The sequence below is a fragment of the Melanotaenia boesemani genome, chromosome 4 (genome assembly GCF_017639745.1).
Source record: "Melanotaenia boesemani isolate fMelBoe1 chromosome 4, fMelBoe1.pri, whole genome shotgun sequence".
NCBI lineage: Eukaryota > Metazoa > Chordata > Actinopteri > Atheriniformes > Melanotaeniidae > Melanotaenia > Melanotaenia boesemani.
In genome coordinates this window covers 11,451,227-11,706,206 of record NC_055685.1, presented here as the reverse complement: position 1 = coordinate 11,706,206, position 254,980 = coordinate 11,451,227, and the positions used below count along the sequence as shown (strand labels likewise).

Sequence of the window (254,980 nt, the reverse complement as noted above, 5' to 3'; positions counted from 1 at the left end):
GAAAGTTGACTTACTGATACAAGAAGCTAATTTATGTTAAACTTTAAATGCAAAGACAGCTCCTATATTGGCAAAGTCGTTTTAAATGTCAGTGTGTCCTGTTCAACAAGAGAAGACAAGAAAATTTACAGTAACCACATTGTCATTGTGTACTCATCTATTTTTGCTTTGGGCCAGTCATGTTTCTGTATGGTTTCAGTTGGTATCATTGTGGCCTTTCCACCCAACCAACTGGACTCTGAAGCACGCCATGTCGTGGGAACCTAAGGGTCAGCCATTTGTCTGAGTTACTGTGTGTACATAAATATTAGTCTGTGTAAAACTGTGTGCCTAATTTATTCAGGAATTCCCAGCTGGACACATTCATTTCACAGCCTCTCTCATAATTCTTTTCCCTTTCTCATAAGCGTTTCCCAGACCAAAGTGGAAATCCAACTGGATAACAAAGAATAATCTGATACAAATACTTTCTATATTTTCTTTCTTATCCTCTTCCCTAATGAGGCAAACTGGGTGGCTTAACAGGCTCTATTAGAGGATAACAAAGTCCATCCCTTTAGAAATCTATGGCGTAGATACATCCATATACAATCCAGAGTATCGCTCCGTTTATCTAAATTATGTTTGACAGTGTATTTTGCAACAGCTGCAGTAGAAAACGAGTCAAACCTGCAGCAAATATAAAAAATTCACATTTAAGCCCACATTAAAATTTCATAATAGAAAATCATGAGTTGAATATTATTCTTTCAGCTTTACCAGAAAAAGGCTGACAGTTGTTTTTAACATCCAAGTCATAAAATATATTTCGCTATTCACTGTTAATGAAAATCCTATTTAGTTTGCTGCACACACATTTCATTCATTAGCTGCAGATCATCAAAGGCTTTGTCAAAGAATGATTAAAATGCTTTGATTACATGATACGCAGAGTTGTAGAACAAGAATGTACAATAATGCTGGATCCTCTACAACTGATTGTCCTCTCTAACAATGAGCATTAGAAGCTTTATATATCAGTAGAACTAAAAACAAATAGCACTGTCAAAGACAAAGACTTTGTAGTCAACATTATTATTAGTTTCTGCAGGTCTCATGCTGTATTCTATTGGCTGCTTGATTGTTGTTTCAACTGGTCTATTCTTTTACCATTTTTTTTAACCACAAAACAGTCATACATAATTTATTGTCCTCTCACAGCTACATTGATTAGATATTCTTGGTCAAATAGGAGCAGCAGAACAAGCTGTAAACACAATTGACATCATTACCTTTAAGTCGTTAAGCGCATCCTGGCAGCGTTAACATTCATTTAGAGACTTTTTTCATGTCTACCTGATAAATGTAAGTCCTATATTCACACCCCTTCATAGATGTTTCCACCAATTACTAAGAAAAATATACTTGGCCTCTCTTTAGCTTGCTAACTTTGCCATTTGTTGCAACACAAGTACAATAATTTTTATCAAAGCAGTCTGATAAAGGCATAAGCTCACAGCTTCCAAAAGCAAGGCTGATAAAGAGTTGTAGGCTGAAAACTTAAAAAATTAGATTAGAAAGGCTATAAAAAGAAGTGAGAAAATACCAAGAAGAGTGATAAGTATCTATGAGTTTGCTGGCATGAGTGGCAGCATTCATTTTCTGGATAGGGCTTTTCTTTTTGGCAAAAAAAGTAACAAAACTAAGCCCTGTTCCCAAGTCATTTATAAGCTGTAAGACTATCAATTTCAACATGAGCAAGAGCTGATGAAAGCCAAGAGTATTTAGATTATCTGGAGAATGGGGATTGGATCGGTGCATACTGTTGCATAATGAGACAATCATCATGAAGTTTGGTGTTCTTGGCCTCAGAAAGCAGAATGTGGAGGATCAGGCTCTCTTTCCATTTTGGGTGAGATTTAATAGTCATTATGGGGAGATGATTGCCTTGTCCAGCGTTCCTACCTCCTCCCACACTCCCCTTCATCCATCCTTATTGAAGCTGCAGCAGCAGCACTTCAAGCACATGCAGCCGCAGATCCTTCAGAAGATGCTGCAGCAACTACTCATATACCACTGCGGGTTACATGTGGTGTGTGTGTGTGTATATTTAATATATATATATATATATATATATATATATATATAGAGAGAGAGAGAGGAGAGAGAGAGAGTGCTAAAGCATGTGCATGAGACACTTCAAATGAAATGACAGATCAGTGCTATAGGAAAGACAGACATACACACAGTGCTGAAAAATATCACCTCGGCAACGTCCCTTGCAATCATCAGGCACTTTGGCGTCAATGGATGGGGGTACAGAGGCTGCATGAAAGTAATAAGGATGTGTGTGTAAATCTGTGTGTGAAAGAGTGGAAGACCAAAAATAAAGCTAAAAGAAAAGTTATGGGAACACTTGCTTGATCTTTCTTTTCTCAAGTATTTTTTGAAATAAGTGTATGAACAAGTCTGTGAGGCTAACTTTGATTCTTGAAACTATGAACTCATTTTACAATAATTTCAGAAACCTGATATTTTTTTAAACCCATACATAAGAGAATTAAACCTTGATATAAACTTTGAAAATGTAAGAAAATGTGAGTTTGGTAGATTATTTCTCCCTTTAACAATGCCTATTAGTGTTGTATTTAACACAGGTAGTAAACCTGATTAGTAACTTTTATAACTAGTAAGATCCTTACAAGTAATACCTCATTTTATCACGAATGTTCTCATTGGAACGTGGAATGAGCTGTGTTGCTTATTCCACAAAAGCAAAAACTTTTGAAATGTTACCTCATTGCAAAGAAATCAGGCTTTCCAATGATTTATAATAGAACACCAGTTTGTATTATTAAAGGGGATAAATAATCAACCGAACACAAAGTTTCTTACATGTAAAGAAAATAGAAATGTAGTTGTTATTAATTAACACTTAACTATTAACACTTAAGTATATCTACTTACAAAATGCAGCACAATATGTTTTAAACCTTTCATTAAATGTTTGCATACAATTCATCAATGCTAAATAGCTGGACTTTCACATCAGCTGGAGTAACAATATACTGTATTTTATTTATTATGCATATAATACTTGGTTTTACAGAAGCATATTTATTCACTTACAGTTAAAATCAACATAACAAAACAGACATAAAGTGAACAATCCAAAGCATTATCAAGGCTACTCAATTTCAGTCCTACCAGGGCTGCAGTCCTGAAGGTTTTCATTGTTTGCCTGCTTTATTACACCTAAGTCAAATTAAAGAGTCATTGTGCAGAATTTCATAGGTCATTGGATCCATTTGATTGGAGTCAGGTGTGTTGGAGCAGGGACACATTAAAAAAACCTGCAGGACTGTGGCCCTTGTAGGACTGATCTGAGTGTCCCTGCATTAGATGAATCACCTTTGGGTATTATACAAATTCATATAAAAAATAATTTCAAAGCTTAAGACTTTAGTTTAAATTACATACTTAAATGCAAATTTACAATCTATTTATTCAGTTACAACTAAGTACTGAGAAATCCTTTTACTATTTTACTGGCACAATTAAACCTTCATGGAAAGAAAAATAGCATGTTTAAGTTAGTTCTGAAAAGAAATCAGGCTTAGTCACCTGACACACTGATGTCAGCTTTAAATCCTGGCAGATGATGGGTCTGTTATTGAATTTATTACAAAATGTGGCAGCTGTCATCTGAGACTGATCAATGAATATCTGAAGTTACTTTTCCTTCACTGAGACTGAATAATGGCAAACTGTGTGAGGTATATGAACGTGTGTAAACTCACAGACATAGTTTATTCTTACAAGTGGGGGTCAAAGGAGCCTTTTACATGACATTTTGTATAAAGTAATATATGAATGCATTTGTGACTAATTATAATATAAAATAATTAAAGTTAAAAATTTGATTGAAATATTTTCAAGTGACTATTAATACAAGTTCAGAAAGGAATGTTTTATTCAATATCAAGTACATGCATATTGACTGTCAACTCTTCAATGACAGTTTTAGAATTACACTGTTTGTTTAATGTAAATAAGTGTTAAATGCTGTCATTTAAGCTACGGAACTTGGACAGATTTTTGCACTTTGGTGCCCCCTTCTGAAGGACAAGGAGAGTTGGCTCTGCTCTGTTCCTTTCTCTCTTTCTTTTCCTCGCTTCTTCTGATAATAACCTTGTACATTTCTGAAATGAGTCAGCCATGATTTACACATTTTAAAACGTAAAACATGTTGATATCCAGTTACTGGCATATGACAGTTGGGTAAAGCAAAATGCAGCAGTCACATGATGAAAAGAAAAAAAGTTGTGAAGTGTCGTTTCTTCAGTCACAGGAGGCTGTGGGACAATGACGGCTCTAAAAATGTGCCACATTGAATGTCAGTGTGTCATTAAAATGACACATAAGTATGAAATTTTAAGGTTAGGAACAGATGTACGGTTGCTGTTAAAATGCAACAAATATGTGTCAAGATATTTTTCCTGGAATAACAGGAAGTGGTGTCAAATTTATAATTAAAATAATAATAAATTCATGTGACAGATTTGAATAGTCAATTAAAAAACTAAATTGAGGGTGATTTGTATTTCATTAATGGCTGATAAAACTAAATGAGCTACTAATGAACTGATAATAAAATAACAGAATTTGCATGGGTATTTTGTGTGTTATTTGATACTTATTAGTTTGATTAAAAATGTTACTGTTACTTAGAAAAACAACATTGCAAACCAATTACCTACTGTGTGATCTAATATAGATAAAATTTTAATTTAATTTCGGTTACTACATGCATTGCTAGAGTAATGTCTGAACCCAAGTAAGCTAAATACAGCTTCGATATTGTAAAACATGTCAAATTCACAACTCTGCCCATCGAGTTCTCCAGTCTATCTCTCCTTTAACTCCTAGATTTTAATATCACTTTTGCTATCTTCACGCATCTCTTAACGGAACCATCTCCTCAGTCTCTGGCAGACAGACACTCTCACTGTCTCATTTCCTCACACACCCAGCAATCTTTTCCAAAATCACCTTCCCTTGATTCACATCTTTGCCCTCCCCATTTATGAGCACTTTATTGAGAAGCGGAGAGGTGGCAGAGAAACAGACCATAATTGCCTAGGGTGGTAGGTTATTGGAAAATGGATGAATTGCTTTTCTTCAGGAAAGGCTGTTGAGAGTGTCAGGAATAAGAGAAGGCTCCTTAATAACAATGAAGGTCAGGTGCAGGGGTGGATGGGAGTATGGAGGACGAATAGACGCATATAGAATCATCTTTCTCTATGCTGCATATGCAGTTAATCTGTGTGTGCTATTAAAGGGCATGGTGTTTTTGCGGGGCACATGGCTTCGGATGTGTTTTGAGGGAGGGGATGGGATGGTTGATAGTAACTGCTGACTAAGGTTGGGGGTTCTTTATGTAGGGTCAGTCAAGTCATCTTCATGGTTACAATCAGAGACCTTAACGGAAGCTTGCAGTAAGTTAATATTGACGAGAGACGAGAGAATCCTGCTGCAACAGGCACATTTACATTAGTCTGCTTCGATGTGAGCATCAGTCCATGAAGTTTTTTATTATGATGCATGTATATGGTTCTTTCTGTGTTATTTATTATATCTTAGGGCTTAACAGTGGTGTGGTGGTTCGCACCGCAGCCTCATGTGCACTGAGGGGGACAGGCTTCAGCTCCCAGCAACCCTGAATTGGAATATGCATTATAAAAAATATATAAATAATTTATTATATCTCTATTGTCATAAATTACATAGTTTGCAAGTACTGAGTAATCCGGTGACCAATTTGTGTGTTGCGACATCTTGCAGTGCCGCCATTACTGAGGTGGCCAGTCCTGATTACCTTGTATTCTGCTAACATGCAGCATGAATTTCTGGACTGAAAGCGATAGATAGGGGGTCTACATTTATTGATAAGGGTATCTTATCTGGCAATCTCAAAATGATTTGGTTTTTTCATATTAGTTATCAGCTCATCAAGGTAAAACTATGATTCATCTGACAGAGAGTGCTTTAAATAACACACAAACCACACTGAATATAGACACAAATCTCAAAATAGTTTCAAACTTTTCAAATGCCAAATTATTTTCTCTTTTTTTCAAATATTTGGCATAGTTTTGTTTAACTAGTTTAGGCTGCAAGACATTGTGTACGTGATCTGTTTTTGTTACTGACTGAATGATTTTATTTCTGGTCAAATGTTGCCCTGCTCTCCTCCCTGAGCCGCCACCTTATCGTGGTGGAGGAGTTTTGTGTGTCCTGACGATCAAAGCGGCTAGTTGTCGGGGGCTCATGCCCCTGGTAGGGTCACCCATGTCAAACAGGAGTCCTAGGGGAGGGACCAGACGAAGTGCAGCTCAAATCACCCTTATGATGATTGAGGAAAGCACAGGGACCGAGGTTTCCCTTGGCCAGGACATTCGGGTCACCGGGGCCCCTCTCTGGAGTCCAGGCCTCGGACGGTGGGGTACGGAGGCGGAGTGCCTTTGGTTGCGCCAGGCCTTTGCCAATGGGGCCCGGTCGGGCTCAGCCCTAAAAGGGTGACATGGGCCTCTCCTCCCGTGGGCTCACCACCTGAAGGAGGGGCCACAGGGGTCGGGTGCAGTGTGAGCTGGGCGGCTGCCAGAGGCGGGGACCCTGGCGGTCATAACCCTCGGCTGCAAAAGCTAGCTCTAGGGACGTGGAATGTCACCTCTCTGGCAGGGAAGGAGCCTGAGCTGGTGTGCGAGGTTGAGCGGTTCCGGCTAGATATAGTTGGATTCACCTCGACGCATGGCTTGGGCTCTGGAACCAATGTCTTTGAGAGGGACTGGAGTTGCTCCCGGTGAGAGGCGCCGAGCAGGTGTGGGCACGCTCATTGCCCCCCGACTTGGCGCCTGTACGTTGGGGTTTACCCAGGTGGACAAAAGGGTAGCCTTCCTCTGCCTTCGGGTGGGGGACGGGTCCTGACTGTTGTTTGTGCTTATGCACCAAATAGCAGTTCAGAGTACCCACCCTTTTTGGAGTCCTTGGAGGGGGTGTTAGAGAGCACTCCTTCCGGGGACTCCCTCGTTCTGCTGGGGGACTTCAATGTTCACGTGGGCAATGACAGCGAGACCTGGAGGGGCGTGATTGGGAGGAACGGCCCCCCTAATCTAAATCCGAGTGGTGTTTTGTTGTTGGACTTCTGTGCTCGTCATGGACTGTTCATAATGAACACCTTGTTCAGACATAAGAGTGTACACATGTGCACTTGGCACCAGGACACTCTAAGCCTCAGTTCAATAATCGACTTTGTAGTCGTGACGTCGAACTTGTGGCCGCATGTTCTGGACACTCAGGTGTAGAGAGGGGCGGAGCTGTTTACTGATCACCACCTGGTGGTGAGTTGGCTCAGATGGTAGGGGAGGATGCCGGTCAGGCCTGGCAGACCCAAGCGTGTTGTGAGGGTCTGCCGGGAACGTCTGGCAGAGTCCCCTGTCAAAAAGAGTTTCAACTCCCATCTACGGCAGAGCTTCTATCATGTCCCAGGTGAGGCGGGGGACATTGAGTCCGAATGGGCTGTGTTCCGCTTGCCTCTAATTTGTTTAGGCGGCCAGCCGCAGCTGTGGGCTGTAAGGTCGTCGGTGCCTGTCGTGGCAGTAAACCCCGAACTCGTTGGTGGTCCCTATCCAGTTTTTTTTTGGCCTGTTTTGGACTCCAGAGGCAGCTGAATGGGTATCGGCGGGCTAAGTGCGTAAGCGCAGCTTTGGCGGGTTGCTAAGGCAAAAACTAGGGCCATAGAAGGAGTTTGAAGAGGGCAATGGAGAATGACTTCCGGATCGGCTTTCGAAGGAAGATACTGGTACACCATCTAGCGGCTCAGTTGAGGGTTATAAAGCAGCTGCTCCGTCAACACTGTGATACAGTGGGAGATGGGGGTGGGCTGACCTCGACTCGGGACGTTGTCGAGGCGGTGGAAGGAATACTTCAAAGACCTTCTCAATCCCACCAACACGTCTTCCGATGAGGAAGCAGAGTCTGGGGTAACTGGTGCTTGGCTCTCCCATCTTTGGAGGCTGAGGTCGCTGAGGTGGTTAAAAGCTCCTCGTGGTAAGGCCCCGGGGGTGGACGATGTCCGTCCCAGAGTTCCTTAGGGCTCTAGATGCTGTAGGGCCTGGACATCGGGGACAGTTACCCTGGACTGGCAGACTGGTGGTGGTCCCCCCACTTTAAAAAGGGGGACCGGAGGGTGTGCTCTAACTACAGGGGGATCACACTCATCAGCTTCCCGGTAAAGTCTATTCAGGGGTGCTTGAGAGGAGGGTCTGTCGGATAGTCGAACCGCGGATTGAGGAGGAGCAGTGTGGTTTTCGTCCCGGTCGTTGGAACAGTGGACCAGTGGACCAGCTCTACACCCTCTTCAGGTTCTTTGAGGGGCATGAAGTTTGCCCAATGAATCTACATGTGCTTTGTGGACTTGGAGGAGGCATTCAACTGTGTCCCCCGGGGACTCCTGTGGGGGATACTCCGGGAGTATGGAGTGCCGGACTCGCTTGTACAAGCTGTCCGGTTCCCTGTACGACACGGTCCGCATTGCCGGCAGAAAATCAGAATTGTTTCCAGTGCAGGTTGGACTCCGCCAAGGCTGCCCTTTGTCACTAATTCTGTTCATAACTTTTATGCACAGAATTTCTAGGCACAGTCGAGGTGGTTGAAGGGGCTCTGGTTCAGTGGCCCTCAGGATTGGGTCTCTGCTCTTTGCGGATGGTGTGGTTCTGTTGGCGTCATCGGGCCACGATCTTCAGTTCTCACTGGAGCAATTCAACAGCCGAGTGTGAAGCGACTGGGATGAGAATCAGCACCTCCAAGTCCGAGGGACCATGGTCCTCAGCCGGAAAAGGGTGGAGTGCTCTCTCTCCGGTTCTGCAATAGGGTCCTGCCCCAAGTGGAGGAGTTCACGTTATCTTGGGGTCTTGGTGACGAGGGAAGGATGGAGCGGGAGATGACAGGTGGATCTGTGTGGCCGTCTGCAGTGATGCGGACTCTGCATCGCTCTGTCCATGGTGAAGAAGGAGCTGAGCCACACGGCAAAGCTCTTGATTTACAGGTCGATCTACGTTCCTACCCTCACCTATGGTCATGAGCTGTGGGTAGTGACCGAAAGAACCAAGATCGTGGGTTCAAGCGGCTGAAATGAGTTTTTCTCCGCAGGGTGGCCCGGGGCTCTCCCTTAGAGATAGGGTGAGAAGCTCGGTGATCCGGGAGGGGCTCAGAGTAGAGCCGCTGCTCCTCCACATCAAGAGGAGCCAGATGAGGTGGCTCGGGGATCTGGTTAGGATGCCTCCTGGGCGCCTCCCTGGTGAGGTGTTCCAGGCATGTCCCACCGGAAAGAGGCCCCGGGGAAGACCTAGGACGCGCTGGACGGACTACATCTCTCGGCTGGCCTGGGAACGCCTCGGGATCCCTCCGGATGAGCTGGTGAATGTGGCCGAGGAGAGGGAAGTCTGGGTTTCCCTGCTTAGGCAGCTGCCCTGGCGACCCGACTCCGGATAAGTGGCAGAAAATGGATGGATGAATGTTGTCCTGCTAAGAGCAAATAACGTTACAATTCACAATAATTTCCCAAATTAGACATTAACTCTCAGCAACACCAAAACCCTTGTATCTAAGTCAGTTAGCATAACAAACATTACCCTTTATGTCACATTAAGCTCGATGGTAACATGGATATGCACAATTTAATGTCAGATTGGACGAATGGTTCACCAGAATTTCCACAATTTTCACCATGCACGTGTGCACATACGTTCCAACTGTGCTGCGGCCTCCTCAGCTATTCATGGCCATTTTGGTCAATGGTTTGGTTCACCACCTGGTGCACCGCGGTGCATGTCAGAAGCGTCCCAGAAGAGCCTTGTTGTGGCTCTCTGTATAACATACATGCAAAGTCTCTTTTTGATCCAGAACACACTCAGCAGTTCAGATAGGGCCAGACAGGAAATCAGACATGGGAACAGTGTAAAAGTTTCCGCTAATTTTCAAAATAAAAGCACCCGTGCAGATTTTTGCTCACTGAACAATGCAAACATTAGGTCATTAATTCGTCAGGGAGTCTCAGAGTTTTTGTTTTGTTTTGTTTTTTTTTTTATCATGGACAACGAGATGTTTATCCTGGATGTGGGGAATCACAAAATTCTCCAATTCTCCTGTGATTTCCTGATCTTGCAGATCCAGCTATGCAGACTGCACTAGTGGTCGCTTCTCATCTGACACGCTCCTGGTGTGGATTGACCTGTCGCGAAAGTTAAAACAAAAACGGGCACACATGAACCTGGTGGAAAACTAGGGGGTCATGGTCACACAGACAGCGGCAATCTTCATGCATTAAAGCTCCGTGTTCTTCACACTTTTTTTTTAAAATCAATTTGTTTTAAACTACAATTAAAGTTTTTCCGCTGCTGTTCGAACAGCCAAGAAATGCACCAGTCCTTCCAGTTTTACTTGACATTGTTAAGAACATATTTTTATCTGCTCTGCTCTGACATACACAGAAACGCCACTGCAGCAATGGCGGAGGTTCTATTTCTGCTGTTTGCCCGGATAAGTCAACATACTGTAGTACAGAGGTGTCCAAAGTCGGTCCTCATGGGCTGCTGTCCTGCAGGTTTTCAATGTTTTTTGCTTCAACACACCTGACTCAAACTAAATAGATCCAACAGCCTGTTAAGTTTTGCACATTGACTCATTAATTTGAGTCAGGGGGCTTTGGAGCAGGGACACATCGAAAACCTGCAGGATTGTGGCCCTCAAGGATTGGAGCTGGACACCCCTGTTGTAGTATATTCTTATAAGTAAGCTATAATAATCTATGACATCCTCTAATGCTTACAACTAAATCTCATTCTAAGATTGTTCTCAGAAGGAACAAATTGACAGTGCTCATGTTATACAATCATCTCACTAACTTGCAAAGTCAAAGTGTCTTCCTAGTGTTTTCTAGGAAACTATCTTGGATCTTCTTTAAAAAATGTACTTGTGTTACATGATGGAGCTGCCATTCAACATAAGTGCAGCTGAGGCAATAAACCGGGGCTTTTCCTCAAGGACCGGTGTCCTGCAGGTTTTAGGTATTTCCCTGTCCTAACACACCTGACTCAAACAAATGGGTCATTCCATAGAACGTGACAACAAGCCGTTGGATCCATTTAATTTTAATCAGGTGTGTTGGAGCAGAGAAACAATTAAAACCTCCAAGACTATAGTCCTTGAGGACCAGAATTTAATAGCTCTGCAGTAAACAGTTGTCTTAGTGTCTGATTGCTCTCTTTAATTTTGAGAAATATATAAAAATTCTTAAACTGACAGTATGCTAAACACTAAATCTCATACGGAGGCAAAATACGTGGGTCTGCATTCACCCTTGGTCGCAGCTGTTCTGTTGGCAGAATCAGTTTGTGTTGCACAGTGTTTTGTTAACTTGTTAAAGCAATAGTTGTGGTTGGCAGCATCTGGCAAATGGACGCCAACATCACACTTCTGTAGAGGTTCAGTTTGATTCAAATCAATGAAATTCTATTTTGTGGCAGACGTTTCAGATTAAGGACATGATGTGTTAACTGCTAAAGGCTCTAGGCATCTATCGCTTGGGAGGGGCTCTGCCAGAAGATACTGTACCCCAAGACATAAAACAGACATAAAAGTTAATTAAAAAAAAAAAAGTAGTTAAATCTTTCAGACAGGCTGATAAAAAATAATTGTACCTAAATCAATTGATTCTGAAAACACTTTAAGAAAAATAGCCTTTAAACCCTGCCCTCCTTGTGACATTTTGTGTATGTTGCAGCAAGTGCTATTAATTTTTGCAATAACTTTTCTTTTTTGACTATTTTTTTTTTAAATCCAATGTCTTTCTGTCAGATGTCTTGTATAAATTTAGCGTGTGCAGTTTTAATGGAAGTCAATGGGACACGTTTGGTCATGAAGGTCATCAGAGAACATAGCTGATACTAAATAAATACTAATGACATCAAATCAGTTTTGTTCTTAATGTTTGACATATCCAAGACTCTATTACCAACCAAAGTTCCGTCCCTGTAATATTTACTTTATAGAAAATGTTACATGTTTTGTATGTTCTTCAAGAATTTCTCAGTGGGAAACTGGGACAAACTGTTCTGGCAAGGAAGACTGTCTATGCTCAAAAAGCAAATCTAACTGTTTGGCAGCCAGCAAAGCAAACGGGCTGACTTGTATGTGCATCAGAGTGGTTACACACACACACACCCACACACACACACACACACACACAAACAAACCTATATTATAGAGTAGCAGGCCACATATGCAGAGTAACGTGGATCTCATTGCAGCTTGGCTTTCCTTGTGTGTTCATGTTGCTTCTATTATTCAAAGAAAGGGAAGGCCAAATGGTTGATTTTGGCACATCCGGAATCTGCTCCTTTCACATAAATTGTAATCCAGTTCATGGAGGATGAGCAGGGGAAGAGATGGAAATTGTTTCCTTGAATAAAGAAGGCATAGTTTGAAACTTTTTTAAAATGAGATTTGATAGAGGAGAAAAGAAAAATCTGAGAAGATGACAGAAAAGTTACCATGGTCTTATTTTATCTCACTTTTATTTAATTTCAATTTCTATGTCTCTTCCCCCCTGCTGCTCTCATGGGAACAAAGTTTTGAGTTTCATGAGCTGTTCGGAAATGCATTGATGTTTTCCACTTTCTGTGTGCATGTGTAAGTGTGTGTGCATGTGTGTATGGGAAGTGGTAAACTGAGCAGGTGTATTAAGAGTGAAAGAACACTTAATCAGCTATGACCATTTATGTCATTTATAAGCATATTTGACTATGCGTATATGTGCATATAAGCTAAGTACACACAAACCTTTTTTTTTTAAATTTGTCAATATCTGCACCGGATTCTGTGACATTGATGAGTGATGTAGCTGTGTGCTCCATGAGACATTCTGTTCCTTCTGTTTCTTTATTATAGTCAGCCTATATCTGTCCATTTGATGAGGTGTAAACATGTAAAAAGGTCCAATTAACAAAGACACCAGCGCTTTTTTTTACTTTGATTTTAGCAGGGGAAATCAGTTTAAATTGTTAAATTGAGGAGATTTGACTTCCCAAGCCAAAAATTCCCAGTTTTCAATCCGGATATAAATGTTAGTCAGAGTCAGTGAAAGTCTTCAAAGGAATTTTCGGCATATAAAAATTCTGAATCTGGCATTATGTCGGTGAGAGAAGCTCATTTTGGGCATGTAGGTACCTTGTTACAGTGGTGAACTGAATCCACCAAAAATTACTTCATCCTCCTTATTCATGATGTTTTAAGAAATTGTTCAAGCCTTAAATCACTGATTTATTAACTTAGTCCACCAAAACCAATTTATTCTCCTTTTTTCATTAGGTTTCTGACAGTTTTTAAACTTTACTTTAGAGAAAAAATGCAGAATGACCCATTTCATATATCACACAATTAACCACCGAGCTATGTCATAAGGGTAGAGGGATTGCGAACACCATAATTTTTTATCTTGGTGGTCTTGGCTCAAAAAGTTTGGAACCACTGAGCTAGATCATACCAAAACACTTAATTTGGTCATTTCCTGGGGCTTATTATTAAACATAGAATTCATTATTCAGAACATTGTTTGCAATCAGCTTATTAGGGGTAGGTCAGCATTTGATGATGGTGGTCTTTAAAGGTACAATCTGTAAGAATTACTGACATATAGTGGTAATGACTGGCATAATAATTCCTTAAAATACATTGCACAGGATGATCAGGAATCACATTTTTTTGTGAAAGAAAAAACAGATTAATGTCAACTTAAATGTGCACGTTAACATGCACACACACCCCATGTACAAACAAAGTTATTAATTATGTAGATTTTTGTAATTCCAGCTTTCAGTGATGCAAATATCCCTCATTTTGTTGCTTGATTTGAGGGGAAGAAGTGGCTCTTGAACAGAAAAACCTTCATCTGATTTTTTCAAATGTTTTGAACTTAATTTTTTCAGATTCTCTTTGTTCTGTCCACCACACGTGTATTCATTGTGCCGATGAGTGTTCTTTTTTCACTAATAACAAAATCATGAACATAAGTGAGTCAGCAATATTATCCAGTACTGTAGACATGAAAGAGGCCTGAGCCAGAATAGACTTTCATCTACTTGCGTCGCAAACAACCAATTTCAACCAAATTTCTTCACTGTCAAAGATTAAGCATATGAATGCAAATAATTACACATTTTGTGAATGCCTGACCCCATTCCCACCCTTCCTCACCTTCATCAAAAGAACCACATTCTTGTTAAACTGCTTCTATCTTCTATATGGAGTCCACAACACAAACACACACACACACACATACACACACACACTCAGAGGCATAGTTGTAGTACCATCACTTTATAGCACTTTACACTGACTTATACTTTTTACTTCAAAGCTGTTGAGAACTGGTATTCATGCATTCTAGGTCATCCAAATCCATGCAGACGGCTACAAGTACACATGTTCACACCAGGCTTTAAAACGTGTCACCGAATTCATCTTGAGTGACAGCTTGTGATTTGGTCTCTTTTACCCATTCATGCCTTTATAAAGATGTAGCCTCTGCTTACTGAAGATACTCAAACCAAAGCTTTTTACTGCAGTTTTCTTTCAGAACCAAACCTTAAAGCAGGGCTAAAAAATGGCAGAACCGTGTAAAGATTCGTTAACATTAGAAGATTAGAACATTATAACATTTTAACCTAGATGATGCTAGAATAGGGTTTTCACTGCCTTTGTAAGACAGTAGGACAAAAAGAAGCAGTGTGTAGTAGGGATATGAATCCCCACCACTGAGGCCAATTGGATACGTTGCCAATGATATGATACAGTAACGATACAGTGAAGCCCCCTGATGATTCAATTCACTTCAATTCAGCTTTATTTGTATAGTGCCGATTCACAACAATGCCATCTCAGGTTACTTAACAGACAAATCAGTTAAAGCCAATTCATAATAAATAATAGCTTTGTTAAGGAAAACAAACAGATTGCATCAAATTTTGACTTTAATCCAATTAACAATCCTGAGCATGCAAGGGGCAGTAGTGGAAAGGAAAAATTCCCTTTTAACAGGAAGGAAAAACCTCCAGCAGAACCCAGCTCGGTGAGGGCGGCCATCTGCTTTGACCAGTTCGGGTGGAGGGAACAGGCATAAGAGACCAAGAGGTATCACAACTTTTAGCCAGCGAGACCTGCTGAGAGAAAAGAGGAGAAAAACGCTAATGATGACGATTAGTTTATAAATAGAAAATAAGAAGCAGAGAGATGAAAGTGAAGTGCTCAGTGCATCATGGAACCTAATCGTATGGCAGCATAACTAAGGGATGGCTAACCACCCCTACATATATAATCAATCAAAAAGGAAGGTTTTAATCCTGATCTTAAAGATAGAGAGGGTGTCTGCCTCCCGAACCCAAACTGGGAGTTGGTCCAATAAGAAAGGGGCCTGATAGCTGAAGGCTCTGCCTCAAATTGTACTCTTAAAGACTCTGGGAACCACTAGTAAACCTGCGGCCCGAGAACAAAGTGCTCTGTTGGGAATATATGGAACTTTGACATCTTTGATATAAAATGGAGCTTGGTCATGGAGAACTTTATATGCGAGAAGAAGAATTTTAAATTCTATCCTAGATTTAACAGGGAGCCAATGAAGAAAAGCTAAAACTGGAGAAATATGATCTCTCCTGCTAGTTCTAATCAGAATCCTTGCTGCAGCATTTGGATCAGCTGGAGACTTCAATATATTTGGGCAGCTCAGTAATAAGGAACTGCAGTTTTCCAATCTGGAAGTGACGAAAACATGGACTAGTTTTTCTGTATCACTCTGAGATAGGATATCCCTAATTTGTGCCAATTTTTTTTACGTAGGTGGAAGAAGGCATTTCTAGAAACTTGTTTTAAATGCGAGCCAAGGACAAAGCCTGGTAAAAAATATCTCCAAGGTTCCTCACTGTGGAAGCCAAATTAATGCCATCCAGATTAATTACTTAGCTAGACAATTTGTCCTAAGTTATCAGGTCCAAAGACACAACCTCAGTCTTGTCTGAATTTAAAAGGAGAAAATTCAGAGTCATCCAAGTCTTAATATCCTTAAGACATCTTTGTAAGGGTAAACGGACTGTACTTATATAGTACTTTTCCAGGCATGGTGACTACTCAAAGCACTTTACAGTACATGTCACATTCACCTATTCACACACACATTCATACCCCAATAGACACATCAGGATTGGAAAGTGGGGTTCAGTGTCTTGCCCAAGGACACTTTGGCATGAAGTCATGGAAAGCCTAGAATTGATCCACCGACTTTCTGGTTGGTGAACGACTGCTCTTCCTCTGCCTACAGCCACCTTGTAATCTCTTTAGTAATATAACAAACTGAGTATCATTAGGCTTCAGAGATAAGTAGATCTCAGTATCATCCACAAAGCAATGCAGGTTTATACCATGCTGTCTAATGACATTATCTAAGAGGAGCATGTAAAACATGAAAAGTATTGTTCCAACTACAGAACAGGAACTCCATGACTTACTCTTGTGTGTGAGAAAGACTCATCATTGACATTAACAACTAAGTCTGTAGAGGGGGGTTGGATATACACTACCGTTCAAAAGTTTGGGGTCACTTTGCATGGGATTCAATAGGGAAGTGACCCCAAAACTTTGAACGGTAGTGTAGGTCTATAATTAGCTAACACTCCTGGATCAAGAGTTGTTTTTTTAAGTAAAGGTTTGATGACAGCAGTCTTAAAAATTAGGTACATATCCTGTCAATAGGATATATGGTGATCAGATTCAGTACAAATGTAACTAAGGGGAAAAACTTCCTTAAATAGTCTGGTTGGGATGGGGTCTAAAATACAGTTGAAGGTTTAGATGAAGCTATTATTTTGGTTAACTCAGACAGCTGTACAGGACAGAAAACAGTCCAAACATAATCAGACTCTAAAGCTGCTGTTGATGAGACATAATCAGTATTGGGAATATTTCTAGAGTTTCTCTCTTTATAGAAACAATTTTGTTTCTGAAGAAACTTATAAAGTCATCACAGCTGAAGAGTTAAAGGAATACATGGCTCAACTGCACTATGACTCTTAGTCAGCATGGCTACAATGCTGAAGAGAAACCTAGGGTTGTTTTTGTTCTCCTCTATCAGTGATGAATCATAATCTGTTCTAGCTTCATGCAAGGCTTTCTTATATACTTTCCAGACTAAGTGAGACTCTTCTAGATGAACACCATTTCCTTTTACATAGCCTTGATGTCTGTTTTAAAGCTTGAAGCTGTAAATTAAACCAAGGAGCCTGGTTCTTCTCACTGGTTATCTTCTTTATTAGAGGAGTAACATTGTTTAGTGTTGTACGCATCAAAGCTGTTGTTCTGTCAACAAATTGATCAAGATGTGTCAGAGTACAGCTTGGATGGATGCTGTCTGTCTTATTGACAAATGGCATTGTAGGAAATACTAATGAAATTGATTTCTTAAATATGGTTATAACACTATCTGACAAACATCTACTATAATGAAATTTCTCCTCAGCCATTGTGTAGTCAAGTAAACTAAAGTATTATTAAAAATGATCAGGACAGAACAGGGTTATGAGGAAAAAACTGTTAGCTCTTTACTATTGATATATGTCAGAACAAGATCAAGAGCGTGATTTTGCAAATGTGTAGGTCTGTGGGCATTTTGTGAAAAGCCAATTGAATTTAACAGAGTTAAAAGCAATATTTAAGCTGTCAGTTTCATTGCCAACCTGAATGTTAAAGTCACCCAGTACAATGACTTCATCAGTGTTCAGCTCCAAGTCCAATAAGAGGTCTGAAAAATCAAATACTGTGAGTAAGGTTCTGGTGGACGATACACTACTGCTAGCAGAAGTGGGTTCTCTGATTTCAATTTTGGGTGAGACAAACTGAGAGTCAGGTATTCAAAGGAATTATAACAAGTCTTGGTCTAAGACTGATCAATAGCCCTGATTTGACGATAGCTGCCATACCTCCTCCTCAGCCTGAAGTTCTAGGAAGATGGACATTTAAACATTAGGTGGAGTAGATTCATTAACATGATCCTCCTGCTGCAGCCAGGTTTCTGTAAGACAAAATAAATCAGTATGATGATCACTGATCAGGTCATTGACTAACAGAGACTGGGACGAAAGAGATCTGATATTCAGCACACCACATTTAATGGTTTTTTTTATTTATTGTACTGTTAAATTTATTGTTTTGATTTTTAAGAGGTTTCATGATTCACTCCACATATGTTTTCAGGTTTATTCATTCTGGGTAGTGGTGGTGGGACAGACAGTCATGGGATTTTGGAAGGTGACGTTGGGTGTGATACTGCAGAAAAGTGTGTAATACTGCAACTCTGGGTCTACTTTCAACCCTAAGTCGGCATTGGCTTACGACCGATGCAATTTGATTCACCCCTGTTCACAATGCAATGGGATTCATTAGTGATTTGAAAACAATTTGACTTTTTATTTTGTTATTCGGTTTTGATATGATTCACAACTCACAAATTAATCATGAAAACATTCACTGTAAGTCCAATTTCAAAATAGTTTATAACAGAAATTCTTTGATTTGAGTTTATTTACTCAACAACGAAAAAGGTATGTGGCAATCATGGTTTTCATTTGTTAAGAAAACATGGATTATACAAATGAATGTCAAAACCAGCAGTTAATATGCCTAATATGCCGTCTACTCCACTTCTATGCCTCCTCCTTGTCCTGTTGTTCCCCTGGTTGGCAGGCTGTCGGTGATCAGCTTATCTGTCGGTAGGACAGCCTCTCTTGTTGCACTTGTTTATTGTTCCGGTGAGAAGGAGGAAACTAGCGGTTCATGCTTCATCTCATATCCCAAAGTATTGTCAAAGGGCAAAAAAGCAATAGTAAGCAAAAAATTTATCAGTGTTATGTCAATCAGACTCATGTCACTGTCACATGAAGCTGAAGAATGAAAAATGTTGATAACAACGGCCTATTTCAATTAAATATTATTTTCCTTTATTTCATATTACTTTTCAGTATTAATGAGGTTTGCTAGTGACACAGCTGTAAACCCTAGTCATCAGACATCCATGCACACTATGAAGATAGATCAGGTTCAGATATCTAGTGAGTAACAAAACAGTGGGTAAACAAGAGGTAAACAAAACAAGAGGTAAATATGTGCCGGTGTTAACCATGAACTGCTAGTTTCCTACTTCTAAGCTGAACGATGAACAACAAAAGAGACTGTACCTGCGACAATAAAAAAGCCGATTAGCTGATCACCAACAACTAGCGTCACGATTCATGGAACAACAGGAGAGAGCAGGGGAGAGGAGAAGGCAACGCAGACACAAAGCAGCGACATTCGTACAGAACTTTTTTTTTTCTTTTTTATGCAGGTGTGTTGATCCCTCTTACTGGGAAAAGTGTCCGGGATGAGGCTGCATTAATTACATAAAATTTTAACGCAATTAATTACATAAATAATTACTACCGTTAACACGTTATATTTTACTTTCTTACTCAAGCAGGCATCCAGGTGGATGCCTTCACAACAAACGAAACAGAACATAGTTTGTGAGACTGAAAGATATTGTGTCTGAAATGGTGGTCAGTAGCACTGGAGCACCACAAGGGACTGTACTCTCACCATTTCTCTTCACACTGTATACCTCAGACTTCCAATACAACTCCTGTCCTCTGCAGAAATACTCTGATTACTCTGCAGTTGTGGGGTGTATCAGTGATGGACAAGAAGCTGATTACAGAGATACCTCATCTTGAATACAAACAAAACAGATGATTGTTGACTTCAGGAGGAACAGTAGTAAACAAAGCACTGTCTGTATCCTCGGAGAAGAGGTGGAAGTGGTGGAAGAATGCAAGTACCTTGGAGTTCAACTAGACAACAAGCTGGACCGGTAATGAAACATAGAAGCATCTACATGAAGGGTCAGAACAGAATCTTCTTCTTAAGGAAGCTAAGATCATTCAATGTCTGCACCAAGGTGTTGCATATCTTATCGTATGCAACATGCAACACCCCCTACCTCAAGGTTTAAAGAAACTACTGCAAAATTGTAAATTTCTCCTCAAATAAAGTAATTTTCATTTAATTTGATTTTTCCATGTGATTTTACATCATTAATTGAATGCATTTTCTATTATATGAAGAAAACTTGTTTGTTCCTACTGCAACTAAAGGCTGCCATACACAGGTGAAGCAAGCATATGTCAAAGTTAAGGTGTCTACAGCAATGTAAAGTTTCAAAGGATGTCTAATGTGTAATCTTCTCCAGGTTCTGTGTATGAAGAGGCATAATCTTAGCTGTATTTGGGGTCCTCTTTTTAGAATAACCAATGCAATTCTTTTCAGTGGCTTCAGAGAGAAGCAGTAATTCACACCGTAGTTGATCTCTGGAGAGCACTGGGTGCTGCTGCAGTTCCAACACTTCTAGCATGTTCCTATATTTGGTCACCACATAAACAGGTAGCAGACAAATAAAAACTACAGAATAGTGAAATGATATTTTTTTATCATCTTTGTATCCTTGGTAATACCTCTAGGCTGTGGTAAAAATCATACAATGAGCTTTGCACAGTCTTTTTTAAATAATGACTTCTAAATGTTATTAAAATAGAAACAATTGCTCAAGCGATACTTAGATAAATTCTCAAAATTATTTAAAAAAGAAGTGATTTGACCTGTGTTTGTCTGGTCACAGATCAACAAAGGTTTACCTGTAAAGGATTATAAAAAGTGTGATATCAAGAGAAAACTGTGAAGGTTCTCTTGTGACAGATGGGATGTGGGTGTCAATATCTCAGCCTGTGCTGGTGCTTTTCTGTATGCTTCTTCTGTAGGCGTTGAGTTCTTCTTACCTGAATTTTATTTCACTGTCTGTCCACCCTCCTCCCCTCTTTAACTATGCAGTAAATTTATGTGGTGTAGTACAGACAACTCACAGTGGGGGTGAGTGTGTGGTACTATGTGGGTGTCTAAGAGGGATGAAGCTAGAGAAAAGGAGAAGTATGGATCAAATGAGAGACAGAGGCAGGGAGGACTGGATATCATGAGAGGGAGATAGATGTGCACATAGCCATCTGTGTAGGTTATACCAAATCTGTCTCCTCCATAATGGTACATTGTGCATGTTTCACTAGTCACAAATGTAGTTATTAATAGCACATCATGTCTTAAAACAGTGGACTGATATGTGGTTTGATATAATAACCCCTGTTATATTTTTATGCAAATCATTTACATTCTATATTCATTTCATGTCTTTATAAAAAATGTGATTTTGGTGGTTTAATGACCAAAAGCTGCTTCCATACATAGTAATTACAAAGGGATGCATTGAAGAGAATTTCAAAGAAATACCTCACTATCAGAATAATATCATTCATTAAGTTAAAGTCATTTGGATGGTTTAGAGCTGGATCATTAATTAATGTTAAGCCATAAAGATTTATGGGGAGGTGTGTTTATTTAAAAACTATATGAAAAATATAGAGATGTTATTATACATTCTGTCGGTCCACCCATTTTTAATGACTGCTACTGCTACTCCTGGGAAGGGTCATACAATTCTGTATTTTGGTCACAGACTATAATATCAGTGGTCTTATAACATGGCTAAAGAAAGAAGACATTTTAAAAACTTGTAGAAATATTTCTTATAAGATGAGGAAGTAGTTCATGTTATCCTACTTGGAGGAACAATACACTTTGTTTGATAAACATTTGCTTCAGACATAAAAACATGATCTTCAAAATCCTCTGTTTAGTCTCTAAATTTGGGAAAAACATTTTCATGAGTTTGCAGCCTTTGCTGTTTATATTGCAATGGATTCTGGGCAATGACATCAAACAGTTGCTGCAGTCACGGCCTCATCTAACATTGCATCGACTTAATAATTTCTATTTAGTATTTTTAATTTTAACCCTAGTGCACCAATGGAAAGAACAATAGTAAAAAAAAAACTATAAACAAAAGTAAAAAAAACTGAAAATACACTTAAAAATTGAGGATGGTGAGATAGATGAAGAGAACAGTGTGGACCAGAGGGGAGCTCCACTTCCTTTCAGCAGCTTTTCACAGTAAGCCTCATGATCAAACATATTCTAATACAGACTAGAGTAGTGCATTACACATAATAAATACTAAACATGGTAAATCTCACAAATGTATTATGTTAGATTGTGTTAACAGCTATCTTGTTTATAAAGGCACATGAAAACTTTGAGGGAGTTTGCCTCAGATTGTCTTCCTCTGGTTTTTTAAGCTGTTAGGCTGCATAAATATAATAGACATCTGAAGGCTACTGCACTGCTGCATCCAATGCGCCAGCATCTGTTTGACTTGCAGCATAGTTGAAGAAAACTGGATGCTTACACACACTTGCAGGACTAAATTTTGTCTTTATCCAGGTTTGTATCCGATGGCAAACTTCAGAGGTTGTAACGGGAGAATGGACTGTTTAAATCCCAAATAGTCACATTTAATTAATGAATCATGTAGGCAAATTTGGACTTGCTCTTGGTCCTTTCCTTTACACGTAACAGTCCATTAAATAAGTTTTTTTTTATTTATTTTTTACATTATTTATTTTGCTTTGACTGAGTTTCCAAGTTTACTAAGCATAGGCAGCAACATTTGTGGATGTAAACAACATCTCTGCAGCTGCACACAATGAGACATAGCCTTGATCTATAGAAACATCTAAAAGGCCAGCACACAGACTCGCCATCATTAACTCAGTTACAGTAAATAACTTAAATTGTGAGATAGTTTAAATAAGTGCATGTGATAAAATGAATCTAATGTGAGACAGTGAAGTTGTCCTGTCGCTGCAGCTTCACACATGCTGCTGCCATGAACTATTTATCGATGATCCCACTCATGTTGATGGGATTTTGTCTACAGTAGAACATGAAGCAGAGAAAATTTGTGCTCAGCTGAACTGTAATACTGTACAATATAAAAGAAAATGGCATTAAAATGCATGCATACTGTATAAAACCTTCACTTCTTCTGGTAACGAGAGGACACAACATGCAAAAGTCTGACATGATAAGAGCAAAACTTCTGCATGTTTGGTTAGTTCACAAGCAACTTGTGAAGATCTCTAGGGAGACCATCTTATACTAGAAGGGAAAAACATAATTCAGTTCTAAGGACTGTCGCAGGGAAAGGACTTCCCCTGCTGTGTCTTTAGGTGGGTCAACAGGCAGAGATATGCCCCATTACTGCTTTGTAAATGCAATCATTTCTTTTCAGCTAAATGTGGGAGTCTCCAATGCATTTTGCCTTCATTTATGGTCACATTGCCCCCCCCCCATCTCCTCTTTGTTGCAGCGTGTGAGTATAAATATCAAGTTGACAGTAATTTATTATGTAGCTGTAAGGGCAACGAAAACTTCTGAACAACCTATAAATCATTTTTAGATTAACAAATGGGTGAATGCTTTTTTTATTTTAGTCAGGTGGAAAAACCAAACAGAATTTATTCAAGTCAGAAAATATGTTCTTGGAAAACATAAAAAATGACCAAATCATTTAATTTTTTGTCCAATGTAAATGTATATGTGTGTTTTCTAAATAGTATTGTAATGTTGATGATCACAACTCTAAATAAGGTTAAGCTTTAGCTCTTAATAACATTTCTGATACTTTATAATTCAAATATTGTAATTTTTTAAACCTTACTGTCATTTTAAGTCACAATAGGGCCAGAGACTGCAGATAGGGATGTCTTCTGTGTGTCTTTCTCAAGGTTATAGACAGTACAGTATTTTGTAGTTTTGTCCGAGTTTGCTGCCAGTAAGTACATTGAACATTATCTGGAATTTCTTTATAAAGCAGCATTTAACAGCAATGAATTTAGGTTTCCTTTTCTTATTATGTAGATGTAAAATGTGTTTTTTGTATTGCACATGTGTCTGCTGGGATCTGTGGTGTCTGTAGGAGTGACTTTTCAGGCCTGAGGTGTTGTTTGGTATGTGATGGCAGACTCCCAACTTAAAGTATGACATAGAATGAATTTGTGGGAGGATAACACCATCTGAAGTTGGCGAAAGTTAAAGTGAAATACATTTTTTATTTTATTCAACAATACATTTATTTTTGTAATGGCCACCTGTACTGTTGTTTACAGAGAAACAGAAACTTACCATAGCAAAATATTAATTCAGAGGCTTACATGAGCTGCTGAGTTATAATATATTATACCATAAAAAAGAGACCTATAAGAAAAAAACAAAAAACAAAACAGCCAAGCCAAAGGTACTTTATTTATAAAGTACTTTAAAACAGTAATTGACCAAAGTGTCATGGGACTTTGGACTCTTCCCCTGTGTGTGTGTGTGTGTTTGTGGGTGTGGTTGTTTTCTAATGACAGATTCATGAGTGGCAGCTGCCATTCTTCCAATCAGCGCAGCTGCTGCTCATCTACTCATCACAGCAACGGTGTATCTATACCACATTCTTCCCTTCATTCTGCACCAGAGTGTTGGTCTTTCTACATGCGGTATTTGGCCTTTGTATTGAAAAGTGAATCTTGTCGTGCTCATGCTCCAGGTTAACTTATGCATTGTCCTTCCAGAGAATCCGGTTTTCCAGTCTCACTCAGTTTCAGGCCAGTTGGACAGACTACTACTACAGACTAAAAAACAAAAAAAAAAAAAACATAATTAAACAATAAGACCACAACTAAAATAATCAAAACAAGACAAAAATATAATAATAAAAAAAAAATAATCATACAATAATTATAAAATCAACTCTAATGCTGGGTGAAAGGCCAAAGAGAAGAAATGGGTTTTAAAAATTTAAAGATCGGATATTTAATATTTAATTAAAAATCTCTTCTTAAAAAAAGAAAATAAATCTGTGCTTGGGAGAGACACTGGGGGTTTAGTCACAACCAACTTAAAAAAAAGAAAGAAAAAAAAATCACAACATTCACTTTGTTTGCAAAGTTTCTGAATGTTTAATCTGCAATGATTAAAAGGCATCCAGCCTCCTTATCTTTATTCCCATCCAACCTAAACACACACTGAAAAAAATGATAAACTTAACAGTGTATGAAAGAGTAGGAGTGATTATGTCCTCAGAGAAATTACTGCTATGAAATGTGTTCATATCACACTTCCCCTTGTTTCAGTAGAATGTAACTTCAGATTTGTTTCTCTCTGTCTCTTTGTTTAAACACAATTCTGTACAGTTTTAGTCTCACATGTCTGTTCATCCAAAATATTGAATTTGACATTTTAATATCATGGTATGATGTCAGTGTAATCAAGATTATGAAATAACATCATGCCAGGACAATAAAATGCCAGTCTAGTCTTGTGATAAATTACCAACAATATCACAATCTATACTTGTAGGAGAACAAAACTTTAGCAAACAGTAGTTTAATATAACACTATGTACCATAACCATGCATTTTATCTATTTATTTATTTTTTATATAAACATTTTTTGGGGACTAGTAATCTTTTATTGATGGGAAAGGGGTCAGAGAGAGAGAGAGAGCAGGAAATTGTCATGATTCATGTTTTCATATTTCTGTTCTTGTTTCGTGTGTTTGGTTTTTGTCATGTTTTTGGTTGATCTTGGTTTCTTGTATTTAGGGTCATGTTTAGTTCAGTGTTTCTTGGTTTCTGCTCATTAGTTCACCTGGTCTGATTAGCTCATTCACCTCACCTGTGCCTCATTTATCCTTCAGTGTATGTAAGCCATTGGTTTTCAGTTCCTCCTTGCCAGTTCATTGCTTTCTCTTTGCTTCTGTATGTTTGCCTCTGTTATTTAATCCATGTCATGTCGCACATTTGTAAGTTTTAGTTATTAAAACCTTTTACCTGCACCGGTCTGTCTCCGGCCTCTTCAAGCCTGCACTTGGGTCATCACATCCATGGCTTATGACAGAATAAACTGGCCACACTCGGACCCAACGGACCATCCCGACATCACCTCGACAGAACTGTTAAGCTAGCTGGAGTGGCATGCCTCATTGCTGGAAGATGCTCCCAAGAGGTCACCGTTCTGGGGGTCCACATTGGCAATCTGGAACTACATCTCATTAATCTGCATGGACCGCGGAGGGGGCAAGAAGGAGACCAGGCTCCAGACGACCCTGCTTTGCACCGTCGCCTTCAGGTCCATATCTTAAGTTTCCAGTGTCGTCCACCAGCTCGAAGGTCCACATCTCCAGTGCCACCACCAGCTCCAAGGTCCATGTCTCCAGTGTTGCCACCAGCTCTGCAGCATCTGACGCTCCTCTTCTGGTTCCTGTTCCCGAGGGTCCCGGGAAGGGATGCTCCTCCATCTCTCGTGTTTCCTGCCTCTTAGGACATTGCACCTCTTCCGCCTTTAATGCCAGAACCTGTCTTTGGGTGGATTTTGGTGGACTCACCAGAGGTTCAGTTGCTGTTGTCGCGGCCTCCAGGCTGCCCTCCAGAGATCCATCTCTTGCTGCCATGGCCTCCAGAGATCCAGCCCCTTCCGGCGCAGTTTCCTGGCCATCCTCCTGAACTCTGTTACCTGGACTGTTTGCTTGGGCTTGGTTCCTCCTTGCCAGTTCATTGCTTTCTCTTTGCTTTGTCACGTCCCCAGGTCTCTGGCCTGAGAACGTGTTTCATGCAAAGCTGGCTAAACAGGAACACGTCTTCCATTGGCTGTCAAGCCAGTTAACACCCTCTACACCATCCTCCTTTGTGATTGGCCGCTTCTTCCTCTGTCTGCAGACCAACCCTCCTTCGTCAGGATTGGACGCTGCCACTCCCACACTTCTTGCCTCAAGACCTATCCAAGAACACCTGTATCTTTAAAAGACTGAATGAGGCTTCATTCGTGGCAGCTGTGATCCATTGTGGCCCACACTTTGCCTTGGGATTGCTGGAGAGATGCTGGTCTGTGTTAGTGAAAATTGTTGGTTGAAGCCTTTAGATTTCCCTTCGTTAGTTTGGATACACGATTGTGTTTTGTTGTAATGAATTGAGAAGAGACGCTCTCATAATTTTGAGTAGCTGATTTAAGTTTGTAGTGTTAAGTATAGTCTCAATAGGAGATCTTTTGTTTGTATTTTGGAGATAAGACCTTTTGTTTGTAAAGCTAATTGTTTTGGTTGTTTTATAAAAGCTCTAGATTTGTTGTGTTAGGTTGTAAATTGTTAACCTTGAAATAGGGACACCTTTTTGTTATTTGTTTGGATAACTGAAAACCGGACTGATAATACCTAGGACACTTTTGGTTATTTATTTTTATGTATATAGATATTTTTATTTGCCTGAACTTGGGATTTGTAAATAAATATTGGTACATCTTTTAGTTTGAGTCTGCTGGGTTTTTTGTTATTGACCCCGATTCCCCTAGTTTTAAAAAGGGGTCAAAACAGCTTCTATATGTTTGTTTCTGTTAGATTTGGTCCTATCGGGGCAGTGTGGCTCAGTGGGTAGAGCGGTCGTCTTGTAGCCTGGGGGTTGCCAGTTAGATCCTCAGCCTGTCGAGCTCATGTCGAGGTTTCGCTGAGCAAGACACCAAACCCTAAAATGCTCCTGATGGGTCGTCGTGCCTTGCATGGCAGCTTCCGCCATCAGTGTGTGAATGTGTGTGTGTGAATGTGATGTATGATGTAAAGCGCTTTGGGTATCATTCCAGGTACAGTAAAAGCGCTGTATAAATACAGACCATTTTACCATGTCATGTCACAGTTTTGCCACGGGAGTCTATTTGTTTTGTAAGTTTTAGTTAAAAACTTTCACCTGCACCAGTCTGCTGCATGTTATTCCTGTCAGGAGCCGTGGACGTGAGCACCCTAGTGCAACCTTGAAAGGCAAAGGGCCCCGGCCCAGAATTTGAACCTGGGCCGGCTTTGTGTCTATATATGGGCAGGTCACTCAACCAGTTGAAATTAAAGCAGACCCTAACAATGAACTTAAGCATCAGACAGTGCAGTGTAAGAAGAAACGTTTCCTTTAAAGTCAAAGTATTTTGGCATATTTATCCTGGTCAAGGGTGGCAAACATTGACGTCTGTGTCAAAATTGTGTCAATGCGGCCATGTTGTGATAGCAGTAAAAATGCCTTCAGTTCTATCTCAGGAGAGTACTTAAGAAGGCTACTTAAACATATCAGTCTGTCAGTTGAATTAGTAAACATTTACAGTTAAAACAAGCCTTTCACTGACAAAATATGTTCAGTGTTGTTGGATTGGTCAAGAAAAAAGCTGATTGGTAGACAGATTGACACTGAAGGACATAAATCTCAAAAGGATTTAACATTACTTTCAAATTGCATATGATTTCCAAGTAAAGAACCTTTTTTTTCTCATAAATGCTGTGTTAAAGCCAAAGGGAACAGAATGTTCTTGGGAATACCTAAACTCCATTTCTTTCTAAATTGTTTTTTTGTATAGAATCTCATGAACAAGGTGGAGATTAAACAAAAAGACAGAACTTGGAGGACTGTTCCAGATAATGGAATGAGGAGATTTACAAGAGTGAAAGGGGACAGGGAGATGGGATGAAAAGATGGAACGTGTCATGGTGTTATTGTGTAGAAGATAAAAGGTTTTCCTGCTCATCTCACCAGCAGTGAGCAGATGTTGGACCCACAGGCCTCCACCAGTATGGAGCACCTAAACCTCACACTGAGCAAACACAGAAACTGCTTCATGATTGGGCTTGGTGCATGCCATATACATGCACGCACAGACACACACCTGCACAGGGGGAGAATATGTGCACCTGACAGGAAGGCCATAACTGCAAATGCTAGAGGCAGACTTTACCATTCAGCAATCACAAACTACCAAGGGCCCCTGCAAAATGTGCAGCTTATGCAGTGATTGTATATTAGTTTTTTTTTTTTTTTATGTCTGTGTGTTTATCAAAAAAGTACATAATCACTAAACATAAAAACATCTTTACCTGATTGCTCAATAGTGCAAAAGAAATCAGTTCAAGTCAATGACGAAGCAAAAACATATTTTCAAGCAGTAACTATATTCATGCTAATAAAGAATGGAGAAAGAAATTAGCATTTTGAAACAGCTTATCATGAGCTTCTGTTACCAGCCATTTAAAAACCAAGAGAAAAAGGAGAACTCAGCTATGTGGGGATGTGTTCAATAAATGGAAAAACTTTTCAGTTGACTTGAGACAGCATAAAAAGTTAAAACACATCACCTGCTACAATCAGTCACAGAAACTACTAATATTCACAGCTATACATTAAATGGACCAAAGACTTTGAGGCAAACTACTGGAAGAAAATTTTGAGAAGATTAATCGTAATTATGAACCATCTGGCAGACCTTATTCTTGCAATTCAGGGCCAGAAAACAGGTTGTTTGAGTCTGGCTGAGTGAAGACTGAATGAACAGAATAAGCTACAAACAGTAATCAGATAAATAGTTGAAAACCGGTGAAAAATAATATATATACATATATTTTAAAATCTACAGATTTTATACACATAACAGCAGAATGAAATGAACACAGGATTGCTGTTATTAGTCTCTTCTTTTCCAGCATACAAATAATAGATACCTCTTCAAGCCTAGTTGTAAAAACTGATAGCTTTGCCCTGATGTCCAGTTTAGTCTATGATCACTGCACAGATTTACTCAGACACATATCCAAATAACTAATATAACAGAAAATAAGTTTGAGGTGACTACAATGACACAGGCACCAACATGACTTTGGGTAGCCTAAGCTCGTCTGGCTCTAGTTTAAGCAGCCTTGCTGAAAATAATTAACCTTGCTGAATCATTACTGACTTTTAAATAACATAAAAATCTTGAGACAGGCAGCAGTGGTCTGTTTCCTTCCCCTGCTTCAGCCAGACTGAAAAGAAAGGTTGGCAACAGCAAAGAGTTTCACTGTAGGGTCTAAATGGGACTCCTAATGTGAGTTTATATAAAATGAATTTGATAAAAATGCATACATCATAATAAAAATTACTTGCATAGTTATCCCCATCAATGAAAGTGGCCAATACTAAGTGACATAAAAATAAATAAAAAATTATATGAGGTTTTTAGTGTTGAAAAGCTAATCTTTCCAACTATTCATCAACAAACCTTGGCAGATAGATATTCAGTCATTTTCCTTGAGAGAGCAAAGACTTCTGTGCACCATGTCCTAGTTCCCTTTCCCACCGCTTTTAATGTTATTCAAGCACATATTTTAGCAGAAAGGTTAAGAACATCCATAATATTGATCTTGCACTTTTATCCTGGTTGATGGACCTTTTATCTGTGAGATCACAACATGTGAAAGCAAACAATGTTTTATCCAATGTTCTTTGTCCTCCACTGGGTCGCTTCAGGTGTGCATAATCTCACCCTTTTTATTTGTTTATACTAATGAGTGCCAGCCACCATATTTAAAGTCCTGTTTCTTTCACTGACTGAGCTTGAAAGTCCTTTTTAAATAGAAATATATCCTATAATTGTAGAAACAATCCCAGAGATGTCACCTTGATAAGGATTAATGATCAGGTTGCTGAAACAATTCAATAACTGAGGATGTTACCAGATGGCAGGCTAACTTCTGACCATTAGGTGGATGCTGTATGTAAAGAGCTCATCATGCATTTTTATAGTAAACTATTTAGTTTTTATTAAACATAGTTTTTAATAAAAATGTTTTGTCTAAAATGTTTCTATTTATCAGCTGCAGGATTTATTCAAAACATTTACCAACAGTGTCAACAGACTTGACTGATTTCAAAGCAGAACCATGAAGTAGACTTAATCGATCGTGTCCGATCCGTGCCATCTGCTATTCAATGAGTTCTGGTTGCTCCCATCAGGCCACAGATACAGTCTGTCTGTATTTAAGACCGACAGGCTCAGAAATTCTTTTCTTCTGGCTGCTGTGGATTCCCTAGATAATTTCCTGTATGGCTGTGTATATCCTCTTATATTCATTGGTTTTGAGAAGCCATTTATTCACTAGGTTGTATGTATTGTCCATATTTGATGGGGGATTTTTATTGCTAGCTTCACGGCAAATTGTCCCCTCTGGGATAATAAAGCTCTCCTTGAACCTTGACCTAAAACCACTGTTGACAGTGAAACCAAAGTTGCCTTTTAAGATACAGTACCCCAGAAATCGCCACTGATGACGACGACAAGTAAGACTGTGTTTATTCAAGAAAATGATTAAATATTCTCATTTTATTGTCCTTGTATGATACAGTATGAATAATTACCCACAGTTTGGCTACAATATGGTAAACAATCTCCTCACAGAAAGGATGTGAGGCCTTTTATGCCTTGGTTCCACCACATAGCAACTCAAAACCTATTTATGGGTTAATGTCAACAATACAGCCATCTATGTACATTTTTAAAAATGACAAATATTTGCTACAATATCTGAGTGATGTGGCCTGAGTAAGTCCAGCCATCAGCTAAAGATACAGGTCTACAGTTGAAAAGTGTAGTTCCTTTGTAGTTAAGGTGTGAAGATGGCGATTGTCATGCTAAATGCTAAATGACCAAATGAGCAGTCTACAGCAAGTTAATGTGGACATGGAATTTATATTGTTGGATTATTATGACAAAAAAGAAAAAAAAATGCTGCAAATCATTACAGTGAATTTTTAAAGGTTGTCAACAAGTCGACCATTTAACCAGTTTTGCCCAGTTGTATACAACCAAATGTGATATCATTAGCTATGTCTACATGGACAAGTATTTAATGTGTCCAATTAAAGTCAGTCAGATCACAGATCACAGATCACAGAATCCGATAAAGTGATCCGATCAGTTGCGTTTACATAATGGACAGATTCAATATGATTTTATAGACTTTGACGTGTGATGTGTACTAATTTGGAAGAAGAAGGTTTTTCTTTATTATGACAATTTTTTTTTTAACCTTTTTATTCAGATTGGATGTTTGATCGGATCAAAAGTGCCCAAAGTAATGTAACTATTCTTTCCTGTTGATGATGTCATTTGTTTATCCTAGACCCCAAATTAAAAAAAAAAAAAAAAAAAAAAAAAAAGGATAATGACATTTTAAAATAAGCTTGGCTAAATAATAAGAAAAATATTTTCCAAGTGACTCCAGATTCTCTCATAAAAACATGATGACAAAACAAACAAACACACACACACACACACACACACAGATGACAGCAGGGGCACTGGGTCGATGAACGTGTGGCAGTGGATGAGAGAACACAAGAGTCTGTGATAAATATTTGAAGCTTAGCGCAGCAGATCTGCAAGCCATCAATCATTCTGTAGATTCTGGGTTGATACTATGAGTTTGTGAGGCTGGAGGGTGTGTGTGAGTGTGTGTTACCACTATGTGTGCATGCAGGTTGTGTACGTATGAGATGCAGTGATGTTTACAAACCCATTTTTCTGTATTTTGTACAGTATACCTCTTTAAGTACAAACGGTGCTGGTGTGGCTCTCACTGATGGCACAAATTTACCTTACACTTAAAGTCCTACTGTATATACCTTTGTGGTTTAAATGGAATGACATGTTATGAGTAAGTGATTCTTATGTGACAAAGACCACTTTGTGGAACTGCAGGACTCCAAATTACAGTCAACAGCAGCATTGTTGTATGAGCCATCTTAATGAGATCCTCCCTTAAGGCTATTGTCCACCTGTGCTAGCTCATTATAGATACAGCCAGAGAAGTGATTCACATTAATGGATGGAACAGTGGTTACACTATGAACACTGCTTATTACAATGACCTATCGCTGTCTGAACATCCAGATATACTCACCTGTGTAGCAAATTCAGCAGTGCAATACTTCTGTGGTCTTTATACAACAAGGTTTCCCATTTTCCTTTCTAAAAAAAGGAAATTTCCTCACTCAAACATTGCACAGTTGGGGAAAAAAATGAATAAATAAGTGGACTAAATCTATGCTGAGGAGGAGGAATAACATACTATTTGCAATATTTGACTAAAAGACGTTTAAGGGTCAAATGAACTTGTTTGTACAACATTCTGCATCAATCCAAGCTGTTCTCAATGTGAAAAGCAGCTCAACATGAGCTGGTTAGTCCCGTGAAGTGAGCTGCTCCATGTTTTCTTTCAAGTTTCCTTTGTTCCAATTTGTTGTGAAATAGTAACCAACGTGTTTGTATTTCAACATTTACTCAGTAATACCTTTTAGGTATTTTGGCTGGATGATTTGGTTTTATTTAGAAAATATGAAAACCTTCCTGTGATGTATAAATATGCACTTATTTTCCAGAGTGCAAGTGTATGGTTAACACGGTGACTGCGACCTCCCTCTGACAAGCCAAAACATGGGAGCAAAAGTGCAGGCAATGGACCCAAAGCCATTTATAACCACTAGGTTTGTTACCGGAGTTTAGAGACTTCTTCACTGTGGGGAGTACCTCTTACTGACTTACAAGTAAAAGCTTTCTTCCTTAAAATGTCAAAAAGATCTTTAATAAGTGAAAACTCTTCAATTGGAAATGTCATGGAAACCCCATATTTTTAAGTAATCATCCAAATGTTGCTGAAACTCCTCCTCCTCTACTAAAACTTTTGGCAGGACAACTTTTGACCATTTATAATATTGGCATTGACTTTGATTTTATAGCAATGTGTCTGTGTCAGTTACAGTACTTTGAATAAAGATATGCCAATTACTTTTTCTAAGCTCATTTCTGGCTTTGTAGTTTTGACCTGCAAATTCCAATTTTGGCCCATTGTGTTTTGTTTTTGTCTGTAATTGGTAGCCTATGAAAAAGATTTTTCCATTTTTTTTATAACAGTATCTGAGTGTCTGAGTGTCTGGACTGTTGATCACTGGCCACTCCAGGAAGGTCAAAAATGGTTAAATCTGATCAGCCAACAATTGGCCCATTCTGACCATTTATTTCTCACATGGCTATGCACAAACATCATAAAACTGGACAAAACAAATAAAAAGCACATCTTAGTGCACCACTATGCTTGAAAACGGGCAGGAAGAAGAAAACCGTATAATACCTGCCCATTTTCGAAAACATAACACACCAATAGATAGTCTGTCAATTACTTGACTTGATTACTTGAATCGCCATCATTCATCAAGTTCATACCCTCTGAAAATTTTATATACATACATGTATAAACATACATATATATATATATATATATATATATATATATTTAATATTATTATTTAACGCGTTTATTTTGGAGATTAATATAAAAATTTAACGCGTCAAAACATTAATAATGACATTAACGCAGTTTTGTTTACTTTCCTGCCTTAACGGAACTGAGCCATTTCGAACCTGGTCTATTAAATCAGTTTGGGTGCCATGCACATGTTCGTTTACTCCTACAACACACAATGGGGTAGTCAAAACGATGGTTAATGAAGTAACTTACCGTTGGTTGGTGCGCCATAGCGATTGCCGCCAAGAGGTCTGACAAGAGAAACTCTGGAGACGTTGGTCTCACGACCATTCACTCTGATTGGTTAAGCCCCGAACCCCCCCTCTGCTCCCACATCTTCAGAAAGCCTTCACCATCTCCCTCACTAACGAGTTGAGTGTGAGACTGCCGGACAACATCAAAGCACTGCAGTACATGTCAGTTTTCAATGTAGAGGAAACTCTAAAGCACAATAAGAGCCTGGGACAAATAGAAAAAATAGCCAATCTCATTGGCTACTCTCCTGTAGAGATAGACAAGATTGTCCAGCATTGGCGTGCCATCCATCTCAGTAAGTGGAATGAAACAAAATACACACTGGGCTTCTGGAGTGAAATTTGGAAGTTCAGGGATGCAGCTGATATCAACCCGTTTCAGGAACTTGCCATGGCTGCTGTGTCTGTGTTGTCTTTGCCACACTCAAATGCTGAAGTTGAGAGATTATTCAGCCAGATGAGTGTGGTAAAAAGCAAACTTAGAAATCGAATGTCTTTGCAGACTCTTAATTCCGTCCTGTATGTCTGATATGGTCTCAAGTTGTCTGGTGAGGCTTGCTCTGAGTACAAGCTGATGTTTTACACCTTTTTTACACATCAGCTGCTTACTCATTCAAGATGGCTCCCTCAGTTGCTGAACCTGGCATAGAAAGCCTTGACCAAATTGAAGATGACCTACTCTTTCTGTGAGCCAGCACAGCAGGGGGTTCTGAAAACTGTCTATCCCAAAAATAGTTAAGAATGAAAAAATGTTCATGTTTTATTGTGACTCGTTGTAGGCTTCTAAAAGGAGCATAAGGTTAGAAACTAAACTAAAAGTAAGAAAACTAAAGAAAGAAAGAAAGAAAGAAAGAAAAAAAAAACCTAAGTAACTCTGCCGAAGTGTCTCATTTGTGTTACTTTGCCGGTCCCAAGCCCAGATAAAGGAGGAGGCTTAGACATAGAGCTAGCAATTCCACGCAACTTAACAGTCCTTTGGTTAAATTTGATATTCTAACATTTAACAATAAAGGACAAAATTGATTTATGTAATGTGGATCTCGACAAAGGTAATCAAAGCTTATTTTTTAAAGTGATTTTATAACTTAAATCCTGTAGTTGTGATACAATGATATTTTGTTTTCGTTCTTACCATAGATGTTTTTAGCATGTTTACTTTATTACTAACTGTATTATTTTAAAAATTGACTAGATCTCTGAATTTGAGTGCTTTCACATTGTTTTCAGTCTGAAGATTCATTTAGCAAACCACTGACCTTTTAAAACATGATGCAGTGTCTGAATCAGAGGCTAACCCATTGATCTGGTTTTTTAGCCTTACTGCTTGGATTTCTGTATGTCAAGGGGGGTGTAGACTAATTTTTCGTTTATTCTGTGAAGGCAAACATATAAGTTGTCATGGTGTTCCATGAGTTTTTAGAGAAGAATTAAACTGATTGTGGACATCAGTAAACTGCATGGAGCCTTTTGCAACCAGGGCAGATAAAGAGAGATTAAAAAAAAAAATCTGCTTAGTAGGTTTGAAAAGTAAAACAGCCAAAAGTTTACATTTGTCCCCAATATTTGTTTCAGGTTCAGTACTTTGCTATACAATTAAATATAAATAAGAAGATTCAAATTAGTCTTGGGCTGGACAGAAGACAGGTTTGAGTGTTCTTGTTCACAGCTTTATGTGCAAGTCCCAAACCAAACCCCCACTATATAAGACTTGTTTATGCCTTCAAGAGACAAAACATTAATTTTGGGATAGTTTAATGAGATTTGTGAGGCTGTGTTGCAACTGCTATGAGCAGGGAGGAGAGTAAGATCTTATCTGAAGAGAAAGCACAGTTTTTAACAATTTAAGCAACACCTGCTTATTATTTTTGGGGGGGAAACAAATGGAAAGGATCACCTAGCACATTGAAAGTTTTAAAAAGAAAAAAAATTCCTTGGGTGCCCTCAATTAACTTTCTAGAGGTAAAACTTTTCTCATAATTAGGGAAGAACTTCTGATGGAAATTTCAAATCGATATGTATATGATATATGAAAACTTTTTTCTGTAGCAAGCAACTGTTATGTGAAGAAGCAGCAGTTTAATGATCACACCAGAGGATATGACCCTATTTGTCTTTTAACCCCATATTTTCTTCTCACATTTTGGAGCCCTGGTGGCACAAATATGTGTCAGAGTGAGCACTAGCTTCTCTTTTCTATTAAACCAGTTCCACTCTTCAGTTAAAATTACCCCACAAATAGAGGGATACAATTAGTCTCAAATCTGATGTGGTTCGTCTCAGGTAGCCACTTGTGAGCAATATAAAAATCAAAAGTTTATTTTCATTCATCATTTTTTTGGCTTTGTTTGTAATTTGAGTTGCCGCTGCTCAGCACCATTTCTAGTAGCTTGTAAATTACTTCTTTGACATAATCCTTCTCAAACCTCATTTAAGCTATGCTTCATTTCATATCCCTTGTAAATGGTCACTCAGTTAGGTTTAGCAGAGTCCTCTTTTGTTGAATTTTGGGTGAATTTATCCCCTAAAAAAAAAATTACTCATTAACAGAGGAGTAAGTTAAGCTTCTGAAACAAGAGTCACTGTCCCGTATTCAAGCAACATGTGCCTCAATAAGCCCTTTCTATTAGAGTGAGAGTATGAGATATACTCAAAATATATGAAAAATACAGAAAATAATAAAACAAGATGGTGATCGTATAACGATGTGCAAACGAATGTTCCTTACTGTGCTGTAATTTTAATTGACTGCCGGCAGGGCCCTTCTAATCTTAGATATGTAAATTCAAAAGCAAAATTATTAGGGCAAAGTTGTCTGAACTCTTGGAATTTGAAATGATTATTATCTCATACTTTGAAGTCCTTATCAGACATGAGATACATAACAAATGTTTAATCAGTCTCTAAATCAGAGGCTTGTACTACGAAGCGGGATTAACGTACCCAGAATTTGTCTCTGTTACCTGGGTTGACTGGTTACAAAGCTGGTTAATAACTCGATAACTCAACCCAGGGTTAATCAGTGCACGCTCACATAAAAGGGATGGTGTTTGCAGCGTCTGACCGATTGCAAACATGGAGAAAGCCTGCAGAGCAGGGTTTACCATGGAGGACCAGACAATTATTCTTCAAAAATACAAGAATTGAAACACATCATCCAGACCAAAAGCAACAGTTGTTTCCTCAGTAATGTTATGTAGGGACTCCACATAGACATCGGTAGGTTAACTATATTTTATTATCAAGACTGAACACAAGGTAAAGGTCTTACTCGAACCGAACAGAAGGAGACGGTTGGAGGGACAGGAACTAGTAACGAAGAAAGGGTGAGTCCACGAAGAATGTAGGTTTAAGGTCCGACGAGGACTGAGGGCAGAACTGGGGATTATAAGGACTGGAGGACAGGTGTGACTATTTAGACTTGATGAAGATGAGCAGATCAGGACCAGGTGTGGAGAATCTGAGGAGAGCTGGCGGAGGACTACCAGCCCTGGCCAGATGAGGTTGTAATAGAAAATTGTTGACTGTTAATGCCTAAACTCATGAGATTATACATTATTAATTCATGGGACAGTATAAATGGACAGCGCTCTGATCACTCAATTTTACTTTTTTATACCTAAGACGTTTCGGGCAGAGCACTTCCTCAGTGTCCTTCCTTTTGAGGCTCAGCACCCACGTGTAAATGCTTTTTATGGTGGAATATTAATTCATCACAATGATAGCACGCGTAGATGTGGGTTCCATAAATTCATGGTTCTGCCATGTGTGGCCATTAATATTAACCTTATTATATTAGATGCAACCCTAGAGGAGCTAAACTGACTTGGGAACAAGTCAAGAACAAGTATAAAAACATACTAAAAGTGGTCAGGGACAAGGCTTTATTTCTTCACACTGTCTCTGTTGTAAAGATGAAAAGAGCAGAATTAATTTGATATTGTTTGCTATATTGTTTGATACTGGTTGACAAATGGAGTACAGTCCATCCAATAAAAATCTGTACCTTTTATAGTATTATAGTGTAGCATGTCATCAGGGATATAGATTGCATCTATCCCTAAAAATGATCCCAACCCAAACTTTTTTACAATATAACTTGATACATTTTGTGATTAAAAACATACAAACATCAGGGATGAATACAAACTGTATTCATCCTTGAATTTTCGGCCCGAATTTCCCTGAGGAATTCCAAAGGGATTAATAAAGTATTTCTGATTAATAAAGTATTTCTGAATGATGAAACTGTGCATGCAGTAGATCAGAGAAATGTCTATTTAACCAAATGGGATTAAGTTGTTCCTCATGGAAGAGATAATGGTGAAGCTTGGAGGACACTGTGATATCGTCGTTGCACCCTTAAACCAGACAGGACTACGTCTTTGCGTTGGCAACTTAATTTTCCCAGTCCCAGCGGTGCATATAATTTTTAGAAGTTTAACTTTAGTTTTCAGGTGATATCTTGGCCATGGGTGTAACCAGTAGTGGTGTGTGATACCACTTATTTTCTTTCTGATCCAATACCAAGTAAAATCGAAGCCAGTATAGCGATACCGATACTTACCGATACTTTATATAAAAACTTCACTTTCAAAGCAGCCTATGCTGAAGGTGAAGGAAATTCATAGTTATATTTTTATAGGATGCTTTATGACTTAAACTAAAATGACCAGTAAAATGTATAAATAAATACATAAATGCCACAATAATTGCATTTCTGTCAACACCTACATATTAAAATATTTATTTAACCAACAGTATAAACAGTTGAAAAGGATTGATATTATTATAATTCTATCCTATTAAATATTGTTCATCTGTATTTTTATTTTTAAAATGGCTATAATGGCTGTTTTACAGAATATCTAATGACATCAACCACTGCAACCATCTTTACTGACTAAATCAAGGCTGTTGAATTGATGTGAGCTGATCTCAGAGACACGTATCACTCCAAGCTGAACTCATAAAGATATTTATTGCAGTTGATTTTCTATTTTATGACCATATTTAATGCTGTACATAACAAAACAGGATGCAATAGTCTTAGCAATGAGGGGAATTCTTGTTGTTTGAACATCAACACAAAAACCTGAACCTAGCAGATAAAAATCACTTTCCCTAAATGTAGAATCAGTGGTACGCAGCATGCCTGCAGCATCAAAGGACTCCAAGAGTGAGGTGTCTCGCCCTTGCAGCACGTGTCCCGCAAATTTCCTCTTCTTCCTCATCATAATTTAATTATATACTGTGTTATGGTTGACTCTCAGATGTTTAAGGAGGTTTGTGGTGTTGATACAACACCTCTATGTCTTCCCACAGACATCTAACATTGCTCTGTTGCTGTTCAGCTCCACATGTGATGCTACGGCCTGAGTAAGTGAGATGCGCGCTGCTGCACCCCTATGCTGTACCATTTCACATAGGACTATGGCAGGCAGAATAAAAAGTAGTTCCTAATATAGATCCTGATAGTATAGTTACTTTTAACTGCATTCCAGTTTGTATAAACTGCATTTTTACCCCAAATCACTTAAACATAGATATTCTAACATGAAAATCTGCACATCTAGTAACCACTGGTACATGTTAACCAACAACAACTGTATGGGAATTCAGACACGTCACTGTGCATGTAACATATTGTGTTGCTAATAACTGTCCCCCATTCCTGTGTGTACAACAATAAATCAGAGAAGAACAATTAATCCTTGAAACTGAAATGTTTCTGCTTGAGAATAATCTGCACAGAATGTATTTTGCTCCAATATTTTTAGTTTGCATCAACATCTCCATATAGTACTTTGTGTTTCATGTTTTTACAATAAAAATGATCACATTATAACGTGATATGTTTCACTATTTTTAAACAATAAAACTTATCACATTATAACGTGATATACTTAAATGGTCCCAATTCTTTTTCAATTGGCTTGACAGTTGTACTGTTATATATATATATTAATGAGTGTTGGACGACGATTAAAATACCACATGAAATTTATATATATATATATATATATATATATATATATATATATATATATATATATGTATTATATTAGAAATGTCAGTTCTTTTACTTCTTTCTTAAGTGCCAGACAGAAAGCATCTCTTCATTTTAATAAACCCTATCTCTCCTGATTACATCAAACGCACCACTGCAACAGGACGAAACATGGAGGAACAAGCCTCTGCATGTGGCCAGTGAGCAAGAAGTTTGAAAAAAAAAATTATTAAATAAATAAAACTGTGTTAACGTGCAATAAAAATATTTATAGCATTCATCATTAATGCATTAATGTGATAATAATGCCCTAACATCCCCAGCCCTAATATTAATATATTCAAATATATGCATTTTAAAGTGACTCCGTCCTGGTTGGATTGCAAATGTAATTTTTGCAAAAAGTGACAAGGATGCTCTGTCAGACATGAAGCTCACGTCTGAGAGGCACTTGCATTAAAAATGAGCTTCTTTAAGAATGAATTTCCAAAGAAGACAACAAATTAGTCTTCTAATGAAAGTATCTAAAGAATGAGCTGCATCAATCATATTGACAGCTGTGCCATTATCATAGAAGAATATTACCTGCTTTCTAGATCAGTGATCGCCCCATAAATTGCATGCCACCAGTAAGGGGTCACAGAGCAATAAACAAAACATTTGAGGGCTGATTTAATCATTCTTTCATCTGTGTATGCAAACCACTGTGTTTAAAGCCCCAAAGTGGGAATGACAGATGAGTTTAAATAATTAGTTTAAAGGAAGGAGACAACATTACAACCCTGGGAGAGTTAAAAGGTGTGTGGACTTTTATTAAGGGTCAAAATTACGCTGGTTTGCACTGACTTAAATCCTCTGTTGGAGTTGGAAAACAAATGCTGCTTTTTTAATCAATATAAGGATAAAAGCTATTTTAAGACCTAACCTTGTTGCTTATGTTTTTGTGGGTCTCTTTCTTTCGGGCAAAAAATTAAGGGGATTACTGTCATCAGGGTTAAAAAGGGTCTGTTTATCACACTTTCATTTTCCAGTGTACGTGAGAGAGTATGGTGATGACTGGTTACTAAGTTCAAAATGGTTTTATAAGTCTTTATATCACAAGTTATGCTCTAATTGGCTTTAACTGTGGGTGGAAAAGGGAAATTTGAATATCATTAACATAGAGATAGTGCCTGAAGAGAGAGAGAGAGTAAAAAGAAGGAAAAGGGCTCTTATCAAGACATGTTGTGTTTGTTGTTTATCCTCCACCTGCTTGACTTTACCATTTAGTCCTCTATCTCCAGACCTTGGATTTTTTAAGAACCTCAGCTAACATCCAACTGCAAACTGACTTGTTGAAGGACATGCAGGAAAACAATTCAGGGAACATTTTTCATTACCTTATGGTATTGCTTTTATTGTAATTAGCTTTTTGCTAATATACCCTGCTTGGCAAATCTGTCAGTGTTCCCTTTGTTTTACATGCGCTTAAACTGGACAAATGTCCCATTTCTAAGGTAGTGCTCACAGCAAGAAGGTCACTGGTTTGAGCCTCGGCTTTGAACAGTGGCCTTTCTTTGTGGAGTTTACAAATTCTCCCCATGTGTGCATCTCTGGGTACTCAGGTTTCTTCCCACCCCAGACCTGCAAGTAATTTGTTACTCTAAATTCTCCCTAGGAATGAATGTGAGTGTGAATGGTTGTTTGTCTCTCTGTGTTGACCCTGCGATTGGTGACCTGTGCAGGGTGAATTCTGCTTCTCGCCTGCTAATTGCTGGGATAGGCTCAAGCTTCTCTGCGACCCTGAATTGAATTAAGCGGTACAGAAAATGGATGGATTTTTCATAATGCCTTGGGGTACTTTTTCCTGTATTTTCACCAATTTTTTGCTGTCTTCAATGTAAAGTTATTTTTAGTCAGATATGACAGACAATAGAGAACATTTAAACTAGGGAAGGGCATTTTAGATCATTTTTGAAGTAGACTAGTCAGGCCTTTCCAAAATGATTAGTCAATTAGTCATGACACCATCAATAATATAACAGAAAAAAAGAACCTTCATCTCCAAATATAAATTGCAAAATGTGTATGAGATGTTATTTGTATAATGTGTGTGTTCCATAAACAGGTGTTTTTTTTTTTACATTTTTATATTTTTAAAAATATGTGGTCTCTAATGTCTTTTATTGTTCAGCAGATGGATGAGAAGGTCAGGGAGACATAGGGATCAAACCTGCTATATGGTGGCTGCTATGCCACGTGAGCCAAAGACCACATCCACAGGAGCAATTATCTTTGTTATAAGCCAGTCGCTGCCAATTGAAGCCAACACCAAAGAAAATACTCAAGACCATTTTCAAATTTGCTTTGCCAAGGGGAGCTTCATAAAGAGTTTCTAAATAATAACCAAATCAACAACAAAAGATAAAGAAGAAAGAAACCAAACATGCATCACAACAACAACCAAAGTACCAGATACACACACAGCCAGACCATCATTCTCCTTGCTACGATGCTGGACAGGACAAGTTTTAAAAAAAAAGAGAGAGAGAGAGAGAGACCATTTTCAATACATCAATGCAGTTCTTGCAATGCTGGTTCCTCACAAGACAAGTCAAGGTTGTTTGTATAGCACTTTTCACGTACAAGACAATTCAAAGTGCTTTACATAAAACATTAAAAGCATTACAGTGGGGTGCAAGAAGCAATAACAAGTGCATTAAAACAAACTTTAAAAAGAAATAAAAGAAATTAAATTAGAAAAAAACGAAGAAAGCTAAAATAAAATAGACAAAATGCAAGAAATAAAAGTTCCACTGTGAGGAAATAACAGTTGTTTTGATAAAAGGCAGCAAATAGAAAAGTTTTTAACCCAGATTTAAAACAGCTGAGTTTCAGCACACCTGCAGTTTTTTGGGAGTTTAATGCACATGTAAGGAGCATAAAAGCTGAATGTTGCCTCTCCATGTTTAGTTCTGACTTTGGGAATGAAAGTAGGTTTGACCTTGATGACCTGAGGGACCTAGTTGGTTCATAATAAACCAGAAGATCCTGATTGCATTTTGGTCCTAAACCATTCAGTGCTTTGTAAACTAACAGCAGGATTTTGAAGTCAATTCTTTGACAGACAGGAAGCCAGTGTAAAGATCTGAGGACTGGAGGTATATGATCCACTTTCTTTGTCTTAGTGAGGACTTGAGCAGTATTCTGGACTAACTGCAGCTGTTGGACTTTTTAGGGAGACCTGTGAGGACAGAAGTAGTTTAGTCTACTGAAGATAAATGCATGGGCAAGTTTTTCTAATTCCTGCTGAGTCATCAGTCCTTTAATCCTCGATATGTTGTTTAAGGATCCTCCCTCCCTCCTGGTGTTTCACAAGATGCATGACAACGGGGTTAAAAACCCAACAACTTGGAGCTTATTTCCAAGTTGTAGTGGTACAGAGTTGTACAGTATTCTACTGTTGAATGTTCTCAAAAATGGTTGCTAAATGTCTAAATATGACTAAAGCTGGATTTATACTCATGTCTGCTTAAGGATAGTTACCAGTCACTACCACAGCGTAGGTCCACGGAGGCTCTAGACCTGATATGCACCCCTGCTTGCAGCACGGTAAGTTCTCCCTTGTGATTGGTCGGTTTATCATTATGTGTTTTCAGATTTCTGGAGCTTCTCTGGGAATATGTGCAGTAACCTCGAGTACGAGAGCACATTCCACCAACGCAGCAACGCCAGTCTTACTGTGCGAGTATAAATCTAGCTTAAGAGGTGAGAGTCTAATATTCAAAGAAAAAAGAAACTATACTGATTAAGTTTTATGCTACTGTGTGGAGCTACTGCAAGTTATTTGTCAAGTGCTAGAGTTCCAAAGATTTCTGAACCTTGATTTCTTAACATTTTCATATAAAATCCAAAAGGAAAGCATTGTTCTGCAGGATAATTTGGAATACGACACAAGTGTTCCGACACTTTATCCCAGTGGTTTTCAAATTGGGGGTCAGGACTCCCATGCGGGTCATGAGATAATTTCAGGGGGTCACCAGATAATTTAATATTTATCCTATATTTATCAAATAAATTTGGGATATTTTACCAGGGCTGTCAAAATTAAACCATTAATGTAGAAATAAATCTTTGAAATTAGCACATTCATTTTGTTAACACATTAACGCATAAACAATAAAGTTAGTATACATGCCGTATTAAAAATCTTAATTTGACATTATCTCAGCAGAAGAAGCTGATTTTGGGCATGTAGGTACCTTGTCACAGTGAACCACCAAAAACCACTGTACCCTCCTTACTGATGAAGATTCTGACAGTTTTCCAGCCTTACATCTAGAGCAGGGCTACTCAATTCGGTCCTACGAGGGCCGCAATCCAGCAGGTTTTCCATGTATTCCTGTACCAACACACCTGAGTCAAATTAATGAGTTATTGTGTAGAACCTGATTGGCTGTTAGAGCCACCTAATTTGACTCAGGTGTGTTGGTACAGGAATACATGGAAAACCTGCTGGATTGCGGCCCTCGTAGGACCGAATTGAGTAGCCCTGATCTAGAGGATGCTGCAAGATGACACATTTGATACATGACACAATTAATCACTAAGTCGTTGCATGGGGGTGGGGATCACAAACACCAATGCATCTTATCTTGGGACTCGTTGCTCAGAAGATTTGAAAACCACCGCTTTATACTGTTCAGAGTGGCAGGGAGTTGATCCCATGCCAGCTGAGGCGGGATACACCCCAGACAGGTGAACAGTCCATCACAGAGCCACCAAAGACAGACTCCAAAACTAAAATAACATGATGGAAATTCCAATCTTATCAATGTGATAAGGTCAATACTTGTTTTGAAATGCAAAGCACTTGTCCTTTCTAGAAAGAGTCTCTTTTTGTCTTACAACATTGCTTTCTAAAAAAAAAAAAAAAAAAAAAAAAAAAAAAAAAGAAAAGTATATAGTCGTTGCCATCCTTCCTGGAGAGTCTCTTTTCAGTCATTCAAGAGGTTAACTTAACTATAATGTCCCTCAACAAATGGGAGTACCAAGAAACGCAATTGTCGATCAAATATAGAGATCTGAGGGTTAAGAGTGCGTGATTGCATGCATAAGTCAGGTTGTGCATGAGAATGAAGGGTAATTGAGGTTCTCCATCCCTGAGTTTTGATAAGGGGACTTAATGTTGCATGTGGTTGCTGTGGAAACCTTTGTTTGAACAGCGCAAGGACCTTCATTCCTCTACACATATATACCCCCTTACACACCCACCCTCTCTGTCATATAAGTGTGCACTTCATGCATCAGTGATTTGAAAAGAGGCAGCAGATACATAATGGAGAGTCCTTGGAGGCTACATCAAACAGGCAGGTTTTAATCCTTTCCCTGCCTGTGAGGGCTGAATATCTACCACAACATACTCGGGTCAGGGCATTAGAATTTGCACAAATCTCAGGATGATGTTGAACAAGTGGAAAATAAAGCTGAAGTTAATCAAAACCTGCATAGATGCAGATGTGGGGTATGCAAACAAAGTACATACACACATATGCAAGCACACATCTTCCCAGGTGACTGACATCCATGCTGTGAGCGCGTTGGTAAATTGTTTATATCGCAGGGGTGCATCGCCCCTTGTACATTTGAATGGTTCTTAAATTACATTTTAAATTTAAATGAGCTGTTTCAGTTAACTGATAAATGTGTTGACCCGGTAGTTTACAATGCATTGTCCTGCTTGCTGAGCGGGATCCTCAGGGCATCTGCTTCCTACAGAGGCACTTCAGGAAGCCAATCAAAGTGCACCCCATTTTTTGCACACCACTTCCAAGCCAAGTTTTGAAAATCAGACACTCTTCTCAGAGCCGTGACGGATGTATGGTGCAAGTGTGTGCGTTGCTGCATGTGCCTGTGGTTTGTTGTAATTTTTTTTTTTTTTTTTGCCCATAGCCTCTGTTGAAACAAATTAACAGTCTTTCACTCATGCACATTCATCAGAGCAGATAATCATGCCAGCAGAAATTTAATCAGACCGAATATTTGATGATGATTCTGCAATTCCTTATGTAAACGCCAACATTTACAGAGCTCCTTCAACAAATATCTATTGGTTATTGTCAATAGTGTACTGTACCAACGCAGCTCTCAGCTCACACATTGACATCAAATATCTGCGATCTATGCAAATAATGACAGGCAGATACTTGCAGGATGAAACCTCTTGCCTGTAAATGTTTGCACCAAATAATCAACCCACGTATCTGACAAGCGCTGCGCCCAAACTACTGAGCCAGATACTGTTTTCAGGGGCTTGAAGCAGGTGATCAGTATTCATGCATTCACTGATTGATGTGAGCTAACTATAGCTGACATGAATCTCCTTAAACCTGCCGCAGTATGAAATCCAGTCACAGTGTTGCATGTACAAAAAAAAAAAACAGCATACTTTATGGATGATTTTTATAGATTTTTTCTTTTTAAAATGTTTTCTTTTTTAACCTTGTCCTCTCCAGCATCAGGACATGCAGGATGGTGGTTTGTATGCCGGACAGATTTGCTCTACCAAGGGAGACATCTTGTATATACTGTATGGCTGCCCTTGATACTTTAGTTCATTTCTATTTATTTACTTTATTTATTTATGTTTTTTTTTAATATGCTTAATAAAACTTGCTGTGTACCATTTTCAAATAAAAAAATAAAACCTTAAATCCTTAGAAACCAAAGAACCTTGCGCTTGACCCCTCGCCATCCTCAACTTAATAAAAGGGGTTTATACACAAGATGAGATGAGCCAACTGGAAAACATGAGTGAAAGACAGACAAGAAAAATAAGGCTTAGCGGTCAAAACTGTCTCAGAAGGTGCCTCTTTGAGCTGAGATGTTGTGTAGCCATAGCAACTGGCACCCAGCATCTCCTGAAGGGAATGAGCAGAGGATTCATGATTCATATCCAAACAGCAACAGCCTGAGACTCCAAATATACTGAGGTAGACTGCCACCCCCAGACAGTCAAGCTGACAGCTGTGAGGAGGAGGGGCCAAGCAGAAAACAAATAAACAAAAACAATCACATTAATTCCCCCGCTTGCTTCAACCTTAACACATGACGTGTTCATTGTTTTTATGTTTGTGATCTCAGCCATGTTGACTTGTACTGACAAACTGCATCAGGGTAAGCAATAAGTTTATCATGCCAGGAGGACAGAATGAAGTGAGACTGGCAGCTTTGCAAACAGGCCACCTCCATTTGTTTCTCTATTGTTCCTAACATGAAATTTCCCTTTCTGTCCAATTCACAGGCTTCCCTTAAAAAACTTTAATTATTTAAATAATAAGAGCATAAAGAGTGAATATCCACATTTCTAGCATTTACACCTAAACAAGACCACCACATTACCACTGAAAACACGACATAGAGGCCAACATTTGTTGGGAACTGTATTTATTGCAGCAGTGAGAACAGCTCTTAATCCTAAAAACCACAACTGGACTCTCCCTTATTTTGAACACTTCGCTGTTTCTGCTCTAGCATTACAATCCAGGAGTTCTTGCAACATTTTAACATCTTAAATAAGCAGCTACAATCAAGGCGCTACACTTTTATTCTTATTCTTTGTTCCCAAGTAGCCTTGTATCATCTGATCATTCATTGCTTTTGTTTCTGTCTTTCTTTCAATAGACTTTCTTGTTATTCATTTTCACTCTAACACCACCTGTTGTAGTTTTCCAACAGCATTGCCTCTGATGAGTAGTTTCAGGTGTGGAATTTACTTTCTTTTCATATCGGCTTTAAAAGCATATACACACTTACTATATTGCACTTATTACATTAAAAATGAATTTTAAATAAAGTGATGCTTCTTTGCCTTTGTTCACTGTGGCATAAATGATTGTAACAGAAGCCCGGGTTTACTTTTGGATGTTTTTAAATGTTAAAGAGATTGATCAGGTTTTAAACCATTTCCTAAAAATAAATACATTTCCTTTTTTAATCAAATAAATACAACATGCCTTTTATGGTTTTTGCCTTAATTATTTACCAACATATCATGTCAATCTTTTAAAAAAATCCTCTGAGAAGAGTTAATTAAGTTGGACAGAGATGTGTACGTGGCCTGGATCTCAAGTTGGCGTGCGCACTTGAGTGCAAATAACTCATTAAACTGAGAACATATTGGACAATGATTGCATGAGTGTGTGCTTTTCAAGAAGTGGAAAAATACACAATGCAAAGAATATAAACTTAGCACAAAATGTAAGGAAATTTGTGTTTAAATTACTTTTGCTGCAAGGGCATTGCTGTGGTTAGAATATCTGCTCCAGTGTGTCTATGTTTGAGAGCCTTGGCCATATACAGAGTATAGAATCACATCTTCACTCATTGAGGATGTTTACCTTGCATTTTCCTTTAGTTGAAATAAAAACAAATAACACATTTGATACAATTAATTAAAATTTTAGTAGTATGGGTTTTCATACATTCTTTTATTAAACTGTTATTGACATTTTGTTTTCAGATCCCATTGAGTAAAATATGGAATTACAGCATCGTGAGGAATAAAATAGTTGAATCGTGAAATAAAAAGAGAGAAAAAAAAATCACAATTAGTATTATGCTGCACCTCCCTTGGCTATCATGACAGCTTGAAATCCTTTAGGACTTCATTAATTAAAACAAAATGCATCAATCAGGTTCTGACTTTCTCATGTAGAAATAAATGCTAACGCTCTGCAGGACAGAATCTGTCATGGTCTTATTTTTCTGAAAACTTACGTTTCAGTGATTAAATGATAGAAGTGCACAAAATTTTAACATACTTTTGTGCATTTAATGTAGTGAGCATGGCTGCAATCTTCCCTCTTCCTTTACCTGAGATCAACCTTATATTACAAATGTAAATTATTTTTAATCATAATATATTATTAAAAAGAAGTTTATAAAGCATTTGAATATGAAACAATTATTTAGAGAGGCTTTGTTTCTGTGGCTGTAGTTTCAGTAAAAGTTTAGTGTGATCAATATTGAAGCAATTAGGCTGATCAATTAAACCAAGTTGTATCCTTACTGTCAAACTGGGAAAACAACAATTGAGTCTGAATATGAAAAAAAGTTCTCATAAATTTAACTGCTTGTGAGCTTCTTTGACCAGAGCTGACGAAAGACTAGAAGATGTTACACAGTGAAATACTATGTTTTTTCATGTTTTCAGTACCATGTATATAAGGTTAGATATGTGAGACTTCACTAATGTAGCCAATTGTAATGAAACCAATATAATGCGATTCATATAATAGAGAAACACTTTAGATCATGCTAACTGGGACTCTAAATGCTTTTTAGAAATATCAAAATGCAAACATTATCAGATGAGTAAAATAACTGTCTTCAGTATTTAGAAACAGGACGGTACGATGGTTGTGAGATGGTACACTGCACAGCACAGTAATTGTCTTTAGCTCTCCTAAAACATATGGCTGATACCTGTCTTGTACTGTAATTTAAGATATTTTACTTTACTTATCTATTTTCAGTTAAGCTTAAATATTGCCTTTTTTTTCTTAGAAGGGATAATGTTAAAGTAATCTTAATTTTGAATTTAGTTTAAAGTGTATTTGTGAGTCTTTTTTACTCCATTTAAACATCAGGGATTTTCACATACTGCACTGAAGACATCCAATGCCTCCATGCTTCTACCTCCTTCCACTCCTTTGCCACCTCATGTAAAATCTTCTAGATCCGCCACTGCATAAATGATTGTGGAAATTGGCTTATTTTCTTCAGGGGGTCATCTATATGTTTCACTGCACCAACCAATTATCCACAGTCCATGCTTTTCTTTAGCCCTCTGCAACTGCCTTTCTTCTTCTGTTAAAGAGACATTGTGTAACATTTTCTGTTGTTTACTGGCCAAAATCAATGTCTGCATGTATGTATGTGTTATCATTGGTGTATTATGATCTAACACATTCGCGTAAATGAAGAATTTTAGATTTGTTTATACATATGATGGGTAAGCTGGTAGAAAAGTGCCATAACAGTTTGCCATCTTAAAATTACAGCCGCCGGCAAGGGACAAATAGCACCAATCTGGAATCACTGCAAGCCAGCGTACAGTGATTGAGAAGCGAAGATACTAACTTCCCGGCAAGATGGAAAATCTGTTACAACTGTTATTCACAAAAATGCAGGACCCTGCATGTGCAGCAGCAGCACGGGAGTCGTTTTCACCATCGCCAAGAAAGCAAAAAAGGGGACTGAAAAGGCAGCATGACCACACCTTACAAAGAGGGAGGATCAACATCGTGCTAGGCTTCCCCAGGTGAAAGGAGCTGAAGAAGGAGAAAGATTTTTAAAGGGATGCTCAAGTTGCCAGCTTTCTCCTCGACACATAAGTCGGTACTGCCTAAATTCGAAAAAAAAACCCAAACTTTTTAAATTCAGTTTTGTTAGACAGTGTTGCTCGTTACCAAAGGCAGCATGACAGTAAATCTGGTTAAAATACATCAGTCTCATTGGTACAGAAGCTTATGTTTACGTGGTTTCAGTCGCTTTCATAGTCACAGTAAACAGCGGCTTTCAGTCGCAGTAAAGCTGGAAGGTTTATAAGCTGGCTTTTACTGTGACAAGAAGCCGGTGCTGTGATGAGGCCAGTTTTCCTGTTGAGATCCATTCTCCTTGTAAGAAGCATTTTACCTTCTAAACACAGAGGAACCATATCTGACAGTATTATGGGATGCAGTTTGCAATATTTAATCACAAACCTCTTCACCGTCGTGAACACTCCATGATCTATCGGATGACATTCTTTCATCAGTGTTGTAGCGACTTTTTGAGACGCTAGAATGCACTATATGTTAGAATGCTATTCTTACGTTAGATGAAAGTACTTCTTACACAATGTGCCTTTTGAGGTGTTGATGATGGTTCACATTTGGCTATTTTGTCCGTAAATCCCAGTTACTTAGCTAATGTCAAAAAGTTTGGTCGCAAAGATTGACTCCTGTTTCTGTTCATTATGTTTTCATTTTTTACCAGGCACATTGCTTTGACTGTTCTGTCCTGCCGCTTGGACACCTACTCTGGTCTCTTACAAACTTCCTGGTTTTGTTTGTTTTTGCTTCAGATTGTGGACACAGCTGACTGAGAACAAACCGCTTCTCTTGAGGAAATTTTTTTCAGATATTGAATAATTATTCCCATTGTTTCCACTGACAGTTCCCCACATAGGGAACAAGTTGGGGAACGTTTTTCTAGTCAATCAGGAAGTGCGACAGCTTGAACTCATCACCACTAATACCATCAATCGCAACCTTTTTTCTCAAAAGTTTTTTAAGGTGTGTTTTTTCTGTTTATTTGTGTCTTTTTCTTTAACAAAGTAAAACAGCTTTGTGAACATCCTTCAAGAGTGGAGTTTTACTTATGTATTGGTCATAGTGGGTTAGAGAACGAACAGGCAATTTCCATTTGTGGAACAAAACTTTTTTAATATGTATTTATTTGTTATGTTATTGTTCTGCCTTTCTGTTAACTGGAAAATTGCAATACAGTCAGCTTGTTTTATTTATCTATGTTTTTTATTGAGACAACTGATCCATCTTGTTCATTCTTTCTTATTGCTAGGGCTTTTCCTTTACGACCCTGCCTCTTCCTCTTTTCCCACACTGTCAAACTTTCCACATTTATTATAACAACTCTACTCTGGTCCAACAGTCTTCCTATTTTCTTTCTCATCCAGCCAATTGGTCTACTTCCTCCTCCTACCAGCATCTTGACTGGACCTTTCCCATCACCACATTCTGCCTTGATGCAGCATCAGAAAGTAATCATCAAACTCTTCTAATCATTTGTAAGTCAGACTTTATTTGAATTCTTTAAACACTAAAATTTGTTGTCATTATTAGTACATTAAAGTTTGTTCTAGTTATTGTACACCAATAAATTAGTGTCAGCCTTTCATTTGATCTTTACTCATTGAAATAAAATGAGGCCTGTCTTTTGTTTGAGCCTGCTAACCTCATGTAATGACGTAATGAGTATGGTCATTAAATCACAATTTTGTTAAAGTTACAACAGTTATACAAAGGCCTCCAAAACTTAAGCACAGAGACAGCATTTTAAAATTATTTACTTTTAAAATTACTATGCCTTGACAAAGTAAGTGCATGGGAATTTGTATCTCACACAGTCCTGTGAGAAGGCTGTGCATCTACTGTTGCACCTTCCATTTGTGTTTTAACTGAGAGAAAATGGGTGCATCAAGCCAGAGAACCAACAGCCTTGCATTCTCGTTAACAACCATTTTTTGGACTGTTTTGTTTCATCTTTAACTGCAGGGATAGAGGCAGACATATTTTCTCAATTAGACCTTGCTTTGGTGTGGAAGAATGCCATTACAAGAACATTGCAGTCTTTGTTTAGAATTCACTCAGTGCCTTGCTACAGGAAAATGTCATGAGAGTTCACAGTACATCTTTTCATTTGTACTACCTTTTCCTCCTGCGTGGACAAGATAAATTATTGAATGAAAGTGTTTTCTAACTTCTTTTTTCTCTATTGTGTAGCTAGAATTATGAGTGGCTTGAGCATTTGGGCCAATGTAATCAGTTCCTTTGCAAGTAAAATAGGATCACATTAAATAGAGGTGAATGAATCCTTTTGAGACAGTAATTTGACACGGGTCTGACCTACTGTACGAGCACTCCTAAAAAGAACACTGGCAGTAACCCAGTGTCTATCTGTCATATCCACTGATGAGTAGTCTTCTCCCTTTTCCAGCCATCCCAGAGATAGTCTAAATGTCAGTGTTTTCTGGGCTCCTAATGTGTTCCTAAAATAGTATCTCCATGACTGAGCCTCCATGAAAAGACACGCTCCAGAGAAGGCGTTGTGTGTCTGACTCACAGCACAGGCAGCAGAATCCACGGCATCCCAAAGCCAATTAAACATGCATGCGGGGTGTATGTGACCTCAAAAAAAAAAAAAAAAGGAAAGTGGATAGATGGCCACTGTCCTTCCCCATTCTCCCCACTCTGCAGCTCACCCTCTGTCATTCTTCAGCAAAGGATTGTCGCTCTTCTTTTTTGCCAATTATGGTGAATTATTCATCCTGCCCCATGTGCACCTGTTGGGTCTTTTAGCTCCCCCACAGAAGACTGACATAAGGAGATGATGATCAAAAGTGCTGCCTCCTGCGAGTTGGACAGCAGATATTGAGTTTCTGTAGGTATAGCTACGCTTACGCATACGAGCAGAGGCTGGTGAAGGAACCCTGAGCATTTTGATGCATTTCTAGTTATCTTGAAGCCAATATTAGCTTTCTCTTTTGCAGAACACCTCCAATCAACTGAGGAACTGCAGGATAGTAAATGATGGAATCTCTGGATAATCCGACTTAAATCAAATCATTTTAATTAAAGAAAAAAAAATGTTCCAGGAATTTTAGAATGAGTGGGTATGGATTACATACCATGGGAATACTGAGAGACTCTGGAATGATGGGGAAATATTCTTATTGGGTTTTACAGTGCTTAACTATGCAGACAAAGGAAATGGGATGGAAATATTTAAATGTCATGTTGTATATGGATGGGCTGAATTTCAGCATTTAATCAGATTCATATTTGGCTTTAAATGTCATAGTTGCCTTAATTAACAGACACCACTGCGTAATACCAGTTTCAGAATGGTGGCTGCTTGTTTCCAAGCTAATACTTCACTCTCAGCGCAAACACTGTATATCACTGCAATAATTGGTTACATTCATGACAAATATTTGGAGACTTGCTGGTAGACAAGGGCCTACTGATCAGTTGTAAGCTGGTAAAACAACTTTTGAGATGTTACAAAGAAGCCCCATTCACTTTTGAACACTGAGGTATCACTAAATCAGACTTGGGCCTTGGATGAAGTGGATGAAGATCTTAAACAGGCTTTAAGAAAAATTTCCTGACATGCCGAAGTTGAATTTTCATTTTGCTGAATCTCAACTTACTCTAAACAACTAACAAGACTATTTCGGAAGCCTTCGACTGTGCACTTCTTATTGCTGCCAGCTTTTTGTTGCCTGTGCTTCTCAGTTGCTACATTTGGATTCCCCCTTGAGTTTGGAAAAAATATCATTTATCCTAAACAAATACAATAAACAAGCAGATTCCTTCTAATTTATACTCCTGCACATCATTGCATGCTTGTGCCTTTGGTCTTTAAGCTGAAAGACATGTCACCTTGTAAGACATAACTGAATGCCTTCCCTTGAAGGAGGGAAGCAGAGAGAGCAGGAAGATAACACAGCCAGGCAGCACTAACCGATCAGAGCACTCCTGCAGAGATATGACCCACATAGCCCAATGCTCATTTAATCAGTCTGCTACTGGCAGAGGAAAGAGGGAGGAGGAGGAAGGTGGAGCGGGGTGGGGGGGGGGGGGGAGAGCTGGCTTTACAGAGTTTTAAAGAAAACTAAAATAAATTTATAGTAAGTTCATTTCATTTTCTTCCTATGCTTTTTACTTTTATTCTTTTTTGTCTCTGACTCATTATTTTTTAACTCCTGTTGCTCTATTATTTTCACATTATTTCCTTTCCATAAACTGAATCTATGATCAAAGCAGATTTAAAAAAAAATGGTGAAACTCCTCAATAATACAAAGACGCCATGCAGGGATTATATCCAACTGAGTGACAAGAACCATTTGCGATGGAAATGTTACGATAGGGGGCATATGGCTATTTCATTATGCTGTCAGTATTGATCCAAAGCCAACTGTACAGTTTTTCTTTCTCATTAATTGGCAGTCAGCTGATTTGAACTTTTTTTCTTTGTGTTATGACCACAAAGAATGACTACTAATTGTCTTTTTAAATTGCTTCTTTTTTTCTGAAACTAGTGTACAACTGCTCAAGTACATTTTAGTTTTTGTGGTACGGAACAGCCTCGTGTCAGTAGTGTCAAGGTAATCGTACCAATGGGATGCTTTGGCATTAAGAGTTATTAACATCGTAGGTGCTTTATAGATGTTATGTTGGCTCTGAGCGTATAGCCTACTTCTCCATTTTAGCCCATGTCTACTAATATCTACTCAGCTTGACTCAGTTTTTAGGGTTTTTTATTAGGTGCCTGTTGCCAGGTACTTTGTTGGGTTAAAAATGTGATGTCTACAAACTGCAGGCCACTGCATGGCCAGAGAGTGATGTCACTGGATGACTCATGAGCACAACTCCTTCAGTCCTTCATCGCCTTAATGTCCTCTTTTGTTGTGTCATGTTTGTGTTGCGTACAAATAACGTCACAGGACTTTCAACTTGTCTTGATATAGACAACGTGCACATGATGTCACTACAGCTCTCTCCGCCATTTTGGGCGTACCTGACTACTGTTTACACTTTTAAGTTTTTTCACAAGTAAACTGTGTCATAAACATGTCTAAAACACACTAATAGAAACACCTTTATTGTGATAAGTTCAAAAGAGAAGTGAAGAGTCATTACAATGCAGAAACACTAATTATTAATAATTTAGATCATTACAATCTGCTGAACTATGGAAACAGGTTTAAATGTGTTGCAGTGGTTTCAGTCTGTCTGCAGCCAGTAACTCTTTCTACATGGATTTTCAGATGTGCCACCTCACCTGCTCTCTCATCATCCAGTTCAAAGCTGACTTGTAAATACAGCCATCTTTAATTCTGCACATATGAAGCCTGTCATTCATATCCAAACCATGTTCAACCAAAATCACATGACCGGGAGAGGTTTCTGCAGAAGTCCACTGTTATCTGAGTTGTATTTATCCAACATACAGTATACACTGCACTGCACCAACTGATGCAAACAGAATGCAGGTATACCCAAAATGGCAAAATAATCCCACAATTCTGTGTGTTGATGATGTTGGTGCACATTATCTATAACAACCATGCAAAGCAGGTACTAGCGGAAAAATGTTTTTTGGTCAATGACTTATTGTGACATCTAGCTAACTTTTTTGCATTTCCACAGGCTAAAAATAAATAGAATATCTGACCCATCCTAAAATCTTACTTATCCAACCCAAAACGTGGGGGGTTGAGTAGCTAGCAGCAGCTAGAAGTAACTAACATAAGCAGCTCCATCAGCTTCTGGCTCCAAGATGCAATGCATGATGGTCCATGCTAACTGCTGTAGCACACAGCTTCTATACATTACTTATAATTTGCCATCTTGTCCTTAATTTTGGGCATCTTCCAAGAACTTCTAAAAAAAAGCTGTAATCAAGCCTCTGCTAAAATGGGACAATCTTGACAGGACACAAATGAACAACTACAGGCTGATCTCAAATATTCCGTTTCTGAGTAAGATCATCGAAAAAGCCGTTTTTCATCAGCTGAATTAAGTTTTAACACAGAGCAACTGCTACAATGTCTTCTAGTCAGGTTTTAGACAGCACCACAACACTGAGACTGCTCTGACCAAAGGGATTAATGGCATATGTTTTAATACAGACAGTGTGAGGAGCCGTTTGAGACATTCTTCAGAATTACCCTCTAAGAGACAAAAATTTACTATACTGAAATGTCCTCTCATATACTATACTGAAATGCTCTTATACACTAACATCTCCTCTTAAATATCATACTCAAATGCTCTTATACATAATATCCCAGAAAGCCTCAGATCAGCTGAAATACTCAATTATTTAAATCAAAGTTAAAGACCCAGCTGTTCTCTGCTGCTTGAGTTTTTAAACTGGATCATGTTTTAATGCTGTTTTTATCCATCGTTCTTTCTTTTTCCTTTTCTTTTTGCTTTTAATGTTAAATTATGCTTCTTGTATTTTGAGCACTTTAAATCACCCAGTTGTTGAATTGTGCTATACAAATAAACTTGTTATGTCCTTACCATATGATGAGATTTTAGTGCACTTCATACAACACAGCACTACAAAATGGCTAGCTCAGTGGAAGCCATTTTGAAGTGCCTTTAATTGAAAAGCCACTAATAGCTGCTAGGTTGTGGGTGTTAAACATCTCTGGCTCTCTTTGAAGTTAGCTTCTCTTGTGAGTCAGCATTTTTTCCTTTAAAGTTTTCATGGCTGTGATTAACTTCTTCTGACCAACGTAGTGCTCTGTCTGAAAATGATTAAATTTTTCCAAAAGATAAAAGTCCTTGAAGCAAATAATGCACTTTCGTCTAATCATCTTTTAAGGATAACTCTCCAGCTCCGTCCTCTTGACCAAATATAATCACTTCTGGTTCCATTAGCACTGCCACATGCAAGTTTGCTAGTTAAAGCTATGATGCTATACAGCAGGAGAAGACTACTTCCTTACTTTAGTTTTATTTGGGGTGCCAGTGGTTCAGGTGGTAGAGCAGGTCGTCCAATGATTGGTGGTTTGAATCCCACTTCTTTCAGGTAAGGCTCTTCATCCTCCTTACCTCCAATGTGGTCATTGCTTATGTATAAATGTTTCAGTGGTGGTTGGAAAGGCATTGGTAGCCAAGTTTCTGGGAGTCTGCCCCAGAATAACTGTGGCTACATGTAGCTTCTCATCACCAAGTAGGAATGGGGAGTGGATTAATAATCAATCCAATGTAAGCGCTTTGAGTGCTGTCAGCAATAAAGCGTAATATAAACCTAATCTATTATTCTTTCTTTTATTATTATTACTGGGTGGAGGAAGGGACAGGACAGCAGTGCAAAAAGAAGCAAGAAAGGACTTACCTCCGGCTGCTTCAACACCTCCACACCTTCACAGATGCAGACAGGGAAGCTAGTTAAAATAATGAAACCCATCACAACCTGAAGACTCTTGGACCTGTTACACATGGAGATTAGTATTTTGACACATTATATTTTTTCCTTCTTTATTCCTAAAATAAATCAAACACAAGACAAAAACAAACAAAACTGCTACAGCTACCATACACAGGGTACTAGTGTTACATAGATCTGCTTGCTTCACTGTTTTTTTCCAAAGCAAAACTGACAGATGATCTCACAGGTGATGAATCAGTGAAGCATCTCACTCGCAGACAACAGAGCAGTAACAACTGCTTTATTGCCAAGGTTGTCTCACAGCTAGAGGTCCAAATGGGTCTCATCCAAAACTGGGGATGTATTGACTGGTTCTGTGTTGGATCATTACTCTGGAGTGTATTCTGCTAGTTGGGAAGTACTTTTCTAAATGTATTTGTGTAACTTTATTTTCTCTGCAGCAAGAGAAATCTATTCAGTAAAAAAGTAAGCTATTTTTCTACACACACACACCCACACACACACACACACACTTTCATTGGGTGACAAAGCTCTTAAACTCTTATTTGTGAATATTAATTTACAGGTTCAAAATCTTATTGACTCTAATTTGAGACCATACGTTTGTTAGAGTAGTATTAATTAATCCCATTTGAACAATGGTTTTGTTGCATGCAGAAAAAACATTTTTGGTGAGCACGAGATGTTCACAATCTTGACCCAAATATCCTTTATACGCATTTGCTGGCTACACAGAAAGTCCCAAAAGGCTGGCTGTGACATGTGGAAGTTAAGAAGCTAAGCTCCAGATAAAAGCCAATGGATTATTACCAGACTGGGTTCCATGTTTTTTTTTTGTTTTTTTTCTTTTGCAAAATTGTTTTGGGGAACTTTGTTTGGAATTAAATCCAAAGCTGTAAAGAAGTCTTACTGTGCATTGTTTATTTAATTTAATTGGGAATAACGTGGGATCTTCACGAGCATTTACTGTAAATGTCACCTACCTGGCAGTTCTATTCTATTCTATTCTATTCTATTCTACAGTCATTTAGCAGACGCTTTTATCCAAAGTGACTTACATTTGAGAGTAAGAACAACACAAGCATGAATTCAAACAAGATGGGACATCATGATTAAGTGATAGTCAGACTGCTTTGAGTCCAGTTGGACCCAGGTGCTGTCCCCTGGCAGTGCACATGAAGGACATTTCTGTATCCCATGCAAGATGGAAGCATACAGTCAATCTTGAATCATGTACATATACTTTTGTCAAAACTTATTCTGATAAAATTTTAAAAAACTAATCAAACTAATTCACTGAACTAAAACTGAAAAAGGTATAAAGATATAAAGTTAAAAGGAACTCTTTGAAAGACAGTTTCACCAGTTGTTTCATGGTAAACTGATTCTCACATCTTTTGAAGAATACAGTTGTGACTTAATTTGTGAAGAATTGCACTGACAGTCAACTTAAAAAAAAGACCACAGATAAGGAAAAACGTCATTCATTCATTTTTTTTTTGATACCGCTTAGTATAGTTTGGGTCATGGGGAAGCTGGAGCCCGATCCCAGCAATTAGCAGGCGAGGGGCAGGGTACACCTTGGACAGTTCACCAGTCCATCGCAGGAAGAAAAACTAGTAGCTCTGAATCTGCTCTATCTGCAGTGTTGTGTGGTTCCCGCTCATCCATGTTGTTACATTCCTGTAAACCAGGCACATTTGCTTCCTCCGCTAACCTCTAGACTACTAAGTGTGTGGGTCAGCAAATTCAAATATGCATCAACTACTTTGCAGGTGAATCATCAAAATGTGAATTGCTTCAGTAAATATGGCATTGCTTAGTTGTTGTTGCAGCATGTATCTGAATATTAGTGATTATCTTCTTACAAATAATTTTATTTCACATGCACCAACTTCCTCTTAGAGGCCAAGTTGTAATATTTCCATAGCACCTCGCTTGGATTCTTGCTACACAATTCTTATAAATCAGTCAGTTGTCTGTTGGAAAATGTAAATAGATGCCAGATAGTTACAAAGTTCCAATTAAAAAAAACATTTTGTAAAATGTAAATGTAAAAATGTAAAAAGCAGAATGCATTGATCTACAAATTTCATCAACCTTTTCTCAACTGAAAAGTAAAAAACATACTGTTGAAAGAGAGAGATCTTAACTCATCTTGACTTTGAAAGCAGTGACACATCTATAAAATCTGGATCAGGGGCAACAAAATGCAGGAAAAATAAGGGTTGTAAAAACAAAAACAAAAAAAAAAATCACATAAAGGGTGAATTAACATTTACTTTCAACAATCAATACCTTTTTATATCTTAAACAAATGTTGCATTTCTTTACATTTTACAGAGTCCAACTTTTTTATAACTGTGGTTGTATAATGCAGAACTAATGCATGCATATAGGTTTTCCTGATGGTGGAAATGCTTCCAATATATTCTGTTTAGCCTCAGGCAGACTAAGCTGAGGCACTCACAAGCTTTTTACAGATATAAGCTGTTTTGACATTTACTGAAAGGAGCAGGATTAAATTTAAGAAGCAGAGATGTGTGTTGCAAAATGTTTTGCTAAGTTACATATATTAGCCATATAGTCCTTCATAATAGCCAGAAGTACATTTCTGAGTCAAAAACTGTTTTTAATGTTGTGTTTAAATTTAATTTGAAGGTGAAAAACTAATAGCACTCAAGAAGCAGGAAAACCACAAAGCTATGTCAGTAATTTATTTGTTGGCAAACAACTTTCACTGTTACAACAAATATTAGTTATGAGATCATTCAACTCGGAACCCATACAAAAAGAATAAATAATTATCAGTAATATTGTAATAATCATGATCATAATAATTTAAGAAAGGAACCAAAACAAACAAGAAAAAAACAAAACAAACAAACAAAAAAAAAACAAAAAAAAAAAACAACAAACCTAGTGCCACTTTTTGTACTCTTTCCGAGAGCCAGTTTTCTTTAGTCCAAGCTTGTTTTGCTATCTTTAAACCAATAAACAGATAAATAAATAATTTCTCTCTTGGGGACATGTGTTGGGGAGGGGGGGATACATGTGCAAGCTATACTTCATACACTTAAAAATGTTTCCCTGCTAAAATAGTAAACATTGGCTTTCCACACTGGACGGTGCTGATGTGGTGCAACTTATACACGTTCAGTTCACTTACTTGGTGGCATTTCTAAGATGAAAGCCTCCTTTTTTCAGATAGGTCCCAGCTCAGAGGATGACAAGAAGATCCCAACCAGCACAGCCAGGATATGCCAATCTGAATATTTGGCAATAGAGGCAACATAATCCATAAACTACCCTCGTGTTACACTCTAATTAGGTATCTCGTAGTGTGGCACCCTCGTAGCTACAACCTGAGGCGTCCTTTAACCACTTAAATTTCCCTTTTATTTTAAATCTATATGGTGGTAAAGTATATATTAACAACTGATTGCAAAATGTGACAGTGGTGTTGCTATAAAAAGACCAGAACATTGTGTGTAGGGTGTATGCATAATAATTAAGGAGTGCTTATCTGTATTTATGAAAACAAAATAAAATAAATAATATCCATATATATATATATATATATATATATATATATATATGTATAAATTGACATGAAAGATTGTTCCTTGTTCTTTCTGTGGTCAGTAAAAGCACCAAACATATTGTGACATTTCAGAACATCCCATGGACAAAAGGTTTGCAACTTAAAATTGAAAAAATAAAGACTTGGTCATATGCAACATTTTGTATCTGTATTCTGTACAATACATAGAAACAGTTTGTGATTTCCTCATAATCATTTGATAACTGAAAACTTTTACAGAAGAAAGGAGAATAAACTCAACTATTCTTTTTTTTTCTTTTTTAAATTTCAGTCAGATGTAATGTGATCTTCCTTTTTTGTTTTCAGTGAAATACACAGTAGCCGTAGTCACTACAACTCGCAGGAATGTTACACCAGCCCAGACACAACTCCAGTTTAGCAGATACGAACAGGAAAAGAGTTCAGAACATCATCTATATGGGTTTTGTTCAGTTGCCCAAATGATATAGTTTATTTTTTGTTTGATCGGTAGTGAGTTTCTATATCATACATCCTTCACTTGATTGGCAGGTATCAGGTGCCTCTCTGAAGCCAGTTTATTGTTGTGAACACCAGAGTTGAACATCCTGCTCCCACCTTTGGAGGTGAAAATATTATCCAAGTAGGCGTCTTTAAGAGTTAGACAGAGAGACGGACATACAGACAGACAGGCAGCTCCATTAACCAGGCCCAAGAACTTCACCTTTGTCTTGGTGGAAGTGGAGACTATATGTTAGGATCTGCTAGAAGTCCGTATTGGGGATCTTGCAGGGCTACGGTCGGTCCGAGATTCCAAATGAAAGTAACTGGAACTTCAGAATTACACAATCCCTCCCAGTACTGCTCCTGTTCCAAGTTGTATTCTCCATAACTGTTTGGTGCTTACAAAATGTCTTTAAGAGCCACCCTCTAAGTCTGCACCATTTATAACAACACATTCAGCCCCTCTTCAGTTTGACCAGTGGTATCCCGACCGTTGTTAATGTCACGCACAGTGTATCAATCCATGAACGGGTCAGCTCAGTCTGTCAGTCAACAACACAGAATGTTTTCATTGGAACTTTTAAAGTGTGGAATTGGGCTCAGGAGGGACAGAAGTCTAAATTTGGCTCTATAGGCTGGTAACCAGGTGAGAAGGGTCCACAGGCGGCTCCTCAGGAGATGAATCGGACTCCTCTTTGCTCCCGGACACCATGTATCCATCGCTGCCACCACGGCCCATGTGGTAGTAGCTCTGCAGCTCGTGAAGGTGGTTCCTGGAGCCCAAGTTTGGCATGCTCTTATAATAGACGTCATCCAGCTCTGGAGCAGTGGCACTCTTACAAGGCTGTAGCTCCCCGGAGCTGTCCTCTTCTCCGTCTGTTAAACCATTCATCTGCCCGTCTGGGAGGTCCGTCAGCACCGGCATGCTTGTGTAGAGCGAGTCTCTGTGGTTTGGCGAATGCGTGTGTTCGTCAGTGTGTTCGTTGTTCAGCAGGGGAAAGAAGCTCTCGCTGGGCTCCTGTGGAATGCGTCGCTGTCGGGCGAAGCTGTGGGGAGGAGGCGGTGGAGGGGGGTGGCTGTCAGGTGGAGGAGGCCGTGGCGGCAGAAGAGGTGCATTGGACTCCTCTCTGATAATCTCCAAACCAAGATTCTCCTCGTTGGGGAAAGCTGCAGGGTTGTCCAGCACCATTGGACTGTTGTCCTCTTTACTGCTGCCCACACACCCACCAACACCACTGCTACTGCTGCTGCTGCTCCCCCCAGCCATACTCCCTGAAACAAACAGGCAGGAATAAAATAATGCTTATTACACAGAATGTTATATTCCTTGTGATTCAATCTAAATGAGGAAAAATCTAGTGTGCAGATAATAATGATTTAATCAAGAATGTGTATTGCAATCCAAAAGAGATTACTTGAAGCAGAAATGAAGGATTATCACTTGAATCGGCTGGTCGGCACACACACCTGTGCTACAGGGGGCCAGATTAGGAACGGGCTTTCAAGGGTCCAACTAGACCTGATGCAAAATGTCAACGTTGTTGTGGTTGGAAGCAGGACAACAAAAATATAATTTGCGATCCAAAGCTGCTGAGCAACAGATGAGCATGCTCTGACCAGAGTTGGATTTAACTAATACATTTGAAGGGAAGATTAGAGCAGGACTTTCCTGTAAAAAATGCTAAGCTAGTTAAGTCTCTGAGAAAGAAGAAAAGTGGAACAAAAGTTGTTATACTTTGAGACTTGTACTACTATTAGTTTTGGGAGAACTGAGATGTCTCAGCCTACTTCAGGTATGTCCACTATTACTTTTTGTAATGCTTGTGTATTGGAAACTGTAATAAAAATGGCAGCTATTTGAAATCCCAGGGCACAATTTCTCTTCCAAAACGGAAACACAAAGCTCGATTTATGGATGAAAAGCAATGTTTTTGTTTGTAGATTTCTACAGATAACAGAAATACTGGACAGTGGAACAATCAGGGTGTCTTCAAAAACACCATGTCTTCTCTGTTGCCAGGAGAGATCAACATGATGAAGAGGAAGACTGTTAGAAATCAACATAAAACAAAAATCAACATTAGACAGACCTTCACTCCAAGGAGAGCTCCACGACTTGAGAGGGTTCAAAGTCATCATTCATTTGGGACTATTTCTATTAAATGAGTAAGTGATAAACTTGCAGACTAATCAAACCAGCCAATTACTTTATTCTGCTGTTATTGTAGCACTGAGATTGGGACTGAGTTAATATTCTTGGCTTTGGACAGTTAGAAGATTGTTAGCGGTAGGAAACGAGTGTTGCATGTTTCCTGTTCTGTGTTTTTGGAACTCTCTCAGCTCTGAGGATGGCAAAATTGTGACCAAAGATGTTTATAGTTACTGTACAGAGTAGTACACCCAGACAAAAAGCTTTTAAATTTAATTGTTACATAAAAGCACAGTCACCTCCATTGGCTACACTGTTGTTGACCAGCTTGTTCATCAGGTTGTGACTGCGCTCGGTGGTGGATCTCTCGTGGTTGTTGAGGTAAGGAGGGATGTAGTTGGAGGTAAGCTCCTTGAGGATCTTCTTCTCCAGGGTCGTCTCCTTGTGGTTGCTGTGGGTGCCGTAGCCACCGCTGCGATCTAGAATCTGAACGCAGTCACTTAAGTACTCGCTGCTGGCCATGCTGTAGTTGTTTGCATGGTTGCCATTTAGAGGGAGTGTATCCATTACACTGGAGTCTCTAGCGTTGTTCAGCATGCTCTCTGAATTATTAAAAAAAGGAAATAATTATTAGGATTCTTGGGGTTTCTCAGAAGAAAGATTTCAATTATTGTTCATATCATAGTGCGTGCTGTGAATTAAGGATTAAAAAAGCAAATGATAGTTTTTTTTTGTGAAAGAAAAAATGCTTAAAGCATACATAATTCATTAAAGAGAAGCTTCATGAGGACTTTTTTTTGTTTTTTCTCAGCAACAGTCAGCACTTCAGCTACCCAAAGAAAAGTTTGAGTTTCAATTAGAGATAATAAAAATTATTTCTGATGTGCAACTTTTGGTTATTATATGGCAGGTATGATTACTCTCAAATCATTTTGTGGACATGATTTGAGAAACAAAGAAATGCTTTATGTAGCTTGTACTAAAATATTTGCCAGAGTACTTTAAAAACAAGAAAGAAAAAAAAAAAAGAATTCAGAGATTTTAATGTTTTTATCTAATTAAATTAGCACCTACTTGTGTCTCGGTAGGGTGCTGACGAACAGCATGAGGGAAAAGAGAGGAAACAAAGAGAGTTCGTTAACAAAACAGAATTAATGTCAGCTTCTCAAGACGAGACTTCTATAGTCCATACAATGTATATACACACACCATTGAGCATTAATATCATGACCACCTGGCCAAATATTGAGTAGATCCTCCAGCCACGGCTAAAAGAACATCAGATTGGTGTCTGGAAAGTTTGGTGGTCTGAGGAACACCTCAGACTTCTTTTTGTGATCTTCAAACCCTTCCTAAGCAGTTTTTGTGGCGCCCTCTGCTGTCCTGCTGGCTGAGACAGCTGCTGCAGGTGAGTCCTGTTGCCATGTAGGGTGTGTGGCTGGTCTGCATTATTTATGTAGGTGGTAAGTATCAAAGTAACACATCCATGTGCATGTGAAAATGTTTCTTTTGCCCCATGCAGAACACTGCTTTCTAGCATAATGAGCAGTTTTATGGTGGCACTTTACCTGCCAGTGGTCACAATTATGGCTCATTGGTGTATATCTTTTAATATATGAAATGTATTATTGACTAATTGCACTTGTATGGCATATCTTTCTTTGAAACACAGATAAAAACATTAAAAACACAATACAACAAATTACATTTAAAACATACTGAGCTTACCGTACTGTACATGTTTATAAGCAACACAAGCCTTGAGTGTAACATGCAAAGCAACATTCCAAAGGAGAAGAATTAAATTAAATAAAAGAAACTCTACACTAAATAATTGTAGACACACTCAAACTGACACAAAATCTTCTAAACATGCATATTATAATGTGATCCACTTCACTTGGAAACCATAATAATGGTTCGCCAAAGTAGCAAACATTTTAAGAAATAAATAAATGAAATAACCATGCAACAAAACACATTTAAGAAATAACTCCGAGCTAACTTTTTATAATAGGAACATCAGGCACACCTTGGGTGTTGTACATGCCCACGGCTGGGTTGTTATAGACTGCAGAGTCCCCCAGGAGAGTGTTATAAGGATTGTTAGTACCATGGGGACGAAGGAGAGCATTAGTTATAAGATGATTAGCCATGGCCCCTGGTACAGGCAGATAGAGAAAAGAGAGAAGAGAAGCAACAGCCAGGGCAAGAAGGGAAAAGAGAGGAAAAGGAACAGCCAAGTCAAGAGAGAAAAAGAGAAAAGCACTCGAGAGTAAAAAGAAAAAGAGGCAAAGTGGAGATAGAGGTTAAAGGAGGGGGCATGAAGCCATTGCAGAGTGGAAGTTAGCAAGAAGAAAAAAAGAGAAAGGAAAAAGGAGATGGAGAGCGAGTGTGTGGAAGAAAGAGGGAGAGAAGAGGACAAGTGAATCAAACAAGCGATCACAGTTTAAGGAGAAAGCCGAAAAAATAAATAAATAAATAAAATAAAATAAAGCCTGACAAGTCATTCTGGCAGCCGCTGCGTACAGGCTGAGGGAGGGGACGGGAGACGGAGACAACGAGAGCGTAGCATAGCTCAGAGCGGGCTGTGCTGCAGTTCAACACGCTTGAGCAGAGAGGCATGACTACAGGATAGTTAATGGACAAAGGAGCCACAAAAATGGAGCATTTTCTTCTTCTGCTGGGAGACAGATCATGTACACATTAAGAAAAAAAAAGATAAAAAAAAAGAAAAGAAAAAAGATAAATAACCGTGACAGGTCCTATCCATTTCTCCTCATGCTATATTCTACCCTGTCAACCTCTACTCCTGAGTGTGTATAAGTGTTCTATTGTTTCAAAACATGGAGGTGAAACTCAAGACACTAAAACATCTCAGTGTGGTGTCTATATAAACAGGAAATATGATTAATATTTAATAATATACACATTTCCAATTAACTCAGTCTATGTGGACAAGTGCAGCAAAAGGAGAGCCCCACTAGGAAGATGTAGGGCCATCATTACACATAACCAACCACTATGTGAGTCATGACCCCACAGGCTGTTCGCATCACGCTAAGTTTTGCTATTGTGTTTTTCTAGTTGTGGTAATGGCTTTGATGTCCGCCAGAGGAATGATCCGGATGTTACTCTGTCATTGACAGTGTGGGTTCTGAAACATAATTGCTTCTAACATATTAGGAACCGATTATACTTTAAAGTGATTCCTACTTTGCCTTTTATTCCTTCTACGAATGGAATTGTCTTAACAGAGAATAAAATTAGAAGCATATTCAATTTCTTTGCTCTGTACGATCTTTAACAGTACAGAAGAGATATTCCAGTGAATTAAATATTTTAAAAAGACCAGTTACTTTTTCAATAACACTGAGATACATCAGTGTGTGTGTATCTCAGTGTATCGCAATACCTATTTGCTGATTTTCAGTCTAGTTTTGTGTCGTTTGACATACATCAGTCTTTTCACCCTGTTTCCCTTTCTCAAGAATGGCTCCTTGACAGCCATCATGGAGACCATTTGTGATGAGGCTTCTGTGGACAGACGATGGATGGAAAGGTTCAGATGCATCTCTCAGGTCTTTTATAAGGTCTATACTGGATATTTTTTTCCCCTTTTTTCTTAAGAACATCCCTTTCAGATGCGGCTCATGATGAATATTTTTCTTTAGGCCTGCCACTTTGTCTTTAGTCCTTCACTTATCCAGTTTCCTCAACTTTTTAAAGTACACGCTGCACAGCATGCTGGGATAAGTTTTCATTTTACAGTTTTATGCCTGTAAAACTGTGTCATGTCAGTTTTTTTTTTTAAATACATCTTAATAAAGAGGATAGACTGTTATATATTTGTCAGGTTGCTGGTTAAAATTGCCGTCAGATACCATGTAAAATGGGTTTTTTGATACGATGTTAGTTGTTTGTGAACCCATCACAGATTCATGCCTCAAGTTTAATGCTTTATTGTACTTCAGTGGTTCATAAATCAATGTTTAATGGCTTAACAAAAAGGTTAAAAAATTAATAAAAACATATTTCTAATAAAAATGGTCAGGTATAAGACACAATGGAATCCAAAGTGGACTTGTTTTACATTTCTATTAACTGTGCACTAGAACAAAAGATATCCAGTAAATTTTTCAATGCGTATTAGCAAGTAGCAGAATGGTTGAGTAATTCAGTGAGGTTTTCAGATATTTACTTACTGCACTAAAATAAATAAATAAATAAAAATAAAAAAAATAAAATAAAATGTATTGTTGTCACGGCACAGAAATGGAATTTTTTTTAACAGGCTAAGACAGAAAACTTATTCATCTCTGTATCTGTTTTTACAATCACTTCATGTAGGTGTATGATTATTAATGTATACATTAAATGTAAATACGAATTACACAAGTTTAACATTACTGACAGAAATGTGATAAGAAGCTTAAAATGGATCTGAGACAAGTCCGTCAGTACAGTGTGAATACTGCATCCAGAGGCGCCGCTTGCCAACAGGCAAACCAGGCGAATGCTTGGAATAAGAGTTTGAAGGGGGGCGTTTGAGAAACAGCTAACTTTGAATCAAGACGGAGCAGTGACAATGTGGAGAGTTTGCAATGACAGTGGTCGACCATTACAGAACTCCCTAAACGGGCCCCAACCCCACCTCTAGGTCTGCCGCTAGTAGCAGCGTCTTATGTAAACAAACAAGAGAGAAGAGGTTTATAAAAATGAGAAGTTTTCTGTCTGGCAGTGACAAAGGAAAAATCTCTCTCTCTCTCTCTGTCTCTCTCTCTCTCTCTCTCTCTCTCTCTCTCTCTATATATATATATATATATAAGTTAGAGTAAAGAAGAGACAGTGGTAAGCAGTGCAGATAATCCAGAAGCTAATTTAGCTCAGAGCTCAGTCTGTCCTCCTGATGACTGGTGTCAGGAGGCTGAAAACAGATGACTTGGATAATATCAAAGTAAAACTGTCCATCTCAGTTTAAATTTAAAATGAAAAATTGTTAAATTATACAATTCTTAGTCAAGAAATCTGATATGTACTACTAAAGTGCATGAAAGAAATTTATTGTGTTCAAGTGGTGTTTTTGTCCATGTTCAGTAGGCTTTATCTTTCTGAAAACTACCTATACATGTGCTGTATTAGTATGTTGTATGTAAGCCTAAATCCTAAAATCACAATGCAGTTTTCAGCACATAGTTTATTCTTCTGTATTTAGCTACATCAAATCATACTGCCCTGGTTAATTACATAAAAATATTATATAATTATGTAAAAGGCAGTTGAAGAAATGAAAGCCATCAAAGAACATTTCAGAATTGAAGAACTTGATGCTGTAACAACAACCTTTAAAGTTAGCATTATTGACATGTTCTTATCATTGTTATAAGTATACAACATCATAATAAAAGGGCAATGAATGCTGGTTGGAGGGGCTTTGGGCCCCCAGAGACCCAAGAATAACCTCTGACTGCAGTACACTAACAGACAAGCTGATTGGTCGTGTGACAAGTCTACTGCTCTTTTAGCACTGGTTTGCTGCATGACTTTTGATAGTTTGTTTCCACAGTTTCTGAAAATTTCTATAAATGTTAATTTGTTACTAAGGAATTTGTTTTCATCAGGATGCATGAAAACACGTTCACAGTAGCTCCTGATGTCTTTAACACAGAAAAGAGAAAGAGACAATCTGTCCCAGAATTACAGCTTTGACAGATGATGAGCTCAAAAAGACTCGGAAATGTTCACTGTTGCGAAAATGGTTCAATATCCTGATAGTGAGTGTGTGACTTCAACAACACTGAGACAAGGTAAACAAATGGTTTCTGACAGCGTGTCAAGTTTTTTTTTTCCCTCTGCTCATATATTTCTCTACAATATAATCAATATGCTGCACAGCTGTTCAATGTGTGTTTAACATCAACCCATTTCCATATCACCTAAGTAATATGACTACCTTCTTTTGGTCTTATTCTGTCATTGCCAGTGGCTGCTGCCATTACTCAAGTGTGTTTGACTGGTGAAATTTGTATATTTTTAAAGAAGCAGTGTCAACTTCTGTTACTGTCATTGATTGCAGAGAACTACTTCTCCGGTGTTGGTGTTATATGAGCAACAGCAGAGGAAGCCTGTATAACCATTTGGAAATGTAGGCATTTTTCACATCATTCAAAACACACACACACACACAAAAAAAAATCAATTAATTGAATTAATTGAACATAATTCTAGCTGTTAGTCTGTCACAGTATGTAGTCAATTGACAGTCTACTAGCTAAGAAGCTCTGTGCGCCACACTTTTAAAGCGTAGGGGAGGAAAGAGGTGTGCGTTTCTTAAGCCCTTCCTCACTAAGTGCGTGATAATTCAAGCGCTGACATACACCGTGCCTGCTTTAGTATCAATCTGTCATGCTAACAGCTTATTAGTGGCCTGAAGAAAGCGAGGGCCACCCCTCAGCTTAGAGACTAACAAATGGCAGCACACATTCCAGAGTGTGTGTGTATGTGTCAAACTGTCTGGCCATTTGGGTGTCTACACCCTCATTACAATAGCCCTTAGACAGCCATACTTATGGATCTGTTCCTGCAGTCCATTACATCGCCTTACTCTGCAGTGAAAGAAATAGATAGTTCTGAAAACAGAGGAACTACATTAAACTAAGTTCATTACTCATGTAAAAGCTAACTAACCATAGCACCCCTGATACAATAAAACTTGCTTCTGACACAGCATTAAAAGCGGTATGTGAAATTCACACCGTATCCTCCTACTCTATCACCCTTCAAGAATACACTACAATAATCAGAAGTTTGGGCTCCTTCTGCTTGCATAAAAGTGCAGCCCCTGCTATTAATAAAGTAGATGTGGTGACAGTGATGTGGATGCAAATGGTAGGTATCCCGTGGTTACCTCTGTTGAGTGTGGCGGAGCTGTTGATGTCTCCGGTGATGAAGGAGGACTCCTGTTTCCTCACAGTGTCATTCCACATCCTCCTGATGCGACTCTGTACATGGGGGGAAAGTAGAAGAAGCAGGAGAGAAAAGAGATAGGGAGAAGGGTAAAAAAAAAAAAAGAAGTAGCAGTAATGATGGGGAAGAGGCACAGAAGGGAGGGTTAAATACAAGTCGGGATGGAAGAGGGGGAACAAGACAACAAATAGGGGAAGAAATGTGGTAAGGAAATGGAGAATATGGTGTGCAAAAAAAGACAAATTAGTGCAGGAGAGGCAAAAGGGAAAAAAGCAAAGCAACAACCAATAAGAAAGAAATGGGCAGGGAGTAATAATAATAATGCATCAGTGTCATTTTCATTCTGAATACCTGGATGTCAGCAACAATATCCATGTTAGCCGGGGTTTGGGATATCAAAAAAATAAATAAATAAATAAAAAATCCAGATTTATGTTTGCAAATATAATTATTCAGAAATATAATCAATGCATTGCCAACAATAAATCACCAGTTGACAATGCATTGTGTTAATCCCAAACCCCGTATGGCGTGCTCTGGCCTCACCTGAGAGTCTGCTGTGCTGTAGCGTCCAGGTGTGCAGGCAGGTAAGCTCACCTGTGAGCCTGTGGAGTAGCGGCCTGGGGTCCGGGAGGTGGTGGTCTTACTGGAAGAGGAGATGGAGGTCTCCACACTCTTACCGCTGCAGCAGTGAGTGCGCAGACATTTCCCATACTCTTTGCGCACCTGGATAGTGAAGAAGAAAGCGAGGTGATGAAGAGGGGTGATGTGGAGAATCATTACATTGAAAAAGGAGGAAGACTTGACCGATGTTCTGCTTTAACCTCAGACACACTGGAGCATATTTTCAGCATGACGCTGCAGGATAAAACAAACTCTCCTTTAACTAAAATTCCCTGAATAAACACTGGACCCATGAAACATAGACGTTAAAAGATTAACTCCATAAACTTTTCCCAGTTAACATCCACCCTAAAAAGCCACATATCCGTCTGAAATAGGCATATTCCTGAGGGAGTCATATGATGCACTTGTACACACACAGCATCTGCACTTAGATCCCAATCAAGTTAGAACAAATAAGACGGTAATTGATTTTTAACAAGCTTGTTGTACTGGCAGACGTGTATTGCCACATGCTCTGTTTGAACAGCTGTGTGCTGAGTTGCTCCATGCATCTTGGGAGAAACTGTGTTGGGCTGTGGCCAAAGAAAACCACAGCACTGTTGTGAGGACTTCTCTCAGGATTGCGGATTCCAGACACCTAATTTGCACATATTCTTATTCACAAGTCATGTACTTAAATCTCACTGCTGGACTGCAACCAGATGAGGGCATTAAGAATTTGATGCATTTTCTTTCCATATTCTATACTTGCAGTACTTGACAGTGTGTGGGAGAGCTTATAAAAATATCTCATGAGTTGGCTCTTCTTAGAAGGCACTTCTACCTAAAAATATGAGAAGTAACACATCTGTGCTAACATATTTTACTAATCTTTTAAATAAATTATACCAGAAACATGGATAAAAGCAGTTGTCTTTCTGTTAAAGTGAGCAAGGTTGAAAGATTAAATCATACAACCCATCAGGAGAGTGTAACCACTCCTACTACAAAATCCAAACATCCCTTTCTGTGCCCAATATTTAAAATAATTAGAGCTGAACATCAGTAACATGTCTGATAAGTTCTTTCTGGTGTTGTGACCCTGTCTGATGATGAGACGTTTAATTTCCTGCTGAGGAAAAAATGTTTTAAGCCCAACATCACAGTTTGTTCCCTTCTGCTAAACAGAAGTTGAAAAGAAAAGTTAGTCTACCTTTTTTTGCAGGATGCAATGGAAGATGAAGATGAACATGCCCTGCAGAGAGTTGAAGATGGTGAAAAGGTAGGCCATGATTACGGTGCTCTCATTGATGTACATTAGGCCGAAAGCCCACGTCAGGCCCAGCAGACACAGCAGGGCGATGGCGCCGATCACCCAAGACCTTTTGAAAGAAGAGAAGTAAAAGAAAGTTTGTTACAAATTAGACTCAAAACGTACAACATTTGTCTTTTCTCTGGATTTAAAAAACTAGTCAGCCAAGGCAGAAGCGTGTGGGATTAAAGGGAGAGGGGTTACAGAAGGTTCATACGGAGCCCTGACACTGTGGGAGAGGGATGGAGTAACAGTGGGAGTTTTGCTTAAAGGAATTATACCCTTACAAGTCAGAGTGGATTTTCTCATTTAGATCGCATCTCAAGAGAGGGAAGGGAGGCTATAAACTAACTGATGTCAGCCACTGTTATCGCAAAGAAAAGCATTCCTCATTTCTTTTTTTTTTTCAAGTTACAGCCAAACTTCATCAGTCTAAATATATGATGGGAGGAAAACAAATCATAGTCAGAAGTGGGTCCAGAAGTCTCTTTTTTGGAATTATGACTTAACAATTGAATGTTATTTAATACAAAAAAGGTTATGAACCTTCTTTTCTAATAAATGCCATAAAGAAATGAGTCATAGGCCAGATGCCAAAGAAATGTGGTCATATTGAAGCATGTAGATGCATTTCTAAGTTATTTTGTGTGTGTGTGTGTGTGTATGCTTGTCTATGTGTGTGCATGTGTCCATGTGATTGGCTTCACGGGGCAGTAAGTAGAGGGACATTACAGCCATTACAAATGACATTTCCCACAAAAGGTCATGGTTTTGGGTCTGCCACAGCTGAGAGAATGACCGTTAATTTGATTGGCTGACTGGGCAGTGGTCACTTCTAATGCGACAGATAGAAACAAAGAAAGCGGGCAGTGATAGAAAGAGGATGGCTGGAGAGAAAACAACACAGAGGGTGGAACATTAGGAGAGTCATGAAGGAGGAAGCGAGACAGAGGAGGAGAGTAAGTGAGTGAGACTGAGGTGATTGATTCGATGTGGCCCTCTGTGGCACCATTCGGGCGAGACAGAACGTCCAATAAAGCTCGCCTGATGACCCTCTTCAATAAAGGGTACATGCGTCTCTTTTTTTTCTCCATCTCACCTTTTCACTTCTTCCTCCAAAGCTCCCTTGAGTCATGGGTTCTCTCAGGTGTTTCCCTGACATTGTAATATTTCAAAGCACATTGGTTTTTTTAGATTTTAGAACCTCAGAAATCACAAATGAGTGGGAAATACTTCTCATAAGGGAGATGAGTGTTGATGTATAGGCTCTAAGCAGGTTATACAAACAAATAAGACAGGTAAAAGAAACATAATATTTTCAGGGGGAAACAGCTGATTGGAGAGAGGCCTTACCAGAGCCAATCCACAACAATGATAACTTATGATGGCTTGAGGTTACAAAGAAAGAAAACAAACAGAAGAAAAATAAATATATGATTGAATAAGTGACAAAAATGAAAAAGACAAAAGAGCATGGTGGTGATTAATGAGTAAATGAACCACAAGAGGACATGACTAATGAAGTCAAATAGATTTAAATCCTGCCAGCCTCCAGGGTGCTCAGTGAATAAGACATTTTGGGAAATATACCTATTTGTTTCAGATTCAGAAAAGAAGGCTAAAGCCACTCTTGTAATTTTACAGAATAAGTTAAAGCCAGAAGCTAGTTAACTTATAACATTATAACTGGCTCTGTTCTAATAGGCAATAAAACTTGTACTCAGTACAACCCATTGCCCTTTTGTTGAATTCAAACAAAGAAAAAAAGAGTGACACTTGAGTTTGTGTGCAGGAATATCTCTCTGAGAAATAGTATAGCATGTATATCTACAGTGCACACCAGTTTAGCATATTTTCCCTCATAAAACCATGAAAATATTATTTTAGTAGCCAGAAGTGATTTCATGTAGTTCTTAGACCATATATTGTTTTAAATTTGTTTAACATGTTAAACTGTAACTGAGTTTTAGAGGAGACAGAATAAATCTTGTTACAATTCAACACAGTTAAGCTAGCTGTTCTTCCACACCCCCTCAGTATTCTTATGCTAAGCTAAGCTAAGCTAACTGTTGAGTTGCTCCAACTATATCCCATATTAACCTCTTGAACCCTAGGGTTTTTGGAGGTGTAGTTCGCCTGAACAGACCTACACAAATTAAATCAACAATAACTCTGTAATTTTCAGGTCAATATACATAACCTTGGTCTCAATGTTTTTTTTTTCAATTATGCTGTGTCTGTATTTCCTCCAGAGCTTCTAACACGGTGTATTTGGGTTTGTGTAATTTCTTGGACATGTTTATGAAGTCAAAATGAAGCAAAGAAATGAACGCTGTTCGATATTCGCTCTTTCCGGTGCGCCCACGTGCGTAACTGCAGCAAAATGGCAATGATGCTCCTTTGTTTACGCGCAAGCATTTATACCTGACAGGTAAAGTCTCTTTCAAGTGTAAGATATCGTTGGAAAGCTTGTAAGATGTAGAATTTAACCAAATTTAATTTACACTTCCAAGACCCACAACAAGACAACAAAATGGTTGTAAATGGGAACATATGGCATGTTAGCGCATGAAGCAGTTTCACGATTATGGATTACTACGCTGAGTTTTGGTCGAAGAACTGTGTGGATAGACTGAAAATGACCACAAAAAGGTAAGGAAATAAAATATATCGCTGTTTGTGAGAATAGCTTTGGGATTTGGTGCTGTATTTGGGGATAAACATGCTATCTGATAAGGCTAGCTGTGATATGCGAAGGTTAGCTTTGTGTTTGTTTTGAGACTGACGTAAGGTGCTTGGCGAATATCTTTTTATGTTTGGTATCAAATGAAAGTGCAGCTTTTCTAGTTTCATTTGATACCCAATATGTTGGGGTGGGATGAACTGATCACGCGTTGTGTTGCATTTTGTTTCGGGTGTTACTCGTTATGGTGGCGCTGTTGTTTGTGGCATACGTATTTTAAAGTTGTTATTAAACAAATACTTTGTTGACTAAATGCACTTAGAGAGTTTATTTAGTGGCATTAGGTATTCTTTAAGACACATAAATAAAATGTCCTTACATCACTAAAGTAACAGTTTGCCATGTGTAATGCTTTTAGCATTATATATATATATAAATATATACAAATATAAATTTGTAAGATGTCAAATTATATCGAAATGTAAAAAAAAAAAAAATTTTTTTTTTTACACAAGCAACAAATACACTGTACTTGGAATTAGTAGTTGCTTTAATACTAAAGAAATTTTTAGAAGCCAATATGCATTTTCATTCATTTTTTCCATTCATGTTTTAATACCAAACAAAATATAATTTTTTTATAACAAAATGTGACTAAATTACAAAAGTTATATGTGGTACTAAGTGAAAAGAACCAACACTTTCTCCTCATATGAGCTGAGGCAAGGATTTGGATCAGCAAAAGGAGCCAGAGGTCCTGTCAAGTGCACAATCACTGGTTAATGATTGCTTATACCTACAGTGATATAACAAGGTCATTCTTTAGCATAGAAAATACAGTGCCAAAGTAAATACTTGTCTAGGGCCAAAGTAAGGTGTAATAAAAATTCATGTTGTGTTCAGTTGAACTGCAAAAGTTCGAGGTTTGAGATGTTTTATATGGCAAGACTAGCTCGTCTGTATTCATTTTGAGCAGTCTCTAGCTTGACTCGTCCATCAGCTCCCTTGTCCTCCTCTCCAAACTGAAAGCATCAGTTTTCTTCTGACAGTAGTCCACAGCCAGTATGTACATATATATATATATATATATATATATATATATATATATATATATATATATATATATTATACCCCTTTGGTTGCAACAGGCAAGTGGTATACACACAGACCTATTGGTAATAGTTTATTGATGCGACTCATCATTAACTAATCCAGGTCTGACAATCCGTTACCAGGAGCTGAAGTTGTGTTTGTTTCTTGCAGCTGTTAATCAGACTCTTTCCTTTGACTTTAATTAGTACCTGCTGCTTCATGGGGTTTCTGACAGCAGGAGGATTTATATGAGCAGAATAAGAGAAAGAGTGGCGCCCATTTATGCATGTGGCAGCAGCTGTAACTTCAGTAATTAGTCCTCACCTTTATGGCGAAGACAGGATGGGTTAGGACCCGAGGGTGAATGACACTCTGTACTTTTCTTCACTTCAAACAGTTGAGCTGGCCCACACAGAGTCACAGCTTTACAGCTAAATCTTTGTTAATCTCTAATTGCCCGCAGAGTGACGTCTGAGCTTCATCAAGGCTGTTGGGATATTTTTATTTTATGGATAGTAACAGTTTTATTAATTTCCTACATCAAATATATTGTTCTTGTCAAATTCATTGATGTTTTTCATTAATTGAACAGTTTGCCTAAATCTTCTTAGTGTGCACATGGATGCTTTCTGTGACTGAAAATGTAACACTTTAAATCCCAACCCAAGAAAAAGTGGGGGAGAAAAGTCAAATTTTTAGAATCTGAAGTTTTTATTTGTCCCTTTAACAAAACTGTTTTTTTTTTTTAAAGCACATTTACCATTTATTACAGTGTGATATGTCAAAATTGTAGTGCATTATTGTATTATTTATAAAAAATGGATGGTAAAAACGCTTGATGGTAAGCTTTCTATCCATCCTGCATCCAATAACCCCTGCAAATCTATCACTCCATCCCAATCTTAGTCTAAGTGATAAGTGAAATTTCTCAACCCCACTGAAATTAGAGTAGTGTCAACTTTCATTTGATGGAAAAAAAAACAAAACAAAACAAAACAAAAAAACTCCAAAGTGTCGAACTTTTCCTTCAACTTAATTTAAAGAAGCGACACTTGATTCCAACGCTGAGCATGCTGGTGTGTTGGCAGAAAGCTACAAATGGCAGAACTTACTTAATGTTGTCCAGACACCCTGAGTCTGGTTTGAGGATGGCTGTGTGATGGAACATCTTGTAGAGGGCGATTCCAAGGAAGATTACATTCAGCTGAAACACACAGACATGCAAACACGCAAGTTACCTTTTCTGCAACAATGAGACTAATTAAAGACACAATGTCACTGCAAACTCACAACTCACAAACAGCTTGTAGTGTTTCATTTTTCTCCTCCCGGCTGTAATTGGCTTGGAGGCACAGTAATGGTCCCCAATGAACAACCCTTTATGTGCTCAAAATTCAGCAGCTCAACAGCAGTCATTACATCCTTTAATGATCATTGCTGCAATAAACCCAATTCTAAAGGAGCTTTAGTAATGAATGGCTGGAACCCCACTTCTCTTTCTCTGCAGCTCCAGGTAGATCTGCGATAACCTGTCTGACATTTTGAAGCTGACTACTGAGCAGAAGTGTACTGGCAACTGGGAACACGTTGCATTTTTCTCATTCTGTACCCATCGTGCTTTTGATGTTCTTTTTTTCCCCTTTTTTGTCTTTGCCAAGTTGTCTAACTATATTTCTGTCTCTATTTACTTTACTGAAGGTAGAGTGTCTGTTCTTCCTCCTCAGAATAGTTTGCTGACTGCAGAACTCACTTGGCGCTGCTCTATGAAAGGAGTAGGAAATTAGCCTGACGCTCTGGCAGCCCGTGTTTCCCCACTAACTGTCCTATTGGCATCAGAGTCAAACAGCTGGGCCAGGAAGAAAAACAGCACTTGGATTGTAAAATAAGCACCTAATAGCAACATTACTTTGCTGAGCTCTTATCATAATCTGTGTAACGCATTGCAGTTTGTGCTCCATGTCCCCTCCAAAGATTTCCAGCTTGTTGGAATATGTGCCTACTTCAGAGCTAATCCATGAGTGGGGATTATTAAGTTGACACATAAACTTCCTTCTGCTTATACTTATACTGCTGGGGAGCTCAGGCAAACCTTGTAGGAGATTAATGCACACCTTAATGTAACCTCTCGTTCCTGCACGAACATGTGGCATCAGTTCTTCCTGGATGCCTAGAGCTATGTGAGGGTTTGTGTGTGTGTGTGTGTGTGTGTAGCTCACCATAATGATGAGTGTAGCAGGTCCTATGAAGCTCCAGATGAAGTATGTATCCAGCCGCAGCCAGCACCTACAGACAAAAAGATGAAGAGTAAGATGGGGAGACAGAGACATCATGCATGAGAAACACTGAGAAGAAAAACAGGAGAGGAAAAAGATGCATGGGGATTAAAAACATACTCCGGTCTTAGATGGATGTAGGCTAGCAAGGACTTACCATCACAGGACAAGACATGCATCATGGTCACATTCTCACACAGGAGGTAGGGTAGGGTGGGGGAAAATAATAAAAAAAAAAGTACATTACAAGACAAACAGTATATCAACTTCCTCTCAACAGAGGGAGGACAAAAGGAATTGGGGTGGATGAAAAAGTGAAAGAGATAAAGAACAGTAAGAAAGGTGCTACAGGTTGGAGGAAAATAGACAATGTGCACACCTCAAACATATATCACACACAGAGGGGGGAGACGTCAAGGGATGAGCACCTGTGATAAATAAACCCTTACTTCCCCATAGGGCACAGATATACGACATGGCCTTATCCAACGGTCCCAAAAATATGACATGACAGTGTTCATTTGAATACCGAGTTATGGATGCAGGCCACAGTGGGCTATTTATGGAGTGTGGGAATGACTGTGAAGTTAAAGGACAGAGAAGGACAGAGAAGGTGCCTAATATATCCACACAAACATACTTTCAAGATGTGAATGAACACACAGACACACACCCAGGAATTTCTGACCCAGAGGTAACCTTTGGTTCTAAAAGATATACTGCTGTATGCTAAATTGTGTTACCCTGAAATGTCTTCACTCATCAGTGGCAGCAAGCAGGGGAAGGAAATAACAAAAAAAAAAGGAAAAAAATCCCACAGTGCCCTTTATTGAGGTCAGGCCTAACCGGTTGCAGAGAAAGGTGCCACAGAGAAACTATTGAAGTAAAATGGCCGACTGATTCATGACCAGCTGCTTTTGAATTATTAATCTTTCAATTTCCAACACATTAGTGAGCCCTCCATTATAGGTCCCTGACTGTGTCACCGTATCCTCCATTAGGGCTCCTTTGCTAAGTCATAGCCACCTTCATTATGGCTCGTGAATGAGACTCAGTGCCACTGGCTAACGTGGAGAAGAACGGGAGTGCAGTGCGTGACAAGGTGACACAGCAGGGATGGCAGATGATATTTTCAGAAGTTTGGTCCCAATGTGTTATGTCAAAAATGATAAGCAGTGTCATTTTAAAAGCTGGACTGATAAATGAGTCATAAAAGGGCTTGCTTCTAATGAAAAGCACTTGCAATGAAAATAGTCTGTCAATTACTTTTCAAATCAGTGAGGTTTATTGGGCTTTTAAAAAGCTATAGTTCCAAAAATACTAAAGAAAATCATTTTACAACATGTATTAAAGTCTGTAGTCTACTCTACTAAAACATACCATGCCTTTTAGCAGCATTTAGTAGCATTTTTTCAGGCTAAGCCCAGTGTCTCCAGTCTCTGTTGGCTAATGGCATGCAGTGTGATTATTCATCCAGAACTTGGCATTCAGACTCTCATGTTTAAATGATCGACCTGCAATGAAATATTGATCTAAGTGGCATGCCAATTGGTGTGGCGTTATAGTTAAACACAGCTATATCTCACCCCTCCCTTATCTTAAAAATTCCATGAGTTGATGTGCACCTAGAGAAAAGATGCAATATGTGAACTACAGAAGGTCTCAAGCTGCAAATGTAAGCATTTGAGCGTATTAATCATTTAATGATGCAATAGCTTCCTGTGTTTTTTTTATCTTTTTATATATTCTATGTGGAGGGGCTATTTCATCTGCAGCTGAGGGAAATGGTTTTTTAATACAAGATCCACATTGTTTATGTCCACTTTACAGGTCAGACAGGTCCAGAGAAGTGTATACAATATGTGTGCATTATGGATTTAATATCTGTGTGCAGTGTATGAATAAAATGTTAACCTCCTTTCAGAGGCAAAATATGAATATAGTGAATGGGTCACTCAAGTGAAAATGAGTATTGCGTTCGCTCTTGGTTATTTGTCGGTTGCTTATTTTGCATATACTTCATATGAATGAGATGCTGGCTGCCTTTTTTTCTTGGAGTCACGCAGTGTCTGGGTTTGGACAAGTCAAGCATGCATGAATACGTGACCTTGTGCTCATCCTTTGCTGCTATGCATTCCATCCACAGAGGCCAGCTTGATTTCAACACGCTCAAGTGCGAACTAGTATGGATGTCTGCACAGCCTAACAGACTTCCCCATCACTCCCTTCCATCCTGACACTCTTCTCTCCCTCAGCCTGCTCCGCCGTACACCCCCTCCTTCCATCCTGCCTGCTAAATCCTTCCATATTCACACATTAGAACCGCCATGCTCATGCAGGCACTCTGTGGCGCCTCCTCTCCTGCTTGTCCACATACTTCCCCTCCTCCTCTTCATCCTTCTCAGCTTCTCTCCCCTCTCAGCTCTGTATTGACTCTTGAGAAGTGCCAAAGCTTGTAGAGTCCATTGTGGCAAACACAGCCAAAATGACAGCAGGCACTCCAGGCTTTCCCCCACCTCCCTCCTCCTCCCTCTTCCTCCCTTGCCCCGTCAAACATCATCCCTTCCTGCTACGCATTTCTCGCTGCGTTCCTTACACTCTATCGGTGCCATAGCTCCTGTAGTCCACTGCGGCAGAGACGGCCACTATGACAGCAGGCACTCCATATCCTGCCAGGTAGAAGTACTTAGTCCTGGAGTGTTCGCTCTCAAACACCTCCACCAGCATGATGTAAAGCTGCACGCCTTCCAGGAACATCCAGGTAAAGGCTGCCAAGAAAAAGAAGTGGAGCAAGGCCGCAAAGACTGCACAGACAATCTGGTGAGAGAAGAAAAAAAAAAAAAAAAACATGGAGAGAAATTACACATGCACTTAAACTCCACCCAAAAATTCTGGGCAGGCCTTTAACACTTGCATTCATTAAATACTGCAAGCAATGATATATGCATCAGATTTAGAGAGTAATAATTGGTCCTATTTACATTATAGAGATAATATGAAACGTATATAAAAATGGTGGGAAATAATATTAATTTCAGGTGATGGAATCACCTGAAATCCCTTCAAGACAGCAACATTAGTTTTACCTTCTTCACACTTTACTCACTGTCAACAACCTTAGTGGATGAATGAGAATATGTAGGTGACACATCAGCGTTACAGCCTGTACTGACTGACCACATTTCAGACAAAAGTATTTTTAAAGACGTGAGACAGAAAGCCTTGGAGTTGGACCAGTGGGGCAGCAGAACTGCTTGGCAACACTGTCAGAAATACAATATGATTTCTGTCAAAGCCAAGAATGGGAAAAATAAAAAGAATTACAACGCAAATGACTCAGCAGCTTGAAATTAAAGAGACAAAACAGAAAGAAAATTAGACACATTTTAAAGTCTGGAAACAGCCTGAAGAAACTTCGAGTTCAATATGGAAGATTTGGGCTTTTAATGCTTTTACCAAAGCTGAGGTATATGTTTGAAAATATATACATAATAAAATATGACTGCATACGTTCATTTAGTTTTTGGTTAATAAGTTAATAATTATAACTTCTTAAATACAAAAGATGGTATTCATACCCACATGATTCAACTTCATGGCTGTAAACTCCCAATAAATTGGGTAACTGTATGTTAAATCATACTTTCAGTCACGGAGCAGTGGCAACTGAAAGAATAAAAGACTTGATCAAAGACATAGAAAATTAGAGATGTAAAAGAAGAGAATGGAGATGTTGAAAGAGTAGTATCAAACAAAAATAAATAAATAAAAACATGGTATAGTTGCTTAAGAAGAGAAAGCAAGAAAATAATAAAAGGTATCAGACTGATGTCAATGCTCTAACCCAGGGCTACTCAGTTCGGTCCTACGAGGGCCGCAATCCAGCAGGTTTTCCATGTATCCCTGCACCAACACACCTGAGTCAAATTAATGAGTCATTGTGTAGAACCTGATTGGCTGTTAGAGCCACCTAATTTGACTCAGGTGTGTTGGTGCAGGGATACATGGAAAACCTGCTGGATTGCGGCCCTCGTAGGACCGAATTGAGTAGCCCTGCTCTAACCAGTCGCTCCTGCATCATTAAATGCAGAAGTTAATACACTAACTCTTATAATGGAGGAGTTTGCAGTGAGAGACAATTATCTAATGTCTGAGAGACAATGAGTTTAGGGGGTGAGGGAGTCACTCATTTCCATTTCTAATGGTCACACAGAAATGCCTTCACACACATACATGCTTACATTCGCAGGTAAAAAAAAAAAAAAAAAAAAAAAAAAAAACCTCATGCAAAAGTCATTAATTTTTCCTTCTGGAACAGCGGGCTTAACCGGCTGTGAGTTAGGTGAGACTGAAGATGTTAATGGAGGTCAAAAATAGTCACCAGCAATTAACAGGAGAACAGATTGCACAAATACATACAAAGAAACATGATCCCTCTTTCAGAAACACACGCATTCAGACAAAGAGAAATGAGTCACTGTTAAGGCACACCCTCCATCAGATTGCCCTGTCTGCTGATTTGCAAGGAGAATATTTTCTTTTTTAAATGCACAACAGGAGGCAAAAGTCTGCGGCAGTTCTTGTATGCTGCGGGGAAGATAAGGAGGACAAGCCTTCAGCACTACTTCCCCCACAGGACGTACAAGACATGATGATTTAAACGAACAAAAGCAAGTTCAGAAAACCAAGCAAGGTTTCAAGTCCTGAAGCATGACCGGTATAGTAAATTTACACAATATAAACAATTTTTTATATATTATTATTAACAACCATTACACTAACATCCCATGGAAGGGTACAGTGTCCTTGAAAAGGATTTATATGAATTCACAGCTGAATTACATGAATTACTGTATAATATTTGAAATGATGCCTTATGTTGATCTGAATTTCAGCATGTGTTGTTTAGTCCAAAGCTTGCTTGTGAGAAGTTTCTCAAGATATATTCAGTAATGGGGGGGCATTTACATCTTTGTCTTTGTTTATTTGCACAAGGAGTATGTGTGACTCCTCAATCTTATGGACCATGTGAGAAAACATTCAAGACCCTCTGCTGCTTCCAACTTTCTCTTTGAGAGATCATTGTAGATCTAAGTATAGCAAAAATACCTGTAAACATTTCTGTGCAGACATTGTCTTTATAAGACTTTGTTAGATGATGCCACTGTTATAAAATGAAGCAAATCAACTGGCCAGACATGCTTTATGTGAGTGTGAGTTGACAAGTCTCAATGGGCTGTTTTCCAGTCTGACACGTTTAACTGTCTGATAAAAGATACAAAAAATGACTAAATGCGACGTAAGCTTTTACTTAGTTTTGCAAATAGATGCAAAAATATGGATCGCTGGAGCTTGTCTAGCAAAGTGTATGAATGCATCACTTATAAGCTGAACTGAATTATCTGGTTACAGTTTTGAAGGCTTAGGTTCTGTATGATTTCAGTCTGACTAACTCTTATCACATCGCCTGGTATTAACTCTTATTAAACATGCAGTTTAAGAGTACAGTTTTGGTCAAACTGACTAAATAATTTGTTTTGTTTTAATATCATGCAAACACATTGAATGGTACTTGGTAATTGCTTGTGTAGCAGAAAGATTTTAAAACAAACTTAACTTTCTATTCAGCACATAACGCCTGAATTTCAGCAAGAATTTCACAGCTATTTCTGCTGTTTAACAGCAACGTGTGCAGATCAAGCTCTCAGTTTAAACAACATCATTCTGACATTATTGGTCAAACGCAGGTTAAACTCACATTTACAAATCTGTCTCGACTGAAGCTTTGTTTTCAGGGGTAGGGGGTGGGAGATTTAATTAGCATCCTTCACAAAACTAACAGGATTCTGTAACAAAAGACCAAGAGTGCAGATACTGTAGCCTGAGGGAGGAAATGACAAATGAAGACTGAAGCACAGCAATGACATCATCTAAGCTAGCACATAAGCTTTAATAGATTATGTGGCAGGGTCTGTGTTTGGTGCACTTTGCATTGTAAATCATTGTTGTGATGACTGGAAATTAAAGTTTGCCCCCTACATATTTATCATTGTTAAATTACTTTACCATTCAAGTAGTGTCACAATTTAAGAATCGGCTGCAATGCAGTGTAATGCAATTAATGTGTGGTGAAGTATTGTACTCAATATGACAAATGAACCCTGTTGAGTAAAGACAATGCAATTAAAAACCTTCACAACCTTTGAGAGAAGTTACATACTAATCCAGGCTGGTTTGAATACAAACAAAAGGTTTGTTTCCTGTAGCTTAAATATATATATATATATATATATGTAAAACATTATGATCTATTTTCTTTTCAGTTTTGCTCAGTCTAAGAAGAATGAGCTCATCCTGCTTCATAGTCAAGGGAGTATGTTTGTACACATATGCCACAACCTGCATCGACATGTGTAACAAAGAACTCCATCATGCTTACCGGCTGATCAGCCTTGTTGATCCCGACCAGAAACAGTGACTCAGCAATAAATAGACTGATGCAGAGGTTTTTGTGAATGGTGTTGCGATCACTTTGCAGCCCTCTGAAGAAGCAAAACGTGAAGATGCAGATCAGCAGGCAAACCAGGGACAACAGGATCCCCACCCACGTGATGACATCCAGGAGCATGTCATGCATGCTGTCTGCTTTCTGTGAGAGGAACGTGAACAGAAAGACAAGCTTTGGTAAAGCATTTAGAAGCACTTTATAACACAGGTACTGTAACTGTGTTTAACCTTGAACTGCTTAAAAAACAGAGGAGTGGTATTCTTGTATGATGAAACAAAGCGATAGACCAACGCCCCTCCCTCACCCATCGCCACCTCCACCCCTTGACTGATGCGAGCCTGGCTGTGTGTCGCTGAGTGTTCAGGGCCACGCCGTTATGCTGCATTGCACAGGTGCGCTGGCTCTATCCATCAGTGTCCTGCAATCTGGCAGGCAGAGCAATGTTCAACATAACATTGCTGTGATGGATCTACTGCTCAAAACCTCACACAGTGTTCACAAAGGGCTGCCAAGCCAGCTCTGACCATGACCTGTTCAGATGTAACACACATCTTCTGGCTCAGAGGGAGCGAATGGGTGTCTCACGATGTCCTGAGTTAATAGAGCTGATTTGTGGAAAGAGGTGTGGACTTATTGAAACAAAAGAGGCGTACAAGAAGTGCTTATCCAACACAGGGTGTTTTTTTATCTACCAGTCTCTATGGCTCATGGATATCCAAATAAGTGCTCTCATTTTACAATCAAAATATTATTTTTATGATAAAATGTGATCTAGCTTCACTCTGTATCTGCCTTTTGCATAACGCTTTAACAAATCAATTGCAAAAATATTCCCTGGTGAGTGTGATCAACTCTAATCTGTTTCACAGATGTTTCAGTCTTCATCTCTTCCTTCCCTTCCTTCTTTTTTGGGATCGTTTGATCAGCTTGCCAGCCACTGCTAATCAAATGATGAATAACTGACCTCTTGATATTTGCCCTCTTCCTCCCCATCCCTCCTCTCCTGACAGGCGCTGCAGAATAAATACATACCTTGACTTCTACGTGGGCCATGAGTACCGCGAAGCTGGTGAGGTGAGTGCAGGAGCAGCTGGTGTGTGTGCGATTGGTGGCCAGAAGACGACAGTCCTGCGTGGACCAGAATCCCATCATGGTGCGCTTGGAGTAGCTCCAGAAAGAACAGTTGGGATTGAAGTTCTTTTCCGAATGCTGGAGGAAAAGCAAGACAGCGATCAAGAGAAACCCAGACAGAAAGGATAACACTAAAAGACATAAAACAGAAGGGCCAGGGGAGCATGATGGCAGAAAATAGATACTTGGCCACGAGAGGGGGGTGGGGTGGGAGGTAGAAACATGGAGTGGTTGGAGTGCCAAGAAAAAAGTGAGAAACTGGTGGGAGGGATTGGTGGGAAAACGATGGAGATGAATAAACATGGAAAGGGAGTTGAGCACAAACAGAAACAAAAACAACAAACAGAAGGGACAGAATGCAAAAGTGCAGCAACAAATAAACATGAGGCCATGGCAGGAGGTGACAGTGCTGCGTCCACACTTGTTGTGTGCGGCTGTAGAGTGCAGGAGCGGCTTGTGTTGTGTAAACTGATAGAGCTGTGTTAAGTCTGTAGAGTAATTCTCAAAAAAGAGCAAGTGAAGATTCTTCTGCTGCCAACAAGCTGGGTCACCAACTGGATATCCATTTGTTTGTTGGAGGAGAAACACAAAGTAAAACTACTGTGCTGACCATCCTAACTGATACAATATGAGGCATTTCAGTCTGTTAATGCAAATGCTTTCTTATGTTAGTTAGGATCAATCAGATGAGACAAGCCTTCAAAAGGAAATTGCAAGATAACTGCAAAACCTTCTGATCTTTAAAGACTGACTGTGGATAAACAAGCATTTCAACAGTTTTGTTTTCAAAAATCTAGTCAAAAACTTTGTGATCTAAGTAAAAAAAAATCAAATCTTCAATCTGGCACAGAGTCAAAATAAGACAATGATCTTTCATCTTTTGAATCTGAAATTAAGTCTCAAGTAAGTACTGCCCACAGCAATCAAGACCTAACTGTTCCTTTGTGTGCCTTGAATTTGCTTAAAGCCCAAGTTTCAAGTCTGAAGTTTGCAGCTCATTTTAAGTGAGCAGCTTCTTTTGATACTGTTGCATACATGGAAAGTGGGGTAGATGCTGCTTCCCATGCAAATGTTGGGATCTTAAAGCCTAAATTAACAGGAGAATGTGGGCACCTGTATGGAAATTCTAACTTATACGTAGAAGCATTGCAGGTGCAGATAATTAGTTGAGGCGATATGTTAGAAATTTAAGAAGAGAGCCTCTTAGTCTTTTTTTTTAAGTCTACTTCTATCATAAACATTCAAACCCAGCCTGTTTTGCTCACGTGCCAGCGAGCCAAAAATATGCCACATACTTTTTGAAGTAAAAGATTAATTAAAAATCTAACTCTGCTCAGTATTTAATCAGGCTATCTTGTCGTTACATTCTCCAAGCTTGGAGTGCAGAGGAGAGACTGGGTTGTAGCCACGAGCTCTCAGGGTCACAATGCTCATATGATGCTGTAAGTGGCAAGCAGCAGGCTTCAGGAAAGTCAAACTTACTTTTCCCTGATGATGTGTGTTAATAAATGTAATTATTTTCATTTCAGCTGTATAAATGAGTTCATTTGATTGAAGTCTCTTCAGACAGAGGTCAACAATGCCCACACACTGTCCCTATTTTAGGAACAAAAAGTAAGCCCTATGTTGTTAATTTATCTTTGGCTTTATTCAAGGACAGGACTCAGCCAGAATACATTGTTTATAGTGAAAATCTCACTTTTGAAATCATAAAACCAAGCATGGTTTCGGCCCGGGGTGGGGCAGGGGGTCCATGGGTTTTTAGTATTTGCATGAAGGGAGTCCTCAAGGGAAATGGGTTGGGAGCCGCTGTTCTAGAAAAACAAAAACTATTCTCAAAGTGTGCTTTTATAATAAGGATTTTTGTAACTGTTTGTTTTGTGTGTGTGTGTGAAATCCATGCAGTGGACATAATTATGTGCACAAAGAGCACTAGAGGCATAGCAGAGGCTGCCACAGCACACTGGCTTCTACTGTCATCTAACCTGGCACATCTTCACATCCTGAACATAAAGACTGTGTAAGTTCTGGAAATTAAAAAAAAGTGATGGCTCTCAAACAATCATTACACTCCATATTTTAATTAGGACTCCTAATAATAATGCAATGCCGAGACTGTTCCGTCCATTGTGTTCAACTATTAAACTCTCATTTTGTGGGGGATAGCACTTACTGCCTGATGGTTTTTACAGGGTGTGAATTAATCAGACTGTTGACTGTAAATACAGGCTATAAATACTGTAGTGACACATGCGAAATGCTGAATGAAGGATACATTGGCACAGCTAAAGGACTACATTAATGCGAGAATTAGGGGTAATGAGTGTCCAGGGAGCACAAGAATTTCCTAGTCTGGAAATATCTCGATTTCTGTGTCAAAAAAGTCCTTTCCTTTGTTTTCTTCTTAGTTGTTGCATTGATTCACAGTAAAGATTCACTGATCAGCAGGTTCATTTCTGTGATCATTCCACTCATCATTGGCACCATTTTCTCAAACAAATAATGTATGTGTTGCTCTCTGTTATTTAACATATGATGATCGTCCAACATATCCTGACCATGATCAGCTAAGTCCATCATCAGCAGTGTCAGACTTGTCAATTAGCTAACCCCACGGATTGAGAAAATAGTATATGTCTGTGCTTTACAAGGCTTTTTTATCCATTGGTAAAGTCTTCTAGTTGCATTTTTGAATATGGAAATCTCAGCTGATCAGCAGCAGGATGTGTTCACCTGCCAAGGTTCAAGCAGTGACACTTGGCAACACATTTTTAGGTTGAGAAAAAAGTGACAATGTAAAGAACTGAAAAATACAAAAGTAGACTGGTATAAAACTCAGTGGAAGTTGCATCTGACTGGCTTTAGATTGCAAGAACTGCTCCTCCGGTGACTACCTTGAGAGAAGCAAGCTTCCCTTGCCTAAATTCCTCTCTGAGTCACCAAACTGAGCGTGCTGTGACTTCTGACTGCTGCAGGAAAGATACTGACCAATCATAAAGCCTGCAGCAACACTGATTTGGTTTTTGAAGAAAGTTGTATGGAAGAATGAGGAATTTCTCCCACTTGCTACAAAGAACTTATCAGTAGGTTTCATTTATTTTGGCTTTGGTATTTTTTTCGTATTCATTGTTTGCTTTAAAAATCAAATACACGTCTGTTTTCTAATTGAATAATTATTAAACATACTAATACTGAGATTGCTGCGACACCAACAAAAATAATGCAGTTTCCCTGTTTTGCCAATATATTCTGTGCATACACATAGAGCTGTTCTCTGTGTAAGTACAGGATTGTAAATTCCACCCTTTGTGTAAAAATGATCTCACATACAAATTACACACAAATCTGTACATAAGAACGGTTGATAAAGGACGGCTTAGACCTATAGTTACAGCTTAGTTTCTATCTACTTACCTGCAGGTGTTTGACAGTAAAGACCACAGGCTCAGAGAGGTAAACCTTATTGCTCTCCTTGTTAATGGACGCAGTGATGACTGGAGAGTTGACAATAACAGAGTAATTCGGATAGACTGCCTCACTGCTGAGTCTAACGCTGGCGTTCTCAGTGGGCAGGTAGGAGCCCAAGTTCCTGTACAGCACAAATGCCATCCTGATCTCACCTGTAGGAAGACATATGGAGACGGTGCTCTTGATAATTGCTGTCATAAGCCCTATTACAGAAATAGATGGCAGATGTGAGAATAAGCAAGAAAATCCATTTGGAAATACAACAAATCAGTTACACAGGAAGAAAGAGAGAGTCAGTATGGGGTCATGGACCCCTTAGTAAGTGTGAGGGGAAGAGAGAATGTGAGATTTGTTTTTTACCATTTCTGCCATGCTGTTTGAGAGTGCTGGCTGACAGCTGGATGGAGTTTCCATGTTGCTCTGACTGAGGGAATGTCAGGTCGGCAAGGTTCCCATCCGTGCTCAGCCTAGCTACCTCTAGCTCTGAAACACACAGGCACACCCTAATGTCAAGTCGTAGCATTTCTCATTACATCAGATTAGCTTTGCACTCGTCTCAGTTGTGTTTTCTCACTAAGTGCCTCACTGTATCGCACAAGCATTCATCCTAAAGCAGTTTCTAGCTTTGTCAGAATAACTACATGAAAAAAACCTGGCATGCATTGAACTGAAATAATGAGAATTGTTATACTAAAAAAGGTAACAGTGTCTCCAAGCAACTGGTGCAACACATTGAGGTAGATTATCCTGCCTCCTTTATATTGTAGAAATCTAATTTCACAATCCAAGTTCGTTTGCACATTCCTGATTACAGCCGAGTAATGTGTTAGATAAAGTTTCTAATTAAGGACTAATTATACCTTTGGTGTATCGCTATCTTGTGCTTCTGAGTGATTTGGTGATTTAGACTGCTGCTTTCATGAAGGAAAACAGCTCCCTGATCACATAAACAACACAACGACATCTCGGATAAAAATGAGAGTGGATGAGGAGGTGAAAGCGGGAAAGGAAGCTGAAGAAGTCAGAGAGCAGAAGGTTTAAAAAAAGAAGAAGAAGAGAGCAATCAGAAAAGCAGAATGGATGAGATGGGAAATGAGCAGATGCGTTGAAAGGAGAGGACTGGAGTGGAGACAGATGGGAGGGGAAAAAAAAGACTATAGTCTTTCACTGAGTTTAATAGATGGGGCTAAGAGGCAAGAGAGGTATAGAAGAGAGGAAGTGGAATCAAAGTGAAATAGCCAGTCATAAATATGGACAGAGTTGCACAAAGCCATTGCAAAAATAAAAAAAGAAAAAGGGACATTGAATGAGCCTAACTCTCATATTAGTGAAATTCAACATTCGAGTTAAGTACACACACAAACACATACATCCACACCTACAAACATCAGCGGGATATCAAAACACGCTGAGTCTAATCTAATTAAAGCATCCTTGTCATGACAATCCTCCTCCTAAGAAACACACTTATTCATTATCATTATCACACGGGCACGCTGCTGCCGCTGTGTTATCCCTTCAAATCACTCGTTTGCTACAAATAATAACACTATTTATTCATCTGCCTTATACCTCATCTGCCTCATAGTCATACACAATCTAACACAATAACATTACTTACAGTAGCTGCACTAGCATCTCTAAATTGTGTCAAATTATTCCTCTTGTCACTCTGATCTGAAAGGCTTGTAAAAAAATAGGAGGAGGGGTGGGCTGTTTAAAAAGTGTGAGAAAGAAGGAGTAAGAGAGAGGTAGAAGTGAGAAAACAAGAGGAGGAGAAGAAGAAACACACAGATGACTGGCTTTATGGGGCCGGTTATGAATACAGGGGAGAGATAATCACAGTGGATCTTCCCACTGGATTAGCTGGAAGGGAAGATTATCGGCACAAAAAGAAGAGAAATATGGAGACAAAATTCTCCACAAAAAAGACGGCGACTTCCTGCTTTAAGTTCCTCTGAGATGCAGTAACCTACATCTCGATTATTGTTTATGTAACAACATTTGTGTGGCGCATTCACAGAAGGAAAATAAATAAACAGAATAAATGGAGGAGATACAAGTCAGAAATTATGTAAAGTGAAACTGTGTAGGATGTCAACTTCTGAAGCGAACTGTTGCACTTAAAGCTAATCAAGAAAATGACTAAGTCACGTTGTAAGAAAGCTTATCTTTCTGTACATTGTGTCTTTGATAGGAGAAACTGCAGTAATGTAATCACTACGTGACGTGCAGCTGTAATTTCACTGCTTTCTGGTGTGAAAGTGAAAAAAAAAAAAAAAAAAAAAAAGGAAAACCTCAGAGCATCATTTGACATTCTACCGCCACCGTCGCCCTCAAGCATGCACTCATCCAGTCTTCTTCTTTTCTTATCATCTTCAGTTTCCTCTCTTCTCCTGCTCCTCCTCCGTGGCTTTTCATCTGTGACTGAGTAGCATACGAGCACGCTGAATTCTAGTAACAGGAGGGAGCGATGTGGAGGAAATTTTTAAATATCAAATCAAAGGGGAAGTAAACAAGAGGATAACTGAGAGAAACATAAGTGGGTGCAACCTGTTCTCTGGGTGCAGATGAAAATGACAGCTCACAGATATATGATCATCTGAAGCCATGCAACGTAAAGCGGCTCTTTGCTCTCCAGTAAAACTCTGTTATGAGATGAGATGATGAGTGAGGAATGAGGAGAGGAGAGGATGGAAAGAGAAGAAACAGAGAGGAGGAAAATGATGTGCACAATGCCATAATAACTAGCTTTGTTCTGCTTTGTCAATTCCGCCTACATGCAGAGGGAAGAAAATATGGAAAAATAAATATATAAAAATGATTGTCTCTGGCAAACAACTCATGCCTGCCTTCAGGCCAACATTTTTCCTACATTTTGTAAGATGCAGATCTCTGTGGATTTGACCCTTTGAAACGTCTTTATCGTGACCTTCATCTGACAGCTTTGCACATTTGCTCTACAAAATAAAGCAAAACAAGCAAAGCTTTAAAGAGGTCACAATATTCTTTTGGGGTATTTCCCTTTCCTTCTGTTTGTTATACGCCTTTTTGTTGATGTTAAAGAGATTAAGTCAACGTCTCCCACAGAAGACAACTGAAAGACCCTGTTTCTGTCCAGGTTTCTCTTATTTTGCTCAGTGACTTTATAATGAAACACATTTGCGTAAAGCCATGCAACTGCAAGTTTGCCACGTTTCAAATAAGTCCAAGTAGGTCAAGGAGACGTCAGGAACAAACCCGGGCTGGCTACGTTTTTGAGGCGGCTGTTCTGCTACGTGAACTAAACACCACGTCTACAGGAGTGTTCGGGTACAACAAAACAAGTTAACTTTTCCTTGTCTTTCAGTCTGGTGTTTGGTGCAAGGTTTTGTAACCCTGCTGCTCTGATTTGTTGCCTTCACTACTGGTGAAAACTCAGACAGAAACAGCTTTAAACTTTCCTGCTTCTGCCTCCAAACTGAGATCGGGAGGCAGAGATGTTTCAGTCTGTTAATAAAATATGTTTTTTTTATGTGAATCCTCTTGCAACTTCTGCTATTTGTTGGGTCCACAAGCCGACCATAATAAAAGACATACATGTTCAGTTAATTAGTGATGCTAAAATGCTTTCAGGTATGTGTGTGTGTGCATGATTGTCTGACTCTCTGTGTTAGACCAGTCATGGACTCAGTGATTATGGATAAAGCTTAAAATGGAACAACACAGACATAGTTTTTTTTCTACTTTGGTGCAAAACCTGTAAAAACCCATATCCACAGCCTGCAGCTGTTGACCACTGCTCTGACCCATTGCAACAAATTAACATAAGGTGCCTTGCATTTCAATAAATTCCTTGACAATCATGGAGTCTAACTTGGATTTCTGGAATGATGCTTAAAATGTACTCACGGATGTAGTCAGTGGTCTCCTGCACAGTGTCAGTCTTCAGGAGGTTGTCAGCCAACATAAAAGCACCGGTTTCCACAGTGTCGAGGAGTAGAGTAGCTGAGTGCAGCTGCTCACTTGTGGGCAGCTCTCTCCACGCCGCCTGGGCTCGTGGATGTAGCAAATTATTAACCGTCTCCACCATAGCCTGAGGCAGCAATAAAAAGACACAGGTCACATAGCTGAAGCTAATGCTAACATTTTTATTTCTTTCAATCAATGATGCCAAAGTGAAAATGAATGCACATCCATTCAGAACACAAGCAACACCCAAACTACTGCAGACAGCAGTCAGCAGGATGCAACAATGAAAAGTTTTTTATTAATCATGTTGATAAAGCATGTCAACCAAGACAGCAAAATGTAAGCAATGCAAATGTGGCATTCCCATGCAGATACAATTAGAGCAAAAACAAAGTAGCTTAAGAAATTACATCAAAAGCATTTCTTTATAATACTTTGTAATGTGTACAATCAACTTTCTTTTCTTCATATGAAGGAAATCATAGATGTTCTGAAATTCAAGCTAAGCTAATTAGCTGACTGCAATCACCATGTGTCAACCCCCCCCCCCCCCCCCCCCCCCCCCCCACACACACACACACACACTAGTGATGCGCGGGTCGAGGTTTTCCGACCCGCGGGTCCCGCTCTTTTAAAAAAAATTGGACCGCATCAAACCGCCCCGCACCTCCGCTTCTATTTTTTTTAACCCAACCCGACCCGACCCGCCCCGCCTCATTAAAACACGTTATGATATTGACGAATGCTTTTATTTAGTCTGAGAAAGGTGCATATGGTCTCCTAAATTGGCACTGGAAACTGGCAACACAAAATGTATTTTCATTTGAACGTTAAGCCTATAAACATAAATAGGCAAATAAATAAAGTGTTTTAAAGCGTTTAAGCGTTTAAGTGTTATAAAGGACATAGCCAATGCTACCGCTGTTGTCTGCACTGGTTACCTCGTTGAACCTGTCCCAAACCTGTGATTTAGCCATTTGACCCTCCTTCTTCTTTTTAAGGACGTAAACTCCCGAACGAATGTTATTCAACACTTCTTCTTTCAGAACAGAAAGGAATGTAGAGTGTGGAGGCGGGGCGCGCAAGATGGCGGCTGACGAGTAGACGCGATTCCCAACTTTCCTCAAACATTCACAAAGAAAAGCATCTAAAACAGCTTTTACAACAGTTGTAATGTCAACTAACTTACTCTCGAAGCGGAAAAGTGAACTTACTCCTGCTGTTTCACCGAAAAAATCTTCCTGTGCAAAGAAAGGGAAAATGGAGAAAGAGACGGCAGACAACATCGTAGCGGCGCTAAAGTCCGCCATTGAGGAACAAGGATGTAGTATTGGAAGATCTATTGAGGAACTGAAAGCATCCATCAACTTTTTGGCAGCTGATGTTCAGGATATCAAAGGTACGCTGCAAATCACTGTTGAAAGAGTTAACAAGACGGAAGAGAAGATACTGGGCTTAGAAAACAAAGTTCAGGAGCTAGCAAGATACAAACGGAGGTGGAATTTACGACTGCGCGGGCTTCCAGAGACGGAGGGAGAAGATGTGAGAGCGCGGCTGATTGAAATCTGTCAGAATGTGGTTCCTCAGTACAAAGACAGGTTTCTGGATGTGATTGACTCCGTCCACAGGCTTGGAAGGAAGACCTCAAATCAAATGTTCCCTCGCGATGTCATTCTGCAGTTCTCGATGAGGCATTTCAGAGACGCCGTGTGGAAACAATCCAAAAACGCGGAGTATTTGAAGCAGAGGAAGATCCGCTTCAAAGAAGATCTCACTCCGGAAGATCGGGAGCTGCGCAAAAGGTTGTGGCCTCAGATAATGAAAGCCCGTGAGGAAAAGAAGATCGCCTTCTTTGTTGGAGGAAAAGCCTTTGTTGACAACAAAGAGATCCATTGAAATCATCATTGAAAGTTTGCAACTTGACCTTAGAATCTGGGCTGCTTTAGCTCACTGCAGCAGGTTAATGTGGTCTGACGGATAGACCCTCGGCTGCAACATGGTGAGGTGTGTCTTTCAATCCGACTTGCATGGTTTTGTGACTTGGAGTTGCACATCCTGTTATGGTGCTAATAATTTGCTTTATTTACGAGGAAAGTTTGGTTGTTTAATAACTGCTAGTTTTCTCAGGCAGTAGATTACTATTTGGTTTATCATTTCAGTTCTAAGATTTCTTTCTGTTAATGCTCGGGGCTTAAGAGACATCACAAAGCGGAAAGCTTTATTTCTTTATGCAAAAAACTTTGATGCAGACTTCTGTTTTATTCAAGAAAGTCACTCGGTGGAAACTGACTACAACTTCTGGAAATCGCAATGGGGAGAAGATCTTTGGATGTCACATGGGAATCAATATTCAGGAGGTACAATGACCCTTAAAAAAAATTTTCAAGGAAAGATTACTTCAGTTCTTGCTGATAAAAATGGACACTTTATTCTTTTGACTGTTTGTTTGTCAAACCAAATGTATCTAGTGGGAAATGTGTATGGGTATAACAATGACAAGGAAAATAAGGAGCTGCTAATTGTCCTAAGTTCACATATTAGGTCTACGATTAAGAGATTTGGTGATGTCAAAATTGTTCTGGGGGGTGATTTTAATGTCACCACGAATGATGAGATTGATCGATTCCCTAGTAGGAAGAAGGAAAATAGCTTTTTGCTTGACTTTATGTCTGTAAATGGGTTGACAGATGCATGGAGGTTAAGTAATCCTAACTGTATAGAATATACGTGGAGCAACAAATCCGGTACCTTTCGATCAAGAATCGACTTCTGGTTGGTCTCAGATTCCATCTTAAGTCTACCATACAATGCTGAAATCATCCCTAGCCCTCTAACTGATCATAAAGCTATAACTCTTGATTTAAACTTATCATCATATTGTCTGACAAAAAAACTAACCCCTGGCTATTGGAAATTAAATAATCAGCTCTTATGTAACGAAACATTAAAAGTTAATATAAAGGAACTAATAGCAGAATACTGGAATTTGGCAAAGAATGAAGAATCTTATAGTAAATATTGGGAGCTCCTAAAATTTGAGTTGCAAAAACTGTTGAGAAGAGCTGGTGCCACTCTTAAAAGAGAAGGAAAAAAAGAGGAACACATTCTGACTACAGAGCTAATTGCTCTGTCTTCAATTTCACCTGAAAATTTGTCAGAGGAGCAGAAAATACACCTAAACTCCTTGCAACTGAAACTAGACCAACTATATATAAACAAAGCCAAGGGTGCTTTTGTGCGGTCAAGGGCTAAGTGGATAGAAAAGGGCGAACAGAATTCCAGTTACTTCTTCAAATTAGAAAAACATAGACAAACTAGGAATGGATTAAACAAACTGTGTATTGATGGAAAGATGATAGATGATCCAAGAGAAATAGCTACAATATGTGAAAGCTATTTCAAATCTGTGTATGATTCCACACTATCTTACAATGACCTACAGCACTTCTTTGCCGCTATGAGTGATGTACATGTTATTAGTGAAGGAGATAAACTGATGTGCGACAGTCCAATATCTTTGAAAGAGGTGAAGAGAGCAATAAATAAACTCAAATTAAATAAATCTCCGGGGACCGATGGTTTATCCTCTGAATTTTATAAGCAGTTCTCAGAGGAATTAGCTCCTTTTCTCTTAAAGGTTTTTGGTGAAAGTATTGAAAGTGGGTTATTACCTCCCTCCTTATGTCAAGGCTTAATTACTTTAATTCCAAAACCACATAAAGACAGTACAATATTAGATAATTGGCGTCCGGTCTCTCTTTTAAATAATGACTATAAAATCTTTGCAATATGTTTAGCCGAAAAACTTAAGTCAGTCCTTCATTATATTATAGATGAGTCCCAGAATGGCTTCATGTCTAACAGGTATATAATTGACAATATTAGATTGGTACTTGATTTACTAGATTACTCAGATTTAATAGAGGATGACAGCTTTATATTGTTCTTAGACTTTCAAAAAGCATTTGATTCAATTGAACACGAGTTTATGTATGCAGCACTTGCTCTTTTTGGTTTTGGGGAACAGTTCATAAAATCAATAAAAACTCTTTACGCATCTGGTAACAGCTCAATTAAGCTGCCACATGGTACTACAAAAAGATTTGAGTTAAAAAGAGGAATACGTCAGGGTTGTCCGGTCTCTCCATATCTTTTCTTACTCCCAATGCAAATATTGGCCACTTGTATTAATAACAGTGATCTAAAAGGCATCTCTGTAGCAGGGAGGGTTATTACTCTCAGCCAACTAGCAGATGACACTACCCTTTTCTTGCAAAACAGTTCCCAAGTGAAAGTTGCTATAAGAATTTTGAATACGTTTTCCAAAGCTTCTGGTCTGAAACTGAATTTATCCAAATGTGAGTTGTTCCCTATAAAACCAAGCAGTCAATTAGACATTGAAGGAATTCCTGTAAGATCTAAAGTTAAATACCTAGGAGTTAATATTGTCAAAGATGAACATTTGAGAATTAGTGATAACTTTACCCCTCTAATTTCTACTATTAAACAAAGGTTTGATATGTGGATCCAGAGAGATCTCAGTATAACCGGCCGCATCCTACTTTCCAAAGCGGAAGGCCTATCTAGGCTTGTGTATGCCAGCTCTGCTTTAGATGTCCCCAAAGATGTATGCAATACTATTGACAAAGCCCTATTTAATTTCATTTGGAAAAGAAAAGTCCATCAAATTCGCAAAAGTGTGATGACTAACAAATTAAACTCTGGTGGTTTTAATGCTTTAGACTTTTATACTTTACATTCCTCTTTTAAAATAAAGTGGATTAAAAGATACTTGTTAAATCCAAAGTCTTTATGGACATTTATCTCGCACCATGTTTTTGAAGCTTTAGGAGGTCTTCATTTTCTAATAAGATGCAATTACAATATAGACAAAATACCCATCAAATTGTCTAATTTTCACAGGCAGATGCTTCTATCATGGTCCTTAGTCTACAAGCATAACTTTACCCCACATACGTATTACATCTGGAACAATCAGGACATATGCTATAAGCACAAAACACTATATTTGAAAACATGGGTGGAAAATGGTATTCTGCTTGTTAATCAGTTACTCAATAAGGATGGTCATCTATTTACATATTATGAGTTTCTTAAACACTTCAATTTTCCTGTTACTCCCAGAGAATTTGCTATTGTTATTGGTGCCATTCCCTCTGGTGGCAAACTTCTTGTCTCATCTTCACCCAGAACTGCTCCTCCCAAGATCTTGCCAGATATATTTATTGGAAACTCTGAGCACTTTCTTAGTACAAAAACTAATAACAAATGTATAAGAGAACTAATTCAAAGAGATCTGAGCTGTAAACCAGCATCTGTTTTTGTTTGGAATAATGAGTTTTCTGATATAAACTGGAAAAAGGTCTGGTCATTACCAAGAAAATATTTTATTACCAACAAAGTGCGAGAAGTGTCTCTGAAAATTCTCCACAGATGTTATCCTGTTAATGTTTATCTAGCAAGATTTCATAAAAATGTGGAGCATTTCTGTTCCTTCTGTCATAAAGCAGATGAGACAATATGTCATTTGTTTTGGGATTGTCCTTTTTCCCAAATTTTCTGGAATGATATTAATCTGTACCTCAACAGAAAATTGGAGTATCAAATTAACCTGAAGCTTGAATACATATTATTTGGCTGTTTTAATGATCACCTCCCCAACAAAATTCGATTTGTTTTAAATCTCTTCATCCTAATAGCTAAATTTCATATACACTGTAGCAAATTTGCAAAGCAAAAACCAAGTATGTCAGTTTTTCTATGTTATATCAACATATACGTGAAATCCTTAAAATGTTGTACGAATCCAAAAGCTGTGAAAACCCAAGCGATTTGGGATATTGCCCCTGAGCTTGTGTTGTAAGATTTGTTGTCATTTGTACTTGTGTTGTAAATACAGTTCAATAAAACTTGAGAAAAAAAAAAAACACTTCTTCTTTCATCTTTTGTTGCGTGTCTGCTTGGCGCTTTCTGCACGTAGCCTGCGTAGCCTACTACGCGCCTACGTGGACATTACGTTATAAAACGTGACCTGTGTTTAAATAACTGATAAATATTTTTTCTTACATATTATAGTAACAAAATGTAGACACTGATTAAGTCTTTATTTTCAGTTTGACAAAAAATAAAATTAATAGATAGAACTAGATATTTCAGAATAGTAAACCACACCAACCCGCCCCGCAGTGAAGCGAAAATTCTTTGACCCGCCCCAACCCGACCCGCGGGTAACCCGCGGGACCCGCGGTTTAGGGGGCGGCCCGCGCATCACTAACACACACACTTTTTTTTTTTTTTTTTTTTTTTTTTTAAAGTAACAGTCTTATCTTTGAGTTGGAAAACTTGTGCTTGAGGGTATGAGAAGAAATTAGAGTTTTATCAGATAATGTCTGCTGGTTCACATCCAGCTGCACGAAGCAGTTCTGAATCCAAAAATATTACCAAAACAAAAAGAGAGCGGTTGGCTCACATGCTGCAGATGAAATGTTTTCCATGAAATAATACTGATTTTGTCTTCTGCTTTAAAGAATTCAGTTCTTCCTTTTCAGAGATGAACGCCGCACACACATGGATGACACACACATCTTAGAAGACCCGTGGAGAGATAAAGAGACAGAGAGAAAAGAGAGTTGGTGCAGAAGGTGGGGAGGGAGAGGGAGGAAGAGGGAGGGGGGAGCCATGGGAGAGCGATAAAACAGTCCAGTGAGTCCATGGTGACAGGCGTCCACTGGGAGCAAGAGAGGCGGAAAAGCGAATACAGGTGCTATCAAACACACACATCTCAAACTCCCCTCTGTCTCCTTATTTTCTCCTGCTCTGTAAACCACCCTTCATGCAGACACACTCCCACCCTTCGCTCATCTCTTACTCATCTTTCAATGCTTCTTACTGCCTCTCTCTTGAGGAGGCTGGATGGGAAAGTGGAAAAAGTAACACAGGTTCCATTATACAAGCAAAAGGGGTCTCCAGTGGGGAATTGCAAGGGCAGAGAGGAAGAATGAGGGAGGTCAGTTTATGGCCATTCACACATCCACCGTTTGACTTCCTTTTGGTCCCTGTCACTCAGGGTATTGGAAGATGTGAGAGATCAGAAAGGAGGACAGAGGATAGCAGCAGTAAACAGTGTGTGTGTTCTGTGTATGCAGCGGATAATACCAAACTCTAAAGAGAAACAAGATTATGAATCATATAAGTGTTGACTGAAGTGTTGCTACAAAACATGAAGTTGTCGTGTGGAATTAGAACTAATCCTGTTTATTTTGGGAGTGTTATATCTACATGTAGTTACAGTATAACACACAAAAACTGGTGCTTAGCCAACAAACTAATATGATAATATTATGTCCTCTTTTAGCACTAGCAGCTAATTAGCAGGGATGCATACTGGATGAGTTAGGGAGTACCACATGTAAACAAAAACTAATTAATCTACTTCTTCGGCAAACAACCAGAATAAACAGAAGTGAATGTGAAGCACACACGGGTGCACCAACAAACTTGTTTTCTAGCTGCATCCGTTTCAAACTTTGACAGAAGGATAGAAGCAACACCATTAAAAAACTAAAACAAAACAAAAAAAAGTACTATTTTGATACTTTTGTGGTTTTGCCCATCAGTGAAAAAAAAAGGAAATCAGAGAAATCACAATTCAAATGTCAGGTTGTAAATAAGGATTATGGTTAAAATGATCAACAAAAAAATGATTTATTTTAAGAAATTTCCAATAAAAATACCAACAGATATATTTTTCAAAGGCGATTAGAATAATAATCAGAATCAGATTTAATTTGCTAAGTATGTGCAGACATCAACAACAACTCAGCAATACTAATAATACCTGTTTTAAAGTGTAAAGAGGCTTTTTTCCCCCAACACAATAGCTGTAAAACTACCAGCCGGGTTTTTAGACACTGAGAAGGATGAACACTTAACGCGCTTTGAAACAGAGAGTGCTCAAACGCTATTTCTTGACCGAGGTATTTCTAACCCCTGTCACTGGCTTACGTTTAGATGTATGGAAAAGAATAATCCTTCTGCAGCTAGAAGAGATAAATCAAGTTTTTATTTGTCTTTGACTTGAATGGGGGGAAAGTATGCAAGTTCAGAAAAAAATGTTAAAGTGAATTCAGTCCACATCTTTCTTCTTTCAGACCATGACCAACGCTATTAAACTGTCAATACCAAAACATCTGTATCATTTTTGTGGACATCTCCTTTGGCTGATATGGAAATTCATGTAATGTTAAGCCAGTTTTCACATAAGAACTACTTGTAAGGTTTCTAACACTTTGAACTCATTATGGTTAGAAGGAGGCTACTTTCTATTGCATTTATAGACTATTTTTAGACAGAAAAATATGTGTAGCTCTTTTAAATAATTTTTATTATAAAATATGTTCAATCCAATCACTTCAGCTCTGCTTCCAAAAAGGCTTTACATTATTTGATTTGACTTGGTGAGCAGGTAGCAGTTTATAAACACTACATCTATGTTTTTCTTTTGAGAAATTGCTCCAATAAAGGCTTAATTCGATGGACTGTTTTGTTAACTATTTGTGTGGATAAGTTTATTTCTTTTGTAATTTAGATGTTAATCTTGATACTGATGATACGTTTTTTTAATTGAAGTGAATAATCCATCCATCCATGGGCTGGAACCTATCCCAGCGGTTTCAAGGAGAGAGGAAGAGTAATTTGTGAGATACTTTCATTTTGCTTTCACTGATAACAAAATCATATTTATCAGAGCCAAAAAGATCTATGACAGACTTGTACAGAGATTTCCTCTGTGGATAGTATAAATACAGAAATATTTTAGGTGCTATAATTATGCAGTTTTAAATTATGAGATGGCAACTCTTTTACTTCATGTGTTAAAAGTTTTACTACATCAGTTGTTAATCTGATAATCTGGCTCTACTCTGACTTTTTATTCTGTTCAGCACCTCTGATATTAGACGAGTCAAACTGTGTTTTGACCAAAAATGATTCTCAACATCAGAGAATTACATGGATGTATTCAAATAACAATATGTTCTCATTGTTTTCCTTTATGAAACACATTGAAATGCATCACTTGCTAATCAGGTTGCTTCTGAACCTGGCTCATTTAACCCAGCCACAAGCAGCAGCTCTGATAACCATCACAGCCTGCAGCTTTCGGTACTCTCCCAGCTCACATGGTTTAGAGCTACAGCTCCACACATTAATTTCTTCTTCACATAGCTTGTGAATAAATGGTTCCTCAAGATTAGGGTTGTCCAAATCTGGTCCGAAAGTCACACTGCCCTGCAGGTTATAGACGTTTCCCTGCTTACACTCACCTGACTCAAATTACTGGAACATTAACCGGCTCTTGGAGAACTTGAGCACAAGCTGTTGAGGAAATCCCGTTTGATTTGATTCAGGTAAGAGTAGGGAAACATCTAAAAACCTACAGGGAAGTGGTGGACTTGGATAACCCTACTTTAACTTATAGCTCATTCCATTGGTTTCCCATGAGGCAAGCCAATAAAGCAAAATATTAGAATGAATTCTCCCCGTATCTTATATAAATGGGACTGTATGACCTCACTTTCTCAAGATGGTAGATGGTGTTTTACAGATTTAAAGTAATCCACTGTAACACTCATGGCTAATTTAGTAATTTCTTGTAACATAAAAATATATTATGAACATGTTTGTAAATTGACAGACATTTTCTTTCCTGGATTGTGGTGACATTTAAAAAAATGTGACACTCTAATGGCTTGAATGTTGTATTGCAAAATACAGTTAAGGTATTATTTTCAATGCTAAATATTGTTAATTCTTGATTTAAAAAAAAACATAAATACAAACAAACAAAAAGAAAACATTTAATTCATAGTAACTTTACTTCCTGTTCACCTGCACCTTACAATAACATGCAGAACTATGCAGAACACTCAAACTCACCTCATTTCTTTCCCCTAAGGTGATTCTTAAGTTTAACATTTTTAATTCCTCACTTCCAGCTGATCTTGTTGTAGTTAATTCAATTGAGTTAAAGTTTAACCATTCTAATTATTCTTAACTGATTTTAATATCTAACTTTAATGTCTTTTTCAGACATTCATTTTTCTCTAATTTTCCTTTTCCTCTGTCGGCAGTGAGGCTTTCATGCATTAAGAGTGAATAAATGTTGAGTGGCACATTCTGTACATGCATGTGGGCTTTGATTTTGTGTCTGCATAGTGTGTGTATGTATGTGTTTGTGGCAGGGGGTGGGGGGGTGGGGTGCACTAGGGGCTAGGAGAAGAATTGTAGTGCATCATTCTGCTCCACTTGCTGTACAGTAGCAGCGAAGGCAACAGAAACGAACACAGGGGAGGATGTTCTGTACTGTTGGCACGGCAGATTTCAGAGGAGTGGTGCTTCCTTCGCCAGACACCTTCTTTGATGTGTTCTAGATAACCCTGCTTTTCTTCTCTCATTTAACTTTTTATTGTACTTTTGACTATCTTGCATTTTCAATTTTATTAAATTCTTTTTCACTGAAATTTGATTAGATGGGTCCAAGATTACATCTGCAGAGGACAGAGATAGGTTAAGAGAAGACAGGGTGTGATTTCCTTGAAGGTCCAGACATCTCAGCATCCAAAAGTCAGAGATGGAAAGTACAGTATGTGTTTGTGTGGGCATGTGTGTGGGAGTGTCAGTAAGGCTCTGATGCCATTGGTGACATTTCTATCCACACAAGTACGAGGACTTGAGGGCTAAAGTAGAGACAAGTTTTTTTTAGGGGTCTTCAAAGAGGAGAGAGACTCTGCAGAGACAGATAAGGGTGTCGTTTGTGCGAGTGCGTGAGTTAGCATTGTGTGTGTTGAAGAGAACCTACATATTACAGGGAATGAACAGGCGCTTGCACATGCATACACAGCGTTTATGACCACACATACATGGACACACAGTCGTAAATGGGGCAGAAGTGAAATGCTTTGAAGCGTTGGGGTAATCCAGCGTAAACAGCAGCAGCAAGACAGACTTGGGCTGGGCTGGTTTTCTATTCCCAGCTACACCAGAGGAACACGGGCACACTCTTAAGCACATGCACATGAATGTACGGCATGTGTACACTTGGTCAGTATAAAGTGTAAAATGGTAGAGTTGAGATGTTTGAAGTACGTAGAGGAAAGAATGGATTTTCTCGCCTGGCTAAGCTCTGAGAGAGCGCATGTTCTGAAAATGTTTTTATCAGAGAAGTGGGCTTATCTGCCGATTTGTTGTTTAGAGTGTGTCTCCTCTGACAGATGAGTTTGCAGCTAAATCATCCTTTAAATTCACACAATGACATGTTCTGACCTGCCATCCATAAATAGAGGGCAAATTAGACATTGTCAGTGAGCATCACTGACTCCTCACTGCCCCCATAATGGTTTCTCTGTCTCTCATATTCCATTCCTCTCGATTTCTCTAATTTCTGGTCCATCCTTCCTCGTTTCTCTTCCCCAATCTACCTGGCAGATTACCCCCACCCCCCCCAAATCCATCAGTGCACCCTAAAGCATCAAAGCCTCTCCACATCACCAACTTCATCATGAATAAATTGCCAATTTGGTATACATGAAACGAGTCCCGAGCTCCCCAAACGAAGTGAGCGAGGAGGAGGGACGAAGTGTGAGAAGGAGAAAGAAACAAAGAGAGAAAAGGAGGGAGAGAATTCAATTATTTTTTGTCTCTATTAAGAACCCAAACCTCCTGCCCACTCTCCTCACTTGGCAATTAGTGTTGTAGATAATTAACGAGGAGAGGGCACCACCACGCCACATCCCTAATCAGGCACATTTCTATTTGGCAGAGTAAGGCACTGTTGTTATAATTTCTTTTCACATAACTATGGCTAATTATGTAATCGATTGAGTGCTGGACCCGAAGTGGGTGGTGGGTATTTGGGATCTGAACCTGTAACCAGCTGTGAAAACGTAGCCGTTCCCTTTAAATGTAGCATTACTGTAATCGGCCACACAAACGCCTGCCGGCTCTGATGTGACGGCATAAGATCATTGTTGGAAAAAATATTCATATATTTGTGTTGTGTGCGCGGGTGTGAGTGGGAGTGTCAGCTTGCATATAGTCCTAAGCCATGTTCTATGATGTGACATTGCTGACTGGTGCTGACGTTAAGACTTTTCAGGGCAGAGTGGAGAAAAGCCTGCATCAGGAGAAAAAGAGCAACCCCATCAAGTGTGTGTGTGTGTGTGTGTGCAAGTATGTGTCAGTAGGGGGGTGTTGTAGAAAAAAATCTCTGCAGCCTATCTACACCACATGAATGAGGATGTTGGGGTCCTTTGATGTTCTGAATAGTGATTTTTAGCTGACCAGAAATGTGCCCAAAAGATATTAGATATCCTGTTAACAGTGTGAGCGACACAAACAAGCGTCAAAAGAAGCAGACCAGCAAGGCCAAAGAATAATTAATACTGACCCACAAACACAAGCTGGTATTTTTTTAAGGAACCGAGGCCGTGATCAAGCTGTATTCAACGGAGTATCCATCATACTCAGCTACTTCTCTTTGTTACGGCAACAGAGAAGGCATTTCAGTGAATGGAGATGGATAACCAGTCATTTGGTTTCAGGCAGGCCTGTTTACAATTCTGCAAGCAAATCCACTAAACACAGGCACTAATATTGTATTGATCATGGCCTCTTACAAGTAATTTAGATAATAATTAAAAAAAAACAAAACAAATAAATAAATGAATGAATAAAACTGAAAACAAAAGAATATTAGTAAACCCTTTGAGGAGACTAAAAGATTGACACTAGTGTGTGTGCATCTGTGTGTTTCCATTGATGCTGGTAGAGACTATAAATCAGGACCGGAACAGACCTCTCCAAAGACTGCCCTCCTCAAAGGGTTGGGTTGCAAAATCATAAGACAACTGCTGCAGCATAGAATTAGAATTCTATGTAGAGCATTGTAATGTGTGATCACACACGTACGCAAGCTTGGCAGATTACATGCTGACAGTTCAAAAAAATGAAACAATACAAAGACACGAGGGACTATGGTGTGGCAAAGTAATCGACCGAACCAGAATGAAATACCTGTGTGAAAAATCTGCAGGACCTTTCTCTCTTCTGAAGCTGCAAATTCAAACAATTCAGCTGTTAGCGATGCAACACCTCTCAATCACACACAAATACACGCACACACATAGGCATTCACACCCACTTCATTAACTGTGTACAAAAACACTTTGGCGACCAGAATATATTGTTATTTTCCTCACTTGACTCCTTTTTTTTCATTCTCTCTACCATAATTGTCTTTTGCATCTATTTCTACTCTTCCTTCCTCTTCTACTTTCTCATTGACTTCACATCCGCAAATTCTGTCAAGTGAATTGATGGGATTAATTATAAAACTACTCGTGCATGATTGGTCATTTTCATTTTCCTAACAAAAAATAGCACAATAAATTAGTCTATCACTCAATTAGATACATACTGTACGTAACTGGAACATTACTGAAAAAAGAGGAGTGCTTTCCCCTTTTCATGTAGGACATTTTTCTAAAAATCCAACCTTTTATTAGGCTACTTAGCTTAAATAAATCAACTTACATACCCCAGTTTTTATTCATCGTAACTTTATTATTTTAACTGAACAGAAGAGATGTTAAGTAGAAAAGATGGTGGGGAATAAAACAGAACAAGTTAGTCAGAGGCTAAAACTAAATCAAAACTGCTTAAGACCAGAAGTCAAAGCCCAGCTGTCATGGTTGACCTGAGAAGAGACAATCAAGAAACAGTCGAGCATAAAAATCATGGAAGAAAATATCTCCAAGTTTTCCATTTGTGACCAAAATACTAAAGTTCGGGTTGATATTCATCCTATACTGGCTGCTATGAACAAGGTCTGACAACACTCAGTAATAGAGTTTCCAAATCATAGACTGGCTCCATATACAGAGCTTAGTTGATTTCCAAAACGTTTCCAGTTTATTGAACAGGGACAAAAATATAATAGCAAAGTAACATGAAAAAAATCTGTTTCAATCTATGCAGGGCATGTAGCTGCAGCTGATTTGCAGACCTTGTGCCTGAGTTTGCTGACACACTTAGAATGAAGTTTAGATTGAAGCTTTATCCATTCACCTGCTCTTTTCAGATCAGTTTCTACAGAGGACTTCCAAACTGTCTCTGTGCAACAAACCATCAGGTTAGTCAGTCAGGCAATCCCAATTAATCTAATTCACTTTCCCATAATGCCTATTGGAACAAAGCACAGACATTCTGTAGTTCAAAAAAAAGAAAAGAAAAAAAAAAAAGAAAGTCTTCTGAGTTTCATTTAATGCAGTCCTGAAGTAAGGACTCAGTCTTTTTGTCAACAGCATCTTTATAGCGAAGTCCAGAGACTTAAGTCCATTTAATGAACCATGACATAAAATCTGTACCCAGTCCATGTATTTCATTGAAAATAACAGACGCAATATTTTATTAAATCTTGGTCCTGATCTAAAGAGTTGACCCTGCCAAAGACTAAAAGCAGTTATCTATCTTAGTTGTGTAAAACTTATTTCCAAGAGGCACGCATTATAAAATAATGTCTAAAAGCAACGATTCATCGTGCAGAAATCTGTGATGTTGAGTTTGCTTCTTCATCAAACTCTGCACACAGACTTTTTTTTTTTGAACCCTTGAGAATAAGTGTAAAAATCCTAAAAAGAATGACTTTTTTCTTTTTTTTGGTTAACTTAAAAGAGCCCCTCTGTTTTCTCTTTCCCCTCCATTCCTGACATTAAAGTCTCTCCATACTGATACTTGCAAGAAATCTTTCATCTCACTCTATTGCTTATTGCGCATTCATCTGGTGTTTCTTGAGGCAGTACCTTAGTGAGGCTGCGGGCAGCGCTGTCCTTGCCCCCGGGCGTGAGGTTCCTGAGCTGGACATCCAGCAGCTCTACCAGTTGGGCCATCGCACGCACTGTGGATGGCACATCACCAGGCCGCAAAGGCCCTTTGGTTTGCTCTGCCAGCTCCCTGGCCACAATCGCCGCTGTCTCGCCTGAGCGAAGCTGCAAGCCAAAGAAGATGGCAGCGAAAGGAACAGAGATGGATGGCAGCAAAAAAAAAAAAAAAAAAAGTGAGAAGTGAAAGTTGGCAAAAGGAGAAAAGGTTTGCAAGTGTCAAGTAAAAATCAGTGCGAGAGAAGAGGAAGAGCAAAGGGCAGGTGGAGAAATGACAGCACAGAAAAGGGAGAACAGAGATAAAGTCAGACAAATGAATACAAAAAAATGGAAGTAAAGGGTGAGAGCAAAAACAGAGGAAGGGAAATGAAAGATCATTTGGTGTGGTTCCAGTAGTTCTGAGTCAGATTCTAACCAATTCCTAGTTTCACTAACAAAAAAGTAAAAAAAAAAAAAAAGGATATGTGTGTTTTGTGATGAAAGACAAAAAGCCTCAAGGCTCAGTCAAAAGCAATCTAAAATCTTTAATATTTCAGAAAACACAACAGCACAACATTTTCTTAAAAAACATAATTTCAGAAAACAGCACAGCCTAAAAGAAGCATTTCCCATCAAGTATATTTATATTTTCTAGAGTTCTTTGTGTTTTCTGTTCTATTCTAGTGTTTTTTTAAATGTTTTTTTTTTTATTGTTTTCTAATGTGCTGTTTTCTATGGAAGCCCTGAAAGGTAATCAATATTTTAAGTCTGAAAAAAATAGCTTTTTCTCTGACTTCATGATTTGTAAACAGACAAGGAAAAATGAAAAATAAAGATTTTGGGTCATTTTTCCAATTTTTTTCTTTCATTTTTTTCCCTTTTAGTTTCTGTAGAAAAAGGAAAAACAAGTTTGTTTTTGGCTGTTATGTTTCATCCAGTCTTCTGTTTTGCACCCAAGGGCCAACGTAATTCTTAAACCCAACGTGTCTTGAAGAATCAATTTTTATAAAATCTTCTATGCAACAACGATGCATTTGTTTCTAAATTAGCTGATCATGGTGTCTGTTGCCTGTTGAGATAACTGCAAACTGTGAATCAATGACCTTAGTAGACATTTCCACTTCCTCATAGCTATGCTAAATCTTAAACAAGACTTAAGGTTAACAAATGAAGATGGATACATGGCCTGGATCTCTCCCTCTGGCCACTGATCCTTTATGGGTGAGAAAACTGCTGCAGGGCTATATCCATAACACACACTCTTATTCCAAGCCTTAGTGGGATCTACAAGAGCCAACGGCAGCATTCAGACTTACTTTCTGCATGATGTGGTTGACCCAGGGTGACGTGCAGTTGCTGAGGTCAGGGCCTTGGGGATCCCAGTAGCCCAAATGGGCCATGCACATGTATGTAGCCACGCCTGCAAGACAAGCAAAGCAAACAGGGTTAGACAGTCCTGACATTCACCAGGAGACACAGAGACTCTCATGCTGCTTGGCATTTTGTGTTCACAGTGTTCGTCTGTGTGGCAGTGGTAGTGGTAAATGAAAGATGAAAGAATCTTCATCACAAAAACTGTTTAGATAAAGAAGAGCACATATCATTAGCCTTAGAATAATTGCCTAACTCATGTATTAAGGTTTTATAGGCAATGATGCACAGTTAATTAGATAGGTATCACAGTTAAGCCAAAATATGCTATGAGGCTAAAGATATGCAGAAGACAAATTTCGCAATTTTGATTTCCCTATTTCAACCGAAAAGATTACAATTCATGATACAAAACTCATACATGCATATGAAGGTCAGCAGTTCCAAAACCATTTTTAAATGTGTTGCAAATATACTGATGTGGATATGTTTATCTATTGAGTTTAGTGGGAACTTATTTCGAGTATGTGGTTGCACATTCATGCATGCATCTCACAAAACATGCAACAGCTTTTCAGTGCTTTTTGCAGAACAAGGTTGCTGCTGTTTTTGCTTTTGTATGTAATTGTTAGTTACTATTCCTAATGTGACTACATTTGTATTTTCTATATTTCTTTCAGTAGTTTGGCAAATATATTAGAAAAAAATGAATGTATCCAATGCAGGAATCATTGTTTTGATGCACACTTTGCAAATGAGAGCTCATGCTAATTTGACCCTCTGCTATCTATCTACACGCCTTCCTTACCCAGCGTCCCTACAGGGCAGGGCTGCTTGGCAGTCTGGCCTTGATGAGTCCGGGGCCACGATATGTCGGCCATCAACCTCGGGCTGCAGAAGTCTTGGGGAGGCAATGCAGGGGGCTGTGGGACGGCTGGGTGGCTTTGCACCGGTGGGGATCGTCCCCCTTTTTGAATAGTATCAGGAATCTGATTGGTGTCAGGGGACGAGCCTCCAGGAGGAACTAAGATGGGCTGGCGGACTGTGGTGGTCGTCCGGTACCGCTGGCCAGGCGATGTGGTGAGGAGAGGCCTGGGGGTGGTATAATAGGGAGGAGAACGTGTGGTGGTGGCACGGCTGGTTGATGAAGAGGAGGAACCTCCCCCACCCACTGAACCGCCTCCTCGGTTAGGTGGCATCATTGGAGGTGGACGGTAGTCTAAAAAAAGAAGAAGACATGATTATAAAATAAAAAAAGGAATTAACACCTTGATGTTTATTGTATCAAATTTGCTACAAACCACTTTTAGCTGTTTTTTTTCCAAATCTTATTTCTATCTATATAATCAATTAATTTAATTTAAGTATTTTTATTTACCATTATTTATGGATTTGTTTTTAATATGATTTTTTCTTTAATTCTTTTATTCCAGACTTTTACTGTCATTTATTTATTTATTTTTACTTTTTTCTTTTACTCTGTTTATTGTGTTTTTAAGTTATTGTAAATAAATTTAGGCAGTAATGGAATGAAAAGAAGAAAGAAATGTTAGTGCCAAGTGATCTAGGCAATAGCATATAAGCATAAAATATATAATAGTGACAAAAACATATTTGTAAGCATTTATTCACCAAGTACTAAATAGCACTGACAGGCAGTTGCTCATGTTTCTAATCACTTCCAAATGTTTCATCCCTTATCACTCATGTCAGGTCTTTGTAAGGTTGTTCATCACTTTCCAGTGAAAGAAACATTTCTGTCACCGACAGCATAAGAGAACCAACTGAATGTATGCGTCAAAGTGGAGCAGTTGCAATCATCTCACAGCAAAACTCAAGTCCTAAGTAAGACCAATGATTTCACTTTCCCATAAAAGATTACCAGTCTTTCCTCAGGGACTATTACACAGCAGTGGTTCTTGCAGCCTAACTTGGCGGAAAAAACATTCTTTCAGTGTTATGTATTATTCATAACACCATGACATCATGAGAGGCAGGAAAGCAACTTAAATGCACATGACACACTCCTTTATTGTCAATGTTTCATTGTAAAACAGCTCAATTATTCATACCAGCCCTGTTTAAGGGACAGATATAAAGAATGAATGGATGAGAGGATGGAAAGGAAGAGGAATAAAGTGTTAAAGTCCTTCCCACTTACTAATTTCTTTCATTCTGAGTGTTAGCATGCGGTTTTACCTAACTTTGTTTCATAATATATTTTTGCTTTAGTCATTATGTGTAATTTTGTGCAAAGGGGAAGTCTGTTTTCCCAAGTCTTCATCTTTGCAACAGTCAGCACTGGACTTATCATAAATTAGAGTCTCATTGAAATAGTCATTACTCATATCTTTCACAGGAAGGATTTAGCATTATATGGTTGAGTTTAGCCAAATTAATATATAGCTTAATATTTTGTAAACATTTGCACATTATTTCCAGGCTATGCAGATTTTCAGAAAAGCTCATGAATGTGCTAACAGAAACACAAGTAGGCGGTTTACAAATTGCAGCAGGTTCCATAGATCACAAAGCTATAAACCAATATTATATATAAAGCCCTCAGCTTCAGTTCTCTCACTGCTTTTATTTTCAATGCAAACAGCAGAAAAACCAACATCTATGCACAAAAACCAGATACATAAACACATCTGTGTAAAACTGATCCCTCTGAGGTCTCTTTTGCTGCCAGAAAAAGTTTGAAGGCACATTTTGAAGCTTAAAGTCTAACCTGATGTTAAAATTATTGATTTTCTGACTTTCAGCAAAGGTCTAAAGCACCTTTCTTTGTTTTTTTTTTCTTGATATGCCTGAGGCTGCGCTGTGTACTACATACTGGTCATCGCCACTCTGGTGTTACAGAGTTGTCAACTCCTATTGAAGCTGGATATTTGTCTAGAGAAAGAATATCACCATTACAGCTCATTACAACTTGTAGAGTGGAGTAGTCATACCTACACTTTGCATGTGGATGATATACTGTATCATAACCAGAGTAAGGGGATATGAGAAAAATCTGATGAGATTACATTTATGTGATTCATTGGTTGGGTTATGCAAATAATTTCTCTTTACTGTTTTGGTAATTGATGTCTTTTTGCATGTTTGTTCTGTTAGGAAATGATGGGGTATGTGACAGTGGAGAGTGTGTGGGTAGTAAGCAGTGTTGGTGCTCAGCATATTTACTTTGAGCTAAAAATGCCCCTTCCTGTTGATTTCAGGTTTAATTAAGTCCACTGTTCTTGCCTCCATCTTTCCCATCTGCCTGCATCACAGACATCGATGCAACATCTTACACATTATGCTCTCTACCAAGACTCGATGAAGTGTTTCTGTACCTAAACTCCTCTGCTCCCCAATCCTGAATTACTGCTGCCCTGCCTTATGCATTCTCCACAGAACATTGCCATCAATCATGCGTGGCAGCCACGGCCTAGGGACAAGCTGTCAATCTGCCTGCGCTTGTGCGAGTGTGTGTACTTATGAAGCTGAGGCTGTGTGTGCCTATCTGGACTTAAATGGGAAGCTCCATTAGGGGGCTCTGCCACAACAATAGAAGAGTAATGGTGTGTGTATGTGTGCATCTGAGGCTGATGTCTGCTGTCATTTGAGTACAGGCCAGAAAACACAGTGGCTGGCAGCTTACCGGCAAGGTAACACAAAAGACTGCAAGCATCACAAGCAAAGGGCCACAGCACTTCAATGCCAATGAATCTCTATCTCTCCTACTCTTCTGACATTTTTCAACAGATTTATTTTCTTTATTTTTTGTGGCTCACAACTGTCTTTCACTCTTTGACGTGTTCTTTATTCTACAAACACCATTTTTCATGTGCATTCCCCCTGCGCCTTGAGTTTGTCCTCCTTTGCTTGCTCTTTTGCGGCACTTTATTTTGCAGTGTGATGAATTCATCACTTGCATCACTCAAGGCTGTAGGAAACTACGGGAGCATGACATAAGTTCATGAAACATTTATAAAGAAGAAGGCGAGGTTGTACTTATAGGGACTGACATATCTCCCTACATTTAAACTTGGGAGGCCTTAGGTAAATGCACCATGACAGCCTCAGCTGACCTAAACATCACACTCTTGGCGAAACGGATGCCGCAATACAAGAACAAGCAAAAAAATAAAAAAATAAAACAGTACAAGAGATTTTGCAATGAATCTATTAACTGAGTTTGCATTGCAGGAAATGCATGGAAACAGAAATTAAAGAAAGTAGATTTTCATTTTTATTTTCTATAGTCACACTTGACAGCTGCTGTGTGTTGGCTGTTTGCCTGCAAGATCCTACAGCCGCATTAACTATACTGTTTAAGACTGAGCAATGAGCTCCAGATCGATGCTACAGTAAATTAGACTTTCCAGTATTAATTATACATCACAAAATGACAAAATTAATAGACAATGAAAAACACTTTGAAGCACAGGGAAGTTTTAGGCCAAACATCTGAGTAACCCCAAGAACAAATGTGTGAAACACCATCCTTAAACTTCCATTTCAGGGTTTTAATGCTATTGTTTTTTTTTTTGTTTGTTTGTTTTTCATTATACTTTATTAATCCCAGCTGGGAAATTCCTTCTTTACATTTTAACCCATCCTAGTTAAACCAGGAGCAGTAGGCTGTCAGACCTGGGGACTTGAATCCAGGTCCTCCAGGATCGAAGCCCATCTCTGTAACCACTAGACCACTGATGATGAAAGAATAAAATCTGGTGATAATATATGCTTGTAACACAATTTGATCTATTTCTAGAGTATTTACTATCATTAATAACACAGTAATAGAAAGTGCTTGAAGGTGCTTGTATAGGCTGCAAAGCTCTATTCTATTCTATTCTATATCATTTGTTTTGTTTCATTTTCCTGACCTGCAGGGAGCCCAGGGGATTGTGAGACAATGGCAGGCTGGCAGTAAGCTTGTTCTTCAAGATGTCATCTGTCACCACACTGGAGAGGCCACATAGATGCTGTCAGTCAGCCAGGGGATGCTAGTGCATCTCTAAAGTCTGAAACTGTGTGAACGTGTGCGTGTATATGACGGTGTGTGGCAGTGTTTCTCTGTTTGGGTAAGGCTGTCTGCCTGTCTTGCGATGGCTCTCTTACCCTGAATACTCTTGTCGACTTCTTGCTTGGTAAACAAATGGGTCGTAAAATCCACAACACAAAAGGTGGAAGGCAGGGAGGCGAGGGGAGAGAAAGACAAACTTCCCCTGGCAAGTTTTCTGACGCCATCAGAACAACAGCAGCCAGACAGTCAGAAAAGAAACAGAAGCAAAGAGAAGAGACTAAGAACTAAGACTGAAGTTTCTCCAAAGTGAGATGAAGTGTCTGCGCTTCCTAATATGCATCACAATTATAGGGTTTGTTAAAAAGTTATCGCACCCAAACAAACACACACACACACACACACACACACACACACACACACACACACACCATCTCAAACAGCAGGGAGGCATGAGTCCCGAGGGGTAACAGCAAAACGATAATCTGACTGGGGGTCACAAAGCTTTCCAGGCAGGATAGCAGCGCACACACTGAATAAGACTGCACACTGCGATAAAGCACTACCCCTATGGCTGGAGAGCACACACGAACATACACACACTTTTTTTTTTTTTAGCTCAGTTGTGCACACACAGAAATGTGCTTCTCAGTACACACACACACAGACCCACAGCTTGTGGCAAGTGGCTCAAGCCTGCTGATAAGACAGAACAGAGCACTTCAAAGCAGTGATGCTTTAAGATAAAAAAACAACTTCAACTAATAGAGCCTCCTTCAAAATGGCTGCCAGGCACCACCCTGCTCCACAGCTAATGTTTCACATGCAGGCACATGGCTGCTTAGCCCTGTCGGCTTTGCCAGTTGGTTGCATAATCATGTCATCCCTCTGCTGAAGTTGGAGGTACCTACAGCAAATTTACCATTTATATGCTTCTTTTTTAATCAGGGGAAGTTCCCATGTTCAAAGCAATGAAATAATAGGACAATGTATTTTCCATTTCTTCTGTGTTGTTTTTCCATTTTATAATATAGGGATATCATCAGCATATTTCTTTAAAGCCTGAATTGTAGCCTCTGCGTTTCCACACTTCATATATTTGTGTTAAATCAGTGAAAATAACTAGTATGAATACACAAAAGACATCCAAGAAAATGCCATTAATATGCTGGAATAAGACATGTAGCCTTCAGCAAGAAACCCAATATCTATCCATAATTTTTCTCTACTCTATTACCATGGTTCGTAAAACTGTTTTTCCACCTGCATATTTTCTGTTTCAAAAATAAAATCTAAAGAGAACACAGCTATAGTTGCACCCTGTGCTAACCGCTCTTATCATTGTATTTACTTCCTGCAAGGCTGCGGGTTTCCCTTCCACTCTATTGTCCTGGCTGGGCCTGCTTAATTTGGCATCTGCTGTTTGGCAGAAGAGAAGTGGTGCAGAGGCCAAATGCACGCAGAGGGTCTGGCTGGGGCTATCCAATTGATAAGGACACACTGCAGGCAAAGAACAGGTGCAGCCGACTCTATGAAGCAGAGTTCAGTCTCTGCTGACACGGCTGTGTCGTAATCTATTTGGGAAAGAGGGAGATAGGCAGAGAGGGAGGAAAGTGGAAGAGGAGGTGATGGATGCTGCTGGAGAAGACAAACAAGAGAGAGTGGGAGTGCAGAATGAGGTATTAAACACAGGGTGTATTCATTTTGTGTTGTATTGCAATATTTATTGGTGTAGAGGGTTGCTGTATCAGAGCGAGAGTGTGATTTTAGTTTTAACAGCTTGTTGCCTCATTTTGCTGTATGGCTTTTCCTAGCAGCTCTAAATGTAAAACTCCATCCACCTACACCCTGTTACTTAGACCTGTGTCCTTGTTCACTGTTGACAATTGCAATGACAGTATGATCTGCAATTAATACAATTTGACAGCCTTTGCAACAGTTTGAAGCTTTTTTTTTTTTTTTTACTAAATTTTGATAAATATAATGAGATGTGTTTTACATTCAAATGTAGATTGCCAGTTATTAAAAGCAGTTTCTATCATATGAAAAACAGAATAATTTTGAGATTGCCAGCTGAGATACTCAGGAACTGTGGACCACTGTCGTACAATGTCAGTACAGCTATCCATGCCATCTTCCGTGTTGGGAGAACTCACAGTAATGGTGGCGCTGCAAGATGACCCAACACAGCACAATGCTGTTGGATTTGTCTATAGCTCCTTGTGGTTGTATCGTCTGTGCAGGAGATTCAACTTGTTTATTTTCCTGCTTCTTAGTACAAGTATCCAGCATGTATTGCAGAGTACCTGTTTGTACTGCATCATCTGTCTTGTAGCCAAAACAAATCCAAACAGCTGATATGCCGTTATGTTTAACCAAGACCACTAGCCACTTTTTTGTTGCTACTCTCTTTACTTTCAACCATCAGAGCAATCACTCCATATGCTCTATTGCCACAGCACCTACACAGAGCAGGCATCCAAGAAAAATGTCCATTTAATTTCACCACTAACACCCACAAAGTATAAATGCACAGCAGCGTTTGTAACAGAGTCACATCACTTCCTTAACATATGCAAATCAGAAATATTATCTATTGCAGTTTAGGTTGTTGTTGCAATATGTATATTGCACAAGCTAATATCACAGTAAAGGTAAATGTAGATACTGTATTATGTGCAGCCCTGTTTGTCACTTTAAATAAGTTAACACTCCTAAATGCACATATCAGCATTTTCTGTCTATTACCTGCCAAATATCCTTGGGTGTCACTGCACAGAGACAAATAATAACACACTGTGTGTATCCAGCACGAGGACCTTTGACAGAACCCCTAGTTTTGATACCCTGGGAATGAGTTGGTTTATCACCAGTTCTAAGTACAGAAACAACAAGAGCATGATCAGGAACTACCTGTCCTCTGGAATACCCATGCCACTTCCATATACTGTATATGAACTTTCAAAGAACAAGCTGTACAAATGCTGCAAAATCAAACTAGTACCTTACATAAAGTCTTCCCTCAACTTTTAACCAACAGAAAGCATCTTGAATACCATATACATTCACTCTGAATGTCATACTAAGAGCTAGATGAGGCGCTTTGTTTTAAGCTTGAGCAGATCTTTTTTGGTTGCATTTGACAAAACTATCATGCATTTCTCAAGATGAGACATCTTTAATGTAATGTAAGCTCTTTGAGGACTAGTACAGTTTGGAATCATACAACACACTTAGTAAATCACTAGCAAATATTACAATAAAGTTAAAGTCCCAGGAAGCTACCTTGAGAAACCCCACAGTCAAGCTTTCTTGCTGAGAAACACCCAATCTATGAATTAAATAGTCCTTTATCCATCTAAGGACATTTATCCAGAAACCATGTTGTGGAAAATTATTGATTTTTTTCCTGCTCTACAAAAAAAAAAAAAAAAAAAAAGAAAGAAAGAAAGAAAGAAAGAAAAGAAAAGAAAAAATGAGTATGAACAAGCTAGAACCTACAATTTTCTGATTACTTCATTTAGCTGGCCATAGTCCAATGATCAAAGTTGAGTTGTCATGCTGAAACCCAGAGTCCAGTCCACTGATAAAAAAATAAGATAAGTGCTTCAGTATTTGAGAACAGACGGTCCCACAGAAGTGTGGGAAGAATGTAGATTTTCTCTCTGCACCTATAAGTGATAAAGGCCTATAGCTCCCCAGGAGGCCATTTAATGCGCTGATAAGTTCTAAAGCAGTATAAACAATTCTGAATTTAAAGGTTTTCCCCTTTATAAACCACCAAAACACATGCTATGTAAACATGCCTTCATTTTCACACAGGCAGAATCCACACACTCAACTTGGTTTGACAAGCCAGAAAAGTGCTGAGGGTTAGTCTAATCAGCGAACTGGTGAAAGAGGGTCTCCACTTCAACCATTAACTGTTGTTATTCTCTCCACTTTAGCTTGCTTCCAACATTTCCTGCACTGCTGCTGCTTGATTGCAATCTGGTGCCAAGGAGGAGAATGGAGGATGTGAAAGGAGCAAACGGAGGAGAGAAGGGCAGAGGAAAGAAGAGGTGGTGGGGGTGGCAAGGAGAAAAACAGGTGGAGGGGCATAAAGACAACAGTTACTCTGTGCTTGACTTCCTTAGGAAATGGGACTCTGTGATTTTAACCATAGAGTTCAAAGGCCAGCCTTTAAATTTCTGTAATCTGACATGGAGACAAGTAAAGGTCATGTCCATTAATCTCTTAACTTGATGCACTGTGAAATATTGTGACACTTGCAGTAAAATATTGGCAGTAGAATTGCTTGTATTTTACTCTTATTTCTACAAGAGTCCTAGTATAATCAACTTTACATTATGTTACTGCAGTACAAGAATCCAGTGATTTACAGTGTTTTGCTTATCAAATGTACGGCAGACTACTGTTACCTGCTTGGCCCTTTTTTTTTCTTTTTTTTTACTGAGTAGTATAATTGTTAGAGAAGATGTTTTTTTCAAATCTTAAATAACTCTCTAAAGTATATTCAAAATGAAAAAAAAAGTTTAGGAAAAGCTATTAATATCCCTGTTGGATTTCTGTTTGTTTTTTTTTTTCTTTTACCTGCATGTGCTATTGTTAAGGGGTAAATTGACAAGTTTGAGTAGTTTAGCACAGGGTTGTATTAAAAATTGAGCTGCACACAAAGGCTGAGACAGAACTGCATCCATGTGAAAATACTGAAATAATTCTGCACAGGACAAATTTGCTTGCCTTTGTTGATTGAATGAAGTGGGATCAAGCCTATAATTCACAAGAAATTAGCATTATAAAAAGTTTAGAATGAAAAATGGTATGTGAAAAAGAAGTGTAAAACACAAAGAAGTACAGCTTAATTATCATTATTCATACTTTTACATAAGCTTTTACAGTTTAATCTTTGCCAATATCCTGCCTCCATTTATGTTTCATTATGTGTAACAGCGCTTTGCCTTTTTATTATCATGTCCACAGTGATTTTATTTTTCTGAAATAAAAAAACCTTTGTAACCCTATGTATAAAGGGCTTGAAAAATAAAGAGTATTATTATCATTGCTATCATTATTAACTTAGTTTCTATATGTCACAACTAAAATTGCTGCAGGGTTACTCAGTAAACTTTCATAATTATTTTCTTTTCACACCAACCGAAGAATATACAGGCTCAAATAAAGCATCATCTGAAGACGTCCTAGAAAAAGCTATTTTAAGACTGCCGTTATATAGTTTTAATCCAATAAAAAGAATAAAAATACCTGGAAGTGGGAGGAGCCGTAGAAATAGAAAAGAGGGAAACTAAAGAAAGAACAAAGTTGGTATGTGTATGTTCTCCGTCTTAACCCAGTTTGCCCCTCCCATCTAGAAGATGCAGATTAAATGAATCATTTTCTGACTTTGTTAGGAAAACTTTCCAAAGTGTGGCAAGGCAGACTGGAGGAGATAAATTATTCAAATGTTTCATCGGAGCCATGCTGCTTGCGTAGGGCAAGGCTCTATAATATGCATGTAAGAAGACATGATGAAACAACTCCATAAACAGCAGAGAATGAGTGAGCGTTTGGGGACTGCGGGGTGGAAGAAAGGGGTGATGCAGAGACAAGTGACTTTGCCTCCAACTTATATTCATGCACTAGGCCTCTATAAGATATACATCTAAGGGCATTCAATGAAATAGGTCTGAGTGATGTGGGAGAGAACTTGGAGCAGAAAAGGAGGGCAGATTAGGCGGGAGATAAGCACGATGGAGAGAAAAACGGGGGAAAACACCAAGTGAAAGAGAAAGATGTATGAGAAGGAAAGAGGAAATTTTCAGATTCCTGCCATTGTGAATTGGTTTTTGTGTGCAAATCAGAGTAGGGGGAATAGAGATTTAACAGTCAAAGAATAAAACACAAACAGACAAGGAAAACAATAGATGTAGAGAGGCAGTTTGCTTTCTCGTTAAATACCAAGGGAAAGCACATGCATGTTTAAAAAAAAATTTCCTGCCGCATGCTGCACCAACTGTGTGATAGAATACAAAGGAGTAAATGTTAATGTTATCCGTAACCCAAGGTTAACTAAATCTGCTTCATGTTTTTCCTTCCATATGACTTTCAATTTCTTATGCTTAAAGCAAACCTACTGTGATGAGAGTGTGAGCTAAGCTAGGCATATTTTTCAATACCAGGGACCTTATACTTAATACCTTGACTGCTGTAAACATTCCTTTCTAAACTTTGGTTTTTTTAAAAAAATAATTTATATATTAAAAAAAAAAAAGCAAAATTTCTTAGTGTATAATGCTTATCTTGTCAGAACCACCAGGACAGCAGCTGTTTGGAATACTGTACGGCAGTTAACCTGCTGAGCTTTAGCGCACAGAAATTAAAGTAGTTTTATAAAAACAATTTTAAAATGTACTTTTACTGAATTACATTCCATCTGAACTCTTGCACTTGAGCATATTTCAAGTTCTTCACATTACAGGGTGAAAACAAAAGTCACATCAAAGAGAGTAAAAGAAAAGACAAATTGTGTGAGACTGGCCGAATCAACAACAGCGGCAGAGAGGAAGCTGTTGGAGTGTCTGCGAAGTGGGTGCTGGAGGGCAGAGCTCCATGTCTACAGAGGACACTCAGCTGACACCACTCTGTGACAGATACTGTGCATGTGTTTAATGTGGAAGTTCACTGGCAGGGTAGGCTGTCAGGAAGTGTGATCGTGACTGGACTGTCATTGTGAACTACACAAAAATGCAAAATATTAACATAAAACGGTGGCGTCATCATGGAGGTCATGGTTGGCATAAAGTAAGTATTTTTAAAGGAATGGTTAATTAATATTTGACAAAGTGCACTACTTGGTGCTGTCAAATAAAACAAAGAAACACTGTTGAGTAGTGACCAGGTGTAATTGTGCTAATAGTGGGTGTTTGATTAGGTCTGAACCACTGAATCCACCAGTTTTTTCTTGACACACCTTTGTGATATCAGGCTTTATTATTATGTATAATTCCCTATATAGTTTAACATTGTATAAAATTTTAGCTAAATCCTGACATATTGGTGAGTTAATATAATGATCAACAATTGCTTATTGGTATTCATTAGCTGCTATTAACACCTTCAAACTAATCACTATTGCTCAAAATTTGAGTGTATATATATATATATATATATATATATATATACTCAAATTTTCCCTATTGAATCCCATGGCAAAGTGACCCCAAACTTTTGAACGGTAGTGTATATATATATATATATATATATATATATATAGAGAGAGAGAGAGAGAGAAAGAGTCTCTTTAGCACATTTATTATTTACTTATTACTTTTTAATCATTGTTTCATGGCCACCCTTACTAGCCAACTAGCTCTAGCTGGCAGCTGTTGCAGCTCACTCGTTGCTGAGGCTTGACTCAGTCATTATATTACGCTCCTCTCCACTAGCTTACGCTAACTTCTTCTTATTCTTCTCTGAACAGCGAAAACCTAACTAACATTTTATCAGGATTGGTTGTTTAAATACCTTACAAAGACAATACTGGCTGTTTGGCCCCACCTTTCTGAAGATGTCAGTAGTGCATGATAAGGACATTATAAGGAGCTGTCAAGATTCAATATCAAACCTTTGTGGAGAAGCACTATAAAAGAACATAGCACAGCAACTGATGGTCTCAGTAATTTAGAAATGGCATCATGACATAGTTTACCCAGCTGATTAACTGCGACTCCATTGTTTACAGGACTCTCTGTGCTGTCTGTAACACATGTACATGTAAATATCATGGTTATGAGGACAATGTTATGAAATCAGGTAGTTTCCTCAAAGAAAGGTGCTACATTTTAACTTTTGCGGAATATATTGCTGGAAACTTAAACAATGACCCTTTAGTTCCCTTTCTAATCTAAATATTACGTTATGTAAAAGAACATTGACCAAATATTAATGTAGGAATTGTTTACTCACAATAATCTTACTATAAGTATCAAGTTGCACCCTCTGCATGCTATGTGTTGTCAAAGTAAGAGTTGTTACTCATGTACAGTTTGTTGTACTCTTTGCATACATGGCCACCAAACAACTGAGACTGCCAAACTGTGCTCTCATCCCTTTGTCCGACAACCAAACAATACAAGCACTTCAGATTGAACATTTTTAAACCACATGGCTTTGTTATACAGTTGAATAGACACAACTAAGTAATACCCCCAATTACTTTCTGTTCTCAGTGGCCAACCTCGTCCTTCTCATAGGCCATGACCCTTTTCCTGTCTAATTTTATATCTTAAGAAGTCCACATGAGCCGAAACAAAAACAGGGTTTGCATTAAGCTACTGTACATCAGTAATGACTGGAAACCTTCTGAATGGCCTCTTTCTTTGCTCTGTTTCCTGAAACTAGAATAAGACTAGAGTAAGGGAAGAAAAAAACAACTTTAGCTGGAACATGGCAAGTTTGCTTACAACACCACAGGATGCTAAATGCATTTATGGTGAAACTATACATAAATGCAATTTAAAAAAAGGAAAAAAAAATGTGTCAACATGCAACCGAAGAAAACTTCAATAAATCGATTGGTTGCCTCACTTTCCAAAGAATGAGAAAATCATGCAGTTAAGGTAGTTAATTTATTCCTTGTCTTCACTGGGTGAGGGAGCAGAGTGGAGACAAGCACAAAAGAGCAGGGTGTCATTGATTGTATGTATTTATCCCCCAGTGGTCAGCAGTCTGGGTTGTTGCTATGCACTGGAGGTCATTCCTCACATTAAATCTCCATTGATCCCCTCTTTAAAGCCTCTTGAGACACCCAGATCTCCATAATGAGAGTGATCACACCCTCTTAATAAATAAACACTCGTGAATAGAGAAACAAAAAACTCCTACTGTAAGTACATTAACCCATGTGCATGCCCATCATTATATATGTGTAAACAAATACATAAGCACACTTTTACAGCCTGGCTATCCTTTCACACACGTACCCACACACACTGATCGGTAGAAACCAAGTTTATTGCTGTCTCTCTCTATAATTTCTTGTACTGTGCCTCCTAACTGCATGTAAGAGCATGCGTTAATTCAGACATCATTTAATAAGACACGCAGCCAGACTGCCTTGACCACTCCATAGAAAGGTGCTGAAAGGCAATTACGCTGGGCAAATAGCCCTTCAGGCTCCAGGGGCCTAAACCCTTTCATCCAAAGGAAAGAATGAAGGGAGGGTGGAGTAACACCTCATACCAGAGTTGAAAGTGATCTTAAGACAGAGCTCTTGGTTCTTTCAAAAGGACCTGGCACCGTTTGATTATCTAAATGAGCCAACCCACCAAATGGATTCTTGAATCCTTATCCCTGTGTTAAAAATTAGTTGGACAATGCGCTATAGGTTTCTGATAATATATGACCATCCTGCTCTAAAGGGCCTCAAACACCTGAAATTTTCTGTACTTTCCTCTCACACTCAGTGGTATTTAATCATGCACAAGTTTAAAGTTGAACTTGAGTACAGTTGGTTTCTCAAAGAATTTTGCTAAAATAAAATGGTGATTGGGAACTGTGGATTATAAAGTTCTCACAAGAATGGTGAAGCTAAACCAAACTAAAACATTAATTCATTTTTTACAACACTTTTCAAAATCAGGGTCATGGGGAAGCTGGTAAATTTGCAGGTTAAAGACAGGATAAACCCTGGACAGGTCACCAGCCATCGCAAGGTCTACACGGAGAGACAGCCACTCACTCCTAGGGAGAATTTAGAGTGACTAATTAGCCTAACATGCATGTCTTTGAATGGCGGGAGAAAGAAGCTGGAGTACCTGAAGAGAACCCATACATACACAGGGAGAACATGCAAACTCCACATGAAAGGCCATTGTTTGAACCCCGAGCCAGGCAAGGTTCAAACAAGTGACCTTCTTGCTGCAAGGCCACAGTGCTAACCACGACACCACTGAGCAGCCATACAACCCAAACCAAGACAATGAGCTGAAATATGTTTATTGACTAGTTCCAACATTAAAATCATACATCACAATATGTAACAGCTCTAGTCGGAACTGCTTACTGCTGGAAATTACAGGACCCATAAACATCTCTGATGGTGTATTTGTGTTGTGCTTTATCAATTATATAAATAAAATTACATTTGCAGAGTTTATGAACTTAAACTGGTGATAACTATTGACAGGGAACTCATATGAATCAAAAGTAAATGCAAAACATGTCAAACACAGAGCGTCTAAAGCCAAACATATATGGCTGTAACAGTACCACCCCCCACCCCCACCCCACACCCCACACACTCTTTCTCACTTGCTCTACACATTCACTAAGAATGTGCTGTGATTTGTTTAGCAGCCATGGAAACTAAAGAGAAAGCTTGCAAGTAGTGCACTTAACAGCAGGTGTATGTGAGGCTCATCATTACTGCTGTTAGAGATATGTTTCTAAAGGCAAAGATAAAGGTAGTTTTTATGATGTCTAGCTGACTTCCACAAATAGTAACTCTACTGACATCTAGATTTTCAGGGACACTGATATATTGAGGAATAGTTGAAAATGTATGCCAACATATTTTTCTATTTCTGTTTGGTTGGACTCTTTTTTTCCTTCTGAAACTATATGGATCTCAGGTAGGGGTTGATTAACAATCATAATTGAGAACCATGACAATAGAGATGGTACTTTGTTTTAAAACTTTTTCAAGTCATTTCCCATAAAGAATCCTTAAGGAGAGATTAGTGACTTTAAATTTCATTATGTTGCAACTGATTGAACTGTTTTATCTTCAAAAACATGTCAAATGCTATCTTGTAGCCTGTTCAGTGCATATCATGGAGAAAGTTTTCAAAGCACAATGATGTTATGATGCTGTAAAGTAAAAAAAGAAATTGGAGAAATAGCTCTTGTGGCGGACTTACCATTGTTGCCAAAGTCCAGTGAGTACTTGACCACATGGTAGTTATTCCACACGTACAGCAGGTTGTCTCTTGGGTTGTAATCCACTGCAGCTATGTACTGGTAGGAATTAGGGAATGGCATGTTAACTGTCATTTCCTTGCTCTTATCAGTGTTGTACATGTAGTCAATCTTGTTCCCCGTCCCTTCGTTGTCATCATCCTCATAGACAGTTTTGACCACGTACAGGACTCCACAGATCATGAAGGCATTGGAGGCAGAGCGTTTGTCGTAGCTTGTGTCCCAGGAGCCTTCGATACGCAAGGTGTAAGGGTTGAGCTGGCTTACCACGATACGCCCATTGTTCTGCTCTGTTGCATAGATCACCCACAGCCCGTTCTCATCCACTGCAAGGTCAATATCCGACTTGCCCCCCCAGCGGTATGGCGAGGTGTCATGGTAGTTGGCATTGGCGATAATCGCCTCGCCGCTTTTGATACGTGTGCGCAGGTCGAATTTTACAATGTTACGGGTGCGCTCTTTGTTGAAGAAGAGTGCACCATCATAGACAACAAAACCAGTCCCATCCACACGATGTGGCAGTTTGTATGTGGTGGTGGGCCGGCCTGCAATGAAGTCCTCTTTTGATGAATACTCTGTCAGCGTGTCGGTACGGTATGGGGTCCAGGGCATGTAGTAGATCTTATCAGAGGATTGCATCGGGTCTTTGCACCATGCACCAGATTGGTGGTCTGATTCAAAGAGATGTTCACTTTGATATACTCCTCGTAGAATCCCAGGGCACAGAAATACTGGGGAACAAATGACAACATTTTCACATTAGATACACTTTAACCCAATGACGTTAAATGTCAGCTATTTTCTCCAGAGCTTTGGACAATGCCTGCGCTGTGCTTGCCTCCTTTTTTATAAATGTTCATAAATAGTATAACAGTGTTCTAAGTTAAGCTTAACTACCAGTGAATTATGATGACATGATAGGCTTACTGTGTTGTGATTTGGATTTTGTATAGTCTCTGTCATTCTTAAGCACAGCAACAGCATGCCTTCTATTCAACAGATAATACCCTGCTCTCAGTTAAGAGATGAAGGGAAAATAGCACATTTTGTTCTACTTCCACCCTCTATTCCCATTTCTCCCTCCCTCCTCAGTTCCTCATTAGTCTCACAGCTCTTTCTTTCTTTCTCTCCCTTCCCATTTCTGTCAGTAACCTCCAGAGCACATCTTTTATCGTCTGCTGTTTTTGCAGTTGTTACAATAATTATTTTCCCACTCCACGCTCAGTATTCCCATCTTGGAATACGGAGGTCATGTTTTATGAGGGATGTGGGAGACGCAGTAAATTCTGGGAAGCCACTTTGGCCTGTCTTAGGAACTTTTGTAATTTAACTGGAATGTTGTCACATCCGTATAGCAGATGCACACAGACAGGCCAGATGTGCATTGTGGTTTTTGCCCTCCCCATTTTGTTTAATAGTGCAATTCCAGATTTCACACAAAAGCCTGGGAATTTTTATTGAATATTCATTGGCTTTTCAAAGCACTGACGTCGCTTTAATATCACGGGGAAGCATTTGAAATATTAAATGTCACTGTAATTTTCTGTTCATTGGCTCATTATAAAAATGTACTCAACCCATGGAGAGTTTGTTAAGTGACATTCTACACAATACCATGGAATGATATGGCCCTGGAGTGTGTCTAATGAGAACCAGAGTTTCTAAATTGCCTCTATATGCAAGCTGTCTTAATATAGCAGCAGTGACTTTGAAGGAGATGTCATGCTGCCACAGGGTACAAAACGCTTCAAACACTGCCATCAGAAAGTGACGCCCAACCTGAAATTTTGAGCATGTGTGAATGAGTGTGGGCTTGTGTTACAGACTTACCTTTTTGTTCTACTTCTGCATGAGCCATGGGCAAAAGATTTGAAGAAAAAGAAAGAGAACAAGGGAGAGAAAGAGATAGAGACAAGAGACAAAAATAGATTAATGATGCAATAATAAGGAAATCATGATAATACAATCTCGGATCTTCATAATCGTCCTCATATTTCATCCTAACCTTGTGAGAGAGCCAGGATGCTCTCCATGTGTGATTGGTAATAACATTACATAAACGTCTGAGGAGAACGCACTGAAACAGGAAAGCTGTCTGCAGTATTGCATCTCGCATATGCTGCACACACACATATGGGAGGAGCAGAAATGCACATGTCAAACAGACACCCAAAGAGGAAGAGGGATACTGTGATCAAATGCATGGGTGCATGACACAACATGCAGAAGCACACACATACTTGTGGTGTCCCTGGTGGTCTCCCCCCCTGCTGCAAAACAAAATGCAACAAAACAAAATGACCTGTGATAATAAGCTCTTTAAGGTATGCTAATAGTAACAGAGCAATGAAAACTAGAAAACTGATTTGATTACTGGGATTTCATTTCAGTAGACCAGCCAAAGCTGCCACAGTAAAATGTTTTCTGATACCCAGTGGATGAGCTAATGCTTTGTGTGTGTCGTGTAATCTGTGTGACTGCGTATGGGTGCAGAAGCATTTGTGTGTAGAAATGGGAGCATACTAAAAGCACTGGTTAGTGTCAACCCAGACACTCTTTCCCTGCCTATAACTGAGTTTTCATTCATAAGTAGAGCAAGTCTGAAGTGATTTTTTTTTTTTTGTTTTGTTTTTGTTCTGCCCAAGAGAAATGCGAATTAGCAACGTTTCCATTATCTGGTTTGAAGTGCAGGTGGTGGTACAGACCACACAGTTGCTGGTTGTAGTTCTGTAAAAAAATTGCTTTGGAATTAGGGATGGGAATTGATATGATTTAATTGTTAACAACTGCTTATGATGTTAAATCCCAAACTGAATAAACTTTGGATTTTGTGTCTTTAGTGTCATTTTCATTCAGATGACATGCAGGAAACTGATTTAACAGAATATTAATATGTGACATGTAAATTCTATATATTTTTTGTCTCACATCTCAGAAAACTACCTTCCAGAGTATCTTGTTTTTATGCCAGACTATAAAAACTTTTGCAACCTGACCTTTCTGAAATATTGGTCTTATAGTTTCAAGAAAGGGTGCAAGCCTTTCTTTATTAATTATGTGACAGCATGAAGACACTCATTTATCCTTTCATTGCTTTATCTTAGTTTGAGGGAAGTTTGAAGATGTGTGTTTCTGAGCTGTCAGTTGTAGCAGTAGTTTTTCTATTAGCATATAAAATGGAGAAAATGAGGACATATTGTTTTCATTTAGGCTTCCATGGTCATAGACAGAAGTGCTACACAAGGTGATAAAATGCATAATATTTACCATTGGTTACAGATGATCCATTTGGCTGGTAGACAGTAACAGTAGCACTAGTTACTGTCTTATATTCTACTGCCAGCTCTTTATATTTGCTTTTCTTGTTCTCCCTGTAATTATAGTATATTCATACAGTCAAAATCTTGATAAAGCTTATCTTATTCACATATTTTATGAAACCAGGTCTAAAATTAGATGATGAAAGACGCCCATTGAGGCTACAAGTCACCCTGAGAATGAAAAGAGCTCCATTAGTTAAAGACAATGTAAGTGTAGACATTTTTGGCTACTTGATATCCTAGAGAGAAAATTTAAGGTGACAGAATATCTGAAACACTTTCTTGTACAGTCCACAGCCTCCTATAAGGCTCTGTGTGTCTGATATGTTTAATTCGAAATTAGTGAAGATTTGCTGCTAGTCGCAGGCATTGATGAGGAGTTTATTAGCTACAGAAATATGAACATGAGCATTTTGCTAAATGTTGTTTTTTTTCCTTTATGTTTCCAATAAAATTCACTTCCACACAGCATAGTTAACAAAAAATTTATGTCCACACAAAAACTGACAGACATGATTGAAAAGCTGTCAAAAGAATCTCAAGCAAAGATTGGTGATTTAGCCCTAGCCTCTGAGTCTGTTTGGGTAAATCAAAGGCTGTTAAAAAATTAATGCATCCAGCAAATGCAAATTCAAATGCCAAATAAAAATAAATAAATAAAACAAAGTTAAGCGCTGTTTTATGCAGCAGTGTTCTAAATAACACATTAGGACATATTTGTTCTTCAGTGTAGTCTGCAACTAACTATATTTTCCATGCAAACATGTAAAAATCTGTGCTAACTAGACAATTATCCATTGCCAAGCTAAGAAAGAAGTTAAAATCTCATATTGTGACTCACACTAATAACAGGACACAATCTAAAAATGAGATAAAAACACTAGTTAACCTATTCACATGTGACACAGCTGGATCATCTGTAAATCTTCATCTCTTGAAAACATCTTCCAAGATTGTAACGGGTTTTTCCAAAAGTTTGTTTTCAGTGCCTGAAAACTGTGTTTGCATGTAAAAGAGACACACAAACACATACACGAAAAAAATCTGCATTTGTCAAAATACTCATGTGTGTGTGTGAACAGGGTCTCAGAGGCGAAGATATCTGGTGCTTGAGAATATGGAATCTGTTTTCAAGTGGAATCAGTTTTCAATTCCCCTCCCTAGTCCTTATTGTAAACAAACATCAAGAAGAAAACATGGTTGGACTCTTGCAGTGACCTGCAGAAATGGGGAAGCTGGACTGTCCTATGATGCCCATATCAAAGTTATTTATTGTTCCCCAGCCCCCTAACCCAAACCCTAACACCTAATCAGTTATGTTGGGCCAACTTGTATCTAATGATCCAACAGCGTGCAGTCAACAGCAACTGCGGAGGACATCCATAAGAGGAAAATGGAAGGAGAGTTCTTCATGAATTACTTTTAATATCTAGAATTATACAGACTATTATATCTGGGAAGACACCCATCAGTCACATGAATTAACTGTTTGCTTTTTAAATTTTTTAAACTTTTTAAATAATACAAGATTTTTCTATTTTTTTTAACATTCAGAGTTTGTTATTTATATCTTTAAATGCAAATCATAAAAAGCAATGGAAGCTTGGCTTATTATACACAAAGTGTTATCCGTCTATTTCCACAGCACCCTCTAATGAAATGCATACTTTCTTAAAACCTCTTTAACATATAAATTTCATTCTAGTTTGGCCTCTTGGGGTCTGAGTGGAATGTGAACACGACAGAAACCTAATCCTGCAGGCTGTGCCCTTGTGTCTTTCAAGACTCTTAGAGACCTGCTGTATGAAACTAGTCCCCTGAGAGGAGAGAGGAAAGGAATAGAGGAAAGGCGAGGAGAGGAAAAGAGACAAGAGGGAAGCAAAGTCCTGCAAGGAAAAAAAAAAATTCGTAGGACTTCTGGATGGCACACGTTTGTATAGAGCAAATGTAATCTACATGTTGCAAACTATGTGCATAAATTCTTCAGCACATTAAAGCCAAAATTCATCAGAAGCTGCTAGACAAACACAACACATGTGACATACTGAAACGCACAAACATAAGCACACACCCACACCCACACGCAAGCAACCATTAAATCCTTGCCTCATGAAAAATGCATGGTAACTGGTGCGGCTCAGCACAACTCCCGATAAATAAGCAATCTCTGGAAGGAGATTGTGTCCAACTCAGAACCTAAAACAAGTGTACATCCTTGTGTGCATGTGTGTTTGTGTGCCATTAAAGGTTAAGATACAAAATGGTTCACCACAAAGAAGCAACTCCCTTGTGAGGAAAAATTGGAAAGGAATTAGATAGTGTGTCTATGTAAAGGGGGGGGTATGTGCGATGGAACAACAGATAACAGTGAGCTAAACACAAACACACTACATGCACACATACACGGGCACAAAGAGACACATTGTGGTTGGGAGGACAGGGATTGATGACACCAAAACAACAAGGCCTCCACATCACCTGAAGCTCCTACATCCCAGAGACACAAAGCAAAAAACACATAGTTCAAGGTTGCTAGCAACTAACAGATTTCAAATAAAAGTATGACAGCAACAAGGATACCAAATGGCACAGAAAATGTCAAACAAATGTCATTCAATTTGTACCGCTGCTCAGTGTTTCACTAGATTAATGGACATCTCTGCTGGTGAGCTTTATTGCAGGCGTTTTTTCAGGTGGCTCTATTTTTTTAATCTCCAGGACAAGGGTAAGAAATCAAGGTTTGTCATAGATCACAGGCATTCATTTTTCAGTGCACAGGATTTGACAAGGTGCATAGATGGCAGTGAGACATCTGTTGAAACTTCAAGGTTTTGCCAAGGAGAGCTCACGCGTGCAAGATGATGAGAGACGAGTAGTCTTCTCTATCAATGCTAATTTAGCCACCAAGTGTGGCTAAAAGAAGATGATGTATTTCCAAGAGAACGTCAACAAAGCATATCTTGTCAGTAGAATCTAATGTTATGCAAGTGAATTTCTTTGTTTAATCTATCCTGTATCTTCTCCAGATCATTCGCAAAATCCCTTAGACTGTACATTTATTTATGCAGCTACAAGAGGAAAAAAATGTATTCATTTATTTCTAGCAAGGCTTTGAATGAATATTAGAAAAACTTACAGAATAATAAGGATGTGGCACCTCTGTAGTTTCACATTCATTAAAATCACCTCCTTATTCATTAAAATCTGCAGGAGAATTTTCTCAGTTTCACGTGACCAGCTCTTACACTATACCTTGGATGCTTTCTCTGTTTTTTCCTTCACTTTTCCATTTCTCTTACACTGCGCACACGCATACAGAAGCAGTGTTAACCCGAATGTGCTGCAGTGTAAAGATAATTAGCATTTTTATTGAAAACGTATGGTTTATTAAGGAGGTGTTCGTCTAGGAGCAGAGACGGTGTGTTCTCTTGAGTGTGTTAACCTGTGTGTGTGTATGTGTGTGCATGTGTGGCGTGGGCACACTCCCTTGCACAATTCTGCATACAACGAGTGGCGACAGCAGCCTTAGTGCGATTATCACTGATCTCCAATCAGCCGGCTAAAGCCCAAGGTCATTTCTGGACAGAAGCGTTTTCAGCTTTCTTTCTCCGTTATTCTATTGTCCCCCTCTGTTCCCATATCCTCACCTGCCATTCTGTTTCATTATTTCATCCCATGCTTTTTCTCCTTGTTCGTTCTCTCCATTACCTCCTCCATATTTCCACCACTTCCTCCTCCCCCCTCAAGCCAGACCCTGTCTACCCTTCTGCGCGATGTCTTTTATCAGTTAATTCGTTCTCTCTGTACCTCGTCTGCTGGCCTCGTCTAACCTATTTCTCTCTATCTCTGTTTCAGCTGTCGCTCTGTAGTCTCTCCTTCTGACTCCTTGATCTCCTCCCCAATCGTCCCTTCCCTTTCTTAGGTTCTTTGGAAAACACACAAACACACAAAACTGCCCATATACATTGCACGTAGTTACAGAGATGTCACACACAAAGGAAAGAAGGAATCTTAAGGGTGAGTTCCCACGACAACATGCTTGCGTGTGATCATGATGAAGTTATTCCAAGGGTCCAGTCTGAGAGAAGTATTTAATTGAACAGACAAGAAGGTGATTTTATCTTTTAATTAGCTTTCAAACCAAGCCAAGTTCTATTGTCTAAAGTACACTGCATGGGTATTGCATAACATATCTGTGGCTTTCCTGATTAATAATTGTTAATTGCTTCATAACAGCAATTGAGAGAGCTGGGCATGCTGAATGAAGATGAGGAAATGGATAGACGTAAGCACACCTGTTTTGTAAAAAAATGAATGAATTTTTTTTTCTTAAGAGTTCTTGCTCAGATTAAATCTTTCCATCTACAGCAGCCGCCTTGGAGAAGCACTTTGTATGGCAGAGTGCTAATGGATGTATGGATATTTATAGTATGCCTGCAGTGCTATGAGACAGTATACACAGGTGGCTAATTACTGCAGAAGCTAGCTGGCTAGTTTGGCACACGACTGCCACAAACTCATACCACAGTGAGCGAGAGAAAGAGGCTGCACTTGATTGTAGCTTTGGAAAACAGCCAAAAACACGAGGAGAGATGAGAAGTGAATGCAGCGCAAGCCAAAAAAGATTCTGAAGGACTAAAAGAGGAGGGGGAGATGGAGGAGCAAACTTTCCCTGAAAACTGAACCGTACATAATTTAATTACCTGTTTTACAACCCACTTTGAGAATTGTTTACAAATATCTGTGTCGTGGGAAACTTAGCAATCCTACTTGAATGACAGTTCTCGGGAAGAAACTGCATCTGCTGCATGAAGTTGTGTCTCTTGGCTCATTTTCTTTCCATGCATTCAGTTGGTGAATGGCAACACGTGCCCCCAGAGATTATTACACACTCAACAAATGGTGCTACAAGTGTGCTCAATGTTAAGGGAGATGTGATGTCCCTTGATATTAAACTCATTTGAGTGCATTGTGCTAAAGCAAAACTTGCCTTCAAATATAATTATAATTTATGAAAGTTGGCGCTTGCATGCTTTTTAGAGAGGTAGGAGTTTGACTACACTGTCATATATTTAAAAATTGAATACTCCTTTTTTAAAATCATCTTGATTTAAGGCAATCGTTTGGAGATATATAACCCCTTAATGTCTCGGAAAACTAATCTCTCACACCAGAACTGCTGACAGCATTGATTTGCTATGTTAACACCTCATGAGATCATTAAAGGCTTAATCTGCAGTATAAATGTCAGTGTGTTACAAGATTCCAGAATAGTTTCAGCTTTCATAGAATATGTATTTCTATTTATTTGAAGTAGGGGTGTCCCTATATTCATCTAAATGCTTAATGATTAATGTATATGATATTGAAGGACTGTAATATGGATGTTATGTGGATGATACATTCACCCTCATGCTGCAGTTGAGATCTGAGAGAAAACATTCCAAAACAAGGATAAACTAGTTAATGATACTGTGCTTTTTCTTTCTCTTTTAAATGTTGTATTAATGTGATAATATCAATATTGTGAAATGGCAGAATATTAAACAGATTAGATCATTACTGACTGTGATTTTCTCTCTTACTCTTTATTGTTTCAGAAACTGGTCTCTTATGCCCAGAACTGCACTCAAACCTGCAGAATCAAGGTACAAAAAGGCCCTAAAAATTGTTGAAAGGAAAAGCTTTTCAAATCACTGCTTTTATATTCTCAGTAAATACAAGTTTTTGTGTTTTGAGAATTTTAAGACATTTAAATATGCTTGTTCCGTATATGAAATATTGAATGGACTTGCACCACCACCAGTGAAGGAGTATGTTAAGCTTAAGTCATTCAGTGGAAGTACCACGAGAGCCACCACAAGCGGAGCCTGTGAGGTCCCCCACAGACACATCACTTTTGGACAATCTGTGCTGCCAGTGAGGGGTAGTAACATCTGGAACATGATACCACCTGGACTAAGGGAATGCATCACATACAGTTTTAAATCACATCTCAAACACTGGCTTATTACCAACCAAACCTGTTCGCACAGCTTGATAGATGCTTTGCTGTGCACAGACACTTATGCTGCTGCGTGGCGTACACATCTGCCTTGCTTTCTGTGTTTAGTGTCCTTTTCTTGTTGTATATCTTATCATATGCGTAACATATGTATGTGCCACACTCTTTCTTTCTATACTGATCCTGTGTGGCTGAATGGTAATTTATTGTGTGCACTTTACCACATGCACTTTATACAATATTTACTACAACCGGTTTACATGTTACTTTTGTGACCTGCCAAGGGACAACAGAACCAAATTAGCAGTTATGCTAACTCTGCACACATTTACATTTTTTATTTCTTTTTACTTATGTTCATGAATGTGCAATATGTCCCCGTTTAAATAAATAAAAACAAAATTGGGCACGATTATTGTACAATGTAACTTTTAAGAATTTGATGCATGCAAAATGAGGGATCTGTACGGGGTTGGGCCATGTAAACATCAAGGTATTATCCGCCAAACATGCAGAGTCATGACATCCAAGAGCATTTTTAATCTTTAAACAACATATTCCTCTGTTACATTGTGAGGCACTTCTCTAAACACACCCACAGGAGCCAGGTAGTGTAACATGGCGCTACCTGATCCAGCCTGAGCACTTCAGACAGCATGTTGAAAATGCTAATGTACTATCAAAGCTCTCTCTCCTTCAGTCTTTTTCTGATAGTCTTTCTTCATCTCCTTTGCTGTGTCCCTTCCTCTGTTAGCTGAGCTCTCCAATGACATTGTATCAGATGCTGTCTATTTTTGCAAGGAGAAACGTTACCCTCACTGACCAATTGTTTATCAGATCAGCATACAGCTCATCTCCTTTTGATCTTAAGCTGCTGCTTTTCGGTGACAAATCCTTGAAATAAGTTGTGGTGTCTTTTCAAGCAGTCTTGCAGTTGTACTGAAGACAAAGACAGAGCATATAGACAAGTCTCAAATGAATGAAACAAGAGTGAGAGCATACAGTACAACGATATGCACTCTTTTCTTGATGCTTGCATGTGCATGCAGTTGGTGTGTGTGCGTGCCTGGTGGGGCATTAAGCAGGTATCAGGTTGTGTTTCCATCTGCTCCAGAGAGGACTCTGATAGTCCTATTATTTAATCTTCTGGTCATACTAGACGCCAGGCAAGAGCCGTTTAGCCTGACATAATTGAATGCTTCAGTGTGGGAGATCACCTTGGCCGTCTGCATGGATGGTAGTGCCAGGGCTGTAGACAGCTTGAGATGAAGACTTAAAAGTGTTTGGAATTTCTAAAGAACTTCAGGAGGAATTTTTCACATGAATTAAATCAAATTTGCACCAACTAGTCAACGAAATATGTGACAAAACTATTTTTCAGTAGTGGGAACTTGAGTTAAACTGCAGTGGTGCAGACGTTTCCCTGATATACTGTACATAAAACTAATATTTTACTTGAAAAATTGCCTTAAGAGTGCAATGGTCACATACACAGCCATTATTCAATTCAGATAAAACTTAGAACAAGAAGTTTCCTTCATCTAACTTTCATGTGAACGCTACTTCCAACAAAAATGGCATATTTGTGCCCTAGATACTTTTGTTGTGAGTATAATTTACATAAAAATCAACAACAGGAAATGCAGCATTTTTGACCACTTGTGAGATTATATATATATATGATTCTGGAAAGGAAGGTATTGTAGCAAATTGTGGATGACATTCAGTTTTAGAGGATGACAAACATTTGCCCAGCTACAGAGGAATTGGAAAATTTGAACGTGATGACTGGATTTCTGTGTTCATAAGAAAGTGTGACCAATTAACCTAACATGCATGTCTTTGAATGTTGGAAGGTAGCCAGAGTATGCAGAGAGAACACACACATACATGCATGTCTGTCCTGGTTGTTTATGTATTTCTTTCTAATGAATTTATTTCTCCATTTAATGTAATTTTGGTATGTAGCTTTGTACTTAAAAAAGGACTTTACTTGAAAATCGGTGCTGTGAACATTATTAATCTATTTTTTTCTTTCAAAGTTAAAGCCAAAATGACCTGTAATCTTTGAAAGTGGTCTTAAGAAAAGGTTCTCTAGGATTTTTTAGTCTTTTAAAGTTTTTACTTGGAAACTGGGTTTGTGTGTCAAATATTGTGCTTAGTTTCAGTGATACAAACTGTACTTATTTCCTGCTTACCAGAGAATACATAAATTAATTTTTGCAGTGTTGCATGCTACCCATGTATTCTTAGTTTCCAAACTTTTGACAGTTACTGTGTATTTGTACACACTTCTGCAGTGTGAATACACACAGTTATTAGAAATCAAATAAACCACCTACTGAGAACAATAAACTTTGAAGCATGTTGTGATTAAAAAGTAATCAGAGACTGGCAGCACATGAATAGATTTAACTTTCTCCTGAAGCAGACACTGTGTTTTACCTTTGCCTTTTGGACAAACCCTTTTAGCTGGAATCTGGTGTAAAATGAACATCAAGGACAAATAGATGTCTTTAATCTGTTAAATCTTCATGCTGATCTGTTTTGCATTTATTATAACCTAGATTTGGGGGGGGGGGGGGTCCACTGGTTTAAACAAACAACATCAAAACAGTTGGGACATTTTGTGGGCATGTCCTATACATGTTTCACTCCAGCATATACAACCTCCAAGTCACTTACAACACTGTCAAAGGTCATATCACCAAATCCCATTTGTCTTTCTCATCCTTCCTTCTTTGGACTTTCCCAGGCATTGAAGTCATTATGACTTCCCCTGTAAACTTACTCTGGCATCATATTACCATGTCCATGTTGTTGTTAAGACTATACAAGGAAAAAAATAAAACAACAGTCTTTCCCAAATTCAGCTTTAAGGCAAATAATTCCTAAAAACTTAGAATGAAATTCCTTTAACAACATATATTGATGAATTCACATACTGATGATTGACTGCAGCAACATTACATGCATAGGATATTTTCACTACTAAAAGAATAGCTGTACTTACTGTAAGGAACACACTCGTACTGCACTTCCAGGTATTTGTATGTGCCTGGGCAGGGATCAGGGAAGACATCGGGGCCTGCCACCACTGCACACTGGGTACGGTTGTTGCATCTACAAGCAGAGGACAGATAAAGAGTTAAATCTACATTTATCTTCCAAAATGATCTTGTCATTAAAAAAAAAAAAAAAAAAAAAAAAAAGATGATCATCATAACCTTCATGAAGGATGGATTTATTTTTGGACTGTTGAATGAGTCCAAAATGTTCAGGCAGAGCAAAAGCACTCTTAACACAATGCATGATAATTGTTATATTTATTACAAGGTTGTGTTTTAAAATCAAAAAACAAACTTGGAGAGATATGTTATTTGTTGGGGTCTTAAGAAAACTGTATTTTGACAAGTACAAAAATGTATATTATAATTTGGAAAATTAAACCTGGTTGCATTTAAACCTAACAAAAGGGATGAATAAAAGATTCAAATTAAGCCATACAGTTTCACTGCACAGAGCAGGTTCATTCAACATCCATTTACTCTTCCTATGACTTCCTATGATCTATTTTTAGTCAGTGATGAGGTACTTTTCTCAACATTAAAATGGATCAGACTTATGTGGACTAACAGCAGCTCAAATTAATAGACTCACCAGGCTGTTGAAATTTTAAGTTTTTTTCTTTTAGTACTTTTTAGTAGAAAATGATCATCAATTAAGATTATTTTTTCATTAGAAGCATAACTTTGCTCCACTAGTTCCTTTCCTCAGGCATCTATACTTATATGTACCGACATAATCCTCTACATTCATCCTAACAAGAGTCATCTGTGCTAAAGGACCCTTTATGTTGTAAATGTGGCAGATAATAAGCCCTTATTGGTACTTCTGGAGTGGACATTACAGTAATGGAATCATTGAATTCACTGGTATACAAGGTGGATGGATACTGAAGAGCTGTAGCACAAGGACACTCCAGCTGTGTGTGTGTGTGTGTGTGTGTCTTTGCAGCAAGAACAATAACCTATGTCTTTAAGAGTATTTTGACCCAGACTCCAGATAATTAATTCTAATCATCAGGGGGGCCCTCTCCTCTGACACACAAAATGTAAGTATTTTTCACTCTTATTAACACAGGTTATGTAAGGCGACACGCTGTGTCTATTAAACCTGTCTGCATACGTGTTTACATTCATGTACAGCAGGACAACAGCTTTTAAAATGCATGCATCAAATTTATGTGTAATTAAACATTCTAATGGCATTTCTGCACAACCAAAGGAAATTTGTTGGTAGACAACCGTGACCGTGTATTATCATGATCAATATATGAAATATAAAAATGCTACATCACACTGAGGTGCCTTTTTAACTCAATGGCACTTCCTGGTTTTAATGAATTATTGAAATGACATGAATAAAAAATATGTTTTGTTCAAGAATAGGGACAAAGGACACACGAGAAGAAAGGGCTATTTTAAGACTGTTGATAAGCTATCTTTTCTGCTCTGAATATTTTCTTTCAATTAGTTAATCTGCTCTGACTTCCCTCTCTACACACCTGTCAAACAAAGGACATTTACATTAAAACAGCCAGATTCTCCCATTGAGATGTTTTTTAATGAGCCTTTCCAAATGTAATTTTTAAAAGCAACATTCAACAATTTACATAATGAAATATGCATAATTTAATTTTTAGTTCAATATCCACTTATAACAGAGACATAATATAGATTGCAGCAAACTGTTCACTGTGACATTTATTGGTGCCTACTTGGTGCCGTTTATCTATGGTCAAGTGAGGGGTTGTTGCAGTTTAAAAGGTTTAAAAGTGTATGTGGTGCAATGTCTGTCATATTCTAATAACAATGTACGCCTTTCCTGTCTCCCTCCTTTCTTTTTTCTCGCCTCTGTGCTTTTTAATTTCTTGCCCCGGTGCCTTCATCATCGGTCACCTGTCACCAATGCAACTTGTGGACTGAGGGTGGCAAAACTGACACGCTGCTACAACTTTGCTCACAACACCCGCCAGTGGACACAAGCTGGCCCACAGTGTTGAATCAGAGGACAAAAACATCATTTAATGACCTAGCTTGAAAACCGTCCGCTGCTTTTGTTACTTTGATGTCATCGCACTTGCAGATAAGTGAGCCAAGCTCACTGTTTCAATCGTAGCCGTGTGCTCAAAGTACTGCCACAGGCACAAGTGTAGTGTTAATTATTTCCAGATCCAGAGTTTAAGTCTGAACACTGACAGCTCAAAGGCCAAGAGGCTTTGTAAAACCCCTTGTAATGCTAAAGAAGAGGGGAGAAAAACTCACCTGAAATACAAAGATTCAAGTGAATAGGGCAGTGAAACCGCATGATATCAAAAGGTCTAACAAAAAAATGATAAATAAATTAAAATATCCTTTCAAGTAATAATAAAAAACACTCAAATATTTTATCTTTCAATCAAAAAGATGTCAAATCACTCTTAACTCTTTGCTAGAATATGTTAGCTAACAGTGTTGCTAATGCTAAACAAACCACCTAACTCACACTAAACCTAAAATATGAGGGTAAATGATTCTCTCATATGGGATATTTCATAAGATATTACTCAAGTTTGTGGTGTGAAGACATACAGAATTTATTTTACACCTTCTCTAAATTCTGGCATTCCAACAATGTCAACATATGATTCAAGCTAAATTTGCTATCTCCAGCAAATCTCTATTTGATGAACAAACACACAATTGCAGGTTAATTTAAAAGCAACCATAATAGACAGAAATACTATGCCACCTGTTTGTTTTAACTATTTATCAGATTTATTAGTTTAGCTGAGTTTGTAGCTCTGTCCAGTTTTGAAATAGCTGCTGTTGCATTGATCCATCATAAAGAAAAACATACTGAGGGTATATTGTTTCTTAATGCCTTTTTCTTGTAACTTTACCCTCTCTTTGCACTTTTTGCCATATCTTTTTTCTCCACTGCCTTTGCCATTAGCTAGATAAGGGTCACTGTCACAGAACATGCTGAGCATCATCATTTACATCCAGCTAATCAATGATGAATTTTGTTGCTAACTATTGATATCAGATCATTTAATACACAGCAGGTCAAAGGTGGAAATGCATAGCCATAAAATTCACCGCTCATTACACTTATGATATGCCACTTATAGTATAAAAATAAAAACTAAAAACTGACACAATAAAGGTTAAACTTCAATATTATAGGTGAGGATTTAAAAAGATTTGATACAAGGGACAGGAAAGTATGATAATCTAAGTTTAAACTATGTGTGAATGAATGTTTGTGCATATCTCTGCTTTATATGACAGCAAAAACAGCTTCATGGTTGAGTCATAATTCACTGAAGGTTACTGACTAAATAAAATGTAGAGAGCAAAGATTTGGCAATCCCTTGTGTGGAATATCTTTTCCCAATCACTCCCTCTCTCTGTCTATTTTTGTCTGCAGTGCCTTTCTTTTTCTTCTCCCCACATTCTCTAAGCCAAGAAAATAAACCTTATTTTTTTCTGCCTTTGTCTCCATCCTTTCGGCCTAGGAATTATTCCTCTCCATTTGTCTCTGGTTCCAACTGTCATTTTTTCTGTCTGTTTATCTGTCTTAAACCCACTTAGCTGCAGTTTCCGAAGTCACACCCCGATATATGTGGTAGGACTCTTATTGCTGACTTGTTCTCTCTCTCTTTCTGTCCTCTCTCACTCCTTAATTCATTTTCTCATCCCTGCCTCCCTCAGGGCGTCATCTCCAGCCTTCCCTCTGTTTCTCCTTCAATCCTTCCATCCTCAGTAAAGCCCATGCTGACGTCACCACTCTGTCTGAGCCAGTAGCCTGACTCAGATCCAAAAAAGACTCCCTCATGTCCCCAGTACCTCCATCTCCTTTTTTTTTTTCGATATTGCTCTCATTTCCTTCCTTCCACAAGCTCTCCACATTGTGACCCAAGATTAATATCTCGATCCCACACACACCTTTCTCACTTCTTATTTATTTATTTTAAATTAGCATGACCACATCAAAACAAAGCAGTGGTCTGGATACCGTCTTGCCTGCTTGTCTTGCTTTCTTGCAGTGTGCAACACATACACACACTCACACGCCTGTAGACAAACAAACCATTCACTAACAAAGCCAAGCTGTGGCAGGCAGAGAAACAGAAAGCTCTGTGACTGCAGTGCTGTTGATATCGTCTCTGATATTTTTCACTTTGTTTGCGAGAACTCCCTTCACTTCAGCTCTGCCTCTCCAGTTCAATCTTTCATATGAATATAACCGACTGACTTGGTGAGGCTGGTGCCAGCTTATGGAGCATGTGTGTGGCAATGCTGATGCATATGTGTGAGCATGTGCATGGAGGCTAACAGATGTAAGACAGAATAAATATTTGAGTGCGTATATGTCTGTGACAGCCCACACATGTGAGTATGCCTAAATGCAGATGTGTTGAGGATCTATAATTACAGAACAAGTGAGAGCTGGAAACTAATCCTAAAGAATTGAATGTGCCTCAGTGACGCATAAAGCCTCAGCAAGGTCCTCTGGAATCAACTTATACATTTATTCAAACCATTCCCAAGGCCTTTTATCTTCAATTTTACATGAACACATTTAACACATATAAACTATGTGGAATAGTCTCTGGGTGATTGATTCCAGACGACCTAGACACCAATCTGGAAACAAACAAAAAAAAAAAAAAACCCACACACAACTATAATAATTCGTAGCCAATGTAGTATGACACACCAGGAAACCCTGTTTTCCATGTCCTGATTGGTCAAAACTCTTTGAGTATAGTATACTCATTGTCTTGTTCAAGAAACCAGTATTTGACATGGCCCATTATCCTGCTGGAAGTAGACATTATGGGATTCTACACTGTGGTCATTAAGGGATGGACATGGTCAGCAACTCAGGTAGGATATTGTGCTTAAAGCATGCTAAACTGTGCAAACTGTAGCCCCAGTTTCCTGTTCTTAGCTGGCAAGAGTGGCATCCATGTGTTCTTATGCTGCTGTACCCCATTTTCAAGGTTTGGTGGTGGTATTCTACATACCTACATACCTTATTTGTAATCAATGGTTATTTGAGTTACTGTTGACTTTCTATTGGGCTGCACAGTGCTGTGGTGGCTAGCACCACAGCCTCACAGCAAGAATGTTGCTGGATCAAGCCTGAACTGGGGGGAGGTTTGAACCTCGGGGGCAGTGGCCTTTCTGTGTGGAGTTTGCATGTTCTCTCCATGTATGCATGGGTTTTCTCCGGGTTCTCCGGCTTCCTCCCACCGTCCAAAGACATGCATTGTAGGTTAATCGGTCACTCTAAATTCTCCCTAGGAGTGAGGGTGTGTGAATGGTTGTTTGTCCAGCTCTATGATGGACTGGCGACCTGTCCAGGGTGTACCCTGCCTCTCAACTGTTAAATGCTAGGATTGGCTCCAGCTTACCCACAACCAGTAATGGACTAATTGGTACAGAGAATGAATGGATGACTTTCTACCATTTCCAACCAGTCTGCTATCTCTCACATTAACCATTAAAACAAATTTCCTATAAAACTTTCCCATTACTATTAGATTCAATTGGAAAGTGTGTCTGGTACTGTAAATGGGAAAGAAAACGGAAAATAAACAACCTGATACAGCACCTTAGATGCATCTGTCAATCTGCATCCTTCAGACAATTCAACTACTGTTTGCTGAGGCCGTATCAGAAATGGTGATCACTGAAGTATAGCTGGCAAGAAGCCATTCTTAAGGAAGAGGAACAGGAAAGGAAAGGCTGAGGTATGTCAAATTACACAAGAACTGGACTTAAAAATCAGTGGAAATGTATCTAATTGAGTGGTGAATCCTCCCCAGAGCTAAAATCTCAACATTACTGAAGCAGTGTGGAATCATCTTGACAGAGGGAAAATAAAAGCAGCCAACATTCAAAGTAGAGCTTTGAAATGTCCTTCAGAAGGACAGAGAACTATTTATAAAGGGTGTCTTAAGACTTTTAAACAGTTCTGGATATTAACAAGGATTAATGCTTCTGTGTTGTTGGCAAAACTGCACAGTAACATCTAAATGTAACACCAGGGCTGGACAGTTATTTAAATCCTATTAATTAACATAACGAGTAATCATCTGATCCAGTTTTACTAACGTTGATGTTGTTGATTAATAAATTATTCTTTTATTAGCACAATCAATCAAGCTTTTGGATGTTTTAATTTGACTGAAGTGTCAATAATCAAAGTTTAGAATTTCAACACTCAATTGACATCAGTTAGCATTTTCACACTATATTTGCTCATTGTCACAAAAGAAAATGGAGTAATAAAAGCTGTGAGGAGTGACTGCAACCTAATGTCCACACCGGGGTTCTACATTGTTTAAACTCATAATGTGGCTGAAACAATGTTTTTTTTCCCATGCACAATTCCTGGAAAAGGAGCTGCTATGCAACAGTGAATACTCCCACAAAGTGACTCGTTTCATAATAGGAATGTGATCCATTAAGTCAAATAACATTTGGAAAGCCTGAAAGAGCTTAGTGATAATTTTATTTTATCATATTTATATGTGCAGGGAGCCCACAGGAAGTCTGGCAGTTTGGGAAGTAGAAATCTTGGACCACTCTAACCCAGCTAGAGTAAAGCAGGATATTGATGCACATGCATGCGCAAAAAAAAAAAAAAAAAAAAAACAAAAAAGCAAGGCTACTACTAAAATATGTCCTTTTAGGAGTTGTCCTCCATGAATGTGACTCTGCACCACTCACAAAATAAATGTCATTTAGTTGTCCAAATTCTTAATTTACTTTACTCACTCCACAACACTTCCTGTTAACTTTATGATAAGGTGTGGTGCAACCAATTCAGATTTTTAAAGTTCTATTCTTAGACATTGAAAAAAAGACTGCATATTCATGAACATAAATGCTAATCTCTGGAGCATTCTGACACATACTACATTTCTGAGTATCTTTTGGCATCCCCTCTAACACCAGCGGGAACATCTATGGTTCAGAATCCTGAGAAATCTCTTGGTACAGTTCCCTGGGAGAGTTGTGCAATGTTCGGGGAACACGCAATATAGACACACTGTGCAAACGTCACTGTCTTTATTTTGCCTTTTCCCCCCATACTGTCAAATAACTTGCAAAAAACAGATTGAAAGATTTTTTTTCTGCTTAAGACAGCTGCACTTTTACATAAACTCAGGGTGAGGAATTATCCGTGGAGTTATGCATGGAGATGTTTCAGCACAGGCTGAAATGAACTGCAAAGTAGAAGAGCTGATGTCAGTGCAGTATGATAAAGCATATCATGTTGCCTTCTTTTTAATCAAGAATACATTAGAGATAATGTGTGTTTGTGTGCTTATGTGTGTGTCTATCCTGAATAATTTGTCCACAGTTTGCTGTCCTTTCATTTTCCTGCATTCATTTTCAGATAAATTGTTTCACAAACAATTAAACACTACTTGAATAAAAATTATGGCTGCATAATACCATTATGGATTACACTGCATGAACATCAAAAAGGTATGCGATAAAACTGAATATTGCACACTGAATACAGTATTGTAATTAGCCCCAAAAATATTTCCTATTTAAAAAATTAAAAGGAAAAAAATATAAGCCTGTATCATTTAAAAAAGAAATTTCACTGAAATCCCCAAATTGGGAAAAAATGAAACAGTGACAGTTAAGCAGCTGGGAAAATATGAAATAAAGGACTTCATGACGATAATGGAGGATTTTAAAAAAAAACAAACAGGTAAAGATGTTTTTTTGTTTGTTTGTTTTTTTTTTTTCAAGGGTTCTTTATGTCCTGCGGGAGCTTAGGAAACCCGTTTGACAGCAATCACAGCATAGTCACATCTTACTAAAGGATAAAAAGCCATTCTCCCTCACTCTCACACCACACATGAGATTCCTCTGCTACTGGCCTCATTTCTGCTTTATTAGCCCTCTGTTATGGTTATACACACGTGTACAGTGTGGATGTTTGGAGCTGGACAATTGGAGAGATGGATGTGGATGGTGGACAGGAAACAGAGCTAGGGCAGAAACTGTGGAGGAATGCAGAGGAGCAGGGATGTATTAAGTAATTGAAAGACTGATGCAGGGATTGTGACTGACAGAGGTAAGAGGCAGGGAGCAAAACTCAGGTGTCTGGGTGTTTGTGTGAGTGTGTGTATCTGTCTTCCAATGGGGTATACTGAAGCAGATGCATCACATCCTGCAGCAAAACCACCACACCTCACTGATGAAGAAGTGACAGATCTGCCTCACTCTTTGTCTTCTCCCCCAATCCCACACATCCAAACACAAATACACACTATCGAGGTCCCTGAATGTGTTTCTGTCAGCTCTCGAGTAGCCTGTCATAAGCCACAGGTAAAATTATGTTTTTTTTTTTGTTTTTTGTTTTTGTTTTTTTTTTTCCCCCTGCTGGAAAAAAAAAACTTTGAAACATGTTACATTATTAATATTTGGTTGGAGGATGCTGCCCATATTTTCCAAGTGTTTTTTTTTTTTCTTCTTGCTACACAAAATGCAGTTTTATGCAATGCAATGTATATCTATGTTTACCATGAATACTGCATGTCCTGGATGTAGTTTGTGTCAAATATCTGTCACATCCTCACTTTCTGTCAGTCTCATGCATGACAGCATACAAAATGAATAAAATTCTAAAGGATGTCGATGAGAAAGTCATGAGAAAAAAGAGATGAGCTGAAACTGTTCAAGTCAAGTGAACACAAATGTCAAGTAAAATTTGGATTCTAAGTCTGATCCATTTAACCACGCTCAGGTCACCAGAGTCAATCGCTGAAACGCTTCTGCGTATTAAGGAAGTTTCCAAAAATTGGGTGCAGTAGCCAAAAGCTTCTTATCAGCATGCAGAGGACCATTTGTATGCAAATGGAAAAACAGAGCATGTATCTCTGTGATCTGCATAATACCTGTGATATTGTTAAGATAACATGAGACAACACAATCTGATTTCAATATGGCTGATGATGTTTTATGTTACTGGATGAAAATGAGACTAAAATAAATTTTAACTAGAAATAAAGTGACTGTGTAATGCATGTTAATCCACACTTTAATAGGGACCTTTTTGTTTGGATGGCATGTCAATACATTTTTTAATTTAATTTTTTTTTTTTTTTTTGTGGGGTTGCAAAAATATTGCGTGTATCTTATCTTGTGCAAACATGATCTCATTGTAATATGTTTGGATAGCATGCCATTTGAGTTATATTTACCCTCATTTTAAGCTTTGTCGTGTGATTTTTTTTTCACCATTAAAACAATATATAAAAATGGTTACAGCTAGAGTAGAAGTGCAGGGCATGGTGTCATCCTCTCAAAAAAAAAAAAGCCCCTTAATAGCATGGGACATGACTTGTGCGATATGCGATAACTACAATTTTTTTTATCCAACCAGGCTGGAAAGGCACATAAATAACACACACAAACACTTCTTCCCTCTATCTTTCTGGCAGGCTGACAGCCAAGTACAGCTTTTGAGCTCCACCATCTCCACCGGTAACCATAGCAACTTCCACATCGTCCAATTCCAGGACACACTCAGGGAGTCGTCCTTCTTATTCCACCAAGAAACATTCCTTTGCTGATACCCCAGTGTTGCTCTCCACCTCACGCTTGCCCGTTGATTTTTCCGTGTGCAGTAGCACACACATCCTCCTCAGCTGAAACCAAACTACCTGCTCACACAAACTCCAAATCTACTTACAGAAAATATAAGTGTGTGGCTATTTTTTTACAGATAGATTGTTCCTAATGAGTGGTGGCAAGCAGGGCATCGACATCAAGTGAGAGAGAGAGAGAGAGAGAGAGAGACTGACTTGTAGGATTCAGTCAGCCTCACCTGATGAAGCACAAAGAAATCGGAAAGTTGTGCATTTGCAGTAGAGTGGGAGAGTGGTTGGTGGTGTTGGGGGAAGGTAGCTTGTGTCCTGGTTTGGATTTGCACTTCAGTGTCAGTGTCAAAGTATCAAGTCAGTCAGGTTGTCAATCACTGTCTACATGCCAGCGTATCTTAGGCACTGATTCACGCTCTTGTCTCTGGATGTGTCACACTTTGTGTGCATGTGTGTTGAGAGACAAAGTGTGCAGTGTCTAGGTCAGTCTCAAGCCTTTCTCAGGCAACCATGTAGCTTAGCTGCTCAGTGAAGCATGATAACTAAGGTTAGCAGAGCGGCAGTGACAGGAGAGCAGGGTCAGACTCTGACATGTGGAAATACAGAGGTTCTGGAGAAACACTCACACATACACACACACAGTTGTCAGTCAGAGTGGATTTATATTAGTTCAGCTGTGGGCAGAGTGAACTGAATACATAAGGGATAATTACATTATTGATATGATTAGAAAGCAATAAACAGTAATCTTACATCTTAAGGAAACCATCTATATGTTGCCTTCAATGTGTCAGAATCTATTTTCTAAGTATATTCTAGCTTCTATGCATCTATCTGTGAGTGTGTTTCTGTGCATGTGTGTACATATGTGTGTGTGGGCCCTAATTACTGCACTGAAGAAGGGTGACAGTTGGGCCCCCAGGGTGCTGCAGGGCATCTCCTGTAGCTGTGGTGACTGTGTGAGGGTGGCAGCACACGCGTATACACCATTACACACATACACACACATATTAAGTAGGACATTTCTAGATATGACCTCATTCAGTGGGAAGCAGGATAGTTAATAGAGGCAAGACGGAGGAAGGGTGAGCAAGAAAGAAAAAGTCAGAGATAGATACACTAACAAGATACACTTGTTAAAATCCTGGTAGTCCACCTCGGGAAGAAATCACACACGCACACATCACAGCCTTAGTACAAAATTTAGCAGATAGTATTGTTTTTGTGCTTAGAGTCACTGGCGTGGAATAATCATGAAAAGTGTAAGATTTATGTAAGATGTTAGACATTTATTTATGTGTCATTATTTGCTGTGCCTCTCTCATCTTCCTCTGTCTTTACAGAGATGGATTAGACTCAAATGGAGAAGACAGATTAAGTGTAGATATGCCAGAGAAAATGCCAGACTATATGACATAGTTCACTAGTTACACAGACTTGGGCTGCGGCACACAGCTAACACTAGATTGCAGTCTGTGATCCTAGCAGTTTTCTATAATTCAGAGAGGATCCGAGGGGAGAGAGAAGCTAAAAAAAAAAAAAAAAAAAAAAACTTCTGAGGTTTCTTTACAGTCTCCCATGCGAATGGTTCAAACGCTGCCAGTGCATGCTAACTAACACATGCACACTCATATTCAGAAGCATACAACTGTTGATGTGCACTTTCAAAAATGTGCCCACATACGCATGGATGCCATATGTATGTGCACCAATGCACTCAAATTCTCACACACAGTCACGGTGCTTTAAACTCTGTGGCTCAATTTGAGGGAGGCAGGCTGCCAGAACAACTTGACTGAGCTTAGGAGCTGTTGAAGTGCATATTTTTTGTGTTTGTGAGCATGCATGCCTTTATGTGTATTTTTTCTGTGCCCTTACAGGACTGCTGTATTCATGGGTGTGTTTACAGCAATTGTGCATCTACAGCAGGTTCCTCTTGGTCACTGGAGGTTTCATTTAGAGACTTGGGCTGTCTTTCTTACCGCCAACCACAGTAAACTTGGTCAATATATTGATATAAACCTAAAATATAGAATATAATATAAGGTACAGGAAAATGGCTGCAGTCCATAAGCACGTACACTTCAGCTTCAATCCCATCTTTCCCAAGTGTAGGGTGGAAAAAAGCTTATAGAATGAAAGAAAAAAAAAAAAAAAAAAAAAACAGGAAAGGAGGTTAAAGCTAAACCAGATGGCAAGGGAGGAAGGAAAAGTGACAGTGAGGGTGAGAAATAGGGGGGTGAGAAGCAATTTGAGAAAAGGGAACTGGGGAAAAACTGGAAATGGAGTGATGAAAAAATTGAGATATCATGAGGTTGACAAATAGGAGAATAATAAATGAGGCATGTTGCTATTTAACACTTCCTAACGCAAGAAAGGAAAGGAGAACAAAGGATCATGGAGAACAACTTCTCACTCCCAACGTGTGTTTAGTGGTTTCTTTGGGAGTGATGGAAAGAGACAGGGAAGAAGAGCAACTGAAAGAGAACGACAGGAGAGGGAGAGAAAGAAAGAGTAGGAGGGCAAACAAGGTGACAAGGTGGCAGAGGTGGTATGGAGGTGGCGGGGGAAAGTCTGTTTGAAGTCCAGAAGTAATTTTCTAACACCATAGCTGAGGCAGAGGTAGCAAAACAGAGTCTGTTTACTTGTATGCTGTCCACACATTCTTTAGGCTGTCCACACTTTCAGCATCGAGTATTCATGTGTGTGGGATTAAGAGAGAGAGTGAGCTGAAAGGTAGAGGGTCCATGAAGCACTCAAGTATCAGTGAGGGGCAGGGAGTGCATTGTGAAGCATCTCTGTAGATGCTATAAAGTCTTTTAACGTGAATGGAGCATTATTAACTTGAAAGGATATCAAGATTTCGACTTGTAGCACTTCGGGCAGAAGTGAACAGCTGTTTTAATGTAGCCACATGCTGACTGAGTCCACCAGTTGCAGGTTTGAACAGTGAAATACACATGAGTGAGCGTAGATAGATAGATAGATAGATAGATAGATAGATAGATAGATAGATAGATAGATAGATAGATAGATGGATGGATGGATGGATGGATGGATGGATGGATGGATGGATGGATGGATGGATGGATGGATGGATAGATAGATAGATAGATAGATAGATAGATAGATAGATAGATAGATAGATAGATAGTGAAAGTCCAGCAAGTTCACCCCAAGATCAGACTGTTTATGTAAGTCTTATATAAAAGCTCAGCTGTTTAAAGTAAACAAGTATGGCTTGTTTGGAAGGACTGCCAGGAGAAAGGCTCTCTTGCAGTACAGTCTAGGTTTGCAAAATTCTACCTGAAAAAACCCTCAACAAGACTTGTGAAACACTGTCCTTTCAACAGATGATAATTTACAATGATATGTTTGGCAAATACAAAAAACCCCAAAAAAACCTTATTAGGACAAACCCCAGTTATCGAGCATGGTGGAGGAAGGGTGATGATTTGGACATGTTTGGAGCCACAGGACCTGGATACCTTGCAGTCATTGAGTCAGAATGAATATAAACTTTTTTGTATGCCACGAGCCAAATGTAAAGCCATCAGTCTGGCAACTAAGGCTGACTAAAACAAAACTATGGCTCCAAACTCAAGCGAGGTCAACTTTATTTATGGAGTACATCTTAAAGCCTGAAGTTTTCCAAAGAGCTTTACAGACAAAAACATGTAGTAAAACTGAAAAAAAAAAACAGCAGAATTAGGGGTGTTTATCCAGTTTAGGAAACAACAGCAAAGGAACAACCACCCCTAAGATTTAGCCTGGATATTTGTACTACTAAGAGTTCCTGGTCAGAATACCTGAATGATCTTTGTGGCACATTTAAACACAAAATAAAAACACAGCAGCAAATCTGCAACAGAATAACTCAAACAGAAAGTAATCAACATGCTCCAATAACCGCTGCTGAATGCTGAATGAATGCTGTGGCAGGGTTTTTAATTTAACACTTTGTTTTTTGTAAAAAATATTCTGCACAATGACGTGACTGATAAAACAATTACTTCAAGTTATCGCTGTCAAACAGGATCCTACAAGAGTAAACTTACCTTTTCAAACTCTGACTTAGTGTTTGTTAAATAAATCATGACATGCTGTAATATGTCATGTGACGTTTATCTGAGGTTGTGTTTAACACATTTTAATATATGATGAGGACTCGTCATTTTATTTAATTTTGTGGTACAGTCAATCTTAGAATTTAAAGTGTACATAAAAAAATGCCAATTTGGGATGCAGTTGAAAAGACTTGTGCCATTTGAATCATATGTGAATCATTTTAATTTAGCATAAAAGACTAAATTTAAAAGAGAAAGTGAAGTAAGCAGTAAGCACCTTAAATACAAAAAAGGAATCTTCAGAAGTAATTTTGAAATATTGGTGTGTAGGTTCAAAACCTGATAAAACAGAGTGAGTCACTGAACTGAGACCAGTATATCACTAAAACAGATTAAGCATAACTTTCATGGCCACGGCTTCATTTCCCCTTCAACCCAGTGCATCCCAGTGGGGAGATAATCTGGGAAATGCAGCGGTATCAGGTCCTTTCTAGGTTGCCTGAGAAGCCTTGTGAGACCCTCTGGAGATATGAGGCTTTGATATCAGGACCAATTATGTGGTACGGGTGCACACACACAAACATACGAACAGACACATGCACATGTCTCCAAACCCAAATTCTGCACACACACACTTTTTGGCCTTGGAGTCTGGTAGAAAGGAAAACAAAGAGAGAATGTGATACTGGGGAAACGCTGGGCAGGCAGAACATGTTCCGATTTTATCAACTAGTTGAGCTGAGCTTGAAAGCCGGAGACGATACTGATATTGAGAGAATGATAGATTGGAAACCAGAAAGGCTGAACCAGACTGAAAAAAGGAATTTGTGAGTACTGTGTGAGAAAAGAAAAAGAAAAGAAAAAATACACTTTGGTGTGTGTGTGTGTGTGTGTGTGTGTGTGTGTGTGTGTGTGTGTGTGTGTGTGTGTGTGTGTGTGTGTGTTAACAAATGCACAAAGACAAACATCGGATGTGAGCATTTCTGTAACATTTGTGGTGTTTTTTGAAAAAAAAAATCACTGGCTGCATCCACAAGCACATCTAAGCTCCATTAAATACTGTGCTGTATGGTATTGTGTGCATCACATAAAGGCTCACCAACAGCCTCTTTAAACACATACACAGTTACTCTGAAAATATATGTGATAAACAGTTGTTTCTGGGCTGAGTCACCTCCACAGAGGATCCCTCAAGATTAAGTTTGGCCTCTGGCTCTGCTAATTGGAGCTTAAAGTCTGGTGCAGCCCCTGGCAATGTAATGCTGTGTATGGAGCATTCTCCATGTGTGTGTGTGTGCCTGCGTATAAATTATGGATGGAAGCGGCTGCAGGAGAGTGGCCACACAAGCTGCTGCAGCCAGAGCATTTAGAGAGAGAGAGAGAGAGAGAGAGAGAGAGAGAGAGAGAGAAAGAGAGAGAGAGAGAGACCGAGCCAGTCCAAAACCATCGCAATCACAACATCACCACATGTCAGAGGCAGGTGGTTTGATGGAGAAACAGAGGAAGGAGCAGAAGATGGAAGGATGGGGGCAAAATGAAACATAAAAATGAAACAACAGGAGGACATAATGTGGCAGCAGGAAGAAGCATTCAAAGTCAGAGAAACACATGATCTGAGAAATCCGGATACTAATGGTGACATAAATGAATTATTTATACCCAGACTTTCTAATTACAGAGATCCATGCTTTATCGTTGCTATCTTTGTCCTGTTAATATTTCCCAGTTAGTTATGACCAATATACCAACTCTAAAATTTAGTACGGTATCCTGCAGAGATCACAGCAATTTACAACCACCTAACATCACAAAAAGTACCATACTTACAGTTTGCAGAACTAATACAAATTAAGTAAGTTTGAAAAATCTTTTCATCTAGAAAATCAATTTGAAAAAAAAGAAGCATAGCTATGACTCAGACACAATGACATCTGCAACAAATAAGCACAAGAAACGTCAACATTTTTGCTAATTTTTTTCTTATTTGTCAAGGTGAGCAAAAACTTTATTACTATTATTATTATTATTATTATTATTTAATGCACTGATCAATTTTGAGATTTGTTTTCATAAATCTTCTTCTGAAAGACATCCCAGATCTCAGTTCTGCTGTGTTTTGTGTCAGTTTATGCAAATCAGCCAAATTTGCATAAACGAACTAAAGATAATATCTGATATGCAAACATAAAATTACCTAAACCTTTGTGATGACCTTTATTTTATCTTTGTGACAAACTATGCAGTTTAATAATGATTTTAATACCTTTTCCCCATTCTATATATTTCTAAATATATAATTTTGTAAACAATTCTAAAGACCAGTGCACTCTCAAAGTAGCACTTTACTCAAGTTTAATTGAGATATTTAAAAAATGGATACAGTGTGTAAATTCACTTTCAGTTTAATTCACTTTGGTTTGATTTAAATTTCACTGGAATCTGAAGGTACTTTAAAGACACAGTCCAATTTAATGTGCCGTTTCAGTTACAAAAATGCTGGCAATTGAACTAGTATAATTTACACATTTAAAGGGGGAGTGGTGGTGGAGGGGCGTTACATCATTTTTACTTCATATGATGTTCATATTGGTTAATTAAATTTAATTTAAATCTTTAAATTCAGTTTAATTCAGTTCCATCTTTAAGTCACATTAACATAAATATAAAAAGATGGTTTTGATTTAGAGTTGGTGCTTTTTTATATTCCCCATGTCAATTTTCTTTTCATTAGGATATTTAATAATTACTATCTGTAAAAGATTTTAAACCAATCCAACTTTATCTTTTTCATAACAAAGTTTTCTGTGTATCTGTGCAGTTTTATGGCTAGCACATACACACCTGGAAACACCTCCATAGGTGATATTTAATCCTCAAAAAGTTCACTACAAGTTACAAACTTGTCAATTGTACCAGAACCTTGTAGACCAAGCACATATTCTTTCTCAGTATTTCAATTCTCCTTTTTAAAACTTAGATTTTCTCTTCACCATCTATGAAAGTATCTAAAATATGTATTCCATTTTTACTCTATAAAAAATAACTGGATTTAAGGTTGAACCACTGGTTGTATAGATGTGGCTGCTCTTCCTTGAAAGGTTGGACAGTTTTCCAAACCTAAAGGCCAGCACACTGTCAGAGATTAGTGATGATACTTTATTCCAGTTTAACTATAATATTTACAAAGATGATGGTAATGGAAACATTAGTTTATAAAATCTCTGTAATTTAAGGCACTTAAAGACACAATCCTATTTGCTGATTCAGTCAAAACGCTGGTAATTAAACCCTCAACAGACCACATTGTTTTGTATCCTCCCATATGCAGCTACCAGTAAAAAGCCTGATTCCAAAAATGGATGCATTACCATAGGCTTGTTAAACTGTAAAATCTTACCCTTATTCATCAAGTCTCCATATATAAGTTTTATGTCTTCATAGTATGAAATGTCACAGACATTAACTGGATATCACTGTATTTATAAAACCTATAAAAATTAAAAAGGAGCATTTATTCATTGATAAACTGATAATAGACTGTAAAGCACTTTATGGCCTTCAGTCACTGTGCTTCAGACAACAGCGTCGGTAAAGGAGGCAGTCATACTGGAGAAGTGTGTGGGGGAGGTGTTACCTGACTCATTTCCATCCTGCAGCTTTGTTCTATTGTGCTACAGTGCATGTGCAGGAACAATGAATAGCAGAACTGCAAGGTGTGGAGCTCATCGGTAACACTGGTTTCAGTAGATTTACCATCAACTTTGTCCTGTTTTTTATCATGCTGCTGTAAATTTACCAGGAGTTGTGTTTAAGGTGTGACTTTCTTAGATGGAGGTTATCGCATCGTTAATTCAGAGCTCGACAGGTTACCAGGATGAATTCTGAATTCAGATTAGAAAGGGCACACCTGCTGCAACTCAGATATTTAGGATTTTTTTGTGTTGTTTTGTTTTAATAATATTTATTTATTGCTTTGCACATTACACCAAAGAAAACAATTACCAAAGTAACAAAACAATACACAATTTTGCATTTCACCCAGTCATACACAGAAAGACTTACCTGAGTGACATGATCTTGTACGCATCGGGCAGGTAGCACCTCGTGTTCTCCATCTGGGCTGGGTCCGAGTCACAGATCTTGTCATCGGTGCGGCCATAGTTGGCGCTTTCAATCATGATGACATCAGTGCCGGGGCAGCGTAGCTCTATGGGGTAGGACTCGCAGGACAGCTCTCTGCGCACAACTGCCATGGGGATAGGAGCACGGCTATCCACTGGACACACACAAATACACACATTGGTAGAAAAATGTTATTTCCCATGACGACAACTGCTTCTGCTCGTGCATGAAAGTAATGCAAAACTGAAATTACTGCTTTGTAATAAGCTGTTTTGGGCATCACTGTAGATAGCGGATAATTGTCTGGCAATTTTAGCTAACACTTACAGCTACAGAGATTACTCAAAAATGCAATTCCTAAATTATTCTCAGACGTTATGAGTTTGATCCATGAATCCACTTTAATATAATAGGAAATGTGTCATTAATTTTGATGGCAATAAAGCTACTGAACTTTCTTTCTACAGATTTTCTTTTTTCTTTGCCATACAAAGCAGCTGCTTTCTAAAAACTAAGCAAAACTTGTGCTCCTTTATGCTAAATACAGTGATGATACAGAGATACTGCACAAGTGCTGTGATCCTGATGATGTGGGGCTGGATGTTCCCAGGGATTTTGGTTGTTGTGTAGCGTGGATGTTGTTGTTCTTTGTTGTTCAGAGGAGCTATCCTCAGGAGCTTCACCAATCATCCCTTGATAGATAGGTTATTAGCAAGGTGTTCATGTGTTATCTTTTTTTCCATCACCTAGAACTTTAGTAATATTAATGTAGACAGTATTATAGTTAAGTATATGCATGATATCATGTGTCAACAACTGCCTTCTCTACAACAATGTCACCTGAGAATTTAGCTTCATTCAGAGCAATATATATGTTATGAATTTTCACTGTTGAATAAACAAGTAAAATGTAATAAATCTGGACAAAACCATTGAGGCCGAATATAGAAAGGAACAGCTGCTCTATTTCAAGGCCGTTCATCTTGTCAAAGCCTTTCAAAGTTCCTAAATGCGTATCCACACATGCATGTATGAACACAACAGCAGTCAATAGACACAGACATACAGCATCTCCAAAAAGCGAGCCACACTACCACCTTCCCTGCTCTCCCTGTCATGGTAACCATAGAAACCCTGTTCTCCCTCCCTTGGCTCTTTCATTCGTTAAGGGAGCGTCATGGTTACACATATGCAGCAAAGAATCTGAATGAGCTCAATGACACTCTGCCCGGGCTCAACTTAAAACTGCCCTTCACCACATCACACACACACACACAAATACACACTCACATACAGGAAGACATGCATACAAATGTTCTGACTGATGGAATGTAGAGGAAGAAATTCACAGCCATTGTTGCTGATATCTGTGTGGTGCTAGTACCTCAGGGCACAGCATTGGTAATGGCAGGCTCTAGCTTAGAGATAGGACTGATATATAAGTGACATTTACTGAAAATGTCCTCTTTAATGAACAGACTCATGCACACACACGTAGGTATATGACCGAAGGCTGTGATTAGACCTTAAGCACACATCCAGATGGAGCGTGTGTCTCAGTAGTGGGTGAAGAATTGAGGGACATTGCATGGGGAGGGGGTCTTGTAGGGCAGTGGGTCATTAGTGTGTTACAGCAAGTGTTGGTTTGTTAGTTTTTCAATGGCTGCATCATGACAGCTTTTGAGAGTTTGAATATAAGTGTGGAAGAAAAGGTTGAGTGAAGCATACGGGGATCAATGCACAGTATTGTAAGGCATCTGTCTAGACTAACTTGAGACAAGATGTCTTTAAGTGTTGCCTTGCAGGGTCCCCACTGGACATAAAGCAGGCATCATGACACTAATATACACCAGAGCAGATCATTTCAAAGAGGCGTCTTTCTGTAGCACAGTTGCTAGTTATTGCTTATTTTTTCATTCATTTTTATTGACTTTTATTCAGGAATAGTGGTACAAATAATTCTGTTTTAAAACAGTATCCTAAAAATATGTAAATACTAGGGATGTAATTGATTATGATATATTATATTAATTCATTATTATAATTATTTATTATTCAGTTATATTAAATTGCTGATTTTGCAAATTTGGAATTGAAAAAATTCAACATGTTCTTTCTTAAGTGTGTCTTACAAATGATTACTGTATTACTATTTGGTTAATATTTTCAATTTAGATTGATGTTATTGGTTTCTTCATCATTGAATCAATGTATGTAACTACATGTAACTACACTGATAGTTACACGCCTACTAAATACAACCTTAATTGAATAACCACATAACAAATTACACTCTCATTATTTAACAAAAATGAAATAAAATGAGTAATTCATCTGCTTGTAAAGCCACCTATAAGTGCAAAAATGTGAAATAATCATGTTCTGCGTGACATTAGGAATATCCCATGTCATAGTAAAGGAATTTTGATCCAATTTTCTTTCCAACATGTCTCAGTTCACTGAGGTTTGTGGGCCTTTATTTATCCACAGTTCTCTTAAAGTCCTTCCACACCCTTTCAGTTCGGCTGAGGTCTGAACTTTGACTGGGCCATTGCAACATATTGATTTGTTTTTTTTTTAATCATTCTATTGTAGATTTGCTGCTGTGCTTGGGATCATTGCTCTTCTACATGACTCTATTTTGGTCAAGCTTTAGCGGTCAGACTGGAGGCCTCACATTTGACTCCAGAAAATGGTATAGTGTCTCGCCTGATAACAGCTGGGATAGGCTCCAAACCCCTGTGACCTTCAAATAGAAAAAGTGGATAGATGGATACATGGATGGATGCTAATTGAGGCAGATGTAGATGAGATGTAGCTCTTGGGTTTATTGCATGGCACAGCCTGAAATTTGGGTAATACTGCTGGGATTTTCTCTCCTGGTAAGATTGACAATCAGACTGAATATTTTCCACTTGTGAATCATTTTTCTCACTGTAAAGTGAGACACTCCTAATTTTCTGGAAATGGCTTAAAGCTTCCTAGATTGATGGACAGCAACAGATGTAAAAGCTCATGGATTAAGTCTTCCCACCTTAGCACTGTCTTAAAGCACACCGTAATGCTGCAGACAAGCAAAGATGTCCAAACTTTTGACTTTGACTAACCCTCTTAATAAGTGAGATCATATTGTTTTACATACAGCCGCTACATTTTGGCTTAGTTCATGTTCAATAAGGAATGACACAGTGCACAATGTCCTATTAAGTGGTTATCTGAGGTAATATTTAGCTAGTTTTAAGACCTATTAAGGACAAAATGATTTTTTTTATTGTATATGGATTTGTGAAACCTGAACTGACAGTGTAGTTTCTTCAGTGTATGGAAAGAAGGAGAATGCTCCATGATAGCATGCCTAACTACTTTTTAAAAAAACTATAGTATATTGCCCCTGACAAAAGACAGGGGAAGCTCTATCAAGCCCTAAATCATTGTCATATATAGTGTTGATACAGTAAAAATATAAAACACTTCCTTTTCTTTTTTACTTCTTTGCTTACTTTACCTTCTATTGTGTTTTTTTAAGGACATTAGGGTGTCAGCTCAATCTCATGCAAATTAAATGCAAAATACTTCAATTGGTTCATGTAAAAAAAAATAAAGGCAAAATTTAATGACCATTGTGTATGTTTTACTTCTGAAGTTCTCTACAACAAAAAAGCTCATATTGTGCTGCTACTTCAGTTTACTAGATAGAGTGATTACATCCCTTTACATTTATGTAGGAGAAAAAACACCATATTAACCCAAAAAGGCCCTACCCATGAAAAAATGGTAAGAAAAGTCCAATTTTTTTAATATGAGGTCTTTATTTGACCCTTTAACAAAATGCAACAAAAAAATTACATTTTTAGAGGGATATATCTACCATTTATTACCATGTGATAGTTTAAAAATATTATAATATGGTTTTCTGCTTCTGGTTATCTATAAGGAGACAGAAGACAAGTATCAGATTCTGTTCAAAAGGATTTTGAGCAAAGTTTATACAATCAATTGAAACAAAATGTCTCAGAAACTATATGTGACAAATATGTCACATCGGGCTCTTATGGGTTAAGAGGCATTTTGTAGTGGTGGATGAAATTTCAGTCTTCAGATGGGAGATTTTATTTCAGTCTGTTTGCATTTTTATACTTCTGCCATTATTTACCTTTCTACTTCTTTCTTGCTAATTATTATTTTAAGGAGTTAAAAAAAATATATACAGTGAGAGGATGAAAACATTTTACATTTTTTACTCACTGGTCACAATTCCTGTCCTTTCAAGATGCTACCTGCCAAAAAATAATTGCCTATAAAGTGTCATCTCACAATTTTAAAGTCTACATTGTAAAAATACAAGGTAATATATGTGCAGACATTTATCTGGCTGAGTTTCACAATTTCTGGTGAGATTGCTAAGATGCACTTTTTTGTCAAATTTAACATCAGTCAGATGTAAGGTATGCCCAATAGGATTAATATTTCTTGAAACCCATTTGTAAATCATTAGCTAGTTAAAAATGCATGACAAAATTGTAAACTCCTCTTCAGTGGCTATAAAGTGGCAAGGTGGAGTCAATTAGTAAGTGCTCTGCCTCCCTGAGCATAACTAAATATCATGACTGGTACACAATCCAGCCTCATCTTCATCTTTTAATGTGTCTTTTCACATCATCTGCTTCACCTTTACTATTTCAGTATTGAATTTGCCCTCCATGCATATTTCACTTCACTCCAAATGTATGCGAAGTCATACAGCACCTTTTGATGCAGACACATGATACAAACACGCACACTCTGACACTTACAGTACAGGCCCATGTTTAGCTGTGTCTTTGCCTCCATCTAATAATGTGAGAGCTGTTAGTGCATGTTAATGCATCTGTCATTAGCTGTGTAAGTGGTGACAGAAACTTGGCAGCCACTGATAGTACAGACAATCTTATTCAGACACTCTCATTGCCTCGGGAGGCTGAAACAAAAGGATATTGATTTCTTCATTTGGGCCAAGAACAAGAGAGTGGTGAAAGAAGTGGATGGATGGAAAGAAGGAGAATGAGAGGGTGAGAGGAGAGAGGAAAGAGTTTTAAAAGGTGATCTCTCACTTGAACTGCCAAAACATTTGGCCAGTGCTGGCGTCTGAAATGTGCGTCCTCTGAGTAAAAGAAAGAACAACATGTTTGAAAGAGCAAAAGATATTTAAAGGTTCCTCTTCTTTTTTTTTTTTTTTTTTTTTTTTTGGTCAATAAATTCTATGAAAAAAAAGACAAAAATGAAACACTTTGTATAATGCTAATGGAAAGTTTTGTGGTGTCCTTTGGGAAGCTGCTTTGTTGAAATGAAAATCATTTCATCTCCCAGCACCAGTCACAGAACACACCCACATAATGGTGCTGCCACCACCATGCATGACTGTGGGCATTTTAATAATGACCCCAATGTCTTTAACAGGTCATTGTGAATTGCGACAGAAAATTTTAACTTTTGTTTCAGATGATTTTACTTCTGAAGACATTTGAGACTCATTCAGGTGCATTTTTTTGTCACTGCACCATAGCATTATGGACCTACAAATACTAATTCGGAGAAGTGCTGTACTCTGCAAGGTTCCCCCATCTCTACAAAGAACCTCTAGATCTCATTCTTAGTGGTAAGCTGTGACACCCTAGATGTACACTACCAGTCCAGTCAAAAGTTTCCACACATTTTCCAATCCAGAAAGTGTACATAAATGCACCAATGGGTTTTGCTTTAATGAATTGTCATTAAATTCAAACTATGTCTAAAATTAAAGCAAATTAATACAATTTCACCAATGTTCAGTCACCAATATGTTCAATAAGTTGACTCTGGTTAAATTGTGCAAGAATTTTCCTGCAAGTCGAGAAAAATAGATTTAGCTGTCACCATTATTTGTTTATTTACACGGTGTTGTCTTCCAAACTGCTGGTTGGAAATGATGGAGTGTTTTCTGTGTGTCCTTAAAGCTAAACTGTCTTTGTTTCAGCTAATCCCCCTGAGTGGGAACACCATGATTTGCGTATGTCGACTTATTCTTTTGACACTGATGAAAATGTCTCTGACTGAAACTCATCTCTTGTTGGTAAAGCAAAGCCCTCTGAGTTTTTTGCGTCTGACTCGCTGCTCACTTTGTGAGTGCTCCCAGAGTGTGTATGAGACTGTCCATGGGGTGGAAAATATTTCAGCATATAAAAAAATATCATCCGTGTGCATGTGTGGCAGCAGGCATGTGGACAAGCACAAAGTTGCAAATTGTGATTGACGGCAGCCATTAATAGGATTAAGTCCAAGTGGGCCAGAGCTCCCTCTTGGAGACTTCAAAGCTCACTGTCACAGGGGAGAGGAAGAAACATCCAGATGACCTACTGGAGCTGCAACTGCACTGAGCATGTGTGTGTAGCTTAAATATGTGCACATTAACAGGACAGAAGTAGATTAACAACTGAGTGTTAGTGCGTAGCTGCAGTGTTTTCGATTTTGTCCTTGGGTAAAGTTTAGGTCAATGTTATAAAATACAAGACTTCAACTGAGTGGAACACTGCTTCTTGCATATCATAACAGATAAAAGTGCATGGAAGAGAAATTTATAATAAATCCATGCTTCCTAAAATGCCTTGGAAATGCCGACACATTTATGAAAAGTAACCCAAAAGGCAGAAAAATAAAAATCTTTCACAATTTTTTTAATAAGGAGGCATGTGCAAACCTTTGACTGATGCAACGTTTGAATACATATTTACCCACACCCGATAAAACATATAGTTACACCTAGTTTTTTGTTGTTTTTTTTTGTGTTTGTTTGTTTTTTTTTTAAACAAAGCAGAGCAACAATGGATACAAAACCAACAGCACAGTACTCAAATGTTTTGAGTCATATTTGAGAAATAGAGGTTTTTCTGTACATCTTGGGCAGTTCTCTTCCTCAGAGGCCTCACTAAATTACTGGGTACCGCAAGGCTCCATCCTAGGCCCTGTTTTATTTTCACTTTATTTATTTCCTCCGGCATCCTTTTTTTTTTTTTTTTTTTTTTTTTTTTTTGTGTCATTTCATTGTTATCCAGACGATATCCAGATTCACCTGCCTTTAAATCTGCTGGAGATCGATGCATAGAAAATCTACAGAAATGCCTGTGGGATGGAAATGAATTTCCTCTGTATAAATGAAAAAAAAAACAGAGGTTATCATTGTTAGGAAAACCTTATCTTCCTCGTGATGCCCTAGAAAGTGTCATTCAGACGTTTATCTTTTCTAGACTGGACTACTGTAACTCCCTTTATTCTGGGACTGACCAGTTTCTCCTCCGCCATCTACACCTGGTCCAAAGCTCAGCTGCCCGCCTGTTAATGGAGACAAGACGGTGGGAGCACATTACTCTAGTTCTGCGCTCCCTTCACTGGCTGCCTGTGTCTTTTAGAATTTCTTTTAAAATTTTACTTTAGACTTTTAAATTATTAAACGGTCTGGCACCTCTCTATCTGTCTGAGCTTCTAAACTATTATTGTCCTCATAGAGCACTGAGATCAGAAGATCATATGCTGTTAGTAGTCCCTGGGACTCGACTCGTGACTCTGGGAGATAGACCTTTTTCCTCAGCAGCCGCTAAACTCTGGAATTGTCTCCCTCTTTCTGAGAGGTCTGCCAGAACCTTGAATGGTTTAAATCTCTTTTTAAAAATCATCCTTTTACATTGGCTTTTAACTCCAGAGAGAATGATTATAAGGTCAGGCTTTTTTACTATCTTTTCTCTTTATTGTTTGTTTTATTGTTGTTTGATGTTTTTATGTATTGTAATTTTACCTGTGCAGCACTTTGGGTACCTCGTGGTACATGAAAGTGCTATATAAATAAAGATTGATTTGATTTGAAAACCAAAAACAGTATTTAAAAGAAAGAAAAACAGAACATTTAAGATAGAAAAAACACATTAACACAAGTTGATGTGTTAAAATATTGTTGTGTTTTCAGTCTGCTGTTGTGTCTTTTGAAATGTTAGAAAGTTTCATTTTTGCCCAAAGTTTCTTTTTTTTTTTTTACTTCAGGACCACAATAATTAGGCAGTGCAAATAAAAATCTCTTTCATGCCATGCATTGAAACTTTGGATTTTTTTCCAAATTAAAGTTATAAATTTACAAGACAAATCAAACTAATGCACAATTATTCTTTTTAAACTGAGCCATAGGTATCCAAGCAATCAGTAAAAGTGGCAAAACATAGTTATTATGAAACCTAGAGCTCTAGCAATTAATTTAGTAAACTAAACAGCACTCATAAAGAAATTAAGTCTAATGTTTTGATGAGATTTGAGTAAAGAGTAATGTAAACTTACCAATGGCAATGGGTGCAAGCAAGATTGAGGTGAAGAGCAGGCATCTGGCCCACATGACGTCTGAGTTTGACCTGGAAGTGGGTGTGGGGGTACTTCCTGCTGAGCCCAGACGGTCGTGTGGTGAGCCGTTACTGTCACAGCTCAGTGTTTCTGACACCATACAGGCCTGCAAAGTCACACACAGAGAGGATTAGACCAACGGCTCGCTGCATTGAAGACACAGAAATGATCATTGAATTTACATGCAGACATTACCTGTGCACCTAATTATAAATAAATATTTTCCTATTTAACATCAGATTAACTTCATTATTGTTAGCAGTAAAGCTAATTATTAAGACATATTTAAGCCTCAAATTAAAACTGAGAAGTAGTCCTTCTAGTTTGCATAATGCACATTGCTCAATGGCATAAGTTGCACATGTATATATGTAAAAGTTTCTGAACAGAATTTGAAACTATATAAATGAATCAAATTTCAGATATAATTGGGAGATGGGCTTTGAAAGCTGTTCCCTAACAGATGCAAAGCAGCTTGAATAACAATGCAATGATAAAGAATGCTAAGCAGCACGACAACAGCAGTTGGTCTTGTTGTGGAAATTTGTACAAATTCATAATTTAGAAGACAACAGACCAAATGCCAGATAATCAATACTGAACGAATCTGTGAGACAAAATGTTTAAAGCTGATTGCTTGAAGTTTGCATGACGATGCTTCAGTCTTTATTAGGATTCACTTCACTTTGTTTTCCACATCATCATCAAAGTGTGAAATATACTGATGTCCTGATCTAATTGTTCATTTCATGGTCCATCAGCTATAAACAATTAATAAGATGATGCTCTCTGAAATAAGTTGTAGCAGTGATGAACTGGTTAGCCTTGTTTCCATTCTTCTTTTCTGACCAGCACTGTTCAGTCACCAGCTTCCCTCAACAAATTACTTTACTTTTGATCTGTACACTTAAAATGTACCAATTTTCTCTGCAGACGTTGTGTGTTAAAACCATGTTCTTTAAATATCCCAAAGGGGCCAAAGCATCATACAGCCATTATACATTCATCTTATTTCACTTTTTCAATTAAACATAATTTTTATGCATAGTTCAAAGGTAACACAAGGCCTATTTTTTGCCTTAATGTTCACTGCGCTCAAGGGAACCCAGACTTATTGTAGCTCTGGATAAACAGGCGTGCCAAGTTTGTGTGTGTGTGTGTGTGTGTGTGTGTGTGTGTGTGTGACTTTGAGAGAGACAGACAGCAGAAATTTGCAAGAGCTGGGGACAGATGGAGCAAAGCAGACAGCCAGAGCCATGGGAAATAAATCATGTGTAACAGAGACTATTGATCAGCGTGGCCATATCATTTTGGCCCAGCACAGACTGAGACAATAGTGCACCATCACCATCACATGAAGGAAAGTCACTGCTTTCGCTCAGTCCCTCCTGCAGATACATTTGATAACTACTGCTACACGTTTTGAACATCATGGTACATACATGACAGACAGCTTTAACCACAAGCCCATGTAATGAATCTGAATCTGATGAACAGACCCAAGACACGCAGCATTATAAGTGCTGTGTGGTCATCTGGAATTTTACTGACGTGGTTTTAATTTATTTATTTTTAGATGGCAAAATAAATCCTTAAAATTGAAAATCAGTTTAAGATTATTATCATAAAAACTCAAGCTAAATGTAATTTTAGCTGAGTCTAAACAGTAGAGGGAAATTTGATTTACATTCCATCAGAAAGTAGTCAAAACATTTTATCTAATCAGTTCATTTTTCTTATGAACTTTGATCATAATCTGATCAGAACAGACTTCATCCTATTTTCCTTCTTATGTCTGTACAAACTTGCTGTTGAACTTAAGAAGTGTATTTCCATGAGCTTCCAGTTGTTTTGTTCAACTAGAACCAACAATCAAAAGAATCAAACAGGTCATGCATTAATACTGTTAAAATATGACCCAAATATCGTCCAAACTACAACTCCTACAAGCAGCACGGGAGAAATACAATGAGTGCTTTCCACACTTGCCTTGGTGACTTGTAGTGATGTTACATTCAAACCTGTCTACTCAACTTTGTATCAGCCTCAGAAAGTTGTGTGACCACACCAATCGAGGCCTCATTACATCAGATGCAAGTCAGATACATTTTGAGCTGCTTTCCAGAAATTTTAAAGGGGCTGGGCATATCAATGTCTCAATGCTTTAAAACAGGATTCAAACCCTTACAATACAACCTTACAAATAAAGTAACACAATCACTTCCTCAGTTGCATAAGCACACTGTTTCTCCTCATTTTCCTGATTAAAAAACATTGATTTAGCTGCAAAAGCTTCCGCCATTAAAGATTAGTCACCTTGATTTAAGTTATGTCATAATGTTATAGTGTTAGCGAAATCAAAGTAACCTATTAGCCCCCTTTCATCAATTATATCAAAGACAAAAAAAAAAAAAAAAAAACAGTAACATGGGATTGAGAACATATCCTCTATTAAACAACAAGTCAAAGATGGGACTTGGAGACCCATGACAGCCGTGAAGTAATGCAGCCCTGTCAACACTTTCCCTCAAATGCATCACACATTCACAGCCAACATATGTCCTTATTTTGACTGTATCTAATGCTTCAAAGCAGTGAGTCAACCTCACAGTGGTTTCACCATCCCTAGTGACATGTCAACACAGTATCACCTTCTGAAGAAACTTTGTCACTTCCTGATTGGATTTAGACAATAAGAAGAAAAAGAAAATAGAATAATAAATAAAATAAAATAAAATAAAGCACCATGACTATGTTTTAAAAAGCCATTGTCACCTCAATAGAAGCCAATTTGACCATGCATGCAGATGCTCCCAAGACCACTAGTGGGAGTCTTTACGGGACTGCAGACCCGGAGAACCACAGACCCACAAACAGCACCCTCTATTTCATTAATCGAGCTATTTTGACAACTTGAAATTGATAATGAAATGAACATTTTACCGTAATAAGTTTAAATCGATTTGATGTTATTTACCAGCACAATCTGAAAGGCATGTCAAATATCAATCTAGGTTAAGCTAGTAGTTTAGCTTGTTGGAAGTGAATGGTTTGAATGGCATATTTAGTTTAAGGAAACTCAGGTGCCATGACAAATTAAACATGAATAAATTATTAAAGTAATGAAGTGGGTGATGTATCCCTAAAACTAAAAAACTGGTTTTATTTTCTGATAGGGCAGACATTGCAGAAACACATATTAGCCGTTACTTTATGCTAAATATTGTATTATATCACATAAGTTATCCTTTATTATTCATATATCATGTATGTTTATATCATTATTAACATGTATATTATTCTATAGCTTATATTTAGACATTTTAATTTATTTTATTTATTTATTTATTTTTCAGTCCAGCAAGAATGAAACTTCCCTGACCTGGACAGATGCAGGACCTGCTGCAGTGATTTTCACTGTCCTCATTGACTGCGACTGTGATACATGTTTATGAAAAGTGTTTTTGTTTTCAGCTTTGTGATATTTTTTTTATTTCTTTAGTATCTCTGCAGATTTCGTTAATGTGTGATTTGTCAATAAAACATTTCAAACCCTTTCAGTGTTTTAAATTCCTTCAGCAAAACTGAAGACTGGACACCAAAGACCAGAGATGTCCTAGTATTTTTTAGCAGGTTTGATGCACATATAGAAATGCTATATACTGTATAAATGTAAGCAAAAATATATATTTATGTAATAAAGTTTAAGTAAAACATATTTAAATACAACACACTTCGTTGTATGTAGTATGTATTGTTAGTATGTAGTAGTGTGGGGCAATAAAGCTTCAAACTGTTGAGTATCAGGGTGCAGTAAACCTTTAAACTGTTGGAAGAGACTCTTAGCTTCATCAGAATTAGAAGTATTGATCCACAAAGGGAAATTCTTTTGTGAGCAACTACGTATTTTTGTTTGGATGTAACACAATTTTAGCTTTTAAGATTTAAAGGAGGGAAGCTGATGTAGCAATCCCTGTTTTTTGAAGAAAATGTTCGGAAATGCAACTGCAGTTTTACAGTCATCCAGTAGGTGGCACTGTTGCAACTGGGGGTCTGGAAGTGCGGGTCCAGAGCCGCAGGTCAGAATCAGCCGCTCTCAGGGTCTGCAGAGACACACTATCGGCTTATTGTGTAAATCAACAAAAAAGTTCAAATAAATAAAAAAATCATACACTATTTTTGAAACCTGGGGAAATGCTTAAGTTAGACAATAATAATCCATTATCTAAAAAATTTGATTGGGAAATTTTAAAATAGTAAAAATATGAATATTAGTATTTTAATATTCAAATAAAATTTACTTTCATTTTTATTTATTTTCAACAAACCAACTTTGTTTCTTGATGCAAAAATCAGTTTATTTACTGTGCATTATTTGTTTTTTTTTCAGTATTGTAGTTGAAAATAAAAGAAATGTTTCAAATCTCCAGATTCAGATTCACCCATATGGATCATCTTAAGCTTTCTATCGAAAATAACCATGAAAGCTGCGCATCCAAATACATCAACACATATAAGTAAAAACATTTGCACGTGATTTTGTGTAAGTGGATTTCATATCTGCTAACAATTCCTGACAAATCCCTAATGGCTCTAAAGTGATAGACTCACAATAGACTCATGTCTGTTATTCTTGCCTTCGCTTAAACAACCGAACAAACTGCCCCATTTTGATTGATTGGACTCTAACTCGGTTGAACATGAGCAATTTGACCAGCTGTCCCCAGCCAGACAGAGGAGGCTCACAGGAGCATATGGCCGGACGCCACCAGTCACAGCATTCCACTGTTTCATAATTCAAAAGCTATTCCATCACCCTGTATGCTCCACCAACCACCTCACCCATCGGTTAATTAACCCTTTCATTTACTCTGTGCTTATGGTACCTTCACAGACAATAGTTGCGTGCTAGCCCGAAGCGGGACTAATTCAAAGTCAAATCACTCTAGTTACGTTCATAATTCAGCTGGGCTGCATTCTCCCATATGCTCAGATAATGACATAAAAATATGTTCCATCTACAGAGTCCATAATGAATAGACAATGGCAACTGCCTCAAGCAATGTATTGTTTGTGTAACCTGTTTCCTTTTATCATCTTAATGTGTTGATTAGTTGAAATATTATGAATAGACAGCCAGTAATTATGCTAATTATCAGAACATATGTAAGGCGTTTGCACTCTGTGTTCATCTGATGGTCCTGCATAGAAGGCCTGGAAAACATCACGAGACCCTGTAATACTAAATGTTTAAAAGATGAATAATCAGGGAATTTTTTTCTCTCACTGGAGCCATCCCCAATGGGCAGGAGCAGACCAAAAGAAATATCTGTCTTTGGATTTAGGCCCTCAAATGTAGCTGCTGTATCCATCTACAGTATCTCTGTCTCAAGCATGTCTGCTAAATAAACAATTAACTATACCACAAATTTAAAACAAATTTGGAACAATTAATTTTCCTTATGATTGTGCTGCTGTGACAGTTTTAATTGGTTGAATAGTCAATAAGAGGCCTTATAAGTAACAATGCACTTAATAGTGAAAATTAAAAGGTTAAAAAATGAGTCAAGTACATATTTCTAAGGTCTGACAGTTGCGTAATGCTACTTTAAAGTTTCAGGCTGAGTGGACCCAAAAGTCTGGAAAAGATTAATAGTTACCTAATTGCAAGACAGAAGTTTCAGTAGTGTGTGTTGGGACCAGAAGAAGTCCAACACAGGAACTAAATTGTTGATTAACAAACTTATGGAAAGTCCCAGGGTAGGGAGAGTAAGATTTATCTCACAGAGCCTATAAAATAATGTAACACAAATTAACAAGAGTATCAGCCGTTGTTATTTTCACAGAAGAGAGTTTGGTATGCCAGCTGTGATGCTGAATATACTCCGAAGATAAAATTGGAAAACTGCTCAACTCCAGATTCTCTTCTTTACAGGGTCTGGTCTCTTTCTTATTATTTGAACAACAAAAAAAATACTACTACAAGTTAATGAAATGATCACAATCAACAGTCTCAATGGCATTGTGTGCTGAAGAGCACCAAGAGGACAGACCACTCCCTCGTAGTTTTGCATGCCTAAGTGACATGGTCTCTGTGTCCCATATTTTTCTGCCCTGAATCTTCATTTCCAACAGGGTCGGCATTAACAGAGCTGTCGCCAAGGTCGCTACACTCACACACTATAATGCATGCATCCATGAACTAATTGATGTTGGGCTGATTCTCTGCACCAAGGCAACCTGAGCCAGAGTGTGTGTGTGTGCGCATGTGTGTGCGCTTGTGTGTGTGTGTGTGTGTGTGTGTGTGTGTGTGTGTGTGTGTGTGTGTGTGTGTGCGTGCAGTCCCCTAACGAGAATCCTGCCTGTCACTGCACGCCTCATTCGGGGATTCTCTCCTTTGGCTAATGAGTGCTGACCAGTCTAGGCTACCTTGTGAACGTGTGTCATACGCACACACTTACATGCACGCGTATCTGCACTCCCTGCCCAATCTCCCCCCGCCCACACATCCTCTCTTATAAACTTACACACATACATTTTCATGCATACACATGCTTATCACTTGGAGACCAGATGCCCTACTCCCTCAACCTGCAGGCATAAACTCCTAAAAGTGTCCATCCTGCATTTGTACTCTATCCTGTTCATATTCTGAAAAGAGTAGCATTAAGACATGGATGTGTGTGTGTGTTTGTATGCAAAGTAGATGGTGGTAGCTAAAAAATAAAACTGAAAAAAAAGAACAAGTATACTAATTTATCATGTTTTGTGGTCCACCTGTATTTCATTATTCTTTTAACTGGAGAAATAGAAACAAGTTTAATCATGAATGAAAGAAAACATCCTTCAATTTGAAGAAACAATTTACAGAGATTTGTGGTAACAAAGTACGATCAGTTGAAGCACTTGCCTGTCCCCAAAAATACGAAATTTTAAAAATCTAAAAAAAAAAAAAAAAAAGAGGAAAATAAAAACAAAGTTCATTTAAATATTCTATCATGTACAAGCACTTAGTCAGACCAGTTTGTTTTGCACTGTGCTGTAACTGCAAAGGTAGGCTCTCAGTAGCTTATGCATGCCTTTTTTTCCCCTGCCATTTTCTTTCACTTAGATTTTCTTCAGCTATTTTTTTCCTTCCGTCTCTTCAGTCTCCTTTGCTTCTCAGTTATCGCGGAGCAAAGCTCAGGGGGGGATGTACCACCATGTTCAGTAAAATGGCATGTGTCCGCCAGGCTATGGTAAATTACCTTCAGTTGGCTTGCTAGGGTAGGTTTAACCACCATGGAGTATGTGAGTATGCCTGTGTGTTTATGTGTGAAGGACCAGGGTGGAATGAGGTTGTTTGGGTAAGAGAGTGGGAGCGAGTACAGGCAGTATGACAAATAATCATCGGCGCAGGTAGACAGGCTGGAAGAATTTTGATTGGATTGACCATACACACATGGTGATACACACACACACACACACATATTCAAGAAGCTAATTTTACAGCGAGGAGCTGAAGGGATGACTAATCAGGATAGAAGCTGGTGGGAGTCTGGCCTGTGGCCTATAATGAGAAGACACAAGCACACACATGCGCATGCAAACTAGCACACCTATGCCCCTTATGTACATTCATACCAAGTACATGCATGAGGAGCAAAATACAGCAGGTTTGCACACAAGAACAACCACTGTAAGTGATTTTGAACAGAAGCCTGAGATGCTGACTGGCAGCAAGTGGCCCTTCGGTGTGACTAAAGGCTGAGGAAAACTGTCAGCTCCAAACAGTACGAATGCCTTGACGTCTCGACCACAACATGTTTTTGTATAGTTGAATGTGTCTGGATGTTTTGGGAAATGGGCAACTCACATACAAGCCCCCTCGGACCACATTAAAATCACAATTAATAATGAGTTAGTGTCACGTTTGTGCTGGTCAAATTTTAAATCAGCAAGACAAACAGTCATGTCAGCTTGTGTCTCTCATTTTAAAACTGTATATTTGGCTGGTGCAACCAGCAACCGTATGGTTCGCTCCCACTGGCGGTTTTCTAACATTTACAGCACACACACATAGATGCATGCAGATGTATATGTGTGAGTAGGTGGGTGAGGGCCTGGTTGACTGTAGGAATGTGCACAATTGTCATTAGTGCCCTGAAGACAAGCAGTCTGGGCGTCAATTCATTTCATATAGCCGTGGTTATAAATCCTTTGTGTAGCTCAGCAGCTAAGAACTGCAGAGTGCTGCAGAGTCGCCTTCAAGGTATGGGTCACCCCCACATCAATGTGACATGCTTTGGTCATTGCAGTATCAATTTAATGTCCTCACTGAAAAAAATTAATGGCAGCAGCTTCATGCCATCTTCACTCTATGTTCGCTCTATATATAAAGGCCATTTTTCAAATTTTCTAAATATCTGTTTTATTTTATATAATATAATATTATATGGTATATAATATGAAGCAGACTTAATTTTACACTTACTATATCTATCTAATCTATTATTATTATTATTATTATTATTATTATTATTATTTTGCATAAGACAAAAGAAATTTGCTTCTGTTGCTGTGCAGAGAAAATGTCGGCTTTATGTCCCTTTTTTGTTTAAAAAAAATAATCTTATCCTTATAAAATTATCTTCATTCAGAACAGCTTGAAGTGAAGAACTTTAGAGTGTGCACCAAATCTTCCACCTCTATGTTAAGTATGGAAGGAGGCTCCGGCTTTGAGCGGACCACTGCAGTTTCTGCATGGCTGCCTCTGACTGCTCTGACGAAGCTCCCAGAAATCCAATGCACTGAAACCACCCTGAAAATCCATCGGCAACGACCTCATGTGTAAGGCACATCCGTTTTGATTCCTCAATGCCTGGCGGCTAGACACCGCTTTCTGTTCTGCTCTGCTCTGAACTTTCTAATGCTCCAGTCTAATCAACTCTATGCGCACTGCCTTCCTCATGAGACAAGATGAGCTGAGGTGGAGATATGCAGGGAAGAACTGAGAGAGACGGAGGAGGAGTGAAGTAGAAGGAAGGTTTGGGGAATGAGGAGAATATGAAAGATTAGAGAGGAAGGAAGAAGATAAAGTATGATATGCATGGAGGAGGTCAGGAAGGAAAAAGAGATAAAAGATGGAGGAATTAAGCAGGAGTGATGTAGAGACTGAAACAGAGTGGACTGCGGAAGACAGAACGACAGAGGGAGTGCTAACAGTAATAAGATATAAAGAAAATCTTAAAACAAATTAATAAAGTATTTATCTTGAATCCAACTCTTAATCTGTGGCATCAAATCTTTCAATAAATTCCAAATAAATGATTTAATTAAACAAAGCTTTCAAACATCAGATAATGCTACAATTAGCTTACCTTTTGAGCATAACATCAGCGATTTAATCAAATAGTGGCATTTATGCTTCTGTAAAAACACAAAGCAGTAAATATGATCATGACTAAAGTGAGAGAATCATCTCGCTATGTCACACCTACTTCAATCTAGCAACACAAAGAATTGCAAGTAAAGGAAATCAGGGACTAAACTCCAGTAGTTACAGCTAGCTGGTTACCCATCACTGCAGACGTTTTCTGACCAATGTTACATAACTGAAAAATCAAATTTCAGAAGTGTTTCCTGTGCCAGGTAACTCTGAAGCACTGCTGAAGTTACATCAGCTGTAATAAAAAGAACTTATGAATGAACAATAAATAAATAAATAAAACTAGATGAAATAGTCATAACTAACCACGCTGATGATCTCCTTTTTGGAGAGCAGCGAGTAATTGTAGACAGCTAGCCGGAGGTAGGCCTCCAGGTAGCTGTTTTTTTTTTGTTGTTGTTGTTGTTTTTTCACTTTTTTCAGTCACTGAAACTGCTGTTTCTGTTGCAGGCTTTGCGGTGGCTAAATCTAATTATAATGAAGACAAAAAGTGACACCTGAAGGCAAACAAGCCAAGCTTTTTTCTCCTTTTTACTTTTTACTCTTTGGTTTAATAACTTTTAAACAGTTTATGTCTTTGTTACTTTTTCCTTTGTATGCAGTAAAACCGTAAAGCCGATTTCACAAAGTTCTCATCATGCAGTCTCAACCAGTATCTTCTGCTGGACTAATGACCAGCTTCAAACTTGATACTTTAAATGAGCACCCAAACTGTGTTTCTGGTAAACAGGGAACACTAATATTTGCAAAAACACAAGCATAACTATCCTAAACATGTGTGAGGGACTTGAGAGACAGAGTTTGCTGTAAAGTTTATGCTATTGAGAGCAATGAGCACAAAGTTAACTGTGCACCAGTCTAACACATAACCAGTTCATGTATTGTCAATCCTTTCTAGCACTGAGACCAAATCTCTGATCAGTCTTCAACTGAAAATGAACACAAAAATCTTTCACGTCTCTGAACAAACTACAGAAGTTGGAATGCTCACATTTAATCAGGCTTAAAAAATATACTATAAGAAATAAAATATATAAAAATACTCTATAAAGATTAGATGCCAAGCTCTGTATATAGTATGGAAACAAAACCCTGAAGCATCTCTATCTAACACAGAAATATAATTGTTTCCTTATTACTTTTCAATCTGATTCTAATCATTTCTGATTCACTTTTCAGTTTTTTATGTAAAATGGTTTCTGTCTTGTCCAGGACTTCCTGGTTGAAAAGGTCATGTTTTTCAACATTTCTGCCAAGAGTAATGAACGTAATTGTAGAAATATGCCTGACAAACAACAAAGCAGATAAAGACAGGCAAAATTACATAAATTGATGCTCAAAACAAGCAAATGTGCCACCATATAAATGCACCTACAAAGCAGTCACACATTACTCACAATAATGTGCCTCCTGCATGGTACTGGAGCTGAGTAACCCATAAGGGTGAGGTTAATGGTTTACAAAACTGCCTCTGATACACTCACTTATGTCAATGAGAGATGCATTGATGCTGATTCCACTGCCACTGCTGCTGCTTTTCTCCCTTTGATTCATCTGTCTTCTCCTTCATACCACCTTCTCGCCCCCACCCATCGCCATCTCCCTCTCTTCCTCCGTCACCGCACTCTAAACCCAGTACTGTCACAATGGATATGTCAAAACCATGCCTTAAAGCCAGAGGCAGGGTTTTGTGTGTGCGTGCAATTGTATTTGCAAGAGATGAAGTTGTCCTGTACAGTACGAGAAACAGCCACCTCAGCAGTGAATGATGCTGCTTTGAAGAAGAGGCAGACATGGTACGACACTCGTGGCCTAGATTTAAACCCTCATGAAAGACTCAGGTTTGGTTAGCAGGAGAGTTTGATCAAATCCTCGTGCAAATATTTTTGTTGTAGGGTTTTGTTTTTTGTTTTTTTTGTTTTTTTTTCAGTTTAGATTCATTCCTTTCTTCTATTTATTACCAACCTCCTCCAATCTTCCATCTAGCCAAGACAAGCCAACTTTATAAAGCACTTTAAAACAGTAGGTACTGAACTAAGCGCTGAACAATATGAATACATAAAAACATTTAAAAGACATTAAATAAATTTAAGAACATAAACAATGTAAAATGAGATAAAAAACAAAGTAATATTCTGGTTAATTTTTTTTCTCTCCATGCTGTGCTTTATTATCTTTTCTACTGCGCCGCTCCCATGTCCTTGTTATCATCTACCAAATCAATCCACTTCCTTCTACTACTTCATGAAAATGATAAGAAAAGTTTACTATCTTCACTGTGTTCCATTTCAAACTAACCCCACAGTATATGAAAGACTCTGAGATTCTCAGTACCTGGAAATTTAGATTTCTGCTTCTATTTCTCTAATAGTAGTTTTTAAGTATGTTCTCCAAAAAATGCTAACTTTCAAAGATTTGTTCAGAATCAGCAAACTTAAAAAAAAAACAGATCCCAGAGATTCATTTAGCGGGAGGGGGAAATAATTTCTGCATAAGACATTAGGATGAAACCTTTGCCTTTGCTGCACAGGGAAGATATGAACTGTGTATATCAGGGTCTTGAAATATTTATTTAAAAAGGCCTTTCTGGGTGTGCTTACTGGGCCCTTCATAATTTAATAATGCATAAGCACCAACACTGGTATATAAATATAAAAGGAGGCACTTAACTCTGGATTGTCTAACTGCTAAGGAAATGGTATTAGAAGTGCAGATGGATCTACCTGGGAGGAGAGTACATTTATTTACAGACTGTCACCTTGACTTGTGCATAAGAAAACACTCTGTTTGACATATAAAGAAATTTCCCTCTCACATATCACAGGACACATTAAACATTACAGCCTTTTTGAGTCACTTTGACAGTAGCACTGCTCAGAGCAGTGATGTGCATATAATGTCTCATGACAGATGTCCGCAGTGATATGGGAGTATTTGTCAGCAAACACTTTTGTTAGATATTACATTTTCTCTTCTCTTAGGAAACAAAGTCAAAAACTGAGGAAGAGATTTTCTTTAAAGTTTACTGGGACTGGGGAGGCACAGCGGTGGTTATTCAACACAAGAAATGTACCTGGAACATCAATACATAAAAATCAAGACTTATTACTGTTCCCTGCTGAGATGAACTTTAGATTTCGGCGTGCACATAAAGTGGTTTGTCATATTATTGGATTTAAGTTCTAGCGCTCATCAGTCTCACAAGGAATGGCATGAATATCCTTCCATTTTCATCATACATGTATAAAAAACGTAGGTTGGAATAATTTGACAGTCATATGAATTCCATCAACCATCTGTATAATAAAAATTCAAAGGTTTTCAAATCCAAGCTCACAAACACCACGATTCTATGATTGCAGGGCAATGTCATTATTTGCTGCACCGACAAAGATCACCACTGTTGCATTCCTGATAAGCTCTATCCATCACTTATCCAAAACTGATGATACAATGAGCTTCTGTAGGATATATGCATGGTGATTTTGATGCAATCAATGGGGACAGCAAAGGTAAACACGGTGCTAAATGTCAGCTACAGTGATTGCGCTGCCTCAGTATCACCTGGGGTGGTAGATCCAAATAGCCAAAATCAATAATCTAATCATTTCATATTCAAATCACACAGGGTAGAAGTCTGGATCTTATTGCAGTTTTCATATCCCTGTGGGCTGATATGTTCCAATCAACAAGCCAGAGCAGGCAAAGGCATTGAAAATACAGTAATTTAACAGAACTTGAAGGGGCAGTGATTTTGACAGGTTTTCAATGTAGCGAGTCCCAGGGACCCACAGGTGGCAATTTGAGTTGGTCGCTGGGAAATTCAAATGGTCCCCAATTAAAAAAAGTTTTTAATTATATTTTTCTGTTTCTTAAATTGTAGTGTTAAACTCCTTTAATGGTGGTAGGGTATGACATTTGTTATAATTAATGGACATATTCATGTATGTATATAAAAAAAATAAAGAAATAAAATTCCAAATCTGAAAAGGTCACAGACCAATAACAAATACCACTGATGCTTTATTATTAACACAGATCAATTATACCATATACCAATTCTGAATATCACTCTTCCTGTAACTGATACCAATTATTATTTTTTATTATTAACACAAACTAATCAAACAACAGGTACCATAAATAGCAACAAATTATGATTCACCAATATGTACATCTATTAAGTTAAATGTGTCAGTGGCACAATTTGCATTCTGGCTGCTGGCATTTTATTTTATTTCCTTGTCTCCTACGCTATTCACCTCCCCTGCTCCTCTACTTGACTCTCCTGATTTCTCTACTTCACCTGTGTCACGTTGTTCTGCACCTGACCCATAGACTATTCCTGCCTGTCAAGCATTTAGCTTGTCTAATCTGGTCTATGTACCCAAGAATTCAGTAGACTTGCCCTTTATACATATGTCAAATCGCAGTGTTGTTTATTTACATATGTTGACAACACTTTAGAGAAGATCTTTCTGGCATTAGCTTTGTTGTTGGCCAGAAACTGACCAGAGGATACGTTAGCCACAGTCCAGAGTCTCAAAACTCCAGCAGCTGAGCGACTGTCATGGCCGAGCGTGCAGTCACAGAACTGAGTCACTGCCGCGAGGACACAGGGCCACACAGTGGATTGATGGGCTCTCATGAGGGTGATTCTCTGCAAATTTTCATCAGCTTTCTGTTCAGCCTTCTTCAATTGCAGAAGAATGTTAAGAAAAACTGGACTTATTTTGTAGGGCCCAACCAATGTGGATTTTTTGAGGTCGATCCCAATTCCAATATTTGGCAAAGGAATGGAGATGAGATGGGAAGTTGAGTATCACCGCCAACAACTGCAACATTTTTCACCTGCTATTTTCGCAAAAATGTAACAGTACATTACTTTAACTGCCATATTGAGTCTTTTTGTCCCATGTTGGCATGTTAGGTTGTGTTACTGTCTGTTAAATCCTTAGCAATGCACACAAACCAAAAACATGTAAAAGATGTATGGTTTACCAATATTAACCACTTAGTCAAAAGCTTGAAGATGTATAAAATATTTAATAAATGGGTGATTCTTCAACTATCAAAGCACTTTTGTACATTGCATAAATAAGACCAACAAAAAACAGCTTGTGATGTTTTTTACTTTTGTTGCAAACAGAATTTTAGTATATATATCTATATATATATATAGATATATATATATTGACTGACTTTAAAATAAGTTTTACAGTTAAAAAGAAGTATATCTCAGTAAGTAGTGTAGCAAGAGAATAGTTTATTTTTGTGAGTCAGAAAGTCCAAATAAAAGAAACCTAGGGTTTGCAACACTATGTTCATCTCTTGTTTCATCAATGCTTAATTGTGCCAGTGAGAAATATTTGATCAAAAATTCATTTAGTGCTGCTCAGATCTCGTATTCAGGTTGTAGCTTGAGGTCTTGAGTATTGATTCCCTTTCAAACCTGTAGTATTTCTGGATAGATTCAAGTTCCAAAAACATGAACTGAATGTGAGGATTACATAAGAATCCCTGGGGAGTCTGCATCTTTGCCTACAATAACCCATCAAGAATAAAGAAGGAGCACATTCACAGTATTTAATCCTCGAAGATGTGGGATGCAAAAGGCTTATTTATTTGAAAATCTGAAATATAAAAGTCTAAAACCCAAAAGAGTCCCCTAAACATCAGAATAACAGCACACAGTGTTCTTCTAAAGTATTAACCAGAACATCTTATAGAATGTGACATTTCTTATAAGTATAGAATCTAATATTTGACTTTTCCAGCAAGAATTCAGTTAAAGCAGCTTTTTTAAAAATATACTTACTAACTAGCGTTTCTGCTGTAATTCATGTTGAACTTGCTAAAATAGATCAAAAAACCTCTAAAGTGTGTAATGGGGATAACTGAACTGGTAAATAGACACATGGAGAGAAAACATCTGTGAATGCATCTGCTCATTGCTGCAAAAAACAGAAGTTCACAATATATTCAACATGATTGGAACAGGTTCACAAGCACAACTGCACATATGGGATAAAACCACAGAAGAGACGACGCAGGGGAGAAGAAAGGGCAATATTTACTGCCATAGCTTGTTTTGTTTCATAAAGGCTCTTCACACAAATAAGATGGCTTATCCTTCCTGGACTGCAGTGGCCCTAAATAGCTGCTTTTTCCAAGTTGTTGACAGAGACCGTCTCTGTGGGTTATTCCCTCTTGTCAAGCACTTGCATGCATGTGTATGTGTTGCACAAGGTGTGCTGGGGGTTGTACTACAGCATTCAGTTGGCAATGCGTTGTACTTGTGGGCAGTGTTTGTGTAGGTGTGTGTACATGCTTGCTCCCTTGGTGCCCTGTGGTGATCTTGGGAGCAAGGAGGAGCACATAAGGGAACGACTGGTGTCTTTAGCAAAGTCAACAGGATACAAAGCCAGTTGACAGCAAGAGTGAGACCAACAGATTTCTTCCTGACTGCCAATGATAAACTACAACAAAATTGCAATAAAACTGCTGACAGTCATACCTGGAATAATAACTGAAAATGACACGTATTTGTAAGCTATCAAATCATAAGCTTCATTTAGTCTGGCTCATTGACTGAAAAAGAATGTGTTCATGTTTGCATGAATGACTGAGCGGGAGCAGCTTAGAGGAAAGAAAGCTGGATCACAGTCGCACATTAACGCTGTCGCACCTGGGAGCTGTGCAGCGCAGTCACACGGCATTGAACTACTGAACACAAAGCTGCTCCGCTGGAAAAGTTAAAGGTTAAGTGTCCATAGATCACAGCCCTGATGGTACTTGCTGAGGGAGTTAAGAGCCAAGATTTTCACAGATACTGAGTTTAAACCCTGATCTTTCAGTCACAAGCTTTTGCAGCATGTCAGTATAGCTGATAGTAGAGGAAATATACAGAAATAGTTTAGGCAAGGTTTTTTCTTTTATTAATTATATTATTATATCAATTATATTTTTATATGCGTATGACTAAAGGGACAACAACTAATATCTTTATTATCATCAATTCATCTGAAAACTTATCTCTCAGTTTATTACGGTGCCTAAAACAATCCTCTCCAGCTCAGAATAATACGTTTAAATAGTCCATTTTATTCCTATTAAATATAATTAACAATAATGTATTATTAGATATGACACAGAAAAGTAATAGGAAAAATAAGTAATTACATTTGAAAAACCTGCATTTAAACAAAGAATAGCAAAATTGCTTTCAAATGAATGCCTGCATAAAAATACATGACATTTTACTAACAATAGAAAATAATATATTGCTTACACATCGCTATGTGCTAAAGCATTTCTCTGTTAAATGTCATCTTCATAAGTGCAGTCAGGAAAAAATAACCTATTACTCATTTAAAAAAATAAAACTAATACTGTATTTTCAAAGCACAGCGCTGCAGTCAGTTACACAAGATCACAACTCTTCATCTGTGCAAAACAAAAACTATTTAATACATTAATTGGAAGGTTTTTAGTAATTCCTGCTCATTATAGTCCATGCAAACAGCAGTAAAATCTGTTCACATTATCCTGATAAACAACAATCTATAGCATTGATTTATCACTTAGCCCCAGTAGACAGATAGATCTCAACTCTCCATTACAGCATCTGTCAGGTGTAGTGTTTCAGAGACATCTGCATTTTCTATGGAACTGGGTGCACATGAACGTGTGGGTTTGCATGTGTTTTCGTGCAAGCGTACATTTTTACACACAAGAAGGCTGAGTCTAATTGCACTGGTCCATCTGCCACTTCTCAAAAACAGACTTCCATCCTGCAGACTCAGACAGTGCAGACAAAAATACGCAAGTACAGACAACACACACATGCCACAAGTGCCTGCCTCTTAGCCTTCAACTTAGACCCTGAACAATCTGCACTTATTCTGTGGGCAGCTGTGTGGACAGCATTGGCTGGCATGGTTTACACTCTGGGCTCTATTGTCTCAGGACAAAGGCCTCTCAACTCAAGGAAAAGATCAAATTATAAAACAATACACATGTATTGAAATGGGGGATGGCAACAAGGAAGTCATGAGTGTTTATATATATTTGTGTGTGAAGGCATGTTTTGCGAGATTCACAAAGTTCAAAAGCCAAGAGCCCTATTATACTTGTAGGGTCTAAGAACTTCTACAGCTAACCGCTACAACTAGGATGTACTGCGTGCATATGTCCCTCTCTGCTTTTTTAAATTATAAAACATATAAACATTTCCACCAGGATAAGATTTGGTATGGCTAAGATTACTAGATGTGTGTATCTTTACATGCATGTAAGTGTGCATCCTTAAGTGCATGTTAGCTTTATGCTTTCCCCTATTAATTGGAACATGTTAAATATACTAAAACAAAAGCCTGTAAAGCTACAATAACTGATATCTTGTATATGAGTGTATCATGTCCATGAGTGTATGTCAGCTTGTGTGTTCATGTGTGTGTGTGTGTGTATAATGTTGTAATGCTGTGTGACTCACTTCATATGTAATCATTGTTTAACCTATGAAACCAGTGCAGATTGTATTTCAGTCTGTGCTCTCATTAGTCATTTTGGTGAATGAAGGTTGCGTGTTTGCACACGTGGAGCAGGAAACACCTGTTTCATCCAGAGAAAAGCGCACATCCCCCCTACGAAGAATGATATATCCCATTTCCTGTTGTTCTTTCTTTTTTTACTCATTGTTTCGATGAAATAAAGACAATATGCAGCCTTGATATTTAAAAATTTGATTTCAAAGCAAGCATTCAGAGTCATATCAGAGTGAAGGGTGAGACATACTGGACAGGAAGTGCATTTAAATGGCTGAACAAACTCATGCAGGTTTAACATCTTGAGCTCACACTGGTTAAACCATTAAACGAATTCAAACTAAAAATAAATTACTGTAATATGGGTAAAATCTGACAATCTCAAATAGAAATGTCAAACTAAAACCAATCAGAATCATTAACTTTGACATAGCCTCCAAATCAGCCTTCGGATCCTCACAACTTGTATCTAGAAAACCATTCTTTCCACATTGTTTTCTATTTTTTATCTTTTATTAATATTGCTTTCAACATTTTTCCCCCATCCAAGTGGTGGGCACCTTGAGTGAAATGACCTCAACCATTAAATGTCTCTGACTACAAAGAGAAATGGGAAATCATACAGGAGAAAGAGACATCTCCTGCATTCATATTACTCTCAGCCTATTCAATCAATAAAGAATAGGATCGCATATGAAAACATGACCTAAGGGTTTTTATACAGTAAGGATGCAATATATTTCTCATCTAGGTAAAAAAAAATAAATAAATAACTGATGTCAACCGCGAGTCTCTAGCAAGCATGTCAATATCCAACAACTGCACCCCCTCCTATTGCCAATAAATTGGATGTGCAATTCATCAGCCAACTCTAGGAGACAGTATTTATAATTAAAAGAGGGCTCGTAAATTGGACATTTTACAGGTCCTGCTCAGCTTGTAAATGCACGGTAAATAAGTTGTGGTGAGTGGCTTCATGGGCAAATGAAGGTCCACATTTGTGGTTAAACTCCAGCTGATGCCTTCAGTGAACAGTAAGCTGATTGCAATTAATTCCAACTCTGTTTGCTCCTGAGGGGCGAACAGTACAAGCTGTCTCCACACTTCCAACTGTACTCTGTTCAGTCCTTCTGCTATTTTCACATCTTGTTGCATTCACTGCATATTGCGTGTTGTTTCGTATTCTTTTTGAAGCCCGTTTCATTTCAGACTAGATTAGCAGTTTCAGAGGACACATTTGTCGGGCCAATTAGAGCACTTCCTGGCACAGATGGAACCCTGAGATCTCTGGGGAGGGTGCTGGGTCGCATTTGGGTTTCTGAAAAAGCATATTTCAGACTGTAGAGTCGGCAAAAACAGCACACCAGGTGTGTGTGTGTTTGTGTGGCTATCCCCTCAGGCCTAAATATACCTTCTGTTAATACGAATGCATTCTGAACAACATCCCTGGTTAAATATGCTTAAAATTATTATACAGTTGGAGGGTGTGTATATAAGCCTACACACACACACATCCCTACCTGCTTTTGTGTGCTTTCCTTCCTCAAAGTGAAATTAAACTGCAGAGAATCACATCTCAGTGGCAGCTGGATGTCCTAGACCTGTAGAGATGAGAGAGAAGGAGGAGGGAGAGAAGAGTGGGGGGTTATTCAAGCTCACTGAACTGAAGTCCCTGTCATTTTTCACAATAGAGACAGATAGCTGTAATATGTAGTGAATGTGGGGTGCCATGTGAATAATGGCCCCCTCCAGATCATGTGAATAGCCATAACCCACTCAAACACAAGAAGCAGACCTTTCACAAGCCACTTTGGCTTCTGATTGCTTGTTTAGAGTTTAAGTGGCTATGCGTGTGTACCCATGCACATGCCAGTGTGTGCTCCACCTCATAATGAAGTGTCAGGGTGTTGAAGTCTGTAATGGTCTATCTCTGCGCTTCCTGGCGTCATACAGCAAAAAAAAAAAAAAAAAAAAAAAACTGTCTGATGCCATGATAACTGGTGTATATGTGGACCATTTTACTGTCAGATGCCAGGTGCACAGATGCACAGTTATTCGTATTTAGCACATCTCATACTGTATCTTTTTCTATTTGTCGTTTCTCCTTTCCACATCTCCCTCTGTACATCTCTGCATTTTCCATTGTATTTTTATAGTCCTCTCACTCACTATCTCACTGGCATTCTTTCCCATGAACATTATTTTTGGCAAGACCATCTCTGTTTTCTTACTCTTGTGCTCTTATTCTTTTGCTTCAAGAACTTCAAGGGTAAAGTCTGCAGCCACACCTCACAGGTCAATCTTAACTTAAAAATAAGGGTTTCACTAATACACTCAATAGTACAGTTCTCAGAAAAGTATCATATAAAGTATAAAAAGTTCCCTTCAAAAAATGCCACCACTAACAGCTAAGGATATATAAATGTACCTTTCACAACACGAACTCTTGATATATAGCAGTGGTGTGCACCAGGAACCATTAACAGGAAGGTTAAAATTGACCATATCCCATTATAACCTGACAGTGTACTGTAGAAACGTGAAGCGTGTCACATTATAATCTGACACGTTTTATTGTTAGAACGTAACGTATGCCAAGTATGTTGTTGCGACCTAGAAATAATGCGGCAAAATACATTTTATGGAGATGCTATAGATGTTCAAGCATACACATTTCAGTTCTTTTTCTCAAGTACTGTTTGTTGTACTTTGATTTATTGTTGCACACATATGAATGTGGGAAAGTTATGAGCAACACAATATGCGAAAAACATGCATTTATCTTTGTGTGTTAGTCTGGGTTAACATGTACAAGTGATTAGGCCTATGTTCTAGTCTTCTGAAAACCAAATTAAAAATTGTATATGTGCATTGCAAGGACAAAAATATGTTTTTGTTTAATATTATAGTAGTAAAATATATCAAAAAAGTTAAAAAAAAATTTCCAATAAAAACGTTATAATGTCATATAACGTGACAGCTCTATGCTTCCTTAATATAGTCATTTTGTTTGGTCAACTACTGTATGTTCACTCTTTTAGTAAATGTATTGGTGAATAACATCTCCATTGTTTTATAATCTAAAAACCTGCAGGCTTAAAACAGGAATAACAGAAACAATATTATATCAATTATCCTAAATAAACATAAAGTCTCCACAGCTGATATTGCTAGCATCTGATCCATTATATAAGCTGCAACATTTTCATTCATTTCCAAGGAAGTGTTAGCTTGGGTTAACTAGCTATCCATTGGGCTGTACCACTGGAAGCATCACTAGTTTTGAGGACCTGTGTGTTACTGCTTAAAAGTGCTTCTTCAAATATAAATTACAGTGCTTCTTCATTTCTGTCAGATGCTGATTATTACTTAAGCTGACGTTATTGTTGTCCATTTTACACACAAATAAAAATAATACAAGACCTCCCATAACATAAACACTGTCCTCTCTCCCTAGCTTAGTGATCTACACATGAGCACTGATGAGCACAGCATCGTGTGCATGAACCAGAATAAATCTGGATTATATTTTCTCTCTTTCTTTGTTTCTTTGTATCCATCATACTTTCTTTATGTGGCAACAAAATACAGTTAAATCTTAATAGTGAGATTATTTTTTCATTTTTTTTTATAATAACATGGTCCTACATAAGAGAAAAAATAATAATCATTTATAGTCATTTTTTTTTTCACTTTTAAATGAAATATTAAATGAAGGAACTGTTTGTTAGCTGTATTGGAGGGGGGCTAATTGACAGCAGGTGGGATGTCTGTTACCAAAAAATCTGATCATGTACCAGAACGTAAAGGTGAACTTTTGTCGCCGGGCCGGGGGTACAGAATCTTTCCATTAATGTGTACAGAAAAGAAATGCTAAAAAATGAAATATTTTCATGGTTGCTGTCCCTGCTAAGGCAAAACTAGAGCAGTAAAGCGTGTTTAACTTTTAAGGCTTTTTCCTGCACTTTCTTTATTGCTATTTTCAGTGTTTGTATAGTGGTTGACGCAGCACACAGTTTTGTCCGTGCATCTGTTGGCATGCCAACTGTACTTTTCTGCTTGTGTGTGTTCATAAACATCAGCGCATTACTGTTTTCTGGGAAGGCTGATGAATCTCAGGAAACAGTGTATATCTATTTGGCCTTGAAGCTTCTGTTAGTCTTTATCTGTGTGCCATGCAAGATTTTTGTAGACACACAAAAACAAGTGGAACATAAAAACACGCACACCCACACACATTGTAAGACCCTAGACCTCTGTGGAGCTCTGGGGTAGGGCTTTGCAGTAATTGGGTCCATTAGCCTGCACAGGAGGCCAGGAACAGTTTCTCTGTTTGGCGAAGACTGCATGAAAAGATGGCTTCACTGTGCTGCTCATTTTTATGTTCATGTATATGCATACCAATGATAAATGTTATGTGTGCATGCAAGCACTTCAATGCAGGGAAATCGCCAAAGGCAAAAGATAATTAGTGAGAAATAAGTGAAGTGATAAGCTCCCCCAACATTACAGCTTGTTCATCTGCCTTGTTTTTTTCAGAAAGCAGCATATATGCATACACACACATATATATATATATATATATATATATATTTTAGTGCTGGGCAATGATTAAATTTTTAATCGCGATTAATTGCATAAAATGTTGCAAGTATATATACATATATACATATATATATATATATATATATATATTATTTTATATTATATTTTTCTTGTCATCAGATTACAAACTGTGAGCTTTATTTTCCACAATTTTCCAAAGAAAATTTTTTGCAAAGAAATTTTTTTTCTTTATTTTAAAATGTAAAAACAGAAATAAAAATGTGGTTTTTCAAAAATGACAACAAATTTTTTATAGTAGATATTTGTCAAAATTCTAAGTTGTCTTTTTTCAAATGGTCTTGTAATATTTGCGCTCTAAAGGAGTTTTATTTACCTGGACTGAGGGGAAAATGGCTCTTTGGATTGTAAAGGTTGAAGACAACTGCACTAAACAAATGAACAGATATAGCAGCAGTTTTCTCTTTAAACAACAATAGTTAAAATATTTCCTAATATATATAATATCAAATATTTATGATAAAGAATGATGAAATTTTCAGGATTTACTAACTAAAAGGTAAAAAAAAGTTGGCAGGTTGAAGTTAAAGCGTGAAGCTGCTTTCTTTTAAACACAGAAGGAACAATATGTGATGAATATCAGCATCAGGTGAACAGACAGAAAGTAGGATTAGAATCTCACAGCTTCTAGATGGTGAGGAGAGAAAAATATATACAATAAGCATAATAACTTCCATCCATGCACCTTTAGAGGTTTGTTATCAAGATTTCTTGTCTATAAATTCTCTAAATTTGCATTCTCTGCGTGACTGTTTAGCTTAACCTTTTGCGCCTACACCCTGCCATACTGGGAGTTAAGGGGTTAATAACCAGTTTTACAGGTGTATGGTCAGGTCTGTAAATGTAACTAAACATGTGTGGTATCCACAGAAAGTCCAGAATCTCAGCTACCAGCTCAGAAAAATAATTTCTATGATCACCAAACACAGTTACGACAACAAACAATTAAAAGACTACAAAGTCCAACTGTAATTTAAACTGCTGGTTTCTCTGTGTTCAGAGCCGGTGAACAAGAAATAAAAAAATAAGAAAATGCATTATGCACATTAAAAAATTAGCAGTGGTAATTAATTGATGTGTAAAGGCAATAATAACGTGCCCAGCCCTAATATAAATATATAATATAAAATATATAATCAATCACACACATAATATATATATATATATATATATATATATATATATTGTGATTGATGAGTAAGGAACAGAGGCAGAATGGTTAAACAGAAGTAGGTCTGCTGCAGAGGAGAGACGTTGAAGGACAGGGTTTGTATGAGCATTGGAATGTGGTAAGAAATGAGAATTTTCATTAGGACTCATTTCTGTGAACAAGTGGGAGAGAGGCAAGAGACGATCAAAGATGCAGTCAGTGAAAAAGTCCAAGCAGACATCAGAAAAAACAGAAAAAAATTCTCCATTAAATCCTAATTCTCTTTCTGGCTGTCAGGTGATTCAAATCAACATTTATCCAGGTAGTATCTTCACATCACAGAAATAGTATCACAGTAGTAACAACTGTGTGAAATACATCTTCTGTCAAGAAGAGATACATCAGCCTAGCTTTCTATGAAAATGCATTCATACTAAAAGATTTAAGTTTTTGCTGTTTCTCTTTGAAACCATTAGAGGAAATAAAAAAGTAGAGATGCAAATGTTCCAGAGGTTGTTTTTCTTGAATGTGACCGTATGTTCAACATTGGGTCCACACTTGTTTTCTTAAATTTCCATAAAAAAACATCCTCAGAATCAGTCAGTAACTTCAACCAATCTGAATACCCTCGAAGTCTACAAAGATCTAAAAGACACTTCAGAAAGTTTTCTTGTCCTCATCAAAGACCAGAGTGAGAGTTTTAAAAACTTACAAAAAAAGAGACATTTTTACCCACTCTATCAAAAATACTAATTCAGCTAACTCAGTGTCATTAACTGAGGGATTCTAAATACTGAAAACATGCTACATCCATTTTTAACCATAGTTTTACAATGTGACCCTCGTAAAAAGATTTTTTCATGGTTGGAAACCTTAGGAAAATACTGCTGACTGTGTTTGTATAAACAGACATACACATAGCAATTCATCTTAAATACTCATATAACCATAACTACATGTGCTGTTTTTCCCCCTAAATTTAACCAAATGTAGCTTTCTGAATCCCAGGTGTAAGAAGTTAACTATGATGCAGGTGCCAATTAGCAATATGGTAAAAAGAAGTCATGAAAAAAATGCACTAATTAAATTCTGAAATGCGCATTTTACAGAATGATCTAATACTTTTTGGGATCATGTCTGCATTTCAGGTATGAATCTGCATTGCTTTCTGGTCTTACCCTGCTGTGTGCTAAGGGCCAAAAGGCTTTGGGCGTTGGGTACCTTAACTTGAATAAACAAATGATAGATGACTTCATGTTTAATTCTTGTGTGTCTTTTAACTCTACATCTTTTTGCAGAGGTTTCATATGAGAGACGCGTTCAATTTCCCACAGGAAAACAATGATGTTTTATATTATGAGAAGCCTTGGTGGTGTCAGTGTCTCACATCATCCACATTACTCATCAGTCCTCTGTATGTAATTAAAATGACTCTTTGCTTTCATGATGTTTTTTTCATGTACTACCCTTTGTAATTATATCATAAACTACATATTGTGGCGTAACACCCCAGAAACTGTGTTGATTCCTGTTAGTGTAGATTTATGACAAGGCCAAAACCTTCTTTAAAAGGGTGGAGTCACTTATATGTACATGTAAAAACACAATATAAGCATGAAGAATATGGAGCAACAGTGTGCATAGAGTCTTGTCTATGTGCCCCATATAAATCCTTAAAAAAGAGACAAAGACAGTAAGGACAAAATGGGAAAGGAAGGTGGGTAGGATGACTCATAAAACCAGCTGATTTGTCAAATTATTGTGGACTGTTGAGCTCTAATCAACTATACTCATCCCTGAAAAACACGACTGCACAAGCACACACACAACACAAAAGATGTGCATAACATATATCATTTTAATCTTAAAATAGCTTAGAGTAATTGTTTTTGCACAAAGATTGGTTTTTAAAAACTAAGTATCATTAATCAAAGGCTTGCCAAACTACCCTACAATTAAGGCCCTAGACCAATACTATCAATCTCTTCTTTGATGGATGTTATCTCATTCATCATAATGCCTATGTTAGAGCTGGAATGAGGGTTCAAACAACATGCAAGCACACTGAAAGAGAACTTGCATATAGTTTCTCACAGTGTTAGAAAACAGACATGCAGCCCATGTAAGTTATTGCTGCAGGCACATAGGCCATAGTTGTAGTCATCCGTCTTTGTGTGACACTATCAGGCTCTCCTGCACAACACAGAGGTGGTAAAATGACTTTATTACACAATGTGAAAGATACTTCATGGACAAATTGGCGGGGACATGCCAAAGGGGGTGCAGTGCTTTAATCTGAAACTAGTTGGGATGTTTGAAGACTGAGAAACCTGTCAAAGGGTCTTTTTAACTCCAGGGAGAGAAGGTACATTTATAATCCTTGTTACACTCTTCTGCTAAGTTAGAAAAAAACATGCAGAAAAGTGCAATTGATATGAACTTAAATTATCTTCCAAATGATCCCATCCATAGTATATCTACTTATTTCTTTGTTCCATGAAACATGACCATTCTGTCATCTTTAGATTTTTTTTTTCTTCAGCCTATCATACTACACCAACGGCAGGGCTACAGATCAATACTCTCTGGCACATATTCTCACTCCGCAAGACTTGGAATGAAACTGCCATTCGATATCAATCAGGATCGCAGCTGTGCTACAGCAAATGACAATATTATTTTTTTAAATTTGCCATCAAATGACCAGTCCCATCATAGGGGCCTTGAGTCAGATCTTTCAGCCTGGTTTATGTTGAAAGGATCCAGATGAACAGGCAGTGGAAGATGTATGTAATGCAGTTAAAGTAAAAGCCCAGTAAGCAGGAAATTTAAGAGGGGCCAGGGGATGATGGTATTACAGCAGACGCTGATTGCGGACAATCTGCTGAGGAGGGAAAAGATATGGAAAATATCATTGGATTGCTGTATAGTGGATATGAGAGTCAGGCAAATGCCTGAAAAAGCTGTGAGAAAGGATAAATTGCACCTATTCAACAACATGCAAACATTTCTAGACTCATTGTACTGTGCAGCAAGAAAATCACTGTTAACGTGGCTCAAGTAAACACTATTCATAAAAACAGAATTCCCCTTCTATTGTCTTAGCAAATGAAGAAATTCAGCCCAGTGTTTCATTTGTACCACTGAATCAGTTTTTAAACAATCTGGCATCTTCAAACCTCGCACTTGCTTCCTCCATTGATAAGAAATGCTGTCTTATACGCCACAGCACCGAGTGATTTATGCCCCCAGCCCTGTGATGACCTCATTGTTCATTGCCCCATAATTCAAATCTGATCCGCTGTGTTGCATCACATTGTGTATGACTCATTTCCATGTGGCCCCTTCTCTAAACAAGCAAGGTCTTCCCAGCACAACACAGTCAACCAACAAGGAACAAAGCAAGGAATTTCCTATCAATACTGTGGTGACTGACTTAACACATAAAACACACTGAAACACACTTTAAATGGACTGGTCTGGAAGGAGGGGGAGAGCGCTATTGTTAATGCTTTCCTGCAGAGAGCAAAATAATCGGCAGACCTTAGAATGAGCTGCAACCACTCTTACCTTGTACACTTATTCTCCACCCAGCTCCCTAATGGCAGTGCTGTTTACAGCTGCAAGCAAGTTGCCATATGTCTGTGTGAGTGCATGAGGTTATGCATGTGTGTAGGAATACAGGTGAAACACATGTGGTATTGTAGTTTCTTGGTACCATGTTGTGTTTTTAGAGTATGCATAGAAGGAAATGGATGTGTGTATTTGTGTGTTTCTATCGAGCGGTGACAGCTCGGAGAGGTGCGCAGGGAGGTGAAGGGCACAGAAGAGAAATATGGACAGGAGATGTGTAGACCAGAAGGACAGAAGGACATATGTTTTTATTTTATACTATATATATATATATATATATATATATATATGTATGTATATATTTGTATGCATGTATATCTTTGCTGAGGAGAGATAGCAACTATGTGAAAAATTGGTTTTAGAAGAACAAAGCAGCCACTTACATATGTATAGTATGTATAAAAACATGGATTTCCTATGGAAGAATTTAGAAAATAATTATTTTTTTGACACATTTAAACAACAAAGCACTTAATCTTAAAGCACGTAGATGCTAAATGAGATTTTCCACCTTTCCTGTCTAAAAATCATCAGCTTATGTACAATCATAAAGCACAATAATTCCAGATATAGAATCATATCTTTTCTTTATGCAGTCCTGCCTGAAGGTGCCAAGATCACATCCAATTGATATTAGCTTACAGCCTTGTCTTGTATAAACAGAGACTTTGTCAGATCCTCTGAACCTTTCATGTGTTTTACACTGAGCAGATGAAATGCAGGTTTTATCATCTCAATCTTACAAGTATTTACCTGGTTTTGTTGTTGTCATCCCTGCCTCAGCTTTTTTAAACAGGGAACTGGCATCAAATTATAAATAATTCTCTTTTTAGTTTTAAAAGGTTAAATTTATTCTACACAGCATTCCAGCCTCTTTAGGAAGAGGTGGTCTACTCTCCCAAGAAAGAAGTCAAACACGTGATTCAAAAGTCAGCTTTGCCACTTTCAAACTTTCGTTAAGATAGTTAATTCCTTGGGGAATTTGTTACTCTGCTGAGGATCATAATCCAGTTTACTGATTCCCTTACAAGTAAACTTCAACTATTAAGCCACATGGTGTCACATTACTACAGAGGACCTTTAACATTTTGCCAAATTTGTAAATTAATCTATAACTGTAAACTGCTTGGAGGTAGCTTTCAGTTACATCACTCCCTGAGGAAACGATGTAACCCCAAACAATAATAATCCCACCACCTTGCTTCATAGTTTGCGTGATATTTTCATTTTTGAAAAGATGACTCTAGTTTTAGCCAAATATATTTTATTGCTTCAGCCAAACAACTGTACACTTGAATTGCTTGTCCAGAGGTCATTTTATCAAAAGATAGTCAGTTAGTCATTAGTTTGACTCATATGTTCTTCTTGATCCTGTAATAAAGTTTTGGTGAGTCAATGAGATTTCTTTTCATTCAACTCTCCTTTGAGGCTGAATTTGATAGGGCAAACAGTTCTACATAAATTAGAAGTGTTTGGAAATTTCCTTTTCATGTCAGAGGTTTAATACAACAAGCTGTTTGGTCAGTCAACGTCTCAGTCAGGATGTTTGTGTTAACCCTTTCTTCATGCTTTAATAAGTTCATTTTTATATTGTGTGTTGTTTTTACAAATATTACCATTTAAATTATATTAATTCCTGCTTTATGTTTGTTTGTTTTTTTTTTTTTTTTTCTTTTATTGCTTTTATACTCATTGCTATATAAATAAAATTGACTTTACTTAGTAAATGTTGGAGCATTCTTATTTTCTCCAGTTAACTGATTATAATAAAATTAATGAATGAAAATTTCAATTTTATTTTTACTCAGTCCAAAAAAAAAAAAAAAAAAAATCTGATAAAAAAGAGAAATACAGAATACAAATCACCCACTCGTCTTTTTCATGTTGCAGATTAGCTATTAGCATCTATTTTGCATCATTTTGCATGGTTTCTTAAAATATTACGTGCTGTATTGATTACATTTAGTTAATCCTTTTTTTAATCAGTCAACTACAGGTTGCAGCTTTTTATTATTTAAAATAACTCAAGTTTGATTGGATGATTTATTATCGCAGTGCTGCTCATGTTGTTTAGCCCTTTCAGACCGTTTTGTACAAACATTTTTATAATTTCTTAGCTTATAAAGAAACCAGCAACCTTAAATTAAGAGAAATGTTCATCATGTTGACATGATTGTGCATGCTGAAAATGATGATATGATACAAACATCCTATCAGGCTTGAAAGTTAAAGCACACACATGCTACATCATGTCTTAATGGGTTAAAGGAATGACTACAATTCACTATTAAGCTATGCCACAACCACTGAGAAGGATTAAAAAAGCTATCAATATTAATAGGGCACACTTCATGGCATTGGTATGCAGATGTACTGTGAACACATAAGCTCTGCATGGCTGTGGTGAGCAGAAAACCTTTCAATAGCTCTATGCGTAAGCTGAGTGAGACATATGTCTCTGCAGGGCAGTTCTAATCAAAGTCATAATAGCAGTGAGTCAGTGAATGCCCTGAGATTTGATGGCTAGTAGTCTACTACTAGTTTCCCACTTTCCCAGGCATAATTAAGCAGCTGCATATTCCTGCCGCATGGTGAAGCACTAATAGAGTTGAATGATATCTGACATGGGTTTCACACATAAAGACAGGAGGATGAAGCTCATAACATCAGTCAACGTTGGAAAAATACAGGGCGTCTGGGTTATTCTTTGAGGGAGGAAAGGGGTTGGAGGAAGGATGTGTTAACACATGACCGAGCACTTTAGGTGGACGCGGAAGACAGGCAAGAATCTGGGCTCATTATTTCAATACGGGAAAGAGATGTCATCTAGTGCAGAAGGAAGGCTTTTGAATTAGGTTAAACTTGGCATTCCAAGTGTGGCTGAAACTAGGATTGTGAATCATCCCAGCATTATTAAATATAACTGAAATTATACTGCTCTGTTTTCATTAAAACATAATGTTATTATTCCAAGACTTCTTTCCTTTTCACAGCTTGAGCCACAAGAGTGACAACTTAGTTATGCAGACAGGTTAGTTGTCTCTGTGGGCATAAACACCACCTTCTGTTTATCTACATAGCTCTCTGGCACAGACCTTTGCATTGCCACACATAAATTAACTAAATAGAGAAGTGGATCCAAACAGCATTCGGTTACCAGAGTAACCATTAGTTTTTGGAAAATGAGAGTCATCTCACTTTCTGAGGTGTCCTCCGACATGACCAAGCGTTACAACCACCATGTCTATCAAGAGACAAGCCATCATATTCATCATCATCATCTTGATAGCATTGGGTCATCCATTTATAGCTGCTCCTGGACCCGCACCTGGTATTCTCACACATGCAATACACCTACCACATACTCATGCAAGTCGCCAAGACACAGCAGGATTATTCAAACTAAATGTGCTCTTTAACATCTAGCTCAGTACCTCTCTATGGGAGATATAACTTGCTCTTGAATTGCATGTATCAAAGTCTATAACACCTCAATCCCAGTGGTTTCACACAACTAAGGATCCCTACAAGGACTGAGTAAAAGGGTCCATCACCCAGTGTGACTGATACTGGAAGGACAGGAATTTTCTTTATGAAAAGGACTCTCAGGACACAGAGAGCCAGCTACTTTTTCCCTTCTTTACTGTTCGTCCAAATAGATGCAGAAAAGATATAAGGGCTCATAGCGGCTCAGGGCACAGAGAATTCAGCATGAGTTCAGCTACCTTAAGCCCTACCTTAAGCTCTCATCAGCAAAAGGCAGAGGGTGAAAAGCCAGAAGCTTTACAGGCAGAAAAATGGCTAACCTCAAAGGCCAGGTTAGCGTGCAACATCATCTTCTCATAGTATGATGAAAACTGCAAACAGAATGCATTCGCAGAAAAAGCCTGTGTCTTACCTACATGTTTACTTGAGGACAGCAACAAAACGGTTTTAGTGAAAGTGTGTTTGTGTCAGCAACAGATATGTCTCTGAAATATGTGTACCAATATAGAAAATATATTGTTTGTCAGAGGATAAATTAAAAGGCTTCATTTGGAAGTAATCTTGTATTATTGGTATGGGTTTGTGGGGAAGGGCAATTAAAATATATAATTAGTTCTTCTGCATCAAACACTGTAGAACAAGCTTCTCTACCAGTACCTGAAATACTTCAACTATTAGAACACCACTGCAGACGTGCAGGAAAACTGTAAGCATATCTTAGAATCGTGTTTAACCAAGGAAGGAGAAGGCTGTGGAGATGCAACCAATCTGGGGAGCCATCACTTGATAGGAGGGCGATTAGAATGGCGAGAGGATTGGCCCTCTTGCTGGGAGGAGAAAGCCACGGGCAGACTAAATTAAATGCAGTACAAACAACCAACCTTAGAGCCACTTATTTTCTTACGGACCAAAAGAAGTGGGTCCAGTCTAAAGGAAAACTTTACCAATCTTCATACTTTTAGGTTGTAAGGGTTGGGCTATACAATTTTTCTCTATGACACCTGTCGACAGAGGGCTAAAGGTGTCAAGGTGAAGGTTGAATTAGGTGAATTTGAGAGAATAAATCCATGATTGCTGCCCACCCAGTGATTCAACAAGCTTAAGGACCTCAGCCCTGACTATATGTAAGCTGCAGCAATCGGTGACAAGACGTCTGAGGTGAAAAGACGTGTCTCAAAAATAAGGACAAGGCATCAGCCGTTTTTGTTGCCAGCAATATCTAAGTAATGTCATCCTCATCCTCCTACACTCCACCACAGAATTGAGAAGCTGACAGAGATATAGATAGATATTCCAATTTAGGGTCTTCTGTCAGGGGACAGGATGTGACTTTCAGGGTTGTTAACACTCTCAAGCACTGATCAAGAACTTGGAGTGGTACTGCACAAACGTTAAGCTCCTAATTGATTATAGTTGGTGGCTACTGAATAGTTAATGCAGAAGTGCATCAACTACCTGTAAAGAATTAATTATATCTTAACTGCAAATAAGAATCAACAAGCAATCTACATTTATAAAGACAAATGGACGTATTTGTGTGATATTCATATGACATATGACTGTTTTTTTCTCTTAACAGATGTAGCTGTAGTGGAGCTTTCCCCTGTAAGAATAAAAGCAATTTTTTAAGCCAGGCTATGAATTCTTCAGGAAACATTTGTTTAGATAGTTCCGGGGAATTCAGAGCTTCTGATCTGATTGCACAAGCATTGGCCTTACCTTCCAATAACTTTTCATAGTGCAAATAGACTTCAGTAACAAGCAGTTGCAGCTGTTGTAAAACTGATTATGTGCCTGCTTGTCTTAATATTCTTGTGTGTGCACTTCTGATGTTGTCTGTCTGCAATGGATCATATTGCCTGCCAAGATTTGTCTTCATTATCATGAGGTTTCAATGTTAGCACAAGATGTTTAACACACGATCCTTTGTTTAAATTACAAGCTTCTTTTGTAACAGGGTTTGATTTGTTGTTGGAGTCTTCCAAATCTAAACCAAATACTGTGTAGTATTACCAGCTACTAACAAAGAAAGCAAGGCTTGCAGTCAAGCAAAACACTCTGGATGAGCACAACCCTAATACACATGGAGTATCCCCCCCCCCCAAAAAAGGATCTGTGCCCGTCTTGTGCATCATAAGAGAAAGGAATCAGTGACCTAATTAAAGAAGGACAGAGCTACAATAAGCTGCATGCTGAATTGCTGCTGTTGGCTTCGAAACATCAGTGCTGCATGAGTGTCGTTACTGAATGTGACCCAAGACGTTCTTTGACATTGTTTCATTTGCAGTGTGATGTCTATCAGCAGTACGCAGTTCTTCTTTGAAAAGCTACCTGACCCTGAAAACTAAACCAAAAAACATCGCCTGTACCTGCTGCACATCTGGACAAAAGCTATCGAAGCTTGATCTTTCTAGCTTAAAACAGATTTATAAACCAGACACACACCACCAACAAGTGCAGGCTTTGGACTAAAAACTGTATTTTACATATATTCAAAATGAAACATCATGTCAAGAAGTTAGATTTACAGACACAAACCTGCAATGATGACAAATAACCATCTAATGTAACCTAATCCTTTGAGACTTGGTTCCTTTTTTATTATTCTAACAGATGTGACCAGCGAAGGAAACCTTTAATTTCTCCAAGACAATACAGCTGACTGCCTGCACTGACCATTCTCAACCTGCTTAGAGGATTCCTTAGAGAGACCTTTCTTAGCTACAGCACTAAGCCAACATATTATCAACCAGTCCAACCTACATCGAACCGAATACTGAGATTTACACAGAGTTTGCAGAGAACCATGTTGCTGAGAGCCATTTGGAAACAGGCCAGTCTAAAGCCACCCAGGCAGACACAGACAACAGGATGACTATTGAATGGTGCTTTAATTGCCTGATATCTGCGATTATTTGTGAGGCACGCCGCCGTGTAGACGTTTAGTCAATGATTAGTGTGGATCTGCCTTTGATTATTTGCTATTTCTACGCGTGCACAAAACCTGAAGCCACTGTTTTCAGCAGGCTTGTGCCACCTTCAGTAGTTTTCAGTTTCACATCAAGGTCATCCAGCAAAACCCCGGACGCCTCTTCTGTAAATAAAAGCCACGTCTTTCACTCGTGGATCCGCATGATTGACGTATCCTGTGGCGCGCTGGCCTGCTGGATGCTCCTTTCTTACCGAGTCGCTGGATTTACTCTGGATTTCAGACTGCGGGTGACAAACTAGCACGGCCCCCAAAATGAGCTGACTGCATTCCCATATACTCGAATAACAGCTGCATAAAAAAGGAGCAAAAATCCCGGGGATATGAACTTAGTCTGTCATCTATCATGCCAAAGCATGTGATTTGTCATTGCGCCCTGCAGAACGGCAGACACATGCGGCTGGAGAATAATAATCATAGTAATAATAATAATAATGTATACACCTAGGCCGAGAGGCTGTCATAGGATAATAAGACTGCATTGATTATTTTCCAAAGAGGTAATAGGTATCATTGCTTAAGACTTCGCTTTATAGCGACAGCTCACAACTCACACCAGAGCGACGCCCATGCAGCCACAAGCCGCTGGACCATCGTTTGTGCGGGTTTTTATTTCTTTTTACCCCCCTTCGTCCACTGAAGCCAGTTTCGGTCCCCCCCTTAAGTGTGATAATCGCAGGCCACATTCCCATGGGCATCCGTGAGAACCAAAGTCAGCAATGCCATGAAGCCTTTCAGAGCATCTCACTGAGACACAGGTTGATCTATAACCAAGAGCTTCACCGACACTCATGCCTGCAAGACAAAATCATCATTTAATGAGGATATTTTGTTTTAAATAGGCGTCCTTACCGTATTACCAATCGAAGCGACAAGCGCATCCAGTGCAGAGACGAATCACAAAAAACCCTCTTTTTCGCTCTTTCGTATAGTCACCACAAAGCAAATGTATCTTCCCAGTCGATATGTTTCTCTTGCTGGTTTGGAGCCTCGGCTCCGACTCTAGCTATTTTTTTGCTGCTGCAAAACGACGCGGACAAATCTTCCAGATAGAAGGGATGAGAATGAAGCTGAGGGTGTAATAAGCCAATAGGTGCGTGTTTGGTATCCCGATCAGCGCTCACACAGGAGGAGGAGGAAGGTCTCCCGTCCGTTCAAATGCACTGTAAGCCCGGTGGAGTGCAGGAGGAGGACCGAGGCGTATCTCTCTCTCCTCTCTCGCTTTTTCCTCTCTCTCTCTGTCCGTCCGTCTGTATCCCGTTTTCTCCCTCCCTCCTTCCCCGCCTGTCTCTCTCTTTTTGGTTGCCTTTATGTTTTTACTTACTTCTGCTGGAGTCTGCAGGCGCAGAGCGGCCGCAGAAGCAGAGGACCGTGATCTACACACACACGCACACACACAAACACACGCACACACAGAGAGAGAGAGAGGGGTCAGAAATGACAAACCAATTTAGAGCCGCGGTGAATACTCGGTTAATCAGAGCGCAGCCCGGCGAGAGGAGCGTTACGTCGCGGGCGGGCGGGGAGAAGAGGTGGGTGGAGGGATGAAGAGAGAGAGAGAGGGAGAGAGAGAGAGAGAGAGAGAGAGAGAGAGAGAGAGAGAGAGAGAGAGAGAGAGAGAGAGAGATATGATTCCTGCCTGGGGGATGCAGGAAGAGAAAGAGGGAGAGATGAAGTGGGGTGTCTGGTGGAAAACAAGGAACTGGACCTCGCTCCTGGATATCTGGACCTAGGGCTCCACCTGCCGTGTGAAAACACAGGGGTTGCCAAAATCCTTGGCGAGAAGGTGGAATAGTATACCATTTCACAGGATCCGATATCAGAGTGTTTTGGAGTGATTCATGACTTGGTTCATGATAGCATATCTGAGAGGCAATAGTTGGAGAATTGGCCCACCGGAAAAAACTCATTCATTTCGTCAGATAGGAAAAATATTTGGTCCAAACACGGCCCACTGCAGTTTTCTCTGTTCCACATTGGACCTTGATCGACTCTGTTGACTTACAGTGTGCGGCTGTTTTAAATCGTCCACATATTTACTAGACATGACAAAAATCTATTTTCTTTGAGCCTTTTGGACAGTTCTGGCCTTCAAACAATTTGCTGTAACCCACGTTAAAGACTGCTCATGACATTTAGTCAACATCTGGCTCTGATAACACATGATAACACATGCTAAAAGTCGCCAATGTGTACTGAAATCACAACCCTATATGAAAATTGCTGCAATCTGGAATACATTTAATGACTCAACATTAAATGAACTAGTGGCCAATGGAAAACTTCTTGGGGAAAAAAAGGTAGGCTGGGTAAAGAAAGTCAGACCTACGTCTGTTAGCGCTCAAACCCAGGAGGGAAAGTACAAATGCATGGAAGCAATGAGGCAGAAATGTTAAATGAATAAAAGACAACTATGATTAGGTCTAAAAATTCAAATTCATTCATGAGCACAATTATTTTTGGGTGATTGAATATGCAGATTATATTTAAATGGCGCATGCATAATCTAACTGTAGTAAATAAAAAGCCTCCATCACGTAGATATATATATAAAAACAAATTAAATAAATAAATAAGCTAAACATATTTGCCACGAACCTAATGTCGGTATTGGCAGGTTGTACACTGGATTAGAAATAAAAACATTGTTTGCAGACAACTGCGGGGACTAGTTTATGACTTGAACATCTAAATGGGATTCATGAGCATTATTTACTGTTTATTTACATAGATTACTCAGAGACAGCTCTTTTTCATCAGCCCAAAGGGATGAGCTCTTTGTGTTTGAAGCTCAGACGGGGGCATGCGCACTGCACGGTGCGCTAGAAACTAAAGTGCTCATGTCCCGTCTTGATATCTTGCCGCTTCTCCCTTAGCTGTTATGACTTGTCCCGTCAGAAGAGCATTATTTCTGCGATTTGGTAAAAGGTCCTGTGCACTGGAGAAGGTGGTTTCTGGTCTGTGTTTGGATCTCAAGGACCTGTTGATCGTCGCCTGGCGCTGCAATGGAGGTGAGACGGAGCTCTGTGCACCTACTGCTGTCCGTCTGGTCGTCATAGTAATGGAGTTGATGTGAGGTCTGTGAGGTCTGGGGGGAGAAAAAATTACCATGACAGAATGGCTCTTAGATTGCATGTTTCATTATTAGGTAGCTGTGTAAATGTGACTGTAAAGAATCAATAATCCATCTTTTTGTATTTGGAAGCCGTCAGCATCGCTTTAAAATGAACTTATAGATTTCATTAGGCTGCCGTGAAGGGCACATATCCCTGGTGCCTATCAATGGATCCTAATTAGATTTCAGATGAGACGTTGTCATTTCCAGGCCATCGTTATTGCAAATCAAATCATGTCACTTGTATCATGCTTTGAAGCTACAGGCTTCCCCCTTTAGTCAGAATGGTCGGGAGGCTGTGTGTCACAGTTAATTACCATCACTGACTGATAAAGCCTTTTGGAGAAGACTTAAATCCTGTTAAAGAGCATTAGGTGACAAGCAAAGCGCTTGCAAACAAGCATGGCACAGGCCCTGGAGGAGAAAATCTAGGGGTAAAATGATACTTGTTCCTGAACAGATGTAAAATAATTACTTGTGTATTAGTTCTTATGTTTGGGAGGGGGTAGTAGAGGTTTTGCCATCTTTGTGCCAAAATAACCATTAAAAAGTATATATTTACCAATATATACCAATTAATCTCTTTCCATCATCTTCATGTTGCAGGAGCCAAACAGAGAAGTATGACACTTAATTGAGGCATCAGGGAGATTAAAATAAATTTGAGGATTGTGTCAGGCAGCGATGGAGATCATGGGTAAGTGCCTTCTTTCTCTTTAAGATGCAGAGGCAAAACATTCCAGTAACCTCAGTAACACCCTTCCGCTCCTCCACCAGCATCCAAGTTTACTGTTAAAGTGTCAAACATGCTTGCTTCAGCGAGACAGGAGAGTGTAGTTACATGTGCAGGTGGTGATGGACTCACACTCTTGTCAAAACTTTGTGGTGATGAGTTTATAGGGTTTTAGCCTTCTGCCACATACAATTACTGGAGTTGTGGCTTGGGCTCATTAGCCACTACTCTGCTAAATGAGCGAGGACAACATGACCAGATGCAGCATGTAGCTTTTGCGCTGTAGTTTAGCAGACGACTGAATGTTTCTTCATTAGCTTTGCTTTGGCCACATGTTCGACAAAATACTAGAAAGTCAAATGTAATTCTCCGGAACAGATGTAAAATAATTGCTTGTGTATTAGTTATTATGTTGGGGAGAGGGTATCTTTAATTCATCATCTTTAAATAAAAACAGCTCACACTGGAGCTGCTTTGGTTTGCTGATATCTAGTTTTTAATGCACTCAAAAGAGTACTAAATTTGTAGCACGGTCGTGGTTAATATTTACTCCTTGTACTTACCCACTTCTAAGTGCTGACATTTCATAGCTTAGCATCAAGGTTTTGACTTTGTATCAGGGTCACTCGGCAGCTGCTGTAACTTGTGAAAATGAATGCAAAGCCAAACCGGAGAAACTCCTGCTTCCGAATGTCACAGATCACATACAATTTCTCTGCAGATGCACAGTGTGCCTTGGAGGCTGTGGAGAGGCTGCAAGCCAAACTGAAGGAGAGAGGGGAGGCTCCCACTCAGGAAAAACTAACCCTGCTAAAGACTGTCCTACAGAGCCCCCTGTTCCTTCATATACTCAGCTTGCAGCAAGCCCAGCAGAAGCCCTCGGCGAAGGTATAGCACAAACATTAGCGTGTGGGTGTTTGGTAGATATTGACTGATGAGGGAAGGAGCTGGAATCAGTCCCAAAATACTGAATGTAGGAACCAAACTGGATGAGTAATCAGCTTACCTAAGCTTACCTCTAAATCTCTATGATAGAGTGGGAGGGATTGGGGGGAAGTGGGGGGTTGCTTTATACAAAGATAAGGAGTCAGCAGAAATCATCTGCCACAAGTTATGATCCGATGTACAGTTTAAGCACAGCATGTGTTTTTTATAGATGCAAAGATCAGCCATGATATTAAAAACTCATGTCCATCATTGTGTTGGTTTGCCATCGCGCCACCAACCCATCAGATCATGAACCAAGGACTTGGGATGGTATATTATTGATCCTTCTTGTCCTTTTGGTTACACAATGTGCACTAAATGGATCAGTCTTGGTCTGATGATTCCCAAAGACACTCGATCAGATTTGGATTTTTGGAGGCCTTTAGCATTTTGACCTGCTCCTCAAGCTGTTTGGTTAAAGTTTCAACCTAATCACAATACACACAAACACATACAGCCCACAAACAGTGAGTTAAAAAAAAGTTGCACTGATATTACAGTATATCATGAATGAAAGGCATATAAGTAGAATCGTGCAATGGTGATTCCTTCATCTGAAACAGTTCATTAAAACAACAGCTAACAGCAGCGGTGGGTATACTACAGCATAAAGTGTCAATGTCTCAGTAACTTGTAATGAGTTAAGGGTTGTCTTGGTCTGATGATCAGAATGTGAACAGTATGATGAAGAGGACTGTTTAAACACAAGCTGTTGCTGAACATTTAGTGGTAGATTCATGGTTAAGAGAGTTCGTTTTTTTTAGTTTCACCTTGTTAGAGAAAAACATGTTGTTGAATGATAACTTTAAATGTGAACAGCTGCATATGTGCATTCAAAAGTTTAGAAAGTCAATTTAAGTTAATCTGAAAAGGTTGCGGTTCGTTTTATGTACATTCTGACATCATAAAAACCTGAATATCCCTGACTTTTGTGAGTAGTGTTAAACATGAAATGACTACATTGGTCCACATTGTAGATTTTGTAATTTGACTATAAAAGCAAAGAACGGAAAAAAATAAATAAATAAATAAATAAAATAAATCAGTTATTATTTTTTCTTTACTGTGTTCTTAACACACCTACAGTTAAAGTTATAATATGTCAGCATCTCAATGTCAAACATGTTTCTATATGATGATGTTAACTTGCTTGAGTTGTCTTAACCGGAAACCTTCATGATGGGGAAAGAAGGGATAGTGTGAGGTGCAAATCTGTAGATATTTGTGGTGCTGTGAACATCTTCATCAAAGAGATTTCTATTCCTTTTTCTACTGTGCTCTTGCTCGCATATGTTAGCACTGATTCAGTTCAATTCAGTTAATATAGGACCAGTTTACAATAAGTCAAGTTAAATTAATCTATATATCACTTTTTAAAACAATAAAGCTGATCAAAATGCATAAAACTGAATAAAACTGGCATCAAGAAAATAAAATAATTAAAATATAAAATCAATAAAAATAACAAATGCAGGAAAAAAGGACATACAATGAAACAAAGTAGACTATTTAGATGTCATATTCCACCTTAAGTGAAAACCAAGGAGAAAAGGAGAGACATAAGTAGTAGAATAATGGACTTTTCCTCAGGATTTGGAGCAGCAATAGAAAAGTCTGGATCACCTCTCAATTTTCATCTAGATCTGGAAGCATCTAAGAGAAGTTAGATAGTTGACCACAGTGCTCTTGCAGGGGTGTTGATGTTCAGACCTGCTGAACGTGGTGGATCCCATCCATTTAAAACTTTAAAAGTCAGCAATAAGACCTTAACATCAATTAAAAAATGAACGGAGCCATCGAATTGATGCCAAAACCAGTCATGTGATTATGCTTTTTTATATCAGTTAAAAGACAAGCTGCAAAAATCTGTAAACGATACCAACATGAGTTGTTCAAACCAGTTTACAGGGTGTTAAAAAAGTCTGGTTCAGACGCAATAAAAGCATAAATAACTTTCTCCAAGTCCTTGAGAGAGATGTATGGCTTCACTTTGGCAATCACCCTAAACTGGAAATAGCTGTGTATTTTTAACTGTAATTCAGTTTATATAAAGTTGCAATGCTAAAGAAACAAACAAAAAATAAACTACAGCTGACACATTTTTTGTCACATTTCGCGTCATGTCATGTGAACACTGCCTGACAGAAAAACAACTGCCTGAGGACAGGCCACCAAAACAATTTATAGCCATTGAAAACAAGGATTATGATAACACCACATTATGGACAAGTGGGCAAACATAAATATGGCATTTTTTCTGGTGAGACTTAGCTGAAGGCTTTTCTGTGATGTGGTTGTATTATACAGACCAGAAGGAGTGGGATTGACATGAGTGCTTGGTCTGCAGCCATATGTATTTGGGCACTGCATGTAAAAATAAAATCTCACAAGATCCTAAATCAAATTAACTTCACCTGTCAGTGGTTTTAATATTTTGGTTGATTAGTAATTCCATTCCAAATATATATTAGACACACCAACGTTTCAACAGCCTATACAGAGCTACAACAAAAACTAAAACTGTCATGATCTCTGTATTAGAAGTAGTTTAGTCAGACTGTGTTTGTAACAGTTGACAACTGAGTAATTAAAACACCCGTAGTTTTCTTGTTGTTTTTCCAAAAGCTGCTTATAGTTGATTTATAGCAGAACTAAGACTAGATGGTGTGAACCAGGACACCATCATAAGATAATTCAAAGGATTTTATAGGGCCTACTTCAGAGATGCACAAATATACAAAATTTTAAATCAATTAAAAACCATTTTGAATCCACTAAAGGACAAGCTGTTACATACAAGACACTCACTGGTAGAGGGTACCCTTAAAGATTATACCAAAAGCACAGTAATCCTAAAACAGGTGCAGTGGAAACCAAGCATAAAAGTTGCAAAAGTGCCCAAATCATTTTCACTCATGCCTTTATTATGTGAAAAACATTTTTTTAAAAAAGAGTAGCATGAATGGAAAGACAAGTTAAATCATGTGAAAAAACCTGTTTGGGAGTTTTCAAACAAGACTAAACTGAAACAGCTCTACTGAAGGAAAAGTGTGAAACTCCTTGTTGAGTTGCAAAAATGTAAAGCAGCAAAACATCTGACAGTGGTTGTTGCTTTTATGAGCTCATAAATTAATTATTTCAAAGGTTTACAGTTTGCACTATGCATAGTTTTGCTGAATGAAAAGATATTTTAGTTATCTATTTTGTTTAGTTAAGTCATTATCTATTTTTTCTATTACTATGACTTGGATGAAGATCACACCCTGTTTTATGAGCAATCCAGACAGAAATACTGGTAGCTCCAAAGGGTTTGCAAACATTTTTTTTTTTAGCTGCATGTGTGGAACATTTATGTCACCATTTAGTATTTTATGCACCTGTTAGTGCTAAGTATCATATCTTGGTAACTGCCCAGTGTAGTGCACTCTAATAATATAATCCACAGCCTCCACACTTAAGCGTTATTAGATTAGCAATGTTGCATGAGCCTGCAGCCATTAAGCATCTTTGCATCCCGGTAAACATGGCACTGGAGTGTGCCCAGCGGTCTGGATTTTTAAAAAGACAATGACACAGTTTTTATTTATTAGAAATATGGTTTCATTTTTATAACATTGATGATGTAATTGCAAATCAAGCCAGTATGATGTTGCTTGTTAGCTTTTTGGAAGCAACATTTGTTCTGCTGTTCATGCAGTTGTCAAAACAACAGTTTTGTGGAACTAAAAAGAAGTCTTTTTCTTAGATACCTTCCTTTTAATGTTCTTCATCTTTTGCATTTTCCTCCTTTACTCTGTCACCTATACCCCATTCCTCCCAGACTCCATATCTCCATTCTTGACTTCTCATTTAGTCTCTTTCCTTCTATCTTCAACTCCTTCACCCATGTCCTTTCAGGCTATTTCTCTTCTCTTGGATTCATCAACTCCCCCTCCATTTTTATCTGGTTGTCTCACCCTGTCCATCTTCTGTACTTACAACACTCCATTTTATTATCTTCCATTTTTTCCCAGTGCATTCAATTTATTTTTTAATTTCCTTAATCTGACCAGGGGAAGGGCATTTCCAAGTCTCTGTCCATGAACTGTGGCCCATGCCAGGGCTTACCTCTTGATGTGAAGACGCTGAGCCATAGTGACTCATATACATGGGCCATGGAGAACCGAAGGCCCAGCAAAACCCTCCAGAGGGATGGCAGCATCTCCTCTTTAGGCTCACAGGAGCTGTCCCTTATAGACATCTACCAAGACAAACCCACTCACATGGAATCTCAGGTATGTGAAAAACAGGGAAATGTACTTTTTACATCTTCAGTTTTGAACTAAATATTTAATCGTTCAGTTATAAAATCAAGTCTGTTTGGCTATCATAAAAAAGTGGTTTATTGGATTTTATGAAGCTGTCATTTTAGATGTGATTTTATTTATTGTAGTACTGCACTCCTCCTCGAATCTCTCGCACCATGTCAATGGGGAGAAACCTTTCTGCTATTGCACATGAGGTACAGTAAGCTTTGTATCTGATGTGTTAGTTAATAAAGGTGTTTCTGCTAATAGATAATGGAATTAACTGCAACATATCTACTACTTCACAATTATTTTGTCTAAAACCTGTTTAATAATATTTGATCTCCTGCTTTTTTTTCTGTTTCCCTCCATTTGGCATGTTAGAGGCGTCATGTGGAGATAATAGAACTGATCAATGATGGGAAAGGACTTGGTTTTGGTATCGTTGGAGGAAGGAGCACAGGCGTCATGGTCAAGACCATTCTTCCTGGAGGAGCAGCTGGAAGGGTAATTCTGTGAATTAGTCTTGATCACAGTTCAGGAGACAAACAGCATCTAAAACAATATCAAGGAATTTCGGGATGTTTTAGAACATATTGTTGGGAAACAGTTTAACTTAGATTAAGTTAAATGTTTTGAGTTTTTCTGTTTGTCAAAATGGCTTTTCACAGGACACTCGCCTGTGTAGTGGAGATCAGATCCTGCGCATCGGAGACACAGATTTAGCAGGCATGAACAGTGAACAGGTGGCCCAGGTGAGACATCACTTTTTTTTTTTTTTTTTTTTTTTTTCACTTTCAAATTTCACTTTTATGAAATAAGTAGAGGATGAGAGATTCATCCATCCATCCATCCATCCATCCATCCATCCATCCATTAGTTCTCTATACCCACTCATTTCGATGCGTGGTTGCAGGGGGACTGGAGCCTTTCACAGCATCTACTAAGCCAGTGTTTCTCAATCCAGGTCTTGGAGACCTCTGCCCTGCATTATTTGATGTTTCTGTATTTGAACACACCTGACTGAAATTAGCAGGCTTGTAAAATAAACTTGACAAGAAGTTCAGTTAATCTGAATCAGGTGTGCTGGAGTCAGAATCACCTAAAACAGGCAGGGCAGGGGTTCCCAAAGGCCACGATTGAGAAATAGTGTAGGATACTAGGCAAGAGGCTTGATGACACATGAACTAGGCTAATGCTGTTTTTCTCCTTTAGTCTCTGTGAAGAATTATGCTTTAAAAAACTTGTAATTAACATTTAACATAGAAGCTCTCATTTCCTGTCACTGTGTATCTGCATCAAAATATTAGTTGAAAAGCAACATTTGTCAATCAGTGTGGCTTTCTTAAGTTTCAAACAAAACAAAAAAAGAGAACTTATTGAATTTTCTACATGGTTAGTTACCTCAAAATAAATTAGTTCAGAACTCTTTGAGAAAACAAACCATTAAAACTGTGCTACTAGCAAGCTAAGCTAATCTGTTACAGTGGTTTGCCTAGCTTAGCTGTGGTTAGCTTTTGCCACTTAAATTTCTACAACAATATAAAGAAACATATCAGGTATTGGGCGAACACTGTAAGGTATAAAGACATGTTTTCTGCTGTTCTGAATAGAAGAATTTTGTTAAGGAACGTTTCCTGGCATTCTACTGTTCATGCACAATGTGGAACACAACACAGCTAATGTCTTTTATGGAAAAGTGGCTGCCAACAGGCTATTATTGTATCCATGGTCACACAGAAATATTTTTCATCTGTTCACAAATGACCACCAGGTGCTGCGAAATGCTGGTACCAAGGTGAAGCTGCTCATTGCCAGGGATGTTACCAAGGACAATCACCTTTCCTCTCCTGTCCTCACCCAGTACAGCTTGGATGGCAAGGTCTGTGCATTTGTGTGTGTGCACTTTTTCTATAATTGATATTAAATGTGTAATAGAGCGTTCTCTGATGCCTAATATGTTATCCCACCCCCCTCTGTCTCTCTTTCATGTCCAGCTCAATGACTCAAGCGATGACTATGAGTTCAGCATGCAGTTTACTAAAAACAGTCGAGGGTTGGGATTTACCATTTCAAGCTATGTGGGAGACCTAAACTCAGGTATGTAGATGGCAAGTTCCAATTTATTGAAGAAATGAACTAATTGCAACCAAAAGGTAGTATTAATGATGGTACATTGTGGGTTTTGTTGGACTCTGTTCAGTCTACAGTGCTGGCGTGATGGTAAAAAGCATAGTGGAAGGCAGCACTGTCAGTCAAGATGGACGCATGCATGTTGGGGATATCATCCTGGCCGTAAGTCCTGCTGAAAGCACAACAAATGGCTTTTTTATTCTATCAGTCTATGCCTCAAAGATATTTTGTGTTTGGTTTAAAAGTTTTAGCATCTTGAAACTTGGAAGGGAAACATTTTTGTTTACTAAATTCTTTTAATTTTTGTTTTACTGCCACCCAACTCATTACCTCTTGTTTTATTCTATCCTTTCCAACTTTACAAATGATCATTTTTTTTACTTAACATTTTGTAAGGAACTTGAATCCACATGATACACTCTACTTTCCACCCTCTCTGACATGTGTTTCTTCCCATAGGTAGATGGAGTGAGTCTTCAGGGCTGCAGTGAACAGCGTGCCTTGGAAGTGCTCAGGAGGACAGGTCCCCTGGTCAGACTGCGGCTGCTGAGAAAAGCTGTCTGTCTGAGTCACATCCTGCCTGTAGTTCCGCCTCTGCAACCCCTACGACACTCCCACAGTTTTCATGCAGGAAACCCATACAAAGTTGGCCTCACCAAGATTCAAGAGACAGGTGCTTTACATTTAGAGAGAGACGAAAAAAAGCTAAATGGATAAGGAGCATGTTGGCAATTTAAGCGATTCGTCCTGTACTGTTGTGATATACATGGACAGATAAAATTTTCTGGGATCAGTTCCTGCAGAAACTGAAACAGATTTTCTTTTTCTGTCTGTTGTTTCTTTCTTTGAACCAGTTTTAAACTTTTTTTACTTCTTGCATGTTGACTTCTCCAAATTCTTGCTGGGAAAAATATTTCCTTTTGTCTAATACAAGTGTGTTGGTGTGCACATCCATGTGGATCCGTGCATGTGGATTCAAACGTGTTCTTCCGTCTCCCAGGAATTTGTTCTCTGCGTGAAATCTCCCGGCGAGCAGCATATGCCAGCAGACGACCCCGACACGATTCCAGAGTCGGTAAGCTCCTCTTCCCATGGTGCACAGCAGTGTAGAACTGGATCATGGGCCTCAGTCTGATATGCTGATTGGGATCACAGAACAGCGATGTGCCAGTGAACCATGCTCTTTGATGGGACTCTATTTATAGTTTTGTGCAATCATGTGTTTATGCAACTCATTCAGCTCATTCCAGATGATTTGTCTCTAACCCTGCCTGCATATATGGCTTTATTTAGACAAGAATTTTTGGGCCTGATTAGAGAGCACAGCCAAATAAGCCATGATTGCTGTGAGGTTTTAATAGATGAATGAGAAAACATCACTTTGCCAAGAAATCACAAGATGTTGGATGTGAATATGCAAGCCTGTCTACTTGTGTGGTGTGTGTATGCTTGTGTGCTTATGCCTGTTTAAGTGGCTGTGTTTTGACACTGCTTTGCCACAAGGAAAAATATGTTGTTTATTCTCAATAATAACACCAAGGGGAATTTATTTTTTGTCCTTCCCTTGTTTATTTCTTTGCACAGGGTCTCTATGTTGCTTTGACCATCTAGGGGTTCAAACGATTTGAATTTATATATATATATATATATATATATATAATATATATATATATATATATATATATATATATATATATATATATATCTGTGGATGTGTGTGTGTGTCTGTTCCTATAATTGTATGCATGTAATGTGAGGATGATTTTCTACGTGTTTTCACATTTTAAAAGGTGTAAAACTGACTCTAGATGAAGAGGAAAACCTGACGAAGAGGTGGCAGCGCGCACTTGGACCTCGATATGACGTGACTGTATGTCTCTCTCTAATGAAAATAAATGCTAAGTTTAACATGTAATTAAATTAAACAAGAGTTATTTATTTATTTATTCTATGCAATATTGCATGTAATTAAACATTAGTATGTTTAAGTATTGTGCAGACTAATGCCTTCCTTTTATGTAACTTTTGTCAGTTAAACTTTCTTTTGCTCGTTTCCTAACACTTGCTTTACTCTTTTTTTCTGTCTGTGTTAAGGTGTGTCAGCTTGAGCGGTTCAGTGAGACCAGTGGTCTGGGCATCAGTTTGGAGGCTCGGGCAGGACATCACTATTTGTGTTCCATCTTACCTGAGGGACCTGTTGGCCAAAGTGGCAAGGTCTTTATTGGAGATCAGATATTAGAGGTAACCCCTGACTTTTTTTTTCTAATAGATCTGTTATATAGTAAATGAAAGAAAATCACTCAGACCTCTTAAAGGTGAGAAATCTGAATATCATTTGCCTGAAAAATGCCCCAAAGTATATTTTGTTAATTCAGTGAGTTAATATATGTGTGTGTGTGTGTGTGTGTGGGTGTGTGTGTGTGTGTGTGTGTGTGTGTGTGTGTGTGTGTGTGTGTGTGTGTGTGCGTTCTGCAGTGATTCAGTTGCTCCTTGATTTACAAAATAATGTCTCATGTATGTTCATGCTAGGTGAATGGGATCCCCCTTATTGGAGTGACACATAAAGAGGTGGTCAGTATTCTGAAGGGGCTCCCGGTGCGCGTATACCTTGTGTGTTCTCGCATTGTGCCGCCTTCAGTCCTTGACAGTGATGAGGAAGATGACGGTGTCCATCTCAGCATGAAAGAGCTGCTGGCTGAATTCAATGACAAGGTGAGGACATAACCTGAATGAGGAATGAACAGGAGAGATAAAGCATTATTTTATATTTATCTGTTATAGATTTTATCAGCCTTTCAAAGGATATAAAAAAGCAGCACTGATGTGCTCTTTTGTCTGTCTACTCCTGTCTCACCTGTCCCAGCTGGACCAGGGCTGTGTTATCCCTTGTCCTACAGCTGAGGACATTACCAAGCGTGGTGTGCCCCCTATGTCACCTCCTCTGGCCATGTGGGAGAAAGAGGCTCAAGTGGTGGAGCTGGAAAAAGGCGAGTTGGGACTGGGCTTCAGCATCCTGGACTACCAGGTCAGAGACTGCAAATAGAACAGACTGGAAAAGGGTGCAACTTAAGGATATAAGTAGATAAGTAGGGTAAACATCAGGAAAACGAGGAACGAGCTCATGTATTTTGTGGGAAGAACAATTGCATTTGGGTATAATTTTACACAAAACCCCTGACACTAGAAATGATCAATTTCTGCTTAAAATTCTACATTCAATCACCTTTTTTGAATTGTATATAAACGATTCACTCATCCTTTATTTACCATCCATGTAAATTTTAAGTAAACTACTCCCTCCCACCTTATGTTATACTCTAGGATCCAGAGGATGCAACCAAAACAGTCCTGATAATCCGGTCCTTGGTGCCTGGAGGTGTGGCAGATCAAGATGGTCGCCTGTTACCTGGTGACCGATTGATGTTTGTTAATGAAACTGACCTAGAAGGCTCGAGTCTGGATTATGCTGTACATGTCCTAAAATCCACTGGCTACGGTCCCGTCCACATTGGTGTTGCCAAACCTCTTCCAGTAAGTAAGAAAAAACTAATACAATGTTTTGAAATATGGTCATTAAATCAATTCTGTGTATAAAACTGAGATTTGAGATTTATTTTTTTTTATCACAAACTTAAATAGAAATTTCAAAAGACAGAAATTTTAACTTTTGGGATTCCCTTAGCTACCAAACTTAATCTTTGTTGGAACAAATGAAGCTATGTGAAGACAAGTTCACCACACAATTAATATATATTAGAAATAAATAGAAAAAAAATCATCTGTTTTTTACCAGATCTTAAAAAGTTTTGGTGCATTCAACCTTTAGATAAAAGCAACACACTGTCATTATTTGATAAAAATTAAGCCAAAATGTAAACCCAGTGCGTGATAAACTGAGCACATCCCATGACTGAATAACTTGTAGAGCCACAACATTAAGAGGAAGCAACAGTTTTCTCTATAATGTTGTCTTACACAGTGCTGTGGAGGAATTTTGGTCCACTCATCTACTGTTTCAGTTTGTTGTGGTTTTTGAGTGTTTGTTGCACAGCTCTTGTTGTTGTTGATTGTTTTCTTTTACATTCATTTGCTGTAGAATTGCTGCTCTTTTGGGGATCATTGTTTAGTTACATGAACCTATTTCAACCAAGCTATGGCTGTCAGACATTTAAATCTAGAATACTTTGGTTACAGAGGAGTGCATGGTCTACTCAGTGACTATAAGTTGCCCAGGTTCTGTGGCTGCAAAACAAGCCCAAATCATAACCCTACCACCACTGTGCTTACCAATTGGTATGAGGTGTTTCTGCTGATTTTGTCTCCTTGTTTTTAGTAAACATGTTGCTGTCTGTTATTACCAAGCATCTTGCTTTTGCTCTCATCTGTCCAAATGACATTGTTCTAGAAGTGTTGTGGTTTGTTCAGATGCAACTTTGCAAACCTTAGCCATGCTGCCATGTTGTTTTTAGAAAGAGGAGACTTTCTCCTGCAACCCATACAAATAAGCCAAACCTGTTGTAGGGATTTTTCAGACTGTCCTTTCGGATACTTACACATGCTGATGATCAATTAATGACGTTAATCTGTTTATCAGCACCTGACTACTATTATCCCTTTTTAAATTGTTTAGAAGCAGCCGAAAGGCAACTAAAAACATAATAGAATTTCCCAACAATATGCAATATAATTACTTCAATAAATGTTTTCTCTGGAAAAGTATTGTATTTCTCCTCCTTTTTGTTGTGGACTGTGGCTTAGTAACAAGGAACCGACTCCAGTTACAGGCCTTCTGCATTTTTAATGCAGCTGAGAGATGAACACAATCCTCAACCACACTACAGATGGAGAGAAAAGAGGAGTACAGGGTGTCTAATTTACAGTCACCTTCCATAGCCAGTTTGCTTCAGCGCTAATTTGCTCACTTTTGAAGCATAAAGATTTTTTTGTGTTGTTTTGTTTTTAAAGGTTACCAGATTTATTTATTTTTTTTATGTCCCACACTCTTCAACTTTGGAATATTGTATCCTCAGCTGGAACTGTGCGGCGGCTTGACGCCCATCTCAGAGAGGAGCACACGGGCTTCATGCGATGACACAGACAGCCACACTCTGATTAGCCTGCTAGCTGAGCCGGCTGAGGCTAATATCAACACAACTTGGAACTTTGAAGACAAGAGTGTCTACCAGCCGTGTTACACGGTATGTCATACAAAACAGAAATGGCACAAATAATTCCACAGCTAAATATCATGTTTTCACCTCACTAATCTCCTTTCATTTGATTTGAAATGAAGATAATCTTGGTTCAAATTAAAGTAGTCTTTGTTTATATATAACTTTATAACACCAACATTTAATATTTTTCTGTTAATATTATTTTATTTTATTTTATTTTATTTTATTTTAATTCCTGTGCATACCATGTCCTGAGGACAGATCTGTAATGAATGAAATTGTCCAAATTTACATGTATAAATGGTTCTTGAACTTCAGAAGAATTTGTTATTGTCAAAATTTGCACGTTCATCTTTCAGGGTTCTTATAAATGAGTATTTGCTAGTGTATTTATTAGTGTTTTGGGCTCAGTGGGCAATGTCTCTGCTGTGACAGTTGCAGTAACACTCTTGACCGTGTGGTCTATCACGGAGGAAGCAATCCTCATTATCATGCAAACCTGAGATTCTCTGGGTAGCCATTTTAGCTGCTCCAAAGAAGATTATTGTGTCAAGGCCTGTTCTCTCCGTTCGTGTTCTATAGTGGGCACTTAAGAGCTGGTTGTATCACTATCACACGGTCAGGTATAGAGAAAGTGCTTGGTGTCAAAGACTGGCATAGTAGCCTCAACTCACTTCTACTGAGGCAACCTTTTGAACGTGCTTTTACTTGCTTGCCAACTATTTCCTATCAATAAAAATATGCACTGCTTGCGATGGCATATGGTTTAGCACAAGGACATATAGTTCTGCCTCACTGACTCTCACAAATTGTTTTCATCAAAGACAGGCTCTTTGCAAAGAAAGCTTCATAACAATAGTCCTCTTTGTATTTCCTGTAAAAGTAGAAAGATCTCTTCTTTGCCCTTTCTCTTTATAAAGTGCCTGGGAGGATATAGGAAGTCTGCTTTTGTCCATTTTTGTACATTTTAGTGGTATTCCAAAGGCTTTCACCTTAGTAGTGTTTCTCAACCTTAGGGGAGGGCCCTCCTTGGGGGACATAGAGCCACTGATGACCAGGCGAAAAATTTGAAGAGACCTTTTATTGGATTCTGAAAGGTGGCATCCCACAAAAAGGTTTGAGCAAGAACCGTTTCTGTGATGATAGCTTTGGACATCGCTGCCAGGTTGTCTAAACACAACACGCTTACTTTTCTTGAAGCTGCATTATGCTGATAAATATTTATCTTTTTTTCATTGTTGGTCTCTTGATTGTTGAGCTCACCACTATGATACAGAGTGAGTCATCAGCAATAGTCAGATAATGTATTTATTGAATATATTTTAGAATTTCTACAAACATTTGCAGCCCTTCAAGGATAAAACCTGTTGATTTTAGTAAGTTTTCTATTTACACAATCTTCAGGTTGGCAGCGGTTCAGGGTGTTGTAGCATTTTCAAAACTATTGTTTACATTCCCATTAAAGTTGTTAAAGATTTGTCGAAAGAGGCTGAATTGTTACGATTTTATTTAATAATAATAATAATAATACTGTTCCTCCAGCACTTCTCACTGATTGGTTTAGAAAAATGAAAGCAATTCTTTCATCACTTTTAACTGTACTTTGTAGTCTCTTCGAAGTACTATAAGTTCAAATGTCATCATGGAAACTTGAGATGGTGAGAAAAGTTTTAAATGCCATTTCCAACAAAAAAAGAATAATACACTAATGTGAATCTAAAAAAACTATATATATATATATATCATTTGCTGTTTAAACTTTGGATTTATTAAAAACAAAGTACAAGCAAAACATATCAAAAGTCAAAACTGATCATTTTCCAGAGAATATGTACTTTCCTTTAATATGATTTAATATGATAATATGCAATACAAATAAATTAAATTAAATTAAATTATTATTTTAAGTATTTTTCATTGCATTCGAGTTAAAATGATGCTGACAACAACTTTCTAAAAATGCTGCCTAAGGTAGATGTTATATCACTTATTATTTTAACAGCTCTCTTTACAAGTTTAGGAACTGAGGAGATTTCTTGTTATGTTTGGTATGAAACTGAATCTGCACATCAGCTTCTTTTGTTTTGTGTTTTTGTTTCCTAATGAAATGTTGTCAGTGAGTGGCAGGTCTGTACTACAGGCAGATTATTACCCAATCTTTTGCACTTCAGAGGCATGCTGCTGTAATCTTAGGAGAATGTGGTTTGGCATCATATTGCTGAATTCATTAAGTACTTTGAAAAGACATCCTCTAAAGAGTGGCTTATGTTGCTTTCAAACATATTTATTGTTCAGGATTAATGGTGCCTTCACAGATGTCATTGTTACCCATTCTATGTGCACTAATGTGTCCGCAAATATCAGTTTTTGAACTATGCTTTGATAACAAGATGGATGGTCCCTTCCGTGTTTAGCCCTGAAGATGTAGTGTTCATGATTTCCAAAAATGATTTGTTAGTTTGATTCATCAGACTACAAAGAGGGTTTTTCACTTTATTTCAGTACAGTTTAGCATTGCACTCATGATTGCAACAATGAACTGTGTTAAATGCATGTCTGTTTTAATGCAGTGCTGCAAAAGGACCATAAAACTATTACCCTTCAATATTGGTTTGCAACCTTTTCTCTCTCTGAATTCTCTGAATCTTTTAACATTCACATTTATCATACACATATTTAAATAAAAAAACATTTTTCTTAACTTGCCTAGTCATGCTGTTGTCTTGTTGCTAGTAAATTTATTCACAAAAAAAGAAAAACACTCCAACCAGGTGAATAAATATATAGATTGTCTGTAATTTCAGTTACTTTTGAAGTTTAAATAATTGAACATTTGTCAGTTTTGTTTTTTTAGACACCATTTTTCTGAGAACATTGTTGTCATTACTACCTTAACATTTTAGCTCAATGCACTACTGTGCTGCACAGACTAACTTTCTCATGCATTGTTGTCTCATTCTTAGGAAAACCAGCTGCGTCATCGTTTCGTTGTCATGGAAGATGACAGTAAACAGCAAGCTCCACCTCTGCCACCTCGCACAAGCTTTGAGAGGACAATCACTGTTGTCCGGGGCAACCGTAGCCTTGGTATGTTCTCCATCTTTCTCATGGTGATGGTGTCTTGGTGTGTGTACGTCGCAGGCATGGCGATAATAACACTAATAGGAGGTGGTGATGACGACTGCCCTGAAGAGGAGTGGTGACATGATGTGTTCATGCCTGAGGGAGGAGATTATAGCTGTGTGAAAGTCCATGCATGTTCACTGTATGTGTGTGTGTTCTGATGAGAAAATAGTAAGGAGGGCACATGAGTGGTTAAAGTTATATAAAAGTATATCTGTAAGTCAGATTGAAACCCAAGGGTATATTATATATTTAGTTTTTTTCTTTTGTACTCCAGTGATGAGATTGCTCTGTCTTAACTGCAAGTCAAATGTTTGGCTGCTGAAACATGGCAGGAAAACAACAGGGTGCCAGGCAATCCTGCACTTTTATCTAAAGGCATTATGCAAAGCATAGAGAAACTAACTCATTTGTATGCTGGAAACAGGCTATAAGGCACCACAGTATGGGTGTGTTTGTGTGTGTGTGTGTGTGTGTGAGAGAGAGAGAGAAAGAGAGTTTGAAATTATGTAAATGTTTGTGGTTGAGAAAATCAAGGTCACAGTATCATTGCATTCTTTGTGTCTCATCTGTTTGAAATTGTTTATGTCCCCTTGTTGTGGTGTAAAATAAAGCAAGGTCTTCTAGAAATTTCTATGTGGAGGATGTGCAAATTTGGATTGTTTCTGATTTTTATTTATTTATTTATTTTCTAATTTTGAAGATTTATGGCATTAGGGCAAAAATAGACCAGCAGTTTGTGGCATGCAAAAGTTTGGGCACCCTTGATCAGTTTTTTTTTACTTTGATTATCACTATGGTAAAATGATTTCTTTCTCTCAATAATACTTTTTTTGGAATAGAATAATATAAGAAATTGGGTAAAAGACAAAAATTAATGTAAAAATACTCTAAATACCAGCTAATAATCTTTTAAGTTTTATTTGTCTGATTTTAATTCTATAAATTTCCACAGAGGGCTTCTGGTTTTGTGAGGTTTTCCAGCCATCATGAATACACTGCCCTTTTGAGTATCCACAGATTTTCAATTAAGTTAAGGTTGAGGAACAAAAGGAGCCGCAGCAGAAAAGTCAGCTTTTGCCTCTGGACTCTGTATTCTGTATCTTGTCTTACAACTCATCCTATTTTAATCTTTAGCTCTTAAATAGATGCTTTTGTCCTGAATTTGCTTTGTTTAATGGAATCTATTCTTCCCACAACTAGAAAAATGCTCCCCATGCCATAAAATAATTACAAAAGATGATTTATTTTATAGTGCTCCTCTTCATTTTGTAAGAAATCTAAAAACATAAATGAATGCTTGCTTTATATGTTGAAGAAAAATCTTTTATGTTTAACTTTATGCCCCTTTCAAAATGAGTTCTCTTACTCTTTTAACTATTCACAGTGACAAAAATTTTGACTGGGATGCCCAAACTTTTGTAAGTTATTCTAGCAGAGTTGCACTGTGTATGCATAGTGCTTGAATAACAACAAAATAGCATATTCATGTATTACTTCTTCCATTTAAAATAAGGTTCCGAATGCAATAAGCTACTAAATTTAGTGTGAATTTCTGCTTAGTTTTATTGAAGAAACAGTTTATTGTTTGAACAATGAGAATGTAGACAGCTATAAAGTAGGTTTACGGAAAAAGGACTGAGGGAATAAAATGAGGTATTTTTTTCTCGCCTTGCTCATCTAAAAAATTACAGTAATAAGCCCACTCTGTCCTTACTTATTCCTGAATTGTGTGATCCAGTTGTTGTGAACCTGTGCTTGTGTTGTTGCGATCAAAACACGTTTTTTATTTCTTATAGAAAGGGAAAATTCCATTAATTTTACTTAACTATTCTTTTAGCAGAATTTGTAAAAGTATATGTATTTTGACTAAGTGTTATAGTACTTCAGTACTTTTGGATTTTGAAAAAATTCAGCGTAATTTCTTCAAAGTATTGTCTTTGAAATTTGTCTCTTGTTTGTCCTGTAAGTGGCAGTGGTTATGTCTCCAGTTGATTGTATTCCAGGCACTATGATTGTATTGTAATTTAAATGTTAAAACAAAAAACAATAAACTATTTATTTGATCAAAAATAAGCACAGTCATTTCTTTGACCAGCTTCAAATTATATACAACCATAGTGTTGTGGATGTGCGTTGGTAGATAGCAGTGTTGTACACCAGCACCTTAGATCAGACTGCGTTAATTTCTCATAGCATTCCCTCTAATGCAGTGTGTATGTGTGTGCACAAACTGCGCATGTATGTGTGATGCCTGTGATTTACCTCCTTCTGCCTGTTTGCATTAATGAAGTGTTGTAATCCACCTAGTGTCCAAATTGATCTTGCTAAAGTCAGGTGTTTGTGCAACTGGCATGTGTTACCCCTCGAGTCACCTGTGTCCTCTGCTCTGTGTGGGTGAGAGTGTGCGTGATTTTGTCCATGTACCGTATGTGAGTGTGACCGTAGAGGCTGATGCCGTGCAAATGTCAAGCAGGTGCGGCCACGTCTGTGTGATAATCTGCCTTGTGTCTGTCTCGATTATGCTGATTATTGCCACCGTCAGGTGTTTGTTTGGGCGACTATCTGCCTGCTTGGCATGCAATCAAAGCAGTCTTAGCCAACCCTTGATTCACCTGTGCTTGTATGTGCTTGGTTGTGTTTGTGTGTGCTTGTGCATGTTGGCAGGAATGTCGGTGAGTGCTATCAAGGATGGCTCAGGCATACTGGTGCGCAGCGTGGTCCAGGGGGGCTCTGTTTGCCAGGATGGCAGGCTGGGGGTGGGGGACGCCATCCTGGCCATCAACGGAGAACCTGCCTCCAACCTGACCAGCGCCCAGGCCAGGGCTATGCTCCGCAGACACTCTGTTACAGGGCCAGAGATAAGGTGAGGAGACATAATTACAATGTGTAGAGAGCTCGGAAAAAAATAAAAAAATAAAAAGCAAAAAAATAAATAAAAAAGTGCCACATTCTCCATCTATTCTTTAAAAGGAACATTTCATAACCCACCAACACATTCATTAAAGATTCTAACATTCAACAATGTATTTTTTATTATTTTTGAGTAAATGACAACAGGGAAATTATACATATCTGGGTTGAGATATGATAAAAATGTTAATAGGGACCCATTTCATAAAATACAAGGAATTCCATTATTCATAGGTGCAAACTAATTCTGTACCTGTAACTGTATATAAGGAGGATGCAATACCACTACATGAATGTACAATACACCTATGACTCTCAGACCTACCTTCAAATGTTCTACTTGACGGGTAAACTGTGCCAATATTTTTACATAACAGTTTTGTTGGTAGCACCAACTAGCTCCTTTACCACAGTCCCAAATGTTTTATGAAGATGGATGAGCATGATCACATATCAGCAGGCGATGTGGAGCTAAAAAAGAGAGAGAGAGATCTACTTGGCTCCTGAAGTTTGTGTAAACTTTGCAAAGACAAATGCACTGATGGCATTGCCATTTTTTGTGCCAGTAGCATTCTGAAGGCAGGCATCTGTTAATCAGCCTGCAGAAGGGACTAAGATGGCAAAGGAATTTAGTAAAAACCTTCCACATTGAGACAGGAGAGATGCCATTTAATAAAATCGTGCTACATTTAATTAATCCCAATTAATCCCACACATTATGTGTTGTGACACTTATTGTATTTTGTAAAGCTTCTTTGATGCATCTTTTGAAGTTATACTTCACTTTTAAGCTTCTTTGAGTTGAAGGGTGTTAGGACAGATAGAAAGATTTTATGGAAATTGGTTCTAATGACATGAAAGAATAAATCACAACACGGCTGGTTGATAATGTTGTGCTTTTCCCCCCGAAGTTTTGTTTCAAATGATCAAATAACCTTGTTTTTCAGTCATGCACTGTATAGTTTGTAGAACCACCTGCTAGACTAGTTCATTTGCTCCAAGTTAACATGAGCAATGCAATTTTTTTTATGTAGCCTCTAAATTTCACTGCAAAGTTGCTTGACAATTAGATATAAATACACCTACCTACATGCCACCAGTTAACTTTACTTTTCTGCACCTTGGTAATTAAAAGATTATTTACATAACTATAAAGCTGATGTTTGATTTCAAATTAAAGAAGTTAAAGTCAAATTATTTATTTTCATGTATTTGCAGAAAAACAACAATTCTACCAATTGAGTAGTCACAGTTTGGCTGGTGCACCATTCTTCTGCAGAACAGAGCCTACCCCAAATAGTACTTCTGTTCATCTGTTACCATGACAAGACTAATTATCTGCCATGAAATCAAGACCTCTGATGTTAGGGCTTTAACACCTTGCACACTCCCACAGATGTTTTCACTTATTCCAGCTAATTAGAGCTGTGCTCAAGTTGAAGTTAAGCAGAGCCACCACAAATTAACCATTAAAAGTAAGGTGTAACCATCCAACCGTAAGACAAGAATACTCTTGTATCAGATATCTGTCAAGCACAGGCTGCATGTGCACACAATTCTAAGAATAGGTCATACATGATGACTACAACACCTGTAAGAGTGCACCATATTGGCCTATTATGCTACAGAGAAGTTCTTATTAAAGTAGTGATGTCAACCAAAAAGAAATCCAATAGTAAATGATGTATCTAATCAATTAGCAACATCCTTAATCTCAGCTTTCTTAACTGTGTGCAGAAATAATAATAGCTGGAAATAATTCATTTTGTACAAAAAGTAAGAAAATTTGTGTTTGGGGGATCATTTCTTCTTTGAAACAATTCTTCTTGGCTATAACTCTTATACCATAGGAAAGTCTGTTTATTTCCACTATAAAGAGTCCCACATTTTGAAATTGCATCAGAGGGATGGGCAGCAAACTTGAGTATGTGGGTCTATCCCTTGTTTGTTAACAGGGGTCCAGTGTTAAATTGTTAAAGGTCCCATATTATGCAAAATTCACTTTTTAAAGGTTTTCTAACAGTCATATGTGTCCTCATAGCCTGTGTATGAGGCCCAAAAATGAGAAAATTCAGTTTCCTTTCTCACTTGCTTGCTCCACTTTTTAGTGAATGTGTGCTCAAATGGGGGAGTCTGAACTCTTTCCTTTTGTAACCTTACAAAGGGACATAACCACTATCCCTAGTAGTGGATACCATTGACCCCATATGTATAGGTGGTGACATATGTATAATTTGGGACCTTTAAATTGCCAAAGTGTCTTATTTCTTCAGACTTCAATCGTTCAAATGACATCAAACAAGACTCAGTTGCAGAATCTGCTCTGAGAAACACATTGACAGAGAAGATCTGGCATAATTTGCATGGGCGCAACCCACAGGCTCAACTCTGCTGCTAATTCCACACATGCGTTTTCCTTACAAATCTGAAAGCACAAGTGATTTTTGTTTAGGTTTTTTTTATCTATCTATCTATCTATCTATCTATCTATCTATCTATCTATCTATCTATCTATCTATCTATCTATCTATCTATCTATCTATCTATCTATCTATCTATCTATCTATCTATCTATCTATCTATTTATCTATCTATCTATCTATCTATTTATTTATTTTTGGAGTGTCTTTGGTATTTTTGTTGCTGTTGTGATACATCTCCCTCTTGTTGTTTTGGTTATTTTTTTAAGAGCTCCTAACGACTGTCAGCGTAGTTTACCTGTAAAAGCCACAGGAAATTCTCTGTTGTGTTTCTGTACAGGTGTAGCAGTTGGTTGTCCGGTGTTAAGTTGAATTGAAGGGTCATTGCTTCTATCCACTGTATTTTTGTCTCTACTTCCTTTTTTTACTTTCCTTTTTATTCTCTCCATTTCTGTCCTTTTTTTCTTTCTTTTCTTTTTTGTGTCTCCTCTTGTCAGGTCCAGCAAGATTACACAAATTCCATAAAACTATGTAAATAAGATAAAACAATATATTTATACAAATAAAGAAATTTATAAAATAAGATTATCAAGAGCAGCCTTATACCCATAAAGCTCCTCTTGGCAGAGCAAATTTGTTCCACATAACACAGCAGCCAGACCATCATTCTGTTTGCTACAATGCTGGACAGGACAAGTAAAAAAAAAAAAAAAAAAGAAAGCATTTGAAAGGGAAATAAACAAGCTTTCCAATGTAATAAGATTTATTGCCAAGAATTAACCCACCAAACATAAAATTTCAACTTTTCTCACTCTTTGTGTAACGTTTATGACAGAAGATTAAGACTTACACCATTACTTTTTATTCCTTGAGTCAAACTGATCTTTCAGCTGAAAGCAGATTCCATTAAATCATCCACCATCCCTGACAACACACTGCTTGTTGGTTGATAATACAGAGATTTATGTGTGATTAAGTGGGTTGGACATGTGTCCCCCCCCAAAAGAAGTCTGATTTAAGTAAGGGGACAGATAGCAGCAGACAACACAATAATATCAGTGTCTACTATTTAAAAAAAAAAGGAAAGATAAAAACAATTCATTACTATTAACTTGCTACTAGCCAATGAGCATCTGCGCTAACAACAAGCTGGTAACCCAACAGTATCTTATTTGGAAACGTTAAACCAACCCAGTCTTTTAACAGTTCTTTAAACTGTCTCAAAACATAACCTGTTGATTTGTACCATAAACAAAACTTTTGCCTCACTTTTTTTTTATTTTATTTTGTTCCCATTTTTGGAGAGAAAAAAAATTATTAGATATACAGTCTCCTGACATTTTGTTAAAAATTGCTGTGTTGTTTCATTGTTACTGTGGGTTATTTCTCAGTGTTGATATTTACTAGACAGTCTGTGGTTGTTTTTAACTAGCTTATTTATTGCATTAATGTCAAATAACACGATGATACTGAGTGCTCCACTGGTGTGAAGCTAGAGGAGGTGCACACTTTAAATTAATGCAAACTCAAAACATTGCATTGCTGGTGTGGTCAGTATATGTATCTCCAGAGGCTCAGAACATTAATACATAAAAAAAGATTGATTAGAAATTCCTTGCTGCTGTCCTAATCAATCTGGCGTGGCACTGCTGAATGAACAACTTGGCCCATCAATAGCATAAGAATTCAAAACAGCTAGATTAGACTTAAAAAAAAAAAAAAACATCATTGCTTTCTATAAAAATCAACCCCCTTACAATGTCTGTTATATGTTAGAAACCTCATTTTTCCAATGTGGTGTCAGAAATCTACTTAATGAGCTCACCATTTCATTGCAGTTTGTGAATGTATAGTGAGCATTAGGCTATATATTAGTGTACACTGTCAATAGTCCTTAACTGAAAGCGAGTCAGTCCTCAAACACAATGCTTCGAGGTGGAAGGCAGATGGGCGAACAAAATGAAGACTATTATAAAACTAACAAAAAGTGCTGCCAATGCAGGGTAAACAGAGAGCTAAACTCAAAACCAACACGAAACAAAACAAGGAGAAACACACAAATGGCTGGGAGAGAGGCAGGACAAGACAACAAAAAATTAAAACCAACATTGACTGAAAACAATGATCAGGCAGACAAAAAAAAGAAAAGAAGATTATATTATGAGAGTGTAATGACAAGAGAAGGAGCAGGGTGAGCATTTGGTGATTGGGAACCAGGGGTGTGAAAGGAGCAGGGAGTAACCGAATATGTAAAATGGTAAATTGTACAAAATGAAACAGGAAGCAACTCAACCTGCGCTCAATGACAGCCTAAACTGAAAACCAAAGGAACAGGCTGAGGACATAACACAGCACAGAAATCTAACAAGAACTAAATGAAACAGAAACTCACAGACCATGACACACACAGAGCATCCCACAATGCTTCACTAATATACAGTCTATGGTCAATAACCTGGAAATGAAATGCCACAATACATACCATAATACAAGCACTGATCATACAGTCATACAATTTTAACTTTCTGTTTACATTTTGATCATTTCTAGTTTTTATTGATTTTGTAAGTTTTTAGTAACATTTTTTACATAATTGCTGTTGCTACTACATATGATCAGATCAGAGTATGAAAGCAAGGCAAATTTACTTGTAAAGCACATTTCAGGTACAAGACAATTCACAGTGCTTTACATAAAACATTAAAAGTATTACAGTGGGGTGCAGGAAGCAACAACAAGTGCATTAAAAAAACAAACATTAAAAGAAATAAAAATAAATTAAATAAAAACAGAAATCAAACTCTAAAATAAAATAAAATAGATAAAATGCAAGAAGTGGGGGGAAAACCGAGAATAATGCAGCAGGGAAGGGTCTTGTGAAGGATCTTGTATTCCATCATATATGTCAATCAGTTTGTTTTCATTTTTAAATGCAGGCATGAGAAAAATGCATAAATTGTGGCATGAAAGAATTGATCTGAACAGAGCAGAAAATCACTAAACAATCAGTTTGAAGCAGTTAAGTGCTTATTTATTTGACAAAAGAAAAAAAACTGGAATAATCTCAAGTGCGTCAGAGAAATGCATTTGGGTTAAAGTTCTGCAACAGCATTCATGTCATTAGGGGCACAGAGAAAATGAGCCAAGTAGTGTCTGAAAGTGTTCTTTCATTATGAGTCCACCCTCTACTCCTTCTAGTAGAGTCAGTAGGGATTCATAAATGAGACACAGCCTTGCTTTCTAGCTGGTGAATTTCACCCATCTGAAAGACCGAAACATGTTCCAGACTCAAACAAACCTCCTACTGAAGTATATCACTGTGAAAGTGGTGCAATATGCTACAAAAAAAGGAACTTGATTCTTGTGCCTCAGTATGAATGCAACCATTTTTGTTGTGCACCTATTTTGCTATGAGATTGGGTTGTTTAGCCATACTCATGCACTCAAAATAGAATATGGCAATAGCTTCCACTCTTTCGTTTCTTAATCTTGCCATTAAATTTCAAATTTCTGAAGGATTTAAGTTAAAGTTTTATGAATAACTGAATAAATAAATGTGCTGGTGCCAAAGATGTAATGTAACAACCAAAATTACCAACCGAGTGCTTTTCTAGTCATCCTGTCTGTAGACACCCCAGGGGTTTAAAGTAGGACATGATTTTATTTAGCACAGTTAGTTATATTAAATTCATGGGCATTTTTGTCTCATCATAGTTTAAACACATCTATACAAAAAAAATTAATGAATAAATAAATAAAACACAAGAGCTGGAGTTGTTGATTTTGAGAGAAAATAGAAAAATCTTTTGGGAATGCAGAGAACAATCGGCTGCTAGAAATGTAATTGAATTCCACTCACATTTTCAGATTCATCCAAGCAGATCGTTCCAGTCTCTTTGACAAGAACGAACAAGTACATGTAATAAATATAAATATCTGCACTGTAGAGAGTCAGAAACATGACTTGCACTGCATCTCCACAGATAAACGGTTTGGTCTCACTTTGGATCTGCATCATCACCTGTTTTTAGATGCTGTTGTCACAGCTGGCTGAGGGACTCTGGTCATGTTTAAATTAAATGATGAAATTTTAAAGGCTGCCTGAAGGGAAATTTTAGTAAATTGTTTCTTGTCATAACATCAGCAGTTATGACTCCACATCGAGAATGCTTGTTTGGCTGATTGGGGATGTGCTCCACCTCCACCATCCCTCTGCCCTGCAGAACACCCACTCACTTTCTCTCTCTCTCTTGCTTTTAAAGGCACACATATATGCACATTAACAAAAGCATGCACAGCCTTTCAATGGTCTAACCTCCAAAAACACCTTTTTCCTGCTCTGGGAAATATCTCTGAATAATTCATCACTCATCTCACCTTGAACAGTGTATTTCTGAAAGAAAAAAAAGAGTGTTTTAAAGAGCCTCTCGTGGATGCTTTGCACACACAACACACAAAGATGAACACACATCTATTTTTTTTTCCTTCCCCTCCGCATGCACATGCACATGCACACCTAAACACTCATTTGCACATACACATGCTCTCTCTGCCTTCTTCTGACAGCACTTAAGACAATCTAAGAGCAAGAGGAGGAGGATGAGTTGCCTTGGCAGCCTCAGAGTAAGACTCAGAAGAAGGAGGGCTTGTCACTATCAAACTGCCTCTATTGAGACGAGACAGGCTGTCCACATGGTTCAGTTGCAACAGCTTACTGCAGAAGTCCTCCATATTCATTCTGCTACCATGGACCAGACAGAGAAATTGACACTTTAAACAGAATAATAAAGTATGTCTGTTGTGTCACACTATGTGCATCATTGCATCAATATATCCAAGCTTACCCCCCAAAAAGCCCATACATGCATCTAGATTCAGATTTTCTTTTCTTTTCTTTTTTCTTTTTTTTTTTTTTTTTTTTTTTTTGGAGTACAGCTATACAGTGATGCTTAAACATTTGTAAATTCATGAGAAATTTCTATATTCATTCATTATTGCCTTTTTTCTTTAAATGCTACCTATAAAACAGTCCAAGGGAAAACATCATGATATTACTGGATATCTTTCACTCACCATGATGCATCTGTCATGTGACTTTGTGTTTTACAAGATTAAGGAAAAGTTGAAAAAAAAATCTGCTGTATCTGACTCAGAATGCCACTTAGCTCCTCACGAAGGCCATTGGTTATCTCTCGCCTCTCTTGGCTTGCACAGTAAAGCCCCTGTGGATGGTCCAGAACTCAGCAGTGCATGCTGTGTCTGATCAGCCAAAAAGGGCATATATCACTCCAGTACTCATTGGCACCTACTGGCTACTCATGGCAACCCAAATCACTTTCAAGTCACTAACATTTGCCTGTAGAGTCACTTCTGGGTCAGCACCCAGCTATTTGAACTCAGTCATACAAATTTACGCTCTTGCTTCAACAATTTGTTCTTCTGCCTCGTGCACAGCCATCCCTGCTCACAAGGCAGTCCACACACTGCAAATTGGCATCAATGGAAGATGTATTTTCATGTGGAAGGCAGAAAGGTTAGCTAGCTAGCTGCTACTATGATGCTAAGTGTGATGCTACATGATAGGACTATTAACTAAATTTGAATGTTAGATGTAAGATCATTTTTACCTGCTCATATATTTGGGATTTTAAATCTACTCCTTAAATTTCTGGGCAGAAACAGCCCGAATCCATAATTCAGTAAAACACAGTTCTTAGCATTTTAATGTTTTAAGTAAAAAATGCAGTGATCTTTACTATTTTTTGCATCAGAGCCACATTAACAAGACAGCGATGACAATAGAAACACTTCTACCACAAAACCCAAATAGTTAACCAGGAGGATAAGCGTCACTGAAGTTCAGATGCATGGTTTTAAAACCATGCTGTTGGTCATTTCTTTTAAAACGTGTTTGTCTGCAGACATGTAGTGTTGAATCCATGGAGGATAAATAATAATTTTGTCTTTTAAAATTTTCCATGTTCATGTTATGAAGCTCTTGCCTTTCTTTTTTTTTGTTTGTTTGTTTGTTTGTTTGTTTTGTTTTGTTTTGTTTGTTTGTTTTTTGTTTGTTTTGTTTTGTTTTTTCCTTATAACACTTTCTGCCTGATGGTTCCATCTCCTTTCATCTGCTTTCAGTTGCTGCTCAGTTTTTCTCAGTCATTGAAGCGCAGAGTATCTCTCCATCTGATGTTTTCCTTTATTTAATTAGAAATTAATCATTTTTTAGAGCATTTCATAAAAAGCCAGGCTAGCTGTGAACACTGTCGTGGCCAACGCTGCATCTCTTCAACAGCATTGCCGTTAGCGATTTTAAAAAAATATACCTTATGTACAAGCCTGATTATTCCTGGAAATAATACATGCCTGAACTGCAGTGTGTTGCATTAAATCTCTAGATTGCACATATTTTACTTTTAAGTATTCCCATATTTTACCCACACCAACTCAGTTATTCTCAAAATCCACAGTTGCCGTGGAGTTACTTAAATATGGCAGCTTTGAGCGGGTTGTGACAGTTCTGTGTTTCTAACCTCTCGTGTCAACTTGTGTTTGGACAAAGCAGTTGTTATAATACATTTCTCAAATTATAGTTAGCATTTTCATGTAATCATTAGCTGTCACACATCACAAATTAAAACTTAACAATCCACATGAGCTTCAGGTGACCTAATCGTTAACACGCTTTCAAGTCTCTGAATTTGCTTTACTCTGACTGAATCTGTAATATGCCATTATTGTCATACTCTCTTCACAATGAATAATCTTTTAAGAGAGGACTAGACAAAGTGATTAATGTCTAACATGTTTTCACTTCACCCCCACTTTCAGTATAACTTACGTTCCAGCTAACCAGGTGGATGAACACCGAACTCGCCTGTGTTTGCCCCCTCTGGCATCCATCTCGACAGACAGCGCCTCCTCCTCACCCATCTTACCAGCTCCTTCTCCTGAGCCTACATCAGCCCCAGCCAGATCCTCCAGCCCCCTGGCTTCATCCAAGCTCAAACCATCTGCCTCAGTCAAATTTAAAGCTGCAACTCCAGATCCCGCCGCAGTCAGACCTTCTGCTTCATTTAAAGCTCCATTTAAAGGCCCAGCCATAGTCCCTACCATCACCCCGGCCTCAGACTTAAGGTAATCTAAGAGCCAATGGCTTCAGTCTGTTATTCATGGAAACCTAATACCTTCTTGGTCCCCAGAGTGCAATATAAACCTGTCCAAGATTTTATTGGACTTTGAGGCTCTTGGTTTATTACAAATTGACATGTTAGGTGCAGTGAATCCAGACCATGAGGTTGTTATACATTTAAGTTCTTTGGCAAAATAACTGTCGGGTTTGTGGTTTACAGCATGAGTTTTTTTTCTTTTTCTTTTTCTTTTTTTTTACTGTATTACATCAATCATTGACCCAGCAGCTCAATGATCTAAGGTCTAATCTGTCTTTGTAATTAACCATTTTTATGAAAAACATAGTATTTTAGCAAACACCAGCTCAGCGTGAGTTCCTAACAATCCATATTTTTACTCTATTCGTTTCTGCAGTAAAGTCAAAAGCTTCTCTTAATGTTGAATCTCTGAGTTATATTTAGCTGTTCGCTTATAGACCTCAGTGCTGACTGTCAGCGAAAATGAATCGTTTCGCTTCTGTCTATCCCTACTTTCACTCCATCTTCATGCCTCTGCTTTTCTCTCTGCAGCCTTTTCTTCTCTCTTATCGCTCAATCACGTCTCTATCTCTTTGTCTGTGTGTGCTTACATCTGTCTTTCATCTTACCCTCTGTCATCTTGTCCAATTCTCTTGCTCTTCCCCTCATATTGCTTCTCCTCCCTGCCTGGTCCGTATCCCCCTCTCCTGGCCGCTCTTTTTCAGCCTTGGTAGAACCATTTGTTCTGCCCTCTTCTGAACATTAACTGGCTGCTAGCTCCTGCTGTGCAGATAACACTACTATCACTCACATCCTTGGGCTTATTACAGCTCTCCACCGTTAAACATATTCATGAAAAAAAAAAAAAACCTTTCCATCTCTACAGCATTTTTTTTCACTCTTACACACTATATAAACTTTAAACAGAGAAACTGTATATGTTAAAACAACTACACAGACATGTAAAGGTAAAGACATTATCTTGCTGTGACCTCAAAGGCAGAAAATTTGTCAATTCAGGGCTATTTATCATTAAGAGCAGCTTCTTGAGGCTTAATAGTCACTATTTTGACCTTGTGTCTTGGATATCTTTAAAAAAAAAAGTAAAATACACCGTAATACCTTACTATCTTCTGCAATTCTGCTGAGGGATGTTGCTCTTTAACTCAGAGAATTAGGACTCTCACTACTAACTAGTGATTTAATCATATTATATTAAAAAAAATACTATTTTATAAAATGTCTAAAAAGCATTACAAATTACAAAAGCTAAAAGCATAAAGAAAGTCGATTTGCTTTACACTAAACAGCAAATTCCCACATCTGAGACTGTGCAGCAAAAGAATGTTTCATTGAGCTTTTGGCAGTGGTGAATCATAAGGATTTACACTCTGAATTATATAAAATCCAACTTATTTCTTCCTGAATCTTTTCTTCACCGCCAGTTGGCAGATTCCAAAAGCTTTACCTCAAAAGAATAAGGAAGAGGAAAAATATGGAGGCATTGTGCAGGACAAAGGGGACAAGATGAATGCAGATGTGGAAGCACCAAAACCAGAAGTGCAGATAAAGCTGGATGGTAAAGAAGAAGGACATGAAGAGCTTCATTGTGACGCCACAGTGTCTTGGGATCAATCTAGAAGGTTAGTGAAACAAGTGATTTTAGTAATAATTGTAATTTCATTGAGATTTTACATTTTCTGCTGTTTTCCAAAATCTATCCACAATGCCAACAACATAACCCCTGCACTCAGACCAGTCTCGTAAAAAATTAAGTATATGTGAGATATAATGGGCACCTTTGCCCACATGTTCAAATCATAGTCATTTGAGGCTTAAAAATTGTGAGATTGTAATGTTTTACATTGCATGTTCCTCTGTATGAATATGCATTCAAGTAATATGATGCAACCCTGTAGTATTTATTTATAACCATAAGCTGATGTACACCACAGCAGTAGTGATCCTTATGGTGCTTGGCTATGAGATAACAAACAACAGAAGGGGTAATAAGGGGCAATGTTTCCCATGGAGAAGAAGTTTAGAAAGCAACATGAACAGAAGTTAGCCAGCTGTCTGAACAGCCGAAAGGTCCAATGACAAAAGACCTTTTTAGAAAATACAACAAGATGGCCATGCCTTAGGCACTGGAAACTACCAAACAAAGGCTCACAGCTCTGGCTACCCACCTGAGAAGATAGACCAGTGAAGCAGAAACCAAGGGGATAATTAAGATGTTCTCCACCGAACCATCCAAAGTGTACTCTCAATGGCCGAGTAGTAAGATGAGAATAGATCCATCCAGGACTGAGACTGAACAGTACAGGAGAGTATGTGTAAGAGAAAAGTATCACATAACTTTAGTGCTTCATGGCAAGTGGATCTACAAGCAGACTACAACAATCTCAAAGAACAAGAATCGGTAACTATCACAGTGGCAGACCCCAAGCTAGTGTCTCAAATATTAAGACTTAGACTACTACCTTAAAAAAAACTACCTTCACTCCATGAACACTTTGCAGCACAAATGAATCAGTTGCTAATGGATGGGAACCACCCTTGATGGCTTGCCCAAGATTCAACAGTCCTGATCATGAATGATCCCCAGAAGGAGGCAGTTCCATCCAGCTATTAGCCAATAATGTGCCTCTGTACAACACTAAGCTCCTGTCAGGCATCATAGCAGATAAAATGAGTAAGCAGATAACTGAATGATTGAGCTTCTTTTCTCTTAGCCGGTCTCCTTGACTAAAAGTTATGGTCACTTTTGAACCCTCTTCCCTGTCCTCTCCACTCTCAACCAGTTGAGGCAGATGGCCTCCCTCCCTAAACCGAGATCTGCCAGAGGTTTTTCCTTCCTGTTGAAAGGGAGTGTTTTTTTCCCTGACATTGTCACTGTCATTGAATTGAACTGAATTGAAACTCCTGAAAGTTATTTCACAATTTTCAAGTTCATATTGTAAAAGTGCTGCATTTTGCAGAGTAGACATACATAGGCCTTACACATTCTAGTGTGAAACTGTTTCACAGCACTGGAGAAAGCTTTAGAGAATTCGAGAGTGCACAATTATGTTCGCAGCAGGAGTAGAGCAGCAGAGCAGACTTCTTCGTGCTCAGGTTTTTTAAGATTCAGAGAAAGAGGTTATGTTTCTCAGCTCGTGTTTATTGCATTTGTGACTGTATCCCTCTTGGATAAATAATATAACATGCCCTGTACACAAAAAAAAACAAACAAGTTTTGTGCATCTCCCTGGCAATTATAACATTGCATTGCTTTGCCCTAATCTCAGAAACGCAATAAGTGGTTCGAAGCAGTAGAGATGAAAATCTATGAAAAAAGTATTACACATTGCTTTGATTGTCTTCTTGTGCCTGCCAGAGATCTTGTGCATGTTAGCACAAATATCATATTTTCAACCAATATTTATCACTGTAGCTGACTTGTAGATGGATAACCAAGTTTTACAATAAATGAGAATTCACCCTGCTCCATGTTTTAGTGTGATACTGACACGAGCACCAGGCCAATCCCTGGGCATCAGCATAATGGGAGGCAGAGGGATGGGCCGAAGACTGAGTAGTGGAGAGATGATGAGGGGTGTCTTCATCAAACACATTAGCCCAGACAGCCCAGCCACACGGGATGGCACCCTAAGGACTGGAGACAGGATTCTCGAGGTATGTGTCTGTGTGTGTGTGTGTAGGTGTGTGTGTGTGTGTGTGTGTGTGTGCGTGTGTGTGTGTGGACCTGACCTGACGTGTAATGGTGTGTTGTAGAGACAAAGAAGGAGACACATGTATCAGTTAATGAAGATAACAAATGTGTGCTTATTAGTGAGCATGTACATCAGAGAGTCTGTGAGCAAGGCAGAAACTGAAAAGTGAAATAATGATGTGTGTGGTTGCTGAATTAGCATGTACAACACTGTACACTCACCAGCCACTTTGTTAGGGACACCATGCTAGTACAGTGCTAGTGCCTTTTGCCTTCAGAACTGTCTTCATTCTTCAGGGCATACAGGTGTCCGAGTCATTCCTCATGAAGATTTTGCCTCCATACTGCCACACAGGCTATGAGGACACATATGACTGTTAGAAAAACCTTTCGAAAGGGAATTTTGCAAAATATGGGACCTTTAAACTTCAGCAAGTTGTCTTGACCATGTGTACATGCCTAAATCCATTGAGTTCATGTCATGTGATTGGCTCATTAGCTGCTTGTGCTAAGAGGCAATTAAACAGGTGGATCTAATAATGTGGCCTGTGAATGTATGTATGTTTTCTACAGCAAAAGTTTGGTGTTGTTTGTAATCTTGGTTGAATTCAAAGCTAATGATTGGATGAGAATTTGAAACATGTATGAACAGTTATGTCATTTAAAATGTTTTAACTTATTGTCTATCAAAGGATAAAGGTCGAACAATTATCTTAATTGTCATCATATTTAACTAAAGTTGTACACACATTATTACATAATTCACAAATTTGGTTATGAATGCATTCATTTGACACAATTAGAAAGAGTAAAATCATTTAAGATCAGTACTTTCTATCCACATTTGCTGTCCAAGTTGGAGCAAAATATGGTCTTTTAATGTAAAACATGTTTGTTTGTAAAGCTGCTGATCTCAGGTAAAACAGAAAATTTTCTGGCTGGATTGAGCAGACAGCAGAGCTACTGTAACCCGGATAACTTTTTTTTTTTTTTTTTTTTTGCAAGTAAGATGAGCAAACAGGCATCAGAATGCACAACATGTCAAACCTTGAGGCAAATGGGCTATAACAGCAAAGGACCATGTCAAATTCCACTCCCATCAGCTAGGAAAAGAAAAAAATAAAAAATAAATAAAAATAAGGCTGCTGTGAGTACAGACATACTAACACTGGGCAGATGAAGCCTGGAAAACATGCCATTCTGTTGTACTATTGTTGACCTGTTTGTATAAAACAGACACACAAAGGGGGTCAGCTGTCATATATTTTTCCTCATCCTTTCTCAGTAGCTGTCATTGAATCGACTTCATCGCCAGCAGTTTTACAATTGACTGAGTTTTAATGCAACTGGAGTTGAAGAGTTAAGATTACTCATAAAAAAATAAACTAATTTACACACTTCATCTAAAGAGTTTCTAAGTTAATCTTTTACAAAAGAAAAAGGCCTACACTGGCCACACTGTGACAAATACTAATTGCATGTATGGTGACATATTTTTTTCTTGACCAAGGTGAGTGGTGTGGACGTAAGAAATGCCAGCCATGAGCAGGCAGTAGAGGCCATCCGCAGGGCTGGAGACACTGTGGTACTTGTCGTCCAGTCTGGGCAGCTAAAATCTTCGGTGAGGCATCACAGAAACAATCAACAATCTGTTGTCTTAGAATGCTTCCTTTTAGTCATGGTTATGTGAAAAAGAAAATACATCCTGTGTTAATTATAAAGTTTAACATAAGTCTCACAACAAAAAAGGGATCATCTTTTCCTTCGTAGGTTTTGAATTTAGGTAAATAAAACCACAGGTGATATATTAGATTCTATAATTATTTATTTAACTAAATTAAAACAAAAATGCAAAATCAGTGTCTGAAAAAATAATTCTTACTGCATCCACCGGAATTAAATCAGCGACAGATGCTGCTATTCAAATACACCTGATTAACTGATCATCAGCAGGTGTGAGCACCATTATAAAAGCAAATGTTTTGGCATGTTGCTGGTGTAGGACTTTCAGGCATGTGTAAATACATTGCAGTGGGGGAAAGAAATCTGCAATTATCTCAAAAGAAGGAACTGTTACTTCCCATCAATCTTGGAAGAGCCATAAGGTCATTTCAAAGCAGTTTAATGTCCATCATTCCACATTTGGAAGGATGATTTACAAGTACAAGGTTGCCAGTCTTCTCAGGAGTCTCGGTAAGTTAAACATCAAGTCAGACTATATAAAAAGAACAAAGCAGCATCTCTTAGGTATGCAAGTTTGCATCCTGATAAACCACTGGATTTCTGGAAAAACTATGAGATGATATTAAATTGGAGATGTTTGGCAAAAAATACACAAACAAACACACCATATCAGCACAAACATTTCACACCAACTGTCAAACACAGTGGTGGTGGGCTGATAATTTGGATTTGGTGGCTCAACAAGATAATGAGCCAGAAGCGCTTAATTTTTCTCACTCCGATTAAGTCTTTCAAAGCTTAGTTGTGTTAAACAAATAATGAGATGTAATACTTCATTTGTTGCTTTTTATCTGATGTGTTTGCTTAATTTAAACCTCTTAAGGATCAAAAGATTATTCATTATGCCCTGATATCTGATACTTTAATATTTAAAGATGGTGCACCATTAAATATTTACATACATATTTTCCATTACATAACAGCTGGGTTTGGGTGCATCAAAACTCACATTTAACCTCAACTTAAATATGTATAGAGGGAATAGTGTGCAGTGTATTAAAAAGCATTTAAAAGTTTTCTTAACATGACAATATGCTGTCAACTGGAGACCTATTAAATATCTGCGACTGATAATGTGTTCAAGGTTATAACCAGGTTTTAAAGTAATATATTGCTGGTTTTCATCTGACTCAACTGCATCTTGTGTTTTGCCAATAGTCTTCTTCAGTCTTCAATCATGAAAGACTAAGTCCAACGTCATTGTCCAACTCACACAACAGCAAGGTAAAGCAGCTTCTTTCTCTGTGTTTCATGTCCTGGTTTCCTCTTCTGATCTGAGGTTAAATGTTTACTGCAGCATGAGATAATGATTCTTTTGCACTGCTTTTCAAATGTAGTGTTTTGATGTGCATCAAAACATGAACGGAACTCTGCAAAGACAAAAAGTTGTAACTACAGTACAGCAAGACCTCACTGACAACTTTACACCACAACTTTTCTTACTCAGTTTTCTACATTTCTTTTTCCAGACTGTATGGAGTGTTATATATGTAATATATTATATATAGAGTGATGATTCAGTAACACCCACATAGCAATCCAAAAAGGCTGAAGAAAAGGTTTATTATTATTATTATTATTATTATTATTATTATTATTATTATTATTATTATTATTATTATTATTATTATTTATTATTATTGTTGTGAGTGGTAGATTTCTGTCTATCAATGTGTACAGAACTACCTCTATGTTTCCCTGCATGATTTTAGGAAGCAGATACTCTCAGCAGTCTTTTCCTTAGTCTCTCCCCTGCAAACCCCTTCACTCCCACCCCCTTTAAGGTTGGTATAGTGTTATTATATGTGTCTGTGTGTGTTTTACCGCGAGTGTACAGCATATTAAAAGCAGTCCTGTGTTTGCATCTAACCAACTTGCAAAAAGTAATTAACTTGCATATTTGTAAATAGAACCCCTATAGTTCAAAGTCCCTTGCAGCTACCTTGTTTGTTAAAATCCTTTGTTTTTTCCCTTTGATGGAGATGCATAACTCTAAATAGACAGTACATTCTTTTGAAGTTATTTTCCCATGCACTTGTAAGTTTGCTACAAAATAATGCATGATTCTGGTCATCTTTCATGTTATTTTTAGCTGATGTTAAAACTGTGTTTATTAATTCATCTTCTTCATCAGTCGAACCCCCCCAAGCCGTTGCTTCATCAAGCGCTCTGAACAAGCCTCAGGGGTCATCCAACTCATGCCTAAAGGACCCCTGAGGCTTCTCAAACTCTACCTTTTAATAATGCAAAACTTCTCCCAAGGCGCCTTCACCAACATCGGATAAGATGGATCAGAAAAGCCCTGCGAATGTCACGCCAGTCACAATGGTAGCAGAAGATGGGGACGACACCAGCAGGAGTAAGTGGGCCTCATGAGTACATCACATAGACATAAGCAAGGATCCCACCAAGCCTGGAGAGACAGGGGACTTCATATGTACACATTTATTTTAAGCTGTTGCTATTTCTCTAAGCATTTCATAAAATTTGCATACATTCAATTTGAAACAAAATTCAGAATTATTTTAATCCCATTCACAAACACATTTCCCAAAAAAGCTGGGACACTGTGTTAAAGCCATGATTTTCAAATCTCATAAACCCATATTTTATTCACAATAAAACATAGTAAATATATTAAATGCAGTAATTGAGATATTTTACAAATTTCAGGAAATCTTGAACATAATGGCACCTAAAACTCTCAAAAAGTTACAAAGTTGGCAACAAAGATTTAAAAAGTAAGTGATACTATAAAGAAACTCCTAGAGCAAGATTTTGCAACTAAGATGTTGCAATATCTACAGTGTGTGGAGCAATTTTAGTTCTTTTCCACCATTTAAGGTATGCAATATTATAAAAAAAAAAGAAACTCTGAGACTCTGAAGAGATTTTATAACACGGGGGACTCTTAGAAAAATCACTGCTGTATGTCTGTGATTTTTGAGGGGGAAGGGGGTGGAGAGGTGGTGTGTGTGTTGGGGGGGCGCAGGCACCAATACACCAAAAATAGACAGACAGGCTCACAAACACTTCCATAAATCATTGTCTGAGAACATAGTTTCGTATGCCATCTACAACAGCAGGTCAAAGCTCTGTAATCCAAAGAAGAATTTTTATGTGAATACAATCCAGAAACAAAATCATCTTCCCAGTTCAACAGCCTGCATCTGTCATCCTATGGGGCTGCATTAGAGCCTATAGAACTGATATCTTCCACATCTGGAAGTGCTGTAAGGTATTAACAGGTTTAATCCTCCATCCAGACAGCACTGCATATTTCACAAAGATGATGCTAAATCTCATACTACAATTGCTGTTGTTAAAACAAGAGAGGATGCTGTATGGTGGGAATCGCGGTTCTGTCCTAAGATTTTTGGGAAGAGTTGCTGCCAACAGATACAAGACTGATGTGCTGGAAGACGGCACTCCTCATCATTTCTCCCCTGCTCAGTCAGAAATTAAATGAAATTAAAAATACTTTATTAATCCCAAAGGGAAATTTTAAGTTTTTTGCAGTTTTTAAGAAAAACAATATTATTTAGAAGAAGACTTAGAAGATACTTTGTTCTGGTTAATGACTCCTGGCACGAATGGTACCTTTCTGTCTTGCATTGGAGTTGAAGATGTTTTTCACTAAACATATTCTGTTGTTCCATGGCTGTGTTGTATAGAGCAGTGGTTCCCAACCTGGGGTCTGGGACTCCCCCAAGATGTCCCCCACAGAGGACAGGGGGTTGCAGAGGCTTTGAACATTAAGAGCCATTGTGATTAATGTCTACAAATTGTCCCTATTTTAAGGAAAAAGAGTAAGGCTGTATGTTGTTCATTTAACTTTAGCTTTATCAAAGGACACGACTCAACCAGAAGACATTATGGTGAGAATCTCACTTTTGACAGCCTAAAACCGAGCATGGTTCCAGCACAGGGTGGAGCAGGGGGTCCATGGCATTTTAGTATATGCATGAAGAGGGCCCTCAAGGAAAAAAGGTTGGGAACCACTGAGGATGTGAGGAATATTCCATTTTTTCAGCAGCTTGTGCAGCAATCTTTTCTGGACAATCAGCTCCAGAGTTATCCCCAGCACAAAACAAACCTTCTTGATCAGTTTTTGTTATATGATTGGAAAATCATTTCTTTGTGTTTTTGATTACATTTAACACAGCTTTCTAGCTTTTGGGGGAATTGGGGTTGGACTTGTGAGGTCAGTTAGTTTAACAATTAGTCATTTTTGCTTTGGAAATTCCTAACTGAGTGCAGTGAACCAGAAGTATCAAAGCAGCAGTTTATGGCCTGGATCCAGTCTTGTTCTGCTCTAATTATTCTGCTCAATCTATTCTAAATAATTTCAAGCCATTTTTTAGGCTATTGGTAGAGTTAGAGGTTCGGAGCTTGGCTGTCCTAAAACCAGGATGGCCAGTGCTCTCTGTCCTTGGCTGCATATGCATTTCGATCGTGACTTTACACAGAAACCCATCTATTGCATGACTTTACTTCGGAATATACGGCCCAGTGGGAATTTCGTAATTTCCTTTCTTGTTTATCTTAAGACTTACCAAATGGGTTTACTACTTGTGTTTTTATTTTGCTTGAAAAAAAGCATCACATGTTGTTCACATCCATGACTTCTACAACTGAATTTGTATTTTAATATTGCAGATTAATGAATTCATGGGAAAGATGTGAAGTAAAGTGTAACATACATACACATGTATTTCCTTTTTTCTCACACACAGAAAACAAACATAAACTATATATTGATCCATAATACTAATAATCCATAATTGTGGTCAGAACCTCCAAAAAGCCATACATAGAGTCTATTTGACTTTGATCTTTTGCATATTTGGATACATTTTGTTCCAGTATGCAAAAGATCAAAGTCACAGATACATGCATTCATTGTCATCAAAAACTTCCCAAGCATTCACACACTTACACCAACACAGATCCCAGTTTATTTTGGTTATATCATAGATTTACACAAGATTTACAGTACAGTTATACTATATGAGTGAATTTAACATAACTGTTGACATTGTTCTGCTTTCCTTCAACAACTGTCACACAAAACTTTTCCTCATGTCAGCCATTACATCCAGTGTGCCAAACTTTTTGGTTGACCCATCTTTTTTTTTTTTCTCCTGCCAAACTCCTGTTTGCCAACTCTCTGTCTCCTAGAAAAGATGCTTCAGCGCTATGGCAGTCTGTCAGGAAAGCTCCACATGATTGAGCTGGAGAAGGACCCTGCAGCTCAGGGTCTGGGAATCAGCCTCGCAGGAAACAAGGACGGCTCCAGGGCTCGCATGAGCGTCTACGTGGCAGACGTAGACCCTCGAGGCCCCGCCGGTTTGGATGGGAGGATACACGTTGGGGATGAGCTACTGGAGGTAAGAAGAAGGAGTGGGAACAATAAGGGACAATGCATGTAGGTTGGGATTTAAAAAAAAAAAAAAAAAATGCACTGACATCTAGGAAAGAAAATAAATATCAAAGCCAAAGAACAAAATAAAAGTAGCAAAGCCAGAACGTTGCTTTGGAGGCACTAATGAGGTGAAAAGCATCTAGTATTTGCAGTGTATATTCATGAGAAAAAAATACTATTTGGAGTATGATTGATGCTTATTTGTTTTTGTTTTTTTAAAGAGCAATCCTAAAATAGAGGTGAGGAAAAAGAGAAGGAAAAAACAGGTAGAGGATGACAAAGGAAGATTAATGTGGAGGTGGATTGGTTAAGGAAAAGAACTGCTAATGATAAAGTATTTCTAAGTGCATGAATCAAGGGCAGCTGGATTACTTTTCTTCAAGGAGAAAGAAAAGGTACATGACATTATGCTTCTTTTAGATCAACGGTCAGATCTTATACGGCCGGAGTCACCAAAATGCCTCCACCATCATCAACAATGCTCCATCTAAAGTCAAAATCATACTGATCAGGTAACCTGACATTTACATGGTCTCTAACTTTAACTGGAAAGAACAAATGTTGATTATTTGTGTTGATTTAATAGAAATAAAGCAGCTCAAATGGTCACTGTTAGTAGACAGTGTGAAGACACAGTGGACTCCCATCCAGACACTGCAGAGGGTGGAGAATCATCCACACAAATGGAGCATATTATCCTTCCTCAGGTACAATAACTTCGCCCCTGCTGCAGCCAGTCTTGGCTTTAACCACACATCTGAGTACAGTCTCAGTACAAAAGGAAAGGAATGATATATAGTTTCTGTCTGCATCGTTTATCTTATCTCTCTCCAGGATCATGTAGGTCTGGGCCTTTGTGTTGTAGAGGATGTTTCCAAAGGAGGAGTGGTGGTCAGGTCCCTGATCCAGCATGGCACTGCCAGTAAGGTGAGCATCACCAAAAGCATTACTATCACATAAATAAAATCTTCATTAATAACATATATAGGATGTGTAAATGGGAATTTCATTACCTCATCAACACTGTCTCCTAACCATTTCAGTATTCTTACATTTCACAATAAATATGCATTTCCAGTTGAAAGTTTACATGCATTCTTATTCATTATGCATGTCATGACAATATTAGGTCTTCACTCATTGTATTTCTTTCAGTAGTTCTCTTTCTAGGGGGAAATTATTGACAACAATCATCTTTAAAAAAACAAAAATTTGGGCCAAAGTTATATCAGAGTTTCCAGAAATTAGCAGGTAGTATAAATTATACTTATAAGGTCATGATTATACATAAAGCAGAGTTTATAATTAATGAAATCTGCCTTGGCAGGTTACACCACTCACAGCAGCCATCAACTCTTCTTGGCAGAATTTCTGCTCTTTTGGCTGACTTGACTTTTAAGCACAGTTCATGAATTTTAATAAAGGTTGAGGTCAGAAATTTAGGGAGACCGTACAAAAATTTTTATATAGGCCTCCATTATTGATTCCAAAACCAATTTTGATGTATGCTTGACGTTACAGTGCTCACCAAATAGAAAAATGTGTTGTAGCTTTCCAAGTGATGGTTTGAGGTCATGTCTAAGATACTCGTCTCCATTTTTCTATCCATTTTGTACCTTCTCCACTGACAAAATGTTGCATCACCCCCGCTGTGACCAAATTCAAGGAAACCGCTTTACTCCTACAAACAAACACATTCAGATAAATGTAAGATAAACAAAGACAACAAAGGACTTGTAAAACAGGATGTAATTCAGTAAAGTAAAACTTTCTGGTTGTAAAGTTAAACTGAAAGAAAACAAATATAATAGAAATCGATCCAAAGAGGTCCCCACTTGACAAAAAAGGAAATAAAGAAGCCTAAAACAACAGACCACAACTTTAGAAAGCCAAATATATTCCTTAAAAATCTCTGTCCTGTGATATTTATTGAGTTCATTATTGCAGAACTCATCTTAAGACCTCTGGAATTACTTGATTTCTTACTGGAATTATACCAGTACATGTTGCATGTGATTTACTCTTTTTTTTTTTTCCAACCTACAAACATTTGATCGCACAATCTCATCTGAGAATGAAGTTACTGAAGAGCACTATAAACATACAGCATCACATCAGAGTTCATAATTCTTTAAAGTAAAAAATGATAAACTCTGTTTTGATGACTTGTTTATTTGTTTCAGGGGAAAAGACTGAAACCACATTAACCTCCAGATGATAATTTCCATTTTTTAAGCGATGTCATGTACTAAAAAGCTTTCATGTATGGCCCCAGGCTGCACTCATCCAGATCTTTGTCCAGAGGGTGTGTTTGATTTTTAATCTTTCTCCCAGTCCATCTGTCTTTCATACTTTCTGCTTATATTCCATTTTTGTTCATGTCCCTGTGCACAGGACGGCAGGATAAAGGTTGGGGACATAATCATAGCGGTGGGAGATGAACCTGTGGCTGGACTCTCAGTGGAAAAGGTTTAAATGCAAATACACACACACACACACACACACACACACACACAGAAATGCTCTACAATATCTTCTCCAAGGTCAAGTTAATTTAATGATTTATGACTCACCTGTCCTCTTTGTATTCAGGTGTCCAGTTTGATTCTCAAGCACCAGGTCACTGTCAAGCTCTCCATCAGCCGTCCCAAGAGTCCCTCTTTCTCCTCTCCTCTACCTCACTCTTCATCACTCTCATATTCGTGCTCACTGCCCTCTTCTTCCCCCCAACTCCTTCAGGTCTCCCTCCCCTCCTCTTCATCTCCCAGCACCACCCAGGCCTCTACTGTGGGACATTCTGATTGGCTAGACACTACTCCCACAACTTCTGACCCCCTGAGCTGCCCAGTTGTTGCTGGAAGGGAAACAACCATAGAGATTTGTAAAGGAAATTTAGGCCTTGGCCTCAGCATTGTTGGAGGATGTGACACTCTGCTGGTGAGAGTAGTGAAGGGGAATCTGTTATATTCGTTTAATCATTTGTGCTTTTGTGTTATTAAACTTCTATCTATTCTTGATTACTATGGATAATCAGCCTTATAGAATCAAATCAAGCAAACTGTAGGTGTGCAGATATTTTCTTATCCTTTATGTTTTCTCTTTTCTCATTTTTACACCAGGGGGCAGTAATAATCCATGAAGTGAATGATGGAGGAGCAGCACAAAGAGATGGAAGACTGCAGGCTGGAGACCAGATATTAGAGGTACTGTCTGCCGCACACTATTCTAGTTTTGTCAGAAATTCGTGCAATGTGTTGTTCGCCATTTTTACACAATTTATGATAAGAAACTTAAAACTGATTTTTAAACTTAAACTGATTTTCAAAATTACATACATTTTCTGATATTTGAATCTGAAGAAAGAATAAAACTCATAAAATTACACCAACTAGAGAATGTATAAAATAATTGCATATGTTATACCTGTGCATATACTATCATATGTTCATGCCCCCAGTTATACACACCCACAAAGTTAACAATCTAAGAAAATCATCATCAGTTGGATTTAAAAGAAATGGATCATTTATAATGGTCTTGTTCAAAATAACTGCAGCAGAAGGAGAGCTGCTTTGAGCTGATGCTTTCTCTGTCATGGTTCACAGCCTGGGTTGATTTGTTTAGGTGTTTATTTCTGCGTAGTGACAGCTGTGTATCTGTACATTAAATATTTCCCAACCTTATGTTGTTTGTCCTCCTACTCTCCAGGTAAATGGCATAGACCTGCGGCAGGCCACACATGATGAGGCCATCGCTGTGTTGCGGCTCACCACTCAGCGTGTTCAGCTGTGTATCTTCAGGCACCAGGAGGCCTACAGGGAGGAAGACCTGTGGGATGTCTTCAGTGTGGAGCTCAGGGCTCGTTCTGGAGAGGGACTGGGGTTCATGACTGTGGGGAAGAGGTACAGTCATGTTGCTCTAACAAATGAAAAGCATCCAGGTAGTTGGGGTCTTGTTAGAAGAACCTAAACCTAACAAGCTGGTCTCTCCTGTTTTTAGTCTTAATCAAAATCTATTTTCTGTTTGTTTTTTTGTTTGTTTGTTTTTTGTTTTTTTTTAATTATTATCATTTGTTTAATTAAACAAGCTGCTGGTGAGGAATTATTGTTAAAAGGAAAGATTGAAGCATTCTTGTTTTCTTCACCTTGTAAACCTCAGATGGCAGATGGCATTATATCAGTTTCCACCTCTTAATTTCCCATGTACAGCAAATGCAGCATAATATCCTGCCAGGCAGACTCAACTATTGTTAGGCTTAAGAGGCGTAACTGCAATTTTTGTATCCCTAAAACTTTAAATGCATATTATATTAGTTAAAGTTACTTACAGTAGTGAAATGAGTTACAAAGAAATGTTAGCAGGAGCAACTGTCTCCTTATCAGAAGGATTATCAAAAGTCTGTATGAGGATGGAATATTGTTGTTGAAAATATATGTTATATATGTGTTTTATAGAATTGCAGGATACAATATCTTTGAATAAGTGTGTCTACAAACATCTGATTGATGCAGTTTCAATTAAAACGCCCAGTGGATACATTCACTATCTACAATGAGAATAACAAGCAGACGCAAGGTTCAGAATGAAACACCATGCAATGCAAAAATGGCCTCAATGTGCAAAATGAAGTGGAGAGTTGGGGAAAAAATTAACACTCCAGATAAAACAGTCCAATTATAGTGTGTACATCGTTGCACATTTATTTGCACAATGATTAACTCATATAAACACACTTTGGGAAGAAATCATTTATTGTTTGATCAATACTGCTGCGTTCTTATCAAAGAATTCCTGAGTGATGTATCTGATATGATCCACAGTTCAGGCAGGGCTTTGTTCAAGCTATTTCCACTTGTGCAAAATTGAACTACTGAGACTCTGAAAAATAAAATAATAGTATAAACCAAAGATGACTCCTAATGAACCTAGATGGGAATATAAACCACTCTTGCAAACCAAACCAGCTGCAAGGCAAGATGCTAATTTTTGCCTGTGAGAAACCCTGGCATACCAGTTAACAGTAGAATCTGTTAAAATCTATTTTAATGACAGAGTACATGTCGAACAGGTGCAGAGGTGCAAAGTAAGTGTAGGGTAAGAGTGTCAGGGTGTCAAAAGTGGAGGTTTTCTCAGATGAGAACAATCATTAGCAGATTCTTGTAGGCAGAGGGAATCGTCTGCTCCGCTTAGCAACCCTAACAGTTAAATGCCATAACTCCTTTTTTCTTACAAATTCTTGTGCCAATTGATGAATAGAAATGTTACTGAGGAACAGTTTTAATAAACTTCCTGTTTGGCAGATGGATGCAAGTTTTAGAAAAAAATGGCTGTAAATAAAAGTTTCATAAAATGAAATATTTGGAGAATGTAATTTGGTGTTTTGGAGTTTTTAAATCCAAAATAATGAATTGTACTTGCTTTGTAAAAGAGCAAATTCCTCTCATAAGTTACAAATGCACCCCAGTGTTGACCTACTGGAGGCCCACACAGTGCTCAAGGCACACACCAATGTTTAATAGATTATTCCTTTGTTCGTGCTGCACCACTTGTTGTATTTGTATTATTTTTACATATAAACATACATATAAATGTGTGGTATCATTTCTCACTGTCAATTGGTTTCATGCAAAAGAAAATAACAAAAAAACAACAAGCTTATGTCACAAAATGTTTTCTTTAACCTTGGATCCATAGTTTTTTACCTTTGTTTTCTTCCAACAGTAATGACACAGGCATCTTTGTGTCAGATATCATCAGAGGAGGTGTAGCAGATTCAGATGGCAGGTTGTTGCTCGGTGACCAGATTCTGTCAATCAATGGGGAGGATGTCCGCGCCGCACTGCAAGAGCATGCACAGAAGCTTCTGCAGGTCTGAAATAATCCACATGTGCACAAGTCCATACCTTTTATAAGATTTGCGCTTTATGTTTGTTTTGGTTTTTTTCATTGTTTGAAAGTTGTCACTTTGCTCCCAGAGTTGCAGTGAAGCAGTCCACCTGGAAGTAGCTCGTTTTAAGGCTGGGGTGCAGTGTCCACAGAGGAGTCAGGTAAACAGTTTCCTTTGTCTGTCTGGAGCTAATCAGGGACAGTAAAAAATATATAGGCATGCATGAGGTCAGATGTTGGATTGATCATTTTTTTTATATGATAGGAATTATGAGAATGTTCCTGAGATTTATAGCTCAGCAGTTTACTGTATTCTGTAGTTCAAGTATTAGTCTCATGCAATATTTTAACAATAATATTTTGTGAACCTAGGAGTATTTTAAGTTTTGTTTTATCCAGAACGAAGACTCAGACTGCTCTACTCTGACACCCCAAAGTGGATGTGATGTGTCCTTCAGCCAGCAGAGGGAGACAGACAACAAAACAGGAAGCTGTAGTAAGCACTAATCTTCATTTACTGTTTTCATCAAAACAGCCAAGTTAAACAATTTGCATTGAGCAGATTTTTTTTTTTAATTTATTTATTTTTATCTTTTGCAGGACTTCAACACCCTGACAGCAAAAAAGTAACCATACAAAGGGTAAAGCATACTTTCTTGTAATCTGCTAAAGAAACTTATAAGAAATTTGAGATGATTTGAGACGAACAAAGAAAGTCTTTTAATAAAGAGAACTTATTTATTTGACATCATAAGATAAGTTCATTGTGTGCAGAATATGCAATGTAACCAACAAGGTATTTAATGTGTGTGTGGTATCACCACAGGGTCCATGCGGCTCCCTGGGCATCAGCGTAGCAGGAGGAGTGGGTAGTCCCCATGGCAACGTTCCTCTTTTTATTGCTGCCATGGATACCAATGGACTGGCCGCCAAAACAGGGAAATTACAGGTGAGCGCTGCACATGTTCACAGAGACGCAACCTACCTTCTGTTATACATTGCTTTTAGAGTTCATGTTAATTTATTCATGATTTTTACAGAAATAAAACTAGGCCCACATGCGTACACATTTAGCTCTGATGCATGTTTACCAAAAGGGAGAGTATTCTGGGACAATACTGTGGCAAAACTGTCTTTTTCAGGGATGCAATGCATCATCCAGAAAGAAATAGTAACAATAGCTTAGCTTATACTATGTATATTTTCACTATGTGACAATGGATTAAATCAAATTTAGCAGAATTTCCCAACAATAATGTAAGTAAAAGTTTGCGTGTGTGTGTGTGTGTGTGTGTGTGTGTGTGTGTGTGTGTGTGTGTGTGTGTGTGTCATTCAGGCAGGAGACAAGATCCTTAGCATCAATGACATATCCACTGAGGGAATGACTCATGACCAAGCTGGAGCCTTGCTGAAGAACGCCACCGGCCCCATCAGTCTGCAGGTACTGTCACAGCGAGGCAAACAGCAGTCAATCCGTAACGGCAGTTAGGCAGAAAGTTTCTGCGCGATAACATCAGCAAATTTTTATTCTTCACTGTCAAGGACAGACAGTCACATCTCATAGCCCACTTCCACTGGGTCATTATTACTTTTAGAAAAATGACCAAATCGTTGCTATGAATTGAAACAACTCCAAAAAAGGATTAGATGAAGAAGAGAAGTTTAATCATATAATTATTGAAAACATTTGTCCTCTAATGGCAAAAACTAAGTATTTGTATGGACTTGTGTTAGTCATTCTTACAAAGTACTTTATATTGTGTTTAAATAGGCTGTTAAGAGGTTTTACATTTGTATTTCTTTCATTATATTAATAGTATGGTGGGCAAAACTGTGTTTTTACAGATATAGGCTATGATTCCAGTTGTGTTAAAAATCCTAAATAATGACAGAGGCAAAAAAAGACAGTTATGTTCATATTTTAGGCAGGAAAACAACAAAAACATTGCCAGGAAGTTCCTTTTTTTAATCAGTTATCCTCCTACAGCTTAAAGTACAGCAAAGAAAACATCACTAACAAAATCCAATTAGTGTTGGTACTAGTATTCTTTGCCTTAAGGTATAAATGTATACAGATTTTAATGAACCTGTAAGAAAGGCATTTTTTCTATGGATCTCTGCAGTCTCAGCCTGTCTCCTCATGTACTCCAGACTGACTCATCATTGCTGTTGTCATGCCCTGCAGATTTAAGGGACCAATCAGATTCAGTCCTGATGATTTATAGAAAAAATGAATATCTTAAGAGCCAAAAAACATCTCCACAGCACTTTCCATCATGTTAAAAACAAAACTACTGTGTGTGTTTGTGTAGGTGACAGCAGATTTTGATGGATGCAGCACACAGGATCACAGAGGCATGCATGTCGCATCGTCAGGCCAACCGTGCAGCCTGACCTGCTTCCCCAACAGCCTCTGGTGAGAATGTGATTCTGAAAGCCTCCAGCTGTTGACCTTTATCACCTTACTTTGGTTCTCTCCTGCTCTAATCATTGAACGAGAACAAAGGCAGACTGCAGCAAACACATATTTCTTTCCATTCTGCTTCCTACAGTCCTCGCATGTATAAGACCATCACACTGGAGAGAGGCTCGTCAGGCCTGGGCTTCAGCATTGTAGGAGGTTTTGGCAGCCCTCACGGAGACCTGCCAATCTACATTAAAACTATCTTTAACAAGGTGAGAAAAGATATGCCAAGCCTCCTTTTGGAAAGGGACAATCCTCGTTCTCAACTCTATGTCTTTGAATTGTTTCAATCTGATGTTGCTGCTGATTGAATATCAGTGCACACTATTTGTAGTGTTTATGTTATTTTGATTGTTTCTTTTAAAACTGAAGTTATATGACAGCTGTGTTCATGTTTCTTCAAATAATCAAATCCTATATTAGGTTCTGAATAGTCAGCCATGTACTGTAGGTATTTTGCAGGCATTATTCAGTTTCCACTGCTTTATTCAAAGTTTACTTTTGTGATCCATGTCAAACCCAGACTCTATATACCTTGCTTCAAATTATGCTCATATATAAGACTCCTAATGCTTTGAAATGGCTGGAGAACTCTTTATGACAAAATGATATTAGTTTGCAACAAACTGATGCACTATTTGCCAGCTGTCTTTTTTTCCAGCATGAATTTCCCCGCATTAAATTATTAGACTGATGGGTGCAGTTTGTGTTCTCTGACCTGTACTTGATGGTTGACTCTTTAACACCCTGCAGGGGGCGGCCATAGAGGATGGCAGGTTAAAACGTGGTGATCAGATCATTGCTGTGAATGGACACTGCCTGGAGGGTGTGACTCACGCTGAAGCTGTGGACATCCTGAAAAAGACCAAAGGAACCATAGTCCTCACTGTACTCTCCTGAGAAACGGCCCACCGTGTTCTATTTTGATCACATTTGACTAAAATAGCTCCACGGGGATGTTGTTGTTGGAGACCTGCAACATGCACATATGAGCAGGTACACACAGACAGTTATGAGACATTTCTGAAAGCTTAAATGTATCTGTGTTTAATTTCAGGGAAGCTAACCTCTAACTGCAAACACAGCTCGGGTGTGTTTACATGTAAATCTTCTCTGAAGTCATCTGCTTGTGTGACATGAATCTTCAAACCGCTGTCATGAATAAGCAAAAGATTCTGCTCCTACAAATAACTTACAAAAGAGACACTCACATAAATCAAGGGTTGTTTCTAGTAGTCCAGTGTGAACGTGCATTATCACTCATAGAAACGCTCATGCGTAATATTTAAGTTGCTGTCCTCAGATCTTATGAATAGATCGACTCTTCACATAGACACAATGGAAACCCCAAAATGGAATCAATGTCACATGTGCAGTATTTTCTCTGTCCTTTGACTTCTGTTCATTCAGAGGTAATGACTGTGAGAAACTCCTAAGACCAAAAACATGCCAAGTGCTTCTGCCAATCTTTTATGTGGCAATGAGGTTTTAAGACCCTCTCATATGCTAATCAGTAAAGATGTGTTATGATTTCCTCAATAGTAAATGTCTAACATATGCTAATAATAAGCTATAATATCCACCAGCAGCAGCAGATAGAGGAGAAAATGTACATTTTGTTACATCTGTTTGAAGCAGCTGCTGAGCATCAGCTTTTCACTTGTTTATTGCTAAGCTGTGTTTTCATAGACTTAAACTTGAGCAACTGTTTTCTTGAAGCTTCGAGAATTTATATTGTCATTGTGGAAGGTACCATCTTTATTTAGAAACCTTATGATACATGTTTTATATTATTTATTACTGTTATTCAGTTGGTTTTTTTTTTGTTTGTTTTGTTTATTCTAATTGAATTAAGTTTCCAGTTGTCTTATTCATAGTTGAAGCACTCACATGTTTCCGTGTCATTGTGTAAGACTTTGTCACTTACTCTGCTAATATACATATTTATAAGTTAGCATTTTGTATTCAAACATGTACCAGTTTCTGAATGATCGCTATATTTATTGTCATTGTGAAATAAATACTGTACTCCACAAAAATCTTGAACCAGCCATCACTGATTTATATTTTGTCTGCAAGGTACGAAATTTTCCAATAATCTAACTGGTCTCGGGAAATAGTTTTCCGAAGTTTTCTGAAGGCCTTTACATGTCTTCTTTGGATATTTAAGTATATATTTTTCCTCACACAATATTGGCCTATAAATCATTTAGTCAATCAAATGTTTCTAATTAAAGGGTTTTTCCATTGTTTAACTTATCCATAAGAAACAACATAGCAAATAATAATAATAATTTTTTTTAAGCACTTTGTTACTATCAGCCTGTCTCAAAGACAGAATTTGTTAACATTTCGTTGGCCTAATCTACAAAAGTGCCACGTATTACTCAATTTCACAGATATAGTACGGTGATTCCCAAAGAGCCATTAGCTGAAAACTTTAAATTTATCATCATGGTGTTCAGATCCTGGATAATTGAGGAAACTGGATAAGTAATAGACAAAGGAAGGCATGAAAATCTATCTACGGTAGATCAGTAGACATATCTGACAAAATGAAAGATCCAGCACAGACCTTACACAGAACCTGAAAATGCATCTGTATCTTCACTTGATCCATCTTCTCTTCACTAATGCCTAAAGTTGTCTCCATGGTTGGCTTACAAGCCATTCTTGAGTAAAGGAAGATGGGGGAAAAAAGCTGAGAATTATCTAAGGACACAAGAACTGGACTGAAAATCCTCAGCACCAGGTCTAATGGAGTGATGAATGCTCCCCAGAGTCTGGGCTTCAACAAAGCTGAAGCAGTGTGGGTTCCTTTTTACAGAAACCAGAATAAAAGGTGGCCAACATCCAAAAACGAGCTTTTGGTAGCTGCCGTCAGTGGCAGCTGTTGTATATTCAATTAATCATTTTCATATTCAGTCAGAAATGTAAAAAATACAAAGAGTAGTTCATAAAATGTTAAATAATAATTAATAGTATGTCATTTATATTTATTGGATAAAAATGTATAAAATAAAGGGGGAATCATTTTTTTGTTCCACATTGTTGCATGGGGGATAAGTTTAATTTGATGCACTCCAAGAACCACACAAGGTACTGTACATATGATGTCTGCAAGAGACAAGTTACAAAGGGTGTGCCAAGAAGATGGAAACAAGTCCTTTATTCTCAGAAAAAATATGACTATTATCTTTATCCCCTTTAATTTAATAAAAGGCCAATGAGATACAATATTTTACTTGTTTTTCATTGCTAATGTCATGTAACTGTAAAACCAATTAAGTCTTTAATTTTACATGAAGGCAAAATTTTCTTTTTTATTATGTCTTGTGTATTTATGTTTTAATTATGTAAGCCCTCTTTTTTTGCTTGAAGCTTTATTGAGTTCGTATTTCTTTCTTAGTTCTGACGACATAATTGGGGCAACCAAGCATCATTTAAAGTCACGCTGAAGACACTGTTCTACAATAAATGCCTGTAAAGATCCAAGCACAATTTTGAGCTTGATTAAACTTCGAGGGGGTAACACTTTTAATTGTCCTTTAGGAAGCCTGGTAAACTATTTCTGAAAACTACTTAAAGAAATGACACACACACACACACACACACACACACACACACACACACACACACACAAAGTTTCAGGTTGTGTAAAAGGATAAGGGTTGTCAAACCAAATATTGACTTTTCAACCACTCAATATACTGAAAACTGAGGGATGGCTCAAGACTTGAATATAGTCTGGTGTGGATAAAACAGCCCAACTCTGTCTAGTTCTGTGTTTCTTTGTTTGTTGGTTGCGTTTTCTATTGTCCACAGCCAATAGAATTCAAGTATTCAAGCAAATCTGAAATTCATGAACAGTTAACAAACTTTAGCCTAAAGTTAGATTTAATTTAATTTAATTTAATTTAATTTAATTTAATTTAATTCAGGTGGTAAAGTGTCGCATTTCATTTCCTGTTCCCCCAATCAGTATGTTGTTCTGTCCTCGGGCAAGACATTTTACCCTCCTTGCCTCCAGTGTCTGCATTGCTGGTGTATGAATGTAAATGAATGGAAGTGTTGGTCAGAGAGGCTGTTGGTGCGGATTGGCGGCCACGTTTCTGTCAGTCTGCCCCAGGGCAGCTGTGACTACACATGTAGCTACCAATTATGAAGAAGGAATGAATGAATTATGTTTAGAACAAAAAGCGATTTCAGTGCCTTTAAAGAGCTATATTTAATTAAACTAAATTAAATTAAATTAAATTAAATTAAATTAAATTAAATTAATTTAATTTAATTGGGTTTTAAATGCAAAATCTTATCTGTTTTTTTAAACCACTGAATATGATTTGTCTTTGAATATGGCTTGTTAAGGCTCTCTGTACGATTCTTACTATTCTATCTTTATTAAACATGAATACATATTCAGAGTTCCTTAGGTTTAATGTGATAAGTTGAAGCTTGTGTCACATTGACAGGCAGACAGCTTTAGAATTGTGGAATTGTAAATTAGGAGAATGGAAAGAAGCAGGATTA

General features: G+C 38.2%; 2 protein-coding genes across 10 annotated transcripts; one reads left to right on the top strand and one right to left on the bottom strand.

The window, feature by feature from the left end:
* Positions 1-60,939: 60,939 nt before the first annotated feature.
* On the bottom strand, positions 60,940-200,656 carry adgrl3.1 (adhesion G protein-coupled receptor L3.1). 6 transcript variants are annotated; one of them, XM_041982979.1, is made up of 26 exons: positions 200,038-200,656; positions 184,825-184,905; positions 165,272-165,437; positions 156,878-157,091; positions 139,077-139,186; positions 128,570-128,584; positions 126,682-127,470; positions 111,557-111,967; positions 110,694-110,797; positions 109,321-109,506; positions 107,534-107,572; positions 94,382-94,565; positions 90,851-90,973; positions 90,437-90,642; positions 86,924-87,100; positions 85,823-86,032; positions 81,980-82,200; positions 79,327-79,393; positions 78,223-78,314; positions 73,237-73,405; positions 71,964-72,143; positions 71,359-71,452; positions 66,484-66,612; positions 65,526-65,543; positions 64,751-65,053; positions 60,940-63,574 (listed from the first exon to the last, which is right to left on the bottom strand). In XM_041982979.1, exons 3-26 carry the CDS (start codon positions 165,429-165,431, stop codon positions 62,931-62,933), a joined length of 4,845 nt encoding a protein of 1,614 aa, XP_041838913.1. In that variant the 5' UTR covers positions 165,432-165,437; positions 184,825-184,905; positions 200,038-200,656; the 3' UTR covers positions 60,940-62,930. The 6 variants fall into 6 exon arrangements, with proteins under 6 accessions (XP_041838913.1, XP_041838916.1, XP_041838915.1 ...); XM_041982982.1 differs by having other exon boundaries at positions 66,484-66,522; XM_041982981.1 differs by having other exon boundaries at positions 72,015-72,143.
* Positions 200,657-202,685: 2,029 nt separating this feature from the next.
* On the top strand, positions 202,686-251,763 carry si:dkey-92j12.5 (multiple PDZ domain protein). Of its 4 annotated transcripts, none has more exons than XM_041981813.1 (44): positions 202,686-202,734; positions 202,907-202,997; positions 203,755-203,921; positions 208,073-208,294; positions 208,453-208,521; positions 208,691-208,813; positions 208,978-209,061; positions 210,081-210,188; positions 210,304-210,406; positions 210,510-210,601; positions 210,899-211,112; positions 211,440-211,514; positions 212,230-212,309; positions 212,534-212,680; positions 212,969-213,151; positions 213,303-213,464; positions 213,761-213,970; positions 215,470-215,637; positions 218,577-218,700; positions 221,404-221,602; positions 230,901-231,206; positions 232,663-232,860; positions 234,718-234,895; positions 236,443-236,553; positions 237,834-237,899; positions 238,388-238,459; positions 238,938-239,034; positions 241,857-242,065; positions 242,521-242,612; positions 242,687-242,807; positions 242,935-243,027; positions 244,495-244,569; positions 244,693-245,037; positions 245,220-245,303; positions 245,809-246,002; positions 247,822-247,969; positions 248,076-248,147; positions 248,386-248,482; positions 248,587-248,627; positions 248,813-248,935; positions 249,323-249,427; positions 250,299-250,402; positions 250,539-250,662; positions 251,204-251,763. In XM_041981813.1, exons 2-44 carry the CDS (start codon positions 202,985-202,987, stop codon positions 251,348-251,350), a joined length of 5,745 nt encoding a protein of 1,914 aa, XP_041837747.1. In that variant the 5' UTR covers positions 202,686-202,734; positions 202,907-202,984; the 3' UTR covers positions 251,351-251,763. The 4 variants fall into 4 exon arrangements, with proteins under 4 accessions (XP_041837747.1, XP_041837745.1, XP_041837744.1 ...); XM_041981811.1 differs by having other exon boundaries at positions 248,371-248,482; XM_041981810.1 differs by having other exon boundaries at positions 248,359-248,482.
* Positions 251,764-254,980: the final 3,217 nt, after the last annotated feature.

Coding starts and splice junctions, on each gene's coding strand:
- adgrl3.1 (XM_041982979.1), bottom strand. CDS start 165,431: ATGGTGTCAGAAACACTGAGCTGTGACAGTAACGGCTCACCACACGAC. Junction 111,968..126,681: donor ACTGGACTTTGGCAACAATG/GTAAGTCCGCCA, acceptor TTCTTTTTTTAG/ACTACCGTCCACCTCCAATG. Junction 73,406..78,222: donor GGGTGTCTGGACAACATTAA/GTAAGTTCTGCC, acceptor TTCTTTCAAAAG/GTCTTGGGTGATCGGCGCCA.
- si:dkey-92j12.5 (XM_041981810.1), top strand. Junction 208,814..208,977: donor CTGGAGGAGCAGCTGGAAGG/GTAATTCTGTGA, acceptor GGCTTTTCACAG/GACACTCGCCTGTGTAGTGG. Junction 212,310..212,533: donor GACCTCGATATGACGTGACT/GTATGTCTCTCT, acceptor GTCTGTGTTAAG/GTGTGTCAGCTTGAGCGGTT.